The following is a 288,358-nucleotide window of genomic DNA, read 5'->3' on the forward strand; positions in this document are numbered from 1 at the left end:
ATTTGGAATATTTGTTAAAATGTGGGCCGACCTTGATTGTTCTCTTGCTGGGAGCGACGATTACATTTGTGCCTTCTGCAAATAGGTGAATGTAAAACGACTTATATGCACTACATAAACAAGGAACTATTTGAAAATAGTTAACAAAAATATTATTGCTAGAATTATATTTTCCGTCACTGATAAATAATTCCATTAAGAGTTCAAATTAAAAGCAAATTCAGACTTGTATTTTGTGTATATTAAATATGTTTCTTTCTAAACTTACATGGTTATCTTCATTTTTGTCAGCCTACTCAGTGTTTCCAACTATTCCATATTAACCTCCACGTGGAATTAAAAAAGAAAAAAAAACGGAGGTAAAATTTTTAAATTGTATTTAGACTAATACAAGTGCTTATTGCCAAAAAGTTGATTTATATGACAGACCATGTTTGAGACCTATGAGTTCAGTTTGCAGTCACACTTATAAAAAAGTTAGTATTCCATAACATCAGCACGTATTCAACCTGTAAACAAATAAAAAATTAATCGCTTAACTTAATCTTCCCCTCGTGGTCTCGCGGTAGCGTTCTCGCTTCCCGAGCACGGGGTCCCCGGGTTCGATTCCCGGCGGGGTCAGAAACTTTTCCTGCCTCGAGATGACTGGGTGTTGTTGTGTCGTCTTCATCATCATCATTCATTCCCATTACGGTCGGAGGAAGGCAACGGCAAACCACCCCCATTAGGACCTTGCCTAGTAAAGCGGTGCGGGTCTCCCGCATCGTTCCCCTACGCTCTGTAAAGATGCATGGGACTTCATTTCCATTTCAATCTTTTCTAGGTCATAATTACAACTTGATGAACATCTCTCGTAGATATAAACCCCTGATTCTTTAAAGAATCGAATTACAATGTATAAAACAGTTTTTCACGCACCTCAATGTTTAAGACGTCACGTCTTCTGAATCATGTGCCATACAACGACATTATTTTTCAGGTATACTGAGCGGTACATGTGGATACCGTCTGCAAAATGTGCTACGAATAAAATAAGTAGTAAAGAAATAATAAATTAAAGGAACATGCCCTGTGCTTTAGTTTCACTGCATAAAGGGCGCAAAAGTAAAAAGCTATAAACTGTTTTTTCCAATCGTTGTTTTTTAGGTACGCCTGCGAGAAAAAGCTTCCGGAATGTTTGAAATTACGTGTAAAGTATGGTGGATTTCGTTAAGTGCTGTCACTTTCAAATTCTGGATGAATATAGTCCGGGTAATTTGCATGCCGTTAATTACGCTCCCTCAAGACGTATACACTGTTTCAACTTTAATACTGTGTTCATTGTGTTAATCCTTTAACGTAATATTATACCTATTAATGAGTAGACTGTAAAAGCATTTTAAATTTTTTCAGTAATTTCATCGGAAAGTGAAAACCATCTTTTGCCGCCCCTGCAATCTGTTAGGCAACCTGAACTGGTTATATGGGTGACCGCATTAACGTTTCAGCTGTTTATTGGTACAGAATAAATAATACAGATTTACGATAGCTGCTCCCAATCTCCAAACCACGTATATCATAATCCCTTCATCATCGTTATGAACAAGTTTGCTCAATCATTACGATAAGTAGTGACGAAGTACCTTCTAGAATCACGCAAAGATGCGTCGCTTACGACGAAGAAATCTCAAGTTGGTAACGGATAACATCGTTCACTGGATATCTTCGATATGTTACTTATCTGGATTTTGTGAGATTAGCGTAGTCAATTTTCAGATACACGTCGGTAATCAATCTCAATTGAGAAACTTTAGCTTAAGCTTAATACCTAGTTTGAGGTGCAATGCTAATATCACTGTCTGATATTTCAAAAATTAAGATCTACAACAGAAATGGCAGTTTCTTTGCTTGCTGCTGCAATTGTTCTACCACCAGGCTGTTGATAGTGACACGTCGTTCGCATCACAATGGAACAAAAATCACCGCTGGGGATTTTCCAAGATTAAACTGTATTAAACAGAACAATTATTTTAAAAGTGCTACATCTTCTGTGATGGCTCTACAGATTCTCTTGTCGGTTGTTGTACCAGAAATAAATCGACAACACCGACCAACAGGCCTGAGTCCATTGACAGAGAAATGTGCCTTGTCACAAAAGCCCTACAGTGCCATATTACACAGAATGTTGTTGTGAAGTGTAATACTATGGACAGACTTTCATTACAGTCTGCCGGGAGGTTTAAATACAGCGAAGAGCAAAAGTTTCGTTAAGTATTTCAATCCGTCACTTCCTTTAATCATAAATACATGTATGGATGAAGCTAAATGTTAGTATCTTTACGTAAAGATAAATATAATCTGGGCAATAACCTTCAAATCGTGTGCTACACTCTTAATCTTTATATATGAATTAGAGAATTTACTCATGGCACTTTTGTTGCCCAATGCCTTTAATCACTTTGAGAACTCAAATTAATGATCAAATTAACTAATTTAATAAGACTGAACCTTAAATTTCTGGTGTACCCATGTACTAGCACAATTAAATAGAAAGAGTGAAGAGTAGAGGGAGTATGAATGAGAACAGTGGCGTATTTAAGTTTACAAACTCATGAAAAGTTTTATTAAACCTTTAGTAACCAGCTGATAAATCATACTCAAAAATGACAAACACGAATTAGTTAAGGAATGGTGCTCCATAGGCAAAGCATACATTGCGCTGAAAGCTGTACTAATTCCCCCCCCCCCCTCCCCCCCCCCCCCCCCCCCCCCCCGCCCTCACCTGAATTAATCACTTTTCACTTTTACAACACAACCTGACTTTGTTTACATACATGAATCCACTTGAGGCACAACTCTGTTCAAATCGAATAAACTACGAACAAATATACCACAGCTGTGGTTCGCCTGAGAACTGATAGCTGTAAATATCATTTAATAACCCTACGCCGGTACAGAAGTATTTTAACCTTTCACCTTGACTCAGGCGAGGAGAGGTGCGATGCAGCAGCTATATATTCTGATGAGTCCACGAAAATATGCAAATTACGCGGCTTGGCGTTCTGGTTATCAGAACGCGGGAAACTTCCCTATGAGAGCCCAGAAATCCCGGTAGATTTCAGTGTGACGTGCACTCGTTCCCAGGTCTGGCCAAATCAGTTTGACTCAGCGCCATGATGACGTGCGCTGGAACTGTCAAACGTCAGATGGCCGACTCAGGACGAATAAGTTCATCTTAGTGACACACGAATGGCCGTTCCAGTGTAGGTAAAGTTGCAAAACAGCGCTTGCTCTTAGTCCACCACAAAATATACGAGGGTGAGTCAAATGAAAACCTTAAATTTGTAATAACAAATCGAAATTTCGCGCCGTTATCCTGTAAGTTGGTAAGCGTGCTACAAACAGCGTGCAGAATGGCCTGTAGGTGGCAGAATAATACACATGCACACACACGCGCGCAGTATCAGTATAAAGATGTTCGCCCCACTTGAGACTTGCACCAGGGAAGAACAGCGTTCCGTTATTCGGTTTTTGCGTAGTGAAGCTGTGAAACCTATTGAAATTCATCGACGAATGAAAGTTCAGTATGGTGATGCATATTTGTCACAGCAGAAAGTCTACGGATGGAGTAGGAAGTTCGCAAATGGTGTGGATTCAGTGGAAGATACTCCTCATCCAGGTCAGGCACAATGAGTTGTGACTTCACAGAACATTGCAGCAGTTGAAGCCATAGTGAAGGAAAACCGCCGAGTGACACTGAATGACATTGCAGCATGTTTACAGATTAGTCATGGGTCAACACATCATATTGTGCATGATGTGCTCCAGTTTCACAAAGTGTCTGCAAGATGGATGCCACGGCAGCTGACTCTTGAAATGAGAGAACGACGTGTTGATGCTTGTGAAGAACTTCTTCAGCGCTTTGAACGAGAAGGTGATGGCTTCCTTGCAAGAATCGTTACTGGGCACGAAACTTGGCTTCACTTCCACCAACCGGAAATGAAGAGAGCGAGCAAGGAATGTCGCCATTCCTCATCATCAAGACCAAATAAGTTTCTGACAGAACCATGAGCAGGGAAGGTTATGCTTACTCTCTTTTGAGACGAAAACGGCGTCATTTTAGAGCATTACATGCCTAGAGGGACCACTGTCACCAGTGCATCATACACAGATCTCCTAAAAAATCATCTGCAGCCTGCAGTCAAATCAAAGCGACGTGGATTGCTGTCAGCAGGTGTCCTTTTGCAACATGACAATGCAAGGCCCCACACTGCCCGTACAACAGTTGCAACAATCGCAGACCTGTGTCTTCCTCATCCACCATACTCATCAGACCTTGCCCCAAGTGATTTCCGTATGTTTGGACCACTCAAAGACGCAATGGGAGGAAAGAAGTTCCGTTCTGATGAGGAGGAATACCACGCGGTGCATGAGTGGTTGCATGGACTACCAAAAGCATTTTTTTCTAAAGGAATTTATGCACTTTGTAAGTGCTGGAGGACTTGCTTTGAGCGTGGGGGAGATTATGTTGAAAAGTGATACAGCTTTGTACCACTTCTGTACAATAAATAATATTTAAAAAAATATTTAAGGTTCTCTTTTGACTCACCCTCGTAGAACAGAAATCTCACCCACTACTGAAGACCCAAAGTTAACCACCAGGGGAGAACCAGAAGATGAAGGAGCCAAAGAATCAGAACCACTTTCCACCAAACCTCGCTGCAGCCAAATTAGTAAAAACGTAACTGTCCCCACATTGCACAAACCAGTCGAATTATACTTACTCATTGAATCTCGCCTCTTGACTGTTCTGTTGGCCTGCACTGGGTTCCATTCTGGGGGAGCAAGCCTCTGCTTTGCATATCCCGAGAGGAGCCAATCAGCAACTCCGAGTCCCTCTTGTCTGAAAAAAGATGATTTTAGGCTAGGGAGGCGTCACGCTCACGAACAGCTTGGCCACGTTTTGGCTAAAAACATCTGTCTAGATGGGGCCTCAGTCCCTCATTTATGGAATGATCTAATCTTTCTAGGGCGATCATTTCAAATTTCTGAAACAAGGCTGTTGAACTTTCGTGCTCATGAAATTTATGTTTTTGCTTCTCGCTAAAAGAACATAGCGACTTCCAGAAACCAGGGAGGTCACAGTCTTGCCTCCACTAAACACGTTCACCAGCCGCTTTGGCCGTATCATCCCAGCTTCTAATATGAGAATCCATGAAGTTTTATGACCTTCCCTGCACTTACACAAAAGCTCAGTTTACAGCAGTCTCTCTTAAATGGTTTCCTCCCCCCACTTTCGCTCAACCACCTGCCATCATGGTGGTCTGCCACTTGTCCCAGGTGAAATGTTATGTGAACCAGCACCATTCTGTCTGACCCTAAGCGGAAGGGGGAGAGAGCTTCGACCAAAAGTCCCTCTGCACGTCTAGATCCACTCAGCGCTGCTTCCTAGAATCACTCACATGGCCAGGTTGCTGGACTCAGCATTTATAGCCCCCAATTGATCTCTCTCCCCGATCTCCTTCGCCTCCACTACAGCACCATGGCTAAAAATTCTCTACAGGTTACACATGCAGATATAAGATAATTCTACTCACAATTCCCCCCGTATAAAAATATCATAAACCATTCACAGCAGATGTAGTGCTGGACAACACTGAGATCAATGAATGTTGATCAGCCTGACAATATTGTTAAAGTGTGAGAGTGGCGTGTCGCCTCTCAGTATTGACATTCATTTGATGTCCTTAGTGAAATTTCTATCTGGATATGCCATGAATGCTTTGAATGGGCTCAAGTTTCACGCTATTTGAGTCATTACCTCACCGTATTACATCCTTTTTGCTGTATTGGGACTGCTGGCAGCACCGCCAACTGCAGTTGTATTTGATTTCTGTAATAGTAAACCTGAGCAACAAAATTTTCAATTTTGTCCAGCGAATTACTGGTCGCCAACAATCATTTTGCATCCATGCTGGATAAAGCCACCCATAAACTCTTCCTTGTAACACAAACAACTCTGTGCTACATACTTACAAGACAAATGCATAATCATTTCCTTCCTATTCATGTGAATATGCTTTCTATTACAATTAAAAATGCATATTCTTGTTTGTATTTCTGTTTGTTAACTAGGGAAAATAACACTACCAACAAATAAGGACAGTGTTGTAAACCAGGCGTTTGTACCATGGACTCTCGTGTACACGGAAATTCCAAGTTTTTACGTAAATCCCCATGATGTAAGTAATATACAGCATGTTTGTGTGGTTGCCTTATTATCACGCCTACAACTAACTAAAATGACCCTGCCATTGACAACTTGCAGCTGGGAATTTTAATAAAACGAGGTATCGTGTTGTGGTTTTAATTCTCTTCAGTTTAGCATACATCACTCCTAACTGGACGCTACTAGAATGAATCACAACTTGATACCTTAAATTATTTAGTCTCAAAAAACATGTAAAGTGCGAAAAAAACTGTATAAATACGAAGTAAACAATATCGAATTTTATTCTACATGTAATTTCGAGGTTGATAGAATATATGGTTCAAATGGCTCTAAGCACTATGGGACTTAACATCTGAGGTCATCAGTCCCCTAGACTTAGAAGTACTTAAACCTAACTAACCTAAGGACACCACGTACATCCATGCCCGAGGCAGGATTAGAACCTGCGACCGTAGGCAGAATATATGTTTGACTTCATTTAGACTGCGCCTCCCCTTAGCTGATATCGATTAGCTGTGAGAAACAGAAGACCTACATCCTGACTGGCACTTCCAGAAAAAACTCGATGGACAAGCAAATGGAACTCAATACATTTACTGTGAGCGTTTCCCTATCTGCCGAACCAAAGTGGACATACCACCTATCGATGTACGGATGGCAGTTGTACTGTGCTAGTAACCTGCTCTTTGGGACGTTGGCTGTTGAGCAGTCGATGCACATGGTGTAGCTGCAGTTGTCTGCCTACACGGTGGATGCAGCATGCCGTCTGCGAACTCCTAGGGTTGAAATTATCTCAATACAAGACACAACACATGATTTCTGCTTGCTCACTAGCCAGGAACAGAAATTCGACCCAAGTTTTCTCTCGCATAGAAACACTTCAAGAGCGGCAGATTCGACAGAGAACTAAAGAATCGTCATCCGAGTAAACATAATAACAACTCTGTTCACAGAGAAACGACTTCAAGCACTCCTTGTGTCGCAAGCAACACTTCTCAAGGTCTAACCATCAGATCTCCTCTGTGCCTTGCACCAGCGAAGTCTCTTAGTGGATACCCAGAAGGAAGCGCCTTTGTCCGATTCCCACAGGGAAACACCTCTCCACACCTCACCCTGTTTTCTACTGGTCACGCGGTGTCTACGTTTGCGCTCAGTTGAAAAATCCCAGTGGCTGTCACAGAAACGTTACCTACAACTACATCGCTCAGAACCCGCCACCCAATGACCTAAACATCATACCCCTTTCAGAAGATTTTCTGAGAGTTTCCATTTCCCCTCCTACATCCTTAGCATTCCATCAATCAAATACGTATCCCTGCTTTCCTGCAGGAAGTGTGCCCTGGCATTTCCCATGAGAAGATTCCTCGGAGGTTAGCCCACGATCCTCGTTTTTGGCCCCACGCATCCCTTCGCACTAAAAGTGTGTCTTTTCACCCTGTTCCGCCTCCGACGTTTTATCACCAGGTACACTATTTGAATATTTTCCATTCCACCAGAGTGCAACCTCGTGCCCACACCCTCTGCTCTACCGAGGTTCTGCGGCGCCGGCAGCGGTGGCCGAGCGGTTCTAGGAGCTTCAGTCCGGAACCGCGTGCTGCTGCTACGGTCGCAGGTTCGAAACCTGCGTCGGGAATGGATGTGTGTGATGTCGTTAGATTAGTTAGGTTTAAGTAGTTCTAAGTTATAAGGGACTGATGACCTCACGTGTTGTCCCATAGTGCTCAGAGCCATTTTTTTGCGGCCTTCAACACTGTAAACCGCCGCCTCCTTGCTCTGCTCTCTCTCTCTCTCTATCTCTCAGGGTAGTAAACGTCCAACAATGCAGAACACGACAATTCTCTTCCCAACCCCTCTTTAGCCGTTAGCAGCTTCTGAGGAACATATTGTCCACGGTGCTCATTTCTAATTAACTCCCAAACTTGCAATACTACAGAAATTGTAGCAGATGGTACTAGCCAGTATTAACCAGTGAAACGATTAATAATCCTATTTTGCGTGATAAACAATGATCTAATATAAATATAAATCGGAAAGAATGTAAAGAATTTAAATGTTGGTGGCAAAATCCTGCTGCGTTACAAAGTTAGCCAAAACACCACTCCCTTCCTGACTGCAGTGAAGCGAAGGAGACAAGTCACACGAGTTTTGGGGTGCACCTGTCGCTGGGAGTGGGGGTCACAATAGTGCTAAGGAATGTCGTGAGTCAGAAATACCAGCTGCCAATATCTGCGCCCACACTGTTAGCGAGCACAGACTTCGCTTCTTGGAAGCCAAAAGGCGTATGTGAACTAACAGATGCAAATTAAAAGTCCTTTGTAGTGCCTGTAGGATGATTCAAATCGATCTGTGTTTTTTATGTCATCAACTTACGTATCTCTTTTATCAGACGGAGGACACTTACATGGTTAATGCGTGCCAGTGAAATAATTGCGTTAACGTTATTGATAAAAGCGAAATGATTAATGCTTTATTTACATGAAATCACTATATCTTTCATAGAATGCAAATGATCCAAAAGTGAATCGATGTTACGTCATAAAATCAACTGGTTCAACTGGCTCTGAGCACTATGGGACTTAACATTTGAGGTCATCAGTCCCCTACAACTTAGAACTACTTAAACCTAACTAACCTAAGGACAGCACACACATCCATGCCCGAGGCAGGATTCGAATCTGCGACCGTAGCGGTCGCGCTGTTCCAGACTGTAGCGCCTAGAACCGCTCGGCCACTGCGGCCGGCTCATAAAATCAACTAACTACTTAATTCAAATTTTAAAACATTTGAACAAATATTACAATTTGCAAAATACAATTTCATTTAATTATAATGTAATAATTTATACATTTTCGTGTTCCCATTTTTCTTTTCATATGTGATACATTAAAGTAAATACCAGCATGTGTAACAGGTTTTGCTCATTTCTCTGAAGTCTTGTTTGAAATGCCATTGCTGCATTAATTGTTACGTGATAAATATTAACATTAAAGACTTGATAGATGGATACAGTGCTAGAGACTTTCGTGGCTCTGAACAGTAAAAAAAAAAATGTCGTATGGGTAGGGCATCCCGTCGGACAGACCTCTCGCCGGGTGCAAGTCTTTCGATTTGACGCCTCTTCGGCGACTTGCGCGTCGAAGGGGAAGAATTGATGATGATTAGGATAACACAATACCCAGTCCCTGAGCGGAGAAAATCTCCGACCCAGCCGGGAATCGAATCCGGGCCCTTAGGAGTGACATTCTGTTGCGCCGATCACTCAGCTACCGGGGGCGTACTCTAAATAGTAGAAAATATTAATGAATTACATGTTAATACGTGATAGCATAATCCAAGCGAGTCTATTCAAATCCATCTGACGATTAATACCACTAAAGTAATCGACTAAAGTTTTAACCTGAAAATTCAGTGCTTCTAAATGACATTAGATGAAAAAAATTGGAATTTCACAGGAGTTTGTGCAACGCTTACCGTAGCTCCTATTACTCTTCTTATTTTAGAAGTGATAAAATTTACACTGATATTTAATTAATTCAAAATTCTCAGGGACTCGCAACTCTTTGCATTCCATGTAATTTAAAATCAGCAAACTAAGAGTCTTACAGGTATCCCATTTTAATTCACAGCTCTCTATTTATGTATAGCACTAGATCAGCTCTATACGTTTCATTAGGCAAACACAGTCGCGGTTGTCTGTATCCGAAATACACTGAAGAGCCAAAGAAACTGGTACACCTCCCTAATATCGTGTATGGCCCCTCTGAGCACGCGTAAGTGCCGTAACATGACATGGCATGGACTCGACTAATGTCTGAAGTAGTACTGGAAGGAACCGACACCATTAATCTTGCAGGGCTATCAATAAATCCGTAAGAGTACGAGGGGGTGGAGAACAGCACGTTGCAAGACATTTCAGATATAGTCAATAAATTTCATGTCTGGGGAGTTTGGTGGCCAGCGGAAGTGTTTAAACCGAGGAGAGAGTATTCCTGGAGCCACTCTGTAGCAATTATGGGCGTGTGGGGTGCCGCATTATCCTGATAGAATTGCCCAAGTCCGTCGGAATGTACAATGGGCATGAGTGGATGCAGGTGATCAGACAGGATGCTCACGTACGTGTAACCTGAAAGAGTCGTATCTAGATGTATCAGGGGTCCCACATCTCTCCAATTGCACATGCCCCACACCATTGCAGAGCCTCCACCAGCCTGAACAGACCCCTTCTGACATGCAGAGTCCATGGGTTAATGAGGTTGTTTCCATACCCGTACACGTCCATCGGCTCTGTACAATTTGAAACGAGACTCGTCCAACCAGAAAACATGTTTCCAGTCATCAACAGTCCAATGTCGGTGTTGACGGGACCAGGCAAGGCGCAAAGCTTCGTGCCGTGCAGTCATCAATTGTACACGAGTGGGCCCATATCGATGATAATTCGTTGAATGGTTTACGCTTGTTGATGGCCCATCATTGAAATCTGCAGCTATTTGCGGAAGGCTTGCACTTCCGCCACGTTAAACGATTCTCTTCATTCGTCGTTTGTCCCATTCTTGCAGGATCTTTTTCCAGCCGCAGCGACATCTTAGATTTGATGTTTTACCAGACCCACGGTACACTCGTGAAATGGTCGTATGGAAAAGTCTCCACTTCATCGCTACCTCGGAGATACTGTGTTTCATCACTTGTGCACCGCCTGTAACACCATGTTCAAACCCACTTAAATCTTGATAACCTCCCATTGTAGCAGCAGTAACCGATCCAACAATTGCGCCAGACACTTATTATGCTATATAGGCGTTGGCGACCGCATCGCCATATTGTGCCTGTTTACGTATCTCTGTATTTGAATAGGCATGCCTATACCAGTTTCTTTGGCGCTACAGCGTAATACCAAAAGGCTTGATAGATATGGAAGTAAAGCTAGAGGCTTGCATGGTTCTGAATAATAGAAAGCGTGTAATGAACTATGTGTTATTATGAGATAACATAATCTAAGTCAGTCCATTCGAATCATCTGACGATTAATATCAGTACAGTAATTAATTGAATTTTCGAGAAAGGTTGAATTTAACCTGAAAATTCAGTGCTTCTAACTGAAACTGGAGGAGTGAAAAAAATTGAATTCACAGGGGTTTGTGTATCGCTTACTAAAGCTCCAGTTACTCTTCCTACTTTAGAAGTGATAGCATAGACAGTGATATTTAATTAATTCAAAACAACGTGTAGTCTTCCAGACTCGCAACCTTTAACATTCCACGTAATCTAAAATCAACACAGCTCTGTATTTATGTATACTGCGACAGCACTAGAAGAGCTCTCTCTGTACATTTCACTAGGCAAGACACTGTCAAGGTCGTCTGTAACCGAAATAGAAACGTTTATAAAAACTGTCCATGCTCGTCACAGAGCGATATCCGCGATCGATATTTGTAGAAAATAGATTAATTTGCTGCCTTTTAATCAGGGTTTTTGCTTTTTCAAATTGACCAGTTTCGACTGTGTTGCCACCCTTCACTCCATTTCTCGCAGTTATGGGTTAACCAGTATAAAAGAAATTATACGTCATCTACAACACAGGAAAACTGATGGTTACGTTGAGATTGGTTACACCGTAGCTCTGAGAAATGATCTGAGGTGGGTAGCAGTTTTAACTAATACAAACAATGATTAAAATTATATTCCGTAGAAACGTTTGACAACGCAAAACAAGATCATTTACTGCGTCTCAAAGGGGGTAAGTACGCTGTAGCCTGCGTATTTTCAAATGTCTTCTGTCAGCCTTCTATTACGCCACTAACTTAAAATCAAGAAAAGAACATCCTTAGTCGATCTACCATGTCCTGCAGGCCTTCTTCATGTCATTTTAAATGCAGTCATAATATTACCTTCCATTCCACTCATTTCCTTGGCATATTCCTTTGCGTTCCTGTCTCTCTTAGCAATTCCCAATATACATTTCTCTTTTGCTTGCTGAGAAACTAGCGTTTTTAATGGTTTTCCCACTGAAGTCCATGTCTCACTGCCGTACCTCAGAACTGGTAATACACAACTGAGAATTCCTCCTATCACTGCTAATAATGTAGTTTTGTTTATATGGAGTCTGACACTGCGACTCCTCTTCGTTCCTAAATATCTCACTATCCTGATAGGTCTAATAGAAGCTGTGGCATTGACGGATATATTTTTCATTGTATTATCTGCAGTGGATCAATACCTTGTTTCTCAGAAGCTGACAGTATTTTTTTAATTCACTCAGAAGATGTTTCGAATTTCTATGAATGTCAGACAAAGCACTAATTCTTATCATTGTTCGCTTCTATAATTTCGGTTTCAAACTTGCAAGTGGAGTATTCTACTATACTACTGGCAGTACTTTCGGCCTGGCTTGTAGTTGTAATCTGCTACACTACCAGCTATTAAAATTGCTACACCACGAAGATGACGTGCTACAGACGCGAAATTTAACCGACAGGAAGAACATGCTGTGATATGCAAATGATTAGCTTTTCAGAGCATTCACACAAGGTTAGCGCCGGTGGCGACACCTACAACGTGCTGACATGAGGAAAGTTTCCAACCGATTTCTCATACACAAACAGCATTTGACCGGCGTTGCCTGGTGAAACGTTGTTGTGATGCCTCGTGTAAGGAGGAGAAATGCGTACCATCACGTTTCCGACTTTGATAAAGGTCGGATTGTAGTCTATCGCGATTGCGGTTTATCATATCGTGAGATTGCTGCTCGCGTTGGTAGAGATCCAATGACTGTTAGCACAATATGGAATCGGTGGGTTCAGGAGGGTAATACGGAACGCAGTGCTGGATCCCAACGGCCTCGAATCACTATCAGTCGCGATGACAGGCATCTTATCCGCATGGCTGTAACGGATCGTACAGCCACGTCTCGATCCCTGAGTCAACAGAGGGGGCCGCCTGCAAGACAACAATCATCTTCACGAACAGTTCGACGACGTTTGCAGCAGCATGGACTATCAGCTCGGAGACCATGGCAGCGGTTACCCTTGACGCTGCATCATAGATGCGATGGTGTACTCAACGACGAACCTGGGTGCACGAATGGCAAAACGTCATTTTTTTGGATGAATCCACGTTCTGTTTACAGCATCATCATGGTCGCATCCGTGTTTAGCAACATCGCGGTGAACGCACATTGGAAGCGTATATTCGTCATCCGCCATCACCCAGCGTGATGGTATGGGGTGCCATTGGTTACACGTCTCGGTCACCTCTAGTTCGCATTGACGGCACTTGGAACAGTGGACGTTACATTCAGATGTGTTACGACTCTTGGCTCTACCCTTCATTCGATCCCTGCGGAACCCTACACTCAAGCAGGATAATGCACGACCGCATGTTTAAGGTCCGGTACGGGCCTTTCTGTATACAGAAAATGTTCGACTGCTGCCCTGGCCAGCACATTCTCAAGATCTCTCACCAATTGAAAACGTCTGGTCAATGGTAGCCGAGCAACTGGCTCGTCACAATACGCCAGTCAGTACTCTTGATGAACTGTGGTATCGTGTTGAAGCTGCATGGGCAGCTGTACCTGTACACCCCATCCAAGCTCTGTTTAACTCAATGCCCAGCTTTATCAAGGCCGTTATTGCGGCCAGAGGTGGTTGTTCTGGGTACTGATTTCACAGGATCTATACACCCAAACTGCGTGACAATGTAATCTCATGTCAGTTCTAGTATAATATATTTGTCCAATGAACACCATTTTATAATCTGCATTTCTTCTTGGTGTAGCAATTTTAATGGCCAGTAGTGTATTTAGTTATCATATGTCATGATTGCCGATTACATTAACAGCCATAAAATAAGAATAACATTAACAAGAAGGGCTTAGCTTACAAATACAGTTAGCTGAACTATTAGTCGTATGCTGGGAGTCTTCAAACTGCCCGCTGTATGCTCTTAGGGGACACGTCTGCAACATATGCTAGACTGTCTGTCTTCCTGCTGCACAGTAGCCCTTCGGAGGTGTATGCAGTTTCAATTTACACAATGAGCCCGCACATTTGCCAGGTTTTTTCTTGAGAGATCAAAGCCAGCCAGTTGTTCAGAACAACACAGGAATTTCTTGAGATTCGCAGTTACAGTACGTTCTGTCTTTTCTGCTGCACAGTCATCCTTTGGAGGCGTGTTTAGTTTCCGTTTAGACAATAAGTCCGCGTATTTGGCAGGTTGTTTCTTGGGAGATCAAAGCCAGTCAGTTGTTCAGAGAAACATCGGAAATTCTTGAGATCCACAATCACAGTACCTTCACAGACTTTTTTCCAGAACTGCATAATGTAAAAGGTTATTTTCGAAGCAAGGAGCTTCCAAAAATGGTTTCCTAGAGAGGAGTCGTTTAATATTTCCGTAGAACGAACAAAAAGGAAGTTGCTGATTGTTTCGAATTTTTACTAAATTCTGTAAGAAATGCTTGATGTCTTGGCAGCTGTGTGGAGGTACATGACTTAAGATATTGGGAGTGCTCTTAAACAAGCATGAAACCATCGTCATTGTATGATTTCGTTCGATGTCTATATTCTTGGTGTGGCGTTGTTAAGCCATATGGGGCACAGCATTCTGTTACCGAATAAGCCAGAGCTAAAGCTGTTGTTCGTAACATAAATTCTGAAAAATTCTATGTCGTGTCTTTGTGTTTGTATGATGTTGTTCCTTGAACGCAGTTTCACAACTTTCTTAGTCAGGTGTATCTTACAGCTTGTTCGCCTCCTCGTGGTGCATTCTGTATAACGCTAAATGAGCGACCACAGCTCACGATCAGATTGTTTGATCTCCTAACTGATCACTACAGATCACCTCTGAATATTGTACTGTATCCACATCTAATGCAAGCTAACTCCTTTGTCTGATTACAAACAGTTTTTTTTCATGTTGTTCATGTTAATTTCAGTGGCTATTCATATATTACGCAGAGGGATGATACGTATATAGTTTTATTTACATCTTGTTTATGTAGTTTCTTGGGAAGAAAAATAATCAAAGCGTAATTCCAGTTTTGGGGGACTGTCTTCCTCACTAAAAATTCTGTAAATATTTTGCCAGCTACATTTGCATGACTTGACCTCCAACTTTAATCTTTTCTACGGGAAGATGTAACCGCTCCTTCTATTGAAAATGTTTGTTGATGAAGTACGTGCTCCGACCAGCTAGCGGTAGAATGTCTGTATACTGTCTGCTAAGGAACGTTACAAAAGAAGTCTGCTGCACCATACTCACGCCGAGTGCGTGTTAATTGTACCGGCCAGCGCAAATAATCACATCCTCCCCGACGTGTACGGTCACAGCTACATGTAGATGCATACAATTATTGCACTAATCTTGGTTACAGTCTATATACAGCAATAGTTTCTCCACTAAAGTTTTCACTTTACGTAAGCTAAATAGTCTGCATCAGTACGATAACTTTTTTAGAGTGACAAAGAATATACAGGGTGTTACAAAAAGGTACGGCCAAACTTTCAGGAAACATTCCTCACACACAAATGAAGAAAAGATGTCATGTGGACATGTGTCCGGAAACGCTTAATTTCCATGTTAGAGCTCATTTTAGTTTCGTCAGTATGTACTCCAACGCGATCAAATTGTAAATTTTCACAATCAACATGTGTGGGCTGACGAGAATCCGCACGCAATTGTGCAATCACGTCATCAACACAGATTTTCTGTGAACGTTTGGGCAGGCATTGTTGATGATGTCTTGATTGGGCCCCATGTTCTTCCACCTACGCTCAATGGAGCATGTTATCATGATTTCATACGGGATACTCTACCTGGGCTGCTAGAACATGTGCCTTTACAAGTACGACACAACATATGGTTCATGCACGATGGAGCTCCTGCACATTTCAGTCGAAGTGTTCGTACGCTTCTCAACAACAGATTCGGTGACCGCTGGTTTGGTAGAGGCAGACCAATTCCATGGCCTCCACGCTCTCCTGACCTCAACCCTCTTGACTTTCATTTATGGGGCCATTCGAAAGCTCTTGTCTACGCAACCCCGGTACCAAATGTAGAGACTCTTCGTGCTCGTATTGTGGACAGCTGTGATACAATACGCCATTGTCCAGGGCTGCATCAGCGCGTCAAGGATTCCATGCGACGGAGGATGGGTGCATGTATCCTCGCTAACGGAGGACATTTTGAACATTTCCTTTAGCAAAGTGTTTGAAGTCACACTGGTATGTTCTGTTGCTGTGTGTTTCCATTCCATGATTAATGTGATTTGAAGAGAAGTAATAAAATCAGCTCTAACATGGAAAGTAAGCGTTTCCGGACACATGTCCACATAACATATTTTCTTTCTTTGTGTGTGAGGAATGTTTCCTGAAAGTTTGGCCGTACCTTTTTGTAACACCCTGTATATATTTCGGTTCTTTTCCTATCTTGACTTTACTTAATGATATACTCAAAGTTGCTGATCTACCTGTTTCAAGCTTAATGATTTCTAGCAGATCGAAAATCTCCAAAATTTAAAAAAAATATCGTATCACCTACGTACAAGAGCACACGTTAAGTTACGACACGTTCAAGCAAGCTCTAGAAGCACGTTAACTTGTATCTTCTGTATTCTGCGGTGTCCTCAAAGAGTACTCACAAGGAGTATTCTTTGAGGTCACTTGTTCTACTCCGTGATTTATAAGTACACTACTTTGCGATCTACTTTTGCTTTAATTTGATACAATAGGGATTCTATTTTACTTTCTTTTACAAAAATACTAAGTTACTTTATACTGAATTTCTTTTCTATTTCTTTTTACATTGTTTTCTTGTGTATACTTGCCACTATTCAAGTGATGCTATCACAGTGGGACTTTGTTTTCTTTTTTTATGAAATTTGGATCTTGGGTTTGGGGCTTGTATTGGGTTTTGCGTACTACTTTTATATTTTCATCTTTGCGTCCAAAGGAAGCGGCATTACAAAGACCATCATCTCCAGGTGCTTTCACTTCCTTCATAGCACGTCTAGAATTACTTCCGGAATCTCATTACTTCCATTTCTATCTGTATTTTTCTGATTCATCTTCTTAAGAATACAAATGGATGTATAATACTGTCACTGTTGTTAGTTACTGTACCGTCCGTCATCTTGACTGATAGAATGTGGTGTCTATCCAGTATAAGTTAGAGGTTTGACATATCATTGCATCTTCTCAGGTCCTCTGCAAGACATTTCCGAATAGTTTTGTTTAGTTGCACTAACTCTTAGATGTTCCTATCTCAATTTGATTGAAACTTTCGCCTTGTGGTTAACAGCTATCGTGTACAACTGCAGAATTATTGGATGAATGGTATTAATCTTGGACTGCATTTCTATCACACCATTTTATGGCTCCATTTTGTGTTTACAGTGATGATCTCATCACAAGATCTAGCCGGATACAGCCTGTGAGTTTTATAAGTATCACTCCAACACGTCAAGTGCGAGACTTTATGGCATGCCTGGGAACGCACGTTCCTATTAAAGACGTCCACGAATCAAAGTGCGCCGTAGGCTCTTTTTTCAAAACAGGATTTCTCAAAGATCTTGTACCCAGTGAAAGACGAGGCCCATTGATTCTGTCTGCCATATCAGAGAGCAAGATAAGCCCGTTCACAGGAAGTTACTACTTGTGCCCTCCTCCGTCACAGATATCTGACATCAAGTGACGAAATTTCTATCGTCTGAGGCACAACACGTCTTTTGTTTCCTCAGCCTATTGTCCTGCAACTGCTTGGAATGATTACACGATGCAGCTAACACCTCTGTGCCGTAATACAGATATCAATGGGGAATAGACAGTAAATCAGTCTACCATCAAGTCATAGGAACAACATAAATAATTGTTTTTTATAACAGCTGAACTAATCGCACTGAAATAAGATGAATGGATCGACTAGGATTTATCGATATCATCTAGCATCATTTGGAAGCGGCTTAAACCTACCGAATATAAGCTGGGACGTCTGTGGATTCATTGCAGGGGGTGCAGACAATATTGTGAAGAGCTTGTGAACACGTTTTCCGGAAGCTGTGTGGAGAGGCTAGTTCGCTACCTCACACGCAATGGGAATATAAGGGTTGCCCAGAAAGGAATGCACTTCATTTTTTTCTTGAACATTTATTTATTGAGGATAGTGAGAATTACACACACGAAAATATGGTGTTTTATCTACACACCCTATTTTTCTACGTAAGCTCCATCCCTTTCTACGGCCTTCCTCCAGCCAGAAACAAGGGCGTGTACGCCCTGTCGGTACCAATCCTTGTCCAGGTGGCGGGACCAGTGCTTCACTGTGTGAATCACCTCCTCATCGACCTCAAAATGTCTTCCACGAATGGCATTCTTTAATGGCCCATACAAGTGGATTTCCGAAGGGGCTAAGTCAGATGTGTTACGTGTGACAACCGTGGATGGTCTCCCCGACCGCTGCAAATCGTGGAGCTCCGCCCAGCTCCATGCCCAGCGACTAACTGTACTTCATAGGTTGTAAGGTCCGCCAGTTACGCAAAACACAGTTTTTCCCCCAAGCTCCCAAATATGTTTCAGCACCACTGTGCCATCATCAGTGGGTTTTCGTTTTATTTAATCTGTAATGTGAACATTTTTACTAAATGATTAAAAAATTACGTGAATATTTAGTTCAAACAATAATTCTTTTCTTTTTTTTTAATACCTTTACACTTGGTGTGCATGATTTTTCAGGACCACTTTACAGGTCGTCTGAAAAAATCATGCACACCATGTTTTGTAATAAATTTCCTTTGTACACTGATTCCACTTCCCCAGTATGCTACGAATAAACCGAAGTCTACCACCTGGTTTACCTACGAACGAGCTGTGTGATCGCTACACTTCATGATCCTAAAAATTATTACGCCCAGGTATTTCTGTGATCTGATCATTTGCAACTGCGACTCGTTGATATTGCAGTCACACGATACCACCTTGTTCTCGTGTTGCTCAATTGCTGATCATTTAAAGCAAGTTTTCAACCTTTTCACCACTTCCAAATCTTATCAAGGTCTACTGAACATTTCTGCAGTCTGTTCTCAGATAATACAGCATTATAGATAACTACATGATCTCTGAAAAGTCTGACGTACTAAAATATTGTCTGCAAGGTTATTACTACATAAGATTAACAACTGGGATCGCAACACACTTCTCTGTGGCACACTCGAAGTTACTTCTACATCTGTTGATGACTCACTTGCTATGGCCACCCTACTAAAAATTCCTCAATCCACTACCAAATTTAGCTTGATACCCCCATACGATCGTACTTTTGATAGTTAGCGTAGATGTGGTACTGAGTCAAATACTTCTCGGAAATCGAGATATACTGCATCTACCTTGTAAGGTGGTAGAATAAATGGCCAGATTCACACTTTACATGAGAGCTTTATTCATCACAACGAGAAGGTGGATATGACACCTAACATAATTCGATGGTTATGAGAACATTTGCCTATCACTATGTAATGCAAAAAGGGATGACAGTCAATCAACAGTAATTATGGTTCAAATGGCTCTGAGCACTATGGGACTCAACATCTGAGGTCATCAGTCCCCTAGAACTTAGAACTACTTAAACCTAACTAACCTAAGGACATCACACACATCCATGCCCGAGGCAGGATTCGAACCTGCGACCGTAGCGGTCAGGCGGTTCCACACTGAAGCGCTTAGAACCGCACGGCCACACCGGCCGGCAAACAGTAACTAACACACCATTCCTATACAATGCATGTCTTTGAGCGGAAGGTGGATCAGGCATTGCGAATCGTTTTTAGTTTCAAAAGCCAGACGGACAACGGCATAGCAAAGACGTACTGCAGGGGTTACGACGGAACCCACTTAAAGGGGTGGCATGGGGAAGGTCAGCGACCCCGACCAGATGACTCAGGAGGGAGGACAGTGTGTAGTGGCACATGTGCACAAGGGACAGAGAAAAGTCTTTAGAATGCAGCGTTTCGGAATTCCAACGGGATACAAACAAAAACTAGTAACGCATTTCAATCACGTGTCCAGCAAGTGCAACACACAGAAAGGTCAATGTACTTTAGATATCTAGAACGGGCACAAAACGTCCGATTGGTGGAAACGCACTAGGAAGGAGAAAAATACTGAAGTTTCGACACAGTTTGATTGAAGGGACATTGCGATTGGTAAAAAGAGTTTCCACAAAATAAGAGGAACGCTCCTATTGGTCGAGAGAGGCCGTGACGTGGAGAACAAATGAACCCAAGTAGGGGAGGAAGTTCTGCCATGAGTAGGACAAGAGAAGAATTTTCGTGGACTCTTCTCTGAACTGGCGTGAAGTGCAGAACGGAGCGCTTAACGCTCTGTATGATGCAGAGGAGAAATTTGTGTGGACACTGCGTTCACAGCGGCTGCACTCCAGCTAGAAATTAGCCGTAGCAACGTTTAGCTCCAACTGTGGAGAAACGAACCAGCCAAATTAGTTAATTGTTCTTGTGAGAGCTGAGAGGACACAATAATTTGCACGCTGCTCCAACCGTGTACGTGTATATCGCCACATAATAATACTAAGTTTGAGTACATGTTTTCTCGCATAACGAGAAACATAGGGAAAGTTTCTGCTGGAAAGTTCAGCAAAAGCCAGATTAGTTTTGTAGGAATTTCAGTGGAAGAGAGCGGCCTTGCAGTCGGCAGCTCGTCGCAGCTTAAGGTAAATATCGCGTGCAGAGGTGTAGACTTTGTTCGTTCACCAGCTTGCGTCCACCGTAAACTCGAGCGGCCTTAGGTAATCTTGCACATAACTAACGATCCATCGTAGACTTGATTGTCACCCTAAATAGTACCGAACTTTGAAATGGAATCGGAAGATTTTGGTAGTACTGACCAACATCATAATATATGTGTAGGAGCAATTTTGTAAAGAACCTTCCAATTAAACTTTCATATTATTATGCTTAGGATTAATGCTCTTTCAGAGAGTTAATATTTAATAGTGTTGTGTATAGGATTATTTCACTTTTTTATGTTGGCGAGATGCGTTATCCATTGCATTGTTTTTATGTCGTCGAGTTGAAAACTGTGTAAAACTGTAATTTTGTGCTAAAATTTGCGACATTAAACTTGTCATTTCAACGTACACAGTTGTTCTCAATTCTAGAATAAGCACTCACATTAGAACCTGACTGCTTTGATCAAAGGCTTTTAGTACGTCACGTGAGAAAAGTGCGAGATGGGTTTCATGCGAATAGTGCTTTCATAATCGAAGTTGCTTGGCATGTAGGAGGTCGTTCTGTTTGAGGTAGCTCATTACATTTGAGCTGAGAATATGTTCTAAAATTTTGCAACAAATGGATAACAAGGAATTGGACCTAGTTTTCTGTTTCATTTCTGATACGCTTCTTGTAGATGTGTGTGATCTGTGCTTTCTTCCAATCACTGGCCACCATTTTTTGTTCGAGGGGTCTACGGTAGCTTACGATTAAAATGGGGCTAGCACAGACAGAAATCTGGTATTCCATCTGATTCAGATCCAGCCAGGTGCTGAAGCTTTGTTGAATTTTATTGATTTCAGCGGTTTTCTCATAATCACTGACATTAATAACCGTATTACATCTCTTTGTAGTGATGGGTCGATTATGTAGAAGCAATAGTTCTGGATATTTCTGTATACAATTCTCGTTGTTGCAAAGTGGAAGATACATGAGTATTATAAAACTGTATATTAAGTATCATAAACTTTAAAAGAACAGTGCTTTCAACACAACATACGTAACAAGGTGTCAGAGCATACCGACTTTTCGTATTAGGACAGAGAATGCGTGGTAATGTTACCGATGACAGTGCCGCTACAGGGGAGTCACTAAATACGGTTTTTCGAAATTCCTTCATCATAGAAGACGATGTAAATAGTCCAGAATCCGAATAAAGAACTAGTGCCAACATGAGTAATTTAGAAGTAGATATTCTCGGAAGAGCGAAACAGTTCGAATCACTTACAAAATGCAAGTCTTCCAGTCCAGATTGTATGCCAGTAAGGTTCATTTCAGAGTATACTGATGTAATAGCTCCATATTTAGAAGTCACATAACTAATAGCTCATATTCAGCAGTCATATACAATCAGTCGCTCTATGAAATATCCGTACCTAAAGATGCACAGGCTGCAGTAATACTCAAGAAAGAAAATATGAGTAATCGATTGAATTACAGACCTATGTCATTGACGCAGATTTACAGTGGTATTCGAGAACATATACTGTGTTCGAACAATATGCATTACCTCCAACAAAAAACTATATCTAGACACACAGACAGCACGGATTCAGAAAACATCGTTTTTGGTGAAACGCAACTACACTCCTGGAAATGGAAAAAAGAACACATTGACACCGGTGTGTCAGACCCACCATACTTGCTCCGGACACTGCGAGAGGGCTGTACAAGCAATGATCACACGCACGGCACAGCGGACACACCAGAAACCGCGGTGTTGGCCGTCGAATGGCGCTAGCTGCGCAGCATTTGTGCACCGCCGCCGTCAGTGTCAGCCAGTTTGCCGTGGCATACGGAGCTCCATCGCAGTCTTTAACACTGGTAGCATGCCGCAACAGCGAGGACGTGAACCGTATGTGCAATTGACGGACTTTGAGCGAGGGCGTATAGTGGGCATGCGGGAGGCCGGGTGGACGTACCGCCGAATTGCTCAACACGTGGGGCGTGAGGTCTCCACAGTACATCGATGTTGTCGCCAGTGGTCGGCGGAAGGTGCACGTGCCCGTCGACCTGGGACCGGACCGCAGCGACGCACGGATGCACGCCAAGACCGTAGGATCCTACGCAGTGCCGTAGGGGACCGCACCGCCACTTCCCAGCAAATTAGAGACACTGTTGCTCCTGGGGTATCGGCGAGGACCATTCGCAACCGTCTCCATGAAGCTGGGCTACGGTCCCGCACACCGTTAGGCCGTCTTCCGCTCACGCCCCAACATCGTGCAGCCCGCCTCCAGTGGTGTCGCGACAGGCGTGAATGGAGGGACGAATGGAGACGTGTCGTCTTCAGCGATGAGAGTCGCTTCTGCCTTAGTGCCAATGATGGTCGTATGCGTGTTTGGCGCCGTGCAGGTGAGCGCCACAATCAGGACTGCATACGACCGAGGCACACAGGGCCAACACCCGGCATCATGGTGTGGGGAGCGATCTCCTACACTGGCCGTACACCACTGGTGATCGTCGAAGGGACACTGAATAGTGCACGGTACCTCCAAACCGTCATCGAACCCATCGTTCTACCATTCCTAGACCGGCAAGGGAACTTGCTGTTCCAACAGGACAATGCACGTCCGCATGTATCCCGTGCCACCCAACGTGCTCTAGAAGGTGTAAGTCAACTACCCTGGCCAGCAAGGTCTCCGGATCTGTCCCCCATTGAGCATGTTTGGGACTGGATGAAGCGTCGTCTCACGCGGTCTGCACGTCCAGCACGAACGCTGGTCCAACTGAGGCGCCAGGTGGAAATGGCATGGCAAGCCGTTCCACAGGACTACATCCAGCATCTCTACGATCGTCTCCATGGGAGAATAGCAGCCTGCATTGCTGCGAAAGGTGGATATACACTGTACTAGTGCCGACATTGTGCATGCTCTGTTGCCTGTGTCTATGTGCCTGTGGTTCTGTCAGTGTGATCATGTGATGTATCTGACCCCAGGAATGTGTCAATAAAGTTTCCCCTTCCTGGGACAATGAATTCACGGTGTTCTTATTTCAATTTCCAGGAGTGTAGATATCATTCTGACAACTAGATATTTATTCTCATGACGTAATGAGTGATATCGACAGGAGATCCAGATTCCTTCTATATTTCTAGAGTTCCTGAATTATTTTGATGTGGTTCCTCACAAGAGACACTTAACTGAATAGCATGCCTTTGGATTATCGCCTCTGTTGTGCGACTGTATTTCTGATTTCCTTTCAGGAAGTTTACAGTTTGTCGTAACTGGCGGAAAGTTATCGAGTACAACTGAAGGTGTATCTGGCGTATTCCAGTGAATGTTATAGGCCCTCTACTGCTCCTAATACCCATACAAACGATTTTGGAGAGTATCTGAGCATCCATCTTAGATTGTTTCCCGATGCTGCTATGCTTACCCCCAAGTAAAGCCACCATAATATCAAAATCAAATGCAAAATTACTTGGATGACACATCTGGATGATGAGAAAAGTGGCAATTATCATTCTAAATAACGATAAGTGAGAAGGGAGCCACATGATTACCAAAAGGAATACGCTAGCTCTCGATTACACTATAAATGACTAAATTTAAAGCTTATCAATTCAGTTAAATAGTTAGAGACTACCATTACGAATAACTTAAACTGGAACGATGACGTAGATAATGTTATAGGGAAGGCAAACCAAATCCGCGTTTTATTGGCACAACACCGAAGGATACAACAAATCTACAAAAGAGACTGCTTACCCTAGGCTTGTTCGTCAGTTGCTGGAGTGTTGCTGTGCGGTATGGGATGCTTACGACGTAAGATTGACGGAGGGTATGGAAAAAGTTCATAGAGGGGTAGCATTTTGTACTATTTCGAAACAGGGGAGAGAGCGTCACGGATACGATACCACGAGTTGAGGTGGCAATGTTTAAAATAAATGTGTTGTCCGTCGCGCCGAGATCTTTTCATGAAATTTCAATCTCCAACTTTCTCCCCCGATTGCGAAAATGTTTTGTTGACGCCCACCTACATTCTGAAAAACAATTGTCGTGATAAAACAAGAGAAACCAGAGGTCGAACGGAAAGATTTAGCTGTATCTTTCCCGCGTGCTGTTTGAGACAGGAACGGTAGAAAAATGGAGTGAAAGTGGTTCGAAGAATCCTCTGCCAGGCACTGAATTTCAGAGTAGTCACGTAGATGTAAATATACATCACAAAAGAGGTAAAAGTAGGATATAAACGTTAAAACAAATAGAAGCAGTGCCATATGTGTATGTGAGAGGATGTATAGCAGAACTCTATGTAGGCAACTGCTGGCGGTCTTGCTCTTCTTGCTGGAGAAGGATGTTTCGTTCCTATTTGTCATTGGCTGCGTAGCACCCCACTGTGGTCGGGGGGGGGGGGGGGGGGGTGAACGAGGACTCGGGGTGCAGGTAGGTCGTGACGTAGTGAGCAGGTAGCTGCCAGGTATACTAGGTGCGAATTTCAAAGATTCCTGACTGGACGCAAATTTCACTTGGTGCAGTGTTCATTTATCCAGTGACTCCTTTATATAAGGAGGATAAAAGAATGGACTCACAAAATTGCCAACCAACATCTTTAACATTGGTTTGCTGCAGACTCCTTGAATATATTCTCACTTCGAATATGATAAATATCATTGATCCACATCATCAGTCCACAAAACAGCACGGTTTTAGAAAGTACCGCTCATGTGAAACATATCTCACATGATATCGTGCGAACCACAGTTGAAGACAACAGGCAGATTCCATATTTCTAGATCCACACACTATACAGTTGCCTGCAGAGTATGTACGTAGATGTAGATGTAGATCAGAATGATGTGAATGAAAATGCAATGGCATGAAATGACACCAGGGCAGAAGGTACATCATTAATTCTAAATAAAAGATTTCGGCTGTAGCTTAGTCTACCTTCTAATTTGGTAAACAGTAATGGAAACTTAAAGTGTTTCGTCGTGGACCGAACGAGGTGGCGCAGTGATTAGCACATTGGACTCGCATTCGGGAGGAAGACAGAACCCGCATCCAGCCTCCTGATTTAAGTTAATCATGATTTTCCTGTATTGCTTTAGGCAACTGCCGGGATGGTTCCTTTGAAAGGGCACGGCCGACTTCCTCCCCCATTCTTCCCTAATCCGATGGTACCGATGACCTCGCTGTTTGGTCCTCTCCCCCAAATCAACTAATCAAAGAATCGTCGTGGAGCAGCAGTCAGAAAGTTGTCAAACTTTGTGTAAACTTTCATCACATAACAAGTATTGAAAGACAAAGCTTCCAGTCCATTCTGAGCTTGTAACACGCCCGGAAGTACTAATGGGTGGGGTACTTTAAACTGTCTTCGTCGTTACGCGACCGTTGTTTTTCTCGACCGTGCGCCCTGTCCACACCACGTACCTGATAGTCCCGCGGCGGTCATACTGTTCTGCTTCACACTGCTGTTGGCTTGACTGAAATTATTTATCGAAATGTGGAAGCGTAACCGACACGACGCTGGTGATTGTTGATGATGCGGAAGCCGAATGATGGAACGAAAGTTCTTACGCTCGTCACACATACAGATATCTGGTAATAGTCCTCCTTGTCACTAGTAATGATATAACACTGTTCGTAAAGTTAGTTTTTCAGTTCTCAGTTCTCACTTGTACGAGCGTGCGCGTAACCGTCGCGGCGCGGCTGATTGTTGATAATGCGGAAACGCGATGATCGAACGCACGTCCTCACGCTCGCTACAAGACACTGGCACTTGACTGCACTCTTTTATGGTAACCAATTTTTGCTGATTCACATTGGTTCATTCTGGGAGACCGAACACGGCGCGGATGATCGATGCTGTGCGACACGCAACGAGAGGAAACATAAATAAGTTATCGATGGCACTGTTCAGTTTTTCATCACTTCTTGACGCACTTTGCTCTGAATCACTTCCATATTTCATCACTTTACTGTAACAGCACTTGTAGCAACACTTCAACCTGAATACTAAAAAAGCCTCTCACATGTAGAGCTACACACTACACAACATAACAGTACCGTGTCCCGCGCTCGACTCTCTACAGACGCGGCTGCCCGCAAAGTTACTCCACAACTAAACCAGCGATATGACAATACGCTTACAAGCTGATGTCCATCATCAACATCAATTTCGGGAATGACCTCCCACCTGCACAAATGCATTCGGTTATTCCTTATGGCAGTAAAGTAAAAGGCCCTCGATTGTCATCTTGAGGAATTTCTTGCCGTGTCTGAGACACGTGCTGTGTTAGTTCATGAAGATTGCAAGGTAGAAGCTGGTATGAGACTATCCATCTTGCTGTCGTATCCAAGACATTCTCAATTGCTCACAAATCGAGAAACCGTGCTTGTCAGATGAGGATTCGTGCAGTCCTCAAGGCACTTATGATGTAAACTGCAGCGTGGGTGTCTTGCATTATCCTGCGGGAATATATTATTTGGTGCACTGATCATCAAGTATACGAAAACAAGGTTTACCATCCTCACTTTAACTATTACCAAATCAGTCCTGTTGTCATATGCAAAAAGTCCGCACGATTCCAGGAGAGGGACAGGTAATAATAGTCTGGTGAACCACTGCTTCCTCTGGCGTTTCGTCAGGTCGCATACGGACACGTTGGCGTCAAACTGCCCGCCACAAACACAAGTGAGATTCGCCGCTAAGCGCTGCTGAATACTCAGTGTCCCAGCAGGCTCTGGTTCAACAACATAGGAGTTTCTGTTGTCTGCGGTAGGGTGACAGCGGTGAACAACGCATGACGATTCGAGATCTCAATCTACCAGTATCCTGTTCCCGATGGTTCGCGATGACACTCTACCTCTGACCGCTGCCCATATTCCAGCTCTTGTCATCCGTAACCGTCTATTCGTTAGAGCCAGTCGCACAATCCTGCGACCTTCTCGTGATGTAGTCCTTCTGCAAGGATTTGTGCCTGCTCTTGTTGCCGGGGTGTTGTCCTCACTCCATCTCGTCATAAATAGTTCTGCAGTCATTGCCCTACAGACAAAGGTCTGTACGATCTGTTGGTGCGAGGTTCCGATGTCTCTCCTGCCAATCATTCAATCTTTCTCGAAGTCCGAAATGTGCTGATAAGTTGCACGTGCGCATCTTCTGGTATGTTATGTTGCAGTCTCCACCTGAGAAGTCCCAACAGCATTTAACAAACCCAATAGCCATCATCCTCTGGCACCATTCATGATCTGTAACAATAACTTCTTTTCTGCACTTCATTTGCTAATGTCAGAAGTCTACTTTTACAGCGCATGCAGTTACACACATTTTTACATATGTACAAAAAAAAGAGCTTTCACAGCTATCATAGACCAAATTTGCACACCAGGTAATATTTGTCCAACACTGAGCGACGCCTAGAACAATACCGCTTGACGCATAGGGTCGTGCGCTGAACTAGTTAATGGACGAATACTACACTAGCAGTTAGACTATAATCGTGAGAAGGATGACTCCGGTATATTAAGCAGGAAGAGAGTCAGTAATTTTGCGAATAGAAAGACTGAAGAAAATTTATGTGAGCGCCCCTTCAAATCTACGGGGTGACAATTACTGAACTATATGAAATAAAATCGTCATATCTGCTGAATGGATTGCCTTAGGACGTTCAAACTGCACGATTGGCCGCGGGGCATGATAAGGATTAGTATCTGCTATATGGTTTGGTTCAGCGACGAAGCCCACTTTCATTTGGATGAGTTCGTCAATAAGCAACATCGGTGCATTTGAGGGACTGAGAATCCGCATTTCGCGATCGAGAAGTCTCTTCACTCTCGACGGCTGACTGTATGGTATGCAATGTCCAGTCACGGAATAATCTATGCGATATTCCTTGATGGCACAGTGAGTACCGAACGGTACGTGAAGGTTTTGGAAGATGATTTCATCTCCATTATCCAAAGTGACCCTGATTTCGACAAGACGTGGTTCAGGCAAGACGGAGCTCGACCCCATCGAGGCAAGAGAGTTTCTGATGTTATGGAGGAGTACTTTGGGAACTACATTCTGGCTTTGGGGTACCCAGAGGCCACTGGCAAGGGCCGCGAGTGGCCACTATATTCTACGGATCTGAGCACATGCGACTTCTTTTTGTGGGGCTGTATTAAAGACAAGGTGTAGAGCAATGACCCCAAAACAATTGCTGAGCTGAAAACACCCATTCAGGAGGTCATCGACAGCATCGATGCTCCAATACTTCAGCGGGTCATGCAGAATTTCGCTATTCGTCTGCGCCATATCATCGTCAGCTATGGCAGGCGTATCAAACATGTCAAACCTAAATCCGAATATCTATAGTGACGTTTACATGTTGAATAAAGTGTGTGCACGCCGTAATTTTTAACCAATTTAAGTTTCTTTCATATAGTTCAATAAATGTCAGCCTATATATGCCTTATATTTACTAGCTAATGGTGATACTGACATTCTCGCAACTTAGAATTTTGATCGGATAACAAAACATTTGAATGCTGCTCGATTACTAAAACGTCCGAAGCTGCCCAGTAACTTACCAGAGTTACATGAAGCACAGGCGAGAAGTGTTTTCCACACAAACAGGAGAGAAAATTGTTTATTTGCCGATGTCTCTGAAAATAATTTTGGGGGTTCTCATGCCAAAGCCGTCTGAATTTTCTGAAGAGTCGAGAACTTTATTTACAAATGGGGCTTTCAACATTTGCCCTAAGCTGTTCAACCAAATATTTATAATTCATGGCGTAAATGAAAAAATGCTATTTCACATTTTTTTTACTCCCAAACAAAAACAAAAAAACCATGTGGAAACTTTGTCCTTAATTCCAAATAACACCATTCCGACATTATATACGTTACTACTGGTTACCGTCTTGGGCTGACTGCAATTTAATTAAAAAGACCAGACGCGTTTCGCTTTTATTTATAAAGTATCTTCCGTGGCTATTCTGCAAATTGGATACATAAGTTTGTACATTTTTTGTTGTTTTAGGCCACAGTTACTTACTGTGGTTCTTTACATATTGTGCTCCTTCCCACCTTGCTAGCAGCGGTTTACGTCTAAAGTCTGCAATTCACATTTGCATTTGGCAGTTTTTGCGATTTTGCCAGTATTTCTTGCACTGTATTATTTCATTTTTGTAAACTGTTTCTCATTCCTCACAATAACAGCGTTTATGTCCGTTCGCTTGTCTTCGTTCGCTTTGTGAGCGTTGCCAACCTGTAAAACTACCTTTTTTTTGCAGAATGACCACGGAATATGCTTTATAAAAAAAGCGAAACGCATCTTTTCTTTTTAATTAAACTGCAGTCAACTCAGTCAGTCAATAGTAACAGATTTCAACAGCTGCTGCAGAAGATGGCCACGCAAACAAACGTATTACATTCCTTGACTCAGACGCAGCACTTCACCGGGTAATTTCTTACGTTTGGCCCCAAACCAATATCAAAGGCTACAGATTCCATCTCGGCGAAGAAAGATGCTATCATTGGGGCTATAAAATTATTTTAAATCAAAGGAATCTGAAATTGGAAGACTTCTGAAAACTTTGTTTGGACTTCCCTTCCTGTCCCCTGACGAAAATAATGATTGCTTCATCGTAGACCTAATGTCCCACAAACTTAACAATGAACATCTGGATGGCTTTTTTGATTATTTACTTCATATTCATATTCTTGCAGATAGCGACTTTCCATCCATTATGTGGGCAGACTTTAATAGCAGTGAACGGACTGCTAACTGGTGTGAGGGATTCCACAGTAAATTGAGTGCTCAGTTTGCTCTTCCCATCCTAACATATTCCACCTGTTAGAGTCATTAAACTTACTTTGAAATGACAAGCGAGAGGAAAAGTATTCCAAAAAATAAATAAAAATTAAAATAAAATGCGGGACACACAAAACCAAATTAAAGAAGAAATAGAAAAGGTCTGCTATTCAGCTATTACCCAGTATGAATATATTCAAAATATCTGCTAAAAGTTTCTCCAACCTACATAATTTTATTACTTATGCTTGACAACTACAACTTTGCCCTGTACTGTACCTACATTATGCAGATATCAAAAACCCAAACATTCTTAACCATACCTACTGCATGTAGGCAGTCTTAAGTCTGTGTAACTTGGGAAGAGATACTTGGTATGTCTAAAAAGTTCGGTGAATGCTATCAGACAACAAACAAAACAAGAGATACAAACAAATGTTCTTCACTGCCCTTCAAAATAGTCGCCAAAAGCTACAACACACTTTTGACAACGTTCGTACAGCTTCTGGAAACTATCAGCAAAGGCCTGCTGTGGAATCGATTGCAGAACGGCTGTCGCACGATCTTTGGTGTCATTCAAATCCGCACAACGTTCACTTTTCGTGGCCGCCTTCAAGCGGGGGAACAGGAAGAAGTCTGCAGGAGCCAGACCAGGGGAGTACGGAGGGTGTTCAAGAGCAGTTACCATCTTCTGCACCAGGAATTGGGGCACACGGATCACACAGTGTGCAGGTGCATTGTCATGGAGCAGCATCCATTTTCCAGTTCCGTGCAACTCTGGCCGAACCCACTGGATACGCTGTACCAATCAGTTCATTTTCCAGTTCCATGCAACTCTGGCACAACTCGCTGGATACGCTGTAGCAATCGGTTCATTTTCCAGTTCCGTGGAACTCTGGTCGAACCTGCTGGATATGCTGTAGCAATCGGTTCATTTTCCATTTCCGTGCAACTCTGGCCAAACCCGCTGGATACGCTGTAGCAATCGGTTCATTTTCCAGTTCCATGCAACTCTGGCCTAACCCGCTGGACACGCTGTAGCAATCGGTTGATTTTCCAGTTCTGTGCAACTCTGGCCAAACCCGCTGGATACACTGTAGCAATCGGTTCATTTTCCAGTTCTGTGCAACTCTGGCCGAACCCGCTGGATACGCTGTAGCAGTCGGTTCAAAATGGACTGGTAAAATGCAGCATTAATGGTTTGATCTGCACGAACAAATGCTTTTTGGATTATGCCGCTGTTGTCGAAGAAGGTGATCAATAGTGTTTTCACCTTGGATTTTTGCAGGCGGCTTGTTTTCGGTCGCAGGGAAGATGGTGAACACCATGACATCGATTGCCGTTTTGATTCCAAGTCGAACTGGTAGCATCAGGTCTCACCTCCCGTGTCAATGGTGCTCAGAAGCAATGGGTCCTGGTCACACATGGAAATGAAATCAGCTGCAGTTTCCATCCATTTTGCTTTCTGCTCGTCTGTGACCTTGTGTGGCACAAATTGGGAGCAGATCTTCTGCTGACCCAAATCATCGCGGATGATGGTGTGCATGGTGTCCTCGCTAATGCCTAGTTCCTCCGCAATCAATCTGAGAGTCCGTCGCCGATCTTGTGCCAGTATTTTTTTCTGGGGTTCTGCTTGTCGATGGCCAACCTGAACATGGCTTATCCTCAGTTGTTTCCTTCCTTTAACGGAAGCGTTTAAACCATTCATGAACACGTTTTCTGCTCACGGATTCTACACCTGCATCAACATTCCATGTGTCTCCATTGCAGTCGTCTCCAATTTGTAGCAAAACTTGATGTTCACACGTTGCTCCATTGCGCTGTGACACTTCCTCTCACACCAACTGCGTTCAACTGGTCACAGTCTGTTTACACATCCAGTCACATGCAGTGCATGCCGTGTATCAATTCTCGTCAAGTCTCTGAAGACCCATGCACTTGCCCGCGCATGGTAGCTGCGCGGTCTGGGGCGTCTTGTCATGGTCCGTGTGGCTCCCCCCCGTTGGAGGTTCGAGTCCTCCCTTGGGCATGGGTGTATGTGTCGTCCTTAGTGTAAGTTAGTTTAAGTTAGATTAAGTAGTGTGTAAGCCTAGGGACCGATGACCTCTGCAGTTTGGTCCCATAAGACGTTACCACAAATTTCCAATTTTCCCATTCTCATGCACACACACATGCACCAAGTTACCGTTCAGGCACGACACTATTCACCGAACGTTTTAGACACACCACGTATATTATGGCACTGTTGACGCTTATAGGAATCAACACTTATGCTATAGAAAAATGAGTTGGCAACTAACAGGAATCAGTACGTCAGCTATGGGATAAACAGGGGACAGCTGATTGGAATCAAGACGTTCTTTCCGGAATCAACTCGGGGTCAAACGTTTCATAGTTTGTTCTTCTCCACCGTCAAACTTGCTATCCTCCAAGACGAAACCCGGTAGTTTAAGGAAGGACTTCGCCCTACCGAAACCAGTTCTTAAGCGGCTAAGGGAGACCTCCAAACACGTCACTCCTCATTGTGAGCGGCCGGGAGATGTTCTCGTAGCTACATCCAGTTTTTCTGTATGAATTTCCATCGAAAACGTCGTGAATTGTCTGGAGCGAATATCAAAGATTCTGCTGCTCGAAGAAATTTTTTTCTTGATCAGCTGAAGTGCTTCACGCCCTTGTCAGGCCGATTGAGGAGCCACTTGATTGAGAAGTAACGGCTGTGGTTACGAAAACTGACAACGGCAGGGAGGGTGGTGTGCTACACAGGCTGGGGAAGACACGACGATCGGTCGGTATCGTTGGGCCTCCCGAGACCTGTTCGGACGGAGTACGGAGAGATGCCTCATAGTCAAGTAGTGGGTGAGCTTCAACGATGTCAGCCACCATGATCGACGGCAACTTCTCGACGAAATTTAGAGGTGAGGCACTGGGAAGATAGAAAATATTCTAAACAGAGGTAGGTTTTAAGCCACTTATAATCAATCTATAAGTTCCGTTCAGAGCAGGCTCCACAATTTTGGCATGAGATGATTTGTACCAAACAGGGGAGGCATACTCTGATGCAGAATAGCAGAGGGCCAAAGCAGCAGTTCTAAGAAGTTGTGTCTTAGCTCCCCAGTTTGCGCTTCTTAGCATTCTCAAGATTTTATCCCGAGCACTGTTTGACATTGGGACGGTGTTACCTAAAGGTTAAGGGATCGGTCCACTGTTACACCTAGGTACTTCAGAGCGAAGCAAGGTTCCTAGGGGTTGCAGTTCCAAGACAGATTTAAATGGCTCTGAGCACTATGGGACTCAACATCTTAGGTCATAAGTCCCCTAGAACTTAGAACTACTTAAACCTAACTAACCTAAGGACATCACATACACCCATGCCCGAGGCAGGATTCGAACCTGCGACCGTAGCAGTCCCGCGGTTCCGGACTGCAGCGCCAGAACCGCTAGTTCCAAGACACACTCAATTTTCTTCTGACCTCCCTGTTCCTGAGATGAAAAGCACAGAGTGAGGTTTTTGAGAGATTGGGCTGTAGGTGGTGAGCTTTATGTGCCTAGATCTCCTAGAGCACCATCCACAGTGTGTTCCAACTCTGTAAGTCTGCCACATTGGAAGGCCATGCCGAGGTCGTTGGTACAGATAAAACTTCTTGTTTGCATTAAAGTGTCTGATCATTTGTACAACTAATAAATAGACCAGCACGCTTCCTTAATAAATACCATTTTTCTAGATAGTTGACTTACTTTGCCAGCCTTCAAAATCAACAAGACACAACCGATTCTGCACAATGTTGATAACAGCCTTGTAAGTCTTGAATCCCTGGTAAGAGCAAATACTTCTTCAAAGAGAATCTGATTGTTAACCGTGCTGTATGCAGCACCTATCTGAGGAGGGGACGAAGGTTGACGTTACTGCATGGCCGACTAACACCTCATCGGCTCTGAAATACAATGGCTCACAGAGCGTGGAAACGAACGTGGACGAGGTGTTGGTGACGTCACAGCGTGGAATTTCAATTTGCACTACGCTGCAGAGTGTGAAACAAAGCACCTGGTTTGTCAGATTTTTGTCTCGTGGAGAGAAAAGTAGCCATTGAGATGTGATATTGTTTTTACGTTTTAAGGAGGATTTAGGAGGTTCCATTTTGTATATCGTTAAACGTCGCATTTGATGGGTTTTTTTTTTATCAGAGAGTACGTGGTATAAGCTGTTTCAAGGCATCACCAAACTGAGGATCTCTCGAAAACGCATCCTTTTATGTACGATTTGTTACCATAAAATGACGGGGAAATACATAACGGTAGATAATGGCTTTCTGTAGTCGACGTTGACAGTGTTATTAACTTCTATACTATGAAAGTCCCCCCCCATGAACCATGGACCTTGCCGATGGTGGGGAGGCTTGCGTGCCTCAGCGATACAGATAGCCGTACCGTAGGTGCAACCACAATGGAGGGGTATCTGTTGAGAGGCCAGACAAACGTGTGGTTCCTGAAGAGGGGCAGCAGCCTTTTCAGTAGTTGCAAGGGCAACAGTCTGGATGATTGACTGATCTGGCCTTGTAACAATAACCAAAACGGCCTTGCTGTGCTGGTACTGCGAACGGCTGAAAGCAAGGGGAAACTACAGCCGTAATTTTTCCCGAGGGCATGCAGCTTTACTGTATGATTACATGATGATGGCGTCCTCTTGGGTAAAATATTCCGGAGGTAAAATAGTCCCCCATTCGGATCTCCGGGCGGGGACTACTCAAGAGGATGTCGTTATCAGGAGAAAGAAAACTGGCGTTCTACGGATCGGAGCGTGGAATGTCAGATCCCTTAATCGGGCAGGTAGGTTAGAAAATTTAAAAAGGGAAATGGATAGGTTGAAGTTAGATATAGTGGGAATTAGTGAAGTTCGGTGGCAGGAGGAACAAGACTTCTGGTCAGGTGACTACAGGGTTATAAACACAAAATCAAATAGGGGTAATGCAGGAGTAGGTTTAATAATGAATAGGAAAATAGGAATGCGGGTAAGTTACTACAAACAGCATAGTGAACGCATTATTGTGGCCAAGATAGATACGAAGCCCACACCTACTACAGTAGTACAAGTTTATATGCCAACTAGCTCTGCAGATGACGAAGAAATTGAAGAAATGTATGATGAAATAAAAGAAATTATTCAGATTGTGAAGGGAGACGAAAATTTAATAGTCATGGGTGACTGGAATTCGAGTGTAGGAAAAGGGAGAGAAGGAAACATAGTAGGTGAATATGGATTGGGGGACAGAAATGAAAGAGGAAGCCGCCTGGTAGAATTTTGCACAGAGCACAACATAATCATAACTAACACTTGGTTTAAGAATCATGAAAGAAGGTTGTATACATGGAAGAACCCTGGAGATACTAAAAGGTATCAGATAGATTATATAATGGTAAGACAGAGATTTAGGAACCAGGTTTTAAATTGTAAGACATTTCCAGGGGCAGATGTGGACTCTGACCACAATCTATTGGTTATGACCTGTAGATTAAAACTGAAGAAACTGCAAAAAGGTGGGAATTTAAGGAGATGGGACCTGGATAAACTGAAAGAACCAGAGGTTGTACAGAGATTCAGGGAGAGCATAAGGGAGCAATTGACAGGAATAGGGGAAATAAATACAGTAGAAGAAGAATGGGTAGCTTTGAGGGATGAAGTAGTGAAGGCAGCAGAGGATCAAGTAGGTAAAAAGACGAGGGCTAGTAGAAATCCTTGGGTAACAGAAGAAATATTGAATTTAATTGATGAAAGGAGAAAATATAAAAATGCGGTAAGTGAAACAGGCAAAAAGGAATACAAACGTCTCAGAAACGAGATCGACAGGAAGTGCAAAATGGCTAAACAGGGATGGCTAGAGGACAAATGTAAGGATGTAGAGGCCTATCTCACTAGGGGTAAGATAGATACCGCCTACAGGAAAATTAAAGAGACCTTTGGAGATAAGAGAACGACTTGTATGAATATCAAGAGCTCAGATGGAAACCCAGTTCTAAGCAAAGAAGGGAAAGCAGAAAGGTGGAAGGAGTATATAGAGGGTCTATACAAGGGTGATGTACTTGAGGACAATATTATGGAAATGGAAGAGGATGTAGATGAAGATGAAATGGGAGATACGATACTGCGTGAAGAGTTTGACAGAGCACTGAAAGACCTGAGTCGAAACAAGGCCCCCGGAGTAGACAATATTCCATTGGAACTACTAACGGCCGTGGGAGAGCCAGTCCTGACAAAACTCTACCATCTGGTGAGCAAGATGTATGAAACAGGCGAAATACCCTCAGACTTCAAGAAGAATATAATAATTCCAATCCCAAAGAAAGCAGGTGTTGACAGATGTGAAAATTACCGAACAATCAGTTTAATAAGCCACAGCTGCAAAATACTAACACGAATTCTTTACAGACGAATGGAAAAACTAGTAGAAGCCAACCTCGGGGAAGATCAGTTTGGATTCCGTAGAAACACTGGAACACGTGAGGCAATACTGACCTTACGACTTATCTTAGAAGAAAGATTAAGGAAAGGCAAACCTACGTTTCTAGCATTTGTAGACTTAGAGAAAGCTTTTGACAATGTTGACTGGAATACTCTCTTTCAAATTCTGAAGGTGGCAGGGGTAAAATACAGGGAGCGAAAGGCTATTTACAATTTGTACAGAAACCAGATGGCAGTTATAAGAGTCGAGGGACATGAAAGGGAAGCAGTGGTTGGGAAGGGAGTAAGACAGGGTTGTAGCCTCTCCCCGATGTTGTTCAATCTGTATATTGAGCAAGCAGTAAAGGAAACAAAAGAAAAATTCGGGGTAGGTATTAAAATTCATGGAGAAGAAATAAAAACTTTGAGGTTCGCCGATGACATTGTAATTCTGTCAGAGACAGCAAAGGACTTGGAAGAGCAGTTGAATGGAATGGACAGTGTCTTGAAAGGAGGATATAAGATGAACATCAACAAAAGCAAAACAAGAATAATGGAATGTAGTCTAATTAAGTCGGGTGATGCTGAGGGAATTAGATTAGGAAATGAGGCACTTAAAGTAGTAAAGGAGTTTTGCTATTTGGGGAGCAAAATAACTGATGATGGTCGAAGTAGAGAGGATATAAAATGTAGGCTGGCAATGGCAAGGAAAGCGTTTCTGAAGAAGAGAAATTTGTTAACATCGAGTATAGATTTAAGTGTCAGGAAGTCATTTCTGAAAGTATTTGTATGGAGTGTAGCCATGTATGGAAGTGAAACATGGACGATAAATAGTTTGGACAAGAAGAGAATAGAAGCTTTCGAAATGTGGTGCTACAGAAGAATGCTGAAGATTAGATGGGTAGATCACATAACTAATGAGGAAGTATTGAATAGGATTGGGGAGAAGAGAAGTTTGTGGCACAACTTGACCAGAAGAAGGGATCGGTTGGTAGGACATGTTCTGAGGCATCAAGGGATCACCAATTTAGTATTGGAGGGCAGCGTGGAGGGTAAAAATCGTAGAGGGAGACCAAGAGATGAATACACTAAGCAGATTCAGAAGGATGTAGGTTGCAATAGGTACTGGGAGATGAAAAAGCTTGCACAGGATAGAGTAGCATGGAGAGCTGCATCAAACCAGTCTCAGGACTGAAGACCACAACAACAACAACTATGAAAGTGTAGCGTTTCAGTGTTACCGCACAATGATTATCTATCAAAAGCGCCTTATTTTGGTACAGTTTGCATATAAATATGATATAATTACGTTGGTAGATACAGTCTTTAGACAGATTATACTGGCTACCATGTCGAAGCCGTCGTGTACTTGATACGGTGATGAGCTGTGATCTGCAAGGACAAAGGTAGCAGGTTCACGTCCACCTCCTTCATAATTTTTTGTCGCCTCTTGTTTTCTAAAAAGCTTTGGTCTTTCTTATTAATCTAATAGAAGTATTACATGCAAAAGTCAATGTTATTTATTATAAGCAATGTGTTTTCTGCAGTTCTTGTTGGAAAGGCTCACGAGTGGAATGTTTCCCCAGTGGTTGGAAATCTGGACGTAACTGCCACTCTGTGTAAGAAAGGAAAAACAGGTTACAAACTGGAGTGATTCTACTTACACTATATTCGATTTAAAACCGAAAATGAAGATTCAAATGAATTCACGAATCACTTCTACTAATATCTATCTCAGATCGTTGTACGGCGTTGTGTAGTGTTCCACTACCAGCAATTTGCTGTGCAAACCATCGTCGAGTCCGGAGTCTCCTTCGCACTTTCTTCTCTGCTCTTCTCCGACAATCGCTAACACAGTTAACGCAGCTACTTTACACGCCTCCGTTTATGTAAAAAAAGAACTGTGTGATTTACGCGCCAGATGCAGCCGGGAACTGCTGCTGGAGAGCGCTGCTGTCGCAAATCATGATGAGGAGCACGTCACGTTCCGTGAGATGTAAGGAGCTCGTTTCAGAGCGTGTAGCAGTGACAACAGATACCACCTCTGGTGTGCTTCATGATGAGAAACACGTTCTGTGTGAGGACAGCTTAAGGGTAACATGTTAATCATCATCTGCCACAGGTACGAAAATACTTGAGTACCAGCTTGGTAGCGTCCGCTCAACGCTTCACATAGTAGCATTTTACATTTCCGTCAGTGTAGGTGCACATCTGTGTTGTGTCTAGACAAGACAGCCTAGACACAATGAGAGGAAGCCGAAAGGCACGCGCTAAGCTAAAGCAGGATGGCGTGAGGTCTGAAACAGAATACGTAATGAATGCTATAAAGAAAAGTACGTAGCTTCTGGAATACTTAACTTTAATCCATCCTTTTGGTACATCTGGAGATTGTGGCGATACAAGTGAGACTCTTTAGATACATGCAATGTTACTAATGGCGCCTTGCTAGCTCGTAGCGATTAACTTAGCTGTAGGCTATTCTATCTGCTCTGCAAATGAGCGAGGCTTCGTCAGTGTGCATCGCTAGCTACGTCGTCCGTACAACTGGGGCGAGTGCTATCCCGTATCTCGAGACCTGCCTTGTGGTGGCGCTCAGTCTGCGATCACACAGTGGCGACACGCGGGTCCGACATGTACTAATGGACCGCGGCCGATTTAAAACTACCACCTAGCAAGTGTGGTGTCTGGCGGTGACAAAACAATCTGAGTCCGCGCTCCTTTACTAACCGTAAGAAGCAGTACTTCCGGCCTGGTTTGTAGTTGTAATCTGCTGCACTACTGGCCATTAAAACTGCTACACAACGAAGATGACGTGCTACAGATAAGAAATTTAACCGACAGGAAGAAGATGCTGTGATATGCAAATGATTAGCTTTTCAGAGAATTCACACGAGGTTGGCGCCGGTGGCGACACTACAACGTGCTGACATGACGAAAGTTTCCAACCGATTTCTCATACACAAACAGCAGTTGACCGGCGTTACCTGCTGAAACGTTGTTGTGAGCCTCGTGTAAGGAGGAGAAATGCGTACCATCACGTTTCCGACTCTGATAAAGGTCGGATTGTAGCCTATCGCGATTGCGGTTTATCGTATCGCGACATTGCTGCTCGCGTTGGTCGAGATCCAATGACTGTTATCAGAATATGGAATCGGTGGGTTCAGGAGGGTAATACGGAACGCCGTGCTGGATCCCAACGGCCTCATATCACTAGCAGTCGAGATGACAGGCATGTTATCCGCATGGCTGTAACGGAACGTGCAGCCACGTCTCGATCCCTGAGTCAACAGATGGGGACGTTTGCAAGACAACAACCATCTGCACGAACAGTTCGACGACGTTTGCAGCACCATGGACGGTTACCCTTGACGCTGCATCACAGACAGGAGCGCCTGCGATGGTGTACTCAACGACGAACCTAAGTGCACGAATGACAAAACGTCATTTTTTCGGATGAATCCACGTTCTGTTTACAGCATCATGATGGTCGCATCCGTGTTTGGCGACATCGCGGTGAACGCACATGGGAAGCGTGTATTCGTCGTCGCCATACTGGCGTATCACCCGGCGTGTTGGTATGGGGTGCCATTGGTTACACGTCTCGGTCACCTCTTGTTCGCATTGACGGCACTATGAACAGTGGACGTTACATTTCAGATGTGTTACGACCCGTGGCTATACCCTTCATTCGATCCCTGCGGAACCCTACATTTCAGCAGGATAATGTACGACCGCATGTTATATGTCCTGTACGGGCCTTTCTGGATACAGGAAATGTTCGACTGCTGCCCTGGCCAGTACATTCTCCAGATCTCTCACCAATTGAAAACGTCTGGTGAATGGTGGCCAAGCAACTGGCTCGTCTCAATACGCCAGTCACTACTCTTGATGAACTCTGTTATCGTGTTGAAGCTCTGCTTGACACAATGACCAGGCGTATCAAGACCGTTATTACGGCCAGAGGTGGTTGTTCTGGGTACTGATTTCTCAGGATCTGTGCACCCAAATTGCGTGAAAATGTAATCACATGTGAGTTCTAGTACAATATATTTGCCCAATGAATACCCGTTTATCATGTGCATTTCTTCTTGGTGTAGCAGTTTTAATGGCCAGTAGTGTAATATCTTTGTCCAGTAGCAGACGGTCGTCAGTATACGGAGTTACGCGCAATACTTCGGATTCTTTTTAGACTGTTCAAAAGTGGTTCGAGAGTTATCCAGCCAAAACACTACGTCCAACAAGTGCCCCGAATGTATTCTGCCAGCAGACAGCTAGTCCATGGCGTCTCCAAAGCAGGTGGGCTGACAAATCCAATAACACTCGTCCATTCCTGCTAGCGCATGACAAGATGAGTGATAATTTGTCACTCTCTATCAGAACTACTTGTGGCCGTAATCAGTGTCCAGATCTGGAGGTAGCGATTCTGAGAAACCGTTCATCGTCGAAGCGACATCGACACAGTGACTCCGCGCGTCTTGGACCTGCTTCAGATAAGAAGCGCTATCGTGGACGCACGGCAGCCCGCCGGTACGTCTTATCTGAGGAGGCGACAAAGGTTGAGATTACTTGACTAGGAGCTGGCAGCTGATCTGCTATTGTCTCGCGTATCGCGGGCTTTCCTGTGACCTTGAGTAGGCGCTGTATTCCAAATTAAGGTCTCACTACATTCCTGGATTTAGAACTCTATCACTTCCACGAACTGAAAACATGATGATACCGTAAAACGAAGTGGCTGCAAAAAAGTGGAGCAACGAAAATAGAAATAGTCATAAGGGCTGACTTAGTGCACAGGAATTATCAAATAAACTTCCGAAGAATATGAAAACAATGAAGAGTGCAAAAGAAATCCGAGGGGACAGCCGATAGGTGTAAAGCTTACATCAGGGATCTCTACAGGAGAGACACTTTGTTGTAAATGCCACCCATAATTGCCTTCTACCGTTAAGCTCCGACATTTTCAAGTTTATCAGCATGTAAGTGACGGTCTCCCATGGGTCAGAGAAACTTGTGCTGCCCTTCACTGTATACCTTCACTATCCCTGTTTGTCCTACATGGCACTACACTTGAGCAATATTCTACTGGCCGTCGCACAAGTGTTCTGCAAGCTCCACCGTGATGCGAAAACCTCTTTCTTTTCGCTTATCATACACACAAGAAAGATCTATAGGCCGCTGGGGACACAGATCTCTGTTAAGTCACACCGCAGTCCACAGAACAAACTCTTACTGGACTAAACGAAGGACTTCTCATCCCAGTAAACAATTATATCTGCTGACGCACAGGTGTAGTGCTTAGGGCACAGTATGTCTACCACAAGATGCACCGAAACCAGAAATGTCCAGATTATGCTGTGCTGTAAGACATCCTGGCCCGGATGCAACAAGAGTAGCAGCATGTACAAATGTTACCTCCACACCTAACGGCTGGAAACAAGCGACCTCAGCCATAAGCTTCCTTGTGCAATCCACTTTCATAAACTGAAAATGCTGCTCGGCAAGTGAGGAGACAGGAAAGGTAAGTTGTCAGGCCACAAAAAACACAACACGTTATTCATAAAATGCAATTTTTTTAAGAACTTCTCCAGACTGTAAAATTTAATTTCTTCTAACGCACGAGCCGGCCGTAGTGGTCGAGCGGTTCTAGGCGCTACAGTCTAGAGCCGCGCGACCTCTAAGGTCGCAGGTTCGAATCCTGCCTCGGGCATGGATTTGTGTGATGTCCTTAGGTTAGTTAGGTTTAAGTAGTTCTAAGTTGTAGGGGACTAATGACCTCAGAAATTAAGTCCCATTGTGCTTAGAGCTATTTGAATTTTTAATCTAACACACGAAATTTGACAAACCAAAACCAATGCAAAATCACCAATAAATCTCTAATATCTGAACTCTGAGTTTTAAAATCGTGACATTATATACAGCTTCTGCCTCAAAGTCAGTTCAGTGAAGCACATTGTGACTTCGGGCACTTCTAAAACAGACAGATAAATATTTCAGTAACACATGCTCAATCGTTACTAAACATTTAGATAACACATCATTTTACGCCTGTACGCACAGCAGATGAGAATAAGCAACGAACAGCTATACAACAATGTAAAGTGTAATCCTTATGTAAGTCAGAACTCTTTCAACTCGTTAAGCAGATTGCATGTAACTCAGGAGAGTTCTGTATAAGAATGTATAAATAAAATTTAAACTACAGTGCCCAGATGGCTTCAACTAAAACAGAAAGTAGTAACACTGAACTTACATAAATCCTAAGAACAAAATAAAATACACCAAAACACTCAACTAAAATGGTTCAAATGGCTCTAAGCGCTTTGGGTCTTAACATCTGAGATCATCAGTCCCCTAGACTTAGAACTACTTAAACCTAAATAACCTAAGGACATCACACACATCCATGCCCGAGGCAGGATTGGAACCTGCAACCGTAGCAGCAGCGCGGTTCCGGACTGAAGCGCCTAGAACCGCACTCAGATAATAAAGAGCCATACGGCACAGTGGTTATCTCTGAATAATTTTCCGTACAGTGTAGACACTAAGGTGCTCAGCAAATAAGTCAACAAGCGTTCATGGCTACGGCTCTCTAATCTCACTTTGCCAGTGAATTCTGCTGACAGCAAATAACGGACAAAGTTTAAAGTCCGACTGCCACCTAATGCGAGCGGTCTGCTACTCGGGCACGACAGTTGGTACAACAGAGAATCACGCGTCCGCTCCGACTGATATTCAACTTTGGCAAATGCTCGCAGCTTTTACACTGAAGCGCCAAAGGAACTAGTATAGACATGTGTTTTCAAGTACAGAGATATGTAAACAGGCACGACGCCGTGGTCGGCAGCGCCTAATAAGACAGCAAGTGTCTAGCGCAGTGGTTACATCGGTTACTGATGCTAGAATGGCAGGTTATCAACATTTTACTGGGTTGAATGTCGTGTTACAGTCGATGATGCGGATATGCAGCCGCGATCCCATACGATGTTCTCAGTAAAATATATAGAGGAAACCAGATTGATTCGACGTTTCTAAGCAGTCTAAAGGCCTTGATTCGGTGTCTGTAGCGTGACAAGCCAACTGTTGGTGGCTCTACAGGCAATCAAGTAATATCAAGTGTGTTTCAGTATATTAATCAAAGATAACCAGGTGACGAGTTCACTTATCTACAGCGAAATAACCACATAAACCGTTACTTCAAGCTCACGTCCCATGCATGCTGCCTTCATCAAAGGTGAGTGCAGCATACAATTTCCTCGTTGAATATGAATGTCGTGTGACTAGGGCCTCCTGTCGGGTAGACCGTTCGCCGGGTGCAAGTCTTTCGATTTGACGCCACTTCGGCGACTTGCGCGTCGATGGGGATGAAATGATGATGAGCAGGACAACACAACACCCAGTCCTTGAGCGGAAAAAATCTACGACCCAGCCGGGAATCGAACCCGGGCCCTTAGGAAGGACATTCTGTCGCGCTGACCACTCAGCTACCGGGGCAGATAATTTCCTCGTTTATTCGGGGAAATGCCTCTTTTCAGCGAATGATATTGCACCTATCTAACATACTTCAGCAGACATGACATCATGAACAGTGAAATACGTGAAAAATTGCCCCATCGTGCATGAAGTTTTAATAGATTTCTTCTTTAAGACTAAGACACTCGTACAGTCGAATCAAATTAAGGGAATCTGTCACAGACGGCAGCGCTTTTGACAGCTGTGAACTGGGAAACGCAAACGGCTCTACATTGCGGTGACAAAAGTCATCGAATACCTCCTAATACCCTGTCGGACCTCCTTTTCCTCGGCGTATTGCAGCAGCTCGACGTGGCATAGACTCAACAAGTCGTTCGAAGTCTCCTGCGGAAATAATGAGCCATGTTGCCTCTACAGCCGTCCATAACTGCGAAAGTGTTGCAGGCGGAGGATTTTCTGCGAGAACTGACCTCTCAATCACGTCCCATAAATGTTCGATGGGATTCATGGTGGGCGACCTGGGTGGCCAGATCATTCGCTCGAATTGTCCAGAAAGCTCTTCAAACCACTCACGAACAATTGTGGCCCGGTGATATGGCGCATTATCATCCATAAGAAATACATCGTTGTTTGGGAACATGAAGTCAGTCATTGGCTGAAAATGCTATCCAACTAGCCGATCATAACATTTCCTGACAATGATCCCCGTAAACATAGTCCACACCATTCTGGAGCCAGCACCAGTTTGCACAGTACCTTGCTCAAAACTTCAGCCGTGGCTGGCTCCCGTCATGCCTTGTTTTTTTAATCATTGGTTGCAGTCCAGTGGTGTCGTATTTCTTCTTAAGCTACCGTCATAACGTTGCTGTCTTCTCTCCGTGGGTGGCAGTAGCAGCGTGTATCGATACTAGTACTGCTGTACTATCTTTGGTGTTGCAGACATATTTTCCGGGTGTGCTGTGAGTGGAAGTCGGTCGGTTCGGGCAGAGCAGCGAGGAAGTCTCCGTGGTGCGTTGTCAGGCTGGAGCTGCCGGCGGCGTGCAAGAGCGGTTGGAGTTGTGAGGCGCTTCTTGCGAGGGTTACGAAGTTCGTTGCCCACCGATCCTGGACACTAAAATTGACTGCTCACTTCACCTTCCATCAAGCCTCAACTGCTATCACATCTCTTCGTTTGATCCTGGTTGTCGCTTTCTGGGAGATTCCTGAGAGCAACAACGTGTGTGCATTGAAGTCGGCTAGAATTGCAGCAGTCGTCCTGTGTGGTGTTCAACTTAATTTAATTCATTTCTTCATTAATGAAGTGTACCAGCGGTATCTTGTGCCTTGTGGGCGTTGATGTTCCGGTGACCTGCCCTTTCACTGACGTAGTTTTTCACAGTGTATTTTCCTCGTCGTGTTGATGCTGTCCAGCACGGTGTGTAGTTCGACAGCTGAAGGGTTGTTGGTAGTTTGGGCGTTTATTCTGACTTGGCTGAATTGGGCACAAGTATCCAGAACGTTGTGCTATTGACATCTTGTTGTCGTTTTGCTGGTCGGGTGGAGCAGAACTGATCTTGTTGGTTGGTTCATCGGCCGGCTTTCGGTTGGGTTGTCCTCCGATTAAGAGGTTGTCAGTCTGGCTGCCTGTCTCACCTAAACATGCGTTACTGTTACCCTCCCAGGCCGATCCTTGGAACCTCCTGAGCGCTGTTCCTTGTGTTTTGCACAGTGATTTATTTTTTAGTCTTAAGTACTCTGTGTGGCCTTCAGCTGAGTTTTAGCTTATTAAATTTGCAAGACTTTTCTTCTTAGGTCTTAAGCTCTAAAAAAAAATTGCTTCTTGTTTGGTATGAGGCCTTCAGCCGAATTTCAGCCCTTCAAAATTGAAATGGAAAATTCCTTGTGCCTAGGTCTTAAGCCATAAATTGGTTTCAAGTTGGTATGTGGCCCTCAGGCGAGTTTTCAGCCTTTTCAAATCAAAAGTTGAAAAATTTTGTCTAGGCCTTAAGCCATAATAAATATTTCCTAGTTTTTATGTGGCCTTCAGCCGAGTTTTCAGCCTATTTAGATTAAATTTTGAAAATCTTTGTCTCGGCATTAAGCTGTAATACTGGTCTGGATTAATGTGAAGCCTTCGGCCGAGTTCTATAGGAAAAATTTAAGCTGAGGCTTTCAGCCTATTTATATTGAAGATAAAAAAAATTTCTGAAGAAGTGAAACCTTCAGAAGAACTCCTGTACCTCAATTCCTTGCTTAGGCCTCGTGCCTTGGATTTTCGATGTGGCCTTCAGCCGATCTAAATTAAATCAAAGGAGGTCTTTCGTTAAAACCTTGAGTGTTTTGATTCTGTCTTGTGTAATTGTGCGTTTTAAGAAATAAAGTTTATATGTTGAGTGCAACTGACATTAACTTAATTTGGCCCCTTTTCCGCAAATGTAACCGCATCTGCTCTGTCGTGCTAGCCCAGGGATTTCACATGGCTTCGTTTGGTCTGCACCACCCTCCAACTCTACTATTAGCTCTAATCAACCGCAGTCGGAATTCTTCTGATCAGGCCACGGTCTTCCAGTCGTCTAGGGTCCGACTCATTTGGTCATGACCCCAGGAAAGGTGCTGCAGTGGATGTCGTGGTGTTAGCAACGGCACTCACGTTGGTCGTCTGCTGCCATAGCCCATTAATGCCAAATTTTGCCGCACTGTGCAAACGGATATGTTCCTCGCATGCTCATCATTGATTTTTATGGTTATTTCGCGCTGTGTTGTTTGTCTGCTAGCACTGACAACTCTCCGCAAACGCCGCTGCTCTCGGTCGTTTAGTGAAGACCGCCGGCAACTGCGTTGTCCGTGGTGAGAGGTGATGCCTGAAAATTGGTAGTCTCAGCACACTATTTCCACTGTGAACATAGAATTCCCTAACGATTTCCGAAATGGAAAGTCCTATGCATCTAGGTCCAACTACCAATCCGCGTTCAAAGTCAATTCACGTCATGTGGCCAGAATCACGTCAGAAATCTTTTCACACGAGCGACCTGAGTCCAAATGACAGCTCGGCCAACGCACTGCCCTTTTATACCTTCTGTACGTTCCACTGCCGCTATCTGTATACCTGCATATCGCTATCCAATGGCTTTCGTCGCCTCAGTGTAGAGAAAACAGCAGCCGCCTATAGAGCTACTAAGAGCCGATGCCATAGAGACATTTATAAATTCGAGTTGCAGATATGAGAAACAGCTATGCCCAGCGTATAGAAACGGTCCGGGATCACATTTCTTAACCTGGATACTGTACTTACATATTTGTACATTATGCATATTTCTACGTATGACAGTTTCGTAATTTCAAAGGTGTTTTCAGGAATACGTGGAAATGAAATTTTTTGGATGGGCCACAAAACAGTTCTTTTTTTTCGTTTCCAATAGGAAACTGGGAAAATGAGTATCCGGGGGTGCCAGGTTTGTTAGTTTGTTTAACAATAAAATAATCATTGCATTGTAGCTGGCATACTGTGTCGGCCTAAGCCAAAAAGCAATTTTGACCGCCGGCAAGTCACAGACAGAATACCGCATTTGTGATACAAAACGCGAACACTGCCTTAAAGTAAGGTACTGCAAGTGTAAAAAAAAAAAAAAGAAAAGAAAAAGAAAGTTAAACTGCTTCATGTAAATAAGTTCATAATACTGGCCAAACGGAAGGTTATCAAAAGATTACAATTTCGCTCATTACTTTCCGTTCAAAATGGTTCAGATGGCTCTGAGCACTATGGGACTTAACTTCTGAGGTCATCAGTCCACTAGAACTTAGAACTACTTAAACCTAACTAACCTAAGGACATCACATACATCCATGCCCGAGGCAGGAATCGAACCGGCGACCGTAGGGGTCGGGCGGTTCCAGACTGTAGCGCCTAGAACCGCTCGGTCACCGGCCGGCATTACTTTTCGTCAGAAGCCGTTTCATGTTACAACGAAATGCAAAGGAAGTCTCATGGTGACTAGAAATAAATAGTGCCGTCCCCTGAAGCACTTCTAATTTAAACGGGCAGTTCATTAACTGCATTTGGAAAGCAGCCAAATAGCTACCTGCTTAGATTACTAACGCTTTCGGCAAAAACATGTTTTCCTTTGAGACATTCTTTGACTGCCTTCCTTTTCACGGAGTTAAACGTAATGCATTGTTCTTCAAGCACCGTTCATCAAACAAAGGTACAGTAACGTATCGAAACACAAAGAGCGTGTGCAACACTACTTGATATTACGAGATACGTTACTCACATCCAAGAAAAATTATCTCGTACGACATTAGCCTTTATCGCTGACTGAAAATCTATTAATCGTCTCGGAAAATAATTCGTGTTGATTTTCAGATCAAAACTGTTACTTTTTGCGAGAGGAAGAAAGTTTCTTAAAAATTTGTTCATGATCTGAAGTGCTATGCTGTCGGCATTTGCAGGAGCGTTATGTGTGTGTTGATCTACGAGTTAGTGTAGTCAACCACCGTTACTTTGCAATCGGATAAAATCGCGAAATTCTTAGTGCTGTGGAGACCATAGTGTCGGTAAATCAATGGGTTTATAAATACATAATTAACAGAAGATTTTTTATTTTTAATAAATTCCTTATTTTTTTATTTAATAACTTACACACTAGCCAAAAAGTTTGCGTTGACCTTGGTAACGGTTTGATGGATAACTCCCCTGGTCACATTCTTTATTTTGACACAAGACTGGTCTCAGCTTTACATTTGAGCTTTTTCTGGTAAATATGAAACCAGTAATGTGAACGCATAATGTGATGGATATATAAATAGTTTACACAATGAGACACAGATTATTAATTATGTGCATGCCCAGTATAACTACAGAATATACTCGTATATGCACTGCCTGACAGAAAACAAAGTGAAACACCCCAACGGCAGGGTCGGACATCAGTATGACTTTGTACACGTAGACACCACTGGTGCATGTGTAATAGATTAGAGCTGGATTTCTCTGTGGCAGACAGAATGGCCACAGTGTTGTTAGCAGGCCTGGTAGGGAATACAAGCTACGCATTATCAGCACTCGACAAATTTGAAATGGACCTCAGTGCGGGTATTCGGTTTGTCGGCCGATTGAATCGTGCAGTATACAGATCTGTGGGGCGTTTACCCTAATATGGATACATATTCGCCTATAATTGACGGTGAGTGGTGATCGGACTCGTAAATGTTTGTGAGCCGACACTCGTGTGTAGTAAGTAATCAGCATGCACTTTACTGACCTCTCTCTAGAGTGCACAGCTTGTTTCTTACCATGCAAATTGAATTTTGATGAAAGGAACTTACAAATTAACGTTAGTAAAAGCACTGAAGAGGATGGCACAAATATTAATGAGCAACACTTTGAGATGACAATGTTATACTGCAAATGACTAAAATGAACACCGTACATGGACTGAGTTAATTAGTGGGAAAAAGAATACTTTCATTTGCACAAAACACCTCTATTGTAAACATGATACACTTATAAATAAACTTACATTGAAATATTCAGTGAAAATAACCCACTAAGAACTGAAGATCCTGAGCTCCTGTGATAGTGCTTTTTGTGCAGGCGTAAGCTGGTGCCAGCACACCAGGCGGCAAAGAGGCTGCGAAAAGATCGATAGAGGCCAAAGACAGACTCGCAAGAAACGTACTGCCAACGCCCTCTCGGCCACCAGAATTTAGATCACTGCCGCGGACCGTAGGGCCTAGTCAGTTCCCAGTCTGTCATCCAGTGGCTCACCGAGACATCAGTCGCAACCCAGCCACTTGCAGTCGCATACAGTCGGAGGCGGCACATATCAATCGGAGTGGCGTACATGATGGGACTTGTACTTCACCAACACCAAGGCTAACGGGGGCTATTACAGAGAGCTTGTACCACAACACCTAGACTATCTTGAGGTAAGTAACTTTCTTATTCTTATGAATAAAGAACCCTGTAAATACTTGTACGCTGTTGTGTTATAAAAAGAGGATACTCGCCACCAAACAACATCCTCTCCTTGCTTCCCTCGGTACAACTTTATAACAACGATGAGATGACACAGAACTTTCACTCATTGTGTACCTAGTAATCATTACATTATTATTAATTTACAATATCTGATCATTCTGTATAGAAATGTGCTCTGTACTTATTATTAAAAAGACAACACTTTATGTCGAAACAAGGTAGTTGTGTAAGTATGAGCAGACTTAGAGGCTTGCCTTCACACATTCCATTAAAATATTTTGTAACTAAAGCTCTTCTGGCCTATTATTTATTTTATACGTGACATGTAAGTACTGTCTCTGTCTTGTATCGTTAGCTAGTACTTACAATTTTTTATATAATTTTTTTTTCGTCCCATAAATATGTAATTGTGTTATTTCTAAATTCTGATGAAGCCACTCTTAGAAGTGTTGAAACCTGGTCAATAAGGCTAAAAAAATTGTGACCGAGGGCTCATTTGTTTCAATTTTAATTTATAAACGGTCACTAAACCAAGCAGCCGTGTTCAAAACTTTGCATGTTAAAAATGATTAAATTTGTTGCATAATTTACACGTTGTGTAATTGAAGCTACTTTAATAGCGCGATACATAGATGTGTACTACTACCCATTCCGTTCTGCACTCACCACAAAGTAGCGATGCTGTGCGTGCCACGTCATCGTTCACTGGCGCAGCTGGGAGTGTAGAGGCTGTGCACATCACAGGCAGTGCTTACACGAACAGGCAGACACGTGAGAGCGGGTTTCCTCATTGCACTTACAATAGCTTTCTTACAATCAATCAAATGGTTCAGATGGCTCTGAGCACTATGGGACTCAACAGCTATGGTCATCAGTCCCCTAGAACTTAGAACTACTTAAACCTAACTAACCTAAGGACATCACATAACACCCAGTCATCACGAGGCAGAGAAAATCCCTGACCCCCGCCGGGAATCGAACCCGGGAACCCGGGCGCGGGAAGCGAGACCGCTACCGCTCGACCACGAGCTGCGGACTATAATCAGTCATCAGAACAAAGCTACCGGTAAGTGATTGCAACCATGGGTAACAACTAGCTGCCAACAAACAGTCATTTTAACCTAGATACTTGCTTTCGTCTGTGTCGTTTGGTACCTGTGCATTGCTGTAACTCTTTCACCTCCGCAGTATTAATTATTGTGCAAAATAGCTGACGTGACTGACAGACTTTAAATAAGAATTTCTGCAAACCTGTGGATTACAGAATTCTTGCAAATACTGAAATTTAAACCAGGATACCAATGACGGAAGAGGCGCCTTGTAAGGAAAGGAGAGTTTTCCTGCAGCAATAGGGACAAATATTTAAGGAAAGACTGATAAAGTGTTTCATATGGAGTGTGTGAGGTGTCGGATGAGCTGATTAGCATACTCCTAAGATGCTACATGTCCCCCCCCCCCCCACAAGATAATGCAAATTTAAGATGAACAATGAACAACGAGTTTATTGAATGAGGATTACTAACAGTGATCCAATCAAGCATGAAAGTACAGGTACCACACGTCACACGGGTTTATTAATCAAGAGACTCATCTAAGCAACAAAGAAACTTGTCGTCACTATAACAATGTAGTTTATTGTCGAAAGACATCAAATAAAGTAATTTACCTACTGAATCAAAGACATAAACTTTAAATAAATGGAAAAAAAGGTCGTAACTTCGAATCTCTGGCGCAGGTGAGAGCATAATATGAAACTACATCATGGATATGGCGAATGACTACGAGAATGGCTACTGATTTGAAGGAAGATCTCTGGGAAATCAAGAATGAACAGCAACAGGTTTGCCAAAGTACATGGTGGGTACAAAAATCTGGCTGTGTATATTAAAACTGCGCAGTTAAATCCTGACAGAATAATTCAAGTAGCTTTGCATCTTCCTTGCCTCAGGGACAGCACTGATGGCCCGTGCTTACCACTTCTAAACGGCGTGAGAATGCAAGATGGCTGCAGCTGTGGCCAGCTCAGGCTCTGTATTTTGCTCTAAGTCGAAGACATCTCTCTTTCCCATAAATATATTCTGAAGCAAGCATACTTTTTGATGTCCCCACAGCAAGTATGTTCTCAATGACGCCCTTGAAGCAGTAGTTCTCTTCGGCCTCCCTGCAGACGTTGCGTTCTTAGTTTTACTCGTCAAAACCTGGCTGGTTCTGCCAGCACTGTAATCTCACTGGCCAACTGAGGCAGACCGACAATAATTTTATAAACAAGTTTAACAAACTCCTACATTTGTCTTGGTTAACCAATAATGGTGGGGCATGGGTTGGAAAGCAGTAAAGTTCTCCCAGGTGCATGACCGCTTTCCAAAACCAGCCAACCAAACCTTGCACGTAGACACGTGCACAAAACACGTGCCTCGTGCTGAAATAATTAGCCGGCCGGGGTGGCCGAGCGGTTCTAGGCGCTACAGTCTGGAACCGCGCTACCGCTACGGTCGCAGGTTCCAATCCTTCCTCGGGCATGGGTGTGTGTGATGTCCTTAAGTTAGTTAGGTTTAAGTAGTTCTAAGTTCTAGGGGACGGATGACTTTAGAAGTTAAATCCCATAGTGCTCAGAGCCATTTGAACCTTTTGAACCTGAAATAATTACTGTGAACAAATCACAGACACATTTACTCAGATTTACATGAACATCCTTGTGCAGAACAGCCATGATCAACAGCTCGTAGGAATCCCTTGTAGCATCTCATAAAATACAGTATTTATGGAACACAGTGCGCCCTCCTACGCATCTGCTGTGCAAACACGGGACTCTACGACTTGCCTGATGTATACCTGATTGGTGATGGCTTTCAGCCCCAAACAAATTTACGTGACTCCGGTCTCTCTGCCTTAACTTCCCTGTAGCGAACCACCTAAAAGAGGCTCAAGGCTGCAGTAAATATCAGGCCTGCCTCGCTCAAATAAAAGGAAAGGGGAATAAGTAGTGATTAGCAGTGTAGTCATTAGCAGTAGTGAATACTATCTGCAGTTTTTAGGCAGTGTTATAAAGGATCGACCATACTGACTATTAGGATGTGCGTATTGTTGTGGTCCTTAGTCTGAAGACTGGTTTTATGCAGCATTCCATGCAACCCTATCCCGTGCAAGCCTCTTCATCTCCGAGTAACTAAAGCTACCTACATCCTTTTGAATCCGCTTGCGGTAATCGTCTCTTGGTCTCCCTCTACGATATTTACTTCCTACGCTTCCCTCCACTAAATTGGTGATCCCTTGACGTCTCATAATGTGTTCTACCAACCGATCGCTTCTTCTACTCAGGTTGTGCCACAAATTTCTTTCCCCCTCCCCCCCCCCCCCCCCCCCCCCAAATTCTATTCAGTATCTCCTCATTAGTTACATGTCTCCGCAATATCTTTTCTTCCAGGGGTGCTAGTTCTGCAAGGTTCGCAGGAGAGCTTCTGTGAAGTTTGGGAGGTAGGAGACGAGGTACTGGCGGAATTAAAAGCTGTGAGGACGGGGCCTGAGTCGTGCTTGGGTAGCTCAGTTGGTAGAGCACTTGCCCGCGAAAGGTAAAGGTCCCGAGTTCGAGTCTCGGTCCGGCACACAGTTTTAATCTGCCAGGAAGTTTCATATCAGCGCACACTCCGCTGCAGAGTGAAAATTTCATTCTGGAAACATCCTCCATGCTGTGGCTAAGCCATGTCTCCGCAATATGCTTTCTTCCTGGAGTGCTAGTTCTGCAAGGTTCGCAGGAGAGCTTCTGTGAACTTTGGAAAGTAGGAGACGAGGCACTGGCGGAAGTTAAGCTGTGAGAACGGGGCGTGAGTCGTGCTTGGGTAGCTCAGATGGTGGAGCACTTGCCCAGGAAAGGCAAAGGTCCCGAGTTCGAGTCTCGGTCCGGCACACAGTTTTAATCTGCCAGGATGTTTCATATCAGCGCACACTCCGCTGCAGAGTGAAAATCTCATTCTAGAAACTAATTTTCAGAATCGATTTTATGGCGTCTTGCCCTCTGCTTGTGATGTAGAGAGCTTCCTGTTGCTTCTACTGTACGTGGCATGTTGCCGAAATATTCCAGAACTTATTCTGTGTTTCACGTGACGAAATGTCTCCTCAACTAGAACTAGCAGGAAATAACGTCACAGAACTCGCAGATGGCCACGTCAACGTTAGCTAAATCGTACCGTGTGCCGACGGCCTCAGATACCACAACCGCTGGTGCCCCGGCGCCCGCGTCACTCGTGGGGAGCCACCGCACAGCTCGTGAGCTCGCGGCGCTACTCTCTAAGTCGAGAATGCCATGACAACGCGCAAGACCCCAAGCAGCCTGCCGCTAACCGCACAAGAAGCCTTCTGACGGGAAAAATTCTAGATCCCAATCGAATTATCGAAGGAGTTAGATAGCGCAGCATAACCATTGCAAAAGTGTTTGATAAAAGGAATCCGGACGACTCAACGCGTCATAGGTGGATGAAAACGTAGATCGTAAGCTTATTATTTATTTCGAAGAGCAGACGATTTTCAACAGACAGTGCCCAATGCATCCTGCTGTATTTCGAGTTAGACGTGTAACCGAACTAATTTCTACTTGTTGGGTAAGGTTTTCTCCATTGGCTCCGAGAGCGGTATTGACATGCTATTTGTCCGTGAAGTGGTGCATGGGTGGTGCATGGCTAGCTGGACAGTAGTTAAGACAGCGTGGTGTCAACATCGTGTGACGTGTGCGCGGTATTCCTGACCGCAGAGGGCCTCGTGTTCCGGTCCGAGATGCCACGTGACAGCTTGTGTACCGTACTCGTTAGTGTCTTTAGTAACCAGTGGCTACTTAGGAAGCTCCTTGTCTGCAACGTACCAAAGACGATAACAGTGCTGATTAGTTTAGTTTAGCTCACTTATTCGCGTATATCGTTGGCCATAATTTTGATATCTCAGAATAGTTTGTAGCGATCCAGTTTTACAACTGAAGTAAACTTTCACAGAGAAAAACATCTAACATCTTTACTGTTGATATAGTTATCATAAGGTACCTAAGTCTCCCTTTCACATAGTGATTTACGCTAAACCAAATTCAATATCTCTCTCTCTCTCTCTCTCTCTCTCTCTCTCTCTCTCTCTCTCTCTCACGCGCTCTCTCTCTCATATCTCTCTCTCTCTCTCTCTCTCTCTCTCACGCGCTCTCTCTCTCATCTCTCTCTCTCTCTCTCTCTCTCTCTCTCTCTCTCTCTCTCTCTCTCTCACGCGCTCTCTCTCTCATATCTCTCTCTCTCTCTCTCTCTCTCTCTCACACACACACACACACACACACACACACTGCATGATTGCACGTTCAGAAACTTTTCAAGGACAGAAAATTTTGTAATTTTACTATCCATTAGATTCTTTACAGCACTGGAAACTGCTTGAAGATTTTTTTTATCTGAATTACTGATTCTTTTTGTGCCTCACAAAGGCTGAATGAAGTGCTTCTTATAGTACTGTATTTACGAACGTTGTTTTTGTTTTTTAATTGTAATTGATAGTTTATACCAAAAGCCATCAGGCAGTAAATGTACTCTGAGGCTGTAATCATTACTCCCAAAAGATTTTTTTTGAAAATTCCTGCACGATTTTCTGGAATGGACACCACACATCGTCCGTATTACCCACCTCTCTGCAACAAACAAGTGCTTCCTCAATGACAATTTACCCCATAGTATCCAATAAAACATTACTGAAGAAAAGTAGGTAAAGTAAGTCAACAATGGGAATTTTAATCTCCAAAATATGGTATCTCAAATGGAAGAATTGCTACGCTTAGAGGTTGAAGATGGTCTGTAAAGTGTAACTTACAGTCCAGGTTCTTATCAGTATTGAAACTCGCAGGTATTATTTACAGTGGTGCAGACAGGCCGTACACAGTACAAAACTGCAAGTATTGTGTTTTATCTAAGTTCGGTAACACTCCATTTTCAAGAAACCAGTTATTCATTTTTAAGAAAATTATGTTTATATTTTCAAGAATTGAAGTTTCTACCATCGTCAGTGAAAATAACTCTTGCTGCTTCTTGGATGTACAGTACATATTAAAAGGTATCCGGACACGCCTGTATGGAAGGGGGTTGGGACTACTGTGCCGTCAGCAGAGGAGAATCAATAGCAGCAGACCTCAATGAGTTTCAACAATGGCAGCAACAAATTCATCAGGGACATTCTAGCTCTTCTAAACTTGCCCAAGTCGACTCTTGCTGACGCGACTGTGAAGTGGAAATGCAAAGAAACATAGGATGGTGGAGGGCGGTTGTAAAAAAAATCGCATGAAATCAGTGGAAGGAATCTCTCGTGAGTTCCAAAGTGTTACTGGCAGCCTAGCTACTTAAATGACTCCACGTAAGGAGTTAAAAAAACAGGGTACAATGGTCGAACAGGTCCTCTTAAACCACACACTCCTGTACTCAGTGCTAAGCGGGGTGTACCTTGAGGGGGTGTAGCTTGAGGGGGTGTAAAGAGCAACACCGCTGGACAATCAATGAAAACGAGTTATCTGCAGTAATAATCCGCGCTTCGAGCTGTGCCAAACAGATGTAAGGGTTTTGGGTTTGGCGGATGCCTGGGAAATTTTACCTGCCATCAATTGTAGTGCCAATAATGGGGTATGGAGGTGGTGCTGCAGTGGTATGAAGGTGTTTTTTGTGTTTAGGGTGTGATCCCCGGAGTGCGTTCTTCATTAGACCAGAGAGATGGAACCCAGAAGGTGCGAGATCAGGGCTGTAGGATGGATGAGGAATAACAGTCAAAATGATGTTATGTGAGCATCTCTCAGGTGGGCAAACGAGGGTGAGTCAAATGAAAACCTTAAACATTTTTTAAATATTATTTATTGTGCAGAAGTGGTACAAAGCTGTATCGCTTTTCAACATAATCTCCCCCAAGACCAATGCAAGTTCTCCAGTGCTTACAAAGTGCATAAATTCCTTTAGAAAAAAATTCTTAATAGTCCGCGATACCACTCATGCACCGCGTGGCGTACCTCTTCATCAGAACGGAACTTCTTTCTTCCCATTGCGTCTTCGAGTGGTCCAAACATTTGGAAATCACTTGGTACAAGGTCTAGTGAGTATGGTGGATGAGGAAGACACTCAAAATGCAGGTCTGCGATTGTTGCAACTGTTGTACGGGCAGTGTGGGGACTTGTATTGTCATGTTGCAAAAGGACACCTGCTGACAGCAATCCACGTCACTTTGATTTGATTGCAGGGCGCAGATGATTTTTTAGGAGATCTGTGTATGATGCACTGGTGACAATGCTCCCTCTAGGCATAACCTTCCCTGCTCATGGTTCTGTTCGAAACTACTTTGGTTTTGGTGATGAGGAATGGCGCCATTCTTTGTTCGCTCTCTTCGTTTCCGGTTGGTGGAAGTGAACCCAAGTTTCGTCCCCAGTAACGGTTCTTCCAAGGAAGCCATCACCTTCTCGTTCAAAGCGCCGAAGAAGTTCTTCACAAGCATCAACACGTCGTTCTCTCATTTCAGAAGTCAGCTGCTGTAGCACTCATCTTGCAAACACTTTGTGAAACTGTAGCACATCATGCACAATGTGGTGCGCTGACCCATGACTAATCTGTAAACATGCTGCAATGTCATTCAGTGTCACTCGGTGGTTTTCCTTCACTATGGCTTTAACTGCTGCAACGTTCTGTGGAGTCACAACTCGTTGTGCCTGACCTGGACGAGGAGCATCTTCCACTGAAGTCACACCATTTGCGAGCTTCCTACTTCATTCGTAGACTTGCTGCTGTGACAAACATGCATCACCATACTGAACTTTCATTCGTCGATGATTTTCAATAGGTTTCACACCTTCACTACGCAAAACCCGAACAACAGAACGCTCTTCTTCCCTGGTTCATCACCTCCAATGAGAGTGACCACACGTTCCAAAATTGCAGGGTGACAGCTATGTGCGGCCGGCGGGCACGCGGGAGATCGAACATGTTTGCGCGATCTCGTTGCGATGATGACACACCGTGCATTTGTTCGCTGCTAGGTTTCCATAGACAATATTCAAGCGCCTGTGAATCTGCGATGCTATGGTTTTCCGCCAAAAGAAACTCAGTGGCAGTCTCTCTGCTTGGAACGCACGTCCTTTATATACACCATTTTAAGGTTATGTACAATGCCGCAATCTATCGGAAAACCGAGCGAGGTGGCGCAGTGGTAGCACACTGGACTCGCATTCGGGAGGACGACGGTTCAATCCCGTCTCCAGCCATCCTGATTTAGGTTTTCCGTGATTTCCCCAAATCGTTTCAGGCAAATGCCGGGATGGTTCCTTTGAAAGGGCACGGCCGATTTCCTTCCCAATCCTTCCCTAACCCGAGCTTGCGCTCCGTCTCTAATGACCTCGTTGTCGACGGGACGTTAAACACTAACCTAACCTAACCTCTATCGGAAATTCATGAAACTATAGGGGTTGATGCAGGACTACTCCACAATGTCCCATAACAAATTTCGTAGTTTTTCAACTGAAATCTGGCCGAGAAAGAAAATGTGTTGCATTACTTACTGAACGTCCCTCGTATACTGGCAGATTATTTATACACAACAGGGAAAACAGCGGACCCAGTATCGACCCCTAGGGGTTCAACTGAAGTTCTTATTCTCCGTTCTGAAGACACTTTATTGTTGTGTGTACTCCCTGTGTTCCTGTGGTACCAGGAGTCGCTAACATTGTTTGGAGACGTGTATTGACTTGCTAGTGTTTTCTTTCAATCCTGATATCTAGATTGTAAAAGGAATTACATGTTCTACATAAAGTCATACATACAATACATACAGGGTTATTACAAATGATTGAAGCGATTTCACAGCTCTACAATAACTTTATTGTTTGAGATATTTTCACAATGCTTTGCACACACATACAAAAACTCAAAAAGATTTTTTAGGCATTCACAAATGTTCTATATGTGCCCCTTTAGTGATTCGGCAGACATCAAGCCGATAATCAAGTTCCTCCCACACTCGGCGCAGCATGTCCCCATCAATGAGTTCGAAAGCATCGTTGATACGAGCTCGCAGTTCTGGCACGTTTCTTGGTAGAGGAGGTTTAAACACTGAATCTTTCACATAACCCCACAGAAAGAAATCGCATGGGGTTAAGTCGGGAGAGCGTGGAGGCCATGACATGAATTGCTGATCATGATCTCCACCACGACCGATCCATCGGTTTTCCAATCTCCTGTTTAAGAAATGCCGAACATCATGATGGAAGTGCGGTGGAGCACCATCCTGTTGAAAGATGAAGTCGGCGCTGTCGGTCTCCAGTTGTGGCATGAGCCAATTTTCCAGCATGTCCAGATACACGTGTCCTGTAACGTTTTTTTCGCAGAAGAAAAAGGGGTCGTAAACTTTAAACCGTGAGATTGCATAAAACACGTTAACTTTTGGTGAATTGCGAATTTGCTGCACGAATGCGTGAGGATTCTCTACCACCCAGATTCGCGCATTGTGTCTGTTCATTTCACCATTAAGAAAAAAATGTTGCTTCATCACTGAAAACAAGTTTCGCACTGAACGCATCCTCTTCCATGAGCTGTTGCAACCGCGCCGAAAACTCAAAGCGTTTGACTTTGTCATCGGGTGTCAGGGCTTGTAGCAATTGTAAACGGTAAGGCTTCTGCTGTAGCCTTTTCCGTAAGATTTTCCAAGCCGTCGGCTGTGGTACGTTTAGCTCCCTGCTTGCTTTATTCGTCGACTTCCGCGGGCTACGCGTGAAACTTGCCCGCACGCGTTCAACCGTTTCTTCGCTCACTGCAGGCCGACCCGTTGATTTCCCCTTACAGAGGCATACAGAAGCTTTAAACTGCGCATACCATCGCCGAATGGAGTTAGCAGTTGGTGGATCTTTGTTAAACTTCGTCCTGAAGTGTCGTTGCACTGTTATGACTGACTGATGTGAGTGCATTTCAAGCACGACATGCGCTTTCTCGGCTCCTGTCGCCATTTTGTCTCACTGCGCTCTCGAGCGCACTGGCGGCAGAAACCTGAAGTGCGGCTTCAGCCGAACAAAACTTTATGAGTTTTTCTACGTATCTTTAGTGTGTCGTGACCATATGTCAATGAATGGAGCTACAGTGAATTTATGAAATCGCTTCAATCATTTGTAATAGCCCTGTACATGTTTACCTAAGATTTAAATTGTACTGCAGTATTTCAGCATTATGCTGTTTTACGAAACAAAATGATATAGAAGAGAAGAGAAGCTGAGGAAGTGAATATGAATTACACGTCAATAAAAAATTATCTGTACTTAATTATGTCTTCTAGAATTTTGAGGGCAGGCAAGAAGAGAATGCTGAAATGGGAAGAAACCACGGGGATATACTTTGCTGAGGATTCAACTTATCATACAACAATCGTCTGTGTTCAGTAAATATTTTTCTTGGGATTCCAATGGATAGACGAGGTATATACATTGTTAACTAATTTGTTGAAGCCCAACACTTTGTGCTCTGTGTACATTGACTTTGCAGACCAAACTTGACTAATATGTTTCTTACCACCGCACAGTTGCAAACCCAACGATAGAAAAGAAGCTGGATACCGCACTTTCCCTTTAAGGTATGAAGTGGACACTGAGATAAAGTTCTTGAGAGTTGTTCTCAAATCATAATCTGAAATTTTATTTGTCTTTTGCTATAATTGTACAAGCTTCCTGCTCCTTTAGCAAGCAGCAAGATTTAATATCAGATTGGGAGGTGAATATTTCTGCAGAGTCTGCTTTTAATAGGCTAGGTGAGGGTTGCGAAAGTTCAGGATCCAAACAAGGTTGTCTGATGTTTGAAAATAGTAAAGAGGCTCAAAACTAAGCAGCGTGGGGGACAACCGCCTTGTTATTGGTCGGTGCTCCTTGGCGGAGTGCTACACCAGTGGGAAGCAGCTGATTGGAGAGGATAGAACTTCGTTCTGGTCGCAGTAAGTTATTCACCGTTAGCTGTACGACTTATAATTGTTTTTGTGTGTTTGTAGTTGGTTCACCAGTTACCATGTAAGAAAAAGGCTCTATCATCAGTAAAGTAACAAGCAAATACAAATGTGTCTTGTAGTGGAGTAGTAATGATTTAATATTTTGATAATAGTTGAATTTATTAACCATACATGTTATTTAGCTTTGTTTTTATTAGATTGCCGTTGGTTCAGGCGATCTAACCGTGAAATGAAGGAGAAGAAGAAGAATGTGTAAGCAAAGCAGTTGTGATATTTTCAGCCGAACACACATTGTTGCACGGCCAACAGGAGCCAAATCAGCTCTACTGAGGTGGTAGTATGCTGTAATATTCCTCGTTTCTTACAGATGAGTGGCATCTGTCAGCATAACGGAGATGCTATTCTCGGTACCGTTATTTTGTGTGGAGAAAAAAAATGGTTCAAATGGCTCTGAGCACTATGGGACTCAACTGCTGAGGTCATTAGTCCCCTAGAATTTAGAACTAGTTAAACCTAACTAACCTAAGGACATCACAAACATCCATGCCCGAGGCAGGATTCGAACCTGCGACCGTAGCGGTCTTGCGGTTCCATACTGCAGCGCCTTTAACCGCACGGCCACTTCGGCCGGCTGTGTGGAGAAAGATGAAACAGAACGTTTCAATAAATGTTGCATGTCTTCGGTGCAAACGCTCTAAAGAATGTATTGATGCAATGTTGTAGAGCTTTCGAAAACTATATAACCCGATTTTTGTGTAATCACAACTTCATAACAGCATATTTTACAACGTCAGTCGTGAATTTTCCGAACAATTTTCTGTTTTCGTGCAGGCCACCTTGGGAACACAGACGCATTTTCCGGATGGCTGGTAGTGTGAAGTTGGCAAGGGGGTTTCCCTATAAGTGCAGAATATGTTTTTCTAAAGTTTGAAGTTCAAGTGTAAATAGTTTTTTATCAGACACAGAAGACCAAGGCTGAAATGGACGCAGCATTGTTATCAGCTGTCAGATGCTCCTTGGCAAGCAATGTTGAATACTCGGCAGGTCACCACACCATCATTATTAGTTTTCTGGTCTGTTCTGAGTTCTTTACATCTCCATTTCAGGTGTACCATTGCTTTCTTCTTAGTCCTGTCGTTCAGTAAATCGTCCATGGTGTGCTATCTCTTTGCCTCCAACTCTCTCCCAATATAGCTTAAGACTTTCATACCCCCTCCCCCTCCCCCCACATCTTTGAGTTAATGCGTATCGTTTCCAGTTTCTTTCTCTTCTTTTTATTAAAGTAAGTTTGTAAGGGGCTCATTAGGGGTTCATTACTATTCACTTGCGCACTTGAGCAGATGTAATTTCGATGGATTGTTCACGCGCTGCCTGCGATATGGAATATCTATGCTACAATAGAATTGCAGATCAGAGCAGTGTTGACCTTAAGTCGAGCTTAGTAGCTCGCAGAGAGCAGTCGTGTTATGTAGCTCACACAGAGCGCTTAAGCTATGAAGTTCGGACAGGGCAGTGCAGCGGTTGACTTGTGTTGGGCCCGTCGTGCAGAACTACGGCGGTGCCTGAGCGATGTGGTATAAGATAAAAGATACATGTATATATTATTGATCTTTGTTGCCGCGCGCATATGTTAATTGCCACGACTGATTTAACCACAATTGTAAAGTTAACGTCCCATGTAATCCCTTGCAGAAATGCCTCAATAATAACTTTTGTTCTGAAGAAAACTTTTGCCAGTCATTTATCTGAGTTTAGAGATTTTACGAATTTTTCCTTTGCGTAGTCACGTTGATTAAGCGAAAGAAAATCAGTTGTTTTCCCACAAATGAAAATCTAGTGGCCAGCATTGCACTGGGCTGTGCCAAAAATTTCTTATAGGAGTAGATATATATAGATAGCGTCATCGGGCGAAATCATTGTGAGGTAAGAATTTTTCAGTTTATTCAGGATGATTTCACAGGGCCGTGACGCAGCGCTGCTGACGTCAAAACTTATTAATCTCGATGTGCAGTCAGTCTTTAATGGAAGGTCACATTAAAACATGAAATTTTATTATTGGAAAGAAATTTTTTATTGGGAACTTAAACTAGATTTTTTCTGTTGGGAGGTTACACTAAATGAGAATATTATAATTACACTCCCGGAAATTGAAATAAGAACACCGTGAATTCATTGTCCCAGGAAGGGGAAACTTTATTTACACATTCCTGGGGTCAGATACATCACATGATCACACTGACAGAACCACAGGCACATAGACACAGGCAACAGAGCATGCACAATGTCGGCACTAGTACAGTGTATATCCACCTTTCGCAGCAATGCAGGCTGCTATTCTCCCATGGAGACGATCGTAGAGATGCTGAATGTAGTCCTGTGGAACGGCTTGCCATGCCATTTCCACCTGGCGCCTCAGTTGGACCAGCGTTCGTGCTGGACGTGCAGACCGCGAGAGACGACGCTTCATCCAGTCCCAAACATGCTCAATGGGGGACAGATCCGGAGATCTTGCTGGCCAGGGTAGTTGACTTACACCTTCTAGAGCACGTTGGGTGGCACGGGATACATGCGGACGTGCATTGTCCTGTTGGAACAGCAAGTTCCCTTGCCGGTCTAGGAATGGTAGAACGATGGGTTCGATGACGGTTTGGATGTACCGTGCACTATTCAGTGTCCCCTCGACGATCACCAGTGGTGTACGGCCAGTGTAGGAGATCGCTCCCCACACCATGATGCCGGGTGTTGGCCCTGTGTGCCTCGGTCGTATGCAGTCCTGATTGTGGCGCTCACCTGCACGGCGCCAAACACGCATATGACCATCATTGGCACCAAGGCAGAAGCGACTCTCATCGCTGAAGACGACACGTCTCCATTCGTCCCTCCATTCACGCCTGTCGCGACACCACTGGAGGTGGGCTGCACGATGTTGGGGCGTGAGCGGAAGACGGCCTAACGGTGTGCGGGACCGTAGCCCAGCTTCATGGAGACGGTTGCGAATGGTCCTCGCCGATACCCCAGGAGCAACAGTGTCCCTAATTTGCTGGGAAATGGCGGTGCGGTCCCCTACGGCACTGCGTAGGATCCTACGGTCTTGGCGTGCATCCGTGCGTCGCTGCGGTCCGGTACCAGGTCGACGGGCACGTGCACCTTCCGCCGACCACTGGCGACAACATCGATGTACTGTGGAGACCTCACGCCCCACGTGTTGAGCAATTCGGCGGTACGTCCACCCGGCCTCCCGCATGCCCACTATACGCCCTCGCTCAAAGTCCGTCAACTGCACATACGGTTCACGTCCACGCTGTCGCGGCATGCTACCAGTGTTAAAGACTGCGATGGAGCTCCGTATGCCACGGCAAACTGGCTGACACTGACGGCGGCGGTGCAGAAATGCTGCGCAGCTAGCGCCATTCGACGGCCAACACCGCGGTTCCTGGTGTGTCCGCTGTGCCGTGCGTGTGATCATTGCTTGTACAGCCCTCTCGCAGTGTCCGGAGCAAGTATGGTGGGTCTGACACACCGGTGTCAATGTGTTCTTTTTTCCATTTCCAGGAGTGTATTTTTCTGTTCGGAGGTTACAAGTTATTGTCTCTGCTGTCCCACACATCTAAGTACCTGCTTATTTTTCACCATAACTACCTGACTTATTTTTTTCCATTCTTTTTGTTGCATGGCACTTTACCTCCAAACTGTCATGCAACCTATTTCGTAATGTAATACACACAAAAAATGAGATTGACAGGAAGTGCTAAATCGCTAAGCTGGAATGGCTAGAGGACAGTTGTAAGGATTTAGATGAATATATCACTACGGGAAAGATAGACAGCATCTATAGGAAAACTAAAGAGGTCTTTGGAGAAAAGAGAGCGAACTGTTTGAATATAAAGAGCTCAAACGAAAAACCAGTCCTAAGCAAATAGGGAAACCAGAAACGTTAAAGGAGTATATAGAGGGCCTACACCAGGAAGATCTACTTAAGGGCAATAATATGGAAATGGACGTAGATGAAGATGAGATGGGAGATATGATACTGTGTGAAGAATTTGACAGAGTATTCAGTCGATACAAGACCCCGGGAGTAGACAAAATTCCGTTAGAACTACTGATAGCCTTGGGAGAGCCAGCTATGACAGAAGTCTTCCATCTAGTGAGCAAGATATGTGAGACAGGCGAAATACCCTCAGACATCAGGAAGAATATAGTAATTCCAAACAAAGCAGGTGCTGATAGATGTGAAAGTTAACGAGCTATCAGTTTAATAAGTCACGGCTGCAAGATAATAACACTAATTCTGTACAAAAGAATGGAAAAGCTGACAGAAACTGACTTTGGGCAAGACCGGAGAAATGCGAGGCAATACTGACCCTACGGCTTATCTTAGAACATAGGTTAAGGAAAGGCAAACCTAGTTTACAGCACTTGCAGACTTAGAGAAAACCTTTGACAATGTTGACTGGAATACTCTTTTTCAACATCTGGAGGTGACCGGGGTAAAATACAAGGAGTGAAAGGCAATTTACGGTTTGTACAGAAACGAGATGGCAATTATGAGTCGAGGGGCATGAAAGGAAAGCCATGGTTGAGAAGGAGTGAGACACGGTTGTAGTCTACCCCGATGTTATTCAGTCTGTATATTGAACAAGCAGTAAAGGAAACAAGAGAAAAATTTGGATTAAGAATTAAAGTCCAGTGAGAAAAAATAAAAACTTTGAAGTTTGCCAACGACATTGTAGTTCTGTCAGAGACAACAAAGGACTTGGAAGAAGAATTGTACGGAAAGGACAGTGTCTTGTGAGGGGGATATAAGATGAACATCAACAAAAGCAAAACGAGGATAATGGAATGTAGTCGAATTAAATCAAATAATCTGAGGGAATTAGATTAGGAAACGAGATACTTAAATTGGTAGATGAGTTTTGCTATTTGGGGAGCAAAATAACTGTAGATGATTGAAGTAGAGTGAATATAAAATGTAGAGTGACAATGACAAGAAAAGCGGTTCTGAAGAAGAGAAATTTGTCAAAATCGAATATAAATGTAAGTTTCAGGAAGCCTTTCCTCAAAGTATTTGTATGAAGTGTATCTATGTATGTAAGTTAAACATGGGCGAAAAACGGTTTAGACGAGAAGAAAATGGAAAGTTTCGAAATTTCATGCTACAGAAGACTGCTGAAGGGTGACTGCATCTGTCGTGTTCAGTAGAAGCCCATAATCGGTGGGTTTTATGTTATACGTTAAATCCCATGAACATAGGCTGTTTCTAAGCACCACGTGGGATGTCTGGAGAACGAATCGTTACTCGTACGATTTGTTGTAATAAACTGACGGAAAACGTCACATTCGTGGGTGAAGAATTTTTGTTTTCTGTTATTTTCACGTGTTGTGAGAGAAAGCCGTTTTCAGGCAAACGATCCGTTGAAATAACTTTCATGAAAACGTATCATTCTTACTAGGATTTGTTGTAATTAAATATCGACAAAATTTCGGCAATTGACGCTTTTAGAACATTCTAATAGAAGATCTGAGAAGACTGTAAGTACATCATTAGCATAGTGTAGTTGGTTGAAGCACCACGATCCGGGACGGAGGTGTGAATTGGTCGAGTGTTAGCGTCCCGCTTTATCCTACTTTTTTTCCACTTTCATGTTTTGTGAGAGGTTCTGGGAGTTTCGTACGAAATTAACGGAATTAATTTCGCTAATATTTGATGTTACGTAGATGTGACTGCACTCTCTGTCAGGTGTGAGATTGTTCGATTTGGTGAACTTTTTTAAAGTAATGTCCTTCCTGAGTGGTCATGTGCCTTTCATTTTTGCCTTACAAGGCGTTCCAGGTTGCTGAAGTTTTTATTTATATATACCACAGACAGAACAACATGATAAACACCGTCACTTGTTCTCTGCGTCTTATGCAGACCAAAACAGAAACCCTGCAGTGGTGAGATTTTGTTTCATGCTTGTGGCACGGGGAAGATTTCAGTTAATCGCCCACTATCTTCCAATAAGACGCCAGTCTTACCTTCTGTATGATACAAATTTCAACATGATAAAAAGAAAAATTAGAAAGGTGGATAGGATATTTTCTGAAAGAATATTAATAACAGAGTCCATGACGAAGATGATATTTGAAGTGAAAATACCAAAAACAGTAGAGGTCTTAAATTTTAAAAAAGGTGTCCAAAGTTCTACAGAAAGAGTGCTACTTCCGCTGAAATTAAAGGAAGGGCCACACAAAGAAATAGTAAACAGGACTTACATGTAGCACAATTCATGCAATCCTGCTATTCACATGAAAGTCTTGGTATTGTTAAAGTTAGGCCACTCACTGATGGAGCATGAGAGCACACATTCCAGCTGTTTGATCCGATTCTAATTACATCAAGCCCTGTACGTCAAGCTTGTCTAGGCCATGTGCCCATAAATGAGAAGAAAATGCATGATCTGCAACTATTTCTACCATCTCCACCAAAAGAAGAAATCATCCAGAGTTTCTATTTTGACATATGCAGTTAGCCAACATGTGTCAAAAAATTAACCATATGTGGAGCATAATGCCAAAGAGAATGGAAAATAGGCATAATCTGTTTGATTTTTGTCTATATTAGCAATAAATTATGAGTTAAGTAATGATATATAGTCTTCTTTTATTACAAAATATTGAGAAATCCCACATGTTTATTACGTAAATTTGAACTTAACGTCAAGAAATTGTATCAAGATTGTCTCCAGTGCGTTATCATTCTCCCCTCTACATTCATTTGAACGGAAAATGTGAAGAAAAACTAAATTTCAGCATAATTTTAAAATCTGGGAAGTTTTTTGTGTTTCCTGAAAAGTTTAGCTTTTTGGATATGTGAAGTTTCTCTATATTCCTATTCATTTACGATTCAATTCGCTCCTCACCAGATGTCGACTGTTAGATTTGCCCCAGTATTAAAACGTATATTGAAAGCGTAACGTGCTTATGGGATATTGTGTGATAATCAGATTTTTTCTTTAACGTTTCATCCAGTCCCTGTCTACAACTTCCTTATTACAAATACTCATAAATTGGTTCTATAACTTCAATGTTAACATGTACAATTTTCTTTTCGGAGTATTCACCGTATCTACAGCCTTTTAGTTTAAATAACTGTGACTTAAGATAACTGTGAGAGTAACAGTACAGCTCCTGCACCTAATCGCAAGTGACTTATCGCTTCTACCTTGTATGGAAATCATTTATTCGTGTGCAGAATTCCAGTTACACTGCGGCACGGGAATCATGTAACACAATAGATCCCCCTTGCTCGATAAGTCATTTCGAAGGTTGGAAGAAGGCACCTCCGGTAGGTGAGGCAAGTTTCTGGTTGAGGAGATCTTTCATTTTTTATAGTTATTTTTCAGGTTTACTTTCGAACTCGTCGTACTGAATACACACTGGAGCCTAAAATTAAAGCAACAGGTCCCTGTTTCCCCGTCCTGCGTCTAATTCACGATATAATCGTACAAAACTGTCAACCAGATGTCCGTACTATCGCGTTCTGCACGGAAGATGGCATTCCGGTCAACTGACAACCACGCCAACAATGACGTCAGGGCACCTATGAAACGAGGTAGTGTTTCCCTGGTAGTCCCACATCCACAATCGCTGTGTACACAGTCACAGACGGTGAAGTATGGCACAGAGAAGATGCGGTGAAGGGCCATAGAAAGAAAGAAAGCAGAACAGTCGCAGAATGATGTGGCCCGATGGCTTAATCTGAATCGTCCTGTTGTTCCTCGGATGAGGCGACAGTTTATAGAGGCCAACACTGTATCCCGAAGACCAGGGCAGGCCGACCACGTGTGACTTCAGGATAGAGCACCGTTATTTGGCTGTAAGGGAACGACAGTACCGCCTTACTACTGCACGATAACTGCCATGTGAGCTCGCAGGATCCGCTAAACGTGTTGTATCGAGGCAAACGATGTGCAGAAGACTTCGGCAGAGTGGCCTGTATTGTCGGAGACCTGCTTATGTTTACCTCTGACGCATCTTCACAGAATGGAACGTCTAACGTGAACCGTCGATCAGTGGGCCAATGTTGTTATCACGGTAAGTCCCGATTTAGTCTGTAGAGTGATTCTCGATGGATTCTCATCTAGAGGAAACGTGGAACACGATTTCGGGACCCAAACATTGTGGAAAGAGATCGATATCGAGGAGGGTCCCTAATGGTGTGGGCAGGGATTATGTTTACCGCTGGAAACCCTCTTCATGAAATTGCACGGGTGAATCAGCAAGGTCTAATTGCTGCATCGTGACGAGATTTTGGGACCTCATTTGAGGTTGTTGCAAGGTGCTGCGGGTCCAGAGGTCGTATTGATGGACGATAATGCTCGACCTCAAAGAGCACGGGTGGTTGATGTTTTCTTGGAAACGGGAGTTATTGCATGCGTGGAGTGGCCTTCTCGCTCTTCTGATTTGAATCCCATAGAACATGTCTGGGACGCACTAGGGAGACCCCTTGCATCACGTCAGCATCCACCAACCACTCTCCAAGACTGCGAAGAGCCCTGCAGGAACAATGGGCGTTTTTGCCTCAAAATGAGACCGATGACATCATTCAAGGCATGCCCCATCGTTGTCAAGCCTATATTGCTGCCAGAGGTGGTCACGCCCCATATTGAACACCAATTGTTGGAATTTGTGTGCTAATCGGTTAATTTGGAAAAAAACGAGGAACATTTTCTTCCCACTGTTATGCGTGTTGCAGTTGTGTGTGTTCTGTATTCCTTATATAGTTTCTAATTTACTATCCCCTGTTGATATTGTTTTGTGGCGAAATAAACGCAACCTTGCATAATTTCCGTTTGTTTCTTTAATTTAGGACACCAGTGTATTTTGTGTATATGATGCAGCACGTTTGCTGTGTATTTGTACAATAGAAAGACGCGACCACAACGAAGAAGCTGCGGTATGACGCAACTTCATCAACAGACAGGGTCTGTCACCAGCTGACCAAACGTATCACCTATGGAGATTCGTGTTGTAGCATACTCGTGGTACGTCTTTCTTTTTAAAATTTTTGTATTATGCTCTTCCATTCGTTATTATTTATTTCCTTTAGAAGCAAATAGAGCATTTCAGCATCAGAACGAAGGAGCTTCATGTAAGTTTAATTAAACACTATTCCTTCTTCGATTTCTCAGTTTCAGGATCTGAGAACTCCCTCTAGAAATCATGGAATCTCTTGGCCTGACTCCTCTTACAGTTCTGGATTTCACACTGTCCTGATGAAGGATAGTGGCACTGATGTGCACCGTGTTATCCAAAGCGACGAGACGGCGTTGGATGTTGTTGTAACAGCGAGTGGCTCACCCATTGCTGAAGCGTGTGTGAGACATCTGTCTCCGTGCAGTCCTGCTAGAAACGGAATCCTATCAACCCACATTCAACTGTGTGGTGATATGACTCAGATGACATTGTCGATCGCCCTGTATGGCTGTTTGTAGGTGACATGCCGGCGCGGGGTAGCAGCGATGTCTGAGGCGTCTTCTCACGGTCCGTACAGCTTCCCCCGTCGGACGTTCGAGTCCTCCCTCGGGCATGGATGTGTGTGTGTGGTCCACAGCGTAAGTTAGTTTAAAAAATGGTTCAAATGGCTCTGAGCACTATGGGACTTAACTTCTGAGGTCATCAGTCCTCTAGAACTTAGAACTACTTAAACCTAACTAACCTAAGGACATCACACACATCCACGCCCGAGGTAGGATTCGAACCTCCGACCGTAGCGGTCGCACGGTTCCAGACTGTAGCGCCTAGAACCGTTCGGCCACCCCGGCCGGCAAGTTAGTTTAAATTAGATTAAATAGTGTGTAAGCTTATGGACTGATGATCTAAGCAGTTTGGTCCCATAAGTTCTTACCACAGATTTACAATTTGCGACATTCCGTCTGTTCGTTATACACATTGGTCGTCCTGCGTGGAAGGTTTACGCATTTGGAAACATTCTATGTAATGTACAATATTTATTTTAAGCACCGCTGACAACAGACACCGAATTGATGTGTGTAAACGACACAGCAGCGCTTGCATCAGCTAACATGGGGAAAACTCTCTGGTCAGGTGCGCAGCAGTGCCGCATGATTATCTTTGGAGACAGTTCGTTCTGAGCCTTTGTAGTATGGGCACGTGTTTTACGTATTGCTGCCAAGCAGTGAAGCATTCTATTACGGACTTGCCGTCTGAGTCATTTTACCTGGAGTTTGCTCGTCTGGGTCCTCTCTATATGTCTAATCTCAGATATACAGTGTAGTTACTCTGTGTATTGCACCAGTTACCATCCCACTCCCAAAATCAGTTAACTCACGACGAACTGACATTTTGACTGCATAGCCGTCTGTAAAACCCCCCGCACGTCTCAATAGACTACTCGAGACAAGCCAGTAGTCCGTAGCGCTCCTAGCGTCTCATTCTTGTACTGAATCTCCAGTGGTCGCGTCAGCGCCAAAATTGAGTGTCTTGCGAGAGCTGTCTGCTGCGCAGTTTGACATCCGAACGGTGAAAGTGAGGCTATGAGGGACCATCCTTTCTAAGAAAAAAATCGAAATGTAGTAGTAAAATGTAAGAACAAGCAATAATGATAGATTTTATTAATAACGAGTGCGAAATTCATGGTGGATGTTCTTATCAAAGATCATGACGTAAATTCTCTACATTCTTGGGAACTGAAGGAGTACGAAAAGCCAAATGTTTCAAAACATCTACACTTATTTGCTGCAGAAAATATAAACTTGCAGGCACATCGAACAATATCTAGAACGCAGTAGATATCGCCACTTTACTTTATCCTTTATTTCTTGTTAAAGTCAAGTGCAAAACAACATCGAAAATTATTTTTCTCCTCAAATAATTCTGACTTTTTTACTGTTAAAACAATTTTTATTATAACACGTTCATCTTTCTACGTTATATACTTGTAAATAGTCTAGGCCTTTTTTCCGTAAAACTAAAATACCGTTTTGATTTTACGTGACCTTTTCATAGGAGAACAATAGTAGGAAAAATACCAGGACTAGCGAAACCTTTTCAGTGTGTCACAACATAAAACAAACAACACAATAAAGATTAAAAGATACGAAATCACAAAATCCGTTATTTGATAGGGGTGAGCTTGGACGCCATACATTAACTTCCGAGATCAGCAAATGTTGCTACAGTCCCCAGTTTCTGCACATGCACAGTAGGCAGCATACACGAAAATTTAGAACTCCACACTCATCGCAATCTTTAGCTCAATCACGTCATAGATACACTCACGACGTCGTTGGCTGCTCATATTCACGCAGGCAAGAAAGGCGCACGCGCTTCGAATAGTCGGTTTTGACCAGGAAGATGCTGTTGTAAAACGAACTTAACAGACATCTCACACATTGTGTCTACACACGCGTCATACCCCGTCCCTGGAAATAATATTCAGGCTTCATGCACAGCATGTCTTCTAATGTGATAACAATTGCCGCAAGCATTTTCCATACATTTTATACACCGAAGCCCCGAAGAAACCGGGCCGGCCGGTGTGGCCGTGCGGTTAAAGGCGCTTCAGTCTGGAACCGCGTGACCGCTACGGTCGCAGGTTCGAATCCTGCCTCGGGCATGGATGTGTGTGATGTCCTTAGGTTTAATTAGTTCTAAGTTCTAGGCGACTGATGACCTCAGAAGTTAAGTCGCATAGTGCTCAGAGCCGAAGAAACCGGTACACTTGCTAATACCGCATAGGGTCCCCCGCGAGCACTCACAAGTGCCGCAGTTCGACGTGGCATCGTCTCGACTAATCTCTGGAGTAGTGCTGCAGCGAATTGGCACAATCAATCCTGCAAAGCTGTCCATAAACTCCTTAAGAGTACGAGGGGTTGGATATCTCTTCTGAACAGCACGTTGCAGGGCATCCCCACGCATGCTCACTAATGTTCGTGCCTGTCGAATTTGGTGGCAAGTGGAAGTGTTTAAACTCGGAAGAGTGTTCCTGGAGCCACTCCTTGCAATTCTGGACGTGTGGGGTGTCGTATTGTCCTGCTGGAACTACCAAAGTCCGTCGTAATCCACAATGGACATTTATGGATGCAAGTTATCAGATAGTATGCTTACGTACGTGACACATGTCAGAGTCGTATCTAGACGTATCAGGGGTCCAATATCACTTCAACTGTACACGCCCCACACCATTACAGAGCCTCCACCGGCTTGGACAGTCCTCTGATGACATGCAGGGTCCATGGATTCATGAGGTTGTCTCCATACCTGTACATGTCCATCCACTCGATACAATTTGGAACGTGACTCATCCAACGAGGCAACGTGTTTTCGGTCATCAACAGTCCAATGTCGCTGTTGATGGGTCTAGGCGAGGCGTTAAGTTCTGCGTCGTGCAGTCATGAAGGAAACACGAGTGGGCTTTCGGCCGTGAAAACCCATATCGATGATGTTTCGTTGAATACTTCGCACGCTGACACTTGTTGATGGCCCAGCACTGAAATCCGCAGCAATCTGCGGAAGGGTTGCAGTTCTGTCACGTTGAACGATTCTCTTCAGTGATCGTTGGTCCCGTTCTTGCAGGATCTTTTTCCGATATCGGAGATTTGATGTTTACGAGATTCCTGATTTTCACGACACATTCGTGAAATGGACACACAGGAAATTCCCCACTTCATCGCTACCTCGGAGTTGCTGCGTCTCATCGCTCGTGCGCCAATTGTAACACAACGTTCCAACTCACTTAAATAGACGTTGCCGACCGCAGCGCCGTATTATGCCTATTTACATATCTCTGTATTTGAATATACATGCCTACACCAGTTTCTTTGGCGCTTCAGTGCATATTTCTCAGTAATACACTGAATCGATGTCCTGTTAGTGACTCTTAGTACAGATTTATGCGAAACAGAGGCGAATCTTTCTCAGACTCTATGAATCCCTGACAAAGTGGTAATTGATATTAATTCCACGTATCTATAACTTCGTTAAAGTGGTGTTTCCACTTCATAAAAGCCGTTTGTTTCTTTGTCTGATTAAGTCTAATGATTATTCTGTGCAGTTGTGATGAATATACAGCGTGATTCAACTGCCCTTATCTCTAGGTTTTATTGCAACCTGCAACACATTCAAATACCACTCACGAGATTTCCGTATTCTCTTGATGACTACACAGAAAATAAACAGGACCACTTTTGCGGTAAATTTGATGTAGTTAAATTTTGTACTGAGATGCGTTTTCGCTAGAGGTCGCAGTTTTCGAATCATTTGAGAAAAATGTACAAAAATGACCCTCAGACATGTTTTCTTGAATAACTTGAAAACCGTGGTCTCCGCCGAAAACATATAACTTGCACTAAATTTCACTTCACTAAATTTCACTTCACTAAATTTCTTTTAAAAATTACCTTTTCATTAAAACCACAGTGGAGGAAGAGGGGGCAGTTGAATCACCCTGTGTATGCTGTCTGACAGAAAACGTGAGTCTCACACCAGGAAGACGTGGCTGGACGTCAGTACAGTATAGTTTTGTACATATACTCGCCGTCGACAGATATGTGAATGATTAGAGTTACAATTCGCTGTGACAGACTGAACGGCCATCATACTACGTTAATGTTTTTAAAAGGCCTTGTGTGGTGTATGAGGACTCTAACTGCGTGAGATGTTGAGTGACCACTGAGAAGGACATGGAGATGCCACTTACTCATGTAAGACAGCATTATCAGCACCTGACAGAGTTTCAAATGGGTCTCATTGTAGATCTTAAATTAGCCAGCTGGTCTCTGTCAAGCAATATCCAGATTTGTGAGGCATTTAGATGTGACAGTTATCTTATGATATATGTATGTCCAGGATCTCGTCCAAAAGCCTTGGATTTATTTCAACCAAATTAGGCACACAAACAGAAAAGTTCAAAACTTCTTTAGTTGCAGCAGTCTGTAATCTCCTAACTCCAATAGGAGAAGAGATATGGCAAAAATGTTGTTTTTTAGCCCCTGCCATACAGACTCACCTGCACAACAGACGTGTTTTGTGGGAATAGTATCGGTCTGCCTCACTGACTCACTTTGTAGGGCTGCCTGTAAGCTCCCCCTTTCTAACTGCTAATGAGGTTATGTAACTGTCATTGTGTGATGACTGGGTGATGTGTGATGTCCTTAGGTTAGTTATGTTTAAGTAGTTCTAAGTTCTACGGGACTGATTACCATAGATGTTAAGTCCCATAGTGCTCAGAGCCATTTGAACCATTTTGAATGTCATTGTGTAAGCCTAATGAATTTAATTTGTGAATGAAGCTACCATATCTGAAGAAAATTTGGCTGGCAGGGAGATAAGTGTACAACAAGCCATTCTAAAGAACAATTTAATCTACTCCTGCACTTTCTACTTATATAAATTTTGTTTACTACTAAAACAGTGCCATCACTCACACAAAATACGAAATGAAAAAGGGTACCACATGACTGAGAGAGTCCACAACAGAACTAATTAAAATAAAACAGAAATTACTAAATACCGTCGCCAGCCCAGTTGGGGGCACTGTCTGTCCAATATCTGATAAATAATATGGAGAGCAGTGAACACATACCCATCGGCTGTATGTGTGGCAACAGAAGCTTGACACACGTTTCTCACAGCGCAATACATTACCAAATAATAAAGAATAAAGAAAGAAATTTCTTATATCGTTAATACTCAGATATCTTAATTTGGATCAGGGTATTTAATCTCGTTATTAAAAAATAAATGACTGACCGAAGGTAAATTTTCTGTTACAACAGTAATTTGCGTAACATCAGGTTAACGTTTACTTATATGCACTAGTTTCCTGGACATTGTAAGCTATGTACTTTGACCAAAATGTAATTACCATGAAAATTTATTGGTCAAATAAGCATCCGTTGGATTTCAATAGATCGACAACACCGAAATACGAACCATACCAGAGCACAATAGCATTATTACAACACACACAGGTAGGAATATATGTACATGTACCTAATTTATTATCTTCTTTAATTTTCAATTGCCAAAATTGCACTAATTTTAAATTACTTTTCTTTGCTTTATCTTCACTAAATTAGCGAGGAAAACCTTGCTTCTAAATGTTATTGAACAAAACTGATAACTCGTTGAGGTTTCATTATTAATTACTTTCAATTATCATTATAGCAAACTAGCAAAACTGGCAAAGATTTTAATATTTTCCTTTTAGCAATTTAAACAACGACACTAAAGCATTCAATAACTAGAAAGGAAAGGTCCCTAAGTAGGTGACATTGATTGAGGATAAGACAAGATGACAGACCTACAGTTTTTTGTGTACAATGCTTTTTATTGAAATGAAGTTCACTGAGAATATCACTGGGTAATGCCTCTCGAAGTGTCTAGCATGAACGAAAATATAACAGCCATTTAATTGCAGATGTCAAGCCGACGTCTTCGTTGTCATCTACAATGCTTCGATTGCTCCTTATATCACAGGCACACCTTGATTCGTAATGACCAACTACAGGGTAATATCTTGTTGTTATTGGTGCTTCTTACATCTGGCCTCAATCGCCGTGCTCTTGGTAAATCGCTAGTAACAACTGCATCTCACATAGTCCCGACAGTGCACGCCACTTGAGTGTGTTCACTCTTACGTCTCACAATGAAGTTAGTCTCCAGTGTACTCTGCTCTGACATTACAGTCGTGCCCAGAGACAGCCCTCCTACAGACATTACTTTCTGCTAACGATATTGCGTTTCCTGACTTTCCCTAACAGCATTAACCCAGAATAAATAGATTATAATACAAAGTAATTTCTAATCAACATGTAGTATGTACATATTTACAGAATGAAACAAGTGCATCATATTTACAATAAACGTAATAGAAAAAACATATTTTAAAAGCACATCTTTATTATAATGAGACAAGCCTAAATTACACAGGCAGTTTTTCAACTCCTTATGTGTAGGCTGCCCCACACAACAAGCATGTTCTTGGAAATAGTATCAACCTGATGCGTAGACCAGTTGTACGGGGGCTACATGTGCAGATGAACACAGCTAGTGGAAAGTTGAAGAGGAAATAGGCAGTGAGATGTACAGGCAGAGAGGCAGTATTAATGGATGGATAGATTGAGGAGGGCCAGGAGAGGATGGACAGAGAGACGTCGTAGGAACAGCAGACAGAAACAAGTGGAGGAGGAGATGAATAGGGAAAGAAAGACGGAGGAGATCAGTAGGGTGAGGTGAGGAGATGAGTGTAGAGGGGGGGAGGGAAGGAAGATATTGATAAGCAGAGTGGGCCAGGATGAGATGGACAGAGCGATTGAGACATGAGGTGATGGCCAGTGAGGGATGGGGGAGGAGTAGTAGATGGACAGAGTGGGAGGGAAGAGGACATGAACAGAGAGATGAGAGGGAAGATGAGGTGGTCAGAGAGAGGAGGAAGGAGGGGATGGATAAAGAGAGGTGCCAGGAGGGTTTGAGCAGAAATGGTAAGAGGAGGAGATGGGCAGATAGGGAGGAGAATGAGGTGGATGGACGGGGGATGAATGGATGGTTTGAGGAGGAGCTGCACAGATAAGGGTTGTAGGAGGAGAAGGACAGAGAGGGAGTGAGAAGGAAATGGGCAGAGAGGGAGCGACCAGGAGATGACCAGTGGACAGAGAGAGAGGAGAAAAAGGAGATAAAGGAAGAGATAGGTAGGGAAGATGGAGAGGGACCAAGAGAAGGGAGAGGAGGAGATGTGCTCAATATATATGTTGAACATGTATGTGGGTGAAGCCATCGGGAAGAGGGTAGTCTGTATATAATGCATCAGGTATGTACATATTTATGGGTGTATGTATGTCCTCCTAAACCCCTGCATCGACTGCCACCAAATTTGGAACACAAACAGGAAACCTCACGAGCATCAGCGCTGAGGGTTTTATAACCTTATAGGTCCAACACGAGTGGAGAGACGGGCAAAAATGCGTTTTTTCTGCAAACTGTGTACACAGTCCTGCAAGATAAGAGTGTTGTGTGGGAATACTATCAGGCAGCCTAATCGATTTGTTTTGAAGGCCAGGCTGCATCCCAGGGACGACAAATGGTTTTCCAGCCTCCTACACGTAGGCTGCCCTGCAAAAAGGGTATATTGGAGCAGCATTAGTCTGCCCTATCGACGTCATTTGCAGGGCACCCTATACATCACAGCAATATTTATAAGTCCCTAACCTATAGTCTTCCCTACAACACAGATGTGTTGTGGGAGTAGTATCGGCTTGTTTTATCGATTTGTTTCGCAAGGAACACAAGTGTGGGTGGGCACAGCTGAGCGGAGCGAGAGGGGAGGAGGCGAGGAGATGCATAGTGTGAGAGAGGGAAGGAAAGGTGGGCAGAGAAAGGGAAAAGTAGGAGAACGACTGAGGATGGGACAGACAGAGGGTGACGAGTAGATGTACAGAGAGATGGGCAAGGAGGAGATACGTAGAGGGAGGGGGGAGCAGGAGGAGGTGCTGGCGGCTGGTAGATGCGCAGAAGGGTACTGGAATGATGGAAAAGGGAAAGAGAGGCAGGAAGAGATGGACAGAGAAAAGGGGAGGAAGATATGGACAAAGTGAATGCGGAGGGGAAGATGAAGAGATAGAGACAGTGAGGAGGAGGAGGAGATGAACAGACGGAGGTGGGAGGATGAAATAAGTATATTTTCGTTACAGTCACATAAATTCAAGATAAATGTTGGTTGGCTGATACACAGTAAAATGATTTACCCCATTACCAGGCTTGAGAGCTGTAGCAATGATAGTTCTGTACAAGCAGTGTCACACAACTATAGCTGTGATACAGGGCATTAAAAAGGAGACAATCCATATTTTTAAAGGTGTCAATATGGACCAGAGCAAAACAAACAATGTCCAGTAAACATGGACGCTAAAATGTGCACCTTAAGAGCTATGAGCGCTTCATCTTTCCAACTGTGTCACGTCTTTTCTATGGACAAGTGATCATGGCTATTAAGGTATATTTTACAGCCCATGATTACAGGACATTTTGTTTAGTGAAATAATAAGCAACCAGTTGCATAAGGACATTTTTTCCTGTTTTGGTCCCTACTACTACACTCAAAATTTGAAAAGCAAAGAGCTTGTTGTAAAAGAGATGTGTTTCACAACAGCAAAGATGAATAAATGATCGAAGCTCTTAATATACGTATTTCAGATTGCACGTTTACTGTACTTTTGTTTTATTGTGGTTCATACTACCACCGCCCAAAATACGGTTTATTTTTTTCACACCATATTACAGTTAAGGTCAGTGTCTGCTTTTGAAAACATTCTGTAATACCTATAATGAAACAATTTTACAAGACCCTTTTATAATGACTTTTCCTCTAGCTCAAGAAATTTTTATTGACGCAGAAACATCTCTTGACTCCTCCCTTGTTTCCATATATAAAACGTTTTATACACTTCACCTGGCGTTACTTTTGGAATTTTATTGCTTTCATTAATGAATCTATTTGTTCGTAATTCGTTTCTTGAGCTATGCAAACATATAAGCTAAGCTTGGAATGCTTGCACAGTTTTCCTGTTATTTCTAGTCATCTTGCCATCTGTCATCTTAATTGATGAAATGTAGTGTGCAACCACCATTTTCATGATCTTATCGCTAACGGTATTTAATATTATCAGATTTCCATTACATCTCCACACATCCTTTCGCAGACATTTGCGAACGCTAATTGCTATGAACCCTGATATTTCAATGTTGAAGGAAAACGTATCACACAATAAAATTTCAAACTGTCAATTGCTAACGACTCAGTTAATATCACAGTCCGATATGTCTACTCAAAACCTCTTTAAACCTTCTGGCTGATGGGAAAACCATAAGCTTTAGTGCTGTCTTTTTATAAGTGTCCTGATAGTTCACAATGAAGTATGTGCAAATTGGGCTTTGTGTTCTACGGGAGAAGAGCTCTGATAAGCTCATTTATATCCCGGCACTTCGGGGCTTAACAGCTGATATCTCTGACGTAGAGCAATCACGGTTCTCTTCGATTTCTGCATCATCCTGCATGGTGATAGCTGTCGATATCGCCAACCTCTTTGCTGATTTCTACATAGGATCGAAGTGTAGTAGCGCCAATCGTTGCATCAATGCTGAGACGCGAAACGACGCAGAGATTTCGAAAGCTTTTATTCGTTTATTCTGGCCAGGTTAGAGCCATATAAGGTTCTCTTTGAACTATTCTTCCCCTTTACGGGCTGTCTCTGTTACGTTCACACCTGAAAGGACCCAGAAGGTATTTAGTATGACAAGATATTTTGAACGTCCTAAACAGTCACTGACCCACGACTGCTTGCGAGCTAACACATTGTTCGTTCAGTAGGCTTCTTGTAAAGAAGTGCTTGTCATACTGTCTCTTAATCTTCACGGAACACGCCACACAGAGTTTATGTACTATGTGAAATGTTCACAAGCGAATATCTCATAAAATAAACGACTCACAAAGTTCAGACTTTCACAAAATACTCAATACTAGAGCTCGCGCGAATTTCTTCATTTTGGTAAAAACTTGATCAGCGTGATTTAACGTAGGTGTTTACCAGAAGACAGCTCCCGACTATATCGACTCATAGATCTGAGGCACAAATCCCTACTCAGATGCGCGGGAAATGGTGTCCTATTGGCTATTGTGTTAAGCAGAGAATCAGATCATCTCGAGCAATTCCATACACGCGGTATTTCTAACGTCAGGCGATCAGGTTACCACATGTAATTTAGACTAGAAATTTCGCTATTCCGAAATTAAATAAAATTTAATGAAAACAAAATGTGATTCCTTTTCACAAAATAAATTACTGACAAATTTAGTTCTCCACGCCCCTTCTGGATACTTTTTACAAAATCTAGATCACTCGGACCTATGTCACAAATTAAGCTATTGAACAATAACTCTCTCACGCATACATTTATATAGTTTTAGGAAAATATCACACACTACAAAATACTTCCATAACCAAAACACGATGAAATAATAATTTTCTAAAGTATTTTTAATTACATCAGAAATCTGTGGTAACGAAACTAACGAAAATTCCACGGAATTAGAATATATGAACTTATCCTCTTGGTTGTAGTTTCAGTTGATATTATAGATGAATACTTTACAGTCCCTAACTCAGTTTCACAATGACAGCACGGTTGTTATGTGTTTTAGGAAAAAATTTATATCCCCAAAAATATTGAAGTTACTGATGTGAAATTATAACAGTATGGTTTTGTTATCAATAGAGTTTGGTATGCTAAGTGTGAAAAACATCGATTAATACTTAATGGTACTTCTTCAGATTCATATACAGTATATGTGACGTACTGCACGAAGCATTAGCCAATTACAGGGCTCGCCCGGCCCGGTAGCCAGTGTCAGCTGTGCCAGGGTGAGAACCAGAATCTGATCTCCTGCGGGCTCCATGGCAAGCTACACTTTCGTAACAATTTGCTATGATACTTTTAGCGACACCCGAATCCGCTGTGATGGTTTTACCGTCATTCAAAGAATGTCTGTGGTCTGTAGTTCGGAAATACCTAGATCATGCAATTTTAGTTGGGGACGACATTAACCTACTGAGTATAGATTGGGACGAATATGGGTTTATTGTAGAGCGTTTGATCGTAATCTATTGAGAGACCTCCATATTGACCACTTCTCCGAATGTCCAGGTGTAAGTTCTTCCTTTGGAGCCATCCATTCTCCCAAATTCCGACATTTCTCCCTCCATCGCGAGGTCATTGCCGCATGTGGATTCTCGATGAGAGCCTCAGTAGTTGTCAAGAAGCTCTTTTTTTATTTCAGCCTAGGATGTGCGGGCTGACGACCATATAGTGGATGGGCTTCCTTCGTTATGGCCTTACTTTTCTCATATCTCGCAACTACCTCACGTCTGATTTCAGGAGGAGCTATACCAGCGAGGCAGTGGAGTTTGTCCACAGTAGTAGGTCTTAAGCAACCCGTGATAATCCGGCAAGACTCATTTAGAGCCACATCTACGTTCCTGGCATGACTGGACTTGTACCGTACGGAAAATGTATATTCACCAGTGGAATAACATAGAGCAAGCGCTCTTGAGCGCACAGAGCATGGATTAGCACCGCATTATGTACCTGTCAATTTTCGCACTATGTTATTTCTGGCTGCCACTTTCTGTTTGGTGTTTAGGCAATGCTTTTTATACGTTAGCGCGCGATCCAGAGTCACTCCAAGATATTTGGGAGTAGGATTATGTTCTAGTACGAAGCCTCCCCAGAATATATTTAAGGATCTATTTGCCTGTTTATTCTTCAGGAAGAAAGCGCAGGTCTGAGTCTTGGCAGGATTAGGTTTCAAGTAATTCCCAAGATAGTAAACAGTGAATTCTTCCAAAGATTTTGATAGCGTATCTTCTACAGTCTCAAATCAGTCAGCCTGAGTAGTGATAACGCAGTCGTCAGCATAAATAAATCTTCTAGTTCCTTCAGGGATAGGTTGATCGTTGGTATAGATGTTGAATAATAGCGGCGCAAGCACGGTGCCTTGTGGTAGCCCATTTTTCTGAGTTCTCCATCTACCTTTTTTTACCTTGAAATTCCACAAAAATCTGCGGTTCTGGAGAAGGTTTCTAAAATTGCACATGAGTGTGAAGTCTCTGTTATATCATAAACTTTATTCAGAAGGAGCCGATGGTTGATCGTATCGTAAGCGGCGATGCAAGACCAATCTGCGGACTTGGGGTTTCTTTGTGGACTCTGCCAGTTTGGCGCTGAGCAGACTAACAAACATTTCCTTCAGTGTTCCTCATCATCAACCATCTGCACCATGCAAGACCTTATGAGAGCCACACCAAATGCATTTGCAGTTTCCAATTTTTTGTCTTCTTTTGTGTAAAATTATGTCAACACTTTTTTTTATCTGCACTTTTGACACGATAAATAAGTAAATTGTAGAGGGTACCGACAAACAGTCTTGCGAAGTTCTTTTAGACACGTTTTCCGAAAACTCTTAAACAGCTTGTTCGGCAGCCCACACTCAATGCAAATACACTCCTGGAAATTGAAATAAGAACACCGTGAATTCATTGTCCCAGGAAGGGGAAACTTTATTTACACATTCCTGGGGTCAGATACATCACATGATCACACTGACAGAACCACAGGCACATAGACACAGGCAACAGAGCATGCACAATGTCGGCACTAGTACAGTGTATATCCACCTTTCGCAGCAATGCAGACTGCTATTCTCCCATGGAGACGATCGTAGAGATGCTGGATGTAGTCCTGTGGAACGGCTTGTCATGCCATTTCCACCTGCCACCTCAGTTGGACCAGCGTTCGTGCTGGACGTGCAGACCGCGTGAGACGACGCTTCATCCAGTCCCAAACATGCTCAATGGGGGACACATCCGGAGATCTTGCTGGCCAGGGTAGTTGACTTACACCTTCTAGAGCACGTTGGGTGGCACGGGATACATGCGGACGTGCATTGTCCTGTTGGAACAGCAAGTTCCCTTGCCGGTCTAGGAATGGTAGAACGATGGGTTCGATGACGGTTTGGATGTACCGTGCACTATTCAGTGTCCCCTCGACGATCACCAGTGGTGTACGGCCAGTGTAGGAGATCGCTCCCCACACCATGATGCCGGGTGTTGGCCCTGTGTGCCTCGGTCGTATGCAGTCCTGATTGTGGCGCTCACCTGCACGGCGCCAAACACGCATACGACCATCATTGGCACCAAGGCAGAAGCGACTCTCATCGCTGAAGACGACACGTCTCCATTCGTCCCTCCATTCACGCCTGTCGCGACACCACTGGAGGCGGGCTGCACGATGTTGGGGCGTGAGCGGAAGACGGCCTAACGGTGTGCGGGACCGTAGCCCAGCTTCATGGAGACGGTTGCGAATGGTCCTCGCCGATACCCCAGGAGCAACAGTGTCCCTAATTTGCTGGGAAGTGGCGGTGCGGTCCCCTACGGCACTGTGTAGGATCCTACGGTCTTGGCGTGCATCCGTGCGTCGCTGCGGTCCGGTCCCAGGTCGACGGGCACGTGCACCTTCCGCCAACCACTGGCGACAACATCGATGTACTGTGGAGACCTCACGCCCCATGTGTTGAGCAATTCGGCGGTACGTCCACCCGGCCTCCCGCATGCCCACTATACGCCCTCGCTCAAAGTCCGTCAACTGCACATACGGTTCACGTCCACGCTGTCGCGGCATGCTACCAGTGTTAAAGACTGCGATGGAGCTCCGTATGCCACGGCAAACTGGCTGACATTGACGGCGGCGGTGCACAAATGCTGCGCAGCTAGCGCCATTCAACGGCCAACACCGCGGTTCCTGGTGTGTCCGCTGTGCCGTGCGTGTGATCATTGCTTGTACAGCCCTCTCGCAGTGTCCGGAGCAAGTATGGTGGGTCTGACACACCGGTGTCAATGTTTTTTTTTTCCAGGAGTGTATTTTCGACCTCGTAGCCACAAACGGGCCTGCCTAATCGACGGCGTCAGTATAGAGAAAGGGTTCAGTTACCATGTTGTCATCATTGTGACTATGGTTACGAAAATTAGTAAAACAGTTATGAAGGCTAGGAGAGTGTTTCTGGTAGCAATGGGACATGAGCGGTTGTCAGTACCCCACTTAGACAATGTATTGATATTTAGTTGCAGTACGATGGACGTAGAGGAATTATGGGCAATGTTTAAACGGATTGTAAATGATACTCTGGAGAAGTACGTGCCGAGTAACTGGATTCAGGACGGAAAAGATCCACCGTTGTTTAACAACGAAATTAGAAAAAAGTTGAGGAATCAAAGGCTGTTCCATTCTCGGTTCAAAAGAGAACGCGCAAATGACGACAGGCAATATTTAATAGACATTGGTGCGTCCCTAAAAATATTGACGCGCGAAGCTTACAAGAACTCCCACCGTCATACCTTGCAAATAGATGTTGCCTAGAACCTGACAAAACTCTGGTCCTACGTAAAATCACTAAGAGAGTCTAAGCCTTCTGTCGAGACTTCGCATTTAAGAAATCGTTCGCGCAGGAGAATCGTACAAACATACCGTCGTTTGGCCATCACACGGACTCCTGCACGGAGGGCATAGAAATAACCTTCGCTGACGTAGAGAAACAACTTGAAACAGCTGAAAGCAAATAAGTCGCCAGGTCCTGATGGAATCCTAATTCGGTTTTACAAGGATTATTCTAGAGCACCGGCCCCTTAGTTGACTTGTATTTATTGCAAATCTCTCGCCCACTGCAAAATCCCAAGTGACTGGCCTGATGGAATCCTAATTCGGTTTTACAAGGATTACTCTAGAGCACCGGTCGCTTACTTGGTTTACATTTATTGCAAATCTCTCGCCCAGTGCAAATTCCCAAGCGACTGGAAAAATCGTCGGAGACTTATGTATATAAGAATGGTAAAAGACGAACCCACAAAATTACAGACCAATATCTTTAACATCAGTTTCCTGCAGAATCCTTGAACATATTCTTAGTTAGAATATAAAAAATTTCCTTGAGAGGAAAAAGCTTCTGTCCACGAATCAACACGGTTTTAGAAAGCATCGCCCGTGTGAAACTCAGCTTGCCCTTTTCTCACCTGAGATCATATGCGAAGCATGGTTGAAGGGCAACAGGGGGGTTCCACATTCCTAGATTTCCTTAAAGCATTTGACACACTGCCGACTGTTAACGAATCACAAGAATATGGTACAGGTTCCCAGGTATGAGAGTACCTCGAAGATTTTTTAAGTAACAGAACTCGGTATGTTGTCCTCGACGGCGAGTGTTCATCATAGATAATGGTATCGTCAGGAGTGCCCCATGGACGTGCGAAAAGACCGCTGTTGTTCTCTGATACATAAATGATTTGGCAGACAGGGTGGGCAACAGTCTCCGGTTGTTTCCTGATGATGCCGTGGTGTCCGGCAAGTTGTCGAAGTTGAGTGACTGCAGAAAGATACAAGACGACTTAGCCAAAATTTCCAGTTGGTGTCATGAATGGCAGCTGGCTCTAAATGTGAGAAAATATTAGTTAATGCAGATGAGTAGGAAAAACAATCCCATAATGTTCGAAGACGGCACTAGTAGTGTGTAGCTTGACATAGCCACATCCGATGAATATCTGGGCGTAACTTTGCAAAGCAGTATGAAATAAGATGTGCATTTAAGGACTGTAGTAGGGGAGGCGAATGGTCGACTTCGGTTTTGTTGAGACCTCGTCTGGTATAGGGTGCCTAAGGGATAATGCGTCCTCGGAATGCTATACAAAAATTCAAGCAAATAACACTGAGAGGTAACCCTAGTGGGGACTGTTTAAATGATTGATAGTGTTGGCATAATTTTTGTGTTCTAACAACATTTATTTTTTTCTTTAAAACAGACATAAATTATGCTAAACAAGTTACTGATTGAATACCGTAAACGACTAACAGGTGGTTTGACTACACTGGACGTGGATCCTGGCTGGCAGAGACGGTATAACTAGTGGAGTGAGTCAAGTACTCTTGCCCTAAAAATGTGGATAACGCAATCTGAATTGATCTGACGCTGAGCAGACTTTGATTGATCAAATCTACGTAGGTGCAGCTCAGAACAAGTGGCGATTGAGATCTGTACACCGTGACAATGCCGGAGCGGCAGTACGTTACCCTGTTTGCTTCATGCGCCAATGTAACTTGCAGCTAGCAAGATGTGTGTGGCGGTGATATGTGGAGGTGGCACTTGTGAATCGATCGTGGCCACGAAAGAAATGTAAAAATCTCACAGTCTAGTGATCAGCAAACGGATCGCAATTTACTCTCTACCAGAGCCCTGAAATCACAGTAGATTTCAGTGTGTGACACACCTGTTCACTGGTCATACCAAGGACCAATTTGGCTCGCTTATATGACAGACCGCACAAGGATACCAAACGTCAAGACTGGTAAACCAAAAACGAATAAATGTGCCCTCGTCAAACGAGTAGTCCACGGCGTTTGAAGTCACACTGTCGGTACAGTAAGAACTTCACCAAAGGCTCCCCAGTCTAAACTACTTACGAGTGAAGTCAGTCTCAGCACAGGTCCCAAGTACCACCCACACATGCCAGAGCTTCGACCAGAAGTGCTTCCAGACCAAAGTCCCGCACCCGAGTGCTTCGCATCTCTCCAGGAAAAAAATTCCGTTTTCCCGCAAAGTGGACGAACGACAACGCCTTCACCCCATCTTGAGTCAATCACAGGGCTCTAGAGGCGCTAAATCTCCCTTCCCACACGACAGCATAAACTCATGTCGAACCAGGGCAAAAGATAAAAACCTGCGTGTATGGAAAAAAAAAGAAACCACCAATTCTGGCTTTTTTTAAGTTTTCGCAGAGGGGAAGATGATTTTTCTCTGGAGTTGTGTCACTTCCCACAGCAACAAGAGAACAGATACAATCTTAAAGATCTTTATCTAAATCGCCTGTGCCTTGGAGCTTGTTAGTCCTAGCTATGAGGTGCAATAAAGATTCTATCTCCAAACGTTTCTCAGATGCCAGATTTTTCTCATACAACGTTGGTGGCTGGGGAAGTGGTTCACTGGCATATTTGCACTTTCGGCAAATGCGAAAACTTGTGATTTTTTATTATGCATGGCTCTACACACAATGCCCAGTTTACAACTCCACTGTGTAAACGCATAACTTCAGGCAATCGCCCCCAGCCCAGGCTACTGCTGGCGCTGCAGCAGGTATCACGGCATTGTTCTGCTGGAGACCTGTCCACCGTGTATGGCTCTGGGCCTGTCCGGCAAGATTTACTAAGGGATGGGCTCGCCGCCAATTGCTTTCAACTCCCAACGTGCCATTTTTATGAGCTAAGTACCATAAAAATACCTCATACTTTTAGCGCCCCACCAGGCTCCATCAACATCTGCTCAGGCTGTTAACTTTCTAGTGTGTTGCTGCAGATGCATCAGGTTGTAATACAATCTTAATATTTTTCTGTATGTGGAAAATAGGTGAGAGCAACTTGTCCTCTGTCAACATTAGTAGTTTTATTTCAATAACTCAGATTGATAATAATTTTGAAACAACAATGGGGTCACAAGTGGTGGCCAACATGCCACATAAATCCCAGTCCTTTGCTGTATATAATGTTCATGCAAGTTTGACTCACAGTTTGTGCATCACTAGTAACTCTTTGCTAGGCCATGCTAATACTCTGCAAATACTGTCCACTAATGTCTGGCCGAGGCTGACAGGTGTGGCGCTTATATTCACTTTGACAGCTGAGCGGCTCTAGGCGCTTCAGTCTGGAACCGCACTGCTGCTACGGTCGCAGGTTCGAATCCTGCCTCAGGCATGGATGTGCGTGATGTCTTTAGGTTAGTTTGGTTTAAGTAGTTCTAAGTCTAGGGGACTGATGACCTCAGATGTTAAGTCCCATAGTGGTAAGAGCCATTTGAACCATTTTTTTTTTTTTCACTTCGGCTCGATGCCACTCCCATCACGGTGACGTCCTGGTCAGTGCGCTATTGGACAATGTCGTCTCACCACCTTCTCTGGTCTTGCGTTCTTCTTTGTTCCGGTACTTGTGGTTACGCCAGAACAGGTTTATTGGGAGAATTTTAGGGAAGTGTGGTTCATCTGTGAAGGAGACCACACGTAGGACACTTGTGCGACCCATTGTTGAGTATTGCTCGATTTTTTGTGATCCGCACAAGGTCGGATTAATGGAAAACATCGAAGCAATTCAAAGGCGTGCTGCTAGATTTGTTATCGTTAGGTTGGAACAACACACGAGTATTATGAAGATGCATCAGGAACTCACTTGGGAATCCCTGGAGGGAAGGCAACGTTCTTTTTGAGGAACACTATTGAGAAAATTTAGGGAATCGGTATTTGAAGCTGACTGCCGAACGATTCTACTGCCGCCAACGTACATTTCGCATAAGGACCACGTAGATAGGATTACAGAGATAAAGGGCTGGCACGGAAGCATATAAACAGTTACTGTTCCCTCACTCTTTTTGCGAATGGAGCAGAAAAGAAAGAAATGAAATAACTAGTAATGGTATAAGATACCCTCCGCTATGCTGCACACGGTGGCTTTGGAATATATGTGGATGTAGATGTAGATGTAGGTCTGGAAAGAAAAGTTAGAATCAGCACACCAATTGACGAAGAAACTACACAGAAGCCAGATAGTGATTGTCGATTATTAATCAAAAAGGAAAGAAGAGCAGAAAGAATCACGCATGTATCTATTACCTTGATAGAGCGCATGTTGAGCTTGCAATTGCTAGTCAGCGTACTTGAAATTTAAGAGTCGCAACGTTAATCCCAAGTCTTCACGTATCCTCCTATAGCACAGTTTGTGAAAGCTGCTATTACTCACCGTACTTAGAATTACCAGTGGCAGCAAGGTAGCTGCTGCAGCGGCTGCGAGACTCCCAAGTTATTTGTACTGCGACAAAGGCTGCTCTGCATCAGATCCTGGAACCGAAGCCCCTCTCACGCGTCCTAGGATCAAAGCAACAACTGAAGTTTTGCTCTTCCTTATGAGAGTGTGCCTTGTACACGTTTTTGACCGCCGTTTTTGGTTCTTCCAAGTGCCGACCAATCAAATACATTCTAATACGCCATCAGCCTCTCTTCCATACTTAGTTTTAATACAGTTAACGAACTGTGGGGTTTTTGAATTAGTTGGCTGGGTGGGTGGTTGGTTGATGTGAGGAAAGGGACCAAACAGCGAAGTCGTCGGTCTCATCGGATTAGGGGAGCATAGGCATTTGCCTGACGGAAAACCTATACCAGGATGGCCGTAATTAGGCTTGATCCGTCGTCCTCCTGAACGCGAATCCACAGCGCCACCTAGCTGGGTGGGTTTTTAGTGCTGGAGCTCAAGAACAGGCAGCGTCTGACTCCCACTATCTGTCCTATTTCGTGTTCCAGCAAGTCGCGCCTCCTCCACAAGAACAAAGGCGAACTCCATTCTCTCACTCCAGAATTTATTTAAATTAGCCAATGGCGGCTACTCTTACGTCCGTCAGCTAGCTTGGTGGCAGTCTGATGGGTGGTAACGTCACGCTTCCAGGCACAAAAAGAGAAGGATGTGCTTTTCTTCTCATTCCACCTTGAGCATTTTATCTCTGAACTGTCCCTTGCGTAATGTTTCCCAGTACATGGATCTCCTGCAAGGCCCAGTTCTGCGCGATTCTCCCCCCCCCCCCCCCCCCAAATCACTGTCAGCTTGTGGGAAAAAGTCGTGATGCGTCCCTGGTGGCAATGGACCGCCACGGCAGAAACAGTCTTTTGTTACTATAGTTGGAGTCACGAACGATGGCGGTCAGTTTAGGCTTGTTCTGCGCACGAACGTCACGTCTACTCCGACAGCCAGTGAGCATTCCGTATGATCTGAGTGCTCTGTTGTGAATGCTGTAGCTAATACGAGCATTAAACGTGATCGTAGCGAGTTGTTTTGTGAATTTCGATTGCATTTGTTGCGAGATATCGTCGCTAATTGTGGTGGTAAGTGATAAATTCTGCATAAGTAAGCGAGAGACATAATTTACAGGATACACACTTTCTCCAAGCGTAAAACACGCGCGTGCGCGTACTGCAACTGTCGCTTGGAATCGTCAACAATGCAATCCCTGTCCTTGCCTCGACATGCGCGAACCGCCATCGTTCGTGAATTAGACTATAGTTGCCTTCCGTAACTTAGCATGCAAACACTCTTCCCCTGCCAGAAAGTGTGGAAGCCGCCTACCTGGTTGGCCCTGTTATCACACAGTACACTGGGCTTAATGCTTTCCTGCGTGTCGTGTCGTTTCTCCCTGTAGTGGCAGCACGTCCCTTTTGAAAAAGACCTGCGGCCCCTAGGGACTAATGGTCTGGCAATGGCCCTCACCTCTCTGCTCTACTAGCCTTCCCATTCAATAAGACTCTATTTATTTATTTAAACAATCCCCCGGCAGAAGAAATTAACACGGAATTTTTGTACTTAGATACGGCAGTCACTGTCTTTAACTTTATCAGTATTCGTGCTTACATTTATCAATGGAAATTAATTAAGATTGAGTGGGTTCATCAGTTTAATGGAGTTCGATTATGACGTGCGGCAGTTTTAATAAAAACGGCCGCGTTTCAAACGCACGTCTCTCTTCTCGGGCAAATCTCTTATCATCTGAGCCAAGCAAGACTCAGTTCTGTTATTATAGGTTATCAGTCTTGAGCTGACTGCAATGTAACTAAAAAGAATTACACCAGACGCGTTTCGCATTTGTACACAATTTACAGAATGCCGCAGAATATGTGTGGCATTCTGCAAATTGGATACATACGTTTGTTATTTTTTGATTCTTTTAGGTTAAAAAAGGCGTTTTCCTTATAAAGTTAACCGGACAATGTGGCCGAGCGGTTCTAGGCGCTACAGTCTGGAACCACGCGACCGCTACGGTCGCAGGTTCGAATCCTGCCTTGGGCATGGATGTGTGTGATGTCCTTAGGTTAGTTAGGTTTAAGTAGTTATAAGTTCTAGGGAACTGGTGACCTCAGAAGTTAAGTCCCGTAGTGCTCAGAGCCATTTGAACCTTATGAAGTTAGTGTGTAAGCTATTTACGGTGTTTCTTTACCTTCCCCTCTTGCTAGCGGTGATTGATGTCGACAGACTTCAGTTCACATCTGCAGTTTTGGGCATTTTGCGTTATTTCATGTGCTGCATTATTTATAATTGACTTCCTTAACTTCAAAATGGCCAAGTAGGTATAGCTAGAGGACAAAGGTAGGGATGTAGAGGCGTATATCACTAAGGGTAAGATAGATACTGCCTACAGGAAAATCAGAGCGACCTTTGCAGAAAAGAGAACCACTTGCATGAATATCAAGAGCTCAGATGGAAACCCGGTTCTAAGCAAAGAAGGGAAAGCAGAAAGGTGGGAGATGTATATAGAGGGCCTATACAAGGGCGATGTTCTTGAGGACAATATTATGGAAATGGCAAGTAGATGAAGATGAAATGGGAGATATGATACTGCGTGAAGAGTTTGACACAGCACTGAAAGACCTAAGTCGAGACAAGGCCCCGGGAGTAGACAAAATTCCATTAGAACTACTGATAGCCTTGGGAGAGCCAGACCAGACAAAACTCAACCATCTGGTGACCAAGATGTATGAGACAGGTGAAATACCCTCAGACTTCAAGAAGAATATAATAATTCGAATCCCAAAGAAAGCAGGCGTTGACAGATATGAAAATTAACAAACTATCAGTTTAATAAGTCACGGATGCAAAATACTAACACGATTTTTTCACAGACGAATGAAAAAAATTGGTAGAAACCGACCTCGGGGAAGATCAGTTTGGATTCCATAGAAATGTTGGAACACGTGAGGCAATACTGACCCTACGACTTATCTTAGAAAATAGTTTAAGGAAAGGCAAACCTACGTTTCTCGCATTTGTAGACTTAGAGAAAGCTTTTGACAATGTTGACTGGAATAATCTCTTTCAAATTCTGAAGGCGGCAGGGGTAAAATACAGGGAGCGAAAGGCTATTTACAATTTGTACAGAAACCAGGTGGCAGTTATAAGAGTCGAGGGGCATGAAAGGGAAGCAATGCTTGAGAAAGGAGTGAGACAGGATTGTAGCCTATCCCCAATGTTATGCAATCTGTATATTGAGCAAACAGTACAGGAAACAAAAGAAAAATTCGGAGTAGGAATTAAAATCCATGGAGAAGAAATAAAAACTTTGAGGTTCGATGATGACATTGTAATTCTGTCCGAGACAGCAAAGGACCTGGAAGAGCAGCTGAACGGAATTGACAGTGTCTCGAAAGGAGGATATAAGATGAACGTCAACAAAAGCAAAACGAGGACAATGGAATGTAGTCGAATTAAATCGGGTGATGCTGAGGGAATTAGATTAGGAAATGAGACACTTAAAGTAGTAAATGAGTTTTGCTATTTGGGGAGCAAAATAACTGATGACGTTCGAAGTAGAGAGGATATAAAAGTGTCAGGAAGTCTTCTGAAAGTATTTGTATGAAGTGTAACCACGTATGGAAGTGGACGATAAATAGTTTAGACAAGAAGAGAATAGAAGCTTTAGATATGTGGTGTGGTGCTACAGAAGAATGCTGAAGATTAGATGGGTAGACCACATAACTAATGAGGAGGTACTGAACAGAATTGGGGAGAAGAGAAATTTGTGGCACAACTTGACTAGAAGAAGGGATCGCTTGGTAGGTCATATTCTGAGGCATCAAGGGATCACCAATTTAGTATTGGAGGGCAGCGTGGAGGGTAATAATCGCAGAGGGAGACCAAGAGATGAATATACTAAACAGATTCAGAAGGATGTAGGTTGCAGTAGGTACTGGGAGATGTAGAAGCTTGCACAGGATAGGGTAGCTTGCAGAGCTGCATCAAACCAGTCTCTGGGCTGAAGACAACAACAACAACTGTTTTTCATTCATCACTACTACAATGTTTGTGCCCATTCGTTTCTTTTCGTTCACGTTGTGAGTGTTATCAACCTATGAAACAATTTTGTGTGTGTGTGTGTGTGTGTGTGTGTGTGTGTGTGTGTGTGTATGTGTGTGTGAGAGAGAGAGAGAGTTACTGAACTGTCTTGTACGTAGATAGAGACGTGAGAGGGGTGGTGGGTTTTTTTTCCATGGGGATGGGGGAGGGAGGGGGAAGAACGATAGGGATGGCCTGGACAGTGATTATGGAATAGCTCTGGGAGAAAATGGTATCGATAAATGGAGCATGTGGTTATATTTGTACTTTTAATGTTATATTAAGTGGTCAATCAGTTTAAAGAGTGTGTTGTTTGCCAATTTGATCAGATCATTTATGAGTTGTTTCTTTTCTGTTATGGTTTTTTGGATGTGGTAGTTTTCTTGTAAGTTAAGGAGGTGTTTTTTCTTGTTGTGTATGCTTACGATTTGCATGTCTGTGTCTCTGGTTGTAATTTATGTTGGTGTTGGTGTAAGTGTTCTGCAAAAGTTGAATGATTTGTCCTATACTTCCTTGCTCTTACATGTTCTTTGTATCTGGTGTCAAATGTCCTCCTGGTTTGACTTATGTATCTTTCATCATATGATATTTCAATTGGTATATTCCTGAGTTCTGATACAGATCAGTTTTTCCTATAGTTTTTGGGAAGTATTTCTGATTTGAACTGCTGGTTTGGTGTGTTATTTTTATGCCTTGTTTTTTGAATATATTGGATATTCTATGTGTGTATTTGTGGTTGTTTGTCATTGTGTACCATATTTTACTTTCTGTTTCTTTCACAATTTGATTTGTTTCTATTCTTGTATATTGTGTATTTCTTTGTGTGTGGTTTTGTCCTTGTGTTGGTGACAGTTGGGTGTTTGTTCTTTTCTGTTTCTTGATTTTATTGTTCAGCTTTGTTACTAAGTTCTATTTGTATTATAGTATTCATTTCTTTTTTGTAATAGTCTGTTTCTAATGGACTGTGTTTAGTCTGTGGAGCATGTATCTAACTGCTGCCTGCTTTTGAGAATTGGGTGTTGTGATGTCTCATGTATAATTGTGTCTGTTGTTGTCGGTTTTCGGTATATGGCAAATGTGTGTTGGTTGTTTTGGATCTTTATGGTGATCTCCAAGAAATGTAACTGTCTATTTTGCTCTTTCTCTATTGTAATATGTATCTTATCATGAACAGAATTTACGTCTGTGTGTAATTGGTCAATTTTATTGTTTAGTTCATCCATCAGGCACAAGATATCATCCATATATCTAATCAAGTATAGGTTGCTGCGCCTATTTGGCACTATTTTGTTAAATATGTTCTGTTCTACATGGTTCATAAATATGTTTGCTATGCTTCCAGACACTGGAGATCCCATTGGTAATGCTTCACTTTGTAAATAGATTTCCCTATTGAACTGAAAATAATTTTGTTCTGTTATTAGCTCTAGGAACCTGACTGTTTTCTTGATGTATTCATGTGGAAGTGTACTGTGTGTCGAAAGATTTTGTTCTATAACGTTTATTGTTTCAGTTATTGGTGTATTGGAATACATATTCTCTACATCAAATGACAGGAGGGTAGCTGTGTCTGGAACTTGTATGTCTTTTATGTACTGAATCAACTGTGTGGTGTTTCTTATAGTCCTGTTTTCTTATAATTTGTAGTTTTCCGAGAAGATTTTCAACATGTATCTTGCAAGTGGGTAAGTGGGAGTATTTCTGTAATTCACAATAGCTCTGGTGGGGAGACCTTTCTTGTGTAGCTTTGGTTGGCATCAGAGGGAAGGTGCACTGGGATTTGTTTGTATCAGTTTTCTTTTTTAATTGTTTTCTATTGTATGTTCAATGTCTTCTAGAGTGTTTCTCAGCTTCGTTTGGGATCTATTTGTTGGATCTGATTTTAATTTTATAATTTAAATTTTTGTGATGATCTCTTGTGTCTTACTGATGTATTACTCTTTATCCATGAGAACCACTGTGTTTCTTTTACCTGCCTTCGTGATGATGGTGTCAGTGTTGTAGAATCTGTATTGTTTCAGTTTCTTCTGTTCTCTTTTATAAGTATTATTATGTTTTTTTTATTTCATTACTGACTTGCTCTCTCGTCTCACCAATGTTTACCTCACTTGTTTCATTTCTGTTTTCCTGTGTGAGAATGTTTTCTGATTCAACTACGAGATTTTCTAAGTATTTTTCGTCTATCTGTGTGCTTTGTGTTTGAGACCTTTTTCGAATAGTTTTATTTCTTCTGTATGCAAAATTGTGTCACTAAGGTTGACCAGTCTTGGATAGAACTGGTGTTTACCGTTAGACAGGGTGTCATTTGTGGCTGTATTGGGTGTTTGTTTAGCTTTTAAAATTTGCAATCTTTCTTTAGTGAGATTTTTCATTTTTTCCATCACTGCATATGTACGATTTTCAACCTTGCTAACAAGATTATAGAAATACTCCCACTGCTCCCACTTTGAGCATAAACCCTCATGTCCAATAGTTATACATATTAATATTTCGGTTAATATAATAGGAATGTGCAACCTTTTGGGTCTAGAATAATATAGAAAATGTGGGATATTTCTCAACAACTTTCAATTATTGATCCTACTAATAATCAAGTATTTGCTTCTCCTGAAATATTCGTGGTACTGGACATAAGGGGTTTCTGATTTTATCCGTTCAACTGCAGTAACTGGTCCTTAATACACCGAATATTAGCAGTGAGACGAAGTTAATGTCTGGAGAGGTACCACACATGTTGGAGACAGCTCTGGGGCATTTTCCGGCCACAGAAGTACTTCAGTTTCACGGAGACAGTTCATGGAGACTCGTATCATCTGTGGACGAGCATTGTCCTGTTGAAAGATGGCACCTCAATACTATCACATGAGACATAACACATGAGGACGCAGGATGACCGTGACGTGGCGTTATGCCGTCAGAATTCCCTCAGTCAGCACCACCTGTGACCCAAAGTCATACCCGATAACTCCCCACACCATAATCCCCAAGAGTAGCAGAGCTGTGCCTCTCCAAAACATTGGAAGAATTGGGTCTCTCGGCAGGCTGCTGCTACTTGGTACCAACGTAGTGCAGCTGGGGTAGTGGAGAATCGCGATTTATCAGCAGTCCATGATTCCCTGTCATGGTACCACTCCAAATGCAGTTGTTTGTGTTGTGGTGATAACGGAAGTGTAGGCTTGGGAGAGTAATTCACTAGCTCAACTGCCACAGGTTCCAACCAAAGTGACAGGATACTGGATGCTGCATGAGGTCTATTACTTGTTCTCAGATGCCAGGCACAGGTGCAAACAGGTTAACCACAAGAGCCCTCTTTCAAAGTATTTTACTTGTTGATAATGCAGTCTCAGCCGACTATGCACCATCCCCATGTGCTTCACAGTAATCACTCAACATCTGACTATTCATGCCCCTTATATAACCTATGACGAATGGCAACAACACTAATTCACTCTGGTGGCCATTTTACATGTCACAGAGGCTTACAACAGTAGTGATGTACATACCTTCCCAGGATGAGTATGTGTTCGAAGTTACTTTGATATCCAACCACGAGTTCTGCGTCCACTTTTTTTCTCAGATGGTGTATGTTGCTGAAACCTTCCATAATTTGATCAAATACTTTGCATTTGACATCTGACCTTCCAGAGGGTGACTTAACCAAAATCAAACACGTCAAAAGATTGGGCCAGGATTTTAAGCCCACATCACTCACCCCTTGACAAACTTTATTACCTTCATTTCTTACATATTCCGTCCTCACAATCGTATTCTGCACATCAAGACGCTTCATTTGAACCCAGACTCGATAAGATAGACTCAATTTTGTATGAATTCATGTAAGCGATATGCAAATCTAATAAGTAAATCGCAAGTGCGCACAGAGGTTCAAAAAGTCGAGGCTGGTGTACACATTATGACGGCCACAGGAATTTTCGTTCTAAAGAGGAAACTAGCCCCTAGCGAAGACCGTCCCTTCAGAGGGTTGGGTCAACAACATACCTACTTCGGCCAAAGCGACCGCCCAGAGAGAAAGCAGCTTTTGGCGGCGCGAAGGGATAATGACCGCCGTGTTTGACTTAAAAGCAAATTCCGCTACATTGTGTGGGAGAGCCCAGAAGATGCATTTTTTCACGGACTGACTGCATAGTTACAGAGTTCTCACAGGAGGATAGTATAGGCCTAATGGAGATGCTACAGATTTCCGCATTGGTCGACTCAAAACAAAACGTCATTCTCCCATTTAAAAGAGCAACGCTGATTGGCGAAATACACTCCTGGAAATGGAAAAAAGAACACATTGACACCGGTGTGTCAGACCCACCATACTTGCTCCGGACACTGCGAGAGGGCTGTACAAGCAATGATCACACGCACGGCACAGCGGACACACCAGGAACCGCGGTGTTGGCCGTCGAATGGCGCTAGCTGCGCAGCATTTGTGCACCGCCGCCGTCAGTGTCAGCCAGTTTGCCGTGGCATACGGAGCTCCATCGCAGTCTTTAACACTGGTAGCATGCCGCGACAGCGTGGACGTGAACCGTATGTGCAGTTGACGGACTTTGAGCGAGGGCATATAGTGGGCATGCGGGAGGCCGGGTGGACGTACCACCGAATTGCTCAACACGTGGGGCGTGAGGTCTCCACAGTACATCGATGTTGTCGCCAGTGGTCGGCGGAAGGTGCACGTGCCCGTCGACCTGGGACCGGACCGCAGCGACGCACGGATGCACGCCAAGACCGTAGGATCCTACGCAGTGCCGTAGGGGACCGCACCGCCACTTCCCAGCAAATTAGGGACACTGTTGCTCCTGGGGTATCGGCGAGGACCATTCGCAACCGTCTCCGTGAAGCTGGGCTACGGTCCCGCACACCGTTAGGCCGTCTTCCGCTCACGCCACAACATCGTGCAGCCCGCCTCCAGTGGTGTCGCGACAGGCGTGAATGGAGGGAAGAATGGAGACGTGTCGTCTTCAGCGATGAGAGTCGCTTCTGCCTTGGTGCCAATGATGGTCGTATGCGTGTTTGGCGCCGTGCAGGTGAGCGCCACAATCAGGACTGCATACGACCGAGGCACACAGGGCCAACACCCAGCATCATGGTGTGGGGAGCGATCTCCTACACTGGCCGTACACCACTGGTGATCGTCGAGGGGACACTGAATAGTGCACGGTACATCCAAACCGTCATCGAACCAATCGTTCTACCATTCCTAGACCGGCAAGGGAACTTGCTGTTCCAACAGGACAATGCACGTCCGCATGTATCCCGTGCCACCCAACGTGCTCTAGAAGGTGTAAGTCAACTACCCTGGCCAGCAAGATCTCCGGATCTGTCCCCCATTGAGCATGTTTGGGACTGGATGAAGCGTCGTCTCACACAGTCTGCACGTCCAGCACGAACGCTGGTCCAACTGAGGCGCCAGGTGGAAATGGCATGGCAAGCTGTTCCACAGGACTACATCCAGCATCTCTACGATCGTCTCCATGGGAGAATAGCAGCCTGCATTGCTGCGAATGGTGGATATACACTGTACTAGTGCCGACATTGTGCATGCTCTGTTGCCTGTGTCTATGTGCCTGTGGTTCTGTCAGTGTGATCATGTGATGTATCTGACCCCAGGAATGTGTCAATAAAGTTTCCCCTTCCTGGGACAATGAATTCACGGTGTTCTTATTTCAATTTCCAGGAGTGTATTTCTGACGCAAAAAGTCAGAGGAGTGAGGGAAGGCAGCGAATGATATACCCTTGCACCTTTTCCAGAAAAATGGGCCGTTCCGTTGTCGCTCTTGGAGCGGGAACACGTAACGAGGGCGTGTGCGCTCGTACATGTATGCAAAGAGCGAGGAGCAAAGTCTCTCCTCAGTACTTCACTGGGAAGCACCTCTGTTGTTAGCAAATTGGAGTGACACTCCATATTGAGTTGCTCGCGATTAAGCATTGTTCACTGTGTTGGCCGCCACACCTATTGTGCGGTGTGAACATGGACAGAGTACTAGTTAAAAGCCTGCAAGTGGGTATTGAGTGGCATCACGGTGGACTGGTTATCAGACCAGTGTACCACGCCAATAGACTAGGGGCGGATAGAAGTCCTTGACTTCATCAAGGTATAGGGAGAGTTTGATTGGCGAAGGTCAATCCAGATAGAAAGAGATAGTTGTGTTATTTGTCAGCAGCGAGCGACGCAGGCAGCAGTCGTCGCAGCTCGCAGTATTGTGCACTACAGCGTTTGCGAGCCCCATCTGTCCTCCTTAACAGTACACTCCACTACATTTCTCATTCAACAGCCTTGACCGTATCTAGAAAGGTTATTCAAGTTCTGTAGGCGTGGCTCTCAGCCATTCTGCCGAGTAAATAACATTGTTAAACAAAAGGGAGAAAAGAACCTTTCAATACGTTGTAAAATAATAGCACTCCTATCCATAAGAGGCAATCTACTGTTCCGAAAAGAGCCCGGAAATTTATTAATTTTTTTATGAGAAAAAGTTTCACATGATTTCTCAGAACTTTTTTTGCAATAAATAATATTTTTCGTTCATTTAATGTTTTTCTTACACTAACTAGCAATACTCCTGCACCCAAGTATCCCACTAATTATGTAAGAATATAGAATATTTTTGTGTCTTTTCCTTACAGCGGACGACTCCAGAAGATATTTGTTGCTGAATGTTTTTCAAGCAGTTCTTGTTGGTACATTAGGAGCGTCTGTCTGACTTCTGTAGTAGTGTGAGGTGGAAATTGTTTCTTGCAGGAGCCAAAGGGTACTTGTTGGATCAATCCATTGTGCAACTTGACAGAATAAAACCCACACACTCACACCGTTTAAAAGAATACTGTGTATGCTAAGACAAAAGCTTTCTGAGATGAGCAAGAAATAGATTAAGCAACAGTTTGGATAGCAGCAACAGCTATAAAATGAAACAGGGCCTGTTATCAAATTATAACTCTTTACAGACAACAGCTTAAAACTGGAAACCTCTAATTTCAAAGTACGATCAAATGTTTATTATCATTTAAACCACAGACTGTATATATTTTAACAAAGGGCACACCCTGGGAGAACAGTAAGCGGCGCGAATAAGTCAAATACAAGAACGTTGCAAACTTGCCCCACGTGGGTAAATCAACGTTAAGCAACGGTAAAAATAAGGTGAAACCGTCTGAATTTTAGGATTAAAAAATATGAAATCTCAGGACTAGGCACCGTCTTTGTATCTCAAGCAAGAAACCAATTCCGGAGACGTAGCTGACTTTAAAATTCAGTGACTGAAAAAACAAATTTAATATTTTTAATGTTCCCCTCTGCACTCTTTTTTTTTTTTTAAAAAAAAAAAAAAGAAAGTTGAGTGTCAAGGACTTCTACCCCATCCTAGACCGGTCACAGTTACCAACACGTAGGCAGAATGTTCGGCAAATATTAATCCGTTAAGCAAGAGGTTTAAGCCACGCAATGTAGATTATATGCTTTCCGTCTTACAAGATTTGACCGAGGGAGTGGTTATCACACTGAACTGGCATTCGAGAGGACGACGGTTCGGACCCGCGTCCGGCCATCCTGATTTAGGTTTCCCGCGATTTCCCTAAATCCCTTCAGGCAAATGCCGGGATGGTTCCTTTGAAAGGGCACGGCCGCTTTCCTTCCCCATCCTTCCCTATTCCGAGCTGGAGCTGCGACTCTAACGAAATCGCTATCAACGGGACGCTTAACACTTATCTCCTTCCCCTCCTCCTCCTCCTCCTACTCCTCCTCGAAGCACCACCGGTCCCACCTCAACACTCCACGCGGCTACGCCTCGCTTCTCCGATCGGGGCAACACCGTTAGGCCGCGCGGGGTAACCGTGCGTTCGCAGGGGCCTTGTCATGGTTCGCACGGCTGCCCACGTCGGAGGTTCGAGTCCTCCTTCGGGCATGGGTGTGTGTGTTGTCCTTAGCGTAAATTAGTTTAAGTTACATTAAGTAGTTCGTAGGCCTAGAGACAGATGACCTCAGCAGTTGGGTCCCATAGTCCTTACGACAAATTTCCAATTTTCCGCCACCACTAGGGCTGTTGATATTATATCAGCCTATCGATTTCCCAAATATTATCGATATATCGATATTTCTCGTTAGTATCATTCCCTCCGATACACCTATATCGAAATGGCATTGTCGAGTACCGATGTTTTTATTTTATATTATAGTTCTTTCGCCATTTCCGGCAAATATTGGAAATTGCACTACAATATAATTTTACTGTCACTGTGTGAAGAAGTCTTGCTACTTTTTGAGCATTCAGGACATCCAGTCTTTCTCTTTGACTGTGTGAAGCAAGTATAGGTGGCACAAAGAAGTCCGATTGCACTGAGGGGTGGCAGTGTGAATGGAATAGCATGATGTGCGGTGTGGAGAAATCGCACAGCCGTTGCGTTAAAGATCAATTTTTAACGCAACTAGTGTGCTATTTCTTCACATCGGCGTTCTTCAGAAACAGTTGCTGAAAATGATTAACAGAAATCTAAATGACAAGATTGGTCTTCGCCGTGGGCGGATACGTGGGACGGTAAATGCTGTCGTAATCGGCGCCTTTGCAGAAACGATAAAACAAAGAAGTCGACATGAAGTGTTCCGGACAAATCCGATATGTGGCGAAGCCGAACGACGAACGCATCGCTCACCTTTTATTGTGCCACTGACGCAGTTGCCATTGTTAGCAAAGTGGTTATCGCCAAGCGTGAACGTGCATCGTTTTCCTTTCAATTCTTGCTCTAAGGGGGATAAGCAGGCTGCTGGCTTGTTGGTGTACAGAAATAATAAATCGATGCTTAAATACACGGTTTTAAATCCGGAAGAGTATTTACAATGTGCAGACGATATTTTATCGGCCGGTTGGTCGATATTCATTCTGCTGACATATCGATACAGCTTCTCGATATATCTTGGACCGATAGTGAGTTTTTTTTAATATCGATTCGCGGATTCCCGATATTTTTTAAAAATATCAGCAGTCCTAACCAGCAACATGGCCCATAGGTAAACAGCGCACTCAGTACTGTGGTCGCGAACTCACGCGGACGAGGTAGCCAATTTGTAAGGGGAAAGGCAGCCGACATGACTCAGCATGTTCAATCAAGCCCATTGTAGGCAAGTGGGTGCATCACATACGCAATTCTACCGATTTTATTAGCCGAGTTAAGTCGTATAAGCTGAAGAGCGCCAACACACTGGTCAGTTTTGATACCCCCGCGCTTTTTTCAAGAGTTCATTCGATGGACTCGGTACTTCTCACCGACAAAGGCGTCCTTCAGGAACCACACGTTAGTCTGTCGTCTCCAAATGTCACCCTCATGACCTCCACCCCACCGCCCCCCTGCCAATGACGATGCATCTACTGTTAGGCCACCTGCATTGTTAAGGAAGGCAAGCCAACCACTTGGTAAGATGAGACGTTTGTACAGAGGATCTTCAATCAACATGATCTTAAGCCAAATTCCCTGTCAACAGCTCTGACCATTCCATCACGTTGTGTCTCATCTGCCATCCTAAAGTGGAAACGACAGGGTGAGGGACGAAAATACTGTTCAAATTCAGATTGGTTCAAATGGCTCTGAGCACTATAGGACTTAACTTCTGAGGTCATCAGTCCCTTAGAACTTAGAACTATTTATACCTAACTAACCTAAGGACATCACACACATCCATGCCCGAGGCATGATTCGAACCTGCGACCGTAGCGGTCGCGCGGTTCCCGACTGTAGCGCCTAGAACCGCTCGGTCACTCCGGCCGGCTTCAAATTCAGGATTTGTTTGCTCTGGAATGTAGTGGACACATGAGGTTTGCTGCAATGAATAAAGCGTACACTGGAGTTTTATTGGTATTTTATTGTTGAAAAATATTGAAATCTTCATTGTGTAATTTGGATGTTGCCGAGGCAGCTGTGAAATGAGGTAGATCGACGGTTGTCTTGGTAACTCCGGTTGTGGCTGTCTGAAACATTACATTAAATTAACATATCAGCCTGATCCTTACAGATGTAATTTTAGTTCATCGTAGAGATTAGCAAAAAAAAAATTTGGCGAACATATACACATTTGAAAAAAATTACCATTTTTGAACCCTCTTTTTTGCAGAAAAAAATACTAAGTATCAACATTAAAAAAAATCGGCTACGGCAAACTGAAGAGAATTTAATTTGCTTCAAGGGAGACCAAAAATCATTAAAACCACATGAAAATTACAGAGTGGGCGACGACAACCAGGCTGAAAAGCATCTGAGAAAAACGCGTTTAAAGTTTGACAACCATTTATTATATGAAACAAAGGGACAAAGCTTGAAGCTCACTGGTTATAAACGATGTCTGGTCCATAATAACTATCTCCCCGGCTAATGGGTGGCTGCTTTCTTCTACTTTGACGTGATAATCCCCCATATTCGTCCTCAGGGCCCTTTTCGTCGCTGAGCGAATCGCCGAAGGCGTCTCTGTCTTGACAGAATCTGCGCATTTCATCGACGATTTTGATTTGAAGGACATTCGCCTCGTGCGTTAACGCAGTACATTGATTAGACATACGGCCAAATTAGAGGCAATGTTGAGAATTTCGCATCGTCTGGATGTCATATTTGGAGCATATCTTCTAATGAGACTATTGAAACTTTCGTTCACATTTTGAGTAAAATAACCAAAACAACGATCCAGCAAATCAGTTTTACTAAATTAGCATAAATAGGGAGAGCTGAGCGCGGAACCGGTCCTCTAACGCCTAAGCGTGCCGTGCACGCTCAGCTTCAAACGCTCACAGAATCGTTAATTCTTGAAGTTCGCGCATAATAATTTGGGATATAATTCTTCAATATATATACATTCGAATTACGTAATAAAAAAATTTCGCGTTTTTTCGACCTTCGTGCTGTCATTCCCACATAAGTCAAAGTCTACATCTGCGAATTCCGATAGTTCTGTCCTCTTCCACTGTTGTCTTCCCCCGATACTCAGTGCAATATGTTGTTGTTCTCAGTCCAGAGACTGATTTGATGCAGCTCTCCATGCTACCCTAACCTGTGCAAGCTTCTTCATCTCCCAGTACCTACTGCAACGTACATCCTTCTGAACCTGCCTCGGGTATTCATCTCTTGGCCTCCATCAGCGATTTTTACCCTTGACGTTTCCCTCCAGTACTAAATTGCTGAGCCCTTGATGCCTCAGAACGTGTCCTACAAACCGATCCCTTCTTCTAGTCAAGTTGTGCCACAAATTTCTCTTCTTCCCCACTCTGTTCAGTAGCTCCTCATTACTTACGTGATCTACCTATCCAATGTTCAGCATTCTTCTGTAGCACCACATTTCCGTTTCTGTGTGTGAAATCTTATGGGACTTAACTGCTAAGGTCATCAGTCCCTAAGCTTACGTACTACTTAACCTAAATTATCCTAAGGACAAACACACACACCCATGCCCGAGGGAGGAGTCGAACCTACGCCGGGACTAGCTGCACAGTCCGTGACTGCAGCGCCTCAGACCGCTCGGCTAATCCCGAGCGGCAGCACCACATTTCTAAAGCTTCTATTCTCTTCTTCTCTAAACTATTTCTCGTCCGTGTTTCACTTCCGTACATGGCTACACCCCATACAAATATTTTCAGGAAAGACTTCCTGACACTCAAATCTATACTCAATGTTAACAAATTTCTCTTCTTCAGAAACGCTTTCCTTGCCATAGCGAGTCTACATGTTATATCCTCTCTGCTACGACCATCATCAGTTATTTTCCTGCCCAAATAACATAACGCATCTACTAGTTTAAGTGTCTCATTTCCTAATCTAATTCTCTCAGCAGCACGGTGATATAATTCATAACGTCATCGCCAAACCTCAAAGTTTTTATTTCTTCTCCATGGATTTTAATTCCTATCCCTAATTTTTCTTTTGTTTTCGTTACTGCTTGCTCAAGATACAGATTGAATAACATCGGGGATAGATTACAACCCTGTCTCACTCTCTTCCCAACCACTGCTTCCCTTTCGTTCCCCACGACTCTTATAATTGCCATCTGGTTTCTGTGCACATTGTAAAGAGCCTTTCGCTCCCTGTATTTTACCCTTGCCGCCTTCAGAAATGTATTATAAATAGTCAAAAACAAAAGCCAGTTCAGGGTGGCCAACATTGCGCTGACACAGTTCCTCGACGGCCGCCGTCGGCTTATTGTTAGATGGGATGTGATCAGCGCCGGTTTTAGGCCCAGAGGGACCGTGGTGCTAGATTTGTATACAGCGCGTATCATAGTCGAGAAGATTGACGTGGGTGAAAATGTACCGGGGGAAGGGGGGAAAGTGAGTGGGGCCAGATGATGAGTCGCTTGTGTGGAAGAATGTTCTAGAACCTGTTCTGGATGGGATGCAGACCAGCCACGGGCACGTGTACGACTTCTCGGCGCCTGTCTCTTCCGTGACACTCAGCAGCCCAGCCGTGTAAGACGGCCGGCACACGTGCTCCCCACAATGACCCGCGTCCGTCCAGCCCACGGCGCCTGCCCTTGGCGGCCTGTTCTCTCCGGTTCTCACCGCTTCCGTGTCAGTCTCCACTGGCGCTCGTCCGAAATTCCACAACTCCAGTCTGCCTTATTCGAATTGCGCAAACGCTCGATGCGTTTGACAATACTCCATAATACTGGCAAGCACTACACAGCACGTTATCCTGCATCGAGACTCACCGACTGTCAAGTTACCTTCCATTAGGAATGAACTCAACGACTGTGATACGATTTTCAAAATGAAGGAGCACGGCAACCAGTCGTATTTTCCTTTCAGACTTGATTTCGGCTAGTGCCTAGTGATTATTAGTGCACTATTTCATAGTTTCAATACATGTCCCAGTACGTCAGTCACCTGTTGTTCGGGCACCTGCCACTGTTCATTCAAGAATATGTATAATCATTTTATGCGGTTGTCTTGAATGAACTGCGATTAAAATTCTTTTGCGCGTGGTACTGCGTCATTTCAAATTCTGAAGGTGGCAGGCGTAAAATACAGGGAGCGACAGGCCATTTACAATGAACGGAATGGATGGTGTCTTGAAGGGTGGATATAAGATGAACATCAACAAAAGCAAAACGAGGATAATGAAATGTAGTCGAATTAAGTCAGGTGATGCTGAGGGAATTAGATTAGGAAATGAGACACTTAGAGTAGTAAAGCAGTTTTGCTATTTGGGGAGCAAAATAACGATGATGGTCGAAGTAGAGAGGATATAAAATGTAGACTGGCAATGGCAAGGAAAGCGTTTCTGAAGAGGAATTTGTTAACATCGAGTATACATTTAAGTGTCAGGAAGTCGTTTCTGAAAGTATTTGTATGGAGTGCAGCCATGTATGGAAGTGAAACATGGACGATAAATAGTTTGGACAAGAATAGAATAGAAGTTTTAGAAATGTCGTGCTACAGAAGAATGCTGAAGATTAGATGGGTAGATCACATAACTAATGAGGAGGTATGGAATAGAATTGGGGAGAAGAGGAGTTTGTGCCACAACTTGACTAGAAGAAGGGATTGGTTGGTACGACATGTTCTGAGGCATCAAGGAATCACCAATTTAGTACTGGAGGGCAGCGTGGAGGGTAAAAATCGTAGAGGGAAAGCAAGAGATGAATACTCTAAGCAGATTCAGGAGGATGTAGGCTGGAATAGGTACTGGGAGATGAAGAAGCTTGCACAGGATAGAGTAGCATGGAGAGCTGCATCAAACCAATCTGAGGACTGAAGACCACAACAACAACAACAACTGCGTCATTGAATAAAATACTTTAATTATAAACTGTTCTGACGGTATTACAACGGCCATGTCTGGGTTTGGTGGAGTAAAGGTTGCTCTATTTATTACAATCGATCGGTATCAATAAGTCGTATTTGTGAAAACTTCTATGACACAACATTACACGTGAAATAAGACAGCCCATAAAAGAGCTCAGGAATAACGATATTGTGGTCCTGCATGCGGAAAGCGATTGAAATTATTAAGCAGCTTGACAACATCAGTGAGGAGGGCGGCAGGAAACGGCCGGCGACCAGGCTGCCGGATATCCCAGTCTGACCGGCAACGAATGGTCGCGGGGCAGAAGCGTCACCAGTCACGTACGCGACGGCCTCAGCCACAGGTGGGCAATGAGACAGACGCGGTCCCGGAGCCACCTCCACGTGCTCTGGCCTGCTGACGTCTGTCTATACACACAAGAGCCAAAGAAACTGGTACAGCCATGCATATTCGAATACAGAGATATGTAAACAGGCAGAATACGGCGCTGTGGCCGGCAACGCTTGTGTAAGACAATAAGTGTCTCGCGCAGTTGTTAAATCCGTTACTGCTGCTACAATGGCAGGTTATCAAGATTTAAGCGATGTTGTGTCTAGACAAGGCAGCCTAGACACAATGAGAGGAAGCCGAAAGGCACGCGCTAAGCCAAAGCAGGGTGCGTGAGGTCTGAAACAGGATACGTTATGAATGCTATAAAGAAAAGTACGTAGCTTCTGGAATACTTAACTTTAATCCATCCTTTTGGTACATCTGGAGATTGTGGCGATACAAGTGAGACTCCATAGATACATGCAATAAACTACTAATGGCGCCTTGCTAGGTCGTAGCCATTGACTTAGCTGAAGGCTATTCAAACTATCTGCTCGGCAAAGGAGCGAGGCTTCGTCAGTCTAGTCGCTAGCTACGTCACCCGTACAACTGGGGCGAGTGCTAGTCCGTATCTCGAGACCTGCCTTGTGGTGGCGCTCGGTCTGCGATCCCTGACGGTGGCGACACGCGGGTCCGACATGTACTAATGGACCGCGGCCGATTTAAAGCTACCACCTAGCAAGTGTGGTGTTTGGCGGTGACACCACAAGCGAATTTGAACGTGGCTTTATAGTCGGCGCACGAGCGATGGGACACGGCATCTTCTAGGTAGCGATCAGGTGGATATTTTCCTGTACGGCCATTTCACGAGTGTACCGTGAATATCAGGAATCAAGTAAAACATCAAATCTCCGACGTCGCTGCAGTTGGAAAAGGGTCCTGCAAGAACGGGACCAGCGACGACTGAAGAGAATCGTTCAACGTGACAGAAGTGCATTCCTTCCGCAAATTGCTGCAGATTTCAGTGCTGGGCCATCAACAAGTCTCACCGTGCGAACTATTCAATCGATATGGGCTTTCGAAGCCGAAGGTCCACTCGTGTACCCTTGATGACTGCACGAAACAAAGCTTTACGCCTCGCCTGGGCTCGTCAACTCCGACAGTGGACTGTTGATGACTGAAAACATGTTACCTGGTCGGACGAGTCTCGTTTCAAATGCTATCGAGCGGATGGACGTGTACGGGAATGGAGACAACATCATGAATCCATGGGCCAAGCATGTCAGCAGAGGTTATTCAAGCTAGTGGAGGCTCTGTAATGGTGTGGGGCGTGTGCAGTTGGAGTGATATGGGACTCATGCTACGTCTAGACACGACTCTGACAGGTGACACGTACAAAAGCATCCAGTCCGATCACCTGCATCCATTCCTGTCCATTGTGCGTTCCGCCAGACTTGGGCAACTCCAACAGGACAATGCGACACCCCACACGTCCAGTATTGCTACGGAGTGGCTCCACGAACGCTGTTCTGAGTTTAAACACTTCAGCTGGTCACCAAACTCACCAGACATCAACATTATCGAGGATATTTTGGATGCCTTGCAAAGAGCTCTTCAGATCTCGACCCCTTCGTACTACAGACTTATGGACAGCCCTGCAGGATTTATGGTATCAATTCCTTCCAGCACTACTTCAGACATTAGTCGAGTCCATGCCACGTCGTGTTGTGGCACTTCTGAGTGCTCGCTTGGGTCCTACGCTATATTAGGGAGGTGTACCAGTTTCTTTGGCTCTTCAGTGCAGTTTGTGCTGTAAAGAGAAGATGGTGACATGCGCAGTCAAGGCGCAAGCATAGCGACAGAAGTGTACCTAGCTGAGTATACTACACTCCTGGAAATTGAAATAAGAACACCGTGAATTCATTGTCCCAGGAAGGGGAAACTTTATTGACACATTCCTGGGGTCAGATACATCACATGATCACACTGACAGAACCACAGGCACATAGACACAGGCAACAGAGCATGCACAATGTCGGCACTAGTACAGTGTATATCCACCTTTCGCAGCAATGCAGGCTGCTATTCTCCCATGGAGACGATCGTAGAGATGCTGGATGTAGTCCTGTGGAACGGCTTGCCATGCCATTTCCACCTGGCGCCTCAGTTGGACCAGCGTTCGTGCTGGACGTGCAGACCGCGTGAGACGACGCTTCATCCAGTCCCAAACATGCTCAATGGGGGACAGATCCGGAGATCTTGCTGGCCAGGGTAGTTGACTTACACCTTCTAGAGCACGTTGGGTGGCACGGGATACATGCGGACGTGCATTGTCCTGTTGGAACAGCAAGTTCCCTTGCCGGTCTAGGAATGGTAGAACGATGGGTTCGATGACGGTTCGGATGTACCGTGCACTATTCAGTGTCCCCTCGACGATCACCAGTGGTGTACGGCCAGTGTAGGAGATCGCTCCCCACACCATGATGCCAGGTGTTGGCCCTGTGTGCCTCGGTCGTATGCAGTCCTGATTGTGGCGCTCACCTGCACGGCGCCAAACACGCATACGGCCATCAATGGCACCAAGGCAGAAGCGACTCTCATCGCTGAAGACGACACGTCTCCATTCGTCCCTCCATTCACGCCTGTCACGACACCACTGGAGGCGGGCTGCACGATGTTGGGCTGCACGATGTACGGTCCCGCACGGTGTGCGGGACCGTAGCCCAGCTTCATGGAGACGGTTGCGAATGGTCCTCGCCGATACCCCAGGAGCAACAGTGTCCCTAATTTGCTGGCAAGTGGCGGTGCGGTCCCCTACGGCACTGCGTAGGATCCTACGGTCTTGGCGTGCATCCGTGCGTCGCTGCGGTCCGGTCCCAGGTCGACGGGCACGTGCACCTTCCGCCGACCACTGGCGACAACATCGATGTACTGTGGAGACCTCACGCCCCACGTGTTGAGCAATTCGGCGGTACGTCCACCCGGCATGCCCACTATACGCCCTCGCTCAAAGTCCGTCAACTGCACATACGGTTCACGTCCACGCTGTCGCGGCATGCTACCAGTGTTAAAGACTGCGATGGAGCTCCCTTATGCCACGGCAAACTGGCTGACACTGACGGCGGCGGTGCACAAATGCTGCGCAGCTAGCGCCATTCGACGGCCAACACCGCGGTTCCTGGTGTGTCCGCTGTGCCGTGCGTGTGATCATTGCTTGTACAGCCCTCTCGTAGTGTCCGGAGCAAGTATGGTGGGTCTGACACACCGGTGTCAATGTGTTCTTTTTTCCATTTCCAGGAGTGTATATTATGATACAGTGCGTTGTGTAGTTGAAATGACCAGTCAAAGCAATGAAGTATGACGGCGTTCTATTTTACGCTTCAACTCCAGTTGGGAGTGCGATTACTTGCTCGCCGAAAGCGAATTGTTTGGTACGTGGTAAAATATTAGACATATGGAAGTACAATTTAGAACGCAACACTTCAGCCAGTATGGAAGTGTAGATAGTGAAATACGACTTAATCTTCTTAATACACTACGCGAGGACGGAACTAAAGTACAGGTATGTCTTATAATGTTGTACCTACATACGATATAACTTGATTACGGTGCCTAATAAACCTTATTTTCCTTGCAAATGACAAATCCGCTAATTTCTTACACGAGAATGTGATGCCTCCTCTTCCGATGCAGCTGTTAGTGCTAGTTACAGAACAGCTTTGCTGATCGCCCGTTCTTCCCGACCGTTTTGCAACAGAGAATTTGTGAAGTAGAGTTTGGAAGGCGTAGCAGACGAACTGCGTTCACGATTATCACGTTCTTTCGCAAACTTCGGTCTGTCGCGGAGCACTATAACTAGTCGTATCACACGTTTGTCAAGTGATGTAGTGGAACAATTAACGGATGCCATTTTGAACGTCTTGGTGTTTTCTCTTTCATTAGATGAGAGTATCGATTTATCGGACACAGCCCAGCTCGCAATATTTAATAGAAATGTTGACACGAACTTAGTATATGAAATATGGGCATTTTTCATGGCGAAGTCGAATATGCTTTAGTTTCAAAAAAGACCAGATATGTAATAAGAGGTTACAGGTCCTAACACACATGAGCCAATGACTGGATGTACTTGTTTGGTGACCGGCCGCTGTGGCCGAGTAGTTCTAGGTGCTTCAGTCTGGAAACGCGCAACCGCTACGGTCGCAAATACTGCCTCGGGAATGGATGTGTGTGATGACCTTAAGTTAGTTAGGTTTAAGTAGTTCTAAGTTCTAGAGGACTGATGACCTCAGATGTTAAGTCCCATAGTGCTCAGAGCCATTTGAACCATTTACACTTGTTTGGTTAGTAGTAGGACCTGAAGAGGACGCAAGTGTAGCGTTGAAAATAGACGTCTGGGTGATAAATACTTGGAAAATACGGCTATGGTTTTCCCTGTCCATTGCTCATGCTGAGAAATAATGTCATGTATCTGTGCCACTCTGTAGTACATCATTCAGTAAAAGTTACTTGGCCTGCAATAGTAATCTGTCACTTACTCTTCGAATACCCTCATGTTCGAATGACCTGTCATAAAATATCGCTCACGTCAATGGGAACCATACCAAATAGGAGTAATAGGGAGTATTCAATGTATACAAGTAGGGCAGCACGAATGATCACAGGTTTCTTTGTCACATGCAAGGTCGTCACGGACCTGCTGAAACACATATATTGGGAGACGCCTGAAGATAAATATCAACCATCCCGCAAAAGCCTATTTACAAGGTTCGAAGAACTAATAACAATTGAGGAAACTACGAACATACTACAACCTCCCACGTATCCCTCCGATAGGAACAGCGAGACTAGTTACAGAAGACACAGAGTCCTTTCAGCAGTCCAAATGCAGATGGAAAGGGAAGAAACTATGCTAGTACATGTTGCAGCCACGCACTATACAGTGGTTTGCAGAATATGGATGTATATGTAGGAGTAGTGTAGTTTTGTGGCTGTAACGCTATACTGGAAGTACTGATATTTTATAGAAATAATATCGACTTCACTGACCGATATCACGCTGTTGATGTATCGAGAATGTGCTAGAAAAACCATCTAACCATTAGCATCTCCGCGTTCCTGAAGCAGCAAGGGAACGAAGAAGAATTAAGAATATTTATAGATGCGTAGATAAATTTCTGGTACTCTGTTCTTCATTAACAATTTTAGCTATATTTGGCTAGGTTCGGCCGCGGTGGCCGAGCGGTTCTAGGCGCTTTAGTCCGGAACCGGTCGCAGGTTCGAATCCTGCCATGGGCATGGATGTGTGTGATGTCGTTAGGTTAGTTAGGTTTAAGTAGTTCTAAGTCTAGGGGACTGATGACCTCAGATGTTAAGTCCCATAGTGTTCAGAGCCATTAGAACCATTTTTGGCTAGGTTCAAGGGGACAGTTTATTTCATTACTCATAGTAGTACTGGCAACACCAGAGATGCCTGTTAGTGAGATCGGACACCTGCACAGACATGTTTGTTAGTGAATGAACAAGCCACAGCAAGCAGTGATATTCAGTACCGAAAGGGAGAAAATAGGAGGATTACAGTATAATTTTCAGACTGCGATGAGCTACATTCAGACAAAGCGCAAGCTGAGACTGTATAATGGTGGCGAAATAAATCAGCAGTGTCCTTCGCGAAAAACCAGTCCTGCCGTTCGCCTAAACTGTTTTAGACAAACCACAGAATCTCCTTTACCTAGACGGTTAGGCACGAATTTGAGTCACCCTTCACAATGTTAGATAAGATTCTTAACCTTTGCACCATTTCTCTGGTTTCATGTTCCTTGAGAACAAAAACTACTCTCTCTTATTACTTTTTTTCCAGTCTGCTGCGTTAATTTTTTTTCTGTTTGTGAACTATTTCGAAGCTCCAAGGCTATGGTTATGATGTATATAGATGCACCGTAAACGTATATTTGCTATATAATCGTTTCACAGGTCAAAAACTAGATATGAAAAAATGTCACATCGTAGAAACTCAACACTTAATAGCAGCTTCTTAACGTCGCAAAACGTGTTAGAGATGACAGGTGGCGTAAGGAAATTAGCTTACTGCCAACAGTCCATGTTCAGCATGTAGGTACACCGAAAACAGATAGTGTCTTCGTTCCTCAGAAGTTGCCCATCTCATCCGACTCAACTGAGGAACCTTTCCTCACCAAGGTATTGGAAGAATTAGAAGAAGAAAGTGCCGCTCAAATTTTCGGGGGATTCTAATGTTTGCCGTCATTTTGAAGATATTGCAAGGCTCTCTCATGATGACTGTATCATACGTATGATTCAAGGGTACTGTTCACTAGTGTGTAAAGAATCTTGCCATGTTAGCTTGTTTATTATCGGTATTTTTCTTTGAGAAGGAATCTAATACACAGACAACGAAATGAAAATAATACAGAAAAATTAAATGCAGCAGAGAATTACACGAAGACCCAAAGAAACTGGTACACCTGCCTAATATCATGTAGGTCCCCACCGTCACGCAGCAGTGCCGCAACACGACGTGGCGTGGACTCAACTAATGGCTCTAAGTAGTGCTGGAGGAAACTGACATCATAAATCCTGCAGAGCTGTCCGTAGGTCCTTAAAAGTACGATGGGGTGGCACGTTACATAGCATCCCAGATATGCTCAGTAATGTTCATACCTTGGGAGTTTGTTGGCCAGCGGAAGTGATTAAACTCAGAAGAGTGTTCCTGAAGCCACTCTGTAGCAATTCTGGGCGTTTGGCCTGTCGCATTGTCCTGCTGGAAATGCCCAAGTCCGTCGGAATGCACAATGGACATGAATGGATGCAGGTGATCAGACAGGATACTTACGTACATATCACGTGTCAGAGTCGTATCTAGATGTATGAAGAGTAGCATATCACTCCAACTGCACACGCCCTATACCATTACAGAGCCTCCACCAGCTCCAACAGCCCCCTGCTGACATGCAGGGTCCATGGATTCTGGATGTCGTCTCCATACCCGTACACGTCCATCTGCTCGATACAATTTGAAACGAGACTCGTCCGACCAAGCAACATATTTCCAGTCGTCAACAATCCAGTGTTGGTGTTGTCGAGCCCAGGCGAGACGTAAAGCTTTGTGTCGTGCATTCATCAAGCGTACATGGGTGGGCCATAGGCTTGTCGATGGCCAACATTGAAATCGGCAGCAATTTGTGGAAGGGCAACACTTCTGACACGTTGAACGATTCGTTTCTGTCATCGTTGGTCCCGTTCATGCAGGATCTTTTTCCGGTCGGAGCGATGTCGGAGATTTTATGTTTTACCCCACTCCTGACATTCACGGTACACTTGTGAAATGGTCGTACTGGAAAATCCCCACTTCATCGCTTCCTCGGAGATGCTGTGTGCCATCGCACATCCGATTGTAGCAGCAGTAACCGATCTAACAACTGCGCGAAACACTTGTTGTCCTATATAGGCCGACCGCAGCGATGTATTCTGCCAACGGCCATATCTCTGTATTTGAATACGTAATCCTATACCAGTTTCTTTGGCGCTTCAGTGTAATTATAACGAGGGTATCAATATTCTGCAGGAATATAAATGTGATTTTAATTAATTGGGGCCACTTTCCGTGTTATGTGACCTCGCATGAGTTCTCACGCATGCCTCTCGGCACACGATTCGGTCTGACTTGTAACGTCGCCGTGGGTTTCGGAAAGTTTCTGCTGGTTTCTGTCGTCGAACTTCTGAACGTCCTGAGACTGTGGAAATCTCTACAGGAGGCGGTGATCCCGGATCAGCGTCATTTGGCGGTAGGCTTAAGTGGAGTGTCATGGAAACTTCCCAGTCCGTACATCCCAAACGGCAGTGTTGACAAACAGACGCCCTGCCATTATCTTGGTACTAAGCCTGCCTAATATAGCGGAGCCTAATCCGGCTTAGCAGGTGTGTCGTCAAGGTGCGCTTCCATGTGAGACGTCGGCGACTGTTACCGAGGTTGGATGTGGCTAGCGCAAAATTTACGTGCCTTCTAGATGCGGTTTTCGGAAATACAGTTCCCACTGCCACTGAGAGGGGACTGTTCTATTTGCCGTGTCGATTTTCAAGAAGTCTTAGCCATAAACGCGGCAACGGCCTTGCCGCAGTAGATACACCGATTCCCGTGAGGTCACCGAAGTTAAGCGCTGTTAGGCGTGTCCGGCACTTGGATGGGTGACTATCCAGCCGCCATGCGCGGTTGCCATTTTTCGGGGTGCTCTTAGCCTCCTGATGCCAATTGAGGAGCGGTTTCGGCCAAGAATACCATCATAACGACCCGAAGAGCGGTGTGCTGACCACACGCCCCTCCTATCCGCATTCTCCTCGGAGGATGACACGGCGGTCGGATGTCCCGGTAGGCCACTCGTGGCCTGAACACGGAGCGCTTACGCCATAAACGTTAATGAAGTTTGACAAGTGCACTCAAACTCTGTTGTGCCAATATAACTATATTCTTTGTAAGTCTGCTCTTGAGACCACAGATGTTGGTCAGAGAGGTTAATTTTCACTTTTTCAGAGTATTATCAAAGCAACAGTAATGCTGTAGCTGCACTTCTAGAATATCGTCGGCCGAAAGGATTCTCATTCTCCACCTGCTGTGCGGACCACGATGAAAAAGTTCAAATCAACTGGAGAACTGGGCGTCGCTCTGGGAAGAGGCCGACGACGGGTTGCACCACAGGCGGTTCTTGAAATCGATGTTGACATGACAGATAAAGTTGCGAGCAATTCCCGATCATCAGGCAGAGCACGTGCGGTGTCACGACAGTTGAACATCCCGTGGTCCACTGTATGGAAACAGCTTCGAACCATTCTCAAATGGTGTCCGTACAAGATCCATATCGTACAGCAGCTTGCACCACAGGACTCACATTGACGTGTTGACCTCGCTCTCCACTTTCTTGCAGGGACTGAAGTTGACGAGGGCTGGCCCTGGACCGTCCTAAGGACAGACAACGCTCATTTTTTCCTGACGGGTGACGTGAACACATAGAATTGCCGAGGGTGGAGATTTTCACCTCCAGTTACTGTGCATAAAGTTCCTCTGTATGGTGAACGTGTCACCGTGTGGCTACGTTCATCATTAGAACATTCTTTTTTGAATAGGTTGCCGCTCAAGGACCAAAGATGTGCAGTGTGACTAGCCAGCGTTACTGCGATAAACTTCGCTGCCATGTCATTTCGCCCTACAGGGGAGAGACGCATTTAACTCAACAGTTTTCATGCCAGAGGAGTCCCCACCGCACATCGCTCGTGAAATTTACCAGCTTCTCTGAAACACATTTCGAAACGATCGAATTATCAGCCGATCGTTTCGAAATGCTTGGCCGGTACGATCACGCAGTCTCACTGCCTGTAATTTTTGGTTGTTGGGGCTACCGGGGAAACATTCACACGCGTGCTGATCTGAAGCGCAGCATTTCAAGTGAGGTAGCCATCATACCTACGGATATGCTACGTTCTGTTCTGCTGTGCAGAATGCAACCTTGCGCGTTCAGACTCTTCTGGAGACTGATGAGCGCCATATTGAGCCCCTTTTGTAGCAGTAATGGTACCGGTAAGTAATGTTATGATGCAGCAGCACATTAAAACTGTTTCAGTTGAACTGCTTCTGCATTATTTCTCTTCCCCATGTCCTTGACATTAATACTACCAAGTTTGGTTGTCGTATGGTTATTAGTCTCTGTGTTATAACGCGTTAAATAGGGAAAGTTTAATTATAACTACCAGCTATTGTGAGGAAAAAGTTTATGGATCTGAGATCATATGAATGGAAGGATATCAGAAGGGAAGTTTTCTAAGGTAATCTAGTTTTTTTATATATTCGTAACTGTGTAGATTCTTATTGTTAGAACACTGTGCATGGTTAAAGTTGACTGCAGAAATTTTATGGTGAAGCACATGGATTTTTCTTATAATTGAAACAAGTGTCAAGGAAAGTAGTTGTACAAAGGAAAATCATTACGAAATATTTTGCTAACTTGTCAAATTGTGAGAACTTTATGAAAGAATGTATTGTTGTTATAGCTTAACGAAGCATAGTTATACTTGGAGTCTTTCTTTTCACTTATCAGTCGTTTAGTTCCTCAGTTTTCATTCTTTACATTTATGAATGTGTTTCTATACTCGCATTGCACATGGCGAGTTGTGTGCTGCAGAAACATTTTTATGAAAAGTGATAAGGTACCGTCTTGCACTGCACATCGCAAGTACGGTATATGGAATTTCATTTTTGAGACTCTCACCATTATCTTAACAGTAAAAGGTTACAGAACAGACGAACGTTCCGTGCCCACAGGTAGGCCAATGAGTTTAATTATCATCAAAATTCATGTCGATTGTAAGGCACAGTGAGCATCAGAGTATTATTTGAGAAAATAATATACTAGTTCAGAGACGTAATACCAGTAGAAGCTCTCAGTAAAGTGCTGTTTTCTGAGTGTTCAACTAGTTTTGTCAGTAAGTCAGATGCGTTAATTTATATTTCATCTGCTCTATAATTACTTTAACAGTTCTGGTACAGACATTGTTTCCAAGACTAAAGATAAAGATTAACAATATTCAGGACCAACACTTTAATCTGAGTGATTTGTTTCGCAGTCAGCATATGTAAATTACATAAAAAACGGATTGCTTCCTCGCAGGTGAATTGTTTGATGTAGTGGCTAGCATGGATTTCACATCGTGTAGCGTGTGCTTCACATACTTCCGTTGAAAATTTCATTTTAACCACAGTTCTGTTGCCTGCACTGAGATTTACGCATTTCAATACCAAAGTTGTATACTTTTTTTCTTCTGTACCAAACTGAGACTTACAAACACGACTTTAGAAATTTAACATGACATCCTTTCACCGTCCCTGGATGCCTACGTAAACACTCTGATATTGAACCCGGGAATTCCGTTCTACGTGCCTGATTTCTCGTTCTACAACCAATAGTCACTCTCTTGTAAACGGTTTACCGTTTTTAACTACTTGCTTTTATGAACGTCGGCTAATCTGGAAGGAGTTTTGTGTAGCTAAGGAAAAGAAAATGTTGTTGTTGTGGTCTTCAGTCCTGAGACTGGTTTGATGTAGCTCTCCATGCTACTCTATCCTGTGCAAGCTTCTTCATCTCCCAGTACCTACTGCAGCCTATATCCTTCTCAATCTGCTTAGTTTATTCATCTCTTGGTCTCCCTCTACGATTTTTGCCCTCCACGGTGCCCTCCAGTACTAAATTGGTGATCCCTTGATGCCTCAGAACATGTCCTACCAAGCGATCCCTACTTCTAGTCAAGTTGTGCCACAAACTCCTCCCTAATTCTATTCAATAGCAACTCATTAGTTATGTGATCTACCCATCTAATCTTCAGCATTCTTCTGTAGCACCACATTTCGAAAGCTTCTATTCTCTTCTTGTCCAAACAATTTATCGTCCATGCTTCACTTCCATACATGGCTACACTCCATACTAATACTTTCACAAATACCTTCCTGGCAGTTAAATGTATACTCGATATTAACAAATTTCTCTTCTCCAGAAACGCTTTCCTTGCCATTGCCAGTCTACATTTTATATCCTCTCTACTTCGACCATCATCAGTTATTTTGCTCCCCAAATAGCAAAACTCATTTACTACTTTAAGTGTCTCATTTCCTAATCTAATTCCCTCAGCATCGCCCGACTTAATTCGACTACATTCCATTATGATCGTTTTGCTTTTGTTGATGTTCATCTTATACCCTCCTTTCAAGATACTGTCCATTCCATTCAACTGCTCTTGCAAGTCCTTTGCTACCTCTGAAAGAATTACAATGTCATCGGCGAACCTCGAAGTTTTTATTTCTTCTCCATGGATTTCAATGCCTACTCCGACTTTTTCTTTTGTTTCCTTTACTGCTTGCTCAATATACAGATTGAATAACATCGGGGAGAGGCTACAACCCTGTCTCACTCCCTTCCCAACCACTGCTACCCTTTCATGTCCCTCGACTCTTATAACTGCCATCTGTTTTCTGTACAAATTGGAAATAGCCTTTCGCTCCATGTATTTTACCCCTGTCACCTCCAGAATTTGAAATAGATTATTCCAGTCAACATTGTCAAAAGCTTTCTCTACGTCTACAAATGCTAGAAACGTAGCTTTGCCTTTCCTTAATCTAGCTTCTAAGATAAGTCGTAGGGTCAGTATTGCCTCACGTGTTCCAACATTTCTACGGAATCCAAACTGATCTTCCCCGAGGTCGGCTTCTACCAGTTTTTCCATTCGTCTGTAAAGAATTCGCATTAGTATATTGCAGCTGTGACTTATTAAACTGATAGTTCGGTAATTTTCACATCTGTCAACACCTGCTTTCTTTGGGATTGGAGTTATTATATTCTTCTTGAAGCCTGAGGGAATTTCGCCTGTCTCGTATATCATGCTCACCAGATGGTAGAGTTTCGTCAGACTGGCTCTCCCAAGGCTGTCTGTAGTTCTAATGGAATGTTGTCTACTCCCGGAGCCTTGTTTCGACTTAGGTCCTTCAGTGCTCTGTCAAATTGTTCACGCAGTATCATATCTCCCATTTCATCTTCATCTACATCCTCTTCCATTTCCATAATATTGTCCTCAAGAACATCGCCCCTGTATATACTACTTCCACCTTTCTGCTTTCCCTTCCTTTCTTAGAACTGGGTTTCCATCTGAGCTCTTGATATTCATGCAAGTGGTTCTCTTTTCTCCAAAGGTCTCTTTAATTTTCTTGTAGGCAGTATCTATCTTACCCCTCGTGAGATAAGCCTCTACATCCTTATATTTGTCCTCTAGCAATCCCTGCTTAGCCATTTTGCACTTCCTGTCGATCTCATTTTTGAGACGTTTGTATTCCTTTTTGCCTGCTTCATTTACTGCATTTTTGTATTTTCTCCTTTCATCAATTAAATTTAGTATCTCTTCTGTTACCCAAGGATTTCTACTAACCCTGTCCTTTTACCTACTTGATCCTATGCTGCCTTCACTATTTCATCCCTCAAAGCTACCCATTCTTCTTCTACTGTATTTCTTTCCACCATTCCTGTCAATTGTTTCCTTATGCTCTCCCTGAAACTCTTTACAACCTCTGATTCTTGCAGTTTATCCAGGTCCCATCTCCTTAAATTCCCACCTTTTTGCAGTTTCTTCAGTTTTAATCTACAGTTCATAATCAATAGATTGTGGTCAGAGTCCACATCTGCTCCTGGAAATGTCTTACAATTTAAAACCTGGTTCCTAAATCTCTGTCTTACCATTATATAATCTATCTGAAACCTTCTAGTATCTCCAGGGTTCTTCCATGAATGCAACCTTCTTTCATGATTCTTGAACCAAGTGTTAGCTATGATTAATTTATGCTCTGTGCAAAATTCTGCCCGGTGGCTTCCTCTTTCATTTCTTAGCCCTAATCCAAATTCTCCTACTATGTTTCCTTCTCTTCCTTTTCCTACTGTTGAATTCCAGTCACCCATGACTATTAAATTTTCGACTCCCTTCACTACCTGAATAATTTCTTTTATCTCATCATACATTTCATCAATTTCTTCATCATCTGCAGAGCTAGCTGGCATATAAACTTGTACTACTGTAGCAGGCGTGGGCTTCGTGTCTATCTTGGCCACAATAATGCGTTCACTATGCCGTTTGTAGTAGCTTACCCGCACTCCTATTTTTTTATTCATTATTGAACCTACTCCTGCATTACCACTGGAAGATATGGATTGTAAAATCTGAGTCATTAGACCGAGTCATGTTCCTCTTCAAACTTCTTCACTGGCCGACGTTTCGCTCCTTCTACTGGCATCTTCTACAGCATCCCAGTGGTGTCCCTGGACAGCTGAACACTGTCGAAAGACTGTGTCGCATTGCTTATAAAAGGCTACTTCCCTGTGATTTTCAGGAGAATTAGAGTTACTGGTAAAAATTTCCAAGCTGCAATTGTTGGATAGTTATCACTGGGTAAATACTGAAAGCAGATATTGAAAGGGAGCTGGAATCGAAAACTAAAGTTGTTGTGCCGCCTCTGTTGTTTCCTGGAACCGCAGCTTCTTATGTTCCCCGCTTGCCGTGACTGGCTGTTTACTTCTGTGACAGAGGGTAGCCACGGAGACGGAAATTGTAGTGGTCATCTCTGTTGAAATTGTTCTCATTCTTCTGTATTTCAGCTGTTTGACTGGCTTTCCTTCTATAAATATTACTATAGCTGACAAGTAGCCATATGCTCTTAAAATGTACACCCTGCTCACATTCATATTGGTACTCCGCTAACACTGATTTTGCGTTTTGTCTTAAACGTACAGCTTTCGCGCTCTTCAACACGTTCTTTTACTCTCTTTTTAGTTTCGGCGATATAGGGTGCTTTGAAACAGTTTCAAAGGCTTCAAGAGTGTTTTAGACAATGCGATACCTTGCACTGTTTCCGAGTTAATTAGCAGTGAAGTTAGGCAATCAGGCCGTTGCGCGAGCACTTCAACTGTTCGGAAAAGACAGTGTTGCGAACGGTAGAAAGGATCGAACGCGAGCCAAAAGCTGAGCAACCTCGTGCGCTATCATCTACGCTATGAGAACAACTGACGCTGATTTTATATGGCGGGCAGCTTGGATTCGCATCTTCATGTTTTCGTGGCGTAAAAACTGTTGCATAAAATTTCTGGCGTGCAACCGCATAAACTCAGTTTCTTCTTCCAATATTTCGACTGAATACCGTCCAGCTGTCTTCAGAGTGAGCCGAGGTGACTAACACTTCAGAACCTGCTCCGTCCGTCTGCTAGCTTGAAACCTACGGTGTTTTGGAGGTATGTCGTTGACACGTTTGTAGTGTGGCCCCATGGTGAAGACAAGCAAAAAGAATTTTTAAATCATCTGAATTCTATCCACAGACAAATTCAGATCACGATGGAAATCGAAAAAGATGGATGCCTTGTAAGTAGGCTGTGTGGGTTTTTTATTGGTAACGCCACGTAGCGCTCTGTATGAAGATCACTGGCTGTGCTGTGTGCAGTCTGTGGCTGGTTTGCATTGCTGTCTGCCATTGTAGTGTTGGGCAGTTGGCTGTTAGCGGCGCGTAGCGTTGCGCAGTTGGAGGTGAGCAGCCAGCAGTAGTGGATGTGGGGAGAGAAATGGCGGAGTTTTGAAATTTGTAAGACTGGATGTCATGAACTGCTATATATATTATGACTTTTGATGACTATTAAGGTAAATACATTGTTTGTTCTCTATTAAAATCTTTCATTTGTTAACTATGCCTATCAATAGTTAGTGCCTTCTGTAGTTTGATTCTTTTTTTTAGCTGGCAGTAGTGGCGCTCGCTGTATTGCAGTAATTCGAGTAACCAAGATTTTTGTGAGGTAAGTGATTTGTGAAACATATAGGTTAATGTTAGTCAGGGCCATTCTTTTGTAGGGATTATTGAAAGTCAGATTGCGTTGCGCTAAAAATATTGTGTGTCAGTATAAGCACAGTCATGTATAATTATTCAAAGGGGAAGTTTCATATGGCGACCCTTAGCCGAGGAAACCTCACTGGAATCTTCTGATTTTTTCTTGTAGTTTGTGTAATTAGTGTAGCTTTTGTTTATTGCTAGCGCGTAATTATAGAGAGAATTTCCTTTGTAGTTGTAGTTTTTCATTGTTGTACACAGTTGCGGCATGTATGTAGATTTGCACCAAGTATTTCGCAGCTGCGCTTGCAATTAACGAGATATTATTTTCAATGCTATGTTAATGTGTTTTCTTATTTTGCTCTTGAAATTGTGCTTTTCTGTGTTGTCGTGTGAAATATTGTGACAATAATGGCGTGTGAAAAACGTAATACTAGGCTCCAAAGTAAACTGAGAAATGACAGTGAAGACGAAAGCAGTGTGTTAGCGCCACCGTGTAATGAATTAACTAATGTTCAAAGTAGTAATTTGGTAATTGTGCATAGGGAAATGGAGCGGGCTGCAAATAATGGTGTAGGCAGTGAAACAATTAGTGAACAGGGAAGCATTATCGATCGATCGGTCAGCAACAGCTTGCCTCAGGAATCCGAAATGACAGAACACAATCTTGCAAATACTGTAGATTCAGGTTTTGCGTCCTCGCCGTTTTCTCAAATAAGTCAAGACACATTTTCTGCTTTTCAAAATGCGAATATTGGCTGTTCAAATGCATTGCCGAATAGCACTGAGGAACATGTTTCAGACACCAGCCCATTGTTATTACAATTAATGCAACAAATGGGACAAAAGCTTCAAAAGTTAGACACAATGGAACAAAATCTTCAAAAGTTAGACAAAATGGAACAAAATCTTCAAAAGTTAGACACAATGTAACACCAGAGACAAACACAGCAACAATTAGACACAATGGAACAACACCAGAGACAAACATAGGAACAGTTAGACACAATGGAACAAAATCAGAGACAAACACACCTAAAGCTTCAAAAGTTAGACACCACACTTGAACAAACACGTGAAGATTTAACTACTGAGTTACATAACATTGAATCGAAATGTCAAAAAGTCTGTAATGACGTAAAAACACAAATTTGTGAGCATTTTCAACCTATTTTTTCGCGGCATGAAAATGCATTACAGAATCACGAAGCAGCCATAAAAGAACTGCAAACCATTGTTCATGAAAATCATGAGACCTTGTGGGCTAAAATTGACTCAGTTGAATCTACCGATTCGGTTATGCTACTTGCAAAAACTCAGGAAAACTTAAAGGACACAGTAGATACGATTTCAACACAAATGGACACTCTGAAACTTGGTTCAGAAAAACACACTGAGGAAATAAGCACACTATCGGAGAAAGTAGCCGAACTTTCGGATCAGTTTTATCTGCAAAGGTAGATGATGATCTGAATGACACAAGACCTGTAGCCTTCACTGACGCAGAAGAGTATGAACAAATTAGAAAATTCAAACAAAATCAAAATCAAATCAATACACAGTACAAAAGAGAAATCCGGGAAGTACAAAATCAGTTGACGCAGGTAATACAAGAATTACATATTTCAGAGGACACTCGCGCTCCAATACGCGAAGAGGGACATAGAAATACGGAACAGCCACAAAATAATAACACGAGGCACTTCGGAAATTATGAAAGAAATTGGCAAGGTGCACCGAATTTTGAGATGGAACCGCCAACACGACGTAATAATGACCGATATGTTACTCGCCGACACGATGATTTTGACTATAAGCTGTTCATTACTACACGTAAATTCAAAACATTTAAGAATGCTGGCAACGACATTCATCCTCAAGCGTGGCTCCATCAATTCTTTCATTGTTTTCCTCCCAACTGGTCATTAGAGCACAGATTAGAATGAGCCAGCTGAAAGAATGCGATCGGTCATTCACGATTGTCACAGTGAAGGAGAATTTTATCATGCCTTCCTCTCAGCATACTGGTCTCATGCTACTTCCAGTCTTTTGAAATATTTTAAAGACATGTTGCACAAGAATCAATACCTGTCAAACCCATACAGCCCCTCAGAACTCATCCACATTTGCTTAATCAAATTACCTGATCATTTACGACATTTTTTTTTTGGCAGGACGTTGCAAAGACGACATTGAAGCTTTTCAGGGACTCTTACAAGAATTAGAAATTGACACTGACAATCGTGGAACGCGAAAACAGGAACACTACAATTACAGGTCACATCCGTCGCAATTCCGCGATGAAAGAAATAATAACTGGACACGACAAGGCTGTTCTCCCAACACAAATCGTGACCAAAACAGACATGATAACCACTGGCAGAGTAATAGTTACAGAGAAAGATGGCATTTCCGTAGTAATGAATATAACAGAGACAATCATAGAAACAGACAATATGGCAACCAGAACTATTATTATCACGGGAGACAGAATAACTTCAGACGCAACGGTCCACCGTGCAGTGATAATTGAGGGAGAAATTCTCCACCACTTAACCGACAAGAAAGAAACTACAGGAACTACCGACATGACGACAGACGATATAATCGTAACGACAGACTTGAATTTCATCAGAACTGGCGAGATTCAAACAGAGCAGGGCACTCTCGACAAGGTGAATTTGTAGAAGTTAGACCTCCAAATACCAATAACGACGCGCGCCAACAAAGAGACAGACAATGACTCGCACAGCAGGCAGCCGCGTGCGCCAGCTGGCTCAGAGAAAAATAGCATAGATGCTAACCTTGAGAAAAATTCCAGTATTCTTTACCGACATATACCACACGATGATTCCGTTGAATCTGGAGCTCTGAATAGTAGTAAGAGCAAAGGGTTGCACCACATTTCACATGTAAAGCCGTTTATTAAAAGATAATCTGCTTCTTTAACTTTGTCTTTTCCATAAAACTTTTCACTTCACATTTGTACTACGCATTGTCACACTTAGAAACTGTTAACATGCAACTATGTTTTAAAATTAACTACCCAGTCTAGAACCTAGGGAACATATTTAGACAGTAATTACGAATGCATTGTTATAGTGAACAGATGATACAGTGTTATTGAGTGTGTACATTCTTGCTTATTACTTGCACGATTATGTAACGACTATAAGGCTTACATACTTAGAACATATACTGCTAATGAGATTTTAATGTAACATTTTGGTTTACTTGAAAATACATTCTGGATTTAAAGTACTTTCTGTGAGATACCAGATGACACAGTGCTTAGTTTATGTGACAGCTACACGATTTTATCACGACGCTACTAATGAGAGATAATTTACAATGTTGCTTTTGCGGTGTTTCTGTATCATATCTGCACAGTTTTTCTGAATTATTCTGGAAAATAAAACATGTTTTAGTAGTAACTTTTGTGGTATAGCTACAATGAGACAGCCTTTTCCGTAGCACAACAATACATTACAGCACAGTACTTTCTTCATCACGGCAATAAGCGTAATAACTAAGATATCTATACGCAAAGCACTTCACTTTTGTTTATCATGAGGTAAGTACTTTGACTTTTGCGGAACTTAGCTTTCGGAGGACGATAACTACGACACTTCCACAGAGATTATCTTACAACAAGACGCACAGTTTAGCGCTACAGTACACGTACTTGAGTGATTAATTTTGTACTTAAAACATTTATTTTTAAAGATATTTGAAGTACAATGATACAAAGGTTTTCTGTGATACATTTCATTCCATTGCTGTAATCTGTAACACCTGAGGGTATTATTCATTAATCCTCAGGGGGGTACACGCTTACTTTGTGTCCATGTGTCTGGCAAACACAAGGAGCCCTAGCTAATATGGTATTTGCTTATACAACTTTACACATCGGTACCATATTTCTCTAACACATAAATTACACAGCTATCTGATCATTTAACTGAGAGAGATAAACATTTTTTTTACTACATCAGTGACAGATGTTTACGCAATTACACAGCTGGATAACTTCACACTTATGAAATTGTATTTTGTCTGTGCTGTGTGAACCCTTCATATTTTTCGGAACCATTGTGATACTATGAGAGCTTTGAATGATGTATTTGGTATGGGATCACGATTTTTAAAGTATGATTGAGGTAGATGACACTATTGAAATGAGCAGAGAATTTTTTTTTAGGTTTTGAAATTATTGCAGAAAGCTACGACGTTTTTGAGATTTGGCTGAGTTTTTATGATGTTATTATTACGGTGACAATGTGTATTATGCTGTTGAGGTATGTTTATGATCAATAAGCTGATGCTATATGAGGAATTTGATTATGCCACGTATTTATTATGATGAAATATTGAAGAAGTGTCTACAAATATTTATATGTGTAACAAGGTAAGGAATAATGAGTAGTGGTTAGGGACTCTGGTTGTGAAAAAGGATGTTGGAATCGTAGTTTAAGAGTTATGAAATGTGTGTAAATGCGTGAATGTATCACAATGCCGGCGAAAATTTTTTGGACACTGTTGTATTTATAGGATTTTGTTTCTACACATTTGTAACGCAAATTCTCGACCTGTGAAATTTTTTATACGAGACTGTCATTGTAGCGCAAACTGCTGCGGTAAATATTTCGGTAGGAGAGTTAAGTGACCTTCACGTAATGTGTGGTGGGCACCCAACTGCGTGATAGTCGCCTGGGAAAAAGCCATTAGTGTGTGCCTTTCAGAGGCACAGGTGGAGAAAAAAAGAGACCATTAACCTCGCTATTGACATTCCTTTGTAGAAAGCTTCGCAAATATGACACGCTCATTACTTGAAAACATATGATTACTCGTACTTTGTGCTACTTACTGAAATGCTTATGAATTGATGGGAAATATTTGTACATCTGCACACCTGATTATGACAAGTGTCTTTCTACGAGAATTGAGAGAATTTCTACTAACTTATGAAATGCCTCATGACTACTGAATGATTATTTTATGCTTTACTTTGTACATAGTTGCTTATTTCATTTGATATCTGGTTTCCAGCTGTGTTGCAGCATTGGTTTTATAAAATAAAATTACATGCATTTGCTAATGTGAACACTTTCTGTCAACAGATCTATTAAATAATTATCTTATGATCCACATTCTTCGAAAGAGGAGCACTTGGAAAGGAAAGAACAATAAGAAAGGATTAATAACAGTTACTGCATACATAATTTTCTTTTCAACTACTTGGTAATATTTTTGGTAGAATAACTTCTTGTGGTGCACCACTTTAATGACATAGATATTAACATGTGAATAGACATTTCCCTTATCTGCATTGTCTTTAGTGTACTATTTTTTCCGCTTGAGCTTTGTCATGTTTAGGTATAAGTTATTGCATTTGCTGCTGCTGCTTGCCAGGCATAGTGCTACTAAATTTCACTTTGTATTACTCTGTGAAGCCAGTTTTACTACTGATTTATTTTTCCTTTTGCTGCATGTTGGCTCATATTAGTGATAATGTTGCATTTGCTCTCCAAATTTAGATTCACTGCTGCTTGCTTTGCCAATTTGCATTTTTTTGTCATTGCTGTTTGTGTTAATTGTTTTGTGCTGCTGCATTGCCTCGTCCCTTAGTTTATGCATCTGAGCTCAGTAGATTTAAGTTAGCTTAAGAGGGGGTAGACTATATAAGGAACTAACTACGATGAATTGGAAGAAATGCATTGAGAAGCTATAAGAATATGGTTTGGCCAAAAAAGTATTTTGAAAGTGGATATGAACAACAAAGTAGGGTTTAGGGACAACAGGTTTAGGAAGGATTTTCTTGGAAATAAATGATGAGGTAAGATAATAGAAAATTAATAATGAGGTAAGAGATATGTGAACATATAAATACAGAAAGCATGCTTGGATAGAATTTTTTTGGTTGAAACAAGGGGAAAGATCTACAGAACGAAGTTTTGGGTTGGACTGCAGTACCAAGTGTCACACTGAAAACGAACCCTATATTTCCTTTTGTATTATTCCGCCATGTCTTTATGTACTCTTGTGTATTTGTATTTTTCCTGTCTTTAAGTGTTTAGCTGGTGAGAGTTATTTTGTAGAATTTTTCGAATACTATGTTATTTACTTTGTAAAGATGTTTAGACATTATTTATTCTGTTTTGTTTTAATGCTCATGTGTGAAGTTGATGTTTCAAAAGTTATTCTGATCTTTTATGTATTTACTTATATCATAATTTCTGTAACACTGATGTATATGTTTATTTCTATTCTTTTGTAAAGCCCCTATTACTACAAATGTTATCTGTATTGTTATGTTCTTTAATGATGTGTTTTGTACCTTTGTAATTGTATTCTTATGTTGTAAATTTATAATTGTATAGACACCAGTTCTTCAAATTAAGTTACATTTCACTGCACACGTTTCTGTTGGTCATAGTATATGGACAATATGTGAGACGTAGGGACTGATAGTGTTTCCATGTGTGTTAATAATTCAGCAAGGGACTGGATAACAGCATTGCTGGTTCTAAGGACATTTCAAACAAATTTTTTGTGAGTGAACAAGTGGTGGTTTATGGACTTGCTATATTCTCCGCAAGACTCTTCGATGGTGATTGTGCACCTGCACAGTCGCAACAGATGGCTGCTGGCCGTCTCTACAAGGACTACAGTGGGTCTGCACCTTTGATGACCCACCAATACCATTATTTCTACAAGGACTGCAGTGGGTCTGCACCTTTGATGACCCACCAATACCATTATTTCTACAAGGACTGCAGTGGGTCTGCACCTCTGGTGGCCCACCAATACCATACTCTCTACCAGGACTACAGTGGGTCTGCTCTGTGATGACCTACCTACCAATATTCTTCAAAACTTCGACTGACTCTGCTGTGGGTTTGCTCTGTTGTGGCCCATTACCTGTCTGCATGTCAAGAGTCAGCACTGCCTCTCTGTTGGAACGACAACACTACTTCTTCAAGACTGCATGGAAATCCACTACTTCTGTGTGCATTTTCTTTTACTGCTCAACCTTTGAGATAAACACTGCTATTTTACTGTGATGAACGATCAGGACTGTCTTTATGGACTGTGAGAAAATTTTAGCTTTTGACCAACATTTTATCAATAAGTGTGTGCATTTGATTTCTATGTTGTTGTAATTGTAGAAAAATTTTAACAAATATGTATTGGCCAGTGCCCAAAACAATTTGTGAAATTTTTTGTGGGGAGCATGGGGGCCATGTAATTAGGCTGTTTAGGTTTTTTTATTGGTAACGCCACGTAGCGCTCTGTATGAAAATCACTGGCTGTGCTGTGTGCAGTCTGTGGCTGGTTTGCATTGTTGTTGGCTATTGTAGTGTTGGGCAGCTGGATGTTAACAGCGCGTAGTGTTGCGCAGTTGGAGGTGAGCCGCCAGCAGTGGTGGATGTGGGGAGAGAAATGGTGGTGTTTTGAAATTTGTAAGACTGGATGTCATGAACTGTTATATATATATATATATATATATATATATATATATATATATATATATATATATATATTATGATTTTTGAACACTATTAAGGTAAATACATTGTTTGTTCTCTATCAAAATATTTCATTTGCTAACTATGCTTATCAGTAGTTAGTGCCTTCCGTAGTTTGAATCTTTTATTTAGCTGGCAGTAGTGGCGCTCGCTGTATTGCAGTAATTCGAGTAACCAAGATTTTTGTGAGGTAAGTGATTTGACTATAGGTTAATGTTAGTCAGGGCCATTCTTTTGTAGGGATTTTTTAAAGTCAGATTGCGTTGCGCTAAAAATATTGTGTGTCAGTTTAAGCACAGTCATATATAATTTTTCTAAGGGGACGTTTCAGCCTTCCGTTTTTAGATGTGTAGGTAAGGCGCCAAAGATGATGGCACTTTGGGACACGCACTGTATCGAAAACAGACGCATACGGATTTATATTTACGTGCAAATAACTGCCACCATCCTCCGCAGACGATGAGTGTACTCAGAACTCTGGTACACAGAGCACACACCACTGCTGACGAGAGCAATCTGGAGGACGAGCTTCTACACCTGAGAAGAGTTTTTGAATCCAACGGATACTCTCCATTCTTACAACCTAATAAATCTGCGGGGGCAGAACACTGTATTGACACTGGGCACTCTATGATGTACGATAATGTCGAAATGTTATCCTCGACTTCATCTTTCTGGGACTCAGTAGTGAAAGAAGCTATTGAAATTCGGTTGGCCACGAAATTAATTAATAGCGGCTTCAGCTTGGACAAATCATGGAATCCGGCAATTTCTGTAATTAAATCACACGACGGTACCGCTCTCAGTGACATATCGATATCACCGTGTGGATCGACTGCGCAGCCATAGATTTAATTTCCATGCATATGTTACACCTCTTTGCCGCCTATCAATGTCTCTGCCGCGTTGTGTATCTTTGGCCGCATTCGCAGCGGTTCGGTCTTCGAGTTTAAAAGGACGGAGCAAGATAGCTGGACGGTATTGGGCCAAAATATTAGAAGAAGTCGAATTTATGCGGCTGCACGCTCGAAATCTTATGGAACAGCTTGGATTCTCGCTCGCAACCGACTGATTGGCTAACTGCAATGCTAATTAAGTCGGAAAAGGCGCAACATATCGAATTATTTCTCAGCTCAGCCTATCCTGCAACACCCTTGCCAGGTTCTGAGACCGTTTCTGATCACCCTGAATATTTTACCACAGACACACTTCACTTCATACACTCCCGCAGTGAGATGGTGCTCAGGCACGCCACTTGTAGAAGTAACATCCGCGGTGAAGAATGAACAAAATACTTATGTCGATGCAGCAAAGCGAAAAGGAATATTTTCAGAAAAAAATGTACGTGCGATGGATGTTCAATAAGTAATGCGACACTTTTTTTTTTCTCTCTGGAAGCAAGTTGGCTTTATTCAGGATTCCAATACATGCTATTGCCCACTCTTTTGGCCCTATTTTCCAACACGGTTCAAATGGTTCATGTGGCTCTGAGCGCTATGTGACTTAACATCTGAGATCATCAGTCCCCTAGACTTAGAACTACTTAAACCTAACTAACCTAAGGACATGACACACATCCATGCCCGAGGCAGGATTCGAACCTGCGACCGTAGCAGCAGTGTGGTTCCGGTCTGAAGCGCCTGGAACCGCTCGGTCACAACGGCCGGCTTCAACACAGTCATAGCAAATATGCAGTACGCATCGCTTATGCGAATTGAGAATTCTCCTCCGTCTGTCCAACAACTCCTGTTAGTCCGGCCCGATAGCTGAGTGGTCAGTGTGACGGATTGCCGTCCTACGAGCCCGGGTTCGATTCCCGGCTGGATCGGAGGTTATCTCCGCTCAGGGACTGGGTGTTGTGTTGTCTTCATCATCATTTCATCCCCATCCGGCGCTCAGGTCGCCCAATGTGGCGTCGAATGTAATAAGACCTGCACCAAGGCGGCCGGAACTGCCCTGCCGGCCAATGACGCCAAACGCTCATTTCCATTTCCTTCAGTGCCGCTGATTTCAAAGGATTGTGACGATACGTAGCTAGATTGACTCTTTCTGTGCAAACAGCCAGCGGACCTGCGAACTTTTAACATCATATAAAAGCGTTGTTGTGGAAAATAGCGATGTAATTATTTTAAAGTAAGATTCATGTAGTAAAATGAGAACATAAGTGAAGAATTTTCAGTGCAATTGTTCCCTGCACAAAAAATTTACATTATGGAAAGAGACAGTTTAAGATAAGTAGGTTCTGTAAATTCTTAGTTTACCGTGAGCATCTGATTTCAGTGCGACGATACGATATAGCTAAAGGAGGTTTGTATTATCAGATACTACACTGAGGAGATATACATCATGCGTTAGCAAAATGCACATATACGGATGGCGTTATTTTTGTGTAGCAAGGTATAAAAGGACAGTGCTTTGTCAGAGCTTCAATTTGCACTCAAGTAATTCATATGAAAAATGTTTCCCATGCCATTATGGCCGCACGGCGGGAATGAACAGACTTTGAACGCAGAATAGTCGTTAAAATTAGACGCATGGGACATTCCGTTTCCGAGACCCACAGTGCCAAGAATGTGCCAAAAATACCAAATTTCAGGCATTACCTCCTGCCACAGACAACGCCGTAGTAAACGGCTTCACTTAACGACCGAGAGCAGCGGCGTTTGTGTAGAGTTGTCAGTACTAACAGACAAGCAACACCGTGTGAAATAACCGCAGAAATCAATGTGGGACGTACGACAGACGTATCCGTTAGGACAGTGCGGCGACATTTGGCGTTAAGGGGAGGTTTACTATCTCTTGGTTAAAAAAATCGATTTTTTTTTAAATTGCATTTTTGATCCGTAAAAGTGTTTAGAATGCACTCCTGAAATGGTTTTTCCGAATACGGAACGGAAATGTTTGTTTTTGGCGGTTGAACAAAAAAGTGCACCTACCTGAAATCGGCCTTTTTCACGCACCACTTTTTTTTCGGGAATTTCGACTTTATAACCCCAAAAAATTATTCTGTGTGCTTGCCCAAGGATCAAGTACCGGTGCTTGGGAGGAAACACACAAAATTCAAATGAAAGTTTGAACGCTTGTGTTTGGATGTTAGCCCCCAAGCATTTGCATTCTGGTGCGAAGACTGTGGAGATTGCGACTTTCCTGGCAGTGAGCAGCTTCAACGAAGGGTATTTCAGCAATTCTGGAGACCATGACAACGATGGACGTTACCCTGGGACTCTATTCGACGCAGTTCACCAAGCATTCGGACGACCACCGGATTCAAGCGGCCGAAAACCATTATCACCGGCCGTACGAGCGGCTCTGAAGCAGAGCAAGATGGCCCAGATCGAGCAGAACGACCTCTATGAGGAAGAGGGAGGACTAATTTATGGACCCGGAATAGCATATTGAACGTAAGTTGCATAATATTGCATTTACATGTAATCAAAACTTCAAACGCGTTTTTCTCGAAATGACTTTTTTATCTCGCGGTATGGTAACTTCAAATCTACTGAACCGACTGGCATGATTCTTTGTTTCCGACGAAGCTAACTACATTGTCTAGGAGTTGTACCACTTTTTTCCGATCCATCAACTATAAATATTTTTACTTGGCCAACGAAGTCGAAAAATCGACGAAAAAAAACTATTTCTTTTCAAATGGCTGCCTTTTTGTTTCCTATGGTCCAAATAACTTAAGCGAGGTACAACTCCTAAAGAATCTTATATACTTCGCTAACGCCAACTCAATTTTGATTACAGACGAGCCGGCTGACCCGCGAAATACCACACGTGGAGGTCTACATCGAAATTAAAAAAAAATTCTCAAAGAACATGCTTTTTTCGGGCCAAAGATAGTAAACCTCCCCTTAATGGAGTATGGCAGCAGACGACCGTCGCGAGTGCCTCAGCTAGCAGCTCTCCTGTGGTCGTGACCATATCGGTTGGATCCTAGATTAGATTAGATTAGATTTACTTTCATTCCAATTGATCCGTAGTGAGGAGGTCCTCCAGGATGTGGAACATGTCAGAAAAACAACAATACATGACAAATATTTAAACTAAAACAAATAAGCTAATGTACCATTCCACAGGTCCCAAGTGGAATGATCGTCATTTTTTAATGAACACTAAGAGTCATTTTACAAATACTATTGCACTGAATTTAAAATAAAAAAGTTTTTTATTTATTTATAAGGTAAGAAACATGTAATACAACTACTGTAATACTTATTTACAATGAACACATTACTGCACTGAAATGGTGCAGAAGTTAGATTATACTTACACACACACACACACACACACACACACACACACATTTTCAGTGAACACATTACTGCACTGAAATTGTGCAGAAGTTATGTTGTACTTATATACAAATCAGTTGGTTTTCCTCAGAAATTCATCAATGGAGTAGAAGGAGTTGGCCACCAATAAATCCTTTAGGCTTCTCTTAAACTGAATTTCATTGGTTGTTAAGCTTTTTATGGCTGCTGGCAAGTTATTGAAAATGTGTGTTCCTGAATAATGCACACCTTTTTGTACAAGACTAAGTGACTTTAAATCCTTGTGAAGATTATTCTTATTTCTAGTATTGATTCCATGAATTGAGCTGTTGGTTTGAAAAAGTGATATATTTTTAATGACAAATTTCATTAAGGAATAAATATATTGGGAAGCTGTAGTTAGTATCCCTAGTTCCCTAAACAGGCTTCTGCAGGATGTTCTTGAGTTCACACCACATATAATTCTTACTGCACGTTTTTGTGCCCGGAAAACTTTAGCTTGGCTTGATGAATTACCCCAGAAAATAATCCCATATGACATTATGGAATGAAAGTAAGCATAGTATGCCAGCTTTTTCATTTTTATATCCCCTATGTCTGACAAAATTCGCATTGCAAACAGAGATTTGTTAAGACGCTTCAGCAGTTCTGTGGTGTGCTCCTCCCAGTTGAATTTATTATCAAGCTGTAATCCCAAGAATTTAACACCGTCCACTTCTTCTATCTTCTTGTCATCATATGTTAGACATATACTCTTGGGACACCCCTTACAAGTTCTGAACTGCATGTAGTGTGTTTTTTCAAAGTTTAGTGACAAAGAATTGGCTAGGAACCAGTGATTAATGTCTACAAATATTTTATTGGCTGATCTTTCTAAGACTACACTTGATTTGCTATTTATTGCAATGTTTGTATCATCAGCAAACAAAACAAACTTGGCATCTGGTAATGTTACTGATGAAAGGTCATTGATATACACAAGAAAAAGTAAGGGCCCCAAAATGGAACCTTGTGGGACCCCACATGTAATTAGTTCCCAGTTGGATGATGCCTGATAGCTTGATACATGTCTCTTTCCTAATAACACCCTTTGTTTCCTGCCAGAGATATAAGATTTGAACCATTTTGCAGCATTTCCTGTTACACTATAATATTCTAGTTTACTTAAAAGGATATTGTGATTTACACAGTCAAATGCCTTTGACAGATCACAAAATATACCAGTTGCCTGCAATTTTTTGTCTAATGAATTAAGTACATTTTCACTGTAAGTGTAGATAGCCTTCTCAATATCAGAACCTTTTAGAAATCCAAACTGTGACTTTGACAGTATGTTATTTGAGATAAGATGGTTATAAAGACGACTGTACATTACTTTTTCGAAAATTTTTGAGAATGCTGGCAACAGTGAAATTGGACGGAAATTTGATGCTATTTCTTTATCTCCCTTCTTAAACAGTGGCTTAACTTCAGCATATTTCAGCCATTCGGGAAATATTCCACTGATAAACGACTGGTTACACAGATAGCTTAATATGTTACTTAGCTCAGAATCACATTCTTTAATTAACTTTGTTGATATTTCATCATACCCACTAGATGTTTTTGATTTTAAAGATTTTATGATGGACATTATTTCTGTTGGGGTAGTGAGGGTCAAATTCATATTATGGAAGTTACTTGAAATGTCTGGTCTAAGGTAATCCATAGCAGCATCTACCGAACCTGACAACCCCATCTTTTCAGTAACAGTTATAAAATGTTTGTTAAAAAGTTCTGCAACACTATACACATCTGTCACCAATGCATCATTTGCTCTTAATGCTATTTGTTCCTCTTCATGTCTGGTTCTACCGGTCTCCTCCTTCACTATATCCCATATTGTCTTTATTTTGTTATCTGATATGACTATCTTTTCCTTGTAATATATTTGCTTTGACATCCGTATTACAGTCTTTAATATTTTGCAGTATTTCTTATAATGTGCTATAGCATCAACATTGGAAATGTTTCGGATTGACACATACAGTTTTCTTTTTGTTTTACAAGATACCCCTATTCCTCGAGTAATCCATGGCTTCTTTGTAGACTTTGCTCTAACCTTGGTAAGTTTTGGGGGAAAGCAGTGTTCAAATAAGGTAAGCACTTTATTAGCAAAAATGTTATATTTTTCATTCATGCCATGAGCACTGTAAACATCAGTCCAGTGAATGTCTCTGAGGAGTGTCCTAAAATAATCAATTTTTGGCTTACTGATTACCCTCGTGAGCTCAGATTTAACAGATTTTATATCCTGTTCAGTATTAACATTTAACAGAAGGAACTGCATGTCATGGTCTGAGAGGCCATTGACTATTGGTTTTGTAATATAATTTTGTTCATTTGACTTTTCTATAAAGATATTATCAATGGCTGTTTGTGAGCAAGTGGTTATCCTAGTGGGGAACTTTACTGTGGGAATTAAGTTGAATGATAGTGTTACTAACTCAAATAGGTTCTTATTGGGAGAGTCTTTAAGGAAATCTACATTGAAATCACCAGCAACCACTATTTCTTTGTTTTTGGTTGTTAAATGGGCCAGTACAGCTTCAAGGTGGTTTACAAACAGATTAAAGTTACCTGCAGGTGCTCGATATACACTTAATATTATGAAAGATTTTTTGTGAAAATCTAATTCTGTTGCACATGCTTCCATATGCTGTTCTAGGCAAAATTTATGAATGTCTATGTTCTTAAATTTATGACAGTTCCTGATGAATGTGGCAACTCCTCCTTTCTCCATTTCTGATCTACAATAGTGAGATGCTAACCTAAACCCTGTAACACTTAAAAGTTCTATACCAGTGGTCACATGATGTTCAGAGAGGCAGATTATGTCAGCTGGGTTTGAAGACTCTAATTCATCTATGCAGATAGTTAATTCATTAATTTTATTTCTCAGTCCTCGAATATTTTGATGCAATAAAGATAGCTGACATTTCACATTGACTGACTTAAAATTGGATGGAGTTAAAATATCTGCTGACAGTTGAAAATTCTTAACCAATGGCTGTTTATGTTGATGTAATAAGCTGGAATTATGTTTTTTGATTTCTTTCTCAAACTGAAGGTTTGTCTCAGTTCTAACCTCTCTTAAAATTTGTTTTCTTTCTGTCCTCCCTACCCTAAAAAAGGGTCTTTTCTGAATCCTATAACCACTGGTATTTTACCACTCATGACAGTGCCTCCCCCCTTTAACTTTCCTGCTATTTCCCCAGCCAATTTACCCTTCCCCTTCCTGTTGAGGTGAAGGCCATGCCTAGTATAATCCCACCTACTGACAGAATCAACATGAACCACACCAATGTGTGACCCCGCACCCGACATGAGCAGCCGTTCCAGCTCCAAATTAACTCTCTTGACAGAAGAGTTCAAATGAGGTCGGTCATGGCGCCCAAGAACAGATACAAACTCAACACTGGTATGCCTCGATGCTGATGCAATCTTCGCCAGGTCACACTCTATGCTGTACCCAGGATCTCTGTCAATACTGTTACCTGCCCCACCCACTATAACCACGGTGTCTTCCTTAGTGAAATCTTTGCAAAGTGATCCTAAATCCTCTGTCACCTGCTCCAGACCAGCACTAGGTTTAAAAAAATTGGTGACCTGGTATTCTGATCCTAGTTCATCCTGCAAGAGTTGGCCAACACCTCTTCCATGGGAACTACCTAACAACAACACTTTCTTTCTCTTTACTGATTTCCCTACATTCTTACTTTTCAATTTGCTGCTGAAAGTTTGTTGTGCCCTGTCTACACCTGTAACTGCTTGAGGCTCACCAGCTTCTAACTGAAGCAACAGGTCAAATCTATTTTCCACATTCACCATAAAGCTGTCAGACAAAGTTCTAGGCCTGTTCCTCCTGTTGCCTGTTGCCACTTCCCACCTCTCTTTACCCTTCTCCCTCCTTAACCTGTCAAGATCTCCCCTGGCCTTGTCTAACTCAGCCTGAAGGGCAGCAATTTTCCCCTCCTGTTCCAGTATCTTCCTATCTCTACTACAAATCCTACAAAACCACTGATGAGTCTCATTTACTTCCCCTATTCCCACGCCACTACAGTCACCCACATGGAAAAAACTACAGCACCCATCACACCAAAGCCCCGACCTAACAATTCTACGGCAAGTCAAGCACTTTTCACTCATGATAAACGTAATAATTTATTAAGAATAAGTCAGTTAAATTACAGATATACACGAAAATATGGTTACACAAATTTGGCCTATACGCAACTGTGTGTAAACAAAAACAAAAGTGCAAAGTTTCTGAAACAACAAGTTAAACTTTACGCTACTTTCCGGAAATACTAGTTAAATAATGAAGAGGTACGCTAAGTTAAATTGCTGGAGAGAGCAAGGAATAAGACGACTGGAAAACCGTGGTCTGGACAGAGGAATCCCGATTTCAGTTGGTAAGAGCTGATGGTAGGCTTCGAATGAGGCGTAGACCCCACGAAGCCATGAAGCCAAGTTGTCAACAAGGTACCGCGCAAGCTGGTGGTTGCTCCATAATGGTGTGGTCTGTGTTTGCTTGGAACCGATCCGGTCCTCTATATGTACGGCTCCTTCGAGACCATTCGCGGCTATGCATGGACGTCATGTTCCTAAACAATGATGAAATTTTTATGGACGACAGTGCGTTGTGGCAGCTGGCCACAGTTGTTCGGGATTGGTGTGAAGAACATTCTCGATAATTCGAGCAAATGGTTTGGCCACCCAGATCGCCCAACATGCATCTCATCCAACATTTTGGGACCTAATCGAGAGGTCAGTTCGTGCACAAAATCCTGCACTGGCAACACATTTGTAATTATGGACGGCTATAGAGGCAGCATGAATCAATATTTTTTTGTGCAAGAGACTTTCAACGACTTGCCGAGTCCATGCCACGTTGAGTTACTGCGCTACGCTGGGCAAAAAGAGGTCCGACGGCATATTATGAAGTATCCCATGACTTTTAACACCTCATTGTTATATTTTGTGTGGCACTGTGATCTAACGTCTAAGCAGACACGCGGCAGACATTCCATGTTATGCAACGCAGCTACGTAGAGGGGTACTAAACAGTCCCTCATTAAAAAGTGTGCGCTAAGTCTACTTCTCAGCGTGCGGTTTATGGTCTTAATAATTAATCAGGTAGTAGTTTGGAAGCTGTTGGATGTCTCTGGAGTTGTCCAAGCGCTGAGCGAAACTTGCTATGCGGTCTCTAACCCAAAGAATATTTCCTTTTGCACATGCGTGTACTAGTACTTGAATTTATTACAGAAAAGCTGTGCATCAATGGATATCAAAGGTTTTACTAAGGGAATCAACGGTTAATCGTCCAGCGACAATTCTGTTATTAGGCACAGCATCAATTCAGTTGAACACGAATCCCTTTTTTCGACGAAAGAGCACAATTTGAACCCCCCAATCCTTCTGAATACTACTCAAGAGCGAAAACGTACTCTAAGATCGCTACTACGCACTGTCGACATAATTAGAGATACAGGAGAACGCGTGATGACAATATTGTTTAGGACAATGAGTTTGCAAAGCATCAAGGATAGGCTAAATTTCAATTATGAGGTGTACGATACCGAACACTTCATACAGTTTTTATTTCAGCTAGCGACACTTTTGGATACATATGGCACATACCCTAGTTAAAACTGGAAGAATATAATGTGAGCATCCCCGTTCGTAATTGAGCCGAGCGTGGCTCGCGCTCGCGCCATCTCTTATTTTACATCCTGTTTTTCTCGTGTTGCCACCACGTTATGTCAGTTTCAATTTCTGGCCGATGGTTTGAATTTGTATGGTTGTAATTGTGTTTTTAAGAACAAAGACCTTCAGCCGTTTTAAAAGTAAGTTTTTCTAAATTAGGCAAGTCTTACGTTATCTGAAGATAAATTATTGTATTGTATTGTATTGTATTGTTTTTAAAAGCATCGGCCTTCAGCCGCTTTAGGTTTTAAGTATCTTACTTATCAAGTATTACCTTTTGGAAGATAAAGCTGTGGGTTTACTGCCTGTTGAAAATTTATTGTAGTGTATTGTTTTTAAAAGGCATGGGCCTTTAGCCGCTTTAAAATTTTGGATTCTTACTCATCACGTATTACATCACTTGGGCTTAGATACTATTTAAGGTTGAAAGTTTTGGGCCTTCTGCCTTGGAAAATTAGTTGCAGTTATTTTAAACAAAGGCCTTCAGCCGTTTGAAGTAAGGTTTCTTATTGGTCATAAAGCTTGGCCCTTCTGCCTATTGAAAGGTTATTGTAGTTATGGTGTTTTAAATTTATGGGCCTTCAGCCGCTTTTAAAAACTTAATCCATCTGACTAGTCAATTCTTACATCGCTTGGCTTTAAATACTATCTAAGGTTAAAGCCTGGAGCCTTCTGTCTCAAAAATAATAATAATAATTGTTATAGCAGTTATATTTAATTCATGAGCCTTCAGCCGGTTTAGAATTAAAGACGTTTTCTGTCGATAGTTAAGCTAAGAAGCTGCGCTGTAATGTTTGGACAACTAAATAAAGTGTTATGTTTGGAGTGCAACTGACAGCCGCCCATTCCGGCCCCCTTCCACATTTCCTATTACTTGTCCTGTCCTGCAGGTTTAGCAGGGCGCCTCAGGAATTGTTTCACACACTTCGTAAGAATTTTTATTCCACAAAACTTCATCATCTTACTACCGTATTATTATTATTTCATTTTGAATGGGAAAAAGGTAGCACTAAGAGTTATTGATCCAATTAATACTTGATTCTATTTCACACATTCTGCTAAGTACGAAATAAAAACTTTTAGTTCATCTAAACTGTCAAAATGTTGTTTAAAATAACACATTTAAACATATAATTTTAGAAAACTTGACGAGTCAGTTAGAAAAATGTTACAAATATAAAACTACAAACTTGTAGAAATTCCACGCATGAAAACACAATCTTTATAAAGACTGAACTACACCAGTCTGGGTGCCATTTCTTCCTTCAGCTTACAAGTAGTACACATTTTGAAAACATATCAATAGTGTTCTGTACCCATTATTTGCAGTGTTTACGGTATACATGATCCGTCATCTGCAATGGTTATTGACTTCGTTTTGGAAGAATGAAATACAACAAATAAATACGCAAAAGTTGGCGTTCAGTTTCAAATATCAATGACCCGACGCAAATAGACACTGATTTCAATGATCAACAATTATTATTCATACTAGGAAAACAGATTAGTTTTACTATTAAAAAACATGTAAGTATCGCATCCAATATAACATCGTTGTTGAGATTGTTGTTGTTGTGGTCTTCCGTCCAGAGACTGGTTTCATGCAGCTCTCCATGCTAGTCTATCCTGTGCCATCCTCTTCATCTCCAAGCAACTGCTGCGTCCTACATCCTTCTGAATCTGCTTACTGTATTCATCACTTGGTCTCCCTCTATCATTTTTACCCCCCACGCTTCCCTCCACTACTAAACTGGTGATCCCTTGATGCCTCAGAACGTGTCCTATCAACCGATCCTTTCTTCTAGTCACGTTCTGCCACAAATTCCTGTTCTCCCCAATTCTTTTCAGTACCTCCTCATTGGTTACGTGATCTCAGCATCTAACCTTCAACATTCTTGTATAGCATCGCATTACAAAAGCTTCTGTTCCCTTCTTGTCTCAACTGTACATCATCTATGTTTCACTTCCGTACATGGCTACATTCCATACAAATACAGGATGTTTCAGAAATAGTATAAATATTTCGAATGTATACATTTAATAAACTTTAAGAGATCCGAATATGAAACTTTACACACATATTTATGAACCTCTCAACTTCAGAGCACAGATGATCAATATGTCCTCCATCAGCGACAGGAACGACATCACATCTATAGTCAAATTCCCCCCATACTCAGGCAAACACGTCCTTCATCACTGATGTTATGGCAGTACGGATTCGGTTCTTCAACTCTTCCAGATTCTGTATGAGTGGTGGTACATAAACGTTGTCTTTAACGAAACCCCACAGGAAGAAGTCAGAGGGTGTCAAATCCGGTGACTGTGAAGCCCAGCTGATACATGTTAAGTCGCCAGTTCCTTGACGACCAATCCAACGGTTCGGTAGAGTTTCATTCAGATATTCACGCACTTGTCGAATCCAGTGAGGGGGTGCCCCGTCTTGTTGAAAAATGAATCGGAGGATCAATTTGGTACCTCAACTCGTTGCACTGTAATCACGGAATTGCACTCCGCAAACTCGAGAACAGAAAATGATTTCTGCTGCGGAGTAGCCATTTTAAACATATGGCGGTTACCAAGCAAAACAGAAGACGACTGACATCGAGCGGCTATTAATAAAAACTAGACTAGGTATTCGTTTCTGCAATTGCCGAGCCGAGGCGCAGCGATCGATAGTTTGGACAAAATAATACTTTGTAATAAGTATATTATTTTTTAAACACCCTGTACTTTCAGAAAAGGCTTCCTGACACTTAAAAATCTATATTCGATGTTAACAAATTTCTTTTCTTCAAAAACGCCTTTCTTACCATTGGCAGTCTACATTTTATATCCTCTCTACATCGGCCATCATCAGTTATTTTGCTGCCCAAATAACAAAACTCATCTGCCACTTTAAATGTTTTCTTTCCTAATGCAATTCCCTCAGCATCACCTGATTTAATTCGACTACATTCCATTATTCTTGTTTTGCTTTTGTTGACGTTCATCTTACATCCTTTCAAGACATTGCCCATTCCGTTCAACTGCTCTTCCAAGTCCTTTGCTGTCTCTAACAGAATTAAAATGCCATTGGCAATTCTCAAATAATTTGTTTCTTCTCCCTGACTTTAATCCCAATTCCAAATTTTTCTTTTTTTTCCATTACTGCTTGCTCAGTGTGCAGATTGAATAATATTGGAGATAGGCTACAACCCCGTCGCACTTCCTTCTCAACTACCACTTCCCTTTCATGCCCACAGATTCTTATAGGTGTCATCCGGTTTCTGTACAAACCGCAAATAGCCTTTCGCTCCCTGTATTTTACCCCTGGCACCTTTAGAATTTGAAAGACAGTATTCCAGTCAACATAGTCAAAACCTTTCTCTAAGTACGCAAATACCATAAATGTAGGTTTGCCTTTCCTTAACCTATCTTCTAAGGTAAGTCGTTGGGTCAGTATTGCCTCAGGTGTTCCAACATTTCTACGGAATCCAAGCCGACCTTCCCCGAGGTCGGCTTCTACCATTTTCCTTTCTTTTGTCAAAAATTCATCTTAGTATTTTACAAACATCACTTATTAAACTGATACTTCGATAATTCTCATACCTGTCAGCACCTGCTTTCTCTGGAATTGGAATTATTATATACTTCTTGATATGTCAAGGTATTTCGCTTGTCTCATACATCTTCCTCACATGATGGAAGAGTTTTGTCATGGCTGGCTCTCACAAGGCTATCAGTAGTTCTAACGGGAGGTTGTCTACTCTTGGGGCTTTCTTTCGACTGAGGTCCTTCAGAGCTCTGTCAAATTCTTCACGCAGTATGTTACCTCCCGTCTCATTTCCATCTACACTCCTGGAAATGGAAAAAAGAACACATTGACACCGGTGTGTCAGACCCACCATACTTGCTCCGGACACTGCGAGAGGGCTGTACAAGCAATGATCACACGCACGGCACAGCGGACACACCAGGAACCGCGGTGTTGGCCGTCGAATGGCGCTAGCTGCGCAGCATTTGTGCACCGCCGCCGTCAGTGTCAGCCAGTTTGCCGTGGCATACGGAGCTCCATCGCAGTCTTTAACACTGGTAGCATGCCGCGACAGCGTGGACGTGAACCGTATGTGCAGTTGACGGACTTTGAGCGAGGGCGTATAGTGGGCATGCGGGAGGCCGGGTGGACGTACCGCCGAATTGCTCAACACGTGGGGCGTGAGGTCTCCACAGTACATCGATGTTGTCGCCAGTGGTCGGCGGAAGGTTCACGTGCCAGTCGACCTGGGACCGGACCGCAGCGACGCACGGATGCACGCCAAGAGCGTAGGATCCTACGCAGTGCCGTAGGGGACCGCACCGCCACTTCCCAGCAAATTAGGGACACTGTTGCTCCTGGGGTATCGGCAAGGACCATTCGCAACCGTCTCCATGAAGCTGGGCTACGGTCCCGCACACCGTTAGGCCGTCTTCCGCTCGCGCCCCAACATCGTGCAGCCCGCCTCCAGTGGTGTCGCGACAGGCGTGAATGGAGGGACGAATGGAGACGTGTCGTCTTCAGCGATGAGAGTCGCTTCTGCCTTGGTGCCAATGATGGTCGTATGCGTGTTTGGCGCCGTGCAGGTGAGCGCCACAATCAGGACTGCATACGACCGAGGCACACAGGGCCAACACCCGGCATCATGGTGTGGGGAGCGATCTCCTACACTGGCCGTACACCACTGGTGATCGTCGAGGGGACACTGAATAGTGCACGGTACATCCAAACCGTCATCGAACCCATCGTTCTAACATTCCTAGACCGGCAAGGGAACTTGCTGTTCCAACAGGACAATGCACGTCCGCATGTATCCCGTGCCACCCAACGTGCTCTAGAAGGTGTAAGTCAACTACCCTGGCCAGCAAGATCTCCGGATCTGTCCCCCATTGAGCATGTTTGGGACTGGATGAAGCGTCGTCTCACGCGGTCTGCACGTCCAGCACGAACGCTGGTCCAACTGAGGCGCCAGGTGGAAATGGCATGGCAAGCCGTTCCACAGGACTACATCCAGCATCTCTACGATCGTCTCCATGAGAGAATAGCAGCCTGCATTGCTGCGAAAGGTTGATATACACTGTACTAGTGCCGACATTGTGCATGCTCTGTTGCCTGTGTCTATGTGCCTGTGGTTCTGTCAGTGTGATCATGTGATGTATCTGACCCCAGGAATGTGTCAATAAAGTTTCCCCTTCCTGGGACAATGAATTCACGGTGTTCTTATTTCAATTCCCAGGAGTGTATGTCTTCTTCCATTTCCGTAATAGTGCTCTCAAGTACTTCTCCCTTGTAGAGGCCCTCTATATACTCCTTCTACCTTTCTGCTTTCCCATCTTTGCTTAGGACAGGTTTCCATCCGAGCTCTTGGTATTCATGCAGGTGGTACTTTTTTCTCCAAAGGTCTCCAATTTTTCAGTGGGTCGCATCTACTTTCGCCTAGCGATATATCCTTCTGAACCCTTGCATTTGTCCTCTAGCCATTCCTGTTTAGCCATTTTGCACTTCTCGTCCTTCTCATTTTGCAGACGTTTCTATTAACTTTCGCCTGCTTCATCTACTGCATTTTTATATTTTCTACTTCCATCAGTTAAATTCAATATCCCTTCTGTTACCCAAGGATTTCTACTAGCCCTCGTCTTTTTATCTACTTGATGCTCTGCTGCCTTCACTATTTACTCTCTCAAAGCTATCCATTCTTCTTCTACTGTATTCCTTTCCCCTGTTCTTGTCAATCGTTCCCTAATGTTCCCTCTGACACGCTCAACAACCTCTGGTTCTTTCAGTTTATCTAGGCCCCAGATCCTTAAATTCCTACTTCTCTGCAATTTCTTCAGTTTTAATCTACAGCCCATAACCAGTATATTGCGGTTAGAGTCCACATCTGCCCCTGGAAATGTCTTACAGTTTAAAATCTAGTTCCTAAATCGTTGTCTTACCATTATACAAACTATCTGAACCCTTCCGGTGTCTCCAGGTCTCTTCCAGGTATACAGCCTTCTTTTCCGATTCTTAAACGACGTATCAGCGATGATTTTATGCTCTGTGCAAAATTGCACCAGGCGGCTTACTCTTGCATTCCTTTCCCCCAGCCCATATTCACCTACTATTTTTCCTTGCCTTGCTTTTCCTATTATCGAATTCCAGTCCCCAATGACTATTAAATTTTTGTCTCCCTTAACTATCTGCAAAATTTCTTTTATCTCATCATGGATTTTTTCAATCTTTTCATCATGCGCGGCTAGTTGGTATAAGAACTTGAACTACTGTGATGGTTGTGGACTTTGTGTCTGTCTTGGCTACAATAATGCATACACTGTGCTGTTCATAGTAACTTATCTGCGTTCCTATTTTCTTATTCATTGTTAAACGCACTGCTGCATTACCCCTATTTGATTTTGTATTTATAATCCTATATTCATATGACCAGAACCCCAGTTCCTCCTGATACCCAGTTCCACTAACTCGCACTATAACTTCCACCTACCCATTTCCCTTTTTAAATTTTCTAACCTACTTGACCGATTAAGGGATCTCACATTCCACGGTCCTATCTTGATAACGATATCCACCTGAGTAGTCTTCTTCCAGAGATCCGAATGAGAGACTATTTTACCTCCGGAATATTTTACCCAAGAGGACACCATCATCATTTAACCATAAAGTAGAGCTGCACGCCCTCGGGAAAAATTATAGCTGTAATTTCCCCCTGCTTTCAGCATTTCGCAGTATGGGCACAGCGAGAGCGTTTTGGTTAGTGTTACAAGGCCAGATCAGTCAATCATCCAGACTGTTGCCCCTGCAACTATTGAATTAGTTGCTGCCCCTCTTCAGGAACCACGCGTTTGTCTGGCCTCTCAACAGATACCCCTCCGCTGTGATTCGACCTACGGTACGGCTATCTGTATCGCTGAGGCAAGCAAGCCTGCCCACCAACGGCAAGGTCATGGTTCATGGTAAGGCAAATAATATCAGTGTGCAATGATGGTTTTCTGTACTCCAAAAGTGCACTAAATACTAAAGGATTAGTAGGATAATACTGTCAAGAGGATATTTACAAGTGGTAGTTTATATAGCAGTTGTGTGGCGGGATTGTTCTGGAGTAAACGCGTTTAAGCTCGAAACATGCATACATATGCGATATGCGAGAGGTGGAATTGGGCTTTATTAGTAATGGATATTAGACGCTGAGACGCATTTGAGTTGATAGACGGCGATCAACATCAGACTTCAAAGACGAAAAGACAGTATTTAGTTCTATTTTTATGCTGGGAAAATGTTGAGAAAACTTATATTTCCCCACTCTAGCTGGAGAAGAATATGCTGGGAAAATAGGCAAAAATCTTAATTCTAGTTCTTACATTCACATGAAGATTTATGTGTCAATGTGAAACGTCCCCTTAGAATAATTATACATGACTGTGCTTAAACTGACACACGATATTTTTTTAGCGCAACGCAGTCTGACTTTCAGTAATCCCTACAAGAGAATGGCCCTGACTAAATTAACCTATACTTTTCACAAATTACTTACCTCACAAAAATCTTCGTTACTCGAACTACTGCAATACAGCGAGCGCCACTACTGCCAGCTAAGTAAAAGATTCAAACTACGGAAGGCACTAACTACTGATAGGCATAGTTAGCAAATGAAAGATTTTAATAGAGAACAAACAATGTATTTACCTTAATAGTCATAATACATATAGCAGTTCATGACATCCATTCTTACAAATGTACTGTTTCTGGTGGACACACGTCCAGATCATCCGCTCTCACAGATCCGCCATCTCACTTCCCCACATCCACCACTGCTGGCGGCTCACCTCCAACTGCCCAACGCTACGCGCTGTTAACAGCCAACAGCCCAACACTACAATAGCGAACAACAATGCAAACCTGCCACAGACTGCACACAGCACATCCAGTGATTTTCATACAGAGCGCTACGTGGCGTTACCAATATAAAAACCTAAACAGCCTACTTACAAATGTTATAATAATTTATACAGTCAGATCCTGACGGCAGACGTATCGGAAAATTCTGGGAGGTTCATTCAACGGATCCAAATTTTTCGTCGATTCCTTCGTGTGAAGTTGAAACCGAGGGACAGGAGACGCAAAGTGAAATACTTAATCCCGCATATAAAAATATACTGACGAATGAAGATATAGCCAAGCCATCATTTGACTGCAGTACACACTGACAAATGAACGACACTGATGTGAATACCTCTGCTGTTTAAGAACTTCTCACACTACTGGAAGCCAATAAGGCAACAGGTTCTGACGGTATTCGAGTTAGATCTTACGCTGAATACGATGTAGATTCAACCCCTTTTCTAGCCAAAATTTATCGAGAATTTATCCCATAGCGAATAGCCCTGCTTTACTGGCAAACGAGGAAGGTCACTCCTGCTTCAAAACAAAAAAAAAAATAGTGAGGCGGTGGTGGGTAAAAGACCGGATGCAAAGAACTAAAGATCCATGCCGCTATCTCCCATCTGTTTCAGGATATTCTAAGCTCAAACATTGTACATTACCGGAGAAAGACAAGGGTCTCTCAGACTGTTGCCATGGATTCAGGAAATAACCAAGCTTGTGAATTACAGCTTGTGTTGTTCACAGACGACATATTGCAAACAGTATGTGGTCGGCCTCCCTTTGAAACACAATACAGGAACGCTACACGTGAACGTCACAGACAACGAAAGGGACCGATTACCTGCTTGCGGGTGTTCGGAAAATTACAACCCCCACTAAAGCTCGCTCGTTATCCGCCCTTAGCCTGGATCGTACATAGTCATATTTACACAGAAGCGCCAAAGAAACTGGCATAGGCATGCGTATTCAAATACAGAAATATGTAAACAGGCAGAATACGGCGCAGCGATCGGCAATGCCTATAAAAGACAAGTGTCTACCACAGTTGTAAGATCGGTTACTGTTGCTACAATGGTAGGTTATCAAAATTTAAGTGCATTCTAACGTGCAGTTATAGTCGGCGCACGAGTGAACACAGCGTCTCCGAGGCAACGATGAAGTGGGGATTTTCCCGTGCGACCAATTCACGAGTGTACCGCGAATATCAGGAATCCGGTAAAACATCAAATCTCTGACATCGCTGCGGCCAGTGAAAGATCCAGAAAAAACGGGACCAACAACGACTGAAGAGAATCGTTCAACGTGACAAAAGTGCAACCCTTCCCTGGATTGCTGCAGTACATCAACAAAAGTGAGCGTGCGAACCATTCAGCGAAACATTATCGATATGGGCTTTCGGAGCCGAAGGCCCACTCATGTACCGTTGATGACTGCACGACACTAAGCTTTCCGTCTTTCCTAGACCAGTCACACCGACATTGGACTGTTGATGACGGGGAACGTGTTGGCTGGTCGGACGAGTCTCGTTTCAAATTGTATCGAGCGGATGGGCGTGTACAGGTATGGAGAGAACCTCACGAATCCATGGACCCTGCATGTCAGCAGTGGCTGTTAGAGCTGGTTGAGACTCTGTAACGGTGTGTGGCGTGTGCAGTTGGAATGGTATGGGACTCCTCCTACGTCTCGATACGACTCTGACATGTGACACGTATGCAAGCATCCTGTCTGATCACCTGCATTCATTCATGTTCTAGGTGCTTCAGTCCGGAACAGCGCTGCTGCTGCGGGCGCAGGTTCGGCTCCTGCCTCGGACTTGGACGTGTGTAGTGTCCTTACGTTAGTTAGGTTTAAGTAGTTCTAAGTCTAGGGGACTGATGACCTCAGATGTTAAGTCCCATAGTGCTTAGAGCCATTCATCATTCATGTTCATCGTGCATTCCGACGGACTTGTGAAATTCCAGCAGGACAATGCGAGACCCCACACGTCCAGAGTTATTACAGCGTGGCTCCAGGCACACTCTTCTGAGTTTAAGCTCTTCCGTTGGCCACCAAACTCCCCAGACATAAAAATTATTGAGCATACCTGATATGCCTTGCAACGTGCTGTTCAGAAGAAATCTCCAACCCCTCGTACTTTTACGGATTAGTGGACAGCCCTGCAGGCTTCATGGTTTCAATTCCCTCCAGCACTACTTCAGACGTCGAGTCCATGCCACGTCGTATTGCAGCACTTCTGATTGCTCGTGGGGGTTCTACACGATGTTAGGCAGGTGTACCAGTTTCTTTGGTTCTTCAGTGCACACCACGTCCAAATGCACCAAAGACGATCGAGCAGTTGTTTAACAGCACTGGTTGAAGACTGGAACGCCCTACCACAAGAACTTCTAACCAACCTCCTGGCCAACATGGAAGCGCGTTCCAGAATATTCATTGCCATCCGTTGTGATCCCATACCCTATTAGAACAATGTACCGCCTTTAGTAATGGCCAGGCGACCTTCATAAAACGAGATGACTTCAGTGTAATTCTTGCCTTCGAAAAAAAGAAGTGTAATTTCTGTTCATTCAAAAAATGGTTCAAATGGTTCTGAACACTATGGGACTTAACATCTGAGGTCATCAGTCCCCTAGACTTAGAACTACTTAAACCTAACTAACCTAAGGAAATCCCACACATCCATGCCCGAGGCAGGATTCGAACCTGTGACTGTAGCAGCAGTGCGATTCCGGACTGAAGCGCCTAGAATCGCTCGGCCACAGCGGCCGGCTTTCTGTTCGTCTCATTGTGCATGTCTTTCAGTTACCTTGTGTACTATAGTCTAGCAACAATGCGTGGTACAAAGAATCATCGACCTGTTTTACTTGTTGGTGACACATAATGCGAAATTACTTACACTCCAGTGTTTATCGCCTGAATACAAACATTTCCTCCGACATGTCCTAGGTTGTTCTGGATGTCTACTCAAAGCGTGCTCAGTTTAAATAATCGATTTTATGTTATAAACATTAAATGAACAAAGCAATATAAATGTTAAGTACACTAATGGCCATTAGAATTGCTACACCAAGAAGAAATGCAGATGATAAATAGGTATTCATTGTACAAATACATTATACTAGAACTGACATGTGATTACATTTTCACGCAATTTGGGTGCATAGATCCTGAGAAATCAGTACCCAGAACAACCACCTATGGCCTTAATAACGGCCTTGATACGCCTGGGCATTGAGTGAAACAGAGTTTGGATGGCGCGTACAGGTACAGGTGCCCATGCAGCTTCAACACGATACCACAGTTCATCAAGAGTAGTGACTGGCGTATTGTGACGAGCCAGTTGCTCGGCCACCATTCACCAGACGTTTTCAATTGGTGAGAGATTTAGACAATGTGCTGGCCAGGGCAGCAGTTGAACATTTTATGTATCCAGAAAGGCCCGGACGGGACCAGCAACATGCGGTCGTGCATTATCCTGCTGAATTGTAGGGTTTCGCAGGGATCGAACGAAGGGTAGAGCCAAGGGCCGTAACACATCTGAAATGTAACGTCCACTGTTCAAAGTGCCGTCAATGCGAACAAGAGGTGACCGAGACGTGTAACCAATGGCACCCCATACCAACACGCCGGGTGATACGCCAGTATGGCGATGACGAATACACGCTTCTAATGTGCGTTCACCGCCATGTCGCCAAATACGGATGCGACCATCATGATGCTGTAAACAGAATCTGGATTTATCCGAAAAAATGACGGTTTGCCATTCGTGCACCCAAGTTTGTCGTTGAGTACACCATTGCAGCGTCAAGGGTAACCGCAGCCATGGTCTCCGAGCTAATAGTCCATGCTGCTGCAAACGTCGTCGAACTGTTCATGCAGATGGTTGTTGTCTTGCAAACGTCCCCATCTGTTGACTCAGGGATCGAGACGTGGCCGCACGATCCGTTACAACCATGCGGATAAGATGCCTGTCATCTCGACTGCTAGTGATACGAGGCCGTTGGGATCCAGCACAGCGTTCCGTATTACCCTCCTGAACCTACCGATTCCATATTCTGTTAACAGTCATTGGATTTCGACCAACGCGAGTAGCAATGTCGCGATACAATAAACCGCAGTCGCGATTGGCTACAATCCGACCTTTATCAAAGTCGGAAACGTGATGGTACGCAATTCTCCTCCTTACACGAGGCATCGCAACAACGTTTCACCAGGCAACGCCGGTCAACCGCTGTTTGTGTATGAGAAATCGGTTGGAAACTTTCGTCATGTCAGCACGTTGTAGGTGTCGCCACCGGCGCCAACCTTGTGTGAATGCTCTGAAAAGCTAATCATTTGCATATCACAGCATCTTCTTCCTGTCGGTTAAATTTCGCGTCTGTGGCACGTCATCTTCGTGGTGTAGCAATTTTAATGGCCAGTAGTGTGAAACTACGCGAACAGGTCGAGCACCTGTGGAACAATGTATGGTCACCCATGTAATGGACTGCAAGCAACAGGGAGTGCCTGTACAGTCGCCCGTGGCGGCTACAGTTAATACTAATGCTCATAGGCCCAGAACCGCTTAAACAATTGATCTGTAAATGCCATCATTTCATGTACTCCGTTTCTACAGTACATCTTAAGGAAATTGGAAAATTTTCTGCTGTAGCTCTGATATCTTTTTTCCAGCAGAGTATCAATGGGAAAACGTGTAGCTAGATTGTGCGTCTCGACGTATCCCCTGATGCTGGAATGGCGCCTGGAGCCTAGGAGGTACTATGCACTGGGTTTTGGCTCGGAGCCAGTCGGTTCGCTGTTTTTGTTGGTGCCAGCGATCGTGCACGTTCTTACGGTAGAGTCTGCTTACGCAGGTCTCTGTGCTATTGTCCCACTGCGGTGTGTACGGCTCCGATATGTGGTTTCAGAATGCTATTCCACATACTTGCAAGAGATCACTGCATGCTCTTGGCTTAATCTGTGTATTTCACGCGTATCACTATCGTTTCTTGCAGATCGTTTTACTTTTGACTCATGTTTACATATAGTAAATTCTTGCGACGCGTATTTCATCAAATTATAACTAAAAATCAACCTTCATTACCAAATAGATGTCGGTATTCTGTTGCGACGAACACATGCATGAATACTGGTGGAAAACTCTCAAAGAGAAGTGGGAAGAAATATTTCACTGTGTTATTTTCAGCTCATACTCGCATTATTTAGAGACATTGTTTTAATTACTATTGTTTGATATCTGAAACAAATTATAGCCGGCCGGTGTGGCCGCGCGGTTCTTGGCGCTTCAGTCTGGAACCGCGTGACCGCTACGGTCGCAGGTTCGAATCCTGCCTCGGGCATGGATGTGTGTGATGTCCTTAGGTTAGTTAGGTTTAAGTAGTTCTCAGTTCTAAGGGACTTATGACCACAGATGTTAAGTCCCATATTGCTCAGAGCCATTTGAACCATTTGAACAAATTATAATCATCCACATGGGGCTACCTACTTGCAAAGAATCTTTTGGAAAATTAAACTATCTTTCTAGTAAAATTTGCTGTCGTCTTTTTCATTGCATTAAAAGGTTTCCCTTGTCTGAACTTGCAGCCACGTGGCTTTCTATTTTTACATCGCTACTGGGTTTCCTCATAGTACCTTTTTACTGCTCTGCTTCACTAAGGAATGCACCTGTTCTACTTCGGACGGACTCTTCTGCTGTCTCTCGTAGCATTTACAGGTATCTGGTAAGTCGACGAGTTGCGCATTGTTGATGCACGCAGTTCGGAGGAGCGACAACGTCAAATCATTCTCTTCAACGTAAATTCCGTCATGCTTTGCTAAGATACGGAAGTTCTTGTCCTGAGTCCTTAGTTTCAGAACGTAACGTACATAAGCCAAATACCCTGTATTGCTTCGGTTTCGTCTGCAAGACGAAGCTCATTAAATCAAACAATGGAAAATCCAGGATGGAATGTAACACTACTATGAGAAGGCAAGGTGCTACTCACCGTAACGCGGAGATGCTGAGTCGCAGATGGGCACTGATGTGTTGGCAAATGTGCCAACACCTTGTAGATAGAGGAGGCCGAAATACACGCTATCTAACGCAGACGGGCGTGAATTCTGGAACAGGATAAGTAGTGAATGCTAATAAGAAAAGTATGCAGCTCCTCGAATACTTAACTTTTATTTATCCTTGTTGTTTACAGCATTCTTGATGAGACCTTTCATACGATAACTATCAAACTATGTAAGGCTAATGGCGCCTTGCTAGGTCGTAGCCATGGACTTAGCTGAAGGCTATTCTAACTATCTGCTCGGCTAGTGAGCGATGCTTCGTCCGTGTAGTCGCTAGCAATGTCGTCCGTACAACTGGGGCGAGTGCTATATCGTATCTCGAGACCTGCCTTGTGGTGGCGCTCGGTCTGCGATCACACAGTGGCGACACGCGGGTCCGACATGAACTAAATGGACCGCGGCCGATTTAAGCTACCACCTAGCAAGTGTGGTGTCTGGCGGTGACACCACAGGCACAACAAAAAGACTCTCACAATTATAGCTTTCGGCCGTTAAGGTCTTCGTCAACTCCGGCAACTGAATCCAGTTGCGTTTGCGTGCGTGTGTGTGTGTGTGTGTGTGTGTGTGTGTGTGTGTGTTGAAACACGTATGTATTCATTACCAGCGATGGCGAGGCATGACAGAATCTCTGACCAGAGAGTCTGCGCTTGACCGCGCGAGGCATCAGTTGCGTGTAGCGAGTCGGGAGGAACAGTAGTTCAGTTGTACTCTGTCTGTAGTAGAAGTCAGTACGCTAGTTGCGAGTAGCGAGTCGGCAGGAGCAGTTGTACTCTGTCTGTAGTAGTAGTCAGTCGGATACGGTAGCAGACGTCGGTATGCGTCGGCGGCGTGCTCTTCTTGCGACTCTGGTCAGGATTGTGGTGGACGATGAGTATTGTTGTAGAAGGTAATGAAGCAGCATTGCGCACATCTAGTAATGTATGTTAATTGTAATTAATTTGTTCAAAAAATGCCCCAATAATAATTTTTTATAAAGTAACTCTTTTGAAGAAAAAGTATTAATTTCAATTTAAAGAATTTTTCCACCCTTTTGAAGAAAAAGCATTCATTTCAATTTAAAGAATATTTCCTATGAATTTCCTCCAAGAATCAAAATTAAATATACGCCAGCATTGCACGAAGCTGTGTCGATAGATAAGAGCAGATATAGATGCAATTTTTATGATGCACTTTTTATTGAGATAAGAATTTTGCCTTTTTTATTCAGAATACAGGGCCGAAGGTCAGCGCTGCTGTCCTTATAAAATTTATCAGGTTTAATTATTTCACAGGGGCGAAGGTCAGCGCTGCTGCCCTCGTAAAATTTATCAGGTATTATTATTTCTGTTAGTAGGTTACATTTCCTACATGGTTCATTATTTAATCAATTTTGTGTGGTTTTTGGTCAATAATCATTCCTTAATTTTGTGGGGAGTTTACGCTTGGCTTCATTTCAATCTAACGATATTTTGTGGGGAGTTAACATTTGGCACATTTTTATTGTCATTGACTTTTATAATATTTCTTTATTTCTGTGGGGAGGTGTGTGTGTGTGTGTGTGTGTGTGTGTGTGTGTGTGTGTGTGAGCGCGTATGTCTCTCTATCGCTGACGAAGGCCTTAACGGCCGAAAGCTCTACCTACCGTTCTCGTTAGATTTTCAGAGCCAGACTGCGTTATCGGAATACCATGGCTGGAAATTGGCTGCAATTCAATGTAAAATTGTTTCAAAATTTTAACTGAACATTTAGTAATATTTTTCAAGACGACTGCAGGCTTTCAAACTCTCGCAGAAATAGTATTTTCTGGAATACCAGTCTGATGAACCAGAAGGTTTCTGACCCCGCGATGCCCAACCGCGATTGAAGTATTAGGCAAGGAAGGAAGCGACACAGTATTTCAAAACAGGAATAAAAACGGAGTTGAAACACGTGAAAGATTAACTTCGAAGGTGCAATGTCCAGGTAACAGAGGAAGAACAACTGTGAAGAACTATGAGGACATTAATACAGCGGTTTTCGGATGACCAACCAGCAGACTGTGAAGAACTATGAGGACATTAACACAGCGGTTTTCGGGTGACCAACCAGCAGACTGCAATCGTCGAGGAATTACACGATTGATAGAATGTGCCGACCGATGTTTACAGAGACTTGGTGGCCATAACGTAACATAATGTCATGTAGCTTTGTGACTTTGATTTGTAGTGCAGAATTCAATAAAAGTGTAAGAGATCCATGACTCCGGAATTTATTGCTAACGCACTCGAGCAGATGTAATTTCGATAGATTGCTCACGCGCTGCCTGCGATATGTAAGCTATAAGAGAATCTCAGACCAGCGAGCAGTGTCGGCTGCAGTAGGAGCAGTGTCAGCAGCAGCAGTAGTGGTGGTAGCTGGCAGTCGGGCGGTTGGGCCGGTCGTGCCTGAGCGATATAGTATAAGGTAAAAATAGCCGCGCACATATCTAATTTGTTACAACTATATTTGTTCTAATGTTATATCAAGTCCCATGTAAATGTTTTAATAAATATTTTAATAATAATCCTTTTTATAAAATTAACTTTTTGATACTCATACAACTGAATTTAAAGAATTTATTAATTTCTGCAATCCATGGTCATCCCGATTACCGTAAAGAAAAATTAGTTGTTTCTTTTTATACATGACAGATTGTAACGGAACTGAAATGATGGTGGGCTGACAGTAATTTGAAGCCCGCGCGTCGGAATCGGGCGCGCTGGTGTGAGACTGCCAGGGAGTGCACCCTGATGCCATCTATTGGCGAAACTGGGAATTAGCGCTGTCTCAGACAATGCAATAAGATATCGGAGTCAAATGTATTCTTTTTCTTGGTAATTATAAGCTATTACTGTATGATTTAATGTTATAAAGCGCTAGTAGTAAATTATTATGCCTGGTATGAACTCCAGGGTAATAAATACAAATATTCTTAAATACTAAATGATTTCGGTGAAAAGGTGGTAGGGGAACGCCCCCACGCTTGGTGATACGAGCATAGCTAGAGGTAGCTGGAGACACAGGGACTGAACAATGGAATGGCCTGGGGAGTGTTGACGTGAGCGGACGTGCATAACTGTGCTCACGCAAAAGTGACTGTGCAACAGCGAAAAGGAGAATATCGTCGCCGTTTGTGGAGTAGAACGCGACGAATGGTTGTCGAAGCCGTCTCTATGCCACTGGGGCTGATTGTAAGAGTTCCTGCGCCCAGATTTTATGGCGGACGCGCAGTAGCTTATACGAGTGCTACAGCTCGTAGTTCCAGCCGCCATTAAGGGCACGAGGCGTGAAGAGGAAGAGCTGCGTTAGCCACATGCATCCCACCACCAGCACCGACACGTCTACCCAAGGCAAGACTGCTTGAAATTGTTAAGTCGAACTTTCTATACATGTAAAAGGAGAATACCAGTTTTATTTTGTGCAAGTGCAGAGGACAGAATATAGTAATGAGCAAAATTACGACGCATGTTGTTCATTGTAAAGTGTAGTAACCTGAAACATAGTGTAGTGAAATCAGACTGAGGCCACCATCGCCTCTTTCATTTACAATTCTTTTGGGTGTAGAATACTTTAGCGTATAAGAACCAGAAAAGAGCAATGCGCACACCAGAATGAGTCGCCTATTTATAGTTACTTAAATATTTCTGAGTAACCTTTCAAGTAAAGTCACTTAACTAAATCTATAGCAATTGTCCAAAGAGTAATATCCCAAAATCATTAAATAAGTTGAAGGGTAGAAGTTTGTTAACCTAAGTTGCTTAAATTGTCTTGGTGGTAACTACCAAGCCAACTCACAGAAATTGAGAGAGTATTTGCTTTGTAGAATCACCTAGAATGATCAGAAATAGTAATATTCAGAATTAAGTTTAAAATTCAACTCAAGCCGTTTCACTTTGAAACGAGCCAAAAAATTGATTTATTCTTTTGCTCCTTCAGAGCTGGCGACCGTAGTTATAAGTATTTTCAGGAGGATTCGATGGTAAGTCTGCTGCTCTCGTCGTGCTGATAGGATTATCTACTGCTGCTAGCAGTGGTGATTGGATACATAAGCTCACTACCAAGTTAAGTGGGTCAGGTAGGCAGTGTTACCGTGTGAACTGTAGGGCACTGTAGGCCGTGGATCGAACCCGTTCAATCATCACAGCTCTTTGAGAAATAGTCCGGTTAGGAGTGTACTAATCCAATAGGTAAATACTGGCGAGTAACGGTCAAAAATGTATACGCAAGTGAATTTAGCAAGGTCCATGTAGCACCTAGTTAATGTGGTGTAATGGCGAGGGTAGGAGTAGAGTAAAAGTGAGCTGAGCTTGTGGCAGCTGTGCTGTCTTCAAAGATTAATAACGCCAGAATTCACTACTAACTCTTACCATTAGGGCTGAGCTATTTACAGTTAAAATACGTAGCAGTAAGCGCAAAGGCGTGACAGCTACAAGTCCGTATTGGCTTTATACATACGGAAGTAGGAAGCGGGTCATTCTGTCAGTGGAGGGGTTAAAACATCGGAGTCACTTGAGAACATACCCCATTTACTGATGGAAAGATTCGGCGGTTCGGTCGCATGTGGCGACCGTGACAGGACTTACCAAGTTTGTAGAATAATGGCTGCAATAAAAGTGTTTTATATAAACTGGTAGTTTCAAGAAAATTTTAAATTTAAAATTCTGTTGTAGACAAATATACCACAATTGGTAAGTTCAAGACGACAACCTGCAAAGCAGCAAAAGGAAGTCCAATAGTAGGAGTTAAACAAGTAATACTTGGTTTAATAAACATTTCTATTAGGCACAAAATACTGCAGCATAAGATGGAGTCGAATAGTAACAAGCAAGACGAAAACATTACAAGGTCAGACCCAGAATTAGGGACCATAGATACTGTTGTAGGGTTGGAAAATCCTATAGATCAATCCACACCCACAAAACAGGAGGAACGGGAAGTGAAACCAAAGGTAGGGAAAAGTGAACCCAATGTATCTGTGGATGCAAGTCACAAGGGAGAGGATATGGAATTAACAAGTTTGTTGAATAGTATGATGGCGCAAATTCGAGAAGGGAATGCTAGTTTGAAAGCAGAAATGGCTAGTCATATATCCCAACTGGATGAAAACCTATCTGGTAAAATAAAAGCCAATTTAGATATTTTGAATACGCAAAGCCAACGTATCACAGAGGTAAACAAATCAGTAAATAGCATTAGGGCTGAAATAACAAATGTTCAGAGAAAAGTCACAGAAATAGAGAAAAGATTTGATACCGAAATTCAGAGAATAGAGAAATCTGTGGAACCTTTGGTTAGTGAAAAATTAGAACCGATAATTGAAAGTAAATTACAGGTGATAGTACCAGTTGTAAAGAAAGAGATTGTTAAAGAAACGGCAGCTGATATTGAAACACTGCGCAATACCATGTTGAGTTTTGATGCATGTGTGCAGGAACAGGAAAATACACTGCGTAATGAGATAAAATTGTTAAGTCAGCAAGTTCAGAATCAGACGTTTCTTAACTGTAGTGGTATCCCATTCGTAATGCAAAAATCGGAAATACTGAGTAGGGAGGAAAAATACGATCCTCAAAAGAAACAAGGTGGATGGCATCCAATGGATTTTATAAAAAATTGTGAACGTGTCTTACCAACAGACATGTCGGATAAAGAAAAAATTAATTTAGTAATAGACGCTTTAGCAGGTCATGCTAAACGTTGGGGATTGAATTTGGATATCGACAATTTGAAGTTTACAGACTTCAAAGAAAAGTTCCTTGAGGAATTCTGGGGCACACAACAGAGGGATAGGTTGTGGAGAGAATTCGTTGTCGCCAGAATGCCAGAACATGGGCGTGGGCTCATGAAAGAATACTGTGAAGGATGGTTCAAGCGTTTGGAGTATCTTAAAGATCGTAGATCAGAATCGGAGATAGTGTGGGAGTTGTGGAAAAAGCTACCTGACGATTCAAAGCGTTATGTAGGAGGCACTCATCGAACATTCGATGAATTTTTAGAAAAAATCGAGAATGAAGATAGGTGGCGTGAAACTAGAGAGTTTCGAGGTTTCAGAAATCAGAATGGAATAGTAAAAGGTGGTAGGAATGAACCGCAAATTAACATGATGAGAGGAAGAGGTCGAGGAGGTAACTCTCAGCGAGGGAGAGGACACTATCAGGGAAACGGGATGCATTATCAAAATCAGGAAAACTAAATACCGCGCAGGTCAAGGGCCTAACACGCGCGGAAAGAAAGAAATGGCCCAAATATAGGGAAGATCGGAGTAGTCAGTACTATAGTAGGATAGTGCGTCGTTCGCCTGAAGAGCAGTTACATAAACGAAACTTTGCGAAGTATAATGCAGGGATACAAACAGAGGAGAGAGAGCAGGGAGGAATTATTAAGGGAAATGAAGCAGGAAAAGAATATCGGTCGGATGTGAAGACTCACGTGAATGAAATAAGTACAATTCGAGGTCAGAGTGACGAATTGATGATGGAAGAGTCAGAGAAGGCGTTGTTTGTCGGTAGGGATGGCAACTGTGCAGAGAGGCAGGGGCAAGGTAGGAGTGATGTGACTTATGGTAAAAGGTTCGTACGAGTAGTCAACGAATCGCATCGAGAAGTAATTAAAGAGGAAAGGGTGGATAAGAAAAAGGGGCATAGTGCAGAGACGCATGCCGATTCAGAAATTACCTCATATGCAGAATATGTACATCAGCTCAAAAGCCAGCCAGCACAATTAGAAAGATCTTCCACTCAAGTGATTAATTTGGACCCGAATATGACAGTGTTAGAGAGCCGTACCGATTATGATGTGTACCTAGTGACAGCAAGAGTACATGAGTGTGATGAAGATTCTTTTAAAGAAATTAGAGAAAGTGTATCTAACCAAGAGAAAGAGTGTTGTGATCCCTGTAGTACTGAAGCAAATGAGTTGAGTGAGACTGGAATTCCATTAGTAGGGGAAAATAATGAAAGTAAGAGTGGCGAATGTACTATCCAACAAAGGGAAAGTAGAGAAATGGATTATAATTTGCAAGAATTATTTGAATCCGAAGAAGGTCATATTTCTAAGGAGGAGGAATTATCGTCAGAATCATCAGAAAGCATCCAGGGAGAAAAAGAAGTAGAGGAAGTTTCCGATTCTGCAACCGAGAGTTCAGGCATGACAGATTCGAATGAGAATGAGATGGCATTAAAGAGCCTAGACGAAGGACTATTGGAAAAAGTGGTGAAAGAATTTAGGATGAAAAGGAGAAAGAAACCTCCAGATGGAATGGTCAGTATAAAAACCGGAAAAATAATATGGCAAGACTTGGCGGTGGAAAAGGATTTATTATGGGAAGATAAAGAAAGTATGAAAGAGGACAATAGGATGCAAACAATCCTACCCATTAATATATGTGGATACGATTTATATGTATTGTTGGATACGGGTGCTCAAATAAGTGCTATTTCGCACGCATTTTTTGAGATGATCAAAGAGCAACGAGGAGTAGTCATGATGCCAGTAACAGGTGTTAAAGTGATAGGGGCGACAGGGAAATGTAGTAAACCTGTTAAACATCAAGTGATGATGGAATTTAAGATAAAAAACAAGTTATTTTCGAATGCATTTTTAGTAGTTCCAGAGCTCAGTGCCGATATCATTTTAGGCATTGACTGGTTAATAAAACAGAAAGTAATTATCGATTGTGACAAAGGGATAATAGTTTGTAAAGTTGATAGTGCGGTATTAGAAATACCATTTGAATCATCTAGAGTAATGGAAGAGAACCAGCTGAGATGGGTAGAATTTAGAGATGATCATGATTCAGGAATAGGTCAAAAATTCGATTGGTGTCTGGTGAGGCAGATAGTTGAAGACGGAAATAAGGAGACACTCCTTCGAAATGTAGTGAATAAAACAGAAGGACTATCTGATGACCAAAGGGAGGATCTATGGCAAATTCTGAAAGAAAATCAGGAGGTATTTTCGGACAGACCGGGACGAGTGATAAATTATGAGTACTGCATGGAGGTAGAGGAGCATGAACCTTTCTTTAAACCACCATATAGTGTACCCTTGTCTAAGAAAGAAGCAGTTCAAAAAGAAATAGATAAAATGGTTTCATGTGGGGTCATTGAACGGAGTTCTAGCCCGTATAATAACCCACTGGTGATAGTAGGTAAGAAGGATGGAAGTGTACGAATAGTGATAGATGCTCGTACTCTGAATAAAGTAGTGAAGAGGGAGTTGGATCGTCCAGAGAACATAGATAATTTATTGCAGAAGTTTAATGGTGTAAAGTACATGACTAGTTTAGACCTAACTGCAGGATACTGGCAAATCCCATTAAGTGAGGAGTCTAGGAAGTACACGGCATTTTTATTCAATGGCAAATGCTACCATTTCACAGTGGTACCATTTGGCCTAAATACTTCCGTTTCAGTGTTCATTCGGGCTTTAGACAAAATTTTAGGGAGTGAACTTAGTTCGCTAATCACGGTTTATGTAGATGATCTGTTAATTGCTACAAGGACATGGGAAGAGCACATGGAGTTATGCGACAGGGTGTTCAAAGCTTTAATTAAAGGAGGAATGACCCTGAACCTGAAAAAATGCGAGTTTGTGAAGAAAGAAATAAAGTTTTTAGGTCACATAGTAACACCAGAGGGAATTGAAAAGGATCCCGATAAAGTCAAAGCAATAAGAAATTTTCCGGCTCCCAAGAATAAAAAACAACTAAAGTCGTTTATAGGACTTTGTTCCTTTTATCGTAAGTATGTGGATGATCAGGTGTTCAATAGCCCACATCTGAACAACCTACTTAAGAAGAACAGTGTGTATATATGGACTGAGGAATGTGAAACAGCATTCAACCGGCTAAAAGACAATTTGGCTAAAAACATAAAGTTATGGCACCCTGACCTGTGTGAACCATTCCACATGGCAACAGATAGTTCAGATTATGGATTGGGAGTATCCATATTTCAGGAGGTAATGATAGATGGGGAAAAAACTCATAGACAAATAGCATTTGCGAGTAGAACCATGTCTAAGTACGAAAGAAACTATACGGTTTCAGAGAAGGAGGCTTTAGCTATAGTATGGGGTTTTAGGAAATTTCAACTTTTCTTATGGGGGCATAAGACTGTGGTCCATACAGACCACAAAGCTTTAATATTTTTGAAGGACTGCAGATTGTTACATAACAGGTTGACCAGATGGGCGCTGTTTTTACAACAATTTGATATAGAGATCAAGTATGTTAAAGGGAAAGAACATGCAGTACCGGATGCTTTGTCGAGATTACCGGAAGGATGTGAGACACTAGAAAGTGTAAAGAATAGGGAAGATGTTTTTGAGGTGAATTACTTCAAAAAAGCGGAAGGGAGAGAAAAAATTAGGGAAATATGTCGGAATATGCGAAGATATCAAAGTGATGATGATGCACTCAAGTCGGTAAAGGTCAAGTTTGACAATCCGGACGCAACTAACATAAGGGCTTCATATAAAATACATAAAGGTGTACTGTATCTTCAAAGATTAAATAATCCAGGGAAGTGGAGAGTATGTTGGCCGGAACAACACACTGAAGTGCTGATAGATTATGTTCACTTGGCATATGGCCATTGTGGTGCACGGAAGTGTACCGATAAGTTAGATGAATGCATTACCTTTAACAACATGGCACGAAGGGTAGCACAGAGGATAAGATCTTGTGATCTATGCCAAAAGGCGAAAGTAACAAATGCAACTAATCAAGGGCCCATGCAATCAATAAAACCTGATGAAGTATTAGAAATAGTAGCAGTAGATATCTTTGGACCATTACCGAAGACCATGGGGGGTTTTGTGTACATATTTGTAGCAGTTGAACTTTTCTCAAAGTATATAAAGCTATATCCCCTGAGAAAAGCTACTGCCAGAGCTGTGTATGATAAAATGGTGTGTGATTATTTTGTGAAAGTAGGGAAGCCAAAGAGAATACTATCAGATAATGGTGTTCAGTTTTGCTCAAAAATGTGGAAGGATGGGATAACTGAGAAACAGGTAGAAGTGGTACATATCTCAGCTTATCACCCATCAAGCAATCCGGCAGAAAGATATATGCGTGAGATAGGTCGGTTATTTAGGACGTACTGCCATAGTAACCACAAGAAGTGGGGCATGTATGTGAGTGAATTCGAAGAAATCATGAATTCATTAACAAACGAGAGCACTGGATTTACTCCAGAAGAAATCCTGAAAAAGACGAGAAGTAAAAGCCTAGTAGAAGACCTACTAGAATTTCCAGATAGAGTTGAATTAGATTATGATAGTAAAAAGAACTTAGTGAAAGACAAGATGAGAAAACAAGCAGATGCGAGAATTCGTCGTCATGACGAAAAAGTAAGGAATCCTAAATTCAAAATAGGTGATCTCGTTCTTGTAAAAACACATGAAAAGTCAAGTGAAATTAATAACGAGATCAGCAAATTTAAATATATATATAATGGACCATTTAAAATAGTGTCCATACCCAATGTGAACGCTTATTATTTAGAGTACCCATTAACAGGCAAACGCCTGGGAGTAAGAAACATAGTGGATCTCAAAAGGTATGAACCACGAATTCTACCAGATTGAAAATAAATATATAAATAAATATTAAAGTAAACCAATATGTAAATTGTTTTGTTTCTTTTGTTCTATGTGAAAGGTAAATGTTCACTAAAATATGTTGCAGTATTCTAATGAAACTTCTAGTTTAAGTAGAGACTAAACAGACTGGGAAAGACTGAGCTTCTAAGAAAGCCTTAATAGATGTGTAAATAAGTGTTGTGGAAGAGCTAGAAAAGTGAGGAGGTAAAGTGAAAAGGACGGGCTATAAAGTAATAGGCGCATAACGTGTGTTTTACTTGCCTGAGATAAAAGAAGTGTATTTAAAATTTTTGTAAAAAAGATGTTTAAAGTGTACTGTGTTTAGATGTAAGAAAATTGTAAAGAATATATGTAAATCATTTATGTAATGTTTAGCAGGAAAGATAGAAAGAATTGGTGTTTAATTTTAAATAAGTAATATAAGTACCGAGGTGTATCAGTAAGAAAGGGAAAACCCTTGGTAAAAAGCTTAACGAAAATTTCAGATTCATTATAGGAGAGACTTCTTATTGAATTATCACTGTTAGATACTTCAATAAGAAGTGGGGCATGTGTAACGGAACTGAAATGATGGTGGGCTGACAGTAATTTGAAGCCCGCGCGTCGGAATCGGGCGCGCTGGTGTGAGACTGCCAGGGAGTGCACCCTGATGCCATCTATTGGCGAAACTGGGAATTAGCGCTGTCTCAGACAATGCAATAAGATATCGGAGTCAAATGTATTCTTTTTCTTGGTAATTATAAGCTATTACTGTATGATTTAATGTTATAAAGCGCTAGTAGTAAATTATTATGCCTGGTATGAACTCCAGGGTAATAAATACAAATATTCTTAAATACTAAATGATTTCGGTGAAAAGGTGGTAGGGGAACGCCCCCACGCTTGGTGATACGAGCATAGCTAGAGGTAGCTGGAGACACAGGGACTGAACAATGGAATGGCCTGGGGAGTGTTGACGTGAGCGGACGTGCATAACTGTGCTCACGCAAAAGTGACTGTGCAACAGCGAAAAGGAGAATATCGTCGCCGTTTGTGGAGTAGAACGCGACGAATGGTTGTCGAAGCCGTCTCTATGCCACTGGGGCTGATTGTAAGAGTTCCTGCGCCCAGATTTTATGGCGGACGCGCAGTAGCTTATACGAGTGCTACAGCTCGTAGTTCCAGCCGCCATTAAGGGCACGAGGCGTGAAGAGGAAGAGCTGCGTTAGCCACATGCATCCCACCACCAGCACCGACACGTCTACCCAAGGCAAGACTGCTTGAAATTGTTAAGTCGAACTTTCTATACATGTAAAAGGAGAATACCAGTTTTATTTTGTGCAAGTGCAGAGGACAGAATATAGTAATGAGCAAAATTACGACGCATGTTGTTCATTGTAAAGTGTAGTAACCTGAAACATAGTGTAGTGAAATCAGACTGAGGCCACCATCGCCTCTTTCATTTACAATTCTTTTGGGTGTAGAATACTTTAGCGTATAAGAACCAGAAAAGAGCAATGCGCACACCAGAATGAGTCGCCTATTTATAGTTACTTAAATATTTCTGAGTAACCTTTCAAGTAAAGTCACTTAACTAAATCTATAGCAATTGTCCAAAGAGTAATATCCCAAAATCATTAAATAAGTTGAAGGGTAGAAGTTTGTTAACCTAAGTTGCTTAAATTGTCTTGGTGGTAACTACCAAGCCAACTCACAGAAATTGAGAGAGTATTTGCTTTGTAGAATCACCTAGAATGATCAGAAATAGTAATATTCAGAATTAAGTTTAAAATTCAACTCAAGCCGTTTCACTTTGAAACGAGCCAAAAAATTGATTTATTCTTTTGCTCCTTCAGAGCTGGCGACCGTAGTTATAAGTATTTTCAGGAGGATTCGACGGTAAGTCTGCTGCTCTCGTCGTGCTGATAGGATTATCTACTGCTGCTAGCAGTGGTGATTGGATACATAAGCTCACTACCAAGTTAAGTGGGTCAGGTAGGCAGTGTTACCGTGTGAACTGTAGGGCACTGTAGGCCGTGGATCGAACCCGTTCAATCATCACAGCTCTTTGAGAAATAGTCCGGTTAGGAGTGTACTAATCCAATAGGTAAATACTGGCGAGTAACGGTCAAAAATGTATACGCAAGTGAATTTAGCAAGGTCCATGTAGCACCTAGTTAATGTGGTGTAATGGCGAGGGTAGGAGTAGAGTAAAAGTGAGCTGAGCTTGTGGCAGCTGTGCTGTCTTCAAAGATTAATAACGCCAGAATTCACTACTAACTCTTACCATTAGGGCTGAGCTATTTACAGTTAAAATACGTAGCAGTAAGCGCAAAGGCGTGACAGCTACAAGTCCGTATTGGCTTTATACATACGGAAGTAGGAAGCGGGTCATTCTGTCAGTGGAGGGGTTAAAACATCGGAGTCACTTGAGAACATACCCCATTTACTGATGGAAAGATTCGGCGGTTCGGTCGCAAGATCTAGCGGCCAGCATTGCACTGGGCTGTGCCAGAAAAAATTCTTATAGGAGCAGACAGGTACGCGTTATCCGGCGACTTCATTGAGGTACGAATTTTCAATTTTTTCAAAATGATCTTTCAGGGCCATGACGCAGCAAATTTACCAGCTTAGATTCACAGTCAGCTAATTATTGAAAGGTTATATATACAGGTCACATTTTTATTGGGAGGTTAGTCACGTTATTATTGCGAGGTTACAGAAATAAACTGTTGGGAGCTTACACTAAATGTGAATGTTGTATAATTATACACATATATTTTTTCCTGTTGGGAGGTTACAAAAGTTTATCGGTCTCCCTCAATAAAGTGTTCGTCTTTTCGAAACCCCTTGTATTTAATACTGACACAGAAATGAAAGTACAATTAAACGCATGCTGTCGCTGACGTTGCATTACAAATATTACAACTGGCTGCACGTACTGAGTGTGGTATTTGATCAACCTCTCCACACTGATAAGTTATTTCTGTCCTATAATGCGTAATTTACTTTTATCTTCTGTTATCGTTCATTAATATTTCTGTCATCTCAGGCCAATAATCTTTATTTTTTACGTTAAAATCTGACGTTATAGGATCGTTCAAGAAACAGTGGATGCTACTGCATTATTGGTAAGATTAAAATTAGAAAATCTGCCCAGAATCCAAACTCTCGAACCTGAATGTTCTACCTCAAAACTCTACCCGCTGCACTAACTGGGCAGAATAGCTCCACACTACTGAGTTAAGTTACCCGTCAGACATGGTCACTAAATTGCCTTTCTTTGACCTCTGCTGGATATATGCACTGTACAAAACTTCATAACCGTCATTTTACTACTGTTAGAATTCAAGGCATCACACTGTGACATCAGAGTGCGCGAACGTTTGTTTACCCTGTATATACTGGCAAGCCACTGTATAATGCGTTGCGCAAACAGAAATGACGAAAGTCGTGGGATACCTCCTAATATCGTGTCGGACCTCGTTTTGTCCCGCGTAGTGCGGTAACTAGACGTGGAATGAAGTCAATAAGTCGCTGGAAGTCTCCTGGCCGGCCGGTGTGGGCGAGCAGTTCTAGGCGCTACAGTCTGGAACCGCGCGACCGCTACGCTCACAGGTTCGAATCCTGCCTCGAGCGTGGATGTGTGTGATGTGCTTAGGTTAGTTAGGTTTAACTAGTTCTCAGTTCTAGGGGACTTATGACCACAGATGTTAAGTCCCATAGTGCTCAGAGCCGAAGTCTCCTGCTGAAATATTGAGCCATGCTGCCTCTACAGCCGTCCATAATTACGAAAATGTTGCCGGTGCAAGACTTTGTGCACCAACTTACCTCTCTATTATGACCCACAGATGCTCGATGGGATCCCTGTCTGGCGATCCGGGTGGCCAAATTATTCCCTCAAATTGTCCAGAATGCTATTGGTCCGGTGACGTCGATTTTGAGAACAAGAAGTCCATGAATGGCTGCAAATGGTCTCGAAATAACCGTATATAACGATTTCCAGTCAATGATCGGTTCAGTTGGACCAGAGACCCACCTCATTCCATGTAAACACAGACCACAAAATAATGGAACCACCACCAGTTTGCACAGCGCCTTGTTGACAGCTCGGGTCCATAGTGTCATAGGGGCTGCGCCACACTCGAACCCTACCATCAGCTCTTACCAACTGCAACCGGGACTCATTTGACCAGGACACGGTTTTCCCGTCCCGTTGTCCACGGTCCAACAGGTGTACTCACGAGTCCAGGAGAGGCGCTGCAGGCTATGTATGCTGTTAGCAAAGGCACTAGAGTCGGTCGTCTGCTTCCGTAGCCCGTTAACGCCAAATTTTGCGGTACTGTCGTAACGGAGAAGTTCGTCATACGTGCCACACTGATTTCTGCTGTTATTTCACGCAGTGTTGCTTGTCTGTTGGCCCTGACAACTCGACGCAAACGCCGCTGCTCTCGGTCGTTAAGTGAAGCCATCTGCCGCTGCGTTGTCCGTAATGCCTGAAATTTGGTATTCTCGGCACACCCTTGACGCGGAGGATCTCGGAATATTGAATTCCACAACGACTTGCGAAGTGGAATGCCACATGCGTCTAGCTCCAGTCACTACTCCACGTTCAAAGTCTGTTAATTACTGTCGTGCGGCCACAGTCAAATAGAAATGTTTTCACATGAATTACCTGAGTACAAGTGACAGCTGTACCAATGAACTGCCATTTATATTTCGTGTACGCAATACTGCTGCCATCTGTGTATGTGCATATCGTTGTCCCATTGCTTGTCACCTCAGCATACTCTGTGTCGTATCAGTAGTATGTAATTACTGCCCCATTCCATTCACATATGTAGTGGAAAAAAACCACTGTCTGTATATCTGCGTATGTTGTCTAACATCTATCTTATCCTCATGAAGCCATATTTGCGATGATCATAGAATGATTGATTTGTTATAGTACAAACCGAAATGTAACCAGGATAGACAGTTAATGAATCTCCTTCCCCCCTTTCCCCCCCCCCCCCTTTCACGCGCACATAAACACATTTTTATGTATATTAATAAAAAATAAAATAAAATAAAAATAAAAAAATAAAAACACTGACACACAGCAAAATACACACACACACAATCACACACACACAAACAGACATAAAAAAAACCTCTCAGGAAATAATTACTCGATTACACACACACACACACACACACACACACACACGCACGCACATGCACACGCACACAAACGCTCGCACCAAATATCAAACCACGAAAATGGTTCAAATGGCTCTAAGCACTATGGGACTTAACATCTGAGGTCATCAGTCCCCAAGACTTGGAACTACTTAAACCTAACTAACCTAAGGACATCACACACATCCATGCACGGGGCAGGATTCGAACCTGCGACCGTAGCAGTCCCGCGGTTCCGGACAGAAGCGCCTAGAACCGCTCCGCCACAGCGGCCGGTTATCAAACCACAACACAAACAAAAGAAAGACAAACACACAACAACAGTTGGCAACAGTGCACACCGAAAACACACATATTTTGATCAGAAAATGGAAAGTATGAGTGATATATGCGATATGACGAAAGTAGGTAAAGAACACCAGAAATCGGCCAGCTGGAGTGGAAATTAACGAATACATCTCCAGGACCACACACAGGAGTTAACAGCGCTGGAAATCGTAAGTAACACCCAATGATAAGTTCACACTACGAACTTAGTGCTACAAAAGTTGATTTTAACCTAAAAAACAAGAGAAAGACAAGACAAAAGGTAATACGTCATCATATTATATCCACCACATAATACGTTTATTGTTCGTAAAAAAGGAAACGTGTATTGCAGGCCACTCATGATACTTCCCAAATAAATGAAGAGAAACGCGTATGGCAACTAACAAACTGCCTTCAATTGGTTGCACAGACGGTACAGATCTCCAAGAATTTAAAGAAACAAAGGGAAAGGCGGAAAACAGCAAAAAATGATGACGATAAATCATTGACATAAAATGACAAGAGTATGGGACCTCCCTTGGGGATGCCTCATACTACATGCCTCCATTGTGACTTTATGGTGCCAGGCATGACGCATTATTGTCGAGATGTCAGAAGGCAGACGTTGTGCTGTGATGTTGACGGAATTCTGGTTAGTATTCGTCAGGTTATTTGTAATTAAGTAGTTGGATAGATGGTTTGTAGTTACCTTATGCAGTGCGGAAGGAATGCAAATAGGTCGGTAAGCAGGGGGTGCTGTGGCAACGTCCTTTTTTGGTACCAGCTTAACTATTCCTTGTTTCCAGACCTCAGGGAAAACAGTTTGGTTAAGGAGTGGTTGAAGATACCTGTTTTGCACTGAGATACCGTCGTGTCTACTAGACGCTGATCTGATACGCTTGATGGCTTGTTAGACGGTGTTGCAAGTAACAGTCGTTTATCGCTATGAAGTAATCATTGAGTCTCTGTTTCCTTTGTGGTTCAATTGTGGTTGTGGGTAATGTGCAGTAGAGGTTTAATTCTCCAACTGAGACAATGGGTTCAGCTGCAGCTTTTACTTTGCCTACACCATATGCCTATATAAGGCCTATGCTTATACAGGGTGCAAATTTTTGACTGCGCCTTCTATACCCGTCGTGGAACTACTTTTGTTTAAACAAATGACTCTTTAAATGAATGAAAACTGTGAAGCATGAAATAAAAAACGAAGACAAGCAGTTTGCATCTCACAAATACAAAATATTTATATTTTAAGTATTTCAATGAAGTAGAAAATGCTTTTAGTAAAAAAAAGTATTTCAGATGCAAAATAAAAATAGGTGTTTTACATTTTGTACTTGCATTTCAAATACGAGTATTTCACGTACTCCACATCTTTAGCTATAAGTTACTCTACTTCAAGATATACACACAGATTCTTACTTTAATGCTTCTCTCATCGTCTTAAAGCTTTAATGGAAGATCATACTTCTGAAATACGTAGGTTGGATAAGCATTTTAAATATTAAAGTTCGAGCAATAATTAAATCTAATACTGAAAGTCAACCTTTTGTTGCCTTTAGAAGCCGTTAGACAGGCAACCTGCAATTGGCGCCGACTCACTGGGAGATTGGCTCACCGTTTAGCTGTTTGGTAATACAGTTGAAGAAACTGAAGAGACACTGAATTGTACAGCCTTACTGTCTCCCTTATTGTATGAGAGTAATGCCTCCGAATATTTTATATGACAACTCTTTACAGTTTTTTTAAATAAAAGTTTTTTTTATTAACATTCTAAATATTGATTTCTCAACTTAGTCACCTTGGCGACTGACACATTTCTCCCAACGAGAGATCAGTTTGTTGATACCGTCCCTGCAGAATGTTTGATGCCGGTCGCGGTGGTCTAGCGGTTCAGGCGCTCAGTCCGGAACCGCGCGACTACTACGGCCGCAGGTTCGAATCCTGCCTCGGGCATGGATGTGTGTGATGCCCTTAGGTTAGTTAGGTTTAAGTAGTTCTAAGTTCTAGGGGACTGATGACCACAGATGTTAAGTCCCATAGTCCTCAGAGCCATTTTTTAAGAATGTTTGATACTGTTGACAGAGCCACAGCGTCTCCTCTGCTGCGCCGCTTCATCACTGTCAGAGTTAAGTCCTCTAAGGTGCTCTCTAAGTTTTGGAAACAGATGAAAATCGGATAACGTCATCTCAGGAACGTACAGAGAGTGATCGATGAAATTGAACTCAGGGCGTCGGATTGTTACACATGTCGCACCGCTCGTGTGCCGCCTGGCATTGTCGTACTGAAGGGGAGGTTGCTCCAGGTGTAGACGAACTCTTCTGTAGTTAGAAACTCTGTTACAGCACACTGCTTCTTACGCTTCGTCATAGTTACATTAGACGCCGCCATGTTACACGCTACAGTTCGAAGTGGAAAATTCGACCGAGTAGTAATGACGACATGTGATATCTCAACCGGCATTGAGAACATAATAAAAAATTCGGAGGCATTTCTTTTCAACACACCCTCGTGTGACAGACAACAGGGATACTGAGTGAGAGAGCGAGGGAGAGAGCGTCAAAATTTTAAGTGCCGTTTTAAAGCATGTGTTTAAAACGCCGATGCCAGTTTAAAACAGTTGTGCCCAAGCAGTTGTTATTTGGAGTACGTTGTTTATGTCAGTAAAAGACAATATTATTCATATCCCGAGATTAGATAACTGTCTTCTAAGCATATTAGTATCCTCTACGCCACCTGTTTAATGAGGATGATGACGACTACGATGACGATGACGATGACGAAGATATGTTCCTCCTAAAAGGTAGGTCCGTCAGTGTAAGTTCAGCAGTTTCCGTCATTCGTTTCGTAACTAGGAATGATACCATTGTCCGATGCTGTCAGTTAACTGTTACCTTCTTCTTCATCTTGTGTCCTTTCCAGTCAGGACCTAATTGTTTGAGATATTCTGTATCTACTGTTAAAATTCTGAGCACGTACTTTCCAAGATATTAATGATCTGTTGCCCGCATCTCGTGGTCGTGCGGTAGCGTTCTCGCTTCCCACGCCTGGGTTCCCGGGTTCGATTCCCGGCGGGGTCAGGGATTTTCTCTGCCTCGTGATGGCTGGGTGTTGTGTGCTGTCCTTAGGTTAGTTAGGTTTAATTAGTTCTAAGTTCTAGGCGACTGATGACCTCAGCAGTTGAGTCGTATAGTGCTCAGAGCCATTTGAACCATTAATGATCTGTTAGATGACGATCAGTTTGATTTTCGGAAAGGTAAGGTCGCCCACCAGAGAGACTGTTCTAGCATTGCGATTGATAATGGAAATAAGTCTTAAGAAAAATCCACAAACGTCGTGATGAGCTTCACTAATGACACCGCTATCTTCAGTGAATGTGAAAAGGTATTACAGCACGTAGTAAATGGAATGACAAGTTTAAATATTACAGAACGTGGATTGAGAGTAAACCGAAGGACGACGAAAGTAATGAGGATTAGCAGGAATGAGATTAGCGATAAACTTAACATCAAGACTGAAGGTCACGAAGTAGAAGAGGTTAAGGAATTTTGCTACCGCGGATGCAAAAGTAACACATGATGGAGGAAGCAAAGAGGACGCAGGAAGCAGATTAAAACACGCAAAGAAGGAGAGCGTTTCTGTACAAGAGAAGTCTTCTAGTCTCAAACATTGGCCTTAACTTGAGGAAGAAATTTCTGAGAATGTATGTCTTGAGCATAGCACTATGCCGTGGTGAGCTGTGGATTGCCGGAAAATCGCGGAAGGATGAGAATGGAAGCGTTTGATATCTGGTGCTGTAGCAGTATGTTGAAAGTTTGGTGGATTGGGAAGGTAACTAACGAGGAGGTTTACCGCAATATCTGAGAAGAAAGGGACACACAGAAAACAGTGACGAGAAGAAGGGACAGGTCATCTGTTAAGACATCACTGAAAAGCTTCCACGGTACTTGAGGGAGTTGTAGAAGGTAAAAACTGCAGGGGAATATAGAGATTGATATGCATCCAAAAAATAATTGAGGACATAGGATGATAGTACTACTCTGAGATGAAGAGGTTGGCACAAGAGAGGAATTCGTGGTGTGTCGTATTGAACCTGTCGGAAGACGGATGACTCGGTGATATTTCGGGAGCGCAGCCGGTCGTCGTTCACCATATATCATGTGGGCACCTGCCAGGCGTCCTCAGGTCAGCCGTCCAAGACTGACAGAAACTACACACCGCACAATGTGTTAGCGCGCTGTACGCGTTTTGTTGTGCGTCACGATTGTATCTGCAGAACTGAACGCACCGCCGGCAAGCAGCGCCCTCGAAGGCGGCAACTCTGATGTCTGGTGGGTTGCCGCTCGTTGTAGCTCCTGGCTTTCGCTACTGGCTTCACTGAGAGCAAATCGTGGAAATAATGACATTCCATGCGTTACCCAACTGATTCACAACGTATTACATATACAGGATGTAAATTTTAATTTGACAAACCAGAATAACTCGAAAAATAAGGTTCACGCGAAAGAATGTGTAGAATCCAAAGTTGATTATTTTCGAGGGGGACATCTGCTAATGCTAAAATTAGCCCGCCACCCCAGCCCCCTGGAGGTGGGGCGGGGGGCAACTTTAAAATTTCAAATGGGAACCCCAATTTTTATTGCAGAATCAGATTCTACATAAAAAATTACCCACATTTTGTCTTAAACATTTATTTTTATTCTTGGTAATTGGCGCTCTAATTCAAGAAAAACCACGTTCTCATTTTTGCGTGGAAAATGGTTACGGATAAATAAAAAACATTTGTAAAACTCGAATTCCTCTCTCTTTCACACCCTACCCTATGGGGAGACAGGGAGAGTTTTAGTTTTAACGAATCAAAATTTACGAACCAAATAAGTATTTTTTATTTATACGTAACCATTTTCCACGCAAAAACGAGAACATAGATTTTCTTGAATTATGACTGATGGAATGGTGAAGAAGTGGGTCAGACAGTTCAATGATGGACGAACCAATGTTCATAACGAAACACGGAGTGGGCGGCCTTCTGCTCAATTACGGTATGGTTGAGAAAGTGAATGAGAAAGTGAAAACAGATCGCTCACAATACGAAAGCTCTATGATGAGTTCCCAAAAAATTTCAAAAAAATTGTTGCATGAGATTGTCGTAAATCGCTTAAATTTTCGCAACCTGTTGCATGGGGGCTTAAATATAATTATGAAATAATTTTAGTTTTAGTGTGTCCGGTTAGGAAGTCTCACAACCGGTTGGCCCTGACTAGTATTAGTACGCAATCTGACTGCATAAAATAACAATAAAGAATGAAGGCAAATTTCCGTTAACACAATTGATTAATTAAGCCCCCAGCAACTATAAAAGCTACGAAACAACAAAGCACAAGTGCCCTCGACATTCTCTGCGCCTGTGGAGGCGGCGGAATAATACTCTTTGGCGCAATCTCTGGCGCTGTGACTCAGTGTAGCCACCTTTCACTTGAAAGGGTACAGTACCGCCCGACATTGAAAATAGGTACAACATTCTTCGTTATTCTTGTCAGAACAACATATTTTTTCTAATAATAACTCAATTTCCATTAATACAGCGAAGCCGGATACCAGTGTGGGAAAGAATGACAATCTATTTATTTAATTGATCACATGTGCACTACCACAAAATAAATCCCTACATCCAGTTTGGTGAGATCTGTGAAATGAATGAATGTATGGTCGTCTGCTAGCCGCAGATAGTGAATGTGAATATATGATCATCTTTGAGAGGGTACTTGAGTCACCTTTGGTGGGACCAAAGAGATGAAATTTACCTGAGCTTTGAGCGCCTGAAATGTGGCTGACCAATACGGTAGCAAGGTGCTCCCCCACTTCGGCAGAGGTGCGAGAGGACCTGAAGAATGGCCATGTTTCAGCACTCTGTCGCTGGATCTAGTGTTGGTAAAACCTGTCTTAGGCGTGCTCCGTAAGGACAAAAGAGTGGAGACATGGTATGCATGTGAAATACTTTAGTTTAGAATAATAATCTCTCTATTTCAGGAACTTTTTTGGGGAGAATTAAATGTCAGGCAGGTAATATTAATGGGATCGTGGTAATCTTCGGAAGTGACCAACAGTCACAATGAAACCACGTGTAGCAATAGTTTAAATACTTCCGAGTGCTTAAGTTAAGCTGAATTACTAGCGTGTGTACTATAAGTTGGAAATATTTAAGAAATGGCGTGTGCAGGACAAAGGATAAAGAGAAGTACTCGTCCATGGTATCAGTTGAGGACTCGCGTGTGTGATGAATATGTTCTTAATATTGCTTTGCGTGTTATGTTTCCGTGTGACGCTTGATTCAAACTATAATACTCTGAGAGAGAAGCAAGATGAGTCAGCCGTCTATCCAGCAACGCCACTTGGCTTGCAGTGCACAGGAAGACGTGCATATATCGTCCAGAGTTCGTAGTAGGAAAGAAAAGTTACGAAGGGGGACAGTGTCGTGTGGAACTGGGATGAATACTAATTGAAGTGGGAAAGCTGAAAGTGATGTGATTATAATGTTGTGACTATTCCTTATGTTGTATTCCATGTTGCAGTGTGGTGTACGTCATGTAATTTAAGTATGTGTGGTTTGCATGGGAGAGTAGCAAGGTAGTTTCAGAGGTAGTGGGGTATGCATGTTCCTTTTGTACCGCTCGGTCAGGAGGAAAGTTTCGTGATGATGGTTGTGAGAGTCGAAGTGTGAGATATAGCAAAAGATCCAGCATCCTATCCAGAAAGTGCACTGTAGCATTAAATAATTACGAGACCATAAGATAGAGAATCACCAATGTAAAGCCATGCCCACTGGGCGGAATTTCTCATGTGTTATTGTTGTAGGTTATAGAATTTGTGTGTTTAGGTTATAGAATTTATCGGAATAAATAAGATAGTGAAAAGAAAAAGATTGGTGGCCTTTTCCTTCGAATTGTATGTTGTCATGATATCCAGAATTTATAATGTGTGCGCCATTCATATTCAGTGCGATGGCCACGTGTTGATAAAAGCCGTTAAATAAAAAAAGAAAATGTGGTATTGCCAGTGCGTAGTGAACAGTCAGAGTAGTGTAAATTACTAATAGTCAGATGTGCCTTTCCGTTGCGTAATATTCATACAGGAGAATAATTTGCAACTTAATCGTGAGTACTAGAGTTCATGTTACTCGACAAATAAGAATGAATCCACTCGCTTGGCAGACCACTCATCTTGCAGGCCTGACTGCTTGATGCCACAGTATGAGCAAGGCATGTGGGTGCCTCTCATAATTCGACCCTGCCAGGATTTTGCTGTTAGGGTTTGCTGTTAAGATTTTTTTTTTTGATGGAATATATTGTGATAGTGCTAAGAAGTAAAATTTTTTTGTTTGCAATTTTTTTTAATTAAGTGCCATATTGTCCAAGGCTGGAAGATTGTTGTATAATTTTTTTTTTTTTTGTGTAATGTCCGTAGTAATTAGGTCGCTGTCGAAAAGTGTAGTCACCATGGAGGAGAGTGATTCTGGGGTGAACGTAGCAGTGGAACAGGAAGTATGTGTCGACCTTGGGTTAATGAGCGAGAACAGCAAACACTCGGACGGGGCTGAATTGGTCAGTGGACCGCGGCTAGGTGAACCTTTAGGCAGCGGGCCTTGTCCACAATCGGGGGCTTTTCCCGACGACGCAGGCGAGCCGGGACTAGGTCAGGTATGCAGTGAAAGTGTAGCTACCCTTATCAAAGCTACGGTTTCTCAGGCGAATGAGGTGAGCGCATCGAAAGTAGCAAATGACAATGTGCTACTGCAGTTTTTACACATGATGGATAAAGATAATAAGGAGAGAGATAGGGAGAATAAGGAAAGATTGGAAGCGATGGATAGGGATAATAAGGAAAGATTGGAAGCGATGGATAAAGATAGTAAGTAAAGATTGGAAGCGATGGATAAAGATAGTAGGGAAAGATTGGAAGCGATGGATAAAAAAGATAGTAAGGAAAGATTGGAGGCAATGGATAAGGGAAATAAAGAGGCAATGAGGAAGCTACACACAGTTATCGATGAGCGTCTGTCTGCAGTTAATAATCGGTTAGATGAGGGGGAGAAGAATCTGGGTGCGTTGAAGCAAGTATGTGTCGCCGTGAAAGAAAAAGCCAATAATTTGGAGGTACGAATAAGTGCAATAGAGAGTGATATTACAGAACGTAGGGATGTGTTGCCGGATGAGCAAATCAAAGAAATAGTGGAGGACTTACTTGCAGATAAACAAAGGGTATTAGACAGCGTAGAAGCTCAAGTCACCCAGCAGGAAGTTGCGCTAAATAAACACAGGGATGAAGTTGTGGAGGTAGTGGTCAGAATGAATACGATTAGCGCAGATGTAGAAAAGATCAGTATAAGAGGCGAAACAGGCTCTGACAGTACGTAGCGAGAGGTTCATGCCGACCAGGAGGAGATACAATCACTATTACAGTTTAAAGAGGCACAATTAGAAATAAATAGGAAACATAGGGAAGAACTAGCACAGTTGCAATTAGCGTGCAGTAGCGAAGGTGAAACACCACCAGGTAGATTGCAGAGGGAGAGTAAGATAAATTCAAAAAACGAAAATAGTCAGAAAGAGGAAGACGAACTCAGAGAGTTAGAAGAACGGTTGTGTCGGATAAAACAGGTGTCAAACCCAACTGGGTATAGTCCAAGGTCGGAAAACATAAATGTGGAAGAAGAATGTAGGAGGCACTTCGTGTCGGTACAAACGTACACTTGTTTTACGGATCCTGATAACTACCAACATCCATGCCTGTGGCTGTCTCAATTTCAAGATTCATTACCTTCATCGTGGGGACCGCTCCTCAAAATGAAGTTTGTGTGTAACCATTTGAGGGACGAGGCTAGAGCGAAAATGCAGGAAATTATTAAAGACTGTAGTAGCTACAAGATATTTTGTGACAAGTTTTTAAATGAATTTAGGTCGAAAAGTAGGCAGGACCAGGTTAAGCAAAGCATACTGATGACGCCAAATTGTAACGAAGGTGGTATAAGAGATCCAGTGGTGTGCTATCAGGAAATGCTGAGACGAAATGGGTATTTGGATGTGTCATACGAAACTGGGGAGCTCATTAGGATCTGTATAACTAAGTTGCCAGTGAGATTGCGCAGAGATATAGTGATAGCAGGCAGAGGCTTAGACGATTCCGCGTCATCTCAGCACTTGTTACAGGAACTGGGTAATGAGAGCAACATTGTGAACGGAGACACGACTCATAGGTCAGACAGAGTCGAGGATAGGAACGGCAGAAACTATCAGAATGACAGGAGAGCATGGAATCAGAGGAATGACGGAAATGGAAGATGGCGAGGAAATAGGGGGCAGAATTCATGCGGATATCGACCGGCAAACCGGGAAAATAGAAGATGGGACGGAGATGGAAGAAGAAGGGAAAATGAAAATGATGGGCGAAGAGAGGATAGGCAGTCATTGGGTTCAAGACAGGACAATCACTGTCACAATGACGGAGGGACAAGAAGGTGACTACATGATGGACGGGTACAAGCGAGGACTATTAATGATGTAAAAAAATGGTTCAAATGGCTCTGAGCACTATGGGACTCAACTGCTGAGGTCATTAGTCCCCTAGAACTTAGAACTAGTTAAACCTAACTAACCTAAGGACATCACAAACATCCATGCCCGAGGCAGGATTCGAACCTGCGACCGTAGCAGTCTTGCGGTTCCAGACTGCAGCGCCTTTAACCGCACGGCCACTTCGGCCGGCTATTAATGATGTAAATATTAGGTATATCGATTACGGAAAACTAAGGGAGAATCTGTTAGAGGAGGTAGGAGATGTGGGGAGTGAAGTCCACCCAATAATTAGCGTAGAAATAAATAATATAATCGTACCTTGTGTCATTGACACAGGCAGTGTAATGAGGGTTTTGAGGGAAGATATGTTTAAGTGTTGTAGTCTTACAAAACCATGGCCAACGTTGCCATTGCAAGGGACAACAGTGAGAGGGGCAGTTACAGGAAAGGGAATTGAGGCGAAGTTACAAGCGCAGGTTGACTTTGTGTGCCAGGCGAAGAGGTTTAGTACAGTGTTCATGATTGTGTCGTCTCTAACTGTTGAAGGGATACTAGGCGTTAATTTTTTGAACCAATATAAAGCAGTCGTTAACATGAGAAATGGTTCGATGGAGTTGAAACGAGATTCGGAGGAAATTACATTGAGATTCGACGATTGCTTATGTGCTAAAGATAACGCACACTTAGCATTATGTCTCGCGGTAAAGTCCGGTAGACAGGCACAGAATAAGGGGTTCGAACAAGAGAAGGAGGAAATTCATAAATGCTTGGAGGAGGAGATCAAGGAGAAAATATGGCATTTACGAGGGACCACGGTCTACGGCGATTTGCAGAAAATTTTATACGAGAATAGAAAGGTATTTAAACATGCTGCGGGTACAATAAGAAATTTTGTGTATAGATTCAAGGTCAAGCCTCATAAATAGTTTACGGCCCAAGTGTACCCGATACCTGTTGTGTACAAAGAAAGGGTAGAAGCTGAGATCGAAAGTATACTACAACAATGGATTATCGAACCAGCATCCAGTCCGTACAACAGCCCTTTAGTTTGTGTTGAAAAAAAGGATGGGTCAATTAGACTAGTTTTGGATGCAAGAAGGATTAATAAGATAATAGAGCCAGAGACAGATCGGCCACTCACACTTGACGAATTGCTACAAAAGTTTCACGGGATCAGAGTTCTCAGCTCAGTTGATTTGAGAAAGAGTTTCTGGCAGGTGGAGTTAGATAGGGGGTGTAGAAAATACACTGTTTTCTTGTGCTACGGGAAATCGTATCAATTCCGGAAACTACCATTTCGGTTAAATGTATCATCCGCGGCATTTATCAGAGCGCTAAATACTGTCATTCCTAATGAAATAAAAGATAAGGTAACACAGTACGTGAATGATGTCCTGATAGCAGAAAGAAACTGGGAAGACCACAATACAACGTTAAGCATATTGCTTAGTGCATTGGAGAGACATGGGGTAACCGCGAATTTGGGAAAGTCAGAATTTGGACGATAAGAAATCGAGTTTCTAGGTCACATTGTGACACCAGAGGGAATAAGATCAAATCCAGACAAACTCGAAGCAATCAGAGATTTTCCGGTGCCAAAAACAAAACGTCAGCTACGGGGTTATTTATGATTAATCAATTTTTTACAGGAGGTTTATTAAGATTGGGGGTGCAGCGACACCCAGACTATGTCAGCTGACTGGAAAGAAAACGGTATGGATTGGGACCCTGTCGCGCAGGAAGAGTATGAGGCGTTAAAGAAGGCACTACTATCGGCACCTCTTCTCGGGCATCCAGACCTAGGGAAAGAGTTTTGTATGGCCACGGACAGTTCCCGTAGTGGACTTGGGGTAACAATGTTCCAAGAGCAAGAGCAAGGAGGAGAAGTAATACAACAACCTATTGCATTTGCGAGCCGAGTGCTTAGCAAAGCTGAGAGAAATTACACGGTAACTGAGCTTGAAGCTTTGGCAATAGTATGGGGTTTTAGTAAGTTTAGGTACTATTTGTATGGGAGGCGTACTAAAATCTATACTGACCACAAGTCACTACAGTTTCTGATGTCGGCCAAACTTAACCATAGACGACTCGCTAGATGGGCACTCTATTTACAGGAGTTTCAGTTTACGGTCGTGTATATCCCTGGGCCACAGAATATAGTGGCAGATGCGTTGTCAAGGAACCCAGTAGGTCATGGTCAATGCTTTCATGAGGAGGTAAACGAGAACAGATATGACATATTGTATATGCAGGGCGTGCCGTTCGAGAAATACATAGGGGCGGAACTCACAAATATCGCGAAAGAGCAGGATAAAGACGCGTCATGGAGAATGGTGAAGGACAGAGTTAGAGCGAACTTAGATGCCACTATAGCGCGCTTTTATACAATTCAGAACGGGGTCCTTTTCTACCGTAGAAATCCGAACACACAGGACTGGTGTTGTGTATACCAAATGAAATAGTCAACAAGCTGATCTGGTACACGCACCTAAGTTACGGGCATTACGGGGCAAGGAAATGCTGTAAGAAGTTAAGGGAATCAGTTTATTTCATTAATATGGAGAGGAGGATCAAGAACGTGCTTGGTAGTTGCAAATTGTGCCAGAAGGCAAAATCGTTAACTATCTCATGCAAAGCACCGCTTTTTCCGATAGTGCCAGGTAGATTGAGGGAATTCGGAGTAACAGATTTGTTTGGCCCGCTACCCAAGTCAGTGCAAGGATATAGATATGTTTTAGTAGCAGTGGAATTGGTGTCAAAGTATGTGACTTTTACCGCATTGAAACGTGCGAAGGGAAGGACAGTAGCAGCAGCGATCGTTCAAAACTTTTTGCGAGAAGTAGGAACTGTAGAAAAGTTCATAGCTGACAATGGACCACAATATAGATCCAGACAATGGCTAACCACACTGAAGAGAAGAAGGATAAAACCGGTGTTCATATCGCGATACCATGCTGCAAGTAACCCCAGTGAAAGAGTGGTAAAAGAACTGGGAAAATTGTGTAAGATCTATTGCCATAGGCAACATAGAAGTTGGAGTATTTTTCTCAAAGATTTTCAGGACATCCTCAATGAGCTACCACATGGAGCAACTGGTTTATCACCAATTACGGTACTAAAGAATGAACCACCACCAGATCGAGTCATGGAGCTGGTAGATTTTCCGCGATCAGGAAAGCAGAGGCACACAGAAATTGTCAAGGTTGCGTTAGGGCGTATTAAGAAAGCAGCTAAGGATAGGCAGGAGAAGCAGAAAGGAAAGATCCATAATATCGAATTGGCAGTAGGAGACAAGGTTCTAATTAAAACTCATCGATTATCAAAGAAGCACAGATTCCTAACTAGCAAATTCTTTACGGTGTATAATGGACCATTCAGAGTGAGGCGGATTGTCCATGAAAATGCTGTACTGATTGAGACGATCAAGGGAAAACAATCTCGTGGGCTTCATCACATTTCTAACATCAAATTATGGAAAAGTAAAGGATAGATCGAAAGTAGGCAGTTTATGGTAGATAGTCAGTGTATTTATTTGTGGTGTGTAACGTTGTGCAGGGTCAAATCGAGCATAACAATTTTCAGGCGGGATGTCAGGAAGTATGACGGAATAGACTGATCGAATGAGTCATGAACAGGAGTCGACAGAGTGGTGTATGTACGTATTTTTTGTCATATGAATAAGGATCAAGCAGAAACGACGTGATGATTAATGAGTGGATAAAGATCGTAGACAGAGAGAGAAGCGACGTGATAAATAGTAGTGGATAAAGGTGATATTTAAGGAGAGAAGCGGCGTGAAGCAGTATGATTAATAAAGAGAGATTAGACGTGATGAAACAGTGGTAAATAAAGGTGAGTAGAATTGAATAATGTGGAGATGTCTTAGATGTATGTTACAGAGAGGCCTGTGTATGCTGCAATCGAGATTGATGCGAATGGCGAAGGAAGACCAGGAAATGATGGAGTAATGGACGGACGGAGAGCCGACATACGAATGAAGAGATGAGGACAACTGCATAACGTGAAGGGACATAAAGGGAGTATGAGATCCAGATGGTGAACGTTGTGGAATACTGACGTAAGATGTAATATAAGTGTAAATCTAATTCTTACCATAACATTTGCAATATGAAAAAAATAATTTTTGTTGTTATTGTTGAAGCCTGGTACCAGTGTAACTAATCAAAACGGTACCAAGAATGAGTACAGTTATTTTGCAGGATGAATAATTTGTGTATTTTTTGTTCTTAGATGAAGTGTCACAATTCTAAAGTGATATTTAGCAAGATGAATAATCGGTAAAGTGAATGCAGAGGTAAGCCGATGGAGAGAGGTGCCAGAGTGAAAGGACGTAATCGGAGACTGGAATGCTATCTCCGAAACAACTCCATGTGTTATGTGGTTGAGTATAAGGTAGCAAAGGTATGGTATGTTGTCGTGAGTGTGGTGGTGTTAAGGTTAGCTGACTTCTAGACCTATTCTGTTGGTGTATTAATGGATTGAATGAGAAGGAAAATGTGATATCTGGTGAGTGAGAGTCGTAGAGTAGTGTGATCAATGCGCACACTCCTGTAAAGGGGATGCTACCAATCCATAACTAAAACATTATTGTGCTTTACTGTTTGATTTGGATGAACCTCGATGGCAGGTCAGGATCTGACATAATGTGGATGGTACATACATGTCCTATAAATGTTGTTATATATAATAAAAAGGTAAAATATATAAAGAGATACTAATTTCAGTCTGTCACAAGCACAAAGGTGCATTGTATGTTGTAGATTTAGAGTCATCAGTTTCTAATATTTTCACTGTGATAGGATGTTAAAGTAGTCTACTATTTGATATTGTAATTGTGAGCTGTATAGATTGTTTCTTATTCCTTTTTTGTTTTTTTAGACACTGTCATGTTTTGTATGAGGGACGACAGGTACAATCAATAGCACAAGTGTGGGCTGTATATAGAAAAGGGATAAATGTTGATGTTTTATGTGTAGAAAACTAGGGTGTATGATTTTATGTTTTTTTTAACAAAGATTATTTTATTACCAAGGTATCTAATAGATCACACATGTAATCATTGAGTATTTAAATACTGTAAGAATATCCTTTGGTATGTAATGTTGCGAGATGCAGAACGCGCCCATACCGCTACCGGGAGGCCAAGCTGACGCCGCCATGGGAGAGGCGACAGAGCCGCAGCACTCCCCACTCCACTGCCGGTCGAGGTACACTCCACGTGCCCACTACAGCAGGTCAACGGCCTGGGGCGACACGCACGTGCCACTGGCCACTCATAAGTACCGCCACCCTTACGACTGGAGACAGTATCCCGCGGAGGCAACAGCGGGTGGTTTTTGTCTGCTAAACGGCTCGCGCGGCGGCGGTGCGACGGCAGAATGAACGATGTGCGGCAGAGTCCGGCGGGCATTTTTTACCAGCAACTATTAACTAGTACTGGACTGTGGAGGCGTGAGATGACTGCTCGTTATGTCTCCATAAGGTGGAAAGTGAAGGACTGGTGTTTCCACGTTGTGAGTGGTGGAAAAGATTTTGTCTTTAGCAGACAGAACGATTGTTTTGTTTTGTCTTGACCACTGAATTGTGGGATCTATAAACTTTTGGCAGTGACTTGTTAAGTTTGCTTTGTGAATTGCATGTGGGACGCTTGGTATACTTAAAGAGGACAGTTGTCGTTTGGTGACTAATTATTGTATGAATGCAAGAAACTAAAGTGGGACATTGACATTTGCATTTGTAGTAGGAGACATTTCTTTAATTGGTGCGGGACTTATGTGCTGGTGGTTGGAACTCAAGACTTTTAACTACACCATGAACTGAAAGGACAGAACCGTGGGTAATAGTAGTTGTAGGGCCATTTCTGGACGACCAGATTCGTGTGGATGGTACTCTGAGAGTGACTGTGACATTTGTGTTTAATGTGTTCAAAATGCCGATTTGAGTGACTTAAAGACTTTTGTCCGGGTAACCATGGGAGAGCTTTGACACCGAGTCAGTGTTTCTAGGGAACCTGTCAGCAACTTTTTTGACCCCAAGAAAATCACAGAATGAAATGATTCTGTGTGACTCGCAAGATAGGGTATAATGTATTTGAACTTGTAATTGTGTAAATTTTTTTATATGTTTCGTTCCTGAAGGGACAGCAAGTGTAATTGTATTTCATTAACATTTGTGTTTAGAATAGTTAGTGATTTTTTTGTTTGTTCTGGGTTATCAAGTTCACGTAGCATGTTTATTAGAATATTTGGTACAATGATGCTTTAATTATTAGCCAGTGGCGTAATACTAACGTAGCGGCCCTTGTTGCATTGGTCAGTAAGGTTGTCACAGGGGACAAAAGTTTGCATTGCACAACAAATATCGTAATTAACTGATGCATTTTGATGTCGTGGATAGTAATGATCTTGTTGGTGTGTTGACTGAAGCCACTTATTTGCATTATCACAGTGGTGATATTTAACATTAAAGTGTAACGAAGGCTAGTCGAAAAGCAAGTTCTTGTCGTCTAAATGTGTAACAACAGAGAAATGAGCGGTAAGAGTAAGATACGAGAGCTGCTGGTGGATTCAAGCACATATTGCTAACTATTTACTGCGTGTATTGATCAAAGTTGATGGACTGACTAGCTCAGCAGCAGGTATTTGTACTGGTGGACAAGGATAAGGTTAAACTCACAGTCGAGTAGTGGTGGTAATTGCTTAAGTGATGATAGTTAATGAGGTATCACATGATGTCTTAGATTGACTATATTACGTAACCAGTATGTAACTTGTGGTATATTTCATTGTTTTTTTTCGCAGTTTAATTTCTCTGTAGGTTTGATGTACATTTTAGAGTAATGGTATGGAGCCTGATATTCTACATGTAACTAGTGTACGCAATTTTTTTTCCTTTTGTTGATTTTGTTTTGTATTTAGACATTGTCGTGTAAAGATTATTACAACGCAATTTATGAATGTCAGATTACTTGTTCTGTGTTTGGACAGTGAGATATTTAAAATTTTATGAGTACAATTAGTATTTTTTTTAATTGTTTTAGAATTATTGAAGTTTGGATTACTCCTAAAAATAACGGAGATCCCGGTAACTAAGCAAATTTTTATATCACCATTAGTTTTATTTGTATGATGTAATGTTTTATTTGTCATTTGGATTGATGTAAATTTGTATGTGTACGTTACTCCGGATTGTGGAGAGTACAATAATGCAACAACTGTGTCAATAATTTGGTAAAGTAACAGCATTTGGTCGTCTATTTGAGGTCACCAGGGGCTAAGGTCTCCTCCTGGTTATTTTGATGACTTGCTACGTTTGTTCTAATACAGTTTTCTCAAAAAAATGTTTGGAACTACCATCGCATTGCAAGGATAGTACCGTGACATTTTTTTCTGCATGGGTAGCCGGTAGTGAAAGGGTACAGTACCGCCCGACATCGAAAATAGTACAACATTCTTCGTTATTCTTGTCACAACAACATATTTTTTCTAATAATAACTCAATTTCCATTAATACAGCGAAGCCGGATACCAGTGTGGGAAAGAATGACAATCTATTTATTTAATTGATCACATGTGCACTCCCACAAAATAAATCCCTGCATCCAGTTTGGTGAGATCTGTGAAATGAATGAATGTATGGTCGTCTGCTAGCCGCAGATAGTGAATGTGAATATATGATCATCTCTGAGACGGTACTTGAGTCACCTTTGGTGGGACCAAAGAGATGAAATTTACCTGAGCTTTGAGCGCCTGAAATGTGGCTAACCAATACGGTAGCAAGGTGCTCCCCCACTTCGGCAGAGGTGCGAGAGGACCTGAAGAATGGCCATGTTTCAGCACTCTGTCGCTGGATCTAGTGTTGGTAAGACCTGTCTTAGGCGTGCTCCGTAAGAACAAAAGAGTGGAGACATGGTATGCATGTGAAATACTTTAGTTTAGAATAATAATCTCTCTATTTCAGGAACTTTTGTGGGGAGAATTAAATGTCAGGCAGGTAATATTAATGGGATCGTGGTAATCTTCGGAAGTGACCACGTGTAGCAATAAGTTGAAATACTTCCGAGTGCTTAAGTTAAGCTGAATTACTAGCGTGTGTACTATAAGTTGGAAATATTTAAGAAATGGCGTGTGCAGGACTTGAAATTAGAGACGATTACTTCCACGTGGTGGGTACTGTGTGAGTCTCAATCTGTGTATGAGACAAAGGATAAAGAGAAGTACTCGTCCATGGTATCAGTTGAGGACTCGCGTGTGTGATGAATATGTTCTTAATATTGCTTTGCGTGTTATGTTTCCGTGTGACGCTTGATTCAAACTATAATACTCTGAGAGCGAAGCAAGATGAGTCAGCCGTCTATCCAGCAACGCCACTTGGCTTGCAGTGCACAGGAAGACGTGCATATATCGTCCAGAGTTCGTAGTAGGAAAGAAAAGTTACGAAGGGGGGCAGTGTCGTGTGGAACTGGGATGAATACTAATTGAAGTGGGAAAGCTGAAAGTGATGTGATTATAATGTTGCGACTATTCCTTATGTTGTATTCCATGTTGCAGTGTGGTGTACGTCATGTAATTTAAGTATGTGTGGTTTGCATGGGAGAGTAGCAAGGTAGTTTCAGAGGTAGTGGGGTATGCATGTTCCTTTTGTACCGCTCGGTCAGGAGGAAAGTTTCGTGATGATGGTTGTGAGAGTCGAAGTGTGAGATATAGCAAAAGATCCAGCATCCTATCCAGAAAGTGCACTGTAGCATTAAATAATTACGAGACCATAAGATAGAGAATCACCAATGTAAAGCCATGCCCACTGGGCGGAATTTCTCATGTGTTATTGTTGTAGGTTATAGAATTTGTGTGTTTAGGTTATAGAATTTATCGGAGTAAATAAGATAGTGAAAAGAAAAAGATTGGTGGCCTTTTCCTTCGAATTGTATGTTGTCATGATATCCAGAATTTATAATGTGTGCGCCATTCATATTCAGTGCGATGGCCACGTGTTGATAAAAGCCGTTAAATAAAAAAAGAAAATGTGGTATTGCCAGTGCGTAGTGAACAGTCAGAGTAGTGTAAATTACTAATAGTCAGATGTAACTTTCCGTTGCGTAATATTCATACAGGAGAATAATTTGTAACTTAATCGTGAGTACTAGAGTTCATGTTACTCGACAAATACGAATGAATCCACTCGCTTGGCAGACCACTCATCTTGCAGGCCTGACTGCTTGATTCCACAGTTTGAGCAAGTCATGTGGGTGCCTCTCACACTGTGTTCCCCTTGCGTTCCGAAAATGCTTACGCATGTCCGCAAAAGGAAGCGATTTGGTTGTGCTTTGACATTTCTTACCCGATACAGTGACGAGGGAGGGAGAAAACTGACTCGTGGCGATAACATATTGGACCTTCTAGTGACAAACAGACCCGAACTATTTGAAACAGTTAACGCAGAACAAGGAATCAGCGATCATATGGCGGTTACAGCATCGGCGATTTCAGCCGTAAATAGAAATATTAAAAGAAGGTAGGAAGACTTTTCTGTTTAGCAAAAATGACAAAAAGCAAATTTCAGAGTACTTGACAGCTCAACACAAATGTTTTATCTCAGGTACAGATAGTGTTGAGGATCAGTGGACAAAGTTCAAAACCATCGTACAATATGCATTAGATGAGTATGTGCCAAGCAAGACCGTAAGAAATGGGAAAAAGCCAGTTAGAAAACTGCTACGCAAGCAAAGGGAACTTCACAGCAAACATAACCATAGCAAAAGCCTTGCAGACAAACAAAAATTGCACGAAGCAAAATGTAATGTGAGGGGGGCTATGCGTGAGGCGTTCAATGAATTCGAAAGTAAAGTTCTATCTACTAACTTGGCAGAAAATCCTAAGAAATTTGGTCTTATGTCAAAGTGGTAGGTGGATCAAAACAAAATGTCCAGACACCCTGTGACCAAAATGGTACTGAAACAGAAGATGACAGACTAAAGGCCGAAATACTAAATGTCTTTTTCCAAAGCTGTTTCACAGAGGAAGACTGCACTGCAGTTCCTTCTCTAGATTGTCGCACAGATGACAAAATGTTAGATATAGAAACAGATGACAGAGGGATAGAAAAACAATTAAAATCGCTCAAAAGAGGAAAAGGCCGCTGGACCTGATGGGATACCAGATCGATTTTACACAGAATACGTGAAGGAACCCCCCCCCCCCATGAACCATAGACCTTGCCGTTGGTGGGGAGGCTTGCGTGCCTCAGCGATACAGATGGCCGTACCGTAGGTGCAACCACAACGGAGGGGTATCTGTTGAGAGGCCAGACAAACGCGTGGTTCCTGAAGAGGGGCAGCAGCCTTTTCAGTAGTTGCAGGGGCAACAGTCTGGACGATTGACTGATCTGGCCTTGTAACATTAACCAAAACGGCCTTGCTGTGCTGGTACTGCGAACGGCTGAAAGCAAGGGGAAACTACGGCCGTAATTTTTCTCGAGGGCATGCAGCTTTGGGTAAAATATTCCGGAGGTAAAATAGTCCCCCATTCGGATCACCGGGCGGGGGCTACTCAGGAGGACGTCGTTATCAGGAGAAAGAAAACTGGCGTTCTACGGATTGGAGCGTGGAATGTCAGATCCCTTAATCGGGCAGGTAGGTTAGAAAATTTAAAAACGGAAATGGATACGCTAAAGTTAGATATAGTGGGAATTAGTGATGTTCGGTGGCAGGAGGAACAAGACTTTTGGTCAGGTGAATACAGGGTTATAAATACAAAATCAAATAGAGGTAATGCAGGAGTAGGTTTAATAAAGAATAAAAAAATAGGAGTTCAGGTAAGCTACTACAAACAACATTGTGCACGCATTATTGTGGCCAAGATAGACACGAAGCCCATGCCTACCACAGTAGTACAAGTCTATATGCCAGCTAGCTCTGCAGATGACGAAGATATTGAAGAAATGTATGATGAGATAAAAGAAATTATTCAGGTTGTGAAGGGAGACGAAAATTTAATAGTCATGGGTGACTGGAATTCAACAGTAGGAAAAGGGAGAGAAGGAAACGTAGTAGGTGAATATGGATTTGGGGGGGGGGGGGGGGGGGGAAGAAATGAAAGAGGAAGCCGCCTGGTAGAATTTTGCACAGAGCATAACTTAATCGTAGCTAACTCTTGGTTAAAGAAGCATAAAAGAAGGTTGTATACATGGAAGAAGCCTGGAGATACTGACAGGTTTCAAATAGATTATATAATGGTAAGACAGAGATTTAGGAGCCAGCTTTTAAATTGTAGGCCATTTCCAGGGGCAGATGTGGACTCTGACCACAAACTATTGGTTATGAACTGTAGATTAAAACTGAAGAAACTGCAAAAAGGTGGGAATTTAAGGAGATGGGACCTGGATAAACTGAAAGAACCAGAGGTTGTACAGGGTTTCAAGGAGAGCGTAAGGGAACAATTGAGAGGAATGGGGGAAGGAAATACAGTAGAAGAAGAATGGTTGGCTTTGAGGGATGAAATAGTGAAGGCAGCAGAGGATCAAATAGGTAAAAAGATAAGGGCTAGTAGAAACCATTGGGTAACAGAAAAAATATTGAATTTAATTGATGAAAGAAGAAAATACAAAAATGGAGTAAATGAAGCTGGCAAAAAGGAATACAAACGTCTTAAAAATGAGATCGACAGGAAATGCAAAATGGCTAAGCAGGCATGGCTAGAGGACAAATGCAAGGATGTAGAGGCTTATCTCACTAGGGGTAAGATAGATACTGCCTACAGGAAAATTAGAGAGACCTTTGCAGCAAAGAGAACCACTTGTACGAATATCAAGAGCTCAGATGGAAACCCAATTCTAAGCAAAGAAGGGAAAGCAGAAAGGTGGAAGGAGTATATAGAGGGACTATACAAGGGCGATGTACTTGAGAGCAATATTATAAAAAGGGAAGAGAATGTGGATGAAGATGAAATGGGAGATACGATACTGCGTGAAGAGTTTGACAGAGCACTGAAAGACCTGATTCGAAACAAGGCCTTGGCAAAGCCAGTCTTAAAAACTCTACCATCTGGTGAGCAAAATGTATGAGACAGGCGAAATACCCTCAGACTTCAAGAAGAATATAATAATTCCAATACTAAAGAAAGCAAGCGTTGACAGATGTGAAATTACCGAACTATCAGTTTAATAAGTCACGGCTGCTAAATACTAACGCGAATTCTTTACAGACAAATGGAACAACTGGACGAAGCCGACCTCGGGGAAGATCAGTTTGGATTCCGTAGAAATATGGGAACACGTGAGGCAATACTGACCCAACGACTTATCATAGAAGCTTGACTAAGAAAAGGCAAACCTACGTTTCTAGCATTTGTAGACTTGGAGAAAGCTTTTGATAATGTTGACTGGAATACTCTCTTTCAAATTCTGAAGGTGGCAGGGGTAAAATACAGTGAGCGAATGGCTATTTACAATTTGTACAGAAACCAGATGGCAGTTATAAGAGTCGAGTTATATGAAAGGGGAGCAGTGGTTGGGAAGAGAGTGAGACAAGGTTCTGGCCTCTCCCCGATGTTATTCAATCTGTATATTGAGCAGACAGTAAAGGAAACAAAAGAAAAATTCGCAGTAGGTATTAAAATCCATGGAGTAGAAATGAAAACTTTAAGGTTCGCCGATGACATTGTAATTCCGTCAGAGACAGTAAAGGACATGGGACAGCAGTTGAAAGGAATGGACGGTGTCTTGAAGGGAGGATATAAGATGAACATCAACAAAAGCAAAACGAGGATAATGGAATGTAGTCAAATTAAGTCGAATGATGCTGAGGGAATTAGATTAGGAAATGAGAGTTTTGCTAGTTGGGGAGCAAAATAACTGATAATGGTGGAAGTAGAGATGATATAAAATGTAGACTGGCAATGGCAAGGAAAGCGTTTCTGAAGAAGAGAAATTTGTTGACATCGAGTATAGATTTAAGTGTCAGGAAGTCGTTTCTGAAAGTATTTGTATGGAGTGTAGCCATGTATGGAAGTGAAACATGGATGATAAACAGTTTGTACAAGAAGAGAATAGAAGCTTTCGAAATGTGGTGCTACAGAAGAATGCTGAAGATTAGATTGGTAGATCACATAACTAATGAGGAGGTATTGAATAGGATAGGGGAGAAGAGGAGTTTGTGGTACAACTTGACTATAAGAAGGGATCGGTTGGTAGGACACGTTCTGAGGCATCAAGGGATCACCAATTTAGTATTGGAGGCCGGGTAGAAATCGTAGAGGTAGACCAAGAGATGAATACACTAAGCAGATTCAGAAGGATGTAGGCTGCGGTACGTACTGGAAGATGAAGAAGCTTGCACAGGATAGAGTAGCATAGAGAGCTGCATCAAACCAGTCTCAGGACTGAAGACCACAACAACAACAACGCGAAGGAACATGCCCCCCTTCTTGCACCAGTGTACCGTAGGTCTCTTAGAAGAGCGTAGCTTTCCAAAAGATTGGAAAATGCCACAGGTCATCCCCGTTTTCAAGAAGGGACGTCGAACAGACGTGCAGAACTATAGACCTATATCTCTAACGACGATCAGTTGTAGCACTTTGGAACACGTATTATGTTCGAGTATAATGAATCTTCTGGAGACTCGAAATCTGCTCTGTAGGAATCAGCATGGGTTTCGATAAAGACGATCGTGTGAAACCCAGCTCGCGCCATCCGTCCACGAGACTCGGAGGTCCATAGACACGGGTTCCCAAGTAGATGCCGTGTTTCTTGACTTCCGTAAGGCGTTTGATACAGATCACCACAGTCGTTTAATGAACAAAGTAAGAGGACATGGACTATCAGGCCAATTGTGTGATTGGATTGAAGAGTTCCTAGATAACAGAACGCAGCACGTCATTCTCAATGGAGAGAAGTCTTCCGAATTAAGAGTGATTTCGGGTGTGCCGCAGGGGAGTGTCGTAGGACCGTTGCTATTCACAATATATATAAATGACCTTGTGCCTTGTGGATAACGCTATTCACAATATATATAAATGACCTTGTGCCTTGTGGATAACATCGGAAGTTCACTGAGGCTTTTTGCGGATGATGCTGTGGTATATCGAGAGGTTGGAACAATGGAAAATTGTACTGAAATGCAGGAGGATCTGCAACGAATTGACGCTTGGTGCAGGGAATGGCAATTGAACCTCAATGTAGACAAGTGTAATGTGCTGCGAATACATAGAAAGAAAGATCCTTTATCATTAGCTCCAATACAGCAGGTCAGCAACTGGAAGCAGTTAATTCCATAAATTATCTGGGAGTAGGCATTAGGAGTGATTTAAAATGGAATGACCACATAAAATTAATCGTCGGTAAAGCAGATTCCAGACTGAGATTCATTGGAAGAATCCTAAGGAAATGCAATCCGAAAACAAAGGAAGTAGGTTACAGTAAACTTGTTCGCCCACTGCTTGAATACTGCTCAGCAGTGTGGGATGCGTACCAGATACGGTTGATAGAAGAGATAGAGAAGATCCAACGGAGAGCAGCGCGCTTCGTTACAGGATCATTTAGTAATCGCGAAAGCGTTTCGGAGATGATAGATAAACTCCAGTGGAAGACTCTGCAGGAGAGACGCTCAGTAGCTCGGTACGAGCTTTTGTTTAAGTTTCGAGAACATACCTTCACCGAGGAGTCAAGTAGTATATTGCTCCCTCCTACGTGTATCTCGCGAAGAGACCATGAGGATAAAATCAGAGAAATTAGAGCCCACACAGAGGCATACCGGCAATCTTTCTTTCCGCGAACAATACGAGACTGGAATAGAAGGGAGAACCGATAGAGGTACTCAAGGTACCCTCCGCCACACACCGTCAGGTGGCTTGCGGTGTATGGATGTAGATGTAGACGTAACAGAATTGTGACGAGTGATGAAATTTGGATATGTCATGACACTCCAGTACCAAAACAACATTCGATGGTGTGGAAACACTCACAACCCCCCAAAACACATGAACTCAAAATAACATTGTCAGCAAAAATACTCATATGCACAATGTTCTGGGACAGACAGGGCATTTTGCACATTGAGTTCTTTCCCAGAGGTGAAACCGCCAATGAGGTGCGCGGAATGCTCAGTCAAGGTATTGTGTTGCTTCGTGACAACGCACATCCTCATACTGCTGGTGCCACTCAAACATTTATTCATCAATTGAGTTGGGAGTAGTTGGCCATGTGACATACAGTCCCGATCTCGCAGTTTCTGACTATCACTCGTTCCTGAACTCGAAGAGTGATTTTTGAGGAAGGGGTTTCACAGCGATGACGAAGCAAAAAACCGCATTTAGCGGTGAATGTCTTCACTGGCGCCATCTTTCTATGAAGAGGACAAAGCAAAATTGATTTTCCGCTATGACAAATCTCTGAAAAATGGTGGTAGCTACGCAGAAAAACAGTTTAAGAAATTCTTTCTTTTCTCAAAATAAATTTCGGTTTGAAAAAATATTTCTATCAGTTTTTTTCCAAAACGATACTTTCCGGACATGACTCGTACTTAACACATTAACTCACTTGTAAAGTAATCAGACTTTTGACGGTGTTTCATACATGAAAGTTCGAATCTTCAAAGAATCTTGGATTGCAGGGATGGGTGGCTATAGGTAGTAAGATATCTAAAGAAGTGAGAGCCAGCTATAGTGCTGGTCATGGGACCAGAACTACCAATCCATCGCAAGATACAGAGTCCAACAACGGTGGCAGCAAATTTCGAATGAACACCAGGTAACGAGAAAAATTCAAATGGAATGTCAGCAAATAAGATCCTATTAGTTGATCTTGCACAATGTAGACCCACAAGTTGATAAAGGACTTGCTATAGACTTTACGGCTAGTGAAGAGCCCTAATACTTGAAGGTAGGCTCTGCATAGCTATTTCAGTTAGTTAGTCACCTACTGCATACATCACTTGAACGACTCACATGTCGAAATGATGTGGAACAAGGCAGTTTATAGCATACGTGTATGTGGTTAGTTTCAGTGGATGGCCACATGCTTGCTATTTACAAAGCTCATAAGTGGCACATTGGCATACATTTAACACCAACGAGCATATTAGTTTTGGGTCCTACTTGTGCTGGCTTAAGCTATCGCCACCACACCGGTTGGCAAAGATGTAGTTCGAAGATCGATAGTAGGAGCTCGATAAATCGTGCCTATCATGAGAAAGGCCAGAGACAAATTCGCAAGCAACCCACTGCCAACGCCCTCTCGCCCTCAAGTATTTAGGCGACCGCCACTGATCGAAGGGCCTCACTAACAGTCACTCAGCCGCTCAGTCACTAACTCGCACTCCAGTTTGGCTTCTGTAATTCATTCACAGAGCGGGCTTTGGCTACAATAGCACATAGCGACCAGAGTAATGTTTATAGCAAGACTTGTACTTCAGTAGCAGTGAGGCTAACATGGATTATTACGGAAGAGCTTGTACCACCACACATGGACCGTGGCGCCAGACCGTCAGCGAGAGTGCACCGCTAGTTCCTGCTACTAATAAGGCGAGTACACCATTCGCTTGTTACATATTTTTACGAGCTTTAAACAGGAGCGACTGCAGTAATGGATAGCAACTGTGATTGTTGTGTACATACGCGAGCTGAGTTGGAGACCCATTGCTCACAGCTCCAGGCTGCTTTGGCTTCCGTCACACAGCTTGAGACTGCTGCCAAGAGGCGTCACTGTGGGGGGTCGGACGCGGGAATGCGAGGGACGTCGTACACGTCCCACGTGTCCTCCGATCGGTCCACTGCTGTGGCCGCCCCGGGTACTGCCTGCATTGAGGTTGACCTGTCACCAGAGGTCGAGTGGGAGATTATTACAAAGTCTGACAGGCAGCGAAAAACTTTCTGAGGGGCCGATCGTAGGGCCTTCCGGTTCATTTGACGAACAGGTTTCGGACGTTATCTGTGGCTGACGATGTCTCTGAGCCGGACGCAGTCGCCCACCCTGTTCCAGAGGAAATTTATCGGTCCACAAGGTCTGGACATTCACAGAGGGTGGGTTTGCTGGTAGTTGGGAACTCCAGCGTTAGGCGCGTAATGGGGCCCCTTAGGAACATGGATGCCAAAGAGGAAGCCAGTGTGCACTCCGTGTGCATACCAAGGGGAATCATTCCGGATGTGGAAAGGGTGCTTCCGGATGCCATGAAGAGTACATGGTGGAGCCAACTGCAGGTGGTGGCTCATGTCTGTACCAATGACGTGTGTCGCTTTGGATCAGAGTAGATTCTGTCTGGTTTCGGGCGGCTAGGGAAATGCTAAAGACTGCCAGTCTAGTTTCCGAGATTAAGGCAGAGCTCACCATCTGCAGCATTGTCGATAGAACCGACTGTGGTCCTTTGGTGCAGAGCCGAGTGGGGGGTCTGAATCAGTGGCTAGGGCGGTTCTGTGACCGTGTAGACTGCAGATTCCTTGACTTGCGCCATCGGGTGGTGGGTTTCCGGGTTCCGCTTAATAGGTCAGGAGTCCACTACACACAGCAGGCGGTTACACGGGTAGCGGGGGCTGTGTGGAAGGGACTGGGAGGCTTTTAGGTTAAAAGGTCTCATGGAACCACAGAAGGGACGTCCGTCTAAAAGTGGGCAGGTAAAACACAGTAAGGTAGTTGTAGAAACGATTGGTATTGTAGTTGTAAATTGTCATAGCTGTGTTGGGAAAGAACCAGAGCTCTAAGCCCTAATATAAAGCACTGAAGCTCAAATAGTTGTAGGTACAAAGAGCTGGCTAAAGCCGCAAGTAAGTTCAGCCGAAATTTTTTCAAACGATCTAACAGTGTTCAGAAAGGATAGATTAAATACAGTTGGTGGTGGAGTATTTATTGCTGTCAGAGGCAGTTTGCCTTGTAGCGAAATTGAAGTAGATAGCTCGTGTGAAATAGTATGGGTAGAGGTTATACCTGACAATTGGACTAAGCTATTAATTGGATCGTTTAAGCGACCCCCCGACTCAGAAGATATAGTTGCTGAACAGTTCAAAGAAAACTTGAGTCATACAGTTGTGGTGACTTCAATCTACCCTCGATATGCTGGAAAAGTTATACGTTTAAAGCCGGCGGCACGCATTAAACGTCATACGAAATTGTACTGAATGCTTTCTCAGAAAATTATTTTGAACAATTAGTTCATGAGCCCACTCGAAGCGTGAATAGTTGCGAAAGCATACTTGACCTTTTAGCAACAAATAATCCCGGACAAATAGTGAGTGCTGTGACGAATCCAGGGATTAGCGACCGCAAGGCAGTTGCTGCTAGGCTGAACACCGTACACCTACAATCATCAAAAAGAAACGCAAAGTATATCTATTTAAAAAAGCAGATAAAAATGCGCTTAACGCCTTTTTGAGAGACAGTCTTCACTCCTTCCTATCTGATCATGTAAGTGTGGAAAATCTGTGGAATGTTTTCAAAGAGGTAGTGTCGACAGCATTTGAAAGATATATACCACATAAATTACTGAGTAATGGTACTGATCCCCCATGGTACACAAAACGGGAGAGATCGTTGTTGCAGAAGCAACGAAAAAAGCATGCCAAATTTAAAAGAACGCAAAATCCCCAAGATTGGCAAAGTTTTACAGAAGTTCGAAATATGGCGCGTACTTCAATGCGAGATGCTTTTAATAATTTCCACAATGAAATTCACTGATGACAGTGCCACTAAAGCAGAGTTATTAAACACGGTTTTCTGAAACTCATTCACCAAAGAAGACGAAGTAAATATTCCTGATTTCCAATCAAGAACAACTGGCAAGATGAGAAACATAGAAGTAGATATCCTCGGTGTAACGAAGCAGCTTAAATCACTTCATAAAGGCAAGGCCTCCGGTCCAGATTGTATACCAGTCAGGTTCCTCTCAGAGTATGCTGATAAAATAGCGCCACATTTTGCAATTATATACAACCACTCGCTCACAGAAAGATCCATATCTAAAGACTGGAAAATTGCTCAGGTCACACCAATACCTAAAAAGGGAAGTAGAAGTAATCCGCTGAATTACAGGTCTATATCACTAACGTCGATTTGCAGTAGGCTTTTGGAACATACACTGTATTCGAACATAATGAAGTACCTCGAAGAAAACGATTTATTGACACATAGTCAGCACGGTTTCATAAAATATCGTTCGTGTGAAACACAAATAGTTTTTTATACTCATGACCTAATAAGTACTATCAACAGGAGATGTCAAATTGATTTCATATTTTCCGATTTCCAGAAGGCTTTCGACACCGTTCCTCACAAGCGTCTTCCAAACCGATTCGTGATTTCCTGTCAGAAAGGTCACAGTTCGTAGTAACAGACGAAAAGTCATCGAGTAAAACAGAAGTAATATCTGGCGCTCCCCAAGGAAGTGTTGTAGGCCCTCTATTGTTCCTGATCTATATTAACGACATAGGAGACAATCTGAGTAGCCGTCTTAGATTGTTTGCAGATGATGCTGTCATTTTCTGTCTTGTAAAGTCATCAGATGATCAAAACGACTTGCAAAATGAATTAGATAAGATATCTGTATGATGCAGAAAGTGGCAATTGACCCTGAATAAGAAAAAGTGTGCAGTTATTCACATGAGTACTTAAATAAATCAGCTAAATTTCGATTACGCGATAAGTCACACAAATCTGAAGGCTGTAAATTCAACTAAATACTTTGGGATTACAATTAGAAATAACCTAAATTGTTTAAATTGGAACGATCACATAGATAACATTGTGGGTGGATCAAACCAAAGACTGCGATTCATTGGAGGAACACTCAGGAGGTGCAACAGGTCTACTAAAGAGACTGCTTACACCACGCTTGTCCGCCCTATTCTGGAGTATTGCTGTGCAGTGTGGGATCCGCATCAGGTGGGATTGACGGATGACATCGAAAAAGTCCAAAGAAGGGCAGCTCGTTTTGTGTTATCGCGAAATAGAGGAGATAGTGCGACAGACATGATACGTGAATTGGAGTGGCAATCATTAAAACAAAGCCGTTTTTCGTTGCGACGGGATCTTCTCATGAAATTTCAATCACCAGCTTTCTCCTCCGAATGCGAAAACATGCTGTTGGCACCCACCTACATAGGGAGAAATGATCATAACGATAAATTAAGAGAAATCATGGCTTGCACAGAAAAATTTAAGTGCTCGTTTTTCCCGCATGCCCATCGAGAGTGGAACGGTAGAGAGACAGTTTGAAGGTGGTTCATTGAACCCTCTGCCAGGCACTTTATTGTAAATAGCAGAGTAATCACGTAGATGTAGAAGTAGATGTAAGTAGGAGCTATCTGTTCATGTAAATAAAGAACAGTGTTAATTCACGTGTGCGTTTGCGCTGTAGAAAGAGGACACTGGCCACCCATAACATCCCCTCTCTTGTTTTCTACGGGACAAGACTCTACACTACTCGTGCAGCTTAGAGGTTAGCACGATACCTGTTGCAAAACTTCTGTTTGTTCATTCGTTTGACTCTGGAGACGGGATGTCTATAAGAGCCTCTAATCAGCAAATACTCGATCTTCGACAACCATTCTTTAACTGTAAAGAGTGTTATGTTCCGCTGTGGTTATATCACAGGCGACAGCATACTTTCAAAGTAGCATCACAGTCATCGATGCATCAGACAGCTGTTTGTTAAGGTAGAAAGTTTACAAACATATGACTTACACGCATTGCCCTCACAATATCTGAAGTATTCAGTTCTGACCATTGATTCCGTTCCTCGAAATATTTGGTGAGTGTTCCTCAACACACCAAGTTGTTCTCAATGGAGAAACGTCTACAGACGTTAAAATAATCCCTGGCGTGCCATAAGGGAGTGTTATGGGACCATTGCTTTTCACAATATATATAAATGACCTAGAAGATAGTGTCGGAAGTTCCATGCGGCTTTTCGCGGAAGATGCTGTAGTATCAGAGAAGTTGCAGCACTAGAAAATTGCAGCGAAATGCAGAAGGTTTGCAGCGGATAGGCACTTGGTGCAGGGAGTGGCAACTGACCCTTAACATAGACAAATGTAATGTATTGCGAATACACAGAAGGAAGGATCCTTTATTGTATGATTGTATGATAGCGAAACAAACACTGGTAGCAGTTACTTCTGTAAAATATCTGGGAGTATGCGTACGGAACGATTTGAAGTGAAGTGATCATATAAAATTAATTGCTGGTAAGGCGGCTGCCATGTTGAGATTCATTGGGAGAGTCCTTAGAAAATGTAGTGCTTCAACAAAGGAAGTAGCTTACAAAACACTCGTTCGACCTATACTTGACTATTGCTCATCAGTTTGGGATCCGTGTCAGGTGGGGTTGACAGAGGAGATAGAGAAAATCCAAAGAAGAGCGGCGTGTTTCGTCGCAGGATTATCTGGTAAGCGTGATAGCGTTACGCAGATGTTTAGCAAACTCAAGTGGCAGACTCTGCAAGAGGGGCGCTCTGCATCGCGGTGTAACTTGCTGTCCAGGTTTCGAGAGGGTGCGTTTCTGGATGAGGTATCGAATATATTGCTTCTCCCTACTTATACCTCCCGAGGAGATCACGAAAGTAAAATTAGAGAGATTCGAGCGCGCACGGAGGCTTACCGGTAGTCGTTCTTCCCGCGAACCATACGCGACTGGACCAGTGGCACGTAAAGTGCCCTCCGCCACACACCGTTGGGTGGCTTGCGGAGTATAAATGCAGATGTAGATGTAGAGTGGTTTTAATTGAACTTTCGCTACTTTAGTGGGCCCCCATGAAACACGAGTGATTGTAGCACAATGAAACTTTGTGGAAGCATTTGTAAAGACATAAGGAAGGGAAACAACGAATAAACCATTGAAAGAAACACATTACAATTTCCACGGGAGAGGGTAACATTTGTTAATTGTGTACTATGTTTACGTTCCAGGTGTGCAAACGGTGATCGATATGACGACCACTTGCATCCAATATAGCCTGAGACTGGAGTAGATACCATTTCACAACTGTTCGCAGCACTTTTCGAACGGTGGGACACAGAATTTTCGGCTGCCACGACACAGTTCGTGCACTGCTTGACGACCGCACATTGAGTCCAGCATTCTCGGCCACGTCAGCAGAAATCTTTTCGACAGTTTGTGGTGCAGTTGGTGATCGGCTTCTCGCAGCTGAATTCCCAAATCGAATCATGAAACTTCCTGGTAGATTAAAACTGTGTGCCGCACCGCGACTCGAACTCGGGACCTTTGCCTTTCATGGACAAGTGCTCTACCGACCGAGCTACCCAAGCACGGCTCACGACCCGTCCTCACAGCTTTACTTACGCCAGTACCTCGTCTCCCACCTTCCAATCTTCACACAAGCTCTCCTGCGAACCTTGCAGACCTAGAACTCCAGGAAGAAAGGATATTGTCGAGACATGATTTAGCCACAGTCTGGGGGATGTTTCCAGAATTCTCGAAACTTCAGAATCATGTTCTTCAATCCCGGTGCGGTAAGAGGACCTCTCCGTAATCCTTCGATAATCGCGAAGATCTGCAGCACCGTTGCTGTTGATTTGATAAACCAGCTTCATGAGTAAAGCCCTCCTCAGTTTGTACAGACCAGTGTTGACTGTCTGCAACTGTAATGTACACTGATGCTAGTGTTACAGTCCCGCGTAGCCGTACCGGCCCCCCATCTACATCTACATCTACATCTACATCTACATCTACATGGATGCTCTCCTAATCATATTTAAGCGCCTGTCAGAGGGTTCATCGAACTAGCTCCAATCTCGTATAGTGCGCGGAAAGAACGAACACCTATATCTTCCCGTACGAGCTCTGATTTCCCGTATTTTATCATGCTGATCGTTTCTTCCTATGTAGGTTGGCGTCAACAAAATATTTTCGCAATCGAAGGAGAAAGTTTTTGACTGAAATTTTGTGAGAAGATTCCGCCGCAGCGAAAATTGCCTTTACTTTTAATGATGTCCAGCCCAAATTCTGTATCATTTCAGTGACACTCTCTCCCCTATTTCGCGATAATACAAAACTTGCTGCCCTTCTTTTAACTTTTTCTATGTGCTCCGGAAATCCTATCTGGTAACTATAACACACCCCGCAGCAGTATTCTAAAAGAGGACGGACAAGCATTGTGTAGGCAGCCTCCTTAGTAGATCTGTTACATTTTGTAAGTGTCCTAGCAACAAAATGCAGTCTTTGGTTAGCCTTCCCCACAACATTTTCTACGTATTACTTCCAATTTAAGTTGTTCGTAATTGTAATTTCTAGATATTTAGTTGAATTTCTGGTCTTTAGATTTGACTGATTTATCGTGTGACCGGATTTTAACGGATTTATCACTCATGTGGATGACATCACACTTTTTGTTATTCAGGGTCACTTGCCAATTTTCGCACCACACAGATATCTTTAAAACCTTTTTACAATTCGGTTTGATTTTATGATGACTTCACTAACCGATAAACGACAGCGTCATCTGCAAACAACCTAAGACGGCTGCTCCGGTGAACGCAAGAAATCGCTTCTGGTTTACTCGACGACTTTCTATCAATTACTATGAACTGTGACCTCTCTGACATGAAATCACGAATCCAGTCACGTAACTGAGACGATATTCAATAAGCACGTTATTTCACTAGAGGCCGCTTGTATGGTAAAGTGTCAAAAGCCTTCCGGAAATCCAGAAATGCGAAATCCATTTGAAACCTTTGTCAATAGAACTCAACGCTTCGTCCAAGTAAAGAGCTACTTGTATCTCACAAGAACGATGTGTGTTGACTGTGTGTCAATAGACCGTTTTCTTATAGGTAATTCATAATGTTCTAACACAACGTATGTTTCAGAATCCTGTTGTATACCGATGTTAATGATATGGGCCTGTAATTTAGTGGATTACTCCTGCTACCTTTCTTGAATACTGGTGTGACCTGTGCAACTTTCCAGTCTTTGGGTACGGATCTTTGTCGAGCGAACGGTTGTATATGATTGTTAAGTATGGAGCTAACGCGTCAGCATACTCTGAAAGGAACCTGATTAGTATACAGTCTGGACCAGAAACCTTGCTTTTATTAAGTGATTTAAGTTGCTTCACCAATCCGAGGATATTTACGTCTACGTTACTCATGTTGGCAGCTATTCTCGATTCGAATTCTGGAATATTTACTTCATCTTCTTTTGTGAAGTTATTTTGGGAGGCTGTGTTTAGTAACTCTGCTTTGGCAGCACTGTCTTCGATAGTATCTCCATTGCTATCGCGCAGAGAAGGCATTGATTGTTTCTTGCCGCTAACATACGTCACATACGTCCAAAATCTATTTGGATTTTCTACCAGTTTTCGAGACAAAGTTTCGTTGTGTAAACTGTTATAAGCATCTCGCATTGAAGTCTGCGCTACATTTCGAGCTTCTGTAAAAGATCGCCATACTGGGGATTTTGCGACTATTTACATGTAGCATGTTTGTTTCGTTGTTCCTGATACAGTGTTCTAACCCGTTTTGTGTACCAAGGAGGATCAGCTTCGTTGTTTGCTAATTTATTTGGTATAAATTTCTCAATTGCTGCCGATACTATTACTTTGAATTCAAGCCACATCTGGTCTACACGTATATTATTAATTTGGAATGAGTGGAGATTGTCTCTGAGGAAAGCGTCAAGTGAATTTTTATCTGCTTTTTTTAATAGGTATATTTTTTGCTTATTTTTGGAGGATTATCGTACTTATGGAAAATGTAAGCAGGAGAATAATATATAATTAGTAGCGGGACATCTGATGCAAGACAGCGTGATAGAGATACGCAATGTGCCAAAATCAATATTGACAATAAAACGTGGCTACATCTACATCTTCATGGATACTCTGTATATCACATTTAAGTGCCTGGAAGAGGGTTCACAGAGGCACCTACACAATAATTCTCTACTGTTCCAATCTCGTACAGCGCGCCGAAAAACCGAACACCCATATCTTTCCATGCAAGTTCGGATTTTCCTTATTTTATTATGATGATCGTTTCCCCCTATGAAGGTTGGCGTCAACAAAATATTTTCTCATTAGGAGGAGAAAGTTGGTGATTGAAATTTCGTGAGAACTAGAAACGCCTTTGTTTTAGTGATATCCACCCCAAATCCTGTATCATTTCAGTGACACTCCCATATTTCGCGATAATACAAAAATTGCTGCCCTTCGTTGAACTTTCCTGATGTACTCCGTCAATCCTACCTGGTAAGGATCCCACACCGTGCAGCAGTTCTCTAAAAGAGAACGTACAAGCGTAGTGTAGTCAGTCTCTTTAGTAGATCTGTTACATTTTCTATGTGTCGTGCCAATAATACTGTCTTTGGTTAGCCTGCCCCACAACATTTTATGTGTGCTCCTTCCAATTTAAGTTTCTCGTGATTGTAATTTCTAGGTATTTAGTTGAATTTACGGCCTTTAGATTTAAGCGATTTATCGTGTAATCGAAGTTTAATGGATTCCTTTTACCACCGATGTGGATGACCTCACACTTCACGTTATTTAGGGTCAATTGCCAATTTTCGCACCATTTTCTAAATTGTTTTGCAATTTGTTTTGATCTTCTGATGACTTTACCAGTCGATGAACGACAGCGTCATCTGCAAACAATCTAAGACGGCTGCTCCGATTGTCTCCCAAATCGTTTGTATAGATAAGGAACAGGAAATGGCCTGTAAGACTACCTTGGGGAACGCCAGAAATCACTCCTGTTTTACTCGATGACTTTCCATCAATTACTACGAACTGTGACCTCCCTGACAGGAAATCACGAATCCAGTCACATAACTTAGACTATTTTTCATAAGCACGCTATTTCACTACAAGGCGTTGGGTGGGACAGTATCAAAAGCCTTCCGGAAATCCAGAAATACGGAATCAATCTGAAGTCACTTGGCGACAGCACTCAACACTTCGTCGAGTAAAGAGCTAGTTGTGTTTCACAAGAACGATGTTTTCTAAATACGTGTTGACTGTGTGTCAATAGATCGTATCCTGCGAGGTAATTCGTAATGTTCGAACACGATATGTGTTCCAAACTCCCGCTGCATATCGAAGTTATTGATATGGGCCTGTAATTCGGTGGACTACTCCTACTACCTTTCTTGAATATTGGTGTGACCTGTGGAACGTTCCAGCCGGCCGTTGTGGCCGAGCGGTTCTAGGCGCTTCAGTCCGGAACCGCGCTGCTGCTACGGTCGCAGGTTCGAATCCTGCCTCGGGCATGGATGTGTGTGATGTCCTTAGGTTAATTAGGTTTAAGTATTTCTGAGTCTAGGGGACTAATAACCTCAGATGTTAAGTCCCATAGTGCTCAGAGCCATTTTGCAACTTTCCAGTCTTTGGGTACGGATCTTTCATCGAGCGAACGGTTATATATGATTGATAAGTATGGAGCTAATGCATCAGCATACTCCGAAAGGAACCTAATTGGTATACAGTCTGGACCAGAAGACTTGCTTTTATTGAGTGATTTGAGTTGCTTCACTACTCCAAGGCTATCTACTTCTAAGTTACTCATTTTTGCAGCTGTTCTTGATTCGAATTTTGGAATATTTACTTCGTCTTCGTTTGTGAAGGCATTTCGTAAAGCTGAATTTAGTAACTCTGCTTTGGCAGCACTGTCTTCGATAGTCTCTCCATTGCAATTGCGCAGAGAAGGCACTGATTGTGTCTTGCCGCTAGCATACTTCACATACGACCAGAATCTCTTTGGAAGTCATGGCACCAGCACTATTAACAACGCAAATCACAGACTGAACATCGTTCCTATAAATATGGGTACCCATACGGTAAATAGTTCTCCGTCTACACTGGCTCGAGTAGGCAGAGTTTAACTATAACGACCCTGTATCTAATATTGGCCCTACACGGCAGGGCTCAGTGCCTACGAGTGCCATAGTCAGACTACAGGTCCAAAGTCCCAAGATTCAGTTTTGAAGTAGTCCGATGACTTCCTTCTGATGCTGATCGCTACTTTTATCTCTGGCAATTTTTTTTACCTCGGTGAAAAATGTTAGAGGGAAGTGTGTAAACCTGAGACATTTCCTCGATGTTACTCACACTCGTGTAGGACCCTCAATGACTGCTTTGTCCAGCTCTCACAAAAAAGTGTACCTAATTATTCGATTAATAATAAACCCAATCGCAGGATTATACAGGAGTGGACATGACAAATCTGATGACCGCAATCATGGGTCGACTGCATGAACACTAAAAAAGTCGGAAAACTTAATATGCCAAGTTCCACTAGCATATCAGGTTTTTATTTTTTATTTATTTATTTTTAAATCTCGAGCTGCTGGTTGCTTAGGTAAACGAGTACTGGATGGTCAGGACAGAGTAATTTTGATATTCGCCAAGCACACATTTTAAGAAAATTGGCTTCGGAGCCACATTATTGTGGAGGAACACTTCCATTCGCGAAGGCGTCTAAGTGGAGCCACTGGAGAAAGGGCGACCTAAGAGCCAAAGAGTCTCCCCTTCACCACCCAAAACGCCATAGGAGTGGCAAGTGCAGTCTGCCCGATGAAGCTGACTGCAGGGTCTTCTTTTTACTGCTGTAGACACTCCAGCGTGTCTCCACTGAAGCAAAAAAATTGTTGCAGACATGCTCTCGACCTCATTCTGATGCAGGTTCTCGACGGCAACCCAATCTGGTGTACGTTCTCGACGCTAGCGTTTGCGTTTTAGACCGCTCGTGAGAAGTAGGGCGGAAGTTGCCATTATTTTTGCTTAGTTTGTACTACCTCAATTACTTTGGAGTCAGTATGTTTACAGTCACATACAGGGTGACAATTATTGAACTATATGAAATAAAATCGTCGTAACTGCTGGACCGTTTGCGTTAGGATTTTCAAATTGCATGACTGGCCGCGGGGCATGATGAGAATTAGTATGCGCTGTATGGTTTGGTTCAGCGACGAAGCCCATTTTCATTTGGATGAGTTCGTCAATAAGCAAAACTGGTGCATTTGGGTGGCTGAGAATCCGCATTTGCATCGAGAAGTCTCTTCACCCTCGACGGGTGACCGTGTGGTGTGCAATGTCCAGTCACGGGATATTCCTTGATGGCACGGTGACTAACGAACGGTACGCGTGGGGTTTTGGAAGACGATTTCATCACCATTATCCAAAGTGACCCTGATTTCGTCAAGATGTGGTTCATGCGAGATGGAACTTGACCCCATCGAAGCAGGAGAGTGTCCTGGAGGAGCACTCTGGGGACCGCATTCTGGCTCTGGGGTACGCAGAGGCCACTAGCATGAGCCTCGATTGGCCGCCATATTCTCCTGATCTGAACACATGCGACTCCAGTATATTGATAATTTTTACTTTTTGGGCCGTCTGACTACAACTGAATTAAACATAATTTTCGTGCCATGTGCGTTTCGCCTTTATTCTCTGCAGGGCATCTTCAGTGGCAGGTTGCGTGGACGATTTTCTACATGTTATGCTTCTGTTTCATTTTTGGTACCGTTCCTCTTCTTATAATTGCCACTTGGTTTTTTTTCCACATTTCGCAGCACTAGGAACTCGGATTTTTTTTCATTGAGTTACGATCCAAAAAGTTAAAAATTATCAATATACCGTAATATTACACGCAACCGAGGAAGACAGTACTACAAAAGTTGAACATGCGACTCTTTTTTGTGGAGCTACATTAAAGACAACGTGTACAGCAATAACATCAAAGCCACTGCTAAGCTGAAAACAGTCATTTAGGACGTCATCGACAACATCGATGTTCCAACACATGAGCGGCTCATATAGAATTGCGCTAGTCGTCTGCGTCACATCATCGCCAATGATAGCAGGCATATCGAACATGTCATAACCTCAATCCGATTATCTGGTGCTACGTTTACATGTTGAATGAAGCGTGTGCACGCCATAGTTTGCAACTAAGTTGCGATTTTTTTCATATAGTTCAATATTGTCACCGTAAAAGTAAGGATACATGTAAATCGTGAGAGAAGGCTCGCACTTACCACAACCACAAACGCCGGCTGCACACCACACACTGATGCTACTTAGCTGAGACGTGCCGCCCATTCTATTTGAATCTCGATTTTCTCATGGTCAACAATATCATCTTCCTCTTAAGATCTTTTCCACGTTTTTATTAGTTAGGGCTCTCCAGGCGCTGAACTAACATTATTTCATGTTTGATAATTTTCTACTGTAATTTCTCATTCATGTGGAGGACTGGCAGTAAGATAGATATTCAAAAATTGTGTGTTACTGTCGTTCCATTACATAAAGGTTCACTCACATTTTCTTATGTGTAATGCCAAATACACAGTATTCAGTTAACTTTCTTCTACCTTTCTGTTATGTGTTTGTGGACTTCCCTCTAACCCTAATTCTACAATATTATTTGGTTGAAACACCTTCTGTAGGTTCTATCACCGATACTTTCATAGTCAATGAGACAGAAGATCTGCAGATGGCGAAGCAGTAGCAGTTAGGTCAGCAGGTTCAATTGATTCATCCTTAATTTGTTTATCTCGTTGAAGACATTGTAAAGAGATTCAATAATTTTCATTAAACATTCGTTTTTATAAGCAACTAGCTGAGTACCCAGCGTTGCTAGGTATGTAGTTTTTCCAGTCTTCTATTAGTACATCTCCTCCTTGCCCCCATCTCTGTCCATCTCTCCCTCCCCCTCTCCGTCTATCTCCCCCTCCAACCTCTCTCTGTCCATCTCCTCTGCCCCTCCCTTCCCTCTCCCTGACTATCTCACCCTTCCCCCTCTCTCTCTGCCCATCTCCTCCAGCCTCGGCTCTCTGTCCTCTCCCTTCCCCCCCTCTCTATGTCCATATCCTCATCCCCCCGTCTCTGTTCACTTTCTTCGCGCCCATGTCAATCTCCGCCTGCCCTCTCTATGTCCATCTGCACCTTTCCACTCTATCTCCTCCTCTAAGTGCGTCCCCTCCTTCCCCATCCCTATGTCCATCTCGTCCTCCCCTGTCCGTCTCTTCCTCCCCCCTCTCCTTGGCCATATCCTCCTCCACCTCCCTCGCAGTGCATCTCCTCCTCGCCCTCTCTCTGTTCACTTGCTCCTCTACCTTCCCACCATCCATGTCCTCCTCGCCCTCTCTGTGTCCGTCTGCTCCTCTTTCCTTTCTCTGTCCATTTCCCCTTCCCCTTTCTCCGCATCCATCTTGTCCTCTTCCCTCTCTCCATCCATTTCCCCCTCCCCTCTTCATTTCCATCTCATCCTCCCCTTTCCCCCTTCCTTTTCAGTCTCTTCCATCTGTCCATTTCCACCTCTTTCCTTTCTCTGCCCATCTCTTCCTCCCCCTCTCTCTGTCTGTCTCCTCCTCTTCTCTTTCTCTGTCCGTTTCCCCTTCCACCTCTGTCTATCCATCTCCTCCTCCCCCTATCTGTGTACATCTCCTCCTTCCCCATTTTCATCTGTCTGTCTCCTCCCCTTCCGGTCTCCATATTTCACCCTCACCCCAACAGGAGGTAACTGTTCTTACATGCACAGTATTTCATTCCAGATAGTAAGTAATATGCGTATCAAGTTTGGGTGGAATCCGTCGAGGGGTTTAGAAGGAGCTTTTCACATGTGTCTTTGCTTGTGTATGCACTTGTCACGTATACTTCAGATGTCGTCAGCTTATAATGGAAACTTTGCATCTCAGAAAATTTATGTCTAGTTTTCTCGCTTCCGCACACAGGTAATTACCTCTTACTCGCTTACTGATAGTTGAGACACGAGGTTTTCTACCTAATAATGCAATGAAACTGTTTATGTTTTGGTCTTGACATATGAGGTTTTCATTCTAAGCCGACGATATAATTAACATATTTTACTCACATCTGTAAACATGTTTAGCTGTTGTTGTTGTTGTGGTCTTCAGTCCTGATACTGGTCTGATGCAGCTCTCCATGCTACTCTATCCTGCACAAGCTTCTTCATCTCCCAGTACCTACTGCAGCCTACATCCTTCTGAATCTGCTTGGTGTATTCATCTCTTGGTCTCACTCTACGATTTTTACCCTCCACGCTGCCCTCCAGTACTAAATTGGTGATCCCTTGATGCCTCAGAACATGTCCTACCAAACAATCCCTTCTTCTGGTCAAGTTGTGCCACAAACTCCTCTTCTCCCCAATTCTATTCAATACCTCCTCATTAGTTATGTTATTTACCCATCTAATCTTCGGCATTCTTCTGTAGCACCACATTTCGAAAGCTTCTATTCTCTTCATGTCTAAACTATTGATCGCCCATTTTCACTTCCATACATGGCTACACTCCATACAAATACTTTCAGAAACGACTTCCTGACACTTAAATCTATACTCGATGTTAACAAATTTCTCTTATTCAGAAACGCCTTCCTTGCCATTGCCAGTCTACATTTTATATCCTCTCTACTTCGACCATCATCAGTTATTTTGCTCCCCAAATAGAAAAACTCCTTTACTACTTTAAGTGTCTCATTTCAGAACCTAATTCCCTCAGCATCACCCGACTTAATTCGACTACATTTCACCTGTATTTAGCAAATTTCGCCATGCAGTTTCGTTTTCACGCAGCTCGCTGTTTATGACCTCATATTTCCTGAACTATGTATGATACAACGATTTCACTTTTCAGACACAATAAGTGATATATGTGGGTACTGTCTGTGAAATGTGTTCCGAATACACTTCTTAATAAAGAAGTAATACATTAAAACGTCATGCTTCTGGCGGCAGTCATTCACGCATCTTAGTCTTTATGACGTCATATCTCCTGAACTATGTGGCGTACAGTCATATATTTTTGCAGGTATATCCAATGGTATAGGCGAATACTGTCTGTGAAATGTGTTGCCTATAGAATTAGAAATAAAGAAATAATTGTTTAAAACATCGTGCTTGATGCGGCAGTTTTACTTCATGAACACTGAAAATGTAGTAAGCTTATTCCTTTCATGATTTTGTGGGGGGTTTGGCGATAAAAAGTCTCCTGAAGGTTTGAAATTACGTGTAAAATTTATGGCAAGTGACTAAGTGTTCTCATTCACGAACACTGGATGAGTATAATCCAGCTATTTGCGCGCCTTGAGCTACAATATTTTTTCACCCACTCCGTCCCTATGAGGTAGATGGTTCTTGCACCCACACCGATTTTTCGAGACAGTAAGTAACATGCGTACCAAGTCTGGTTGAAATCGGTGCAGCGGTTTAAAAGGAGATGTGCAACAGTCATTCATACGACGGGTAGCCAAAAATAAATAAAAAAAGAAAAAACCGGGAATAACGTCGCCGTGGGTTGAGGTTGTGTAGTACGCATTTCAGCCGCTAGGCGTGTACAGCGCAACTCATTGCTAGTTCAGTGCCGCCGTCTTCGGCCTGGCGTGCTCTGTTCACCTGCAGTGATTGTTTTTGCTAGGGCTGCTTTGTTCTTGTTCACTTTTTTACAATGCCAAGTTTAAGTGAAATACGTGCAGCTGTGAAATTTTGCTTTCTGCTCGCTAAAAATGCTGCTGAAGCTGTTTTAATGTTGAAAACAGCTTACCACGATGACGCTATGGTAAAAATTCAAGTGTAAGATGGTTTGCTCGATATAAAAATGACACCATTTCGGTCGATGACAAACCTCATTCTGGACGTCCATCTACTGCCCGAATCGACGAAAATATTGAACAGAGAGCTTGAGCTCACTGATCGTCGACAGTCAGAGATTAGTGGGTGATCTTAGAGCTCGGTTCAGCCTGATCTGTGGCAGACAGGAGACTGGTTCTTTCACCATGACAACGCGCCTGCACACACAACCATCCCTGCTAGACAGTTCTTGGCTAATAATGGCATGGTTCCACTGCTCCACGCACCTTACTCGCTTGACTTGGCTCCATGCGACTTCTTCTTAGTCAAACGCATGAAAAGGAGCTTGAAATGACACCGATTTGACGACACTGAAGAAGTCAGAAGACTACAAAAAATGTAGAAGCACCGATGGACAGATGTATTAGTTATAATGTATTATTGAAGGGGATAAGGTTCTTCTGTAAACAATTTGAAAATATATAGCATGTAAAAAGTAATTCCTGTTGTTTTCGATATCCCCCTACATACATTTTTATACTATCGATTTCATAATTTTAAAGACATGGTAGTTATTTACTTTTCTCTTTTCAAATCAGAGTTAGGTGCTAAACTCAGTTTGGGGTCTTGGCTGACATGCAAATTAGTTCAGAGTTAGTGGTCCAGAAAGTCCAGGAACCATTCTGGTGGAGTTATCCTTGTGTAGGGGATGTTTGCATGTGATGAAATAGGGACCGTGGTGCATTTTTCATCATATTTCCCTGACAAAGTATACAGTAATATAGTGCCGCATTATATATATCCATTTGTTGGTCTACAGCACGCTGCAGGTAATACATCACCCCGTCATAGCTGAACTGTGTTAGAATAATTTCAGAAGGAATACGCAAACTTGTTGGTGCTTTTTGGTTCATTAGATCTCTTCATCTCAATCAGATTACCACACCTGAGAAGCCACAGAGCAAGTCGCGGGTGCCTCGGAGCCAGTTCTGACCATTTTCCGTGAGCTGTGGACGTCATTCGAGCATTCATTCATGAATCCGGAGGCTGCCCGGCGCTTTCAGTCCGCCACGAATTTCTCCCCTGTGCCAACCTCTTCATCTCAGAGTACCACTAGCAACCTACGTCCTCAATTATCTGCTGGATGTATTCCAATCTCTGTCTTGCTCTACTTTTTTTTACCTTTTACAACTCCATCTAGCGGCATGGAAGTCATTCCCTGATATCTTGAAAATGTTCTATCGCAGAACCTCCCCATTCTTACCTTATCAGTCAACCTAATTTTCAGAATTTCAGATGCTTCGATTCTCTTCTGTTCCGGTTTTCCCACAGTCGATGTTACATTACCATACCATACTGTACTCGAAACGAATATTCTCAGAAATTTCTTCCTCAAATTAACGCCTATGTTCGATACTAGTAGATTTCTCTTGGCCAGGAATGCCCTTTTTGCCAGTGCTAGTCTGCTTTGGATGTCCTCCTTGCTCCGTCCGTCATTGGTTATTTTGCTGCCTAGGTAGCAGAATATGCTTCGCGACCATCAACCCTGATGTTAAGTTTTTCGCTTTTCTCACTGCTGCTACTTCTCGTTCCTTTCGTCTTTCTTCGACTTACTCTCAATTCACATTCTGTACTCATTAGATTGTCCATTCCATTCAGCAGATCATGTAATTCTTCTTCACTTTCACTTAAGATAGCAATGTCATCAGCGAATCGTATCATTGGTATCCTTTCACCCTGAATTTTAATTCCTCTCCTGAAACTTTCTTTTATTTCCATCATTGCTTCTTCGATGTACAAATTGAACAGCAGGGACAGAAGACGACATCTACATCAACGTGATTACTCTACTATTTACAATAAAGTGCCTAGCGGAGGGTTCAATGAACCACCTTCAAGCCGTCTCTCTGCTATTCCACTCTCGAACGGAACGCGGGAAAAACGAGCACTTAAATTTTTCTGGGCGAGCCCTTATTTCTCTTATTTTATCGCGATGATCATTTATCCCTATGTAGGTGGGTACCATCAGAATCGGAGGAGAAAACGGGTGATTGAAATTTCATGAGAAGGTCCCGTCGCAACGAAAAACGCCATTGTTTGAATGATTGCCACTCCAATTCACGTATCATGTCTGTCGCACTATCTCCCCTATTTCGCGATAATAAAAAACGAGCTGCCCTTCTTTGAACTTTTTCGATGTCATCCGTCAGTCCCATTTGATGCGGATCCCACACCGCGCAGCAATACTCCAGAATAGGCCGGATGAGCGTGGTGTAAGTAGTCTCTTTAGTAGACCTGTTGCACCTTTTAAGTGTTCTGCCAGTGAATCGCAGTCTTTGGTTTGCTCTACCCACAACATTAGCTATGTAATCGCTTCAATTTATGTTGTTTGTAATTGTAAGGCCTAAGTATTTAGTTGAATTTACAGCCTTAAGATATGTGTACCTTATCGCGTAATCGAAATTTAGCGTATTTCTTTTAGTACTCATGCACTAAATGTGAATAACTTCACACTTTTCTTTATTCGGGCTCAATTGCCACTTCTCGCACCATACAGATATCTTATTTAAATGATTTTGCAATTCGTTTTGGTCATCTGATGACTTCACAAGACGGCAAATGACAGCATCATGTGAAAACAATATAAGAGGGCTACTCAGATTGTCTCCTACGTCGTTAATATAGATCAGAAACAGTAGAGGGCCTATAACACTTCCTTGGGGAACGCCGGATATCAATTCTGTTTTACTCGATGACTTTCCGTCTTTTACTACGAACTGTGACCTTTCTGACAGTAAATCACGAATCCAGTCGCATAACTGAAGCGATATTCCATAAGCAAGCAGTTTTGTTAGGAGACGCTTGTGAGGAATGATGCCAAAATCCTTCTGGAATTATAAAAATATGGAATCAATCTGACATCCCCTGTCGATAGCATTCATTACTTCAAGAGTATAAAGAGGTAGCTGTGTTTCACTAGAACGATGTTTTCTGAATCCGTGCTGACTATGTGTCAATTAATTGTTTTCTTCGAGGTAATTCATAATGTTCGAACACCTTATATGTTGCAAACCGTACTGCAAATCGACGTTAGTGATATGGGCCTGTAATTCAGCGGGTTACTCCTATTTCTCTTTTTGGGTATTGGTGTGACTTGAGCAATTTTCCAGTCGTTAGGTACGGAACATTCTGTGAGCGAGCTGATGTATGAACTTGCTAAATGGCCGCGCGGGTTTAGCCGTGCGGTCCGGGGCGTCTTGTCACGATTCGCGTGGCTCCTCCCGTCGGAGGTTCGAGTCCTCCCTCGGACATGGGTGTGTGTGTTGTCCTTAGTGTAAGTTAGTTTAAGTTAGATTAAGTAGTGTGTAAGCTTAGGGACCGATGACCTCAGCAGTTTGGTCCCATAAGACCTTACCACAAAATTGCTAAATATGGAGCGATTGTATCAGCATACTTTTCGATGAGATTAGATTAGATTAGTGCTTGTTCCATAGATCATGAATACGACACATCGTAATGATGTGGAACGTGCCAGGTTAATAAAAGGTGTCTATAGAAGATATTACATTACACAAAATATTACATGACACTTAACATTTTTAATTTTTTTATAGAGTGGGGGGAGGAGGGATGGTGGGGGGAATTACCGACTTACTATATCCAAAAATTCATCTAATGAGTAGAAGGAGTTGCCACTCCGAAATCCTTTTAATTTCCTTTTAAATGCTATACGGCTATCTGTCAGACTTTTGATGCTATTACGTAAGTGACCAAAGACTTTTGTGGCTGCATAATATACACCCTTCTAAGCAAAAGTTAGATTTAACCTTGAGTAGTGGAGATCATCCTTTCTCCTAGTGTTGTAGCCATGTACATTGCTATTACTTTTGAATTTGTTTGGATTTTTAATAACAAATTTCATAAATGAATATATATATATATATATATATATATATATATATATATATATATATATATATATATATATTGTGAGGCTACAGTGAAGATCCCTAGATCCTTAAATAAGTGTCTGTAGGGTGATATTGGATGAGCTACAGCAATTATTCTGATTACACGCTTTTGTGCAATGAACACTCTTTTACTCAATGATGAGTTACCCCAGAGTATGATGCAGAGAATGAAAACAGGCGTGGTAAGCTAATTTACTGAGATGTATATCGCCAAAATTTCCAATGACCCTAATAGCATAAGTAGCTGAACTCAAACGTTTCAGCAGATCTTCAGTGTGCTTTTTCCAATTCAACACCACATCAATGCATACACCTAGAAATTTTGAATATTCTACCTTAGCTACCGATTTCTGATCGAAGTCTATATTTATTAATGGTGTCATTCCATTTACTGTGTGGAACTGTATATACTGTGTTTTGTCAAAGTTTAATGAGAGCCCATTTGCAGAGTACCACTGAAAAACATCGTTCGCAATTTCATCAGTTAATTCTTGTCTATTGGGTGTGATAGCTATACTTGAATCATCGGCAAAAAGTACCAGCTTTCCATCTTCGTGAATATAGAATGGCAAGTCATTAATATATATTAAGAGCAGTAGAGGACCCAAGACCGAACCTTGCGGCACCCCATTTTTTATTGTTCCCCAGTTTGAGAAATCGCCAGTTTTTTTGCATATTATGTGAACTGCTTATTTCAACTTTCTGCACTCTTCCAGTTAGGTATGACTTAAACCATTTGAGCCCTGTCCCATTCATACCACACTACTTGAGCTTATCTAGAAGTATTCTCTCTGAAAGGAACCTGACTGGTATACAATCTGGACCGGAGGCGTTGCATTTATTAAGTGATTTAAACAGCTTTGCTACACCAAGGATATCTACTTATATGTTTCTACTCTTGGCAGTTGTTCTTGATTGGAATTCAGGAACATTTACTTCGTCTTACATTCTTTTCAATCCGAGCATTTCGTTCTTGGTCGTCCACTCTTATTATTCCCTTTTGGTTCATGTACATAATGTATATTACCCGTACATTCACATTTCATGTCCTGAAAGTCAATCAAGAAGGAGAACTCCCACGTATGGATTTAATAACATACTTGACAAGTCAGAACCCGACTTTTCGTGACCAAGATCGTAAGGTGGCAACACTGTGTCGGGGAAAAATTTGCCACATGGCAAGTGTACGGGATGTTCGCGGGCAGCGAGCGTCCTCAGAGGTGAAATGAACACGATATCCAGTTGGCAGCCGCAATGCTATGAGGGAAGAGGCGCGGTTTCTGGTTTCGCTCGGCGGCGCTAACTGGCCGCGTCCTTGGGGCTTAACGAGAGGTGTCTAATTGGCCGAGCTGCCACCAACGCCGCTTCCCTCCCACCACTGGTGGCCGGTAAAGTGGCGCTCGGCAGGGGGAGTCCACACCTCTGCTTCCAGTGTCTCAGAAGCAAGCTAACTGGGAGGTATACTGCGGCTCTTCCGTAGCTCCCATTACGCGCTGCTAGAGTTTCTGAGTCTGATTTCCAACGCATCGTACACAGCCGAACGTGCAGCAACAGGCGAGAGCAATGACCAAACGGCGTTCGGTCATGTTCGGTTCGCATTCGCTTGTCTTCGGCCGTGTTCCATGGTTGTCGAAGTTTTAGTGAACCATCCATCGGAGTTCACGTTCTGTCCACTTTGGTGCTAGCAGTGTAGATACCTTTCGTCTGTCATCTAGGGATGGCAGTTATCGCTGAAACAACCGCATTTAGCTTGTATCGGTTTGCTTTCAATTCCAGTTTAGGGCTGCTGACAAAACATCGATTATCGACATTAATTCCATGAAATATCGATAAATCGACACCTCGTCTGAAAGTATCGTTATATATCGTCGATACTTTCCCCCCGATACAAAGACAATACGATATAAAAGTGGCGATATCGAATGCCGATATTTTTACTTTATATAATTTTTTTTATTTTTTTTTTTTTTTTTTACAATTCTCGGTGAATACTTTGAAGCTGTTTTTTTGAAATTGTAGTAGAACATAATTTTGCCTTCATCGTGTGAAGGATTCATACTGCCTTTTGAGTTTTCATCATGTCCAATCTTTGTCTTCGTCCGTGTGAATCAAGTATATGTGGCACAAAAGAACAAGTCCGATTGCACTGCGGGGGAGCGGTGTGAATGAAATAAAAAAAATTTCAATGTGAAAAAATGATACAATAGTTACGTTAAAAAACAATTTTTACCGCAACTAATGTACCATTTCTTCACATCGGCATTTTTCATAAGCGGTTGCTGAAAACGATGAACAAGAATCTAAATTTCACGACTACTTTTTGTGCTGGGCAGAAACGTGTGAGGGGAAATGCTGACGTAATCGGGGCTTGGCGCTACCAACAGAAACTGCAACATTTATCTTCATCACGTAATGTTGATACTACAACTGCTAGGTCGCTGGCACTGGAGAAGAAAAAAAAAAACAGGGAAATCGACATGAAGTGTTCCTGACAATTCCAGTATGTGAGGAAACCGAACGTCGGACCCATCGCACACCTTTTATTGTGCCACTTACATGCGGTTATCATTGTCACCAATTTTGTTATCGGTTATCGCCAAGCTTGAATGTGCACCATTTTCCTTACAGTTCTTGTTCTAAGGGGGATAGGCAGGCTCCTAGCTTGTTGATATACAAAATATCTAACAATGAATCAATACTTAAATATACAACTCTAACAGCAGCAGTATATCTACAATGTGCAACCGACATTTTTGTAGGCCAATACGTCTATATGTCTTCTGTCGATATTTCCGTATATCGATACTTTCATTCGACATATCGAGGATTGATAGTGAAATATTTTACATGTCAATATATCGGATTCCCGATGTTTTTAAAAATATCAATTATCCTACTCCAGTTTGAACTGATTGTTAAAACCGCTAAAAATAACGGGTTTTTAAATACCCGATTCTACGTTGATGTTCCGAGACACTGAAGATCAAAATATCGAATGAAAGTGGTTCATAAAAGAAAATTTAGTCTGTCCACCGTTCGCTGATTTTCTCGAAAAGTTGTCAGTGGTTGCATACTACAAAATATTCACCGGAATTCTTCTACTTATTCTCATGTTTTAAAACTTTGCTCAAACCGTGTTGTAATCGAAGGATCATGTCACTATTTGGGGATTACTAATAGTCAGTGCCAAGAGGTAAAAACTAAGGCTGCAGAACTACATTTTTCGGTGTTAAATTGCTCACTTCTAATGGCTACAAGCAGCTAACGGCATATTATATGGACAGAGGTGGCAGATTAGCTTTTTTTCTTTACTTATCGTGAACTGCTAATGAATTGTTAAATTTGTAATTTATTACTGGTGCCATAAATTTTTTTTCTCTTTCATTGTTCCATAGAAATGACAGACAAATAATAAGCTATATGAAGATAGTAACTGTTCTCGAAAGAACAGATACTATTGAAGAGCGTGCAGCTTCTTTAGAATAAATGATAAATAATTGAAACCCTCAGCTGCCGACAGGTGTTGTTGATACACCTCAATGGGGACAGCTGAAAATGTGTGCCCCGGCCGGGACTCAAACCCGGGATATCCTGCTTACATGGCAGAAGCTCTATTCAACTGAACCACCGAGGAAACAGATGAATAGCGCGATTGCGCTTCCCGTGAGACTCACATTCCCAACTGTCCACAGTCTACACACGTAATGTACCTAACAGATATTTGCCCGTCCACTCATTACTCGCGCAAACTGAGGTAACTATTCCCGTAAGAGTTCGAGCAACCTGTGCGCATTCGCACAGACGAAGGTCAATGGCAGGGTAGCCTTTAACTATATATATGAAGACAGTAACTGTTCTCGAAAGAACTGATAACATTGATGACCGTGCAGGTTCTCTAGAATAAATGATAATGAATTGAAACCCTCAGCTGCCGACAGGTGTTGTTGATATACCTCGATGGGGACAGCTGAAAATGTGGGCCCCAACCGGGACTCGAACCCGGGATATCCTGCTTACATGGCAGACGCTCTATCCATCTGAGCCACCGTGGAAACAGATGAATAGCACGACTGCTGGGACTTATCCCTTGCACGCTCCCTGTGAGATCCACATTTCCAACTGTCCACAATCGACGTACGTAATGAACCTAATATGTATTTGCCCATCCACTCATTACTCGCGCACACTAAGGGGACTACTCGGTTTCCTCGGTGGCTCAGATGGATAGAGCGTCTACCATGTAAGCAGGAGATCCCGCGTTCAAGTCCCTGTCGGGGCACACGTTTTCAGCTGTCCCCCATCGAGGTATATCAACACCACCTGTCGGCAGCTGGGAGTTTCAATTAATTATCAAATAATAAGCTTTTATGTAAACATTGTAGCGTCATTTTTCTTTAATTATTACGGATGAAAAACCCGTTTCTTAGTCATTTACTCATATCTTTACTGTTTAACGCGAATTTAAATACAATTGACGTTTTACTGACAAAAACAAAAATGCTCTTTCAAGAAATTCAAACGAATAATTCATGTAACAGGTAAAACATAACATTTAATAGGAACAATAAGATAACAATATTTAAAATTTCGATAATGAGTGAATCGATTGGCCAATACTTATTGCCCACTGTGTTCAAAAATATTCGGTCTATAATGTGTTGATCTATAAGTAGACTCTTTTCATCAGAAACAATATTGTTAAAATATGATAATAATCTTTCAGAAGCCACAGATCCTCCTACTAGGTCGTTATTTAAAAAAGTTTTATTTAAACACAAAAGACTTTACCTATGGTAAAATGATTTATCGGTTTTATGACCGATTATTAGTAAAAAATAAAAATATCTATTATAACAGAGACCAAACATATAGCAAAAAATATTGCTTATTCAAGACTAAAAGCCCGGTATCTGTTTTAACCTGTCGGTTTTTCTCATACAATTACCATCTTGCTACTTTTGTTGTTGTTAACATGAGTCGAGTAAGCTATAGATTTGCCCGGAGAGAATGTAATATTTCTGACAGAAGAACGTAGATACCTTACGTGCTTCTGGGATCCAAGAGATCCACAGCACGAAACAATACCGAACGAAAAGAAATATGATTGGTAGAAAATTGCCGTATCACTCAACAAAGTCGAACTGGGGACGTGATAAAAGACGATAAGTTAATTAGATGCTTGCATCAGCTAGGAACGGAGTGGATAAGCACAAGCTTCGCTTTTTTGTTAAAATAAATTTTCTTGAGAGTAAACAAGTGCCAATATATATCTACTATGCTGATTAAATTAAAAATTCTTAATCTTCCTCGTTTCTTACATTCATGATGTCGGTAATTACATGGCTGATGCGTCACTGTTACGTTATAGCTTTTTGATGATAAATATAATTGGTTACCTGCCCTCTAACAAACTTTGCAGCAGATTTTATCAAGAAGATCATATGAGAGGTCGTATGTATATTTGAAATTCCTCGAATCATCTTCCTCATACATACTTTAATAAAACCTACCAAGTGCTTCGCATACGTCAGACATCAGAAATCATCTAAGATACAGTAGCAACTGAAAAGCGAAACAATCACCTCAGTAACGTTCACCACACCATTTGCTGATAACCAGTGTCTTTCTTCGGGTTACGTTGGTCGCCATTAATTAATGTTCTACGTTCAGATTTCCTCCACATTTGCAACAAGAAGCCAGCGAAAAGCGTCAACCGGCATATGTGCTAAGTTTTAGACTAATGCTAGACAAGTAAATTCTTTTCTTCATGCACCTTTTGGTTACCTGATTCGCTTGCCATACAAAATAATTCTTTCTGAAAATCAGTTTCTCATCGTGTCCCTAAAAATGTAGTATGTTTCCTGATAGCAGATAATTAGCGCCAAGGCCGGCCAGTGTGGCCGAGCGGTTCTAGGCGCTTCAGTCAGAAACCGCGCGACCGCTACGGTCGCAGGTTCGAATCCTGCTTCGGGCATGGATGTGTGTGATGTCCTTAGGTTAGCTAGGTTTAATTAGTTCTAAGTTCTAGGGGACTGATGACCTCTGATGTTAAGTCCCGTAGTGCTCAGAGCCATTTGAACCATTTTGATGTCCGGCACATAGCTCGCGTACAGTTGAAGCGGTATTGAATAGCATATTTCATGACAGTTGGATTGGTCGTCGAAGCACCATACCATGGCCCACGGATCTGACGACCCTGGATTTCTTTCTGTGCGGAAAGTTGAAGGATATTTGCTATCGTGATCCACCGACAACGCCTCACAACATGCGTCAGCGCATTGTCAATGCATGTGCGAACATTACGGAAGGCGAACTACTCGCTGTTGAGAGGAATGTCGTTACACGTATTGCCAAATGCATTGAGGTTGACGAACATCATTTTGAGCACTTATTGCATTAATGTGGTATTTACAGGTAATCACGCCGTAACAGCATACGTTCTCAGAAACAATAAGTTCACAAAGGTACATGTATCACATTGGAACAACCGAAATAAAATGTTCAAACGTACCTACGGTCTGTATTTTAATTTAAAAAACCTACCTGTTACCAACTGTTCGACTAAAATTCTAAGCCATATATTTGTGGCTATTACAGCGCCATCCATCACAAAGCGAAAAAAGTGGTCCAACTAAAACATTCATATTTCTGTACGTACTACACGAATAAGTAATAAAAAATGGAGGTTCCTATTTTTTAAAAATGCGGTTGATATCCGTTTGACCCATGGCAGCGCCATCTAGCGGGCCAACCAAAGCGCCATCTGGATTCCCCCTTAAAGCTAGACGAGTTTCGTTCTTTGTAGTTTTTTCGTTTGACGCTTATTTCGTGAGATATTTGGCCCGGTCACGATCAATGGACCACCCAGATATATATATATATATATATATATATATATATATATATATATATATATATATATATATATATATATATAAAGAGAGAGAGAGAGAGGAGAGAGAGAGGGGGAGGGATAGAATTTGTTCAGCACAGTGCAGAGAGCCGATGCGAGGCGAGACGTCAGCGAAGATCGGTCACGCTAGGTTATTCGCGAATCCGGAGTGCGGACAACAGACGTGGAGCGAGTATATGGCCGAGCAGAGAGTTATGTGTGGCCGCATACTAGCGGCTCGATCCGGCCTTTAGTAGGCGAATCGAAACCCGGTCAAACATAGAGCGTTGCAAGACTCTATCCTCTACGCTACTGATGTCATCTTGGCTGTGGAGAACAAGTATTATCTCCAGTACCAAACACAAGAGCGGAACGACAGACTCGCGCGATAAGACCTACGAGTCAAACAAAAAGGAAACTGAATAGATGACATCACATCCGAGAGATCTTTGGACCATCAACACTGGTAGAGATCTGCCAGGAGTATCAGAATTTAAGTATCTCGGTTGAACAATTTCTAGCTATGGAAGCCTACAAACAAGGTCAACGCAAGAACGTAGGCAGCCTGGATGAAGTGGGTGTCACCTGAAATCGTCGAATTGTCATCTGAAGTCTAAGAAATACCGTTATCTCACTCTCTACGTCACCGGGTGTTGGCCAGCTATAAAAGGAGCAGAACTACGATTGAGATCATGGAGGCCAAGAAGCTGAGATGGACAGGTTGCATCACTCGACTGGATCACGTTTCGAGCGACACTATCAGGAAAAGTTTCGGGGGTCGAATCGATGCAGAAGGAATTGCGAGAAAGCCGTTGCGATGGTTTGGACATGCTCTGCGCGGGGAGGACGGTACCACTGCAAAGGCAGCATACAAATGGAAGTCACGGGAAGAAGACCCAATGGATGACCTTGACAGCGATGGGCTGACACCCTGCACAACCACCTGAAGGCTGTACATCTTCACCTGGACGTGGCCCACGATCGAACAAAATGGAGGCCGCGAATCCATTCAGCGCACCCTGTCACCAGGCAGAACAAACGTTAGGGAAAGAGAAGAAGTTCCGCACCCACGAACTACATGCCCGTAATTTGCGGGAACTGTGTGCGCTGTGTTAGACATCTGTTGCTCCATATCTCCAGAAACCTACCAAAGACTTGTCGCATCGATGCCCCATAGAATCGTTGCTGTATTGCATTGGAATGTAGAATCAAAGCGCTACTAACAAGGTAACCTCCCCATCGCACCCCCCTCAGATTTAGTTATAAGTTGGCACAGTGGATAGGCCTTGAAAAACTGAACACAGTTCAATCGAGAAAACAGGAAGAAGTTGTGTGGAACTATGAAAAAAAAGCAAAATATACAAACTGAGTAGTCCATGCGATGATAGGCAACATCAAGGAGAGTCTGAGCTCAGGAACGCCGTGGTCCCGTGGTTAGTGGGAGCAGCTACGGAACGAGAGGTCTTTGGTTCAAGTCTTCCTTCGAGCGTAAAATTTTAATTTTATATTTTCAGACAATTATCAAACTTCAGGCACTCACACATAATCAACTTCGCTCTCCAAAATTCCAGGACATGTTCAGATTTGCTTGGACATATGCAGGATTTGACGGTCTGCACACGGAAAAATTTGAAAACGTTAAAAACATGTTTTGACAGAGCACAGGGAAAAGTGTGCGACTGTGAAACTGTTGGATTCATTTGTTGCAGTTTATGTGGCAAACTCTTATGTTTTCATCACTTTTTTGGGAGTAATTCTCACATCCACAAGAAAACCTAAATCGGGCAATGTAGAAGAATCTTTTTACCCATTCGCAAAGTGTACAAGTTAGGTGGGTCGACAACATATTCCTGTCATGTGACGCACATGCCCTCACCAGTGTCGTATAGAATATATCAGACTGTTTTCCTGTGGAGGAATCGGTTGACCTATGACCTTGCGATCAAATGTTTTCGGTTCCCATTGGAGAGGCACGTCCTTTCGTCTACTAATCGCACGGTTTTGCGGTGCGGTCGTAAAACACAGACACTAAACTTATTACAGTGAACAGAGACGTCAATGAACGAATGGACAGATAATAACTTTGCGAAAATAAAGAAAAACTTTTCACTTGAGAGGAGACTTGAACCAAGGACCTCTCATTCTACAGCTGCTCACGCTAACCACGGGACCACGGCGCTCCTAACTTCAGAACTTCCTTGATGTTGTCTATCTTGGCATGGACTACTCAGTTTGTATATTTTGCGTATTTTTTCATAGTTCCACACAACTTCTTCCTGTTTTCTCGATTGATCTGTGTTCAGTTTTTCAAGGCGTGTCCACTGTGCCAACTTATAACTAAATCTGAGGGGGGTGCGATCGGGAGGTTCCCTTGTAAGCAATTGGTGAGCGTAGCTGCTGACAGCAAGAAATGCACTGTCATGAATAATGAACACCTATTTGTATGTGTACCCAAACACTAGCTCTATGTCAGTTCTCGGAAACCAAATTTTGTGGTTAACATACTGGGACGAACCCACACAATGTTGCACGTAGCAGCCAAATGTGGCATTACCGCGTGGTACAGTGTTGCCTGGAAAGAACTGGCGAACACCAGCCAATTCTGTTTCCAGAGTATATTACCAGCTGTCTCACTCACTGAAAGTCACATGCTCTGTCTACTCTTAAGATTAGCGCTACACGCTTCACTGTAGTATGCCCAGACGAATAATTCAAGCGCGACGTAAAACTCACTTAGCGTGGGTGGCTGTGCTGTCAGATTTGACAATACAGTGTCCAGTTCTGACAGTGCTAAAGATCCGTCTTTGAAGAGAAATAAATATAAACACCAGCATGTAAACACAGCTTGCGTCTCGCAGGCACATTTCCCACTTCTGAGAAGTCAGAAGCGACAACCAATGTGTAAACCACCAACGCCACATTGTTAGAAGAAGAGCCGGATCGCACTGTTGGACATGCAAACTAACATCACTTATTTGCCAATAATGATCACTAAAGCTGAACATTCGCAGCGGAATATTTCCGTGGTCCGCCCCCTCGTCAGCTGGCGTGAATCCCTTCAAATGGTTCAAATGGCTCTGAGCATTATAGGATTTAACATCTGAGGTCATCAGTCCCCTAGAACTTAGAACTACTTAAACCTAACTAACCTAAGAACATCACACACATCCATGCCCGAGGCAGGATTCAAACCTGCGACCGTAGCAGTCGCGCGGTTCCGGACTGATGCGCCTAGAACCGCTCGGCCACCGCGGCCGGCTGAATCCCTTCGTCCTCCTGAAAATTTCCTAAAGATTTTATCTAGACGCTAACATAAGTCGCAATGGCAACTACGATGCAGATAGCGATAATATGTAGCCGATAGTCACGCATCACCAGGAATAAAGAATATTAGAATTTGGCATTAGAGGCTCATACTTATTTCGATACACAAAGAAACGTAATGGACACTAGTATGACGTTGCACAACCATATTTGTGAGTGTAGCTGCTATTTTATTCACTAGCCGACTGTGTGGCGTTTCTCATTTATCCTAATCTTCTGTTTGACAGAGAATGACTTAAGTGTACAAATACCTTGAAATTAATGTTATGTTAATTACAAATTATCAAAAGTATAATACGAATTTCTTCAAAACGAGTTATTTATAAATTTCAATTTTGATGACAATATCATTTCTCGTAATAAAACTCATAGTCAGTACTAGCGACCACAACAAAATGCGATAGTTACTCTTATAATATACAAATGTAAATCCATTTCTGATCAAAAGAGGATGTTTATGTGAGAAAATAAAACTATATTTCCTGCTACTTTTTTCATTTACGCATATTTACAGTACTAATTTCAAATCTATATTCCACATATTTCAGTAAAGAACATTTACGCTCTGTCAAAAGATTTCGATTAGTGACGGTACCTATGTGTAGCATATCATATTGACAGCGATATGTGTCTCATGGTGACATATTTCAGAAGACTATTTAATGTTACTGTTAACACGTTCAATGATGATGTAAGTTGAAGGTTCAGAACACATTGCTGCTTGAGCTCTTATTTTGACACACAATGATTTGAGCTTTAAGTTTTCCTGCTATGTAAAAAAAAGCCAGACATCTGTATGAAGACTGTAACAGAACAGAAACTTGGCAGAAGAAAGAAAGTAATTGTGGAAAACAGTGATATAGGGAATTTTTAGTAACTTTTTGCGGTGCAACGATAACAGAACTGTTATCTTCTTTAATTAACAGTTGCTAATCTTCGCTGTCTTTAGGGACCTCAGAACGAAAAAAAAAAAAAAATCTGCATTTCACTCTGTTATAGCGTCTAGGGCGCAAATGATGGAAATCACGTAGCCTATGTTAAGACGCATGGAAGAGCTTTCAAACATGTTTTATTTTAACCACTCTGTATAAGATATTCCTACTTGTTAACTCTAAAAAAAATTACAATCAGAACGATGGAAGGTTGAAGCTGAAGGCCTCATCGACGTTAGGATCAGTAGCGACGGAGAGGAAGAAAATTCAGTCTGCATCTACATCTACAGCTACAGCTACATCCAGACAACTGAGAAGTGCATGGCAGGGGGCACTTACCACTGTACAACAGCTAGGGGTCTCATGCCACTCCATTCGCATACGGATAGTGGGAAGAATGACTGCGCGTGCTGTCATCTAATTTTGTCCTCGCCGTCCCTAAGGGACCGATAAGTAGGGGACTGCAATTTGTTTCTAGATTCTTCGCTTAGTACTAGTCCTCGAAATTTTGTGAGTATGCATGGGTGGAACACTTGACGTCTCTTCCAAGATGCTACTCCAGGCGGGTGTAAAATGAATGTGCGTGACAGAAAATAATAAAAGCTAAATGATGATTTGATCCTGTCAGACTACCCCCTGAAGCAGATGTTAGGATTTCCTCATTCTTTTTTTATATATAAATTACAATCTAAACATAAATGTATGATGAAGCCAACTAATATACTAAATGTTGTTGTTCAATGTATTTATTATAGATTAAAATCAACCCTTTAAGTACAATTGTCTATATTTCCTAACTAAAATTATTTATCAATTGCCCAACTTTGTCGAACATGATAGTTTTGGTGGTCCAGGTGTTATGGTATGGGAAGGCATATTTCGACACGGCAGACTCACTGGATAACGTTATTGTGACGCTGTACTGTTTCCCCACGTGCGTCTTTTCAGTGCTGGATTCGGCTCTGACATTATTTTTATGGGTGAGATTAAGCGACCACATCGAACTGCGTAGGTGCTCGAATTCTTGGAACGAGAGAATATTCGGCGAATGGACTGGCCTGCCCGTTCCCCGATCTTAAATCCCGGCGAGCGCGTGTGGGATGCGTTGGGAAGACGTATGTGTTAGATGACGATCAGTTTGGCTTTAGGAAACGTAAAGGCACCAAAGAGACAATTCTAACGTTGTAGTTGATAATGGAAGCAAGACTAAAGAAGAATCAAGACACGTTCATAGGATCTGTCGACCTGGAAAAAGCGTTCGACGATGTAAAATGGTGCAAGATGTTCGAAATCCTAAGAAAAGTAGGGCTAACCTATACGGAGAGGCGTGTAATGCAGAGCATGTACAAGAGCCAAGAGGGAATAATAAGAGTGGACGATCAAGAACGAATTGCTCAGATTAAAAAGAGTGTAAGACAGTGATGAAGTATTTCGCGCCTACTGTTCAATCTGTACATCGAAGAAGCAGTGATGGAGATACACTACTGGCCATTGAAATTGCTACACCACGAAGATGACGTGCTACAGATGCGAAATTTAACCGACAGGAAGAAGATGCTGTGATATACAAATGATTAGCTTTCCAGAGCATTCACACAAGGTTGGCGCCGGTGGCGACACTACAACGTGCTGACATGAGGAAACTTTCCAACCGATTTCAGCAGTTGACCGGCATTGCCTGGTGAAACGTAGTTGTGATGCCTCGTGTAAGGAGGAGAAATGCGTACCATGACGTTTCCGACTTTGATAAAGGTCGGATTGTAGCCTATCGCGATAGCGGTTTATCGTATCGCGACACTGCTGCTCGCATTGGTTGAGATCCAATGACTGTTAGCAGAATATGGAATCGGTGGGTTCAGGAGGGTAATACGGAACGCCGTGCTGGATCCCAACGGCCTCGTATCACTATCAGTCGAGATGATAGGCATCTTATCCGCATGGCTGTAACGGATCGTGCAGCCACGTCTCGATGCCTGAGTCAATAAATGGGGACGTTTGCAAGGTAACAACCATCTGCACGAACAGTTCGATGACGTTTGCAGCAGCATGTACTATCAGCTCGGGGACCATGGCTGCGGTTACCCATGACGCTGCATCACAGACAGGAGCGCCTGCGATGGTGTACTCAACGACGAACCTGGGTGCACGAATGGCAAAACGTCATTTTTTCGGATGAATCCAGGTTCTGTTTACAGCATCATGATGGTCGCATCCGTGTTTGGTGACATCGCGGTGAACGTACGTTGGAAGCGTGTATTCGTCATCGCCATACTGGCGTATCACCCAGCGTGATGGTATGGGGTGCCATTGGTTACACGTTTCGGTCACCTCTTGTTCGCATTGACGGTACTTTGCACAGTGGACGTTACATTTCAGATGTGTTACGACCTGTGGCTCTACCCTTCGTTCGATCCCTGCGAAACTCTACATTTCAGCAAAATAATGCACGACCGGCATGTTGCAGGTCCTGTACGGGCCTTTCTGGATACAGAAAATGTTCGACTGCTGTCCTGGCCAGCACATTCTATAGATCTCTCACCAATTGAAAACGTCTGGTCAATTGTGGCAGAGCAACTGGCTCGTCACAATACGCCAGTCACTGCTCTTGATTAACTGTGGTATCGTGTTGAAGCGGCATGGGCAGCTGTACCTGTACACGCCATCCAAGCTCTGTTTTACTCAATGCCCAGGCGTATCAAGGTCGTTATTACGGCAAGAGGTGGTTGTTCTGGGTACTGATTTCTCAGGATCTATGCACCCAAATTGCGTGAAAATGTAATCACATGTCATTTCTAGTATAATATATTTGTCCAATGAATACCCATTTATCATCTGCATTTCTTCTTGGTGTAGCAACTTTAATGGGCAGTAGTGTAAAAGAAACGTTCAGGTGTGGAATTAAAATTCAAGGTGAAAGGATATCAATGATACGATTCGCTGATGACATTGCTAATCCGAGTGAAAGTGAAGAAGAATTACATGATCGGCTGAATGGAATGAAGAGTCTAATGAATACAGAATACGGACTGAGAATAAATCGAAGAACGACGAAAGTAATGAGAAGTAGCAGAAATGAAAACAGCGAGCAACTTAAGAGCAGGATGATGGTCACGAAGGAGATGAAGTTAAGGAATTCTATTACCAAGGCAGCAAAGTAACGCATGACGGACGGAGCAAGGAGGACATCAAAAGCAGACTAGCACTGGCAATAAAGGGCATTCCTGGCCAAAGGGAAGTCTACTAGTATCAAACGTACGCCCTGATTTGAGGAAGAAGTTTCTGAGAATGTACGTTTCAAGCATAGCATTGTATGGTAGTGAAATATGGACTGTGGGAAAACAGATGAATGTTGAAAATTGGGTGAACTGATAGTATAAGGAATGAGGTAGTTCTACGCAGAATCGGAAAGGAAAGGAATATGTGGAAAATACTGACAAGGATAAGGGACAGGACGATTGGACATCTGTTAATATATCGGAGAATGACTTCCATGGTACTAGAGGGAGCTGTAGAGGGCAAAAACTGTAGAGGAAGACAGATATTGGAATACATCCAGCGGATAATTGAGGACGTAGATTGCAAGTGCTACTGTGAGACGAAGAGGTTGGCACAGGCGAGGAATTCAGTCAGAAGATTGATGACCCAAAAAAAAAAAAAAAAAATTTCTTGCACGCCCAAGTCCACCAACGATTATCCAACTGGTGTTTGCCGCGCTGGTGAAGGAATGGAAAGTGCTAAAACAAAAGCTGCTACCGATCTTGTGGTCAGCATGGGAGTATTCATAAACGGTGCCCATATTGGACACGTATAGTGTGAGTTAAAAATTCCGATAGACGCTCTGTCCATTGATGTGTATCTATTTTCTGCATGTCCCTTAGTTTGCGCACTGTCATCTGCTGAAAGCATGAACGTACTTAAGAGTAACCTCGCATTTGAAGGATACTTGTTCAAATCCCTGATCAGATATACAGATTTAGATTGCTATTGTTTCCCTAAGACGTTTAAGGCAAATTCTGTCATGGTTCCTTTAAACATATTTCTTCAGTCAACAATTGATATATTTCTATTCCTGCGGAGGAAAATATCCTCTTTATAATTTAATTTTTTGTAACTTTAGTGTCTTTTCAAACGGTTATACTTTTGAATGAGCTTCCAGCAAAGTAGGAAACCTTCACACTAATACTATTAAGAAGTGTTAATACGATGATGTAAACATATGTAATTACCCTGTGAATAAATACTGATTTTATAAAAACCACGAATTGCTCTCTAATTTTACTTATTTTTAAAATTTGTAACTATCGTCTTTCGTGGACTAATCTTCATAATATCAGCTTTCGGTCTTTAACATTTTATAATATTCCCTTTTGTGTTATATACGCTCCTGGAAATTGAAATAAGAACACCGTGAATTCATTGTCCCAGGAAGGGGAAACTTTACTGACACATTCCTGGGGTCAGATACATCACATGATCACACTGACAGAACCACAGGCACATAGACACAGGCAACAGAGCATGCACAATGTCGGCACTAGTACAGTGTATATCCACCTTTCGCAGCAATGCAGGCTGCTATTCTCCCATGGAGACGATCGTAGAGATGCTGGATGTAGTCCTGTGGAACGGCTTGCCATGCCATTTCCACCTGGCGCCTCAGTTGGACCAGCGTTCGTGCTGGACGTGCCGACCGCGTGAGACGACGCTTCATCCAGTCCCAAACATGCTCAATGGGGGACAGATCCGGAGATCTTGCTGGCCAGGGTAGTTGACTTACACCTTCTAGAGCACGTTGGGTGGCACGGGATACATGCGGACGTGCATTGTCCTGTTGGAACAGCAAGTTCCCTTGCCGGTCTAGGAATGGTAGAACGATGGGTTCGATGACGGTTTGGATGTACCGTGCACTATTCAGTGTCCCCTCGACGATCACCAGTGGTGTACGGCCAGTGTAGGAGATCGCTCCCCACACCATGATGCCGGGTGTTGGCCCTGTGTGCCTCGGTCGTATGCAGTCCTGATTGTGGCGCTCACCTGCACGGCGCCAAACACGCATACGACCATCATTGGCACCAAGGCAGAAGCGACTCTCATCGCTGAAGACGACACGTCTCCATTCGTCCCTCCATTCACGCCTGTCGCGACACCACTGGAGGCGGGCTGCACGATGTTGGGGCGTGAGCGGAAGACGGCCTAACGGTGTGCGGGACCGTAGCCCAGCTTCATGGAGACGGTTGCGAATGGTCCTCGCCGATACCCCAGGAGCAACAGTGTCCCTAATTTGCTGGGAAGTGGCGGTGCGGTCCCCTACGGCACTGCGTAGGATCCTACGGTCTTGGCGTGCATCCGTGCGTCGCTGCGGTCCGGTCACAGGTCGACGGGCACGTGCACCTTCCGCCGACCACTGGCGACAACATCGATGTACTGTGGAGACCTCACGCCCCACGTGTTGAGCAATTCGGTGGTACGTCCACTCGGCCTCCCGTATGCCCACTATACGCCCTCGCTCAAAGTCCGTCAACTGCACATACGGTTCACGTCCACGCTGTCGCGGCATGCTACCAGTGTTAAAGACTGCGATGGAGCTCCGTATGCCACGGCAAACTGGCTGACACTGACGGCGGCGGTGCACAAATGCTCCGCAGCTAGCGCCATTCGACGGCCAACACCGCGGTTCCTGGTGTGTCCGCTGTGCCGTGCGTGTGATCATTGCTTGTACAGCCCTCTCGCAGTGTCCGGAGCAAGTATGGTGGGTCTGACACACCGGTGTCAATGTGTTCTTTTTTCCATTTCCAGGAGTGTAGCTCAGTAGATATTACCTTTTGATTTGTCCGCTATATGTGAATAATAATACAAAAGGCAGATTCTTTTCTGAATATTTTCTGTCGTGTAACATCATTTTATTATAATGCAAAAATGTGCATCAAACAGCCAATAATCTTCACTGTCTTTAGGGACCTGAGAACGCAAAAAAGACTCTGTTATAACGTCGAGAGTGCAGAAGATGGAGGTCAGGTTTCCTATCTTAAGACGCATGAAACAGATTCCAGACACGTTTCATTTTGCCCACTCTGTATAAGAAATTCGTGGTTGTTGTAACTTTAAAAACATTACAATCAGAACGATTGTTGAAGCTGAAGGACGTATCGATGTTAGGGCAGTGTCTCACAATGCCACCCATAAGTTTGAAATTTGGCTCAAAGATGCACACAGCCTTCCTCTCTAATGGTGGAAAAGCGTTGTGTCCTGAGCCCTCCCCCACTGGCTCCACGATGCTTCAAACATAAAGATGTTGGCACATGCAAAAAAAAAATTAAAAATAAAAAACACGGTTCAGGTCGTGTGACTTGAAAGGCGGCTTAATGATGTCATATTGGCGCCAAACTTTACCACACTAACTAACGTGAACATGTAACGCGATGAGAAGGTCATCACAGCCCCTCTTACAAACATTTAACCCCTTCTTTTCACATCCCTGCAATGGCGGTTAGAACCGGGATGCCCAGCGCTGAAATTAAGCGGTTTTGTCATGAGTGGCCGAGGAAAACATTCCAGACAGTCCACCGCTCAAAATCGGCACAAAGAGGCCTCGGGGCATCACATAAATGGCGTCAATGAAACCACCCATTTTCTATTGATCGAAATCGACAGTCCACAGTGCGATGAACAACAAAAAGGTGTTCTTGACTAACTTTGACTCTGCTGACATTCTCGGACGTTTCCATCCTTCTCTAAGGACACTGTGGGGCAGCATCACCGTTAGACTTGGTCTGACGTCTTTGGAGCGCAGTGCGACCGCAATTTTTGCTACCGTGTACAGGTTGGAACCACTAGCGAAGATCGCCGGCCGAAGTGGCCGTGCGGTTAAAGGCGCTGCAGTCTGGAACCGCAAGACCGCTACGGTCGCAGGTTCGAATCCTGCCTCGGGCATGGATGTGTGTGATGTCCTTAGGTTAGTTAGGTTTAACTAGTTCTAAGTTCTGGGGGACTAATGACCTCAGCAGTTGAGTCCCATAGTGCACAGAGCCATTTGAGCCACTAGCGAAGATCCAAAACCATACGATGAAATTTAAACTCGATCCAAAGCGTGAAAGGGTTCTTTTCGTTTTTCGTTTCTACAATTTCTAGTTCTCCTGTGGCGTGATCACGGTGCACGAATAAAACGGCTAACGGTCCCTCTAGGCTCCCCCAGTAAGGCTTGTCAGCAGCCGAGTATTGTGCCCTGGTGTGGCTGAACAGCTGCCACACCAACCTGATCGATGTCCAGTTGAATCACACTACTCAGTTAGTAACTGGGGCAATCCAACCAACACTGATGTATTGGCTTCCTTCGTGAGCAACATTAATGCACCCGAAATTCGCAGGAGCGAGGCTTGCTTAGGGAATACCTCAAGCTACAGGAGAACCTGGAATTACCCATACAGGAAGACATACCAAGTCTACGTCGAAATACACTCCGTTCAAAAGATCCACAATTACGGCAAGCAGAACAGCTAGATGCCAGTAATACCGGGGTGAGAGACCTGTGGGACCAGAGCTGTAAACTTATTGAAAATCCTGAAGAACGTGAGTGGTTCCGCAAGTATAACTGTGTTACTGCTGGCACAGAGCTCGATAGGGAACTATGGCTCAATTCGAACAGAGCTCGCACGGGGCACGGTCGATGCGCAGACTCTCTTTACAAATGGGGTGCTACGGAGTCTTCAGTTCGTGACTATGGCGCATGAACCAGGCGATCAAGCACATTAGCGATGAATGCCCCTTGCGTTCCTACCAGGGGACGTAGAGCGACCCTCCTGAATGCCGACGATACGGCTCCAATATGGATTAGGTACTTAGATATTGACATTTAGTTTTATATGGATTTGCAGACGTGTCAATGAGTTGCCTACCTGCAGGCGCCTTCGAAACTTTTTCGTGCTGATTCTGACAGGCGCTATGTCTGAGTGTTTGCCTCGGCCACTCATAACAAAACTCTTGGCGTCGTGGTCCCAGCCTCCATCGCAGAGGCGTCGAGAGAAGGGGTGAAATGTGGGTAAGAGGGGGGGGGGGGGGGGGGGGGGACTACCGTCCCATCCTGTGATACATCTACGGTGGTGTGGGGAAAACTGTAGTGAAATTTGGTGCCAGTGTGACATCATTAACATACCTCAAACGTCATATGAACGTCCGAGCTGTGGATTTTTTTTCGCATGTGTCGTGACCTTGCTGTTTGGAGCGCCGCCGACCCCGATGGTTCAAAATTGGCTCTGGGCGCTATGTGACTTAACTTCTGAGGTCATCAGTCCCCTAGAACTTAGACCTACTTAAACCTAACTAACCTAAGGACATCACACACATCCATGCCCGAGGCAGGATTCGAACCTGCGACCGTAGCGGTCGCGCGGTTCCAGACTGTAGCGCCTAGAGCCGCTCGGCCAATCTGCCGGCGACTCCGAGGGGGGACGTTGCACGACGCCTCACTTTTACGCCATTAGAGAGGAAAGCTATACGCAAGTTTGAACCAAATTTCAAATTAATGCGTTGTAATGGAAAAAAATTAGGGGGTTTCTAAAAAGTGATCTATTAATTCTGTTGAGCGGTGTAGCTTCCAGATACGTTTCATTTTAGCCTCCCTCTAGCTCCAGAATTTATGTCGATGACAGCTCTGCATAAAGATTCTTCGGTAATCAAGGCACGCCATATCGGAGCGAATATTCGATCTTCCGGAAATACTCACCCAGATCATCGTCAGCAGCTGACTGTCAGGACCGACGAGCAGATCTGATGTCATCGAAAGTTCGATTTTCAGCTAACACTTCATATGTCACGTTATGGTATCTCTCTTCTCCAATGTATAAGAGACACGTCGATCCCAGAGTAAGTCGGCTTCTCCTGAAGGAGCTGATGAATATTGAAAGTTCAAGTCTTAACTCAGACATGACACTGCTCCAACACTTAAGGAGTTTCATGCAGACTATAAATTAGGTCTGTACGTGAGGGCTAACCATAAAGTAAGGGGGAGGGGGGGGGGGGGGGGAACTAAAGTGTGACATTTCACTTGTTCACCCGATGACTCACTTTTGCTGACATCTTAAAACTTGTAGATATGATCAGTTTCATCACGTAAATTCTACACAAACCTGAGGTAAGGTGCTTGATTCACATAACCGGCAGGATAATGTTTCCAGGACGTGCCCAATCTTCAACAGGCAGCGAATTATTTCACTAACGCCCGAAGCAGAGGGGTTTTACGGACGTATACACTGTGAATATCAGATCTCAAAGAATCAGATTAATGAAACCACAGCTAAAGGAATTTCAAGTCTTCTTTTCTTTAGTTAGAGTGAATTGCTGAAGATTGGACGGTATTTCGGGTAACTATCAGTAAAGAGAAAGAATAGATATGGAGGACACTTTCTGAGGCATCAACAAATAGTCAGTTTGGTACTGGAGGTGAATGAATTTGTACGGTGGGAGGAAAGATGGCAGCAGTTTGCAGTAGCTATGTAGATACTACGAATCTTGCAGAGTTAGGCAAGCGTGCAAAGTTCCATCAGACTGCAGCTAAATGAATTTGTACGGTGGGAGGAAAGATGGCAGCAATTTGCAGTAGCTATGTAGATTCTACGAATCTTGCACAGTTAGGCAAGCGCGCAAAGTTCCATCAGACTGCAGCTACAACAATTTAAAAGAGAAAGTGTGTTAACTCATGACTCACACATTTAGTGACAGTCTACAATAACGTAAATTTATTATGTCAATGCAAGATCTGTGTAGATTTTTTGTATTAATGTTTTTGATTTTAGATATGTTGCACCTTCGATATTTCAACGCTTGTGATAACTGCAGACATACTGTGACAGAAGTGATATCAACTGATGCTCTGTTACCAGACCAAAAATCACTATAGATAGACTACATCATCAAGTATGCCTGCGAGAGTGGAAGCTCTCATCAAGGCTAAGGGTGAGCCAACACCATACTGAATTCCAGCATTACCGATGGAGGGCGCCACGAATTTGTAAGTCATTTTCAGCCAGGTGTCCGGATACTTTTGATCACATAATGTACCAATTTTTATCATTATCTTCCAGTTTTTTTCCATGTATATGCTGGTTTACTCGTGTCTAAAGCAATATACACTTCATTCATTTGCAAACCTGAAATGCTTTGTGGAGTATAAACTAGTGTGTGAACAGACTGACAATGTAAGTCAAGTTAGTGGTCCTTTTCAAAAGACTGAAGAAGCTAATTACAGATATATACATTACTCGCTACACGAGAACCTTATGTCATGTCACATGTACAAAACAACATGTCACAGAGAGATTCATCTAAGCTCTGAACACAAAAATAAATTGAGTTCTGCTGCCAAAAATGTTTTGATTCTGTTGTCTTCAGTATCACGCCTTTTTTTTGGTTTTGTTCTAAAAATCAAATCAGTAAATATGCAGTACTTATTCAATATTGTGATAAAATCTCCGGAAGATGAATTTGCATTCCGACTTTAATTCTTTGAAAGGGCACGACCGACTTCCTTCCGCGTCCTTGACACAATCCGAGCTTGTGCTCCTTCTCTGATGACCTCGATGTCTACGGGACGTTAAACACAATCTTCCTTCGTTCCTCTCGACGCTACACTTTCGTTAATTATCATTTCTGGTGGTACCATTTCCATTTCTGCCATTATTAGTATCATTGTCACTATTAACATGGTTACAGAAGCATCTGTGATCTATGAATACGTGCATTTGTCTCACCTTTCCAGCAGAACTCCCATAATTTGCACCCTTTTATACTCGAACAGTATATATCAGCTGCACAACAGTATTTCTCTCTTTAACTTCTGCTCGGTTTGTATCCCTTCCATCTCGTTCTTACTGCACCTCTTTCAACCAGCAGAATTATATTTCCTCCGTCTTCTTTATGATCCAACCTGCCTGCAATTATTCTAGTAAAACACCTGTAAAAGGCCAAAGTCGTATTCTTTTTGTGATAGCGATATCTTCGATCCTATCGTAAAATTTTTTATTAGCTCAGAGGTGGAAAATTAATCAGTCTTCCATTTTATTGGTTTTAAAGCCTTCGCAAGTAGTCGCTACACTTTTTCTTATCGAAAAGGTCCTTTTCTTTCGAACAATGTCACGTCGTCGTGTCTGCGGCACCCGCTTTAAAGGTGTTGCAGCACACTTGCGTCCGGTAGGAAGTGGCAGAATCAGAGTAATTGCTTTATCCCCTTAGAGAAACATTATACAACGTGATTGTATTATTTTCTATTTGTGTTAACTGACGTAACACTAAAGTCAAGGTTTCGTAATGTTTCATAACATTTTCGGAGAACAGCGACCTTGTAAGCAAGGTAAAATTAGTGAAAAACAAACTAGATCGCAGTGGCATTGGCCGGTTACTAACACAAAGTCTTTACACACGGATGGAAAAACTAGTAGAAGCCGACCTCGGGGAAGATCAATTTGGACTCCGTAGAAATGTAGGAACACGCGGGGCTATACTGACCCTACGACTTATCTTAGAAGACAGGTTAATCTCTAGGTGACAGGGGTAAAATAGAGGGAACGAAAGATTATTTATAATTTGTACAGGAACCAGAAGGCAGTTATAAGAGTCGAGGGGCACGAAAGGAAAGCAGTGGTTGAGAAGGGAGTGAGACAGGGTTGTAGCTTATTCCCGGTGTTATTCAATTTGCACACTGAACAAGCAGTAAAGGAAAACAAAGAAAACTTTGGAATAGGAATTAAAGTCTAGGGAGAAGAAATAAAAACCTTGAGGTTCGTCGATAACATTGTAATACTGTCGGAGGTAGCAAAGGACTTGGAAGAACAGTTGAACGGAATTGACAATGTCTTGAAAGGAGGCTATAAGATGAACATCCACAAAAGCAAAACGAGGATAATGGAATGTAGTAGAATTAAATCAGGCCATGCTGAGGGAATTAGATCAGGAAATGAGATGTTTAAAGTACTCATAGTAGATGAGTTTTGCTATTTGGGAAGCAAAATAACTAAGGATGGTCGAATTAGAGAGGATATAAAATGTAGACTGGCGATGGCAAGGAAATCGTTTCTGAAGAAAAGAAATTTGTTAACATCGAGTATATATTTAAGTGTCGGGAAGTCTTTTCTCACAGTATTTGTATGGAGTGTAGCCGTGTATTGAAGTGAAACATGGACGATAAACAGTTTAGACAAGAGGAGAATAGAAGTTTTTGAAATGTGGTGCTACAGAGGAATGCTGAAGATTAGATGAGTAGATCACGTAACTAATGAGGAGGTATTGAATAGAATTGGGTAGAAGAGGAATTTGTGACACAACTGGACTAGAAGAAGGGATCGGTTTTTAGGACATGTTCTGAGGCATCAAGGGATCACCAATTTAGTATTGGAGGGCAGCGTGGAGGGTAAAAATCGTAGCGGGAGACCAAGAGATGAATACACTAAGCAGATTCAGAAGGATGTAGGTTACAATGGTTATTTAGAGATGAAGAGGCTTGCACAGGAAAGAGTAGCGTGGAGAGCTGCATCAAACCAGTCTTTGGACTGAAGACCACAACAACAACAGGACAGAAGAGACTGTTAAAATAGTAACTGTAATAAGATTATTTAAAAATTATTTGATGGCAATCTTACTACGAGGCGTAAATGGCAACCGCGTCCGTAGATAGCAAGATCAGGCCAGGAGCGTGTGCCAGTGTGCTACTAAATTTCGTATTATTCAGAACACAATATAATTTCCGTATAATTTTTGTAGATGATAATTATTTTACGTAAATCCATTTGATTATTCTGTGCACACATTCTATTGATTAAACAGCCGTTGCTATGGATATATTATACTGGTTAAATATAATATTTTCCGCCAGATGTACTAAAAGAAATAATAGAAACAATTTTTAAATTATCTTATTACAGTTATTCACTATTTTTAACAATCTGTTCTGTCCTATAGGCATTACATTTTTATAATTATTCACTTTTACATAAACCGTATCTTCAAATGATACGTAATTCATGTTAATCGTTCCTCGTAGCTGACGTTGACGTCATGCGGCACAAACACGCCTTCATAACGTAATGCTGCCCAGCCAACAGCAGCGGTTTCAGCGACCCAGGTCTACTGACTGTTCTGGACATCATCAACTTCAGTTGATGGATAACGACTCTTCGATTTTAATGTGTATAAATTACTTGTTTTAAGTCGTTGACTTCCTTACGGGACTAGCACGATTCCTGTCTTTCACAGTGCTATTCTTAAGATGACCTAAGACTAGGCCCAAACCAGTCAAAATGGTTGAAATGGCTCTGAGCACTATGAGACTTCTGAGGTCATCAGTCCCCTAGAACTTAAACCTAACTAACCTAAGGACATCACACACATCCATGCTCTAGGCAGCATTCGAACCTGCGACCGTAGCGCTGGCGCAGTTCCAGACTGTAGCGCCAAGAACCGCTCGGCCACTCCGGCCGGCCCAAACCAGTCATTCCAAATAAAATAACCATTGCGATCTAGACCGTTTTTCACTAGTTTAGTAAATTAACTTTATGAGCAGTGTTATTACTTGGAGGACTAGTGCCAGAAATCTGTGTATACGTGGCGAGTGTAAGAACTTTCGTTCGGTCATTCGGCTTCCGCATCATTAACAATCAGCCGCGCCGCGTTCGGTTACGTGTACGCCCGTCCAAGTGATATTGTGGGCAGATAATTGTCTAGAACTTGGCATAAATACTTGTGACTTAAGAGTGTAAACAGTGCAACCTGCTATTCTTCTTATCGTCTCAGAATATAGTTGTTCATACCAGATGTAGGACAGTGTTCTGTTTGATGTTGAGTGGCTCCCCTAACCTGCTTGCATATTTAGATACATAACTTCAGGCAAGTCAGCAGCAGTGTGCAGCAGAACAATACGACCGCCGCGGGATTATCAGGTACTTGGTGTGGATAGGGCGCACCGCCATGAAACGATAAAAAGAGATTCCAGTTAAAGAGTCCCCCGCCATTTATACCCCCGGGCGTGTTACACACTGAAGTGCAGTTTCACCATGCAGCTGGCAGGGATAGTAAACAGGGACATGTCGGTACCAGGGCATAAAGTCTTTGCAAATTTCTTTCCTCGGCGCTCGGTTGGACAGTAACTATGCCTCGCAAACAGGCGCGTCAACAATGTAAGCGGATGTCAGACTTAGCGAGAGCTCGTGTAGTTAGGTTCAAAGAAGCCGGTTGAAGCAATCGGCGAATCGCTCGAGATCTCAACAGGAGCGATGCCACTCTCCGACGATGTCGGCACGAAAATGGGTGAACAACGGCCTAACACAAGGTTAAGAAGGAAGCACTCACCCTAGAGAGACGACAGAGCATGAGGTCCCCGAGTAGTCGTCAGAGAGCCTCTCAGAACCCTGCATTCATCATTATCATCGATTCGACGTGCAGCTGGTGCTTCACTGACTGTGAGGATGATTAACGGGCGCCACACAGAAAGTGGGCTGAGCTCATGGCGCCCCTTGCGCCGACCACCAATGACTTCTGTACATGATGGAGCCCGTTTGCAGTGGTGTTGAGTACATTTGGCCTGGAATCTCATTCACCGGAGTGAAATTGTCTTCGAACTGAGCCCCAATGTCCAGCGAAGATGTGTCTTCAGACGTACCAGACAGCAGTAGGTTACCAACCTCATTGTCACCCTCCATAAGCTCCAACAGTCAGGAGTGATGGTCCGCGATGCCATTCCTTTTCACAGTGCGACCGCTTTGATCGTCATCCGCGAAATCCTTACAGCACAGCGGTACGTCGACGTATTCTACGCCTTCCTGGGTTCATATTTCAGCAAGATTATGCCCAACCACACACGGCGAGAGTTTCTACTTCTCTTCGTGACTGCCCAAACCGTACGTCGGTCAGTAAGGTCGCTGGATCCCTGCCCAATTGAGAACGGGGAGGGGAATGAAAATAACAGCAGATCCTTAACCGTTGTATCGAGAATAAATCCACGTCCGGGCTATTGAATGTTACTTTTGAAATAGACGGCAATGTCGCTCGTCGTTGCTTTTGATCCGTGTTATTATAAATTCGATGCAGGCTCTTGAAATTATTTTCGCTACAGGATTTAAATTTTGCTGGTAAAACTTAAACATATGTAATGTCCAATGTGAAGTGTCGGGGTTTTAAAAGAATGAATTACCTTTTCCTGTTTTGTTGTCTTTGTCGATGATTATATTCGCCGTTTATTGATCAAGATGAGCTCTTTCGAATTACAATGGTTTTTAATCCTTCCACCTTTTCTATATAGACACCAAACATTAAAGTCACAGTTATGATTGCAATGGCGGACTATCCCTTTCATACAACAATATCTACCTCTCACTACCCTCGTTAGGAAGACAGCACAAAACAAAACAAATACTAGAAATAACATCCCAGTCAGCTGACAAAGACAGAGATACAACGTTTAACAGTCTCTTTGTAGCATCGCTGCTGCCACTTGCAATCACTGTATCTTTGACTGTCAATATTACCGTCCCAAAGAAATCAGGTGTTGACAGATGTGAAAATTTCCGAGCTATTAGTTTAATAAGTCACAGCTGCAAAATACTAACTCGAATTCTTTACAGATGAATGGAAAAACTGGTAGAAGCCGACCTCGGCGAAGATCAGTTTGGATTCCGTAGAAATGTTGGAACACGTGAGGCAATACTAACCTTACGATTTATCTTAGAAGAAAGATTAAGGAAAGGCAAACCTGCGTTTCTAGCATTCGTATATTTAGAGAAAGCTTTTGACAATGTTGACTGGAATACTCTCTTTCAAACTCTAAAGGTGGGAGGGGTAAAATACAGGGAGCGAAAGGCTATTTACAATTTGTACATAAACCAGATGGCTGTTATAAGAGTCGAGGGGCACGAAAGGGAAACAGTGGTTGGGAAAGGAGCGAGACAGGGTTGTAGCCTCTCCCCGACGTTATTCAATCTGTATATTGAGCAAGCAGTAAAGGGAACAAAAGAAAAATTCGGAGTAGGTGTTAAAATCCATGGAGACGAAATAAAAACTTTGAGGTTCGCCGATGACATTGTAGTTCTGTCAGAGACAGCAAAGGACTTGGAAGAGTAGTTGAACGCAATGGACAGTGTCTTGAAAGGAGGATATAAGATGAACATCAACAAAAGCAAAACGAGAATAATGGAATGTAGTCGAATTAAGTCGGGCGATGCTGAGGGAATTAGATTAGGAAATGAGACACTTAAAGTAGCAAAGGAGTTTTGCTATTTGGGGAGCAAAATAACTGATGATAGTCGAAGTAGAAAGGATATAAAATGTAGAGTGGCAATGGCAAGGAAAGCGTTTCTGAAAAAAGAGAAATTTGTTAACATCGAGTATAGATTTAAGTGTCAGTAAGTCGTTTCTGAAAGTATTTGTATGGAGTGTAGCCATGTATGGAACTGAAACGTGGACGATAAATAGTTTGGACAAGAAGAGAATAGAAGCTTCCGAAATGTGGTGCTACAGAAGAATGCTGAAGATTAGATAGGGTAGATCACATAACGAATGAGGAGGTATTGAATAAAATTGGCGAGAAGAGAAATTTGTGGCACAACTTGACTAGAAGAAGGGATCGGTTGGTAGGACATGTTCTGTGGCATCAAGGGATCACCAATTTAGTATTGGAGGGCAGCGTGGAGGGTAAAAATCGTAAAGGGAGACCAAGAGATGAATACACTAAGCAGATTCAGAGTTGCATGGAGAGCTGCATCAAACCAGTCTCAGGACTGAAGACCACAACAACAACAACAACAACAACAACATTACCGTCGTAGTTTTTAACATTTAAACCAATGTTTAGCTTTCTTAATCTGTCCACATCGGACGTAAAGAAAACGATTAGGCATTACTTTTCAAACAAATGCGACGTCAACATTTGGCCACTACCAGCTTTTAAGAAAATAAAAAAAGCCATGTCCACCGCGTAAGACAGAAAATACAATGAAATGTCAAATTCTCTCGTCGTGATACTACAAGTGGAGCTATGGTCAGTAGAAAATGGAGTGCCAAGTTTCGAAATCGGAACATTTCTTCTGTTTGATAGCAGCGGAGGTAGCCACAAACATTTGTGCTGTTTATGGGGATAATACCATAGGTTTTCTCGTATGAAGGAGGATCGCTTTGACCTTAGTGGTCTCTACATTCAGGAAGACTTTCGGAGTTCGATGAAGATGGTTTAAACCCATTAATTAACAATGATCAGCGTACTAGAGAACTGGAAAATATGATGAACTGTGGTCATGACGCCATTATGAACATTTGCATTCAATGGGTGAAGGTTAAAAAGTCTGGCGTGTGGATACCGCATGCTCTAAGCCAAAATTACAAACCTCAGCATCTCTGCTCGCTCGTTATCAATTGGCTCGTGAACAACACCGACCATTCCTATCCTCCATCGTTACTGGTAACGAGAAATGGTACCATTATGCTGACATAAGGAAAAGAAAGGAATGGTTGAACCCAAACAAAGCAGCAATTCCTCATACAAAGAGCTGTGCCCATCCACAAAAGATAATCTCATGCACCTGGAGGAACAGCGACGGTATGGTGTGCTACGAAATACACCACTGGCCATTAAAAATGGTACACCACGAAGATGACGCGCTACAGACGCGAAATTTAACCGACAGGAAGAAGATGCTGTGATTTGCAAATGTTTAGCTTTTCAGAGCATTAACACAAGGTTGTTGCCGGTTCCGACACCTACAACGTGTTAACATGAGGAAAGTTTCCGACCGATTTCTCATACACAAGCAGCAGTTGACCGGCGTTGCCTGGTTAAATGTTGTTGTGATGCCTCCTGTAAGGAGGAGAAATGCGTACCATCACCTTTCTGACTTTGATAAATGTCGGATTGCAGCCTATCGCGATTGCGGTTTATCGTATCGCGACATTGCTGCCCGCGTTTGTCGAGATGCAAAGACTGTTAGCAGAATATGGAATCGGTGGGTTCAGGAGGGTAATACGAAACGCCGTGCTGGATCCCAACGGCCTTGTATCACCAGCAGTCGAGATGACAGACATCTTATCCGCGTGGCTGTAACGGATCGTGCAGCCACGTCTCGATCCTTGAGTCAACAGATGGAGACGTTTGCAAGACAACAACCATCTGCACGAACAGTTCTTCGACGTTTGCAGCAGCATGAACTATCAGCTCGGAGACCATAGCTGCAGTTACCCTTGACGCTGCATCACAGACAGGAGCTCCAGCGATGGTGTACTCAACGACGAACCTGGGTGCACGAATGGCAAAACGTCATTTTTTTGGATGAATCCAGGTTCTGTTTACAGCATCATGATGGTCGCATCCGTGTTCGGCGACATCGCGGTGAACGCACATTGGAAGCGTATATTCGTCATCGCCATACTGGCGTTTCACCCAGCGCGATGGTATGGGGTGCCGTTGGTTACACGACTCGGTCACCTCTTGTTCGCATTGACGGCACTTTGAACAGTGGACGTTACATTTCAAATGTGTTACGACCCGTGGCTCTACCCTTCCTTCGATCCCTGCGAATGCAGGATAATGCACGACGGCATGTTGCAGATCCTGTATGGGCCTTTCTGTATACAGAAAATGTTCGACTGCTGCCCTGGCCAGCACATTCTCCAGATCTCTCACCAACTGAAAACGTGTGGTCAATGGTGGCCGAACAACTGGCTCGTCACAATACGCCAGTCACTACTCTTGATGAACTGTGGTATCGTGTTGAAGCTGCATGGGCAGCCGCACCTGTACACGCCATCCAAGCCAGGTTTGACTCTATGCCCAGGCGTATCAAGGTCGTTATTACGGCCAGAGGTGGTTGTTCTGGGTACTGATATCTCAGGATGTATGCACCCAGATTGCGTGAAAATGTAATCACATGTCAGTTCTAGTATAATATAATTGTCCAATGAATACCCGTTTATCATCTGCATTTCTTTTTGGTGTAGCAATTTTAATGGCCAGTAGTGTACTTTCCTGACGTGTAATCATCACTGCTGACATTTGCTGTCGACACCTGTGACGTCTTGCAGATGCACTCCAAGAACAACGACCAGGAAGACCGCCTAAAGTGATGCTACTCCACGACAACGCCTGCCCGCATTCTGCTAGACTGACAAAGAACACTGTACAAGAGTTGGATTGGAAAGTCATTCCGTACCCACCTTATTCACGTAATCTTGCGCCCTCAGATTTTCACTTCCGCTCCCTATTGAACAGCCTTCAAGAAAGGCGAAGAACTCGTCTAGCCATGTTCGGAGCGCATTTTCTTCCGGAAAGGAAGTTCAAGAATGAAAAGGAAGTTCAAGAGCTTCCTTTCCGGATGAAAATTCGCTCCGAACATGGCTCCACGAGCTCTTCGCCTAAAAACTGCGTGATTTATGCAGTCGCGAAATCGAAAAGTGACCGCTAAGTTGGCAGACTGTTGTAAATGGTCAAGGAGATTATATCATTGACGACTAAAATCTGTATTATGTGTATCTGTTGTGTTTGTTAAACTTACAAAAAAGGCTTCGAACTTGTGCACCAATCCAGTAAATGTTCATTAAATGCCCTAAGTTCTATAGATTCAGTTAACAGATGTTAGAGTCCTAATGCAAACTGATCCTTCATTTGACGAAAGGTGGTACGCGGTTTGCATATCTTTACGTCATAATGATCTCCAAAACTATCTTTAATTATTCTACCTTAATGGAACACTTCTCTTGACTTATCAGTTCTACCAAGTTTTCCACTTGTCCTACTCATTTCAATTTTTGGTTGTTTTTCCTTTCTTTTCCCAGAGGCATCTTTTCCTCAATGGCTTAGTCCTCGTCGTCGCAGCCTGGTTACGCCCCTGCTATTATCGCCGGAGAGTTTCCTTAATTGTGCGGTTTTTATATTTTCCGCATATCCTCTTAGAGCAAACAACAACACATCGCGGCGTGACGCAGTTGTCAATAATACAGGGTTCTCTGCAGCGCCCACGCCGTTGCTTAGCATCAGTCTGAGGTGAAGCGACAGGTGAGCATGTGATGGGATTAATGTGAATGTGTCAATCACTAGTCAGCAAACCCTTAGGAAAACCATGGAATGCAGTAATAGCATGGAGCAACAATAGGAATGAGAAGGTAAGTCAGCAACAAACATCTGAGTTCTGCCAATTCGTTGCACTAAAAACACAAACATCAAATCGATTGCACATTTCTGCGGCTGCGTATCATAAATCCTCACATGTATGTATAGCAAATAAATATGGAGCCCTCTGACACTTCAATTATATTCAACGGTGATTTGATTTTGCAAACCACTCGTCCAAACTGTTCAGCAAAGTTTGCCTGAGGCGGTTTGTGTTCGACAGAAATGAGTTTCGTAAATCTTGTAATTACAGCAAAATTGGAAGGCTACAAATTATGCATTGTCCTACGTCGTTTCTGTGTCATGTGATCTCTGTATTCCCTCGTATACGACTTTATTCGACAGGTGGGGTGTGTCACTACACTGTGTCTTGAAACACGTATTTTCCATGCACGTATCATATGTAAGAATACATTTTTATAACAATTTCTAACAACTACAGACGAATTTCAAACAGTAAGCTATATATTCATCACAAAACTAATTTGCATTTTAAATCGTTGATGCCTTAAAACGGACTGAAATGTGATTTAATATTGCTGTTTCTGCTTACGTACGATTAAGTAAGGTGCGTCAGCGTACGTCTTTGTGCCAGTGCAGTTTTTATCCTCAGTTTCACAACAGAGCGTCCCAGTGGGTGCGTGTGTGTGTGTGTGGGGGGGGGGGGGGGGTCTCTTGCAAAATTACATCAGTGTGGTACAATGTTGTGCCCTGTAATAGCCTTTAGATTTACAGTGGCAGTAATCGTAACTAAATAGAATTTATTAATTTTACGTATATAAATTGAACTATTTAAATTTTATAATCAATGGTTTAACATTTCGAGGAATTAAATGAAATGGAAAAAATGAAAAGAATGTTAATAATTGGGGGAATCGACCCGGGTCCGTGAATTACCTGACTGTGCTTCACACCGCTTGCCCACAGTGGTGTCATGATACCGGCTCTTTAGGAAAACCCTCATATCCTACAGTTGCACAATAAGCGACACGCAATTTCAAAGAAAAATACTGAAGTTTTGAATTCAGTAATCTGTGCCAAATAATTGAGTTCAGATTAAATATTTGTTGAGAACATGGCCTGTCCTGCCTAAGACGTCCTTGACATGCACCTAAATTACTCTCCAGTGTTGTTTACGCTCTGTTTAGTATAATCTTGGAAAATGTGTTATATGCCACTGGTTGCAATGAAATTCCTGTTAGTGTTGAAATCTTGTTTACTGTCTTTCTTATGTAGTGGACGTATCAAGACCACCTTCCACTCTCCTGGACGTTTTTCTGTATTCAAACTTTCTCAAAAATTAATTTTAGCTCTTTTTTTAACTTTGATAAAGATCGATTCAAACTTTCTGCTATAATAGAGTCTTCTCCATTAACTTTATAAGGTTTTAATAACTTCTTCCATTTCTTTGATAGTTGGGGGTAAATCTTCTAGATTTTAAGAGCATTTAAGTATTCAAACTTATGGATTTTTTTTGGACAATGAAGAAGCTGGTCGAAACGTATTGCAAATGTTTCCGAATTTTCAAATCGGTTAGCCTTGTCCCACAACCCTGCGTTGTTATATTTATATTTGAAGTACATCTACCCGTCTCTTTAAATCTCACTTTCTTCTCCAAAGATTCTACTGGAAAAGGGCCTCCTTAGCATATCATCTGCAGAAAACACTGTCATACTAAATATTCTCATATACTTGCTTGTTTTACCACTATCTAGACTATAGCGTTTTGACTAGTAAGCCTAGTAATCGTAATTTTATTTAATATACGAGGGCTATTCAGAAAGTAGGGAACGTTTTGGCATTTAAAAAAAACTAAGTATAAGAAATACATTTTGTTGTATACATCTGAAAGAGCGACTGACATACTACTTTTCCACATAGTCACCAAACTCATTGAGGCACTTATCATAGCGGTGGAAAAGGTTTGAAATATCTGAAGGTGCGTATCCACTAGCAAGTAAACTTCCGCAAGTCGCTTGCAGAAGCCACTTCTGCTAGTTCTTTGCGCGCGGAAACACCCGCAGCAAGTTGACATCCGCAAGTTTCGTCAACTTGGAGAAGTAGCTTCCGCAAGCTAGTGTAAACGGTTCTCCGCAGCTTGCTGCAGTTACTTGCTGGACTTGTCAGTTGCGGGAAGTTTATCCGGAACTTGCAGAAGTGTATACAGTACGAAATGTCAGTCTTGAAGTTCGTGTGGACGAGTGAAAAAACACGATGGCTTATTCAGTGAATGGAGTGTTTTCCCGTGTTGTGCGACACACAACACATGGACTTGAAAAATCGGTTAAAAAAAAAAAGGACGCATTGGAAATTGTTTCAGAATTAGACACTACAGAGCCAGAAATACAGAAAAAAATCCACAATTTGCGTTCGCAGTATAATCAAGAACTAAATAAATCGAAGAAAAGTAAAAGTGGACAAAGTTCAGACGACTTAAACAAAAGTAAATGGGAATTCTTTGATTCCATGAAATTTATGTTTCGTTCCTACATACCAATAGAAACTGGAGTTAATATGGTAAGTGAAACAAATTTAAGATGCTGCATATAGTATTTATTACTTTTATTACAGATGTATTTATGTTTACACTCTCATCAGAAATCAATTGAAATGTAAAGGCACCTGTATTGCCAGGCTACTTCCCCTTCTGGTGAAACAAACTAGTTTGTGAATTAATTTTTGACTTCATTGGCCATCTGTGGCCACTTATGTATGATTATTGGTTCCAGCGCTATATTCGTTTCTGTCCCTGTGTCTTTGCGCCATTCTCCTTGCGTCTGTAAATCTTGAGAGTCAAATGTGCCAGGTGGGGCATAAACGGAATTTCTACTCTCTTCTGTGAGTAAAAAGTTGTGAAGAGTACAAATCGCTTTGACAATTTTCCACGATTTCTCTGGGTTTAGAAGAATTTGCGTTCTTAATTCTCGAAAACGTGTGCATATAAGCCCAAAAAAGTTTTCAGGCACATTTCTTGCTCTAGAGGGCCGATAGTTAAACACACGATTTTGCACTGGTTGGCCTCTAAAAGGGTAGGGCTTCATAATATAATTTTTTAGAGCAAATACGTCATCAGCAACAATGACGTAAGGTATCTGCACAGTTCTACCAGGTAAACTTCGAAGAACTGGTACATTCAAAGAAAGACTCAGGACATTCTGACAGTCTACAATTATTAAAAACTCCACCATCAGATATTTTCCCATTACCGCCCACATCGAAGTATATAACTCTGTAGTCAGGTCCAATCAGTACCAATAGCACAATACTGTGGTTTTCCTTATAATTAAAGTAAACATTGCCTTCCTTCCTGGGAGCCTGCATGACTATATGTTTTCCATCCATAGCGCCAATACAGTTTGGAAAATCCCATCTGTTCTCAAAACCAGAAGCGATTTGTAACCATTCTTCTTCTGTTGAAGATACCTAAAATTATAGAAAACAGAATTATATCTGAAATTTATCCCTTTGAAGATCAATATTACATTACAGTGTTTATTTTAGGGATCAGAAAACGCCAGGGAAGATAATGAGTGTGAGACAGATACAGTCCAGGAAAACGCACAGGAAAGAAGAATTTTGAAAAAAAAATACCGATGAAAATTCACATACTATTCTAAACAAGGCAATAGAAGCGATGCACAAACCTGTTGATGAACATCAGGTGTTTGGACACTATGTGACATCGGAATTAAGGTTATTAACACAATTGTCAAGTCGAAAATAATTAAGGAGGATATACAAAAGGAATAGTCGAAGTATCTGAGGAAGGTAAAACTATAACTAATTCTTGGATGACAGGTGAAAGCAGTTTCATCTGCACATCATCAGAGAAAGTAATTACTATTTCTGATAGCGCCAAAGTTCATCATCCGCAAGGTAACTGTTTCGTAAGTTTTCTGATTAAGCGAATTATTTGTGTGAGTTATGAAATATCGAAATACTAACCTTCAAATATTCTCTTTTCAAACATTCATGCAGAGGCACACAGCAGTCCGTAACAAATCAAGAGATTGTGCAAAAGGATACTCGGAAAAGGTACGTCAAAGAGTGAAAACTATCCCCTAAAAATTAAAAAAAAGTAATTCAATGAAATAAATATAAATGTACGACTATTGACAATAAATATTTATTTGACATTTACGTGTTTTATTCCCTTACCTGTAGCTAAAAATCGAAGAGTAATTAAAAGACGATATATTAGTGATATAGCTTGCCGCATATTTGTATCCTGTTTCCGAATCGCCTCTGTATCCATTTCTTTACCCAATCACCTCTCTTTTTCTTAACTTTTCGTTTTTCGTCACGCTTTTTCTTTTAACAGTAATAATACAACACTGGCAGCTGCTCTGGTTTGTGCATACGACATTGTAATCTACAAGTTGCCTGTCCCACAACGCGAACTGTAGAGGATACACTTCCGCAAGTACTTGCAGCAAGTTCATGAAATTAACTTGCTGAAGCGACTTGCAGAAGTCAACTTGCGCAAGTTTTCGTACTAATGTAAACACCTCAGCAAGTACTTGCAGAAGTTACTTGCTAGTGGACACGCGCCTTTAGTCATAAAGTTCTGCCGCCTGAGACTTCAGCCAGTGAGTCACGCCCGCCTGGAGTTCCGCGTTGTCATCAAAGGGCTGCGTTGCAAGCCAATTCTTCATCTTGAGAAACAAGTGGATGTCGCTTCGAGCAAGATCGGGGCTGTAGGGCGGATGGGGGAAAATTTCCCATTTGAATCAATTAAGGAGTTCTTTAGTGCGGTTTGCCATGTGAGGTCGGGCATTGATGTGCAAAAACAAAATTTTGGACGTCAGCTTTCCTCGGCGTTTGTTTTGAACTGTTCTTCTGAGACTGTACGAAGTTTGACAGTACCGGGCAGAATTTATGGTTTCTCCACGTTCGAGAAAATCAATAACAAGCACACCTTGTCTATACCAAAACACTGTCGCCCTCAAACAACCTAACAAGGTTTGCAATCATTTTCTTGGTTTTTGGGGGGACCTTGTGTGCCCCCACTCCATGGACTGTAATTTTATCTCGCAATTGACGTGTTTCACCCAAGTCTCGTCACCAGTTACGATCCGATCCAGTAATGAATCACCATGCTTGTGGTAAGCCTCCAGAAATATCAACGTTGCCCTCATTCGCTGTTCTTTATGGTGCTGTGTAAGCATTTTGGGCACCCATCGTGCACAAAATTTGTGGTAGCCTACCTTTTTAGTGACAATTTTCAAACAAAAAAGTCCGTGAAACTGCCCGCATCTCGTGGTCGTGCGGTAGCGTTCTCGCTTCCCACGCCCGGGTTCCCGGGTTCGATTCCCGGCGGGGTCAGGGATTTTCTCTGCCTCGTGATGGCTGGGTGTTGTGTGCTGTCCTTAGGTTAGTTAGGTTTAAGTAGTTCTAAGTTCTAGGGGACTGATGACCATAGCTGTTAAGTCACATAGTGCTCAGAGCCATTTGAACCATTTAGTCCGTGAAACTTGTGGAAAAGAAAGCGAAAGCTCCGTTGTTGTGAAGCGACGGTTTTCACGAATCGTTTCATCTACTTTAGCGAAAAGATCGTCAGTCAAAATGCTCTTCTCTTCATCATGAACGTTGGTTCGGCCATTTTTAAACCGAATGCACATTTCCGGACGGAACATTCACTCATTACATTGTTTCTGTACACTTCGCACAGTTCACAATAATTTCTATAGGTTTTAGGTTTTTTGCCAACAAAAACCGTATCACAGACCGCACCTCACAACTGGCGGGATTTTCGATTGCAGCGCACATTTCAAATTCGAATATCGAAAAAAGAGACGTTCCCGCTGTCACGGATGGATGCCGACTGAACTGCCAAACACGCACATACCAAAATATACGCGATCAGCGCGCGCGTAGCGGCGTCAGAATAGCCCTTGTATTAGTTTTACTCAAATACATTGAACTGTTATTTTTAAATTTTGTAGTTAACCATTTAACATTGCAATTAATCAAATAAAATGAAAAAAATTTTGGTATTTGCGGGAATGGAAACTGGGTCCACGAATTACCAGTCTATGCTTTAGACAACGCACCCATTTTTTCTTTCTTATTTCAAAATCTTTTATTGTACTGGACGCAATGAATTGCAGTATTATACAAAAGTTGATACAAACTCAATCACTATCGAGGCAACCCTCAAACTGCTACATTAATCAAAGAATTAATTTCTTAAATAAATAATAAAATAAGGGAATACCTATCAATATTCATATCGACAGGAGTTACGACATAGGCGCTTTAAAAATTCTTCATATTCTATGCTTGCACAATACACTACACGAAATTGCAAAGAAAAATACTGACTTGGTGCTGTAAACACACGTAGAGCTGGAAGGGACGATGTCACATCAGAGCACGCGCAGCAGAAAATGGATAGCTGTGTCGCTTCTCTCAAAAGTTAACCGTAGCGCGGCTGACCGTCATTTCAGCACTAGACACTGATTTGTGGTTATGACTGAGAGGGCGCTACAAAACATGTTTTCGTCCTTTTTGTTTGCATACCAACATGCACTGGAAAAGAAATGGCGTAATTGTTCTACTAATTTCGGCTCGCCTACGAAGAGAATTTTAGTGCAACTTCCGGTTCGCAATCGAAGCAAAATGGCATAATTTTAGTGCAATACATACGAGGGTGAGTCAAATTAAAACCTTAAATATTTTTTAAAATATTGTTTATTGTGCAGAAGTGGTACAAAGCTGTATCACTTTTCAACATAATCTCCCCCGCGCTCAATGCAAGTCCTCCAACGCTTACAAAGTGCATAAATTCCTTTAGAAAACAATTCTTTTGGTAGTCCGCGCAACCACTGATGCACCACATGGCGTACCTCTTCATCAGAACCCAACTTCTTTCCTCCCATTGCGTCTTCGAGTGCTTAAAACATATGGAAATGACTTAGGGCAAGATTTGGTGAGTATGGTGGATGTGGAAGACACTGAAAATGAAGTTCTGTGATTGTTGCAACTGTTGTACGGGCAGTGTGGGGCCTTGCATTGTCATGTTGCAAAAGGACACCTGCTGACAGCAATCCACCTCGCTTTGATTTGATTGCAGGCCGCAGATGATTTTTTAGGAGATCTGTGTATGATGCACTGGTGACAGTGGTCTCTCTAGGCATGTAATGCTCTAAAATGACGCCTTTTTCGTCCCAAAAGAGAGTCTGTATAACCTTCCCTGCTGATGGTTCTGTTCGAAACTTCTTTGGTTTTGGTGATGAGGAATGGCGCCATTCCTTGCCCGTTCTCTTCATATCTGGTTGGTGCAAGTGAACCCAGGTTTCGTCCCCAGTAACAATTCTTGCAAGGAAGCCATCACCTTCTTTCCGTTCAGAGCGCCGAAGAAGTTCTTCACAAGCATCAGCACGTCATTCTCTCATTTCAGGAGTCAGCTGCCATGGCACCCATCTTGCAAACACTTCGTGAAACTGGAGGACAGCATGCACAGTGTGGTGTGCTGACCCACGACTAATTTGTAAACATGCTGCAATGTCATTTAGTGTCACTCGGCGGTTTTCCTTCACTATGGCTTCAACTGCTGCAATGTTCTGTGGAGTCACAACTCGTTGTGCCTGACCTGGACGAGGAGCATCTTCCACTGAAGTCACACCATTTGCGAACTTCCTACTCCATTCGTAGACTTGCTGCTGTGACAAACATGCGTCACCGTACTGAACCCTCATTCTTCGATGAATTTCAATACGTTTCACACCTTCACTACGCAAAAACCGAATAACAGAACACTGTTCTTCCCTGGTGCATGTCGCAAGTGGGGAGGCCATCTTTATACTGATACTGCGACGGTATGTGTACATCTGTACTATGCTGCCACCTGTAGGCCGTTCTGCACGCTGTTTGTAGCACGCTTACCAACTTACAGGGTAACGGCGCGAAATTTGGAAAAAAATATTTGTGAAATCTTAGCTTAACTGCTAAGGTCATCAGTCCCTGAGCTTTCACACTACTTAACCCAAATTATCCTAAGGACAAACACACACACCTATGCCCGAGGGAGGACTCGAACCTTCGCAGGGATCAACCGCGAAATTTCGATTTGTTATTACAAATTTAAGGTTTTGATTTGACTCGCCCTCGTACAATGTACTGTAACACATTAGCATAAGATAAGCGGCCAGCACTGGTCCGCCCACATATTCTTGGCTTCTTATCTTCCTAGTACCGAATCAGTAGAGGTCGCTGGAATTCGAGCTGCTAATATGTTGATTTATCTCGCTACCAACTTTGCCGACCAAATGATACTGTCCATTATGATACTGTGCTTGACACAGTAGTCGTCATTGTTTGATTCTGTGTTTCATTTCAGTGATGAGTGAATACGATTTGCACACCATTGTGTACCCACTTATTTGTCACAACAAATACATTGGTGTCCAAAACTCAAGGACGAAAATAACTTTCGCATGAAAAGTCACTGCCAAGTAATACAGCTCGATGAAACTTGCATCACACATAGAAAGAACTGCTGCTGTATAGTACAGAAGGAAACTGAAAGCAGTGCGTAATGAGATGAAGAGAAATGACACTTTTATTGAAATACAATAATTACACTGAGGTCATCGTGATTTGTGGTAGTCACCTGGACATTATAAAAGGCGGGACATTCCTGTTGATAGGGTTTGTGATCACCATGGACGGCAATGTATGCTCCAAAATGTGCTCCCATGTTGTTAAAGGATTCTTGTAGTAGGCATTCCATTTCTCCAGCAGCGCGGTTGATAATTGCTGGTTAGTCGATGGTGCATCTGGAAATGCTGTAATACGTCTGCCCAACGCATCCCAGACGGGCTCGATGGGATTTAAGTCAGCGAAACCGACAGACAGTCCATTCGCCGAAATTCGTTCGAATAGCTCCACATACATTACATTACATTAACACTTGTTCCATTATAACACTGCAATTGCATTTACGCAGCGTGTGCAATCAAATACCAAATTTGGTTTATTATGTACCATGCCCCAACATAACAAACAGTCCTGTCACGGAAAGGCCACGTATAACACTACCGTCTGTTACTGCTATCCCATAAACTCAAAGCAGGAGGCAGATCGTAAAATGGAACTATGTTTATAAAACAATTATAGTATGAAGCAACAGAGCGGTGTTACCCTCTGAAAGGAATTTTGTTGTGTTGACCGCGATGTACCTAACGGAGGTGGCTTTTCGGAAGTAAAAGTCAGAACTACGTAAATATTTAAACAGTAACAAACAATATTTTACCTATCCACAGTGTCCAAATGATAATAACAACGGTCGCCAGCCTAATTAGGCATAAGAATGAGTCACATTCTTGTTCAAGAAACTGAAAATAAGTAACTTCAATGGGTAAACATAGCCTATACTTTTGTTACACGATAGTGCAATGAACTCTGTCACCTGCATATGTTCACGTTAAGGTTGGAGCTGACAGAGCAGAACAAACTATTTGCATAAATATAAAAGATAACAATACACACTATTACCTTCAGGGCTTATTCAAACTGAATGGTGTCAAGAACACTACTATTAATATTTACTATAAAATTATAAATTGGGCATAAGTTTAGTCTCTCTTTTACCAGTTACGTTTCTATCTGACATGAAAAAATTATATTTCACTAGTAAACCATTTCTCACTGTCCTCTGAAAAAAAGAATAGATAGTGGTCTTTCTGTTACTTGTTACCTAGCATGAGCACAATACACAAACTGTGGATCCTGTTACACTATTAATATGCATTTCCAATACACAAGAGAGACAAACACTTAGCAAACCTGAGTATATAACTTTCCATAAATGCAGTTCACGACTTTTACTGCAGTGAGACACAATGTTGACAAATTTGTAAGAAACTGACTCACCTTTTAAAATTTACCACAGGCAGCACTATGATGATTAACTAAGCAAAACTTTATAAGCCTCAGTTTTAAGAACTTTTAATTTTTAAAAGTAACAGCAAATCGTCTACTAAGACGAACATTTCAAGACAAACGTTAGTAATATTTACTTTTGGAACTAACCTCATGATGGTTTATTGCTTGTTTTTATTACCACAGTCTTATACTTTCAAGTCAATGATTAAATAGGTAACTTTGAAAGTCCTCAAAACTTTAAATTGGACTGTTTCAATCACTGGGAGGCTTTCACAAAGCTACTTTTACTACCTCTCACAATTTTACCAAATCCACAGTAAATCTGAATACTCCCTTCTTACCAAATACCAAACAACATTATTTAGTTAATTGTTTGACTTTGAGGCTTTCATTTTTTTCACAACAAGAACACTCAGTAATCATAGTTCAAACGAAGAGGAAGCTGAGAGGTGTTGTGACAAGGAAAAAATCAAAGTAGGTACATAAATTCAGTTATAAGTTACCTTATATTGGAGCAAACGAAAACATCCAATGAGCTGATCCTTCACTTTACATATTTACAATTCCTTGGTTCCTTTTCAGTTATCGCGCAACATGGTGGCGAGTGCATGTCGGTGGGTGGATTTGCAGGTGGAAATGCTGGACTCTGTCATTTCTTGGTGGCGATGATAGGTACCAACTCCAGAATAGTTCCAGCTCTTTATCCATCCATCCGAAGCATTGGAAAGCGGCACGAAAAGCCCCTATCGGCACCAGCACAATACACAACTTTTACGTGAGCAATTGACAGTTTGGTAGCTCGTCCCCGACTAACTCTCCCTTCCACCTTCTTATCCATGCCAACCACATTTTGCGTGCGCTGCATGCTTCCTTTCCCAAGGGGCACCACAACACCTTTTATATACAAAATAACTAAGAACCCTAAGTGAAGGTCAGTAGTTTATGTGGTGTCACCGCCAGACACCACACTTGCTAGGTGGTAGCTTTAAATCGGCCGCGGTCCATTAGTACATGTCGGACCCGCGTGTCGCCACTGTCAGTAATTGCAGACCGAGCGCCACCACACGGCAGGTCTAGAGAGACGTACTAGCACTCGCCCCAGTTGTACGGACGACTTAGCTAGCGATGCAACACTGACGAAGCCTCGTTTATTTGCAGAGAAGATAGTTAGAATAGCCTTCAGCTAAGTCAAAGGCTACGACCTAGCAAGGCGCCATAGCAATTGATAGTTATCGTATGAAGCATGTCTCATCAAGAACGATGTATACAAATGATGGATTAAAGTTAAGTATTCCAGCAGCTACGTACTTTTCTTTATAGCATTCATTCCGTATCCTGTTTCAGACCTCACGCCATCCTGCGTGAGCTTATAGCGTGCATTTCGGCCTTCTCTAGCAATATAACAGTTTATATAACAGCAAACAATCACTTTAAATAAAGTAGACCAGTTACGCATATTGGTATTATAGTATCATTGCTACAGATACTACTACAACGCCGCACCAACGCAAGTTTGGCAGCGCGTGGTCTGCCGAGCACAGCGCACTCTAGCGGGCTGTGCAGCTCGGCGGAACTGGAGTGTGCCTCGTTCACTTATTAGCTAGATTTCAACCTAGGCAGACGCACTTTCATAATTCTGTTTGCGTTGATTCTCTGAGGAGGGCCCATCAGGCTTAGTCCCTGAGAATATATTAGTTCATAGCCGCAGCTACAGTTCTATAAACTACGGAAGATAAGTAATTTTCACTGTACTATGTATTTCTTGAATAATAATCCTTCTCTCTAACAGTGTGCCGTACCGCATATTATTGCAACCTGGATTACTTCAGCTCCTATCAACTCGGCCTCCTACTTATTTGCGTTTAGCAACGAGCTGAAAACACCCACGCGTTTTGTGCCTCTAAACAGTGATATACAATAGGTATTTCCACAAAAAATTATTCACACAGAAATTACAGCCATATACAGATAAAGTTTCGTTCCCTCAAAATGAGACAAAGAATTCAAATGATAGATACATTACATTGCATAGAATCAAACCATGACAGCAAAGTTTTTACACAGAAAAGAATGAACTCTCTAATTGGTATCGATTCAGTCCAACAACATTTACAGAAAATCAATGTTATAACATTAAACAAGACAAAACGCAAAATAAATCACTGCAGCATTAGAGCTATGGTGTCACACAATAGATAATGAATACGACATTTTGTGTAAAATGTCAGTTTAACATAAATTTTCATCACACAATATTATTATTATTATTACTACTATTATTTTACAGTACTACCTCATACCTAAAAATTCATCTATTGAGTAGAAGGAGTTGTCATTCAGAAATTCTTTTAAAATGCTTTTAAATGTTGGTTGGTTACCTGTCAGACTTTTAACGCTCTTTGTATATGACTAAAGATTTTTGTGGCAGCATAATTCAACCATTCCTGTGTCGATGTCAGATTCAACCCAGAATAGTGAAGATAACCCTTTCTTCTAGTGTTGTAGCTATGCACTTCGCTATTATTTTTCAGTTGGGATGGGTCATTAATAACAAATCTCATAAGTGAATATATGTATTGTGAAGGTACTGTGACTATCCCGAGTTCCTTAAATAAATGTATGCAGGGTGATCTTGGGTGGGCTACAGCTAGTATTCTCATTACACGCCTTTGTGCAATGAGTACTTTTTCTCTTGATGATGAACTACCTCAAAATATGGCGCCATATGAAAGCAGCGAATGAAAATAAGTCATAGTGGGCTAATTTATTCATTATGTTTATCACCAAAATTTGCAATAACGCTAAAAGCATAAGTAGCTGAAACTAACCGTTTCTAACTCGAAACGGTTGACTTTGTTTCTAACTTTGAAGCTAACCTCTGTTCGTAGTCTATATTTATCAATGGTGTTATGCCATGTACTGTACAGAATTGTATATAGTGCGTTTTCTCCAAATTTAGTGAGATTTCATTTGCAGAGAACCACTTAATAATTTTCTAAAAGACTTTATTTACAATTTCCTCAGCTAATTCTTGTTTATTGGGTGTGATTACTGTACATGTATCATCACTAAAAAGAGCTAGCTTTGCACGTGCGCCTATCGGTACGGCCGTGCATTGTCATCCATAATATTGTGGCGTCTGGTGCTGCTGCTTCAACACGTATCTGTGGAAATTGTTGTACCACTATTTCCAGTATGGCCTCAACTGAGTTTCTTCGGACACTCTTTGGTGCTGTCGTTCAGTTTATGGAATTAGAAATGGATCAAGAACCCAATAAGAAGAATACAAGGCATAAATTTGGGATTTTGGGAGACATAACATAGGGGCATCGAACACACTTATAAACGAAGTAGCAGTCGTGAGCTACAATCCAGTCTTGAACCACTTTCGAACAACAAAAGTATATCTCAAGCACTTGTTTTAGTTGTATGTCGTGCTTCATTAAAAAATACGATACTTACATTAGAGATACAGTACCTGCCTTAGTGAAACTAAAAGTGACGCTCCGATATTTGCCGTCTGGCATTTGCCTGTCATGTTTCCAATATTTATAGAACGTTTCCAAAAGCACAGTCTCACTGTTTTTGTGTGATGTGTTGGGTGCTGAACCCTGAACACTCATTTGAAAGCTAATATTTTCACTCCTGCAACCTAAACGAGTTACAATTAGACGAAATATTAAAAATACTCTATACCAAGATCTGGACTTTGCTTTCTGCAAGTGGACTGAAAGATAGTGTAATATAGTTCGTGACTGGATACTGATGTTCGTTTATTAAAAGCTGCAGTCCAGTTGAAATTATACTGCCACCAGAAACATTGTTACTTCCGTTCCCAAATTTATTGAAAGCGCGTTCAAGTTGAAACGTCCCCTTTGAACAATTCTTACAAGACTGTCCTTAAACTGACATACAATATTTTTAGCGCAACGCAATCTGACTTTCAAAATTCCCTACAAAAGAATGGCCCTGACTAACATTAAACTATACCTTTCACAAATCACTTACCTCACAAAAATCTTCGCTGCTCAAGCTACTGCAATACAGCGAGCGCCACTACTGCCAGCTAAATAAAAGATTCAAACTATGGAAGGCACTAACTACTGATAGGGATAGTTAGCAAATGAAAGATATTAATAGAGAACAAACAATGTATTTACCTTGATATCATCATATATAAATATAGCAGTTCATGACAAATTACAAAACTCCGTCATCTCTCTCCCCACATCCACCACTGCTGGCGGCTCACCTCCAACTGCGCAACGTTACGCGCTGTTCACAGCCAGCTGCCTAACACTACAATGGCGAGTATTACAACAATGCAAAGCTGCCACGGACTGCACACAGCACAGCCAGTGATTTTCATACAGAGGTGGCGTTACCAATAAAAAAGCTAAACAGCCTACTTACATAAAGAAAACATAAACAGCCTACTTACAAAGTGCGTATTTGTAGTAGAATATTGATAGACTGCCAGTATTGCATTACTTTCCATCATTTTTAGAATTAAGTGAGCTGTTGTGCTAGTACCAGGCGGTTATAACTAAAGTGAAGCTACGCGTGGAGGTCCAGTGCGGGCTGTGGTTATCGTATGGCAGCGAAACTTGGTAAATAAGGTAATGCTTTAATACGGAGCTGCTTTAAACTGGAAGAAAATTACTTCCAATTTTGGCCACAACGACCAGATCTTGTGCTGTATAGTATCTCGTCGACATCTTTGGTGTTCATATTGAACAAATTGTGTAAGGGGCGGTTAATAATAAGTCAAAATTATGCCTTTCTCACTTGTTTGACTTTTCTGCCCACGTCCTGTTGCTAATCCATAATATCTAGAAGAATTTCTATACCACTTTCTTACATTCACTGCGCCGTATTTGAACCAGGTGACCAAATTCAGAACTATTTTTTGAGTTTTAATAGCTTCTGTATTAATGCATTAGAAGTTCGCTGCCATTTGATAACCTGAACCTCTGTATGTAGTTGCACTTCAATTATAATTACACAGTGCATTGTTTAATTCATCTTATTCACACTACTTGCGCCGCCACTCAGCCCTCCCCATCAAATTCCGCTTTTACCTTACATTACTCCGCGTCCTCTACACATTTCATGGGCTACAGCATTTGTTTATTAGTGACACACATGCCTGTGAACACCAGCGCCGGCCGGAGTGGCCGTGCGGTTCTAGGCGCTATAGTCTGGAACCGCGATACCGCTACGGTCGCAGGTTCGAATCCTGCCTCGGGCATGGATGTGTGTTGTGTCCTTAGGTTAGTTAAGTTTAAGTAGTTCTAAGTTCTAGGGGACTGGTGACCTCAGATGTTAAGTCCATAGCGCTCAGAGCCATTTGAACCATTTGAACACCAGCATATCTACACCGTTCGTTACTCGTGCTTGGTGAGTCGTTTGTTTCCCCTATCTAGAAGTGTATTTCGTGGTTTTTCGTTCCTGCATAGGCACTTTTTCATCATTTCCGGAATTTTATCTTCAGTTTGACTACAGCGTTTTCGCTTCAACCGGTTTTCCATGGTTATAATACTGACTAATGTGATTGCCACCATGGCCTTTAATTCTGACTAATGCAGCCTTTTTAAGGTATGTTTGTATCCTCACGCCATTAACTTCCTCTGCCACTTAGTGGTAAAGATAGGTTTGTGAGTCAAAACATCTATGTAATAATTACTATGTCACGTTTTGCAGTTAATCTGATGGTGTCATAAAAGTATGAAATACACTACTGGCCATTAAAATAGCTACACCAAGAAGAAATGAAGATGATAAACGGCTATTCATTGGACAAATGTATTATACTAGAACTGACATGTGATTATATTTTCACGCAGTTTGGGTGCATAGATCCTGAGAAATCAGAACCCGGAACAACCACCTCTAGTCGTAATAACGGCCTTGATACGCCTGGGCATTGACTCAAACAGAATTTGGATGGCGTGTACAGGTACAGCTGCCCATGCAGCTTCAACACGATACCACAGTTCATCAAGTGTAGTGACTGGCGTATTGTGACGAGCCAGATGCTCGGCCACCATAGACCAGACGATTTCAATTGGTCAGAGATCTGGAAAATCTGCTGGCCAGGGCAGCAGTCGAACATTTTCTGTATCCAGAAAGGCCCGTGCAGGACCTGCAACATGCGGTCGTGCATTATCCTGCTGAACTGTAGGGTTTCGCAGGGATCGAATGAAGAGTAGAGCCACGGGTCGTAACACATCTGAAATGTAACGTCCACTGTTCAAAGTGCCGTCAATGCGAACAAGAGGTGACCGAGACGTGTAACCAATGACACTCCATACCATTACGCCGGGTGATACACCACTATGGCGATGACGAATACACGCTTCCAATGTGTGTTCACCACGATGTCGCCAAACACAGATGCGACCATGATGCTAGAAACAGAACCTGGATTCATCCGAAAAAATGACGTTTTGCCATTCGTGCACCCAGATTCGTCGTTGAGTACACCATCGCAGGCGCTCCTGTCTGTGATGCAGCGTCAAGGGTAACCGCAGCCATGGTCTCCGAGCTGGTAGTCCATGCTGCTGCAAACGTCGTCGAACTGTTCGTGCAGATACTGTTCGTGATACACCACTATGGCGATGACGAATACACGCTTCCAATGTGTGTTCACCACGATGTCGCCAAACACAGATGCGACCATGATTATATGAACAGAACCTGGATTCATCCGAAAAAATGACGTTTTGCCATTCGTGCACCCAGATTCGTCGTTGAGTACACCATCGCAGGCGCTCCTGTCTGTGATGCAGCGTCAAGGGTAACCGCAGCCATGGTCTCCGAGCTGATAGTCCATGCTGCTGCAAACGTCGTCGAACTGTTCGTGCAGATGGTTGTTGTTTTGCAAACGTCCCCGCCTTTTGACTCAGGGATCGAGACGTGGCTGCACGATCCGTTACAGCCATGCGGATAAGATGCCTGTCATCTCGACTGCTAGTGATACGAGGCCGTTGGGATCCAGCACGGCGTTCCATATTACCTCCAGAACCCACCGATTCCATATTCTGCTAACAGTCATTGGATCTCGACCAACGCGATACGATAAACCGAAATCGCGATAGGCTACAGTCCGACCTTTTCAAAGTCGGAAACGTTATGGTACACATATCTCCTCCTTACACGGGGCATCACAACAACGTTTCACCAGGCAACGCCGGTCAACTGCTGTTTGTGTATGAGAAATCGGTTGAAAACTTCCCTCATGTCAGCACGTTGTAGGTGTCGCTGCAGGCGCCAACCTTGTGTGAATGCTGTGAAAAGCTAATCATTTGCATATCACAGCATCTTCTTCCTGTCGGTTAAATTTCGCGTCTGTAGCACGTCATCTTCGTGGTGTAGCAATTTTAATGGCCAGCAGTGTACATTATTAATCAATAAATATTGTAATAGGGCAGATGCCAGAGCTGAATGGAGTTATTTCCAGCAATCGTGCTTCATGACCAAACTGTATTCGTCATCTTCATATGGACCCACCATCAGGCATGACGGTAAGGCCTCCCTCTAGCTTCACGACACAATCACCTCTGGTTCATATAGCCTGCAATTTGGACAGCAAGCATTTTTGATGTGTCCGAGCCCATGGCTGTGTCCTGTGTCTACGTGACGTTTTTATACAACAACATAACACAAGACCACGTGTTGGGTGTGACGTCGCTGACGTACCTCATTACAGTGGGTGTTCAGCTGTTGCCCTGGTCGGCACATTCTCAAGATGTCTCGCCCGCTGGAAACATCTGGTCAGCTGTTGTTGAGGGATTGGCTGGCCACCACCCACCACACACTATGAATGAATGATGAGCTCTGGCCGTACCATGGTGGAATGGTGTCGCCATATCTGTCATCCAAGTTTAGTTCCACTTGATGTCCAACAGGGTTAGAGCCGGTCTTGCTGCAAGTGATGGGAGCTCTGTGTTCTAGATTTCACACCCTGTTTGCCTCTAAATCACCTAAAACTTTAATTACATATTCTTTTATCGAAACTATACAGGATGGTCCATTAATAGTGACTGGGCAAAATATCTCACGAAATAAGCGTCAAACGAAAAAACTACAAAAAACGAAACTTGTCTAGCTTGAAGGGGGGACCAGATGGCGCTATAGTTGGCCCGCTAGATGGCGCTGCCGTAGGACAAACGGATATCAACTGCGTTTTTTTAAAAATAGGAACCCCCATTTTTTATTACATATTCGTGTAGTACGTAAAGATATATGAATGTTTCAGTTGGACCACTTTCTTCGCTTTGTGATAGATGGCGCTGTAATAATCACAAACGTATAAGTACGCGGTATCACGTAACATTCCGCCAGTGCGGACGGTATTTGCTTCGTGATACATTACTCGTGTTAAAATGGACCGTTTACCAATTGCGAAAAAGGTCGATATCGTGTTGATGTATGGCTATTGTGATCAAAATGCCCAAACGTCGTGTACTATGTAAGCTATTCGGTATCCTGGACGACATCATCCAAGTGTCCGGACCGTTCGCCGGATAGTTACGTTATTTAAGGGAACAGGAAGTGTTCAGCCACATGTGAAACGTCAACCACGACCTGCAACAAATGATGGGATGCCCAAGTAGGTGTTTTAGCTGCTGCCGCGGCTAATCCGTACATCAGTAGCAGACAAATTGCGCGAGAATCAGGAATCTCAAAATCCGTACATCAGTAGCAGACAAATTGCGCGAGAATCAGGAATCTCAAAAACGTCGGTGTTGAGAATGCTACATCAACATCGATTGCACCCGTACCATATTTCTATGCACCAGGAGTTGCATGGCGACTGCTTTGAACGTCGTGTACAGTTCTGCCACTGGGCACGAGACAAATTACGGGGCGATGCCAGATTTTTTGCACGCGTTCTATTTAGCGACGAAGGGCATTCACCAACAGCGGTAACGTAAACTGCCATAATATGCACTATTGCGCAACGGAAAATCCACGATGACTGCGACAAGTGGAACATCAGCGATCTTGCCGGGTTAACGTATGGTGCGGCATTATGGGAGGAAGAATAATTGGCCCCCATTTTATCGATGGCAATTTAAATCGTGCAATGTATGCTGATTTATTACGTAATGATCTACCGATGTTACTACAAGATATTTCACTGCATGAAAGAATGGCGATATACTTCCAACATGATGGATGTCCCGCGCATAGCTCGCGTGCGGTTGAAGCAGTATTGAATAGCATATTTCATGACAGGTGAACTGGTCATCGAAGCACCATACCATGGCCCGCACGTTCACCGGATTTGACGTCCCCGGATTTTTTCTATGGGGAAGTTGAAGAATATTTGTTATCGTGATCCACCGACAACGCCTGACAACATGCGTTAGCGCATTGTCAATGCATGTGCGAACATCGCGGAAGGCAAACTAATCGCTGTTGAGATGAATGTCGTTACACGTATTGCCAAAGGCATTGAGGTTAACGGACACCATTTTGAGCATTTATTGCATTAATGTGGTATTTGCAGGTAATCACGCTGTAACAGCATGCGTTCTCAGAAATGATAAGTTCACAAAGATACATGTATCACATTGGAACAACCGAAATAAAATGTTCAAACGTACCTACGTTCTGTATTTTAATTTAAAAAACCTACCTGTTACGTCTAAAATTGTGAGCCGTATGTTTATGACTATTACAGTGCCATCTATTACAAACCGAAAAAAGTGGTCCAACTAAACCATTCATATTTCTTTACGTACTACGCGAATATGTAATAAAAATGGGGGTTCCTATTTTTTAAAAAAACACAGTTGATATCCGTTTGACCTATGGCAGCGCCATCTAGCGGGCCAACCATAGCGCCATCTGGTTTCCCCCTTCAAGCTAGACAAGTTACGTTCTTTGTAGTTTTTTCGTTTGACGCTTATTTCGTGAGATATTTGGCCCGACCACGATCAATAGACCTCCCTGTATAAGCACAGTATACAATATTTCATTATTTTTTGGCATTCTGATAGAATCCTAATTATCTTCAAGTCAACATATCCAATGTAACTCAGAATCGGTGAGATCTAACGAAGAAAGTTTGCTACATGTGATATATACGGTACCATTCATATGTCAATTTTTTGGTGATATTAGCTAAACTAACCCATCCCCAATTATCTCTCCAGCTTGTGGCAACATTTAACAGACGGTTCATTTTCAATCATGCCACCTTAATGACCTCCAAAATCAGTTATATCAAATGACGTATGACAGGAAATCTTCTCAATTTGCGGCAATTCTCATGCTGCAGTACGGGACTCCCAGGCACCAAACTGCAATAGTTCATCTACTTTTCACCACCAGAATCAACTGGACCGTGCACTTTGATATTTTCGACGCACATTATTTGACATTCCACAAATGGACATTATGTTTGGTACAATACTGATACGAAATGTCAATATTTTTGTGTCGGTATCCATACCTGGTACAAGTTTACAACAAGAAGCGACACCGCAAAGACAGTAAACAGTTCAACCATAAATTCAATTTCAGTACGTACAAATACTGTTGTGGGTTGGCAGGAGAGCCAACACCGGTTATGAGAGGAAGCCGAAAGGCACGCGTTTTAGCTCACATAGGCTGGCGTGAGGTCTGGAACAGGACAAGGAAATTAGACTTTATAAAAATGGACGTAGCTGGTGGAATACTTAACTTTAATCCATAAATGGTGGACGTCGCTCTTGACGGTACATCTTTTACAGTATCAATAGTAACTGGTAATGGCGCCTTGCTAGGTCGTAGCAAATGACGTAGCTGAAGGCTATGCTAACTATCGTCTCGGCAAATGAGAGCGTATTTTGTCAGTGAACCATCGCTAGCAAAGTCGGTTGTACAACTGGGGCGAGTGCTAGGAAGTCTCTCTAGACCTGCCGTGTGGCGGCGCTCGGTCTGCAATCACTGACAGTGGCGACACGCGGGTCCGACGTATACTAACGGACCGCGGCCGATTTAAAGGCTACCACCTAGCAAGTGTGGTGTCTGGCGGTGACACCACACTCCTCCCCCGCAAATCGGCGCACGGTTGTGGCATAAGGCTTCCGCCCGCCGTGGGGAGGACCCCATGTTAACGTATGCGACGACGTGGGGAGCCTAGCAACAGGCGAGGCTGTGCCACCCGCACCCTGCCATTCGGACCGCGGGGAGCTAGGAAACGCCTGAAAACCTGCTCCAGGGTGCACGCCAACATGCGGTGTATGCGCCCGTAGAGAGACAGGAGGGGCCGAAGGGTCGACCTCCATCGGGCCGGGGCACCCGACGGGCGAAGACGACATATGGTCCGGAGCGGGCAAGAATTCCATGTCGGAGGACAACTGGTCACGGGAAGTGATCGGCGGCGCGTGACCCAGGGAGGCGCTCGGCGGTTGCAGCGACGCGTCCACTGCGGGCGTCGCCGGCGGGAGAACAGGCGGCGGCGGCGGCGGCGGCGCGTCGCCATGGGGCAAAATGGAAGGCAGCGTCGGTAACACCTGGGGCTGAGGTGAACCAGTAGATGGGTCCCCAGGGCGCTGACCGGACGGCACCGTCGCTGAAAGCAGACGGGGAGCGGCAGATCCCGTGCGACGACAGAGGCGCAGCTGATTGAGATGCAGACGCACCTCACCGGAGGCCCCCAAAACAAGTTAAATAGCGCGGCCGAGGCAGCGAAGAATGCGCCCTTCGAGCCAACGCCGTGAACCTCGATAGTTACGATAGTAGACAACGTCGCCTGGAGCAAAAGCAGGTGTCTGCCACTGCACAGGAACCTGATGCGGCGGATGTAGCAAAGACATCAAGGTGCGATGAGGGCGACCGTGGAGCAACTCAGCCGGCGAGCCACCATCTCGGGGCTGAGAGCGATACGAGGACAAAAAGAGCAATAACGCGTCGTCCCGAGTATGCGACTCTTTCAACTTCAACATCTGTGACTTGAAAGTCCGGACCAATCGTTCAGCGGCACCGTTTGACTGTGGCGAAAACGGCGCGGACGTCAGATGTTGAATACCATTGGCCTTGCAGAATGACTGAAATTCTGCGGACATGAATTGTGGGCCATTGTCGGAAACAATAGTCTGTGGAATACCTTCAATGCAAAAGATAGCAGATAACGCTTGGATGGTGGCAGATGACGTCGTGGAAGACATCCGGGCAACAAAAGTAAAATTACTGAATGAATCTACCACAACCAACCATCGAGCATTCCAGAATGGACCAGCAAAATCGATGTGTAAGCGTTGCCAAGGGGAAGTGTCTTTTGGCCATGCAAAGAATTTCCGCGGTGGTGCTGATTGTTGTTCGGCACACACCATGCAAGAAGAGCACATATTCGTAATCGTGGCATCGATTCCGAACCAAGTACAGTGCTGACGAGCAAGTTGTTTCGTTCTCACTATACCCCAATGTCCTTGGTGGAGAAGCTGTAAGACAGAGGACTGGAACGAACGTGGGACCACGACCCTGGACTGATCATTATCTGAACGCAACAACAAAACACCACGTCGTACAAAAAGTCTCTCCTTGTGAGCAAAAAAATCGGCGAACCAACGGATCCCCGCTCCGTGACTTTGACAAGGGCCATTGAGTAGCAACGAAACGCAGAACGGTAGCAAGGACAGGGTGGGCAGCTGTGGCTGTAGCTACACGACGAAAATCAATCGGAAACGATTCGACCATGTCATCGGTTTCCGCATCAATGAACATGCAAGCAAGTTTGGAGGAATCGAATGCTCTATCCTCAGCAACAGGCAAACGGGACAACGCATCGGCGTTTCCGTGCTTAGCAGTGGACCGATACAAGATATCGTAGCGCTACTGCGAGAGGAAAATAGACCAGCGAATGAATTTCTGCGCTGTACGTGGAGGTACAGGCTTAGTGGGATGAAAAAGCGATGTCGAAGGTTTGTGGTCGGTGATGATGGTAAAGTGACGACCATACAAGAAATCATGAAACTTTGTAACACCAAATACGAGAGCCAATGCTTCTTTCTCGATTAGTGAATAATTTCGTTGCGCAGACGAGAGCAATTTGGACGCAAAGGCAATAGGGCGATCGTACGATCCATCTTTGTGCGCAAGCACAGCGCCGATCCCGAAATCTGATGCATCCACCATCAACAAAAGAGGCTTCAGGGGATCGAATGGCGTAAGGCAAGTATTGGAAAGCAACTCCGATTTCAACTGGCGAAAGGCGCGTTCGCATTCCGTCGTCCAGACGAACGGAACACCTTTACGGCGTAAGCGATGAAGCGGAGCTGAAATGGAAGAGGCGTGTGGTAAATATTTATGATAATAGTTGATTTTTCCCAGCACACTCTGTAGCTGCTTCAAATTCTGCGGCGAAGGCAAGTCTTGTATGGCACGGAGGTGCTCTGGACTGGGACGTATGCCTTGGGCATTGAGTACATGTCCCAGATAGGGTAAGTCACGAGCAAAAAACACACATTTGTCCTTCCGCAAGCGAAGACCATTTTGTCGCAAGACCTGAAATAATGTTCTGAGATTGGCTAAATGTTCTTCTTCCGTCTTTCCGGAGATCACAATATCGTCCAGATAGTTTGCTGCAGTAGGGACCGACACACAAACAGTTTGTAGATATTGCTGAAACAATGCAGGGGTGGATGCACACCCGAATGGCAGTCGTTTGAATCGATACAAACCAAGATGCGTGTTAACCACCAAAACGCGCTGGGATTCTTCGTCCACCGGTATTTGCATGTGCGCATCTGCTAGGTCCAACTTCGAAAAATATTTACCCGGGCACAGTTTGTCAAAAAGATCTTCCAGGCGGGGTAAAGGAAAAGTTGCAGTCACTAGTTGTGGATTCACTGTTGCCTTGAAGTCCACACAAAGTCTCAATTTTCCGGAAGGTTTTGGCAAAATTACTAAGGGTGATGCCCAGAGAGAAGCCTGCACACGTTCAATTACACCTTGTGATTCCAAATCGTGTAATGTTTTTGCGACCTCATCACGCAATGCGTGGGGAACATTGCGCGCTCTGAAAAATTTCGGTTGCGTGTTTACTTTCAGTTCCAAATGTGCTTTATAGTTCTTAGCGCAACCGAAGCCCGGTGCAAAAATATCTGCAAATTCTTCACATAGACGAGAAACATTGGCTGAAGGCACAGTCTGGTTCACTGATAGGACCTGATTTACTATAGACAAGTTAAACAACTGAAATAAATCGAAACCAAACAAGTTCACTGCAGAAGAAGAACGAAGGACGTAAAATGACACAAGTTTTGTTTGTCCCTTGTATGTTGCAAGAAGGCTGCACTGTCCTAACACAAGGATCACTTGACCTAAATAGGTACTTAACATTTGCGGCACACAATGGAAGTGTGCCCAGCAGTTTGTAAGTGTCTTGATTGAGCAGTGAAACTGCAGCCCCGGTATCGAGCTGGAATGATATCACTTTGCCGTTAATGTCCAAGTCCTCAAAAAGTTTATTGTCCTGCTGACGACAAGAGCAACTGTCTCTTGTAACGTGAACTGACACCGGTACAAAATCACTTGCGACTTGATGGGATTGCCGGCGATGTCGACGCACACTATGTGTGGGACGAACACAGTCACTGTTAGAGAGAGTGGCACTGGGCGGAGTGGTATGAACTATATAAATTTCCATGGGCGAAGTGTCACGAGCCTGAATATCCTTGGTTCGATTCCGATTCCGGCGCGAAGCAAAGGGCCTGGAATGGTTTTGAGCTTCCGATCGGAGCTTTTTCTGGCAAACACTTTGAACATGTCCTTTTTTTATTACAGTTAAAGCAAATAGCTTGGCGTGATGGGCAGTTCTCACGCAAATGTCTAGTAGCATACTGTGGGCATGATTTTAGCACTGCATTTGCTTGCCGGCGCGGTACACGTGGCTGAGAGCCTGGCAGCTTTGGCGCGGCCGGGCACGAGGACTGTTTACCGTTCCGTGCAGCTCGCCCGGCGGGCCGGTTAACCTGACACACGGGTGACGAAGTTTCAAATGATTCCTGAGCAAAGTCAAGTGTGTCCTGCTGATCCAATATGTCCATCACTTGTTGAAGGGAGGGATTGACTAGTTTCAAAATCTGTTCCCTTATACGAACATCAGAAACGTTCTGTGCAATTGCATCACGTACCATAGTATCTGAATAAGGGAGTCCACATTGACACTCAAAAGCACAATCCCTAATACGGCCTTGCAAGGTTGCAACCCACTCCCTATTAGTCTGACCTGCCGTACGTTTTGTACGAAAGAAGGTATACCGTTTGGCAACTACATTGACTGATTCTTTGAAATATGCATCTAATGCAGACAAAATTTCGTCCTAGGACAGAGTTGCTACGTCGCGTCGGGGAAATAATTTGACTATCACACAGTACGTGTGCACCCCAATGGAGGACAATAAAAAAGGCTGCCGCTCGTTACCTTGAATTCTGTAGGTGGCGAGATGGAATCCAAATTGGCGTGATCACTCCGTCCAGCTTTCCATGTGCAGCATCAAAAGGACGAAAAGTTGGTGCAACTGCGTGTTGTGGCTGCGTTAGCGGTGGAGCGGTGGATGCCGCGACATTTTGCATTGCACGTTGACCCTGGACGAGCTGTCCAAGGGCATCCAGTAAGGCCTGCGTCTGCTGATTCTGTAAGCGATAAAATTCGGACAGCACATCTGGAGATGGTGGCGAAGCCATTACACAAATAAATCGGGGCAGTATAGTTATGAACGCGGTGTTGCCTCGTCGCCAATGTTGTGGGTTGGCAGGAGAGCCAACACCGGTTATGAGAGGAAGCCGAAAGGCACGCGTTTCAGCTCACCCAGGCTGGCGTGAGGTCTGGAACAGGACAAGGAAATTAGACTTTATAAAAATGGACATAGCTGGTGGAATACTTAACTTTAATCCATAAATGGTGAACGTCGCTCTTGACGGTACATCTTTTACAGTATCAATAGTAACTGGTAATGGCGCCTTGCTAGGTCATAGCAAATGATGTAGCTGAAGGCTATGCTAACTATCGTCTCGGCAAATGAGAGCGTATTTTGTCAGTGAACCATCGCTAGCAAAGTCGGTTGTACAACTGGGGCGAGTGCTAGGAAGTCCCTCTAGACCTGCCGTGTGGCGGCGCTCGGTCTGCAATCACTGATAGTGGCGACACGCGGGTCCGACGTATACTAACGGACCGCGGCCGATTTAAAGGCTACCACCTAGCAAGTGTGGTGTCTGGCGGTGACACCACAAATACATTCTTTAGCAACATTGTTGTGTTTTTCCTAGAGGCACGTAAATTGTTCATTCTTATAAACATTAGAATTGAATATTGCAACTTTGAGCTGATTTCCCATGCTTGCAGAAAAATGATGGATTATGGATGGCGCAATTTTCCGGGTACAAAAATTATTGGTTTTTTTTTTTTGTCCCCCAAACATGTTTCGCCACAGTTGTGGCATACTCATTGGGTTTTTTAATTATTTTCCTTAAATATATACATAATCTCTATGTATGTATCTCAGGAAAATAATTTTAAAAACCACTAAGGATGCCGCAACTGCGCTGAAACATATTTGGGTGATAAAACAGAACAATAATTTGTGTACTTGCGGAAAAGCGGACCCGTCCTCAATTCATTATCATTAAAAGAATGAAGTGTTGTGTCGTAAATAAACGTCAAAAACAAACATGTAAAAAATTAAATAAAATCTTAAAAATCACGTCATTCTTGAAGAATTAAATATAATATGCTACCTACGTGACGAAAAGTGCTAATTATATGAATGCATGATGTCTGTTCTTTCAGACATGTCCGAAAGAACAAACACCATGCAGAATCCAGGCTGTGAAACATATTATGTAAACTGAAGTAGGAGGGGGAAGAAAGGAAAGGAAAAATTGTGCGAATACTCAATTACATCTGACCTCCTGCAGGAATCGCAAAGTAGAGCAGTGAGCATGCAGGATGTGGACAAGGGCCACGGATAAGTAGCGCTACGTGGGAATGTGGGAGGGACGAGACAGTCCACACAGTTGTGGTAAACACTGTGGCTGGGTGGCGCAGGGGTTAACGCGTCTGTCAGTTTAGCAGGAGATCCCAGGTTCGAATCACGGTCTGGCACACATTTTCACTTGTCGCCGCTGATGCCACACAAACTCCTAATGCAACTGATGTCAATAATCCCTTCCCTTTCAATTCCTTTCTCTATTCTCCTTCAGTTTATAGAAAAGTACTAAATTAAATAACATTTCTACAGCCAGAAGATTTATGATTTTAGCAGTGGTGCCCAGTGATCATGTGCTAATGCGCTACAACACACTAAAAATATTGCACTAAAATTATAAGATTTCCAATGCAAGCTGGAAATGTCACTAAAATTGCACCACTTCTCGTCGAATGCGAGCTGGAAATGCACTAAAATTACGACAGTTCTCTTCAGATGAGTGCTGGTCTGCAGATAACATGGACGAAAACGTGTTTTGTAACGCTGTCTCAAATGGTTCAAATGGCTCTGAGCACTATGGGGCTTAACTTCTGAGATCATCAGTCCCCTAGAACTTAGAACTACTTAAACCTAACTAACTTAAGGACATGACACACATCCATTCCCGAGGCAGGATTCGAACCTGCGACCGTAACGGTCGCGCGGTTCCAGACTGAAGCGCCTAGAACCGCTCGGCCACTCCGGCCGGCTAACGCTGTCTCCGTGATAACTAGAAACCAGTGTCAAGTTCTGAGATGATGGTAAGTCACAGTGCGATCAACTCGGAGAAGGGACGTAGCTGTCCGTTTTCGGCTGTGCGTGCTCTAATGTGACATCATCTTTGCGGGCACCGAAGATGCTACGTTGCTCACAGCACCAGGTCAGTATTGAGCAAACGTAGAGTATGAGGGATTTTACAGAAACAGCTGCCATAGTCCAGTGGTCAAGTGCATGAATGGCAATTCTTCAGGTAGGATTTGATTCCTGCTGCAACCATCATTTTTTAAAATTTTATTCTTCGCAACACTAAACTACTAACTATAAAATTTAACCCTTTGACTGTTACAGACATGCTCTCTACATTCTGTGCTGAAAGCAACTTTGTCGTCGCTGTACTGATCGCCCAATGCTGTCACCTGTGCTGAGAAGCTGCGTTCCAGCGGATATGAAATACTTACCATTCGATTTTAAGGAAACTATTCGGTGAAAAAATATGATTTTTGATCATCTTACAGTCTGATATCTTTGTTCGATAAAGGACTGAATTTGTCATATCTTTCATAATTACTATGCTGCATCAAGTTAAGTAAAGCATAGTACGAAATTTTCAAGAATTTGTAGAGGTGGAAAGCCATTGCGGTAACTTTGTGGACGGCTGGTTTTAGCCTCACTTTGAGAGTATAAAATTTAAATAAGGTATAGAAGTTTATTTAAAACTGAGAGCAGAACGATATCTCATTATGGTGTCCAGTAAGTGGTTTTATACACTGAAGAGCCAAAGAAACTGGTACTCCTGCCTAATATCGTGTAGGGCCCCCAACAGAATGCAGTAGTGCTGCAACATGGCATGGACTGGACTAATGTCTGAAGTAGTGCTGGAGGGAACTGACACCATGAATCCTCCAGGGTTGTCCATAAATCCACAAGAGTACGAGGGAGTGGAGATCTTTCCTGGCCAGCATGTTGCAAGGCATCCCAGACATGTTCAGCCGGCCGGAGTGGCCGTGCGGTTCTAGGCGCTACAAAAAATGGTTCAAATGGCTCTGAGCACTATGGGACTTAACATCTGAGGTCATCAGTCCCCTAGAACTACTTAAACCTAGCTAACCTAAGGACATCACACACGACATGACACACATCCATGCCCGAGGCAGGATTCGAACCTGTGACCGTAGCGGTCGTGCGGTTCCAGATTGAAGCGCCTAGAACCGCTCGGTCACACCGGCTGGAGCCGAGCGACCGCCACGGTCGCAGGTTGGAATCCTGCCTCGGGCATGGATGTGTGTGATGTCCTTAGGTTAGTTAGGTTTAATTAGTTCTAAGTTCTAGGCGACTAATGACCTCTGAAGTTAAGTCGCATAGTGCTCAGAGCCATTTGAACCATTTTGAGACATGCTCAATAATGCTCATGTGTGGGGAGTTTGGCGGCTAGCGGAAGTGTTTAAACTCAGAGGAGTGTTCCTGGAGCCACTCTGTAGCAATTCTGGACGTGTAGGGGTTGCATGTCCCGCTGGCATTGCCCAAGCTGTCGGAAAGCACTGTGGACATGAATGGATTCAGATAATCACACAGGATGCTTACGAACGTGTCACCAGTCAGAGTCGTATCTACACGTATCAGGGGTCCCATATCACTCCATCTGCACGCGCCCCACACCGTGACAGAGCCTCCAACAGGTTGAACATGCCCCTGCTGACATGCAGGGTCCATCGATTCATGTGGTTGTCTCTGTACCTGTACACTTCCATCCGCTCGACGCAATTTGAAACCAGACTCGTCAGACCTGGCAACATGTTTCCACTCATCGACAGTCCAACGTTGGTGTTGAAGGGCCCAGGCGAGGAGTAAAGCTTTGTGTCGTGCAGTCATCAAGGGTACACGAGTGGGCCTTCGGCTCCGAAAGCCCATACCGATGATGTTTCGTTGAATGGTTCTCACGCTGACACTTCTTGATGGCCCATCATTGAAATCTGCTACAATTTGTGGAAGGGTTGCACTTCTGCAACGTTGAACGATTCTCTTCAGCTGTCGTTGGTCCCGTTCTTGCAGGATCTTTTTCCGGTCGCATCGATGTCGGTGATTTAATGTTTTACCGAATTCCTGATATTCACTGTACATTCCTGGAATGGTCGTATGGAAAAATCTCCACTTCTCTTCCTCGGAGATGCTGTGTCCCATCGCTCGTGCGCCGACTATGACACTATATTCATAATCACTTAAATCCGGATAACCTGCCAATGTGGCAGCATTAACCCAGCTAACAACTGCGCCAGACACTTGTACAATATAGGCATTGCCGACCGTAGCGCCGTACTCTGCCGCCTGTTCACATATCTTGCCTATACCAGTTCCTTTGGCGCTTCAGTGTACACCCGGCAGACGGCCACGTTGTGATGCGCCATTTCCATTCCTGTCCACCCCGAATCATACCGTCACAACAATCGTCATGTTTTCAAGATTTTGGAACGAGGTTTTTTGCAAATGATAGCGCACAAAGAGGCAAGTATGCTATATGATAAATAGTCGAAGATTTTTTATTCAGCGAGATATGGTACTAACGCAAGCACTGCAGTGAGCGTGTCTGCAGGATGGGATGTGTAAACACGTCAGTAGTACTTAAGTTCACTGAAGATTTGCGCTTAGAGTATGATGGGCTTTCGAGCAGTGGTTCATGTTTGAGTGCCAAATCCCAGCGGTAGAGTGCACGGACTGCCAATTCATTAGCTTGAGTTTGATACGTGCAACTACCATTGCGGTTTCTTTCTTTTTTTCATTATTCCTCTCAATGTTAAACGAGTATTATCAAAATTTAAATATATTCAAACTGTCCAATTTATATAAGCAAAATTAGTGTACTCCATTTCGTTGCGATAACTACCCTTATAATTCAAATAGCTGTAGCCCACCACACTATAGCACATTTTTTAAATTTTGCAGAAGCCACCATTGCGTTTTAGTACCTGTATGTAATGCGTAGCAAGGAAAGAAAGATTACATGTCAGCAAACTGCAGGAATTACTAATAAGCTATGATAAAATGAAATGAAGCTCCCAGTCGACGGAGTGATAAAAGTACTACACGTATATGCAGTCCCACTAAGAAGGATGAGAAGATGAAGAGCTCCATCTGAGAAATGTTGCTTTCCTAGGTAACGAAAAGATCACCCTCCCAGTTCCGACAGCACTACCTGTGCACATCTTCATAAACCTCAAATGACTATTGGTGTACAAAATCACACTCAACAAACTATACCTTCAAAATTCGAGTACTGGTTAATAAACGTCAGGCGCCAGTTTTAAGTAGTGGATTGTGTTAATTCCTTTTCATTTGCTGAAGGGGTACCTTATTTACCGTTTGGCCACTGATGAGTACTTGGCGGCAGCCACACATTGAGTAATGTTGTACGGCAGCATTCGTTTAGTCGATTTCACAATCACTACTGCACCTGAGCACCACATTTGAGCATGAACCTCTCTACAGTGAGCTTTCACGAAGCTCTGCTCACCGGTACGGTGTAAGAAACAATGCTACCGCCATTGAATGACGTCATCTCTCAAATTTTTCGTAGTTAACAGTGATATGTAAGCGAGCAGTGGTACAAGAATGCGGTTTACTTGGAGTTTATTGCCTAGTAAATAGAGAGAAAAATGACTGATATTCGTTAAGTATTTTGTACATCGTAAATGAATTAAAACTGAAAATGAAAGTGAGGGACTCGAGAAATAAACTACCCGCAATGACGTGTCAAAGAAAAGGGTTAATCAGACTCAAATATCTCTTTTTAAAAACCGACTAATTGAAGTCGTAGAGAAAAACCAGACCTAGCTAGTACTTAAGATGCCTTCAGGTGCATTGATGGAAAGGATGGTAGTCACCTGGTCAATATTTATGATGTCTGAATTTAATTGAATCAATGGCGTCCTAAGAAATATTATAGTTTCAAGACTGATGTAGATAGTATAAAGAGAACATTTCGATCGGACTTGCTGTCGTTATATCCATGCTTGGTTCATTGATGCCATACGCCCATTTACATTTTTTCTAATGCCGTTAAAGGTGCACTTTTTAAGGTTTGTGTGTCTACTATGCAATGCAATCATCAAGGCGCATTCATAAGCTGGCCATTTACAAATTTCAAAAAGTTTAACGTATCTGCAAAAATGCTTATGACTGCTGAATGGCATAAAGTAATTTTGTTAATGTTGTGATAAGCAAAGAATTACTCGTCGATCAGAATCTTATGAAACTGGTTCAAACTAACAGCGCATCGTTGAAATCAGTTGTTTCTTTCACATTGCTCTGCCCAGTTACACGGCTTGCTTTTAACAGACAAACCTATTTCAAATGCTGTTTTTGATTATTTATTGCAGTTTCGAGTATAGACGAGTTAATGTTGTGATAAGCAAAGAATTACTCGTCGATCAGAATCTTATGAAACTGGTTCAAACTAACAGCGCATCGTTGAAATCAGTTGTTTCTTTCATATTGCTCTGCCCAGTTACACGGCTTGCTTTTAACAGAAAAACCTATTTCAAATGCTGTTTTTGATTATTTATTGCAGTTTCGAGTATAGACGAGTGAAAAAACAGTGCAGAAACTCATTGAAAGTGCCACCCATATTTCTCATAGAACCCGCTGTGTCGTCCGAACAAGAGACAGCCAGGGCAAAACTACTACAGGCGCAAAGATGCGAGCTGGTGACAGTGCCATAGGGACTTGCCACTTCTTCGAGCTCCACCAGGGCCACGGGCAGCGCTGAGGATGAAGATATCGACTTCGCCTTGACCAATTGCCGACCGGGTACAACCCACCAATGACCGGATAATGGACAGAAACCCACAAATAGATTAGGATTAAGATTTTCAGTGTAACCATGAAAACATTGAACCAAGAAATGAAACATGCATTGATCCACAGTTTGTAGAACACGTAAAAACATATACAGGGTGAAAAGTATTTAAACCGACAAACTCTGGAAGGTTGTAGGGGACATCAAAACAAATATTTTTCCCTAATGTCATGTTTTCCTATGAGGAGTATTTAAACCGGTGGAAGCCGTATTACGCTCTTCAGTTGTTAGATGGCGTATTACGCTCTTCAGTTGTAGGCAACTGCTGTCCACCAGTGTAGTAGTGCATTGTCTCTGTTTACTAATGCAGCGATACACCTGGAGTGAGTACACTGATATGCTTGGTGCGTACTACGTAGCGCACCACAACGGACGAGCTGCACAGCGGGTTTATCAGCAACAACATCCTAATCGCCGTATCCCGCATCATGCGACCTTTGCTGCTGTGTACCAACGTCTGCGTGAGACTGGGTCATTTAGCAGGTTACCTGGACAGGGACACTGTCGCACGGTAAGAACGCTGCAATTTTAGGAAGCTGTCTTGCAGCATGTGGAGCGGGATCCTTCAATCAGCACTCGTGCAATTGCACGTAACATGGGGACGAATCAGACGAATGTAAGAACAGCCCTTCGAGAGCAATTGTTACGTCCGTTTCACTTACAGCGTGTCCACAACCTGGAACCATTGATTATCCACCCAGAGCACAGTTTTCGCAGTGGTACCTGGGACTCTGTGAACTGCATCCTACATTTCCATCCTCTGTGTTGTTTACCGATGAAGTAACGTTCGGGCGTGATGGAGTCTTCAACGTGCACAATTCGCATGTTTGGAGTGAGGATAACCCACATGCCACAGTTACTAGCGCTCATCAAGTGCGGTTCTTCGTTAATGTGTGGGTCAGTGTTGTTGGGGACTGTTTAACTGGGTCGTATCTGCTACCTAGGCCATTAAATGCAGGCACTATTACAATTTTCTCACCAGAGCATTGGCAGAATTGCTGGAAAACGTCCCGTTCCCTAAAAGACAACGCATGTGGTTCCAACATGATGGGGCACCGGCACATTTCAGTCGTCGTGTGCGTCGATTCCTGGACCGACAGTTCCCAGAAACGTGGATTGGCAGAGATGGTCGTGTACCATGGCCTGCTCGATCCCCAGATGTGTCCCCTCTGGACTTTTTTGTTGGTTTAATTAATTAGTCGCTAAAGAAATCATCCTCTACCGGTTTAAATACTCCTCATAGGAAAAAATGACATTAGGGAAAAATATTTGTTTTGATGTCCCCTACAACCTCCCAGAGTTTGTCGGTGTAAATATTTTTCACCCTGTAGAAAAATATACCAGAAGATAATAGCAAAGGCGAAGCAGCTATTTAATGAAAGTCTAATCAAGAAGTCTGATAACAAATCTAAACTACGAGTATATGGAAAATTGTAAAAAATGAAACTAATAGTATTCGTGAAGATGAAGAAATAGCACTCAAGAACAGTGAAAACCATAACATAGACAAAAATAAAATAGCAGATTACATTAATGACCACTGTTTAAATGTATCACACACACTAAATTTAAATTACAAATAATAATAGACATTCCAAGGGTTGATTGTAACATTAACATACCCCCAGCAAATGAACAAGACGTAATTAGGATGATTAGGAGCCTGAAGCCTAAAACGGTAGCAGGTGTAGATGAAGTACATATTTATAATGGCTGCAGTGCGGATTGCAAAACCAATAGCTCACATTGCAAATCTATCATTTAGTGGAGGTGTGTTTCCTCAGCAGCTAAAGCTCTCAAAAGTGATACCACTCTTTAAAAATGGAGACAGAAATAAAACAAAAAACTACTGTCCCATATCACTTCTTTCTACTTTCTCCAAAATATTTGAGAAACTAATGAAATTAAGAGTCACTAGTTACCTCAACAAAAATAAACTTTGAAACTGCAATCAACATGGTTTTTATGCAAAACACAGCACAGAAGCTATAGTTGCAGACTACATTCAAGAAATTATAAAAAGTCTGGAAAACAACAAAAGTGTAATAGGAACGAATTTAGATCTGCCCAAAGTATCTTATTCTGTCTGTCATGAAATCCTCCTTGATAAGTTGGAAGCAATAGGTATTAGAGGACCAGCAAAAATGTGGTTTCAGTCTTATCTCAAGAACACATCTCATATCATAGAGCTCACCACTGTTAGTCTGAATCAAAAAATAAGGCTAGTTTCAGAAGCAAAAGAAGTAACCATAGGTGTCCCACAGGGAAGCACCTTAGGTCCACTCTTTCTTCTCTATGTGAATGATTTGCATTTACCACAGATTAAAGGAAAACTTATGTTGTTTGCTGATGATGTTGTTGTTGTCTTCAGTCCTGAGACTGGTTTGATGCATGTCTCCATGCTACTCTATCCTGTGCAAACTTTTTCGTCTCCCAGTACTTACTGCAACCTACATCCTTCTGAATCTGTTTAGTGTATTCATCTCTTGGTCTCCCTCTACGATTTTTACCCTCCACGCTGCCCTCCAATGATAAATTTGTGATCCCTTGATGCCTCAGAACATGTCCTACCAACCGATCCCTTCTTCTTGTCAAGTTGTGTCATAAACTCCTCTTCTCCCCAATTCTATTCAACACCTCCTCATTAGTTATGTGATCTACCCATCTAAACTTCAGCATTCTTCTGTAGCACCACATTTCGAAAGCTTCTATTCTCTTCTTGTCCAAACTATTTAGCGTCCATGTTTCACTTCCATACATGGCTACACTCCATACAAATACTTTCAGAAACGACTTCCTGACACTTAAATCTATACTCGATGTTAACAAATTTCTCTTCTTCAGAAACGCTTTCCTTGCCATTGCTAGTCTACATTTTATATCCTCTCTACTTCGACCATCATCAGTTATTTTGCTCCCCAAATAGCAAAACTCCTTTACTATTTTAAGTGTCTCATTTCCTAATCTAATTCCCTCAGCATCACCCGACTTAATTCCACTACATTCCATTATCCTCGTTTTGCTTTTGTTGATGTTCATCTTATATCCTCCTTTCAAGACACTATCCATTCCGTTCAACTGCTCTTCCAAGTCCTTTGCTGTCTCTGACAGAATTACAACCTTAAAGTTTTAATTTCTTCTCCATGGACTTTAATACCTAATCCGAATTTTTCTTTTGTTTCCTTTACTGCTTGCTCAATATACAGATTGAATAACATCGGGGACAGGCTACAACCCTGTCTTACTCCCTTCCCAACCACTGCTTCCCTTTCATGCCCCTCGACTCTTATAACTTCCATCTGGCTTTTGTACAAAATGTAAAAAGCCCTTCGCTCCCATGACTTTACCCCTGCCACCTTTAGAATTTGAAAGAGAGTATTCCAGTCAACATTGTCAAAAGCTTTTTCTAAGTCCACAAATGCTAGAAATGTAGGTTTGCCTTTCCTTAATCTATTTTCCAAGATAAGTCATAGGGTTACTATTGCCTCACGTGTTCCAAAATTTCTGCGGAATCCAAACTGATCTTCGCCGAGGTCGGCTTCTACCAGTTTTTCCATTCGTCTGTAAAGAATTCGCGTTAGTATTTTGCAGCTGTGACTTATTAAACTGATAGTTCTGTAATTTTCACATCTGTCAACAACTGCTTTCTTTGGGATTAGAATTATTATATTCTTCTTGAAGTCTGAGGGTATTTCGCCTGTCTCATACATCTTTCTCACCAGATGGTAGAGTTTTGTCAGGACTGGCTCTCCCAAGCTCGTCAGTAGTTCCAATGGAATGTTGTCTACTCCCGGGGCCTTGTTTCGACTCAGGTCTTTCAATGCTCTGTCAAACTCTTCACGCAGTATCGTATCTCCCATTTCATCTTCATCTACATCCTCTTCCATTTCCATAATATTGCCCTCAAGTACATCGGCCTTGTATAGTCCTTCTATATACTCCTTCCACCTTTCTGCTTTCCCTTCTTTGTTTAGAACTGGGGTTCCATCTGAGCTCTTGATATTCATACAAGTGGCTCTCTTCTCTCCAAAGGTCTTTTTAATTTTCCTGTAGGCAGTATCTGTCTTACCCCTAGTGAGATAAGCCTTTACATCCTTACATTTGTCCTCTAGCCATCCCTGCTTAGCCATTTTGCACTTCCTGTCGATCTCATTTTTGAGACGTTTGTATTCCCTTTTCCCTGCTTCATTTACTGCGTTTTTATATTTTATCCTTTCATCAATTAAATTCAATATTTCTTCTGTTACCCAAGGATTTCTACTAGCCCTCGTCTTTTTACCTACTTGATCCTCTGCTGCCTTCACTACTTCATCCCTCAGAGCTACCCATTCTTCTTCTACTGTATTTCTTTCCCCCATTCCTGTCAATTGTTCCTTTATGCTCTCCCTGAAACTCTGTACAACCTCTGGTTCTTTCAGTTTATCCAGGTGCCATCTGCTTAAATTCCTACCTATTTGCAGTTTCTTCAGTTTTAATCTACAGTTCATAACCAATAGATTGTGGTCAGAGTCCACATCTGCCCCTGGAAATGTCTTACAATTTAAAACCTGGTTCCTAAATCTCTGTCTTACCATTATATAATCTATCTGATACCTTCTAGTATCTCCAGGATTCTTCCATGTATACAACCTTCTCTTATGATTCTTGAACCAAGTGTTAGCTATGATTAAGTTATGATCCATGCAAAATTCTACCAGACGGCTTCCTCTTTCATTTCTCTCCCCCAATCCATATTCACCCACTATGTTTCCTTCTCTCCCTTTTCCTACTCTCGAATTCCAGTCACCCATGACTATTAAGTTTTCGTCTCTTCCTTCACTACCTGAATAATTTCTTTTATCTCATCATACATTTCATCAATTTCTTCATCATCTGCAGAGCTAGTTGGCATATAAACCTGTACTACTGTAGTAGGCATGGGCTTCATGTCTATCTTGGCCACAATAATGCGTTCACTATGCTGTTGGTAGTAGCTTACCCGCACTCCTATATTTTTATTCATTATTAAACCTACTCCTGCATTACCCCTATTTGATTTTGTATTTATAACCCTGTATTCACCTGACCAAAAGTCTTGTTCCTCCTGCCACCGAACTTCACTAATTCCCACTATATCTATCTACAACCTATCCATTTCCCATTTTCAATTTTCTAACCTACCTGCCCGATTAAGGGATCTGACATTCCATGCTCCGATCTGTAGAACGCCAGTTTTCTTTCTCCTGATAACGACGTCCTCTTCAGTAGTCCCCGCCCGGACATCCGAATGGGGGACTATTTTACCTCCGGAATATTTTACCCAAGAGGACGCCATCATCATTTAACCATACAGTAAAGCTGCACACCCTCGGGAAAAATTGTGGCTGTAGTTTCCCCTTGCTTTCAGCCATTCGCAGTACCAGCACAGCAAGGCCGTTTTGGTTAGTGTTGCAAGGCCAGATCAGTCAATCATCCAGACTGTTGCCCCTGCAACTACTGAAAAGGCTGCTGCCCCTCTTCAGGAACCACACGTTTGTCTGGCCTCTCAACAGATACCCCTCTGTTGAGGTTTCACCTACGGTACGGCCATCTGCATCGCTGAGGCACGCAAGCCTCCCCACCAACGGCAAGGTCCATGGTTCATGGGGGTAGGTTGCTGATGATACAAACCTAATAGTGAGTGACGTAAAAAGCTCATTACATATTACTTCAAATAACACCTTGAAAAGTACTTAGACTTTGTTCTGTGCTAACAAACTTTCACTAAATGCAAAGAAAACAAATTACCTGCAGTTTGGTAAAATAATTCAGGATGATGACATTACTCTAGGCTTGGATGATAGTCAAATAGAGAGAGTGCAGTTTGCAAAAGTACTGGGTCTCCATATAGATGAAGCTTTAAATTGAAAGAAACCTTGTTGGATACCTTTCACACAAACTTAATTAAGCCTGCTTTGCCTTGAGAGCTATTGCAAATGTCTGCACTTCTGAGGGCATCAGAGTGGCATACTTTGGATATTTTCTTTGTGTTGCTTCTACATTACTCTAGGCTTGGATGATAGTCAAATAGAGAGAGTGCAGTTTGCAAAAGTACTGGGTTTCCATATAGATGAAGCTTTAAATTGAAAGAAACCTTGTTGGATACCTTTCACACAAACTTAATTCAGCCTGCTTTGCCTTGAGAGTTATTGCAAATGTCTGCACTTCTGAGGGCATCAGAATGGCATACTTTGGATATTTTCTTTGTGTTGCTTCATATGGGTTAAAGTTCTGGGCCAGCTCAAAATCTAATTTAAAAGAAATTGTTACCCTACAAAAATGGCCTGTTCAAATAATTACACACAGCTCACTGTAGATCACTGTTCCAGAAACTAGGAATTCTCACTATACATACTCAGTTGTGTACTTGTAACCAAAGCGAACCTACGCAATCTCCACACAAATGCAGACTGTCTCAATTTTATCACTAGGAACAAGAATGGTCTGCATGTAGAATATACAAAAAGAACACGAACTCAGAAGCATGTAAGCTATGTTGGAGTTAACTTTCACGCGCTCGCGCGGGCGGTGAAGTGACCGCCTTTTTGCAATTTCGCGCCATACTTACTCCACAAAGGTAACGAGGCGACGGGAGAGTCATGTATTCTCTAGTTGCACCTTTTGCCGACAGATGCTGCACAAAGTTCGTCCAAGTCGCACGTCTGCCTCTCAGGACAAGTTCAAATAGGTCCGAACACGTTCGGCGGTCAGTTTACCGCCTTGCGAGCGCTTACGGCGTTTACAAACACGGTCAGTTTACCGCCTTACTAGCGCTTACGGCACTTACAAAAACGGTCAGTTCCCGCCTTGTGAGTGCTTACGAGACTTTGTTCTACTCGTCTGCTTCCGAATGTAAGTATTTCTTTCTGTAATTCCCCTATAATTCCTCAATTTTATAGACTCTTCCAATTCTCTAGTGAATGTGCATTACTTTCTATAAATTTTGCCATTCACAAATTCTGTTTTTCTTTCTACTTTAGCACTTCGTCATTCTAAGAAATTTCTGTTGGCAAAAGTAACAATTATTTTTATTTTTTAAAGGGAACGACGAAACCTTACGTCTGATGACATACATAGAATCTTGGCTGAATCGGAGAGAGAGGTAGCAGAGGGGAAAGGCCATGAGGAATCCCTAGAAGATGACGTTTCCGATGACCCAGATTATGAACAAGAAGGGACTCTACCAGGTCCTAGAGGAAAAGCCAGCCAATGTGAAACTCGACTGGAAAGTTTTCGGTGTATAACAACTCCCGAAATGGAAGAAGGGATCGTAAGGTACACAAATATTTATATTGAAAGGAAAAAATTGGCACGTCAAGCACTGGAAGAAGAAAGCAGTTAACTCTGAAGTACGTGAAAGGGATTATAAGCTGACAACAACGGCTGAAATGCTAGCATTGTTTGGTGCTCTGTTTTTGATTGCGGTCAAAAGAGGAAACC

Source organism: Schistocerca americana, chromosome 3 (assembly GCF_021461395.2).
Source record: "Schistocerca americana isolate TAMUIC-IGC-003095 chromosome 3, iqSchAmer2.1, whole genome shotgun sequence".
In the NCBI taxonomy this organism is placed as follows: domain Eukaryota; kingdom Metazoa; phylum Arthropoda; class Insecta; order Orthoptera; family Acrididae; genus Schistocerca; species Schistocerca americana.